Source organism: Molossus molossus, unplaced genomic scaffold (genome assembly GCF_014108415.1).
Source record: "Molossus molossus isolate mMolMol1 unplaced genomic scaffold, mMolMol1.p scaffold_m16_p_14, whole genome shotgun sequence".
Classification (NCBI taxonomy): domain Eukaryota; kingdom Metazoa; phylum Chordata; class Mammalia; order Chiroptera; family Molossidae; genus Molossus; species Molossus molossus.
Window position 1 is genome coordinate 4483237 of NW_023425349.1, and position 282520 is coordinate 4765756.

At 54.6% G+C, this 282520-nt stretch overlaps 5 protein-coding genes and 1 pseudogene across 9 annotated transcripts; 2 read left to right on the plus strand and 4 right to left on the minus strand.

Moving 5' to 3' along the window:
* Positions 1 to 16636: 16636 nt before the first annotated feature.
* PLPP7 (phospholipid phosphatase 7 (inactive)) lies at positions 16637 to 27516 on the minus strand. The gene is made up of 2 exons (XM_036261208.1): positions 26770 to 27516; positions 16637 to 17735 (listed from the first exon to the last, which is right to left on the minus strand). The coding sequence occupies exons 1-2, from the start codon at positions 27218 to 27220 to the stop codon at positions 17371 to 17373; spliced, it is 816 nt and encodes a 271-aa protein (XP_036117101.1). The 5' UTR covers positions 27221 to 27516; the 3' UTR covers positions 16637 to 17370.
* Positions 27517 to 38155: 10639 nt separating this feature from the next.
* FAM78A (family with sequence similarity 78 member A) lies at positions 38156 to 52664 on the plus strand. Its single transcript, XM_036261581.1, has 2 exons — positions 38156 to 38995; positions 50278 to 52664. The coding sequence occupies exons 1-2, from the start codon at positions 38673 to 38675 to the stop codon at positions 50804 to 50806; spliced, it is 852 nt and encodes a 283-aa protein (XP_036117474.1). The 5' UTR covers positions 38156 to 38672; the 3' UTR covers positions 50807 to 52664.
* Positions 52665 to 67429: 14765 nt separating this feature from the next.
* On the minus strand, positions 67430 to 156741 carry NUP214 (nucleoporin 214). 3 transcript variants are annotated; one of them, XM_036260780.1, is made up of 36 exons: positions 156587 to 156741; positions 153649 to 153844; positions 152050 to 152201; positions 151039 to 151237; positions 149767 to 149837; positions 148519 to 148582; positions 147983 to 148086; positions 144578 to 144684; positions 143884 to 143950; positions 140580 to 140706; positions 139459 to 139620; positions 134952 to 135417; positions 133178 to 133344; positions 130592 to 130686; positions 127852 to 127938; positions 127533 to 127682; positions 126382 to 126540; positions 123343 to 123446; positions 120657 to 120839; positions 119621 to 119706; positions 119449 to 119532; positions 115146 to 115409; positions 113969 to 114130; positions 109987 to 110086; positions 101363 to 101441; positions 100023 to 100101; positions 96296 to 96386; positions 94236 to 94297; positions 91930 to 93735; positions 90266 to 90336; positions 82487 to 82640; positions 75978 to 76130; positions 71374 to 71545; positions 69054 to 69193; positions 67986 to 68010; positions 67430 to 67568 (listed from the first exon to the last, which is right to left on the minus strand). In XM_036260780.1, exons 1-36 carry the CDS (start codon positions 156629 to 156631, stop codon positions 67535 to 67537), a joined length of 6267 nt encoding a protein of 2088 aa, XP_036116673.1. In that variant the 5' UTR covers positions 156632 to 156741; the 3' UTR covers positions 67430 to 67534. The 3 variants fall into 3 exon arrangements, with proteins under 3 accessions (XP_036116673.1, XP_036116672.1, XP_036116674.1); XM_036260779.1 differs by having other exon boundaries at positions 82487 to 82643; XM_036260781.1 differs by lacking the exons at positions 147983 to 148086; positions 152050 to 152201; positions 153649 to 153844; positions 156587 to 156741 and having other exon boundaries at positions 82487 to 82643; positions 151039 to 151152.
* Positions 156742 to 159010: 2269 nt separating this feature from the next.
* On the minus strand, positions 159011 to 180413 carry AIF1L (allograft inflammatory factor 1 like). Of its 3 annotated transcripts, none has more exons than XM_036261296.1 (6): positions 180292 to 180413; positions 180017 to 180078; positions 168529 to 168595; positions 166363 to 166404; positions 164083 to 164245; positions 159011 to 160807 (listed from the first exon to the last, which is right to left on the minus strand). In XM_036261296.1, the coding sequence occupies exons 1-6, from the start codon at positions 180320 to 180322 to the stop codon at positions 160720 to 160722; spliced, it is 453 nt and encodes a 150-aa protein (XP_036117189.1). In that variant the 5' UTR covers positions 180323 to 180413; the 3' UTR covers positions 159011 to 160719. The 3 variants fall into 3 exon arrangements, with proteins under 3 accessions (XP_036117189.1, XP_036117186.1, XP_036117188.1); XM_036261293.1 differs by having other exon boundaries at positions 164083 to 164266; XM_036261295.1 differs by lacking the exons at positions 180017 to 180078; positions 180292 to 180413 and adding an exon at positions 175424 to 175602.
* Positions 180414 to 183278: 2865 nt separating this feature from the next.
* LAMC3 (laminin subunit gamma 3) lies at positions 183279 to 242287 on the minus strand. The gene is made up of 28 exons (XM_036261699.1): positions 241864 to 242287; positions 228138 to 228442; positions 225940 to 226070; positions 222584 to 222750; positions 220313 to 220501; positions 220120 to 220237; positions 219598 to 219696; positions 215216 to 215352; positions 212294 to 212404; positions 210458 to 210650; positions 210234 to 210343; positions 207585 to 207803; positions 205881 to 206069; positions 202302 to 202547; positions 201376 to 201529; positions 200577 to 200719; positions 199991 to 200169; positions 198171 to 198312; positions 196813 to 197018; positions 196371 to 196447; positions 195045 to 195179; positions 193590 to 193737; positions 192395 to 192538; positions 190196 to 190298; positions 186675 to 186874; positions 186115 to 186261; positions 185925 to 186024; positions 183279 to 184702 (listed from the first exon to the last, which is right to left on the minus strand). The coding sequence occupies exons 1-28, from the start codon at positions 242285 to 242287 to the stop codon at positions 184452 to 184454; spliced, it is 4767 nt and encodes a 1588-aa protein (XP_036117592.1). The 3' UTR covers positions 183279 to 184451.
* On the plus strand, positions 229650 to 230167 carry LOC118629924 (annotated as a pseudogene).
* Positions 242288 to 282520: the final 40233 nt, after the last annotated feature.

Here is a 282520-nt window from a genome sequence, read left to right on the forward strand (position 1 = left end):
GGAAGCCTTCTTTGACAACCACTGCTTCATACACTCACCGCACCATGGACTTCTTCGTAGCAGTGACTGCCCTGGCTGTCAATTAGTGGTGTGTCCAATTATGTGCTTTAATCTGCTTCTCCCCCACTAGCTGTGGGCTCCTCAAGGTCAGGGATGAGGTCTGTTTGTTCACAGCTGGCCCCCAGCACAGAGCTCAGCTGTTTGCTGAGTGGAGGAGGGGCTCTCAGCCACTCCCCCTCCCTGCCTCCAGAGGCCTGTTTTCTGTCCATATTCGCCTTCTCTCTTCCCTTCCATGCCCTCCCTCCTAAGGAGGGAGCTGCGTGCCCCAGCCATGGGGACTTGCAGAGAAGACGGTGCCATCTCCAGCACCCTGGCGCCTCCTGGCTCCCTGCAGAGGGGGCCGAGCAGGAAGGCTCAGGCTCCAGGAGGTCTGGAATCAAGGTGTCAGCAGGGCCGCGCTCCCTCTGAAGATGCTGGGAAGGGCCTCTTCTAGGCCTCTCTCCGGCCTCCAGTAGCTCAGGAGGCCTTTGGCCTGTAGATACCGCACTTGGATCCTCCAGTCCTTGGTCTTCACGTGGCGTTCACCCTGTCCTTCCCACCATGTCTTTTGTGGGTGTATCTAGTGCGATGTCCCACTTTCTCCTTTGCATAAGGACACCAGTCATGCCCTGGCCAGTTTGGCTCAGCGGTTAGAATGTCCGCCTGCGGTCCGGAGAGACCCGGGTTCGGTTCCCGCTAAGGGCATGTACCTCGGTTGCAGTATGTCCCTGGCCCTGGTTTGTCGTGCAGTTGGCAGCCACTCGATGTGTCCCTTTCACATAGATGTTTCCCTCTCTCTCTCTTCCTCTCTCTCCCTCCCACTCTGTCTGTACAAAGGATGGAAAAATGTCCTCGGGTGAGGATAAAAAAAAAAAAAAAAAAAAAAAGGACACCAGTCATGTTGGATTAGGGCCTTACCTAATGACCTCATCTTAACTTGGTTACCTATGTAAGACCCTGTTTCCAAATAAGGTCATACTCTCAGGCACTGGGGGCTGGGACTTCAACATATCCTGTCGTAACAGCCATAAGCAAAGACCACCCAGGAGTAATGGGCACACCAAGCACCCGGGCCCTGGGCCTTGCCTTTGCCACGTGCCCTCCTCGGGCAAAATGCCAGACGCCACACTCACCACTCAAAGGCCTGGCTGGGGTGGGGGGAAGAGGTTAGGCTGCAGGGGGTGAGAGCCTTTCCCGAGTCCCCTACCTGGGCTGGCTGGGTCCCTGCATCACTGTCAGGCCAGGGCAGAGCAAGGCCTAGGCTGCAGCTAGCCCAGCTGCCTCGCCTTTCAGACGGGGAAACTGAGGCCCAGAGCCCTGGCCAGTTTCTCAGTGGTTAGAGCACTGGCCCGTAGACCAGAGATACCCAGGTTTGGTTCCTGCTAAGGGCATGTACCTTGATTGCAGTTTGTCCCCGGCCCCGGTTGGGGTGGCAACTAGTCGTGTCTCTCTTACCTTGGTGTTTTTCTCTCTCTCTCTTCCCTCTCTTCTTCCCACTCTATCTGAAGATAAATGCAAAAACTTCCTTGGGTAAGGATTTAAATAAAAAAAGAAAGAAACTGAGGCCCAGGGCCCGCAGACCACAGAGAGTGCGAGGAAGAAGCCCTTGAGTTCAGCTCGTTCTGCTCTCCATTCAGTGGGCTCACCACTCCAACTCACTAAGGCTTCATTTTTGTTTTCGAGGATGCCAGAGGTTGTGGCTTGCCGGGGCTGGAGGGGGCAGGACCGGGGAGAGGACTTGATATGGGTCATTGATGCCAAACCTGGCTGTCCTGTCCTATGAGTTTCAACTGAGGCTCGTGCCCTTGATTGGGAATTGAACCCACGACTCTTTGGTCTGCAGGCCGATGTTCAAACTGCTGAACCAAATCGGCCAGGGCCACATTTTACACTTCGGGGACTCAGAGGCAGTGAAGTCCAAACAACCTGGGTAGGAAGCCCCTGCAATAACCACCTTTGACCACGAGAGAGCGCTGTGGGACAGAAGCCCAGACCAGAATGGCCCAACTAGCCAGTCAGCGGAGACCAGCCCAGGATGTGGGATGACAGGTGAGAAGGAAGCGTCATTCCCAAGACTTACCCTTTGTGACAACTGCGTCATTGGATCCTCACAGCAAACCCAGGACTGGGTCCTGTTAGGACCCCACTTCACAGACTGAGACATCAAGGCTCACCGTTGTAAACGATCTGTCCCAAGTCACCAGGGCAGAGCAGGGAGAGCTAGAGCTTCCTCCAGACTCTGACCCCAGAGCCCAAACTGTTGGTCCCATGACCCCCCTCCTCTCACCTATGCTGTCTGTCTGTCTCTCCTCCTGGGTCCCTTCCAGATGGTTCCCTGAAGCTCAGTGAGATCTGCCCAGGTCTGCCCAGCAGTGGGTACATGAATTACTGCGGAAGAGGCTGGGCTGTGGGGGTGCGGGGGCCTGGGGACGGAGCTGTGGAGTGTGGAAGAAGATCCCAGGCCACAGGGCTGGGAGTTCTGCTCTGGCCCCTGGCAGAGCCGGCCCCCGGGAGCCCGCCAGGTTTATTAATATCCTGCTGAGTCAGGGGCTCTTGAGTGTCGGTGGCATCACAAGACCCAGGGGCTGAGCACAGCAGGAATATTCCTGACTCCCTGGCCCTCCCACCTGCGCTGCCCCTCCCCCCCCCCAAGTGGCCCGGGGGCAAGTCACTTCACCTGACTGTACTCCCCAGTGGCCTAGGGAGGGGCTAGGGAGCAAGAGCTGGTCTTCCAGAAAATGCTGTTCGGAGGGCCTGCTATGCGCCCAGCCCTGTCCTGGTCGCTGGGGCTCATTCCTTGTCAGGTTGCTACCCAGTCTGGTGCTCACCGTCTGACCACACGGGGGCCCTAGCCAGCAGCCACAGCGACCATCTTTCGGATGGCCAACAAGCTTTCCTGGGCATTTGAACTGGGGACTCTGGTCCCAGGGGTGAGCACTGGCCAGGGGGAGAAGCACCTGGACTTGGGGAGGGGGGAGGGGATCCACAGGGGGGTGGTCATGACAGTAGGGGGGCCAGCCTTCAGAGGCTGAAGGGACGCAGATGTACCCAAAGACAGGAGCCCCAGGAGAGAGGCCTCCCTTCCTACCCCAGGCTCCAGGAGGCTGCCCTGCGTACCCCATGCAGCACCCTCATTGTGACCAGGCCTCCACTGGGCCGCACAGCAGGTGGTGATAGAGTCATTTGTGACCAACCCAGCCCTTGGAAGTACCCCAGTCATGGTTTAAAAATGATTTACCAGGGACTTCCCAGACACCAGGGCCCGGTCTGAGTGAGATACTAATGCTTGTCATCTCCTGAAGAGTTGATTGACTTTAGAGAGAGAGGGAGGGAGAGGGAGAGAGAGAGAAACATCCATGTGAGTTCACAACATCCACCAGCTGCCTCCTGCACGCCCCCTACCTGGGGTCCAGCCCAGAATCCCCGCATGTGCCCTGACCAGGAATCAAACTGGCCCCCCACTGGGCCACACGGGCCAGGGCTCCACCTCGCTTCTAAACTCATTCATTCAGCCCAGCACCTATGGTATTTGTTGGATGAAGAGTTGGGTGAACAGAAGAATTTTATCCCTAGAGAATTTCTTTCCACAGCTTCCTGCTCAGGCCCTCTGCACTGGCCCCTCCCCTCTCCCACCCCCATGTTGTGACCCCTGCATATATATTTTTTTAAGTGAAAAGATTATGTATTTATTTATTTATTTATTTTATCCTCACCCGAGGACATTTTTCTATTTTTTGTTCAGGTAGAGTGGGAGGGGGAGAGAGAGGAAGAGAGAGAGAAACATCGACGTGAAAGGGACACATCGGGTGGTTGCCACCTGCATGACCAACCAGGGCCGGGGACAAACTGCAACTGAGGTACGCGCCTCGGGAACCGAACCCGGTCTCTCGGGACCGCAGGTCGACGACGCTCTAACTGCTGAGCAAAACAGCCAGGGTGTGATCCCTGCATATTTGATGGATGGCGGGGAATTCCAGGAACACAGGCTCCTCCTCAGCTCGTCTGAGGGGGGCTTTGGCCCCAGTGGTCCTCTAGAGCCCTTTCAGCCACCCCACACATCTCCAAGAGCCCACGACAGGCAGCCTGCCCCCCCAGCCCCTCACAACCCTGTTATCAGGGGACACATTCCAGCCGGGCTCTCCTCATGAGGACCAGAAGATAAACCTGCCACTTTCCAGGCCCTCTTCCGAGTTCTGCCCAGTGGGGAGGGGGCTCTCTGGGGGCCGGAAGGAAGTCATTGCAACAGGAAGACCCGGCACGGGGCTGCTTTCTTCAGCCAGCCTGAGAAAACACTGGAGCTGGTCCAGCTGCCCTCCTCGGGCCCAGAACGTGACCCTCTCCGGATGTGATGCCCTGCTGGGGTGGGACAGCAGCCCACAGGCCTAGGGCCTCCTCCCGGGGGCAGGATGTGGCTGGGGAAGAGGGCCAGAGGCCGGGGTCCTGCTGGGCCAGGGCCTCAAAGCACTCACCCTCCTTGCGTGGACGGCCAGGCCCCACAGCCCCTGCCTGCCCACCCTGGGAAGCCTCGATGTCCTCACCCTTAAGTTACAGATAACGGCAGTTCCTACCTCCTATGGCTGTGAGGTGAAACATGGCGATGTGTGTGGGGCTTCTGTGGGCCTGGCCCCGGTGGCTGCTGGCATCTCTCGTGGGCCTCACTCGGGCACGCCGCATTTATGCAGCAGCAGCAGCAGCAGGCATAGGCCAGCCTCCTGCCAGGTGGGCACCCTCCTTCGTCACCGGTGCGCTAGGAACAAGATACGACTGTTATTCCCACGGTGCGGACGAAGCAAGGAGGCTTGGATGGATGAACCCCTGGTCCGGGGTCACACAGTCTGTTGGACCTCTACACATTAGCTGTCAGCTGCCACAGCTGGTGCCTTCAAAGGAATGTCCTGATCACCTTGTCAACATAGCTGCTGTTCACTCCGGAGGTCTCACCTACCCCCACCACGGCTAGAAAAATGCAAAAGCAGGTCTGCACTGGGCAATGTCAAAGCCAGAGGCAGAGCTCAGTTGAGCCTGCCAGACGGGCCCGGGCTCCACAGACCTCTGCACCCCGCACCCCCATCCCCTCACCACGAGCCCAGGCCCTGTCTCCAGGCGGTGGGAAGCTCAGCAGACCCGAAGGCGAGGCCGGCTCAGTGACAACCAACCGGCCTCAAGGGTGCGGCAGCGAGGCAGGTGCGGGAAGGCTCTAGAAGGGAGGCATGCGGATTTTTATTTTATTTATTCATTTATTTATTTTCCTTTATTGATTTGAGAGAGAGAGGGAGAGAGAGAGAGAAACATCGATGAGAGAGAACATCGACTGGCCGCCTCCTGCATGCCCCCACTGGGGATCTGGCCCACAACCTGGGCATGTGCCGTGACCGAGGATCAAACCGGCGACCTCTTGGAGTGTGGGTCGACGCTCAGCCACTGAGCCACACGGGCCGGACGGCATGAGGATCTTTAGAGCAGAGCAGGCTGCCATTCAGTGTGGGGGTAAATAGCTCAGACACGTGGCCAGCCCAGGAGGGTATCATGGCCGAGTCACCAACATGAGAAGCGGGGAGCGCAGTAGAAGGTGTGGGCTCCCAGCCACACATCGTGGGTTTCAACCTCAGTGCTGGAGGGGCCTCTGGTGTTTTTCAAAACTGATTTTTCGAATCCCCCCTTGACTCCCAGACAGAAGACAAACACACAAACGTGAGCCGGGGCCTCAGCGGCTAAAGAATGAGGCCTGGGTCAGGGGCTGGAGCCTCCGTGGAGGGAGCTGGGTAGGGCAGTGGGCAGCTTGAGCCAGTCCGGCCAGCAGGCACCCAGGGGGCAGGGGTGCCCGAGGCCAGGTTCCTATGGCAACAGGGCTGTGGGAATACCTTGCAGGACCAGTTTAGAAGGATGCCCGGGGCTCCAGCTCTGCGTCCGCAGTGGACACCCCGTTCAGAAGCAGAAATGGAGCCAGCTCTCGCTGAAGGGAGCGCCGTGGCCCAACTAGACCCCAGGAGCTGCAGAGGATACGGTCAAGCCAGGAACTCCCAAACAAAGATGAAGGACCCTGGAAGCTACGTCAGTGCCAACAAGAACACCTGAGGACCGTGGGTATGGCCATGTCAAGTTCAGGATGCAGAGCTGCTAGGGGGCCCGCGGGGACCCAGATTCAGGGAGCAGCTCAATGAGGCAGACAAGGGAGCTGTCTGGAAGGGACAGGCATGTGGAACACAGACATGAATGGTGCTTCTAGGAGTGAAAAACAGATAGAAAATAAAATCGCTGGAAATTGACTAAAGAGAAGGACGCACCCTGGCCGGTTTGGCTCAGTGGTTAGAGCGTCGGCCTGCAGACCAAAGAGTCGTGGTTTGATTCCGGTCAAGGGCACGTACCTCAGTTGCAGTTCATCCCTGGCCCTGGTCAGGATTAAAAAAAAGAGAGATGGCGCTGGTCGGTTTGCTCAGTGGTTAGAGCGTCGGCCTGCAGTCCAGAGAGACCCGGATTCGGTTCCCGCTGAGGGCATGTGCCTCGGTTGCAGTTTGTCCCTTACCCTGGTTGGGTCATGCGGGTGGCAGCCACTTGATGTGTCCCTTTCACATCCATGTTTCTCTCTCTCTCTCTCTTCCTCTCTCTCCCTCCCCACTCTATCTGAACAAAAACCGGAAAAAATGTCCTCGAGTGAGGATAAAAAAAAAAGGAGAGAGAGATGGACACCACTGAAACAAAAGTAAAGCAGATGTATCTGGATTTTATTCTCAGAATGCAACAACAAATCAAGAAGGACGAGGAAAATATGGAAGAGAGGTTGCGGCATGAAGGCCAGAAGGGGAAACAGGACACTTACATTTATAGGTGAGCACAACCCCACCACCCCACGCCCCTGCCCCCTCCTCGCAGGAACCAGGGTGGGGAGGGGTGCACTTGGGAAGGAGGAGATGGCTGGGATGACTGAGGACAGAGTGAGAGCTAACCTGCTGTAAGGCAAAGCACCGCTGCAGTAAACAAGGGTTTCCGCTGGGGCTCGAACAAAAGAATGATTTGACCGCTTATCTGCATCAGGAGGTGGGGGAGGGGAGGTGTGAAGCCAGAGACCTGTGCTGTTCCGGAGGCTTCCCGAGTCCCCGGGACGTGCTAACATTCCGATAGTGACAAAGCCCGAGAAATGGCACGGATTCCAAGTCAGTAGAGAGAGAAAAGTAAAAAGAAACAACAAACTTAAAAACTCAGCTCAAGCCTCAAGCCCGGCTGGGGTGGCTCAGTGGTTGAGCGTCAACCCACACACCAAGAGGTCGCTGGTTCGATTCCTGGTTGGGCACATGCTTGGATTGCAGGTTTGATCCCAGCCATGGCTGGGGCACATGCGGGAGGTAACACATCAATGTGTCTCTCTCCACACATGTTTCTCTCTCTCAGCCCCTCCCTTCAACTCTCTCTAAAAAAATTAATGGAAAAAAGATATATCCTGGGGTGAGGATTAACAAAAACAACCAACCAACAAACAAAAAAAACTTTTAAGAAACAAATTCCCCCTGGCCAGTTTGACTCAGCATCAGCCCGCGGACCAGAGAGTCCCAGGTTCGGTTCCCGCTAAGGGCACGTACCTCCGTTGCAGTTCATCCCCGGCCCTGGTTGGGGTCCTGTGGGTGGCAACCAGTCGATGTGTCTCTCTCACATCGATGTTTTTCTCTCTCTCTCTTCCTCCTGCTCTATCTTAACATAAATGCAAAAATGTCCTTGGGTGAGGATTAAAAAAAAAAAAAAAGAAACAAATTTTTCTATTATTACCCAAGTATTCCAGAGAACAGGTAAAAAGCAAGTCACTCTCTGAGGCCAGTATAGCCTGGATTACTAAACAGGACAAGAACAGTACAAGAAAGAAAAATTACAGACACATTTCACTCATAAATATGCAGGTAAAAAACAAACTAAAACATCAGCAAGCTGGGTACAATCGTGTCTTAAAAGGTATAGTATGCATGATGGAATTAGCTCTATCCCTAGACTGCAAGGGATGATTTCACATTGGAGAAACCAATGTCATTTTACACATTAACTGATTAGAGGAAAAACTGCAGTGTCATTTTAACAGATAGATACCGAAGAAATAGTTTTCAAAGTTCAACACAAGTTCATGCTGAAAACTTCTCAACAGCTTCAAGGTGGACAAGGAGTTTCTTGGCCCCCCTGCGGTGGGGCACACAAGAGCTGTGTGTCCCGGGGCCACTTCTGCCCAACAGTGAGTCCTGAGCAGTCTGGTCAGGAAAAAATTAATCAAAAACCTAAGGTAGGAGGAGAGAAAACAAAACAGGTTATTTCCAGATATGACCAACTATATAGAAAACCAAAAAGGAGAGTTTGGCAAGATACCTACATATAAAAATAACATATGAAAGTCAATTGCAGCCCTGGCCGGTTTGGCTGAGCGATTGGAACATTGGCCTGCGGACCAGAGAGTCCCGGGTTCGGTTCCCGCTAGGGGCATGTACCAAAAAAAAAAAAAAAAAAAAGTCAATTGCATTTTTATATACCAGGAACAAACAATTTGAAAACATACTTTATTCCAGCCGGTGTGGCTCAGTGGTTGAGCGTCGACCCACGCACCAAGAGGTCGCTGGTTCGGTGCCCGGTCAGGGCACATGCCCAGGTTTTGGGCCTGATCCCCGGTGGGGGGCCTGCAGGAGGCGGCCAGTGGATGTTCTCTCTCATCGATGTTTTTATGTCTCTCTCCCTCTCCCTTTCTCTCTCTCTAAAATCAATGAAGAAAAAAAAATTTTTTTAAAGTACTTTAAAAAATTGTGTGTGTGGGGGCACACACAAGAGCATGAAACTTTTTTTTAAATTATGGCTTTAATCTGATGAATTTTTTAAACAATAATTTAGGAATATAACTGGATATGTAGGATATTGTTAGAACATTACAAGAGCATGAAACTTTTAAGTATCTAAGAATAAGTCTGACATAGGGAAGAATTAGGTGAAAATCAGACTGTTGCATTGGAAGCAGTTAAAGAAACAAGTAAGGGAGGGAGAAGGCATGTTTCCGGACGGCACAGAGACGTCTGTTCTCCACAAACCGACCTATAGGCTCAGCAGTTCCAATCCGAGTGCCAACGGGATTTGTACAATTTGACCAGTGATTCTAAAATGTATACAAAAGAGCTCTGGCCAGTTTTGCTCAGTGGTTAGAGCATTGGCCCTTGGACCAAAGAGTAATGGGTTTGATTCTGGTCAAGGGCATGTACCTCAGTTGCAGTTCAGTCCCCGACCTTGGCTGGGGTCACGTGGGAGGTGACCAGTCGATGTGTCATTCTCACGTCAATGTTTCTCTCTCTCTCCTTCCTATTCTATCTGAAGACAAATGGAACAATATCCTCAGGTGAGGATTTAAAAAAATAAAATTTATACAAAAGAGTAAAGGACAGTGATACCCCAAGAGAAAAACACAAACGGGATATTTTTTTTTTTTATATCAGGCCTTAGAAACCTTGTGAATGTACTAAATACCACAAAATTGTACTTAATTTTATGTTATGTGAATTTCACCACAATTAAAAACAAACTGGTAATATTTGACAAAGGTGGCAAGAGCATACAGTGGAGTAAAGACAGCTTCTTTAATAAATGGTGTTGGGCCCTGGCCGGTTTGGCTCAGCGGTTGGAGCGTCCGCCTGCGGTCTGGAGAGACCCGGGTTCGGTTCCCGCTAAGGGCATGTACCTCGGTTGCAGTTTGTCCCCGGCCCTGGTCGGTTGTGCCGGTGGCAGCCACTCGATGTGTCCCTTTCACATCGATGTTTCCCTCTCTCTCTCCCTCCCACTCTATCTGTACAAAAAATGGAAAAATGTCCTCAGGTGAGGATAAAAAATAAATAAAAAATAAATGGTGTTGGGAAAATTGGACAGCTACATGTAAAAAAATGAAACTAGACCATCAACTTACACTATACACAAGAATAAATTCAAAATGGATAAAAGACTTAAATGTGACTCATGAATCCATAAAAATCCTAGAAGAAACTGTAGGCAACAAAATTTCAGACATCATACGCAGCAGAATTTTCACTGATACATCACCTAAGGCAACAGAAACAAAGGAGAAGTGAACACATGGGACTACTTCAAACTAAAAAGCTTCTGCACAGCAAAAGATACAATCATCAAAATGGAAAGGCAACCCACTGTATGGGAGAGCATAATTGCCAATGATATATTAGATAAGGGGTTACTTTCCAATATATATAGAGTGCTCATACAATTCAACAAAAGGAAGACAAAGAACCCAATTAAAAAATGGGCAGAGGAACTAAAAAGAGACCTTTCCAAACAGGATATACAAATGGCTAAGAGACATATGAAGAAATGCTCAACATCACTAATCATCAGAGAGAAACAAATTAGAACAACAATGAGGTATCACCTCACACCTGTCAGAATGGCCGCCATCAACAAATCATCAAACAAGAAGTGTTGGCGAGGGTGTGGAGAATAGGGGACTGTAGTACACTGTTGGTGGGAATGCAGACTGGTGCAGCCACTATGGAAAACAATATGGTGTTGCCTCAAAAAATTAAAAATTGAACTGCCATTTGACCCAGTGATCCCACTTCTAGGAATATACCCTAAGAAGCCTGAAACACCCATCAGAAAGAATATATGTACCCCTATGTTCATAGCAGCACTATTTACAATCACTAAGATCTGGAAACAGCCCAAATGTCCATCAGTAGACGAATGAATAAAAAAGCTGTGGTACAGCCCTGGCCAGTTTGGCTCAGTGGTAGAGCGTTGGCCTGAGGTCCAGAGAGACTAGGGTTCAGTTCCCGCTAAGGGCATGTACCTCGGTTGCGGTTTGTCCCCAGCCCTGGTTGGGTTGTGTGGGTGGCAACCACTCGATGTGTCCCTTTCACGCCGATGTTTCTCTCTCTCTCTCTCCCTCCCCATTTTTCCTCGGGTGAGGATAAAAAAAAAAAAAAAAAAAAAAAAGCTGTGGTACATACACACAATGGAGTACTATGCAGCTGTAAGAAAGAAAGATCTCTTATCCTTTGAGACGACATGGAGGGACCTGGAAAGTATCATCCTAAGTGAAACAAGCCAAACAGAGAAAGACAAGTATCATACGATCTCACTTATTTGTGGAATATAATGAACATAACAGTCTGAGGAATGGGGTAGTCCCAGAGACGTGGAAGTGGGGTACAGACAATCCCCAGAAGAGGGGGTGGTGGGGGAGAGATAAACCACAGAACTTATATGCATGTGTGCATGAACAATGGACATGGACAACAAAGCTGGGGACAGGGCAGGGGAGGGGGAATCAGTGGGGGGAAAAGGAGAAACATCTGTAACAAAAATAAATTAATTAAATAAAAATAAAAATAAAATGTTTTTGAAAAAATAAATAAGTAAAGAAAAATAAAAACAAACTGGCAGCGAACTAAATAGGAAAAAAAAAAAGGAAAGATGGCCCTTCCTCGCAGACACCACCGCGAGGCCACATCAGCCCAGATGTGGGGTTAGACCAGACACCGAGAAGGCCACAGTGGTAAATGGGAAAAGCAGATCACAGAAGTACAGCGCAGAACAGCTCTCCTTGTCAGAATACGTCTACATTTTTTTTTTTTTTTTGCACAGATAGAGTGGGAGGGAGAGAAATGAAGAGAGAGAGAGAGAGAAACATCGACGTGAAAGGGACACATCGAGTGGCTGCCACCCGCATGACCAACCAGGGCCGGGGACAAACTGCAACCGAAGTACGTGCCCTTAGCGGGAACCGAACCCGGGTCTCTCCGGACCGCAGGCCAACGCTCCAACCGCTGAGTCAAATCGGCCAGGGCACGTCTACATTTTTATGAATGCATAGAGAAACATCTGAAAGGAATAACCAAAATATTTTTGCTTTTCCTGTATGTACTAATTTTTTATTAAAGAAAATGAGTGTTGTGTAACCCAAAAACATAGTCATCAGGGAAATAAATAATTTCTTAAAAAAAAAAAATTCACCCTGTTCTTAGGGAGGCTCTCAGGAGACTCGGCACACATGTGCTGGCCCAGGGCTCAGGAGGAGAATTCCTCTCTTCTAAGGGGGAGGGGAGGTGGCCCAGGCCACGGGGGGCGGGCAAGTCTGTGTCTCTCCCACACCACCCCTGAGCTAGAACCCTGCTGGCCACTGTTCCTCTGTCTGCAGACCCACCAGCTGAGGAGGTAAGCCGAGCAATCAGGACTTGGGGACACCCTCGTCCCGACTGGTCCCCACCAGCAGAGCAGCTCTGGATGGAGAAGAGGCCAAGCTGGACCTTGGGGCCTCAGATCGCATCTCTGACCCCAGCTGGACATCCCTCCTGGAAGCGGGGCCCAGGCTTCGGCTCGTAGGTGGGGTTCCCAAGGCTCACGCGGCGGCCAGACCTCACAGCTGGGCTTCTGGAGCGGAGCTTTCCCAGGGTCCCCGCGGGAAGCCCGTTCCCTCCCACCAGCCAGGCTGTGAACTGGGGCCGGGGTTCAAGCTGTGGCCTAATAACAGATGGAGGGGGTCTTGGGAATTCTCCCAGGGAGACAGCATGTCCGGGGCTGCGCAGGGACAGCGCTGGCTTCACGAGTGTGCGTGTGTGAACACACGTACATGCACGTATTAGGGTTGTCAGATAAAATCCAGGACACACATACTTTTGAATTTCAGATAAGTGAATAGTTTTTAGTGTAAGTATGTTCCAAATATTGAGTCCTGCACATTTATTTGCCGAGTCTGACAAGCCTGATATGTGGAAACGTGCATGTAAGCATATGAGTGTGCATGCTTGTATAAGAGCACACACATGTATGTGTGTGTACACGTGTGTACACATACACCTGTGTGTGTGCATCGGATGCAGGTGGAGTGGCTTTACTGTGGGTGTGAGCATCGTTTTTGGTACCATTTTATCTAGGTGTGTATACAGGTACCTGTGTGTGAACGTGAACATATGTGCATCTACGGGTATTTGTACCGGAGCACATGGTGTACATGCACGAGTGTCTGTGTTTGCACATAAAACAGAATCTTAAAGCTGGGAGGAAGCTGAGCTCTCCTGTGGGTGAATTTACCCGTGGAGGACAGGCCGGCCAAACAGTGAGGCTGAGTGAGCGCGCACCAACTCTCACCTCGAGCCGGGCATCCCCACGACAGCCCTCTCATCGGGCGGCCAGGAGGAGGTGGCCAGGGCACCAGCCTCGCCGCCTGCCGGAGCTGTGCCGCGTGTGTTCCCACGTGGGTTACGTAAACACTCGGGCCAAAGCGAAGGCCAGATGTTCAGTCTCGTCCTGCAGCCAGATGGGCTGATCCGGGAGTTCGTGCATTTTTAAGCTCCTGGTGGCCCCCTCTCCTGCCCCTTCCGGAGTTCTCCCCAGGCAGGGAAGGGGCTGGGGGCTCCAGGACTTTGTCCAAGACCAGTTGCCTAAGCTGGGAAGTGGCTTCCCCTGGGCAGGTGGTGGTGTCTGCAGAGAGCCAGCGCCTTTGAGGGTCAGGGGCTCATGGCACAGGCTCTCCATACGCTGCCCAGAAGCAGCTTGGCCAGGGCAGCAGCACGGTGCCCCCAGATGTGCCCCCGAACTCACCTGGCGTGTGTCTCAATCTCCTCTGAGCCTTGCTCTGCCTGTGGTGACAGGTGACAGCCGGCCGACCTGATGGACCCATGTATCCCTGGGGTTGCCAGAACGGAACACCAGGCTGGTGGCTTAAACTGCAGAATCGGACTTTCTCACAGTCCTGGAGGCTGGAAGTCCTTGGTTTGTAAAAGGCCGTTGTCTCCCTGCGTGTTCCCTGGCCCTCCCGTGTGTGTCTGTGTCGCTTTCCCTTCCTGTAAGGACACCTGTCCTGTTGCACTAGGCCCACCCTAACGACCTCAACGTAGTCACCTCTTGAAAGGCCCTCGTTGCAAAGACATCACCCTCCGAGGGGTGGGGTGAGGGCTTCAGTATATGAACTTGCGCAGAGACACTTTACCTGTAACATGCAAGGGCTTCTCCCCCTGCAGCCCACCGCCACCAGGACCCCGCCTCCCTGCTGTTTATTTTGACAGATGAGAACTTTACTGGAGGCCAAATGGAGACACTGAGAAGGCCCAGGTGGGGGGACCTCGCCAGTCCCCTCCCCTCACTTGGAGAACCACTTTGGGCAGCAGGGAGGAGCAAGAGGACATGCAGGACTGGAGGGGTCCATGCCCCCTGCTGCCCGGCCCCTTGACCACCCAGGGTCTGGAGCCAGGGAGCCCAGGGGCAGTTCAGGGCAGGCTCCGCAGTGCCTGGGGCACTTGGTGTGGCCCTGACACCCTCTCTGGGCCTGTGTCCCCATTTGTGCAAAGAGGCTGCTGGGCAGGATGATTCTAGAGCCCTCAGGTGGGATGCTTGGCATTTTTCTGGACAAGAGGCGGCGGGGTTCGTGGCCACAGCAGTGGGTGGGGCAGACTGTCCAGATACCGGAGCTAGTGTCTGATCATTTCTGTTACAAATTCCACAAGTCTAGTGGCTTAAAACGACACCCATGTATGATCTTACCTGCCGCCGGGGTTGGAAGTCCACACCAGTCTCACAGGGCAAGTTCAGGTTCGGCAGCTCGGGGTCCTCCCGGAGGCTGGGGAGAATCGGGCTCCCAGCTTTTCCCAGCGCCTGCATGTTTTGGTTTGGGGCCTCCTCCCCCACCTTCAAAGCCAGCAGCACAGACCAGGTCCTCCTTCGCACTGCTCTGACCTCTCCCACTGTTAAGCACCCCCGAGATCACATTGGGCCCACCTGGACCTCCAGGCTCGGCTCCTGTTTGGAGGTCAGCGGGTTAGCACCCTGAACGCCACCTGCTGCCTTTATCCCCCAGGGCACCAATGTAACGCAGTCACAGGTTCAGGGGATCAGGATGTGAGCGTCTCTGTGGGGCCATTGTCCTGTCTGCCACAGTACCCCAAAGAATCATCAGTTCCTCTCCATCCGTGGGTCGTGGGGACTGTCATGGTCCCCCGTGACTTACCTGCAGCTGGCAAGGTGTATAACCCCCGCTCCCACAGGGTTTTAAGGCCACAGCTGCCTAACTAGGGGGTGGGGCTCACAGCCCCACGGACACCACCTGGGCATCGCTCCTGCCCTCCCTCCCGGTCTCAAACTTCGGGCCTCGGCAGGGTTTGGCGCTTGGCTCTGGGCGGTGCTGCAGACACACCTGACCTGAGACAGGCAGGCTGAGACCATGAGTGAAACCCAAGGTTTTGGGGGATTCAGCTTCAGTCCTTCTACCTCCTCCCTCCTCCCTCCTTGGGGGTGGGACAGAGCAAGGAGGAGGTGGGGCTCAAGGGGCCCAGGTAACAGCAGCAGCTGGACAAAGCCCCCCCTTAATCCCCATGGTTGGGAGGGGAGATTGGAAGCCAGCACGAGGCCCACCATGACACGGGCAGGTGCCCCCCTCCAGGCTCCACTCCCCACTAACACCCGACCATCCAAGCCCAAAGCACCCTGCCTTATCCAGCAGTGCCCAGGGGAGCCGAGGGGTCTTTTCTGGGGTGGGGAGGCGAGTGGCCCCAACAGCTAATTCTTTCTTTCCGAGTCCTGGGTGCTGGGTCCCCTGCTGGGGATGGGGCCTCACAGGGCAGCCGCCTGTCTCCAGCCCAAGGCCGGAGCTGGATCCTCGGTGAGTGACTTTCCCAGGGAAGGGGTGAGGGGAGAAGGTGGACACCCTCACCCCTTCCGCTCAGCATCTCGTAACCCAGATGCCAGGGGCATCGGTGGGGACGTGCAGAACGTATTTTAAAGACTCTGGAACCAGGCAATGCCCACGGTGGGGAGTTGGGGCTTTCGATCGTATCTGTCTGAGCTCCTTCAGGGCAAAGACAAGGTGCCGCCCCCAGCCTTGGCCCTGGGGCACCGTGACCAGGGGGGATGTGGGGTCTCTGCAGCAGGCGGGGAGGGTAGTCAGGCCTGAGGGCTGGGCCTCGGGGGGGCTCCATGCTCGGGAGACCCAATTGTAGCTGGGCCCCAGGGACAAGAGTGTACTGTCCGATCCCCAAGGGGAAGCTGTTTCCTTCCCCCAAAGTATCCTGCGTGTTACAGGTGGAAATACGTCCCCAACAAGATAAGTTGAAGTCTGAGCTCCCAGGACCTACGAATGCGACCTTATTTGGAAATCGGGTCTTGGCAGATGTGATTAAGATGTAAGTTAAGAAGAGGTCAGACTTAAGGAGGGTGGCCCTAATCCAAGACGCCTGCTGTCCTGTGAAGGGGAGCCGGATGCAGGCCAGGGAGAACACCCGAGACGGCGGAGGCGGGGAAGAGAGTGATGCGGCTGCAGCCTGAATCGCCAGGGGCGCGGCACCACCAGGACTGGAAGTCACGGAAGGACCCCACGGAGGCTCGGGCAGCGCGGCCCTGCCCACGCCTCGGTTCTGGGCTGCAAACCTCCAGAACTGTCAGGGAAACGTTTCTGCTGTTTTAAGCTCCTGGCTCAGGGTTCTGCATGATAGCAGCCTGGGAAACTAACCCACTGAGACTCCACCCCTCCCACTGCCCCACCCACATTGACAGAGACCCCGCCCCTTCCCCACCCCCATCCATGTTGACAGAGGCTCTCCTGCCTGAAAACCCGCATCACGCAAAGAAAACCACACGGGGCGGGTGCCCTCGCACATCATCTGTATTGTCACATGAAATGCACATAACATAACAGTTGACTTGGAAAAGACCTATTAGGTCACACAGAGTCCGGCCCCTGGGGGCCAAAGTGGCACCGATGCCCACAGGCCGTGGGCTTTCCACGGCCTTGGCACTGGTCGGCACTGGGAGAGGCCAGCTTACACCTCAGACCCTTCCCAAAGTGAACTTGAGGAAGCGGCGGTGTCTCAGGGGTTCATAGCTACTCCACGAGAAAAGGGTTCTGTGGTCAAATAAGCTCAGGAAACATGGTACACGAGGTTCGACAGGAAGCTTCTTTGCGGGACTTGTCAGAGCCTTTATGACAATAACACCCCTTGTGAAGGTCTGACAGGGGGCAGAGTATGCAGCATTTCCCAAATTTGTTTGACCACAAAACCCTTTTTCTTCCCAGGCTGGTGGCCAGTGGGGCACCCTAAGCTATTGATGACCGTTAATGGCACCTGTGTTGCATGGGAGGTTGGGGGTATTTGGCCAGGCATTGTACTGTGGCATGGTGGGCACAGCCAAGAACTCAACAGTCACGATGATGAAAGGACAAGGCTCAGTCCCTCTCCTGCCATCTTGGTTCTCACCTGTTACCTGCCAGAGCAGACGCTCAGCAGGGCTGTCCCCACGCTGGGCCCTGGCCAAGGAGCAGGGCAGCCGCACTACCAGACATGCCAGTCACTGGTGGGCCCGCCTGCTGTCGCCAGGGCAGGTTCACCAGACAGAGATGATCATCTGACAGGTGTTGGAGGACATCCAGACCAGCTCCACCAGGCGGAACTGGAGGTAGCCGATGATGAAGCCCGAGACGACGTCCGTGATGTGGTGACGTCCGATCATCACTCGTGACAGCCCCACGCAGAAGGCCCAGAGCACCAGCAGGACACGCAGGGGCACTGCCAGCACCAGGTGGCTCAGGAAGAACTTGGACACCATGGCCGCACGGCTGGCATGCCCGGCGGGGAAGGCGTAGACGTCCATGGTGAGGTAGTCCAGGAGGCTGGGGCTCGTCTCGAACGGGCCACGCCGCTTGATGAGCTTCTGCATGCCGGCCACCGTCATGATGTCCAGGAGCAGGGCTGTGGGCAGCAGACAGGGGCCAGAGGGCTGTCAGTGCCTCCGCGTCTCCCCTCCCTCCCTCGCCTTCTTCACTCCCGCGTGGGGAGTCAGCACATTCCCACCGCAGGGCCTTCGCCTGTGCTGTTCCCCCACCTGGGAGCCCTTCCCTGGGATAGTCACGCAGCTCGCGCCCTCATGTCTTCCCGCAGAGATGCCTTCCCTGACCACCTGTTTACAGACGTCCTCCCCAGTCCCCCCCAACAGCATTTCTCAAGGCCCAACAAGTCACCCATTTTCTCACGAACTTCCCATCTCTCCTTCCCTCCAGTGCGCGCTCCAGAGGACGAGGCCCAGACGTGCTCCCCACGGGACGTGTTCAATGAGCTGCTGGACGAGAGTTGGGCATTGGGTATCCTGGGTCCGAGGGCCCCTCGGAGGATCTGTGTTCTGACAAATGGGACCCTGGGCTGGTGGCTTTTCTCAAAGGACCTCTACGAAGCCCCTGTGAACCCTGAGACAGGCCGTTCGTGTCCCCATTTCTTTACAGTGGAGGTGAAATCCATGTGACGTGCGACGAGGCGTTTTGCGTGCAGAGCGCAGTGGCATCGAGTGCATTCCCGGGATGCAACCCCCACCTTATCCGTCACCCCAAAGTGAGAGCCCGTAGCCATTAGTCAGTCACTCCTCATTCCCCTCACCCAACCCCTGGCAACCCCCAGGCTGCTGTCGTCCCCGTGGGCTCGCCCGCTCTGGCCGGAGAGGGAAGAGCCCGGGACGGCCGCCGCAGCCTGGCCCTGGGCTGGCCCCGGACTCCGCAGTGGCCTGCTGCTCAGAAAACAAGAATGAAAACCGAACAGAAACTGTTGGAATGAATGACGTGGTACATGTCCACTGCAGAGCATGTACGAAAGATTTGAAATCGCCGGTCACCCTGCCACCCAGAGGTCACCACTGTTCCAGGCCCTCCTGGCCATCTACAGAGCGTAGGTCTCACAAACGCGGTGACACGCTCCCGCACGCGTGTGGAAGCCTGCATTTGGAAGTTGCCACGCCGAATGGCCCCGGACTCCCACGGCTGTGGCCTATGCGGACCGAGGCTTGTTCCTCCATCGGTGAGCGCGCCGGCCACTCGGAGTGCCCCGAATACGCGGCGTCCCGGCTGGCGTGGGGCTCGTCAGGGACTGGAACCCTGGTCTGCCCTGGGCCTTCCCCCTCATCAGCCACAGGGCTGGCCGCCGTCCCTGCACCCTGGGGCATGCCTGGCAAGGAACAGGACGTAGGGGAGGGAGAGGCTGCCTGGCCACGAATTTCCATGGCAGCTTGTTCCCAGGACCCTAGGCCTCCCAGGAGACGGAGGCCTCGGAGGTGTGTGGCCAGCCTGCCTGCGTGCCCCAGACCCAGGCGAGGCCAGGCCCGGGCGGGGAGCCATATGGAGCTCGTGGAAGGTCACAGTTCCAGCAGGAGAGAGGGACCCGCAGGGCTGGAGGGAGGCAGCTGCTCTTGACCCCTGGTTCTCTGGGCCTAGCAGGGCAGCCGAACCACGGCCAGGCCTGGAGGAGCCAGCGGCCCTCTTCAGCCCGGTGAGGCTCCTCCCTCACCTGAGTGACAGGCCTCTCTGTCCCTTTGCTATGTGCCCCTGGGGGACCACTGGGCCAGCCTGGCTGCGGCTGGCCCAGCCCATTCTACGCCTGGTTCATTCATTCACTTGACCTCCAGTTTGGGGCATCGCTGGATCTCGAGTGTGTGAGGCATGGGCCGGACTGGGGCTGGCGAATGCTGGCGGGGTGTCACGTGGCTGAGGAGATGGGCAGCGACAGTTCTGAGTCCCTCTACGGGAGGGCTGCACCCGCAGTGTCGCCCTCACCACGTGGCTGCCGTTGGCGTGGAGGGCTGGCAGGAGGGGCAGCGTGGCACACTCAGACTGCCGGCCGGCTCTCCAGCAAACAGTGGCCTCCCCAGCCTCCTCGCCACCCGACGGCCCTGCAGGGCCACTGCCCTCCTCCGGCACGCAGCCGGAGTCAGTGTGACTGGATTCTGACAGTCAGCGCATACTCTGGGCCCAGAAATAGAAGCAAATGGCGCCGTCACTCGAGGCTCCGTGAGTCCTGTTCACACGGCCCCGCCGAGTTCCCTGACCTACATTCCCTCCTGGCTTCGGAGGGAGGCCAGCAGGCCCCAGAGGACAGGGCTGCCCGGTGGGAAGCTCACGGGCCAAGGTCAGGAGAGGGGCTGCTACCCGCTGCCTCTGACATGCTGTGTGACCGGGGTAGGTCACGTACCCTCCCTGGGGGCCCTTGCTCACTGCAGTCAACTAGGGCGGAGCGTCCGCACCTGGGCTCCAGAATCAGCGCCTCCTCAAGGCCGGCTACTGGCAAATGGCACGACCTTGGCGCGCCCAGTCCTTTGGAGCCTCCCTCCTCTCATCGACAGAATGGGGATCAGCCCAGAGCAGAGGCCTCCACAAATGGGGCCTGGGAGGCAGGGCTAGGCTCCGCCACCTCTCATGTCCTCTGGCCTCCGTCCCCACCGTCAGCTCCCCTCACTGAGCTGGGGTCTGAGATGCCGGGGCCCACGCCCCTCCCATGCAGGAAGCACAGCTGTTCCCCAGGCGAAGTCCTGACCCGACACCTGTCCCTGCCCAGGGAGCAGAGATGAGGCTCCCTGCGGGCTGGGAGGAGACAGGTTTGTGGGCTGTGTCCCTTGCTGGCTGGGGCCTGACCTTGCCTCTAGCCCCCCACTGGCTTCTGGAGGAGGCGGGGACCAGCTGGCAGTGCTGCGGGGCAGGGTAAACCCGTCAACTGTCTGCAGGGCACTTGGCTGCAGACCCAGGGAGGTGTCTGTTCCATCTGCAGGTATGTCCTTGGGAAATAGCTAGGGACATGCACCTGACTCACGGTCAAGGCTGTGTGCTGTGACGTTCTCCACAACACGGAGGGACCGCCCCCAGCGCCCCTGAGCAGCGGGCGGAGGGGCGGCCGAGCGCGGACGACGCGCTCCGACCCCTGCGGAGGACCACGCGGGCATATACTCACAGCCAAGTGGGGAAAGCCGTTTACCCAGCAGGACTACACAGGGTGCCATTTTTGTAAAAATAAGATGCAACCCTGTTTGCCTGCAGAGAAAAATGCCCGGAGGGCACCGCACTAAAGGTCAAGATTGCTGCTCGCTTGGGGGGCAGACTGAGGATGGTTTTTATTGTCTGTCTGTCATTCTGCACTTCAAATATTTCCTTACCACAAATACACAGCACTTGTGCACAGTTTTTTAAAGTTAGTTTACAAAAGACAGATATTGCATGCCTCCGCTTCTGTGAGGCGCGGGAAGGAGGGAATTCAGACGGAAGGTAGGTTGGAGGGCACCAGGGGCGGGGGAGGGGCTGTGCAGCGAGCGCTTGATGGGGACAGAGCCTAAGCTGAGAAGATGAGAAGGTGTGGAGATGAAGGTGGGGAAGGTTACACAACAGTGTAACTGGACCTACTGCCACCGAGCTGTGGGCTGAGGAAAGGCTAAGAGCTCCCTTGACGCCCTGCGTATTGTGGCTCACGTACCAAAAGCTGCATTAAAAACCCGCGCACAGTTCCAGAAGGACAAGCTCCTGGGGGGGGTGCTAGGGGCGGGCGGGTGGCCGGGCAGCCCTGAGGGCCTGTCTTGGCATCCCCTAGCCGGAGGGAGTCTGCAGGTGTGGGCTTTCTCACCTGAACTGTCGGGTGTCCGGGCGTCAAACGCGTGGGCAGAGAAGGCCAGCAGCTGGTTTATTCCCTCAGCTGAGCGCCAGGCCGCTGGGACCGGAGCGAGACCGGGGCCTGCCCACCGCTCACCCCTCCCTTCGTTTCTGTCTGAGCCGAGCCCTGAGCTGGTGGCACCCAGGGCGCCCACGGGGACTCCGACTGCCGCGCTCACTGAGCCGCTCTGAGGTGCTGAGCTGCGGAGCCCCGAGAAAGTGCAGGGGAAGAGCCCACTCTGCAGAGCTGGCGCGTGTCACCTCAGCAGCGGTGTCCCTGACAGCGAAGGCTGGGAGCGTCCTAAATGTGGTCAGTCAGGGGCAGCCCAGACGAGCCCTGTGGAGGGGTTGTCCCCTGAGCTGTGCCCGGAGCCGGGGCTGGCGGGCGGGGGTGGCAAAGCCCACAGAACAGCCCCTGCGGGAGGGGCTGCCAGCAGGAAGCGGGGCTGAGGGGAGGGGACGCTGGGCGACACCTGGGGGTGCTGGAAGGCTGAGGAAGCCGGTCTGGGTTCTGAACCCCTCACGCATGAAGGGACGTGGGGGGCCGAGATCATGATTCCAATGGGAGCTGCAGGGCCCAGCAGGCCCATCACAGGCCCTGAAGACGAGGCCAAGCTGGGTGAAGCAGCGCAGGGGATCGTCTGAGACGTACGACGTGTGAGCAGGTGCCCAGAGGGAAACCCAGCGGCCTGAGACCCAAACTGCAGTGCAGGGTATTCCTGGGCAAGGGGGTGGAGAAACATCCACTTTTCTCATTATCTATCCGTGTAATTTTCCTGACCACAAAAATGTATCATGAGCCCGGCTGGTGTGGCTCAGTGGTTGAGCGTCGACCCAGGCACCAAGAGGGCACCCGTTCGATTCCCGGTCAGGGCACATGCCCAGGTTTCGGGCTCAATGCCCAGTAGCGGGCGTGCAGGAGGCGGCCATTCGATGCTTCTCTCTTACATAGCTGTTTCTCTCTCTCTCTTTCTCTGGATTCCTCGCTATCTAAAAAATTCAATAAAAATATATTTACAAAAAAGTTTCATGAAATGGTGCTCAACATCACTGTTCATTAAGGAGGTGCAAATCAAAGCCACGACACCACGTTCACACCCACCAGGGTGGCCGTTACCCGAACAGGTGGGAGACCGCAGGTGCTGGCGAGGCTGTGGAGCCACGGAACCCTTGTGCAGGGCGGGCGTGGGTGTGAAACGGTGCAGCCGTCGTGGAAAACAGTCTGGCGGCTTCTCTACAAGCTAGAGAGAATCACCATGTGATCCAGCAACTCCGCTTCTGGTTCTGCACCCAACAGGACGGGGAGCAGGCACCCAAAAGGATGTTTGCACCCCCCTGTTCACGGCAGCATCATTCACAGCAGCCGGGAGGCAGAGCGACCCAAGAGTCCGCTGCCAGTTGGTGGATGAAAATAAATGTGGTCCAGCCACACAATGAACATTATTCAGCCTTCAAGGGAAGGAAATACTGTCACACGAGAACCTTGAGGACATGGTGCTGAGTGACAGAAGCCAGTCACAAAGGGACAAATACCGTGTGTTCCATGTATAGGAGGTCCCTGGAGCGGGCAAAGTCCTAGAGTCAGGAAGTGGATGGTGGGTGCCAGAGGCTGGGGGAGGGGAGGGGATGAGTGTTTCCTGGGGACAGAGCTTCAGTTGAGAAGATGAGAAAATTCTGGAGGTGATGGAGGTGATGGTTACACAACCATGTGAATGTGCGCGATGCTACAGAACTGTACACTTAAAAATGGTTAAATGGAGCCCTGGCCGGTTTGGCTCAGCGGTTAAAGCATTGGCCTGCGGACCAAAGAGTCACTGGTTCAATTCCGGTCAAGGACATGTACTTCGGTTGCAGTTTGGTCCCCGGTCCTGGTGGAGGTCGTGCGAGAGGCAACCAATCAATGTGTCTCTCTCACATCAATGTTTCTCTCTCTCTCCCCCTCCCTCCCACTCTGTCTGAAGATAAATGGAAAAATATCCTCGGGTAAGGATTTAAAAAAAAAAAGGTTAAAATGGCAAATTTATGTAATATATATTCCACCACAATAAAGAAATGACAGCCCTGGCTGGTTTGGCTCAGCAGTTAGAGCATCGGCCTGCGGACCAATGAGTCTCGGGTTCGATTCTGGTCAAGGGCATGTACCTCGGTTGCAGTTCGTCCCCGGCCCTGGTCAGTAATGCGGGAGGCAACCAGTCAATGTGGCTCTATCACATCGATGTTTCCCTCTGTCTGTCTGTCTCTCTCCCTCCCTTCCTCCCACTCTATCTGATAATAAGTAGAAAAATATCCTCGGGTGAGGAATAAAAAACAAACAAAAAAAAATGCCACAGGAGAAGAACGTATGGTTTTTACAACCAGGAAGATCAGAAGGGTGTTTCCATAGGTCATGGCAACAAGACACGGAGGCCACTTTCCGCCACGGACAGGCCCACGAGGAACCCAGGATGGGCTTGGTGAGCTGGGATGGGCCTGGGTCACCTGTCACCTGGCTCCCTCTGGGATCATCAAGCCAGGTGCTGCAGGGGACGGACAAGGGAGCTGCCGGTCATCTCGCAAGTGCAGAGCTTAAAGGGGACCTGGAGGGAGTCTGGACCAGGGTTCTTTGGACAGTGGTGACAGAGATGGTGATGGTGACAGTCATTGCTACACAAGCGTCAGCTGGCACGGCATGTGCCAAGCACCTTGTGTGCCATTCTTCAGTGATGGGTCCCAGCAACCCATTTAACAGATGAGGAAAACGAGGCTCAGAGAGGCAAAGTCACTTTGCCTGAGTTCCCACAGCAGGGCTGGGATTGGTACCCAGGTCCAGCTGACTCCGGACGGCAAGCTTCTGCCAGCCGCTAAGCCCCCTTCTGGCTTTGAGGTCTCGAGTCAGGGCAGCACACCCGGGGGGGAGAACGCAGCGGGCAGCACGGAGAACCTCCTCTTGGCCAGCTGGGACTCTTTCCAGGCCCCTTGGCTGGAGCCCTCATTTCCCAAGACTCCCGACTTTCCCCCAGGCCAAGGGGAGCCCATGTCCCAACAGCACAGGTACAGACCTCCGCTCCCGGCCCAGAGACTGCCCTCATTAACCTTCTGGGTGCCCTGGCGTTGGAGTGGGTGAGCAGGGCTGGGCGGGGCTCTCTCACGCCTCTGGGCCTCACAGTTCGCATAGCAGTGGCCTTGGCCATCCACTGGGCACATCCGTGGGCAACCCACTGCGCCAAGTGCTTTACCCCTAAATCCCCACCACAGCCCTGAAGCCCCATGGACAGATCAGGAAGCGGAGGCTCCGAATGGGAACTAATTTGACCAAGTTCACAGAGCAAGTCCGGTTCAGGCAACGACCCAGCTAAAGCCCAGCCTAACCTCAGAGCCTGTGCTCTAGAGCTGAAAGACCCCGAGGCACCCCCCTAAATGGGACGACAACAGAACCCTGCAGACCGACTCCAAAAGGGGTTTGCCATTTGGAGGACTTGGATTTGAGTCCCCAACCTACCACATTACAGCTGTGTGGAGTGGGCAAGTCCCTTAACCGCTCCGAGCCTCAGTTAACGCATCTGTAAAGTGGGTGTATTCATATTTACCTTATAAGGTCATTAAGAATATTTTTAAATCATGAAATATGGGACATTCATGGCATAGTACTTGGTACATAATGAAAATCAATAAACAAAGTTTTAAAAAACTTAAAAACGACTGTCATTCTCATCCAAGAAGAGAGGAATCTCCAGTCTGGTTCTTCAAACAAACACCTTTGTGCCCCCAGCAGCTGGTTGCTGGGATGAGCCGGGAACCTCCTAGCGAGCCGGAGCTGCCCCCAGTTCTCACCCATCGCCGACCAGCTGCATCGCCCTGTGCCTGCGTCCCCTCCTCCAAATGGGAAAGAACACTGTCCTTCCCCTCGTGGGGCTGAAGGAGGCTAAGGAGGGATGGTGTGATTTGTGGAGAACTGAACACACTGCGGATCTTACCCCCATCATCCGGAGAGGGGCCGTGCTGACGGTTCAGGGAGCGGGTTCTAGCACGCTCTCTCCTCCTGTTCTCTGACCCGGGCCACCTAACCCCCAAGGCTCAGTGTGAGGCTGCAGTGGGCCCTGGGGAGGCCACGGATAATGAGAGCAGGGTTTTGCCCCCAGAAACGCCCAGTGTGGTGCCTCCACCACCTTGCTCTCTACCTTCCCTCCCAAGTCTGGAAAGAGCACAGGCCTGGATGGCAGGTGGACCTGGTGCCAATCTCCAGCTCCTTTATTTATAGGGGCCTCAGTCTCCCAACCTGTAAAGTGGGAATGATGACAGCGCCAGTCACGTGGGACTGTTTATTCAGGATACACAACGAGCAACGTAGATAACTCGGTAACAACAGTGAGAAAACGTGGATGGTGCCACACCCAGCTGCCTCCTGCACGAAGCACCTGCCGGCTTCCTCCTCCCCGCGCCCCACCCACAGAGCAGCCATCCTAGACCCTCTGAGGCCTGAGTGGGGACATAAACGTTTCTATCGTAACTCCCTGGGGGACCACAGTTCTCAGTGGTCCAGCCCAAACCCTTTTGGAACTGGGACACCTCTCCAGTGTTTGCTTTGTCTGGGACCCCAGCCCACCTGTACCCCAAAGGGTGGCCATGCTGGGAAGGGTGAGGGATGGATATGGGTCCAGCACGGAAGGTGGGAGCAGAGATTCCCTAGACGCGCTGGGGACCTGGAGGTGCCTGCAGGGTGGCTGGCTGGAGGGGAGGGCCTGCCTCCCACGTGGGTCCCATGTGGCACCTGGCACAGAGCAGGGCTGAACGGAAGGACGTGGTGGCAAAGACTTGGTTAAAACAAACCAAAGACCAGCTTACCAGGCCTTCTCCTCCAGCGACTCACCCAGGGAAGTAGCAGGCATGGATTTCAGGAGGCCACAGTGTGTGGGTGCCCACACTGAGCCCCTGCACTCCTAGCCCTTATGGGAGCATCCTAGGCAGCTGCAGGGCCCTGGAGCCAGGCCGGGGCGGGGCAGCTCGCACGGCCCCTGTAAGCAGCCCAGAAACTCAAGGAGCCCAACCTGTGGATGGGAGTTACATGATGAGACACTCCACTCCGGGACCCCTGCCAGGACCCCAGCAGCCCCCCAGCTGCCTCGAGGCCACAGCCTCCGGTGCCCACCCGCAAGCTGGCTCTGGGGCCGTAGTTCCCACCGGGCCTCCACTGTGCAGCCCTCACCTGCGCATCCCCGGCTCTCTCTGTCCCGGCCTGTTTCTGGGGCACCCTTCCTGCCTAACCTCATTAGAATGTTCCAGTCTGTTTCCGAGGGCCCGGCTGGTCCTGGCGGGGCGGGCGGGGCGGGCGGGCGGCAGGTGGCAGGCACACTCACCCAGAAGCAGGTTCATGAGCACCTCCTGGCCGGCCAGCGTGCTGCTCTTCACCAGGCAGAGGATAGTGCCCCCGATCCAGGGGATGCCGTGGCCCGTGATGCCGATGAGCTTGACCATGGAGCGGGCGCTGGCCCAGGACGCGGCCCGGCCAGCACACACCCCCAGCCGCTTGGACATGCAGATGTCAATGGCCAGCAGGGAGTTGAAGGCGATGCCCTTGAAGGAGGGGTTCAGCTGCATGCAGTCCTCCTCGGGCAGCTGCTGGGACTGGCGCCGCTCCCGGGCCCCGTCGCCAGGGGGCGGGGGCTGCGCCGAGGGGCCCGAGGCCTTCCTACCTGAGCTGCGGGGCTCTGGGACCCCCTTGGGGGGCTGGTTCAGGGACAGGAACTCGGCCCGGTTGAGGACGTTGTTGCGGTCCCGGGCACGGGCCCGGCTCTGGGAGCCTGGCATGGTGACGCGGAGACTGCGAGGGCCGGTGCCAGCCCGGCTGCCAGGGCCTTCTCCCCGGGGCAGGAGCTGCCCCCAGAGCCCACAGCACCCGCCGCTCGCTGCCTTGTCCACGGCAGCTGTTAAATATAGAGTGGGGGACAGCACATGGCTGTTTACCTCTGTTTGCCACCAGGCTCCCGGGACGTCAGTGCCAGCTGGGCAGCCAATCGAGCCCCCCAACGCCGGCAGGCGCCAATGGAGCCACCGGGAGGCGGAGGAGTCCTGGCTGCGGCCACCGCCTCAGGCCTGGGCTATTTAAATCTTCCAATGGCTCGCTCTCCAGGCCTTGGGGGACTCTGGGAAATGTAGTCCTGCTGCTCCGGCCTCCGCTGTGCTCCAAGCCAGGGGCCCAAATGTGGGCTCCGGACTAAGCCCTGCCTTTTCCAGCTTCCCCCTGAGCGGCCCAGGCCCCTGCGAGCCAGGCTTGCCTGTCCCACTGGCCCGGGCAGCGTGGACTTGGTCCCACGGACTGGTCAGTGGGGCCCAGGCTGAAGGCCTCTCTGGGCTCCAGATGGAGTAAATGACGTCACTAGAAGCATCATCTTGGGTCTGCTGGGACCGGGCCCAGCCCCTCCCCTCTGTGACAGCATTTCATTAAGCTGCCAGGCTGGCCTTTTTTTTTTTTTTTTAATCAGTCTTGAATTTGGCTTCAGTGTAGCTATCAGTTCGATGAGAGGGCCATCTGTGAGATTTTATCTCCACTAGCGGGAGGGGTAATTCACTGGTCGGCAACGGATCTGCCCCTTGGAGGTGGCCTCCCTGGCCCTGAGCTTTGTGAAGGGCAGGAGCCCTCGAGCTGCTTCAGGAAGCCCATCTACAGTTACCGGGCACCTGGCACGGTGCTGGGTGCCTGGCGCAGGGCAGCAAGGGAGACTCCGTCCCTGCCCCCAGGAAGCTCACAGTTCAGTAGGGATTAAGCGAGTGACAAGGGAGAAACTGCGAGTGTGCAGATGTGTTGCAGGAATAGAACCAGGGCTCCCCCTGGAAGGAAGGGCTGGTGAAGGCCCCGGCAAGAAGAGCCTGTCCCATGTGGGGCCTCGGAGGCCCAGGGGCTGCTGCATGGCCCGGAGTAGGCAAGAGAGGCTGCGAACCCAGAGAGGGCAGAGCACAAGGCCCGTCGAGGAGGAGTCAGGCCTCCCCGCACCCACCCGGGGACTGCAGGAACCCAAAGTTTCCACAGCCCTTTTGGGGCTCACTGGGTCTGGGCTCAAGAGGAAGCCACTGTTTTAGGGTGACCAGAAGAGTCAGGAGTGAATATCCTGGTCTCGCTATTCTTGGCAACCACGGCCTGTCCGCTCTGCTGGGATGGAGGCGGGAGTCTGTGACTTCCCTTCCAATCATGCGGCCTGGCTGTGATGCCCAGGCTGGCCCCACAGCCTCCCAGGGACCAGGTGCAGAGCACCCCCAGGACAGGATGCTGCCTGGGGCGGCGGTGAGTGCTGTTTGGCCCGTGGGCTCCAGAGTCAGGCAGAGGAGGGATGAATGGCCTGGGGGTCCAGCCACCAGGTAGGTGAGACCTGAGCAAGTCACTGGGCCTCTCTGGGCCTTGGTTTTTCTACTTGTAACATGGGAATGACAGTGTGCACCTTCCAAGGCCTGTTGTGAGGTCAATGAGATGATTTTGCAAACTGCTGAGCAGGGTCCCCGCCCCACAGTGAGCCTTCAACACTGTGGGTTAGGAACGGACCCTGTTTAACAAACGAGGCAGAGCTTCTCGCCCTTCTGAATGCCCCTTCGGAAGGACCCAGCCCCAAGGTCCAGCCCCCACCCCAGGCCTGGCCAGACTCCAGGAGCCCTCAGTCTGGGGTTCCTTGCAGACTGCTTGGAATTCCTTTTCCTGAGTGTTCCATTTAGATGCAGCCACAGAGGTGGCTGGCCCAGACTGTCACAGCCCACCCTCTTGGGTGTAGCACGGTGACGTGTGCTGCCTTGTCCTGGACCAGTGTCCATGAACGTGTGCACAGGGTACATGGAGAAGGAGCTGTGTACTGAGCCCTCTGGGTGTTTTAGCTTATAAGCCACATAGCCAACCTTCCTGTGAAGTTGTGATATCATCCCCATTTTACAGATGAGGAAGCTGAGGCTCAAAGGCTGAGGACCTCCAGCTAGGAAGCCCAAAAGAGGGGAGGTCTGACTCCCAAGAAGTCCCTGGGGTGGGACACCAGGGCCTCTGAACTCAGACCCCTCAGACCATAGGGACCTGGACATGCTCGCTCAGTTCTCCACCAGGGCACTCACCCCATGGGGTGGGGTCCATGACCTGGGCTGCCCCAGGAGGGGCAGAGGAGCCCAGCCCTGACAGGGGCTATGAATACCCAGAGGCCTGTGTCAGCACCTTGGTCTAGCCAGAGCTGCCAGCAGGTTCTGAGGGTCACAGTGGGCTCCAGGCTGGGGAGGGCCATGGAGTCCAATTGGGCTCTGGCCCCAGAGTGGTCTGGGTCAGCCCACAGACCAGAGAGTCCCGGGTTCGGTTCCTGCTAAGGGCACGTACCTTGGTTGCAGTTTGTCCCCGGCCCTGGTTGGGGTCGTGTGGGTGGCAGCCAGTCGATGTGTCCCTCTCACATTGATGTTTCTTTCTCTCTCTTCCTCCCTCTCTCTCTCCCGCTCTATCTGAAGATAAATGCAAAAATGTCCTTAGGTGAGGGTAAAAAAAAAAAAATGGGCTCTGGCCCTGGCTGGTTTGGCTCAGTGGTTAGAGCATCGGCCCGAGGTCTGAAGGGTAATGGGTTTGATTCCCAAATCTAGGGCACATACCTGGGTTGCAGGTTTGATCCCTGGCCCCAGTTGGGGTCGTGTGGGAAGCAACCAATGTGTCTCTCTCACATCGATACTTCTCTCTCTCTCTCCTTCCCTTCCGCGCTCCCTAAAAATCAATGGAAAAATATCCTCAGATGAGGATTAACAACAAAGAATGGGCTCAGGAGTCAGACAGCTCGGGTTCAAACCCTGGCTCAGCACCTGCTAGCTCAGTGGTGTAGGTAAGTCTTCCTAGCCTCTGGCCTCTGTTCCTCCCTCTGGGAGCTGCTGGGAGGATGGTGAGGGGCTCACTTAGGAGACCTGCTCCTCGCTCTGTAAGGTGAGAGGACGCTCCACGTTCTCAGGCCGCTGAGAAGCAGGGGCCGTCTCTTTTTTTCTTTAAAAAACTTTTTTTTCCTTTATTGATTTTTAGAGAGAGAGGAAGGGAGAGAGAAAAAGAGATTGAAAGAAACATGGATGAGAGAGAACATCGATTGGCCACCTCCTGCATGCCCCCCACTGGGGAACGGGCCCACAACCTGGGCATGTGCCCCGACCGGGAATTGAACCGGTGACCTCTTGGTGCGTGGGTTGATGCTCAACCACTGAGGCACACCGGCTGCGCCAGGTGCCATCTCTTTATGAACACCCACCACAGGGCACACAGTCCCACTTCTCAGGAATCATAGAATTCATTCATTCATTGAATCAATACTTTCATTGACCTCTTCCTGCAATCTAGTTGGGGAGATAAGAATACACACCCATGAAATAAGTAGCCAGTTTATAAAACAGTATAATTTTACCAACAGCCTTATTTTTTCTTATTATCAAAATGTTACATGTTTGCTGCAATAAATTCAGCACATACAGGTAGTATAAATGTAATCCTACTGTCCAGAGACTACCTGTGCTAGCACAAGGTGGTCAGGTTATAAAGGGATTCTCACTTGTCTCATTTCCAATTTTACTACCACCAAGTATTGCTTTAATAACCAGAAATAATATATTAAACAAACCGTATCTAGGAATATATACATATTTATAAATATGCATTTAAAATATGATTGTATTGTATACCCTAAAAAAATAACCTTAACAAATACAAACCTGGCCATGTTTCCATGACAATCCATCATTTTTCAGAGGCTGTTTGTCATTTTGTCATGTGGACGGGCCACAGTTTCTGTAAGCAATCCTGTTACTGGCGATGTAGGTTGTTTCCATTGTGTGACTGTTCAGAACCATTCCGCATGGCCACCCTCAGGCAGACACCTCTGGGTACTAGAGTAGACTGTAAATAACTAGTTCAAGTGGCAAGTGCGAAGTAAAACATCGTGCTCACAGGCACCCTGTGAGACCTGAGGGCCAGCCCGAGCCACCCGCTGCAGTGCCCAGACCTGGGAGAACACTGCAGGGCAAGGCCAACCACACCTTCCTCCTGTTAGCGATGATGCAAAGCAGGCTAGGGTTGGTGACATCACCTGTGAGGCCACACTGCTGGCAAAGGCCAGAGCTGGGACCTGGCTGGCTGGTCCCTGTAACTCTGAGACTGCAGGCTGTCTTCCTGGCCACGTGTCCCCCGGCTCCTCCATTCCCTGCCTGCTTGTCACTCATCTGTCACGCACTCATGGAATACTTTTAAAGCTTGCTGTGTGCCAAGCCCCATGCAAGGATCAGTGGGCAGTGTAGAAATGGCTGTGGTGGCATTACACCTACAGACCCCCTGGCCCCCCGCCCTGGACCACTGCCCCACCTGGCCCCTGGCCCACACCGCCTCCCTGTTCTTGCACAGTCCATCGCGAGAGGGGTGCGGTGGGGAGTGAAGGGACTTGCCAGGTAAGAGGCAGACCAGGAGTCAGGCTCCGGTCTGTCTGAGGTCCTTGTCCCTAACCAGCCACTTGGATACACTGTCTCTTACTTGAGAGCAGGAGAGGTTTCCCGACAGCTCCGTGGGACCTAGCAGTTTGCACACTGCAGACACTTGTTACTTGTCTCTCACTGTGTAAGACAGATTTACCGCCACTAAGCATATCGATCACGCACTTGTGTGTAACACTTGCTCTGTGCCAGATTCGGAGCTCAGTGTGTGTCCCTAAGTATCACAGCGACTTTGCAGATAGGCTGTGAGTCCCCACTGCACACACTCGACCACCGAGCTTGGAGGCAAAGGGACTCCACGCGGGCGATTGAGTCAGCCAGTGGGGTGCCCTGGGACACAGACATATCCCTTACCTTCTGCTCTTTTCCTCGGCCTGTGTCCTTTCTAATACGCTCCACACTCATTTACTCTGTGTGTTCATGGCCCGTGTCTTCCCAGCAGACTGTCAACCAATAGGCAGGGACAGCTGTCTGTCTGTTCACTCATGGGCCTCGGGGCCCAGGCAGTGCCTGGCACACAGCAGGTGCTCAATAAACATTTACTGAGTGAACGGCTGTCTGATTCTGGAGTCTGGGCGCTAATGTACTACAGACCTTGCCATCAAAGACCCATGGCCAAGAGGAGGCCAGTTATTTGGGGCGATGGCCTCAGAAGGGCAGGGGAGGGGAGTGGGTGAGGCAGTCACTCTGGGCAGGCGGCCTGGGGAGACACAGCTGGAGGGGACAGGTGGGAGGGACAGTGCAGGGTCCCCTGCCAGGACAGGGAGGGAGATCTGTGAAAAGCATTTTTCATCACCGCCTCCCCGCCCCAGGCGCTCTCGCCCGATTGCTTTCTCAGTTCGCATTTCTAAGGCTGCTCTTGGGTTATTTTGGTCGGGAAACCTGATCCTTCGCTGGGTTTATTTTAGCACCTTGGAGAACTCCCAGTGCCGCACCCGATCCGAGCCGCACCCAGCCTGCCCACAGGCCTCCGTCCTTCCCGGCGGGGCCGTGCGGGGGCCGCGGAGCGCGCGGGGTGTGGGGGGCACAGCGACCGACCGCGTCCTCCGCGCCGCCTGCGCGAGGGTCCCGCCCCCAAGATGCTGGGCTGGGGGCGGCCAGGAGACGGCCTCTGCCCGGTGCACATTCCAGCTAGGGCTGCCCGACCTTGGGGCGCAGCTGGGCCTCTCAGCTCCTCCTTTGGCCTGTCGTCTGGAGGCTCTGATGGGGGGGGGGAGGGGGAGGGGAGGAAGGGGGGGGTTCCCGGTAGGGATGCCCTGTGAACCGGGCTGGGACAAGCAACCCCTCACCGGCTCTTACTGACCTGATTTGGCCACGGGAATCCCATCCAGCCCCAAACACTCACACACGTCTACATGCACAGATGCAGACATGCACACTCTCACATACACACACCTACACACCATACACACACCTACAAACGTGCTCACCTACACGCACCATCACACACAGATCCACACACCCGCACGGACACAAACTCATCCTTACAGACACACACATGGATACACACCCTCATGCACACTCATACCCACACCCACATGATCAAAACACACTCAAACACATCCTGTGCACACACAGACACTTATACAGACCCTCACACAATGCAAACACTGTCACACATAACGCACTCACACACTCATCTGCACCCACACCACTGCACACCTCATCCACGCTCCCACATGGACACACAGACATATGTCCTCACAGACACATACTCATGGGCACATACACTTATTTGGACACGCCCCACACAGAGTTACAAACAACTGTCAACAGTCACACACACCCTCACACACAGAGACACACAAACTCTTTCATTTACACACACACATTCACTCTAACCTCTAATCTGCTCACTCACACTGTCACACCCTTGAAACCGGCATCCGTCACCCGTCTCTCCCTGAGCCCAACACTGGACACATACATGGGAAAGCTGACTCTCATACATCCTGACTCGTAGCGATCGATATTACTCATAACTGTTCGAGCACAAATGTGTACCTATTCATTATGTTAATACCTCTCGTCGTCATGCCCAGTTACCCCTTGCTGTCTGGTCCACGGGGATGCAAGTGCCGTGGGGACCATGCCGGTGGTCTCTCCCGGCCCTGGCTGTGTTCCCCAGTGTCTTCTGAGCACCTCGCACAGAACAAGCATCCAGTCAACACGGGGAAATGCCGGGAGCTGAGCAACCTGGCCTCCCACTGACAACTCTCTGAGCTCCCAAGCTGTCACACTGAGGAGTTCAACATCTCTGGGCAGGGGCTGGGCTGTGCATCCTGACCCCTCCTCTCCCCCATTCGCCGGTGATAGCACGGCAGAGGAGTCTGGGAGGACTGTGGTCTGGGGGAGGGGAGGGGATCCAGAGGACATCGTGAGTGTCCCTGTGGTGCTGGGCACGCCTCAAACAGAGGTCCCTTTCCTCTGTTCTGCGGACGCCAGCACTTTGCGCTCGCGTGGACGAATCCCGGGCCTTCCACATATGCTGAGACAGCCTCAGGTCTGTGCCCAACACCCACAGAGCTCCAGGAAATGCTGAGCAGGAAGAAGGGCGCACGGGGAGGCCAGAGGCTGGGGGCGGGGGGCGAGGAGAGCTGGGGAAGTAGCCAGAACCTCGGATGACCCTCAGGAGCTGGGCCAGGGGGCGCACGTGTGAGCTGAGCCCTTTCAGCCCGTCTGTCAGAGCTGGCTCTGGGGAAGCTGGTGCTCAGCTCAGAGCCAGGCTGCCAGGCCCACAGACACGGCCTGGACCAGCTCCCAGCATAGCTCGCCTCAGACAGGCCCAAGACCAAGTATCACACAATGGGTGATGAGAAACGGGTGGCGCCTCTGAGGCTGAGGTTAAGAGACAGGGGGCTTCAATTTTGTAAGAGCCCTCACCCTCTTCCAGTGCAACTTTCCAGAGACAGGGCTTTTGTGTTTTTTTTTTAATCCTCACCCGAGGGCACTTTTTTGTTTTCGTTCAGATAGAATGGGAGGGAGAGGGAGGAAGAGAGAGAGAGAGAAACATCGACATGAAAGGGACACATCGAGTGGCTGCCACCTGCACGACCCAACCAGGGCCAGGGACAAACTGCAACCGAGGTATGTGCCCTTAGCGGGAACTGAACCCGGGTCTCTCTGGACCGAAGGCCGTCGCTCTAACTGCTGAGCCAAACCGGCCAGGGCGACAGAGCTTTTTAGTATCATTCTTTCCTGGCTCCGAGGGGCTGGGTGGCACCTGCAGAAGAGTGGGCTTCAGGTTTGCCAGACCTGGGTGGAGATTCCGACTTGCAAAAGCCACTATGCCCCGACCCCTGGGTCCCTCTGTACCAGCCCACCTCCTGGGGTCAAGGTGAAGGGGACAGGGACAATGTTTGCTCAGGCAGCACCTAACACACAGTGGAGACGTGATCATCACAAACCCCGGCGAAGCCCAGAGCCGTGGGGCATCCCTAGGAAATCATCTTCAGGGCCTTGGCCACTCAGTGAGCAAGTTAGGGCCCTGACCTCCGTCCTTTTCATGTCAAATCAGAAAGACGGCACATGTTCACGGAGCGCTCATGTCCTTGTTACCAGGACAGTGTCCCTGCCATCAGGGAGCTTCCTGGACAATGAGGTCTGCTCCAGGCACTGATGGTGTTGGGAGATGGACACCCCGAAAGTTAATACTTCCGCTCTATGTAAACCGAACAGCCTAATAACCACCTGATGACAAAGGAGGTGTGATGGCCGCAGTGTGTCTCAGGGTCAGACTGCTCTGTGGAGGCCACGCGTGCCGCAGGGAGAGCCTGCTGTGGGCTAGGGGGCCAGGAAAAGCTTTTTCCTGGAAACTGAAATTTACACGGTCCTTCAGACCTCTGCCGTCTGGGGGGCTACCATCTGGCCGTGAGCAGGTCATGAGAGACACCCTGCGTGGTGACAGACCCGCTGAACTGGAAAGGGACAATCCCTCACTAGGCTAGGTGAGGGCCCACGGCAGTGAGCGGGGTGAGAGCAGGGGTGTGGCTGAGTATAACCAGACACTTCTTGTGGCCTGAGCCGGTCCTTCATCAAAGAAGAGACTTCAATGTGGCCAGAACCCCACTCCTCTGGTCCCCACCCTCACTGGCACTCACTGGGATTGGCCAGAACCACCTGCCCTGTGCCCAGCTTTGGGCACTTTGTAAGTCAGAGTCGTGGGGAAGGGGGCAGAGGACATGGCTCTAGTGTGGCTGCAAGGTTTTCTGATGTCACAAACCCCCTGGCTTCTCCTTAGGGTGCTTGCCAGGTGAGGGTGAGGCTAATGGCTTGAGGGTGCGTAGCCGTCACAGCTATCCCCTCCTGCCACCACATCCAGGTTCAAGCTCCCTTGGAAACTCTGTACGCAGACCGCCAGGTCCCAGTCTCTGCTGGGACACACGCCAGGAGGGGCCTAGGACTCCTGCCCTGTCAAATGCACCAAATAAGTGTCCTAGCAGACATGGCTGATGGTGGCAGAAGTGAAGCTGTACAGCACAGCTGGGGCCCCACAGGCCTGACCGCTTGTCAGGGTGCCCGGAGGCCCAGGACAGGGAGCAACACAGGGACCCTTCCCCCAAACTTACCCACTCCGACCTTCCAGCCCTGGAGCCTCCCAGAGCCCGGCATGTCTCCAACCAGTCGCGGCCCTACCGTCAGGGAAGCACGACTCTGCTCCCTGTGCCTTGAGACCCGGAAAGCCTACGAGTTCAAAGGGCATAGGGAGCAGCCCACCTGGCCCCGAGACACAGGCCGAACTACACTACCCACAATTCCCCGGGCTCGCCAAAAAGGAAATGTCGTTTATGCAAGGATAAGCTCAGCTCTCCCAGCAGCTGCAGGGAGAGGGAGAGAGAGGGGTAGAGGATTACCAGGGAGGGCGGGCGGCGTGCAGGGAGCGAGGGTGGAGAGCAGGGCGGGCGGCGAGGAGGAGGCGGCGCTCGCCGCCGCCGCTGCCGCCTGCGGACCGTGCAACCCCGCGGGGCCGGGCAGCGGGCAGCGGTGCCTGCGTGCGCTGCACTCCGGCCGGCGGCTGCGGGCGGACGCGGGGCCAGGCCGGCGCAGGGGCTGAGTTTCTGCAAAGTTTGACCTGGTTGCCTTTCCGATGCCGCAGCAGAGCGAGGCAGCGCGCGGCGCGCCCGGCGGCTGCGGCGTGGCGGCGTGGCTGAGCGGCGGCTGCACGCTCACAATGATCATAAAATAAAGGAGGCGCACGGGGTGGGGGCGAGAGAGCCCCGAGCCTCAGCCCTCCGCCCCCGGCCACCCCCGAGCATCCCTGAGCTAGGGAGACGTGGGGGCCGGGGGCGCCCAAGCCGGCCCCAGACCCCAGTAGAGCCAAAGGACACTGCCTGGGGAAGAGGGTAGGGGCGCCCCGTGGACGTGCCCGCAGCGGGGTCAGGGGCGGCCGGAGGGCGGCGACCGGGGCTCGCGGATTGGCCCGAGGGGCAGGTGAGTCGCCGGCGCCGCCCGGGTGGGGGCGTGCGCGCCAAAGTTACCCCGCGGCGGCTAGTGCGCCCAGCGTGCGGGGATTCGGGGCCACTCGCGGCTGACCAGGGGCCATAGAGGCGCCCTATGCGGCTGGGCGAGGGCACTGCGCTCTCCGAGGGTCGGGGGATCCCGGTCCGGGAAGGGGCGCGCACCCGGCCAGACCGGCTTGCGAGGGTGGCACTGCGCCCCTAGGGGGCCGGAGGGACCCGGCCAGGGAAGGGGAGCCGGCGGAGAGGCGGTGGGCGCAGGGCCAGGGCCAGCAAGTCCACGCGGCCCACTGCGGTGCTAGCCTGTGGCCCTCCACCCCCACCCCGCACCCTGGCCGGGAAGGTGTCAGCGGAGATGTCACGGGCGGCGATTATTCGCTGGTGCGCGCGGTCGTGCGGCTGCCACTGACGGGGCGGGCGTGGGGGGGGCGCCTCCTCCGGGGAGACCGCCCAGAGCCGCGCTGTCAGCTCCGCAGCCCGCGCCCCTTGCACACGCGTCCCCGTCCCCCGCGCCCCCCGCGGCAAAGTTAGGCTCAACTTTGAGGCGGGCCTTGACGCCCTGTCCCTTCCACCTCCCCCAGGTCCTCGGCGGCCGCGGCGACCTAGGCGGCGACTCAGCGCAGCCCCGGAGCCCCGTACGGCGGGAGGCGACAGCGGCGAGGGGACGCGGCACGCCCGCGCGGGGGCGTCGGCCCGCGCCCGCCAGTGGGCGCCGATCGGGACCCGCGCTGCGCTGCGCTCCTCGGGGACCTCGGGCGGCCGGCATCCGGCGCTCGCCTCCAGGAAGCCGCGGGTCGGCGCTCGCCCTCGAGGGAGCCGGGACCTCCGCCGACTGGACAGAAACGGCCCTTCCATTGATTCGACCCCGTAGGGCCAGAGCCGGTGCGTGCGCCCCGAGCGCGTGCGGAAGGCAGGAGGGCAGGAAGTCGGTGTTCTGCAGCGAGGGTGGCGGCGCCGCGCCGGGGACCGAGCCTTCCTTATTTATGTGTCTGCCGGTTTTCGCCTTCGTCCCCGAGACTTCAGGGAGCGTCTGCGAGCTGCGTTCCCCGCCTGTGAGGCACAGAAGGGCTGGATGTCTGAACAACATGATTATCCATTAACATCCAAACTTCTCTTTTTTTAACCCAAAGAATATCGGTGATTTTTGTCCACTGCTAGCAGAGGAAGAGAGAACCCAGGGCCCTTGAAATGCAGCAAATTCCTTATTTATAAACAGGCCCGAGGTAGTGCTAGGTAAACGCCCCCTGCTCAGTGAATTTTCTATCCTATGGATACTGATCTTGAGATTTGAAGCCGGAGAGCAGTTGTCTGCACTGGGTTCCGCAGCCTCCATCCTTTCAATGCCCAGCTTTCTCTGGGACTGCTGGCCCTCCCTGGAGATCAGAGCGGTGCTGTGTGCCATGGGCTGCATCCAGAGCATCGGCGGCAAAGCCAGGGTCTTCCGGGAAGGTATCACGGTGATTGATGTGAAAGCCTCCATCGACCCTGTCCCCACCAGCATCGACGAGTCCTCCAGCGTGGTGCTCCGCTACCGGACACCCCATTTTCGTGCCTCGGCCCAGGTGGTCATGCCGCCCATCCCCAGGAGGGAGACCTGGATAGTTGGCTGGATCCAGGCGTGCAGCCACATGGAGTTCTACAACCAGTATGGGGAGCAGGGCATGTGAGTACTGCTCGTGAGCAAGCTCTGGGGGGCTGTTTGGGGCGGGGAGCTTGGAGCCTGGGGTGGGGGGTCAGGGCCGCGCCTGGGGCAGAGGGAAGCTTTAGGCATGTGCAAAGAGGTCCCTGAGTCCTCCTTGGCATGTGACCTCCTAAAGGGTTTGCTTGTTGATTCAGGTTGGGGTCATGGCTCTAGGACCTTCCTTCCCACTGTCCCTGAGGTCCCTATGACCTTCCGTGCAAGATGCCAAGAAAGCAGAGGCACCCTGGCTGGGTAGCTCAGTTGGTTAGAGCGTCATCCTGGTACACCAAGGTTGTGGGTTCGATCCCCGGTCAGGGCACATACAAGAAGCAACCAATGAATGCATAAAATAAGTGGGACGACACATTGATGTGTTTCTCTCTCTCTCGTCCTTCCTCTTTCTCTCTAAAATAAATAAATAACTAAAAGTTTAAAAAAGAAAGCAGAGGAATATTCCATCAGGTGCCTCTTTGGCAAAACAAGCTTGCTATGTGGACCAGAGAGCCGAGGCTTGGCGCCCCAGGCTCAGGCCCCGGCGAGCCCACGTGGAGGGCGCCGGGGAGTGACTGGGTGCTCCGAAGCCTCCTGAGTTGTTTGCATAGTGCTGCATGGCTGGGTGTGAACCTGTCGCGGGGTTTCAGATGCACCTCCGGTCTGGGGGAATTCTTGTTACCGGTGGTATTTTGTTTGAGAGGACAGCTAATTTTAGAAACCCGGTTTGCTTCGTGCTGTGGTGTTTTTCTCCCCAAGGCAGGAGGCTACTTAAGTAGACACCATCCGTGTTAGTGTCCAGGAGTGTCCGGGGGGAGCCCAGAGCTGAGAGGAGCCCACCGGCCTCTTCTCTCCAGCCTGGCCTCCAGAATGTTCCCAGGATGTCAGTCTCAGTGCAGGACCGTGGGACCCTGGGACCCTGGGACCCTGGGCCTTCCTTTCTGGCATGTTCCCTGATCCCAGGCTGGTCATCCTGAGTGTGGAGAGAACAGAGCTAGACGTCACTTGAAGGGCCACCCTTAGACGGGGCGGTTTAAATAGCTGTTTCCAGGGCACTGGGACCTTTCTGGCCGCGGACACTGTCCCATAGCCTCTCTCAGTGTCCACTGTACAACTTCCCGGGTCTGCGAATAAGGAACAGAGACTTCCCCCAGGAGTCAGTTTTTCAGTGGTTTAGGAGCATCCTGGGCCACCTGAAATTTGAGGGGGGTCAGGAGGGGATGGAGGTGGGGGGGTACCACCGGAGACTCTGAAGTTCTCAGGGAAACAGTAGGATCAAAGTAACACTTAAAACGAGGTGTAACCATGATCGCCCCAGAGGTGCGCGTGTCCGTCAACCTGATTTCCACACCCAAGCCCTTCAGTTCCCGAAAGGGCCCTTAGGCCAGGACGGGGGCTGACTTCCCATTCCGAAGGGGAAGCATGTTCTTTGATGTGAGTCCTCAGGCTTTGCAGGGCATCCGGACCACAGGCAAGGCACAAAGGTTTTGCTAGGGGCCCTAGGCTCAGTTCTGGGGTAGGGGAGGCAGGGGCCCTCCAGAACTTGGGGGGAGATGAGCACCAGGAGCAAGAAAGCCTCGGAGGATGGAAGGGACTGCGTTCTGCTGAGATGGGTGTGCGGTGGGAAGGGGACAGGCCTGGAGCCTCCCCCTCCCCCGAGCCTCCCCTTCCCGGAGCCTCCCCGTGCACAGCCTCCCCAGTCTTTCAGGGCCCTGCGCTCCATTCGGTGGCTACGTCCAGGCATCTTGCTGGAGGCAGGCCTGAGTTGGGAGACCCGAGATGACCTTTCTGTTTGGGTGCCAGTCCTTGGTTCCTGGTTGGGGAACCTACGGCACACCTCGACTGCAGTCAGGCAGGCCTGGGCGGGAGTCCAGGCTCTGCCACTATCCAGGGTGTGACCCGAGCCACTCTGACCCGTGGTTTCCTCCTCTGCAAAGTGGGGCATCCTCGTCCTGGCGCCACGGCTTAGGGAGAACGGCGGGAGATTTGTGCAGTCAGCTCTGCGCCAAGCCCGCGGCAAACACTCAGCGGCTTTCGCCGTTAATGTCATTACTGCGATGCTGTTCTCCGAGGGGCAGCGAGCGACCATATCTGCAACGAGGCGAGAATCCTGGCCGAAACTCTAGAAATCTGACTGACGTGGATGACTCTTGAATTGAATTTTCTGCCTGGCCCAGGCCTTCCTCTTTCTACCCAGGGCAAGTCCCTGACTTTATAAAAGGTTGAGATCGTGTAAGTCATGAACGATTGGATGGTTCAAGGGGCTGAAGGCCGGTTTCCTGGCTGTCTACTTGCTTCCCTTGGTCCCCTCCCCTTCCTGGGACACCCCTGTTGGCACAGGACCCTCTGTCCATGTCCCCTTCTCCTGGGTTCATAACCCCAGTTAGGAGGGGACCGGCCCCAGAGAAAGGGCAGAGCTTGCTGCTCCCTGGGAGTCACTGTCCTTCATGGGCTTGGGCCCTGGGGTCAGAGTGACCGAACAGGGCTGGCTCTGGGGCCTTGGACAGTCGCCCCTTGGAGCTTTGGCTTTGTCATCTGTCAGAAGTCCCCACAGGGAGGACTCAGTGGAGGAGCATGTGTGTAGGCGACGGCCCTGTGGCTGAAATGCCGAGTTGGAAGCTGCTCAGCATATTTTTATTTTTTGGTTAATCCTCACCTGAGGATCTTTTTCCATTGATTTTCTTTTTCTTCTTTTTTTTGAGAGAGAGTGGGAGGGCAGGAGGGAGAGAGAGAAACATCGATGTGCGGGAGGCACATGGATCGGCTGCCTCCTGCACAATCCGCCCAGGGCTGGGGATGAAACCTGCAACCCAGGTACGTGCCCTTGACCAGGAATCGAACCCGAGACCCTGCGGTCCGCGGGCCGATGCGCCAACCACTGAGCCAAACCGGCCAGGGCTCGACTTATTATTAGCCAACAGAATTGCATTAAGAATTACCGGACAGCATGGTTCCTCCGTCCGTGGGCCGAGCGGTCTCAGCTGGTGCCCCCTGCAAACAGATGGGCTGGGTTAGAAAAAGCCTGAATGTGAGGGAGTGTGATGTAGGAGACCCCTCCCACCCATCGTCCTTGCCCCAAACTACTCTCACATGTTTACTCCCCGTGACCTGAAAGTGGGGTGCGATGAGCTGGTGGGACTGACCCCTAGCTGCTTGGACCACTGGCGTTGTAGGATGAGGGGCAGCGTCCCTGGTCTCTACCCACTCGATGCCAGAAGTCCCCCTACCCCCTGTTGTGACCACCAAAAATGTCTCCAAACATTGCCGGCCTGGGAGGGGTGTGAAGCCCCCCCGGCTGCAAATTGCTTGACCAGACGCAGGTACTTTGAATCATCAAAACGAAACCCACGTGCTGGGCTCTAGTGGTCTGGGGCGGGTGCAGCCAGGTGGCAAAGGTTAGGGCTTCTGTTCTTCACAAATGGGCTTGTATTCAAAATATTAATTCCAAATACGGGACCGAAACCCGTAACACCCCCAGACGCTGCCCCTGCTGGAGGTGAATCTCTAAGCCGGGAGAACTTTTCTGGGTGACACTCTGGGTTGGAGGTATTTGAAGTGGGACAGTAATGCAACTCTCACAGACAGCTGTGCAATGGTGAGCTTCTCCACGCCAGCTCCAGAGGATCCTGTATGGTTTCGGGTCCAACCCACGTTGCTTTAAAAGCGCCCCCCAAAACTGTTGGAGACACCTGCCTCCACACCCCATCCTCCGCAGCTCCTCAGCCGCCACCTGTCAGCGGCACAGGCTTCTCAGTGACAAGACAGTTTCCTGCCTGTGTGGGAGGTGCTTCACCTTGTCCTTAGTTTGTCCTTCTGTGGAGCCCCGAAGGGAATCTGGCCCGTGGCCAAGGCTCAGGCTCGTTTCTGGCTCAGGGTTCTGCCAAAGGGCAGACATGGGGACGCGGGGAGGAGGGCAGCGGGGTGTGGATCCAGCTCCACCGTGCACGGTGCTGCAACCTTGGGCGTCTCTTAACCTCCCTGAGCCTCACTGTTCCCATCTATGAAGTGGGGAGAACAGTCCTTCCCTCATGCCCGTGATGGGGATTCAGTGCGGGGAGGCCTCTCGAGAGCCTCGCCCAGGGCCCAGGCCTCTGAAGGCTCGGTGGGTGGTAGCTGTCCATGTCGTAACTACTGCTATTGGCTATTAATTAGGCAACGCCTGGCAGTTAGCACAAACACTGCCGTGTTGTAGTGGTCACTGCTGCTGTCTCTTCCCCCGGGTGGGGTTCACGTACCCGTCCACAGTGTGAGTGCCTTGGGCGATGAGACTTCTGAGGGTCTTTCCAGCCAGAAGATGGAGGGACACTGGCCGCCTCAGGGTCACGCGGCTGGTGGGAGAGGGCTGGGCAGGGTTGCAGGGGCCTGGGCCTTGGGTGGGGGATGCCGGAGCTGGGCGGAGGGCACGGATGCCCAGCTCCCTCTCTGCTCTGTTGTTTCCCAAGGACCTCATCTGATGAGGAGGAAACAGCCCTGAGGCCTGAAGCCACCTGCCCAAGGAAGCTTGTCCGGCTCCAGCAGTTCTGGGGACAGGCCGGGAGGAAAGGCCCCAGTGACCACAGGGCCTCTTCCTGCGGCCCAGGCCTGGGCCACGCGCCCTGCGCAGAACAATTGAGGATGCTGCTTCCTCTCTTCAACCGGAAGGTGGCCTCCCCCATCTGCGGGGCCCTGGCAGAGGCGTGGGTGGGAGAGGGAAGTCCTGCTTCCAGGCTTTGGGGTGGGAGGAAGTGGCAGGGGACGGCCTGGCCCAAAGAAACTCCCCCTGGACCGGCTTGGCCAAGTGACCGCCCCGACCCTCGCCTTCCGCGGGCCCCAAACAAAAGCCGCCGTTCCTGGCGACGGCGAGAAGGCGCCGACAGCCGTCCTATCCAGGACGGACATGGAACGTGGAGATCCATTTTTTTGCCGATGGGATCTGGGCGAACTGAAAAGGATGGGGAGGAGGCTCTGTGGTGGCTCCCGCGAGGAGGAGGATCAGAGTGTGCATGCGTTAAAAACAGTACCCTGTGAGATATGGGGGTAGGAGCCCAGTTTTCATGACAAAGACATCACCGAAAACGGGAATGCAGACTGCGTGTCTGTGAGGGAAAGGTCTAGAAGGATGTTTACCAGCGTGTGGTCGGTGGGTAACCTCAGGAAAGGAGGGTGCGCGGAAGAGGTAGCTTTTGTTTGTCTCACTTTGTACCCGTCTCCACGCGGGCATACAAAAACGAAAGCACAACTTTTATAAGTAAAAACTGAACTTACACAGGTACCGTCGGTCTTCCGCTCCTGTGAGGCCCAGGCCCAGGCCCGGGGGTGGGGTGGGGGTGGAGCTTGTTGTTTGGGGGCACCCAGGGGTGGGTTTGGGAGGGGCCACCGCAGCCCCTCCCTGAGAGAGAGGCACCTGGTGTCCCGTTTGGCGGGAGGGGGCCAGCTTGATGGTGCCACATGGGGCAGAAGTCAGGAAACCTGCCCCAGTCTGGTTTGGGAGGGGGCTTTTGGGCCTCAGTTTCTGAAAAATGACAAAACTTTTCAGAATTTGAGCAGTTTGCAAATTGTACAAAACTGTTTTCTTGAGGACGAGGTGGGGTACCCCGGAGGGCCCGGGGTGGGGTACCTGTGAGCCTCAAGTCCCTGCGTGACTGTTTCTTAGGGTGCCCAGCGGGTGCTGTGGGACTCATTTACGCGTGTGTTGTTTTAATTTAAAGCAACACATTTATTTTAATATATCTTAGAAAAAAGTCCATCTGTATGTATTTAGCATATTGAACCTGTTATTTCAAAGGCATTTCTTCGGAAAAGCTAGATTTAGTTGATGTTTTTAAAAAAGTGATTGATTTTAAGGAGAACGGCACAGAGATGGGGAGACAGGACCCCGGTGAAGAAAGACATGGAGTTTGCTCTCTGCTCTGAGACCTGATAGGACGAGTACAGAGCCCCCGGCTGGGCGGGAGCCCCGGGGTGTGACGGGTCGCCCAGGCCCAGGCTCACCACCCCTGCCAGGCTCTGTCTGAAGTAGCCAGGGAAGGTGGGCTCCCGTCGGCCCAGGGTCATTGAAGGGCCCCCACGCACACCTCTGGGCCTCCCTGGTCTCTTGGCCCCCCACTGAGAGGCCTGACCCGGGGCCAGCTCGGACTGGCGGCTGGGCCTGGAGCCACGGGGCGACCATCCCTAGCCCTTGTGGCCCTCGGCGCAGCCCCAACCCCTCTCCAGCCTCAGGGAAGGCCCTTCTGTAACCCTGCAGACTCACATTCTCAGCCAGGCGTGCTACTCAGAGCCTGTGTGTGTGTACATGTGAGTGTGCGTGAATGTGTGCGTGTGTGCATGTGCGCGTGCGCGCGTTGGGTGAGGGTCCGATGGAGATCATGGGCACAAGCTCGCTCAGGCTGTGGGCCTGGCCCAGGCTTCCTGGTTGCTGACCTTGGGCCAGGCCTCCTGCCGTGTCTGGGTTTCCTCTGGAAAAGGCGCCCTCAGCCCGGCCCAGGGTGGCTGGGAAGCCCGGGCGGACGTGCGTATGTAGGGTGCCCGGCATGGCCGACGTGCTCGGGGACCATTCCTGCTGCTGCTGCGGGGACGGCCCGGGTGAGTGGCACCGCCAGCCGTGGCCGCTCCAGCTAGGAGGATGCACCAGCAGATGCCACGTTGGGGGAGGGTCCCTGTGGGGCTCTGGCCCTGCCCACAGGCACCGATCCAGGCCACCAACAGCTCTCGTGCCTGATTCCAGGCCAGGCACCGTGTAGTCCTGAGCTCTGGCCCTGCCCTCTCGGGATCGTCCACAATGATCGTACGACTAATCACCCCATGAATGTGCCGGGAGGCAGCGGGTGAGGACCAAGTGGCATCTCATCCGGCGGGCCCCCAGCCCTGTGGGAAGGGTCAGGGTGGGCTTCCTGGGGACTCCAGGCTGAGCCACGAGCACTACTGCGGGCACGGGAGGCCCCGAGATGGGGTGGGGTCGGGGTCATGGCCCGTTAGAGGGACTGAGAGGGGCCGCTGGGTCTGCAGCCCGGGAGGGCGTGTGCGGACGCGTGCTTGGGCCCGGGCTTCGACTGTGGGCTTCGAGGGCCATGGGGAGTCATGGCAGGTGTAACGGGGTTGGAGGGAGGAACAGTACGATCAGCTGTGTTTTTAAAAGACCACCGAGGCCCGGCCGGGGTGGCTCAGTGGTTGAGCATCGACCCTGCATCAAGAGGTCGCCGGTTCGATTCCCGGTCAGGGCACATGCCCAGGTTGTGGGCCCGATCCCCAGTGGGGGGCGTGCAGGAGGCAGCCAGTCCATGTTCCCTCTCATCAATGTTTCTATCTCTCTCCCTCTCCCGTCCTCTCTCTAAAATCAATAAAGAAAAAAAATTAAATAAATAAAAGATCACTCAGGCTTCTGGGAGGAGAGCAATGCAGGGTCAGGACGGGAGGCTCGGAGGCCTGGAAGGGGTGAGGGGCCCAGGCCGGGGTGAGGTCAGGGGGAAGGGGGCACAGTCCCGAGGTGGGAGGGAGTCGGGTGGTGGTGGTGGTGCCTGGAGGGCCCCCCCCCCCCCCCGTAGACCAGGGCAGCGCCTCCGTCCCTTTCTCATAGCCGAGCCTGTGGCCAGCACCCGTGACAGGTGCTCTGCAAACTCCTGAGTGGGTGACGGATGGCGCCTGCAGAGGGAGCTGGGGTGTGAGGGCAGCGGAGGGGTCTGTTTCAGAGGGCCCAGGAGGCATCTGGGGTCCAGCGTCAAGCTTGGACTTGCTTTGGGGTCCCACACCTACAAGGACCCAGACAACCTGGGGTCTGCAGAGAAGGTGGCTGGGGCAGGTGGGACCAAAGCCTGGGGACCCGGGGCAGGAACAGGCCTGTTTGCACTTATTTATTTTAAATACTTTTTTTTCCTTTATTGATTTTTGGAGAGAGAGAAAGGGAGAGGGACAGAGAAGCATCAATGAGAGAGAACATCGACTGGCCGCCTCCTGCATGCCCCCCACCGGGGATCGGGCCCACGACCTCGGCATACGCCCTGACTGGGAATCGAACTGACAGCCTCCTGGTAGATGGGTCAACGGTGCTCAACCACTGAGCCACACCGGCCGGGCGTTTGCACTTATTCAAAGTCCCCATCGCCAAACGGACCCGTGGGCTGAGCCCTTGCCCGCAGGCAGGGTGCTGGGATCCTTGTTTACTTACCCGGTCGGTGGCATCTTCGAGTCAGACCTGTATTGTCCCCGCTGTGCAAACACGGAGAAGACTCCGTGTGCAGGGCCGGGGTCCACGCTCACCCCCACCCCAGGGAGCACAGACCCGAGGGCCTGCCTTGAAGTCCCAGGTCATTCCAGAACAAACAGGAATCCTAGAGGCGGCGAAACCGCCCGGACCCACACCTTTCGGAGCACGTGGTGCCCGAAACCACAAGTGAGGTCCAAGGCTTCAGGTCCGATCAGAGCGGGCAAATCCTAACTGCTGAGTGGTCCCAGCGGTTTCCACGTATTGCTCTTCCCTGGGTACCAGGCAGTAAACAGCAGTGCGTTTCCTCACCCCCGAACCTCGCGAGGCGGGGCGGGTGATCCGTAGCTAACCAACGAGAGCCGTTAACTCAGACATGGGGGACTTGATCAGAGCCAGTAGCCAGACTCAGGCTGGATCCAGGGCTGCTGTGTCCCCCAGAAGCTGTGCCCTCAGCCAGGCTCCCTCCCACCTCCTCGATGGGAACACGGGGCCGGGGTGGCTGGTGATGCCGGGGAAACAGACGCTCTTGGCCCCGGTTCTGAGCAGTGCCCCACGAGACACTGCTGTCTGCCAGCTCATGAGGGTCCTCGCCTGGCTGTGACTGAGCGGGGGCTTGGGCCTTTGGGGCTGGGGGAGGAGAGGCATCCAGGAGCTTGGGGTCAGAGGCTGAGAGGAGGGGGAGGGAGGGAGGCTGTTCTGGTACGGAGCCCCACGCCCCAAATAAGCCAGCTTCGGATGTGAAAGGGGGCCGAGGAAGAGCCAACGTGCTTTTGCAAGTTTGCTTTCTGCCTTTTAAAATGTTTTTGCAAGTAAGGGTGACCACGGGGGGAGGACGGCGTGGGTTCCTTCTGAAACGGGGGCGGCTGCTGCGGGCGGTGGGTCTGGAAGAGCCTCGGGGTCTTGGGGACCAGCAGGCACTTTCCAAACGTGAGGTCATTTGAGCTGCTGCCCAGGTTCTGTCTGAGTTTGATGAACTCAAGGCCCTGGGCAGGGATGGCCTGCTAGGCAGGTGTTATCCTAATTAGTGGTTTTCTAGAAAATAAACAGAAAAACGGATGAAAGAAACAAAAATGAGCACTATCGCGTGGATGATCACGCCTTGCGTAGTGGCCCTGGTGTTGCTAACCGCTAACATGAAATGGTGCATTTCGATAGAAGCATTTTTAAAACTGTGATAAGACGTACTTTACCATTTGGGCCATTTTTAAGCTCCGTGGCATCAGGCACATCCACTTGGCTCTGCCTCTTTCACCCCGAACGGAAACTGTCCCCGTTAACCCCAACCCCAGCCCCTGGTGCGCACGTTCCTCTCCGTCTGATTCGACCGCGGCAGGAAGCTCGCACACATGGAGTCTCACCGTGGCTGACTCGGTCACTGGCTCTGTCTCAGCATCGTGTCCTCAGGTGCACCTGTGTTGTAGCAGGTGTGGGACCTCCTTCCTTTTGAGGCTGAATAATGTTCCGTCGCATAGATGGACTACGTGTTTGCCCATCACCCGTCAAGGACACGGGGTGGCTCCCCCGTGGGCTGTTGTGATGAACGGGGGCACATGTGTGAGGCGGCGGACCCCACGAGCACCCGGCTGTGCAGGTGCTCAGCACTCTGAGGGCCAGGTGCCCTGGGTGCTGGCATCATGGGCCCGGGTGGAGGCAGCCCTGGACCAAGCCAGGCTGCCCGGGTCCCAGGCCCTGCGGCTCAGCTGAATCACCCTGGGAAAAGCCCCAGACCCCTGGCTTCGTTCTACTTATCCGCCCAGTGGGGTGCTCATCAGTGCCGAGGTGTCTAAGGGGTGGGCGCCCCAGACACAGCTGTGTCCCCGAGCAGCTGGGGACAGGCCGGCATCCTCTTCTGAGTTAATATCACGGCAGCAATGGTGACGCCGCGGGTGGTAGCAGCCACCAGCGACAGGCATCCACTTTGTGCCCTGCCCTGGGCTGGCACTTCCTGTCTTCGTCCTCCAGGGGCCCAGCAGGGACGTGTGTCCTTGCACGGGGTCTCATGCCAGGTGGGGCAGGCGGGACTTGAAGCCAGGCCAGTGGGGTTCCCAAGTCCGAGCTCTGGACAGCCCGGCTGCCGGCTCCCGTCCCGGATGGCCAGGCCCCTGGGCCTGTGGCTGTGGAAAGCCAGCACCGCTGCTGAGCACCCCGAAAGGGCACTGCAGGGCCGGCCAGCGGCGGGCCGAGCTCGGTGCTTGCAGACGGGGCTGGTGAGGTTTTCTTCGTTCTACTCCAGGGACGGGCCCGCCAGGCAGGGCAGTTCCCCCGCATGTGCTTCCTCTTCTAGGCAGGCGTGAGCAGAGAGAAGGGGAGAGGGGGAGAGTGGGAGAGGGGGGAGGGGCATTGCAGCCCCCGGAAGCCTCACGTGCTGGCTGTGGCCCCGGGGAGGGCCTGGGAGCCCGGACTTCCACGTGGTGGAGGAGACATGGAGGTGAGGGACAGACCCTAAGCAGAGGGCTCTGGGGGTGCCGGTTCCTATGCCCAGGCCCATGCTGGGCGGGAGCCCCGGAAGCACCCCCTTCACCAGGGAGGGCGATGAAGCTGGGGGGGAGGTGGGGGCAGGGCAGGTGTTTGCCCCACGCACTGGTCAGTGGAGGGGCCGGGAATCACTCCCAGATGTGCTGACCCATGGCCACTGGGCTCTGAAGGCACCTGTTGGCCTTTAAAGCAAGAGAAAGACACTCATTGCCACCTGGGGCTGGGGCAGGCCAGCGGGCCGTGCCCACCTGCATTCCCATCCAGCCCAGCCCATGTGCCACGTGGCCTCTGCCTTAACCAGTGCCACCTGTGGCCGTCTACCAGCAGCTGGGCGCAGCACCACCGGCCCGCCCCGTGATGCATCCGCAGGGGCAGAGGCAGCTGGGGTGCCCACAGCCCGGCCGGGGGCCAGCCCGTCTGCAACGATTTCAGTGGGGAGACTGATTTGAGATGATGCAAGAGAACAGGATGGCTTGGGTGGGGGGGGGGGGCCCAGTTCACCCACCATGACGTTGACGTGTTTCCTGTCCGGCCCCCTGGGAGATAAGCCCCGTGGACAGAGGGGACACCGAAAAGCCCTGTGGGTGGCTGGCTGAGTAACAGGCCTTCCTGTCCCCAGGTCCAGCTGGGAGCTCCCGGACCTCCAGGACGGCAAGATTGAGGCCATCAGCGACTCGGACGGCGTGAACTACCCCTGGTACGGCAACACCACGGAGACGTGCACCATCGTGGGCCCCACCAGGAGGGACTCCAAGTTCATCATCAGCATGAACGACAACTTCTACCCCAGCGTCACGTGGGCCGTGCCTGTCAGCGAGAGCAACGTGGCCAGACTGACCAACATCTACCGGGACCAGAGCTTCACCACGTGGCTGGTGGCCACCAACACCTCGACCAACGACATGATCATCCTGCAGACGCTGCGCTGGCGCGTGCAGCTCAGCATCGAGGTGGACCCCAGCCGGCCCCGGGGCCAGCGCGCCCGGCTGCGCGAGCCCATCGCCCAGGACCAGCCCCAGATCCTGAGCAAGAACGAGCCCATCCCACCCAGCGCCCTGGTCAAGCCCAACGCCAACGACGCTCAGGTCCTCATGTGGCGGCCCAAGTACGGGCAGCCGCTGGTCGTCATCCCGCCGAAGCACCGGTGACAGCCAGGGTGCCGCTCGCTGAGACCCCAGGGACGAGACCGCTCCGACAGCCCCAGGTGGACGCCCATCCTCCAGCAAAATACAACCATTCTACCTTGTCCAGCGGGGTGTCACTGTGCACACGCCGGGTGCCTCCGCCCCTGGATGGAACCCGTTTCCTCACGGGGAGGGGGAGACCGGCCAGGACAGCCCAGCCCCGCGTGCACCCTGGGTGCCCTGGGGTCTCCCTCCTGGCCTTTCTCACCATTTCAGTCATTCACCTGCAACAGATTCCCCGACACAACTGCTTTTCAGTCCTTTGATTTTTTTTAAAACACCTCTTTCTGAGGTTCAGGGCGGGAGGAGGAGGAGTTGACGGGGGACAGCCCCGCTCTTGCTGACCCTTGCTGACCCGCGAGTGCGGGGCCCTCCCACGCCGCTCCCCGTCCTCCCTCACGCGGCCTTACGTAGACTTGCTTTGCCAAACTTTTGCCTTAAGCTGAATTGAAAGGAAAAAAGCCGAGACAGACAGAAAGCAGGGTCTCTTTTCTGCGGAACTTCTCACCTTCTGCCGAGGGGAGGGAGGGTTGGGTCAGGGAGGAGGGAGACTACCCGGGCCCCTCCTCCCGGCTGTCTCGGGACTCGGCAGGGGCACCGATTTAGACCTAAAACCAGCTGCTCCTCCTTGCGTTTGGGCAGAAACGACCACAGATGGGCGCTGCCCGGACAGGCGCAGGTAGAGGAGCCCCTCCCCCCACCGGGCCCCAGGTCCACCGGGCGGCTCCTCTCCTCTCTCCTGGCAGCCTTACCTTGCCCTGGGCGGGTCTCGGAGACAGGGAGGGTCTGGGTCGCAGGTGGAGCCCCGGAATGTTCATCTGTCCTCACACCCGTCCACAGAGGCTCTGCCCTCACGTCTCATTGTGTCGCTTTCTGTTTCCCTCCACTGTGGTCCCAGATGCCTGGGGGGTGGCCACGTTGACCCAGTCCTAGTTCTAGTTCCCAGGGGACAGTGAGGACACGCCTTTCCCTGCAGGCGCCTTCTCAGGGGGCAGCCCTCCCAGGCTCTGGGGAGGGCTGCGGACAGCCGGAGCATCACAGAGCTGGAGGTGGTGGGGCGGGAGGAGGCCCCAGGACTTCCCTGGGTCTGGTCCGCCTGTCCTCCAGGAAGGAAAGAGGGCCCGGCTCTGGGGCTGAGTGGGCCCAGGGTTGTGAGCCTTCAGGCCACTGTGGGGGCTGGTGTGGGACAGTGGTCAGTCTTCGAGGGCCCCCCTCCCCGGAGCCCTGGGCCCCTGGAGCCCTAGGACTTGGTCCTGAGCGACGCCGAGCTTCCTTAACGAAATCTGCCCTGAAGGCTGCGCTCAGGGGCTGTGGGGGCGCCCCCGAAACCCCCTTCCTCCCAGCCTGCCAAACCCATAGCTCTATCACCCAGGCCCCGCATTCACACGAGTAATAACCAAGCACAGAAAACCGTCACGTAGGAAAATAATCCATTTCTGCTGCACATGAGCCACTTGTAGGGGCCCCAGGGAAACACGAGAGGGCGTGGGCACCGGTCCCTGCTCCGCGCCGTCACCCACGTGACCTTGTACTGAACCCAGGGGTGCTTACCGTCCCTCCCTCTCCCAAGCCCCACTCCACAGGCGCACAGCTCTCCTGGGACAACTGGACGCCGAACAGCCCTGGCTGCCGCCTGGTGCCTGGGGACCCAGGCCCGGGACCTTCCCCCTGGAAGCTGCCGGTTCCCTTGGTGTGTGGGAGCCCAGCCTCCAAAGAGGCCGCAGCCTCCAGGTGGAGCACTGGGTCCCACCCCACTGGGTGGGCCGGGAGGGGAGGGTGACGTGGTGGCCCTTCTCTGCACTCAGGTCTTTCTTGCACTACAACGGGGAATGGGCCCTGGCGAGGGGTCAGGAAGCTGGGGCACAGCGAAGGGGTTCTCGTGGGGTGGAGGCGGGGGATGGCAGGTGGTCCCGAGCTGTCTGGGGCAGTCCCCAGCTCGGACTCTGTGAATGTGAGCGAGCCTCTCGGCAGGGGTGTGCGGTGCCCACTCGGAGGGGATGGACACGGTCAGGCCCGAAGCTCACCCACCCCCCGGCCCTCTCTCTGCCCATTTGGCCTTGAAGACCCCAAAAGGCCGCAAGGTGGGCCAAGGACGCTGGACTTAGCCTGGGTCTGGTCCCTTGGCCTCCCCGTCATGCCAGGAGCACAGCCCAGGCTCTGGCCGGGGCTGACCCCTCCGGCCCCCCGCGGACACACTCATCCAGCAATAAGGACCATCTGTGGTCGTGGAGGGTACTGTGAAAACAAGCCAGTGCGCTTACCAGGAGGCACAAGACTCTTGAAGAAAATGTCAAATGATCCTTTAAAACAAACAAAATTATTCACAAAGAGAAATAAAAGTAATTTTAAAGTAGGCCTGGCCAGGGTCTGGATGTTTCTGAAGTGGCGGTTCATTGTGGGGCTGACGGCTCCCTGGTTCTGGCTGAGGGCCGTGAAGGGCTTTGGGAGCCTGTGGTCCCGGGATGCAGGGCCCAGGGGCACCCTGGGAGGGGCAGGGCACTGCGGATGCCGCCGCCTCCGGCCTCCGGCCCCACCCAGAGCGCCCTGCCGGGCTCGCGGGCGGAGCCAGCACTGGGCAGACGGAACCGCACGTGGAGAGTGGTCAGCACTGATGGGCCCCGCAGACCTGTCTCCCCAGCCGTGGCTCTGCTGCCCTTGGCCAGCAGCTGCTGATGGGGCTGTGTGGGCTCAGGGCCCCGCCAGTTCATCGTCTTCTACTCAGACTCTCCTGAAAGGGGAGGGGGTGGGAGCCTGGGGTCCTGGAGGGGGCGTGGGCTCAGGGCGGGCCGTGGACTCCAGGCCATTTGCGGGAGTTTGGGCGAGACACTGAGCCCGTCACCTTGTATGGGAAATGGGGTTCTCCGAATGGCCGCCTCGTGGCTGACGCAGTGAGAACACGCCAGTCTGAGTTCCCAGGTGTAACTCGGTGCGTTATCAAGAACCCCATTTCACAGATGAGGAAACCGAGGGAGACAGAAGGGGAGAAGCCGTCCAAGGCTATGCATCTGGGAAGAGGCAGGTCCAAACACGGGAGCACACATCTGTGCTCGGCGCCAGTGCCTGTGACTGAGCAGCCCTAGCCTTCGACTCACTCCATCCAGGGCTCCCGGGCAGGAAATGCTCTCCCCTCACCCCACTTCCGGAAGTGTGCAGTGTGTGTGTGTGCTCACTGCCCACAGTGACTTGGGCTCACTCCCTTCGAGGCGGGGCCAGTCACCTGCCGACCACAGGCTCATGGGCCGGGGTGGGCGGTGGCCTCTCGGCATTACCCCGGTCACTGTGGGCCTCGGACTGGGCTTCCCACATTGCGGGAAACCAACGGCAGTCTGCGTCCTGCCTCCTGGGTCTGAGACAGCGCAGCAGGAAATTGCATAACCGCCCAGATGGCCCATGGGTGGTGCAGTTCACTGTCGTGGTTTGGCTTTTGGTTGTGGAGTTGGTTCCTGGGCTCTGCCCGCAGGAGACTGTGGGATGTGTGCACACACACGCGTGTGCGCGAGTGTGAGCACGGAGCCAACGGCAGGGAGAGCTGAGCCGGGTCACAGCAGGATAGGGCCAGCGGGGCTCGGTATCCACCCTCCCGCAGCCCTGCAGCTGAGCGGGGCGGGAGGGCGGCAGCTGCATGTGGGGTGACATTTGGGAGGGAGGGGCGTGCGCAGGGCGGGTGTTACAAGGAGAGTGGATTCCGGGTGGCATTTGGTCACAGTGAAGCTCTCCAGCCTCCCAAGCTGATAGAGAGCAGGTTAAATTTAGAAGTCCCAGGCTGGGACGGAACAGACACCGGACTCGAGCCAGCTGTCACAGGAGCCCGGACCTGGGCGGGCCGCTGTGTGGGCAGGGCCGGCCCACCTGCCCCCGGACGTCCGGGAGAAGCAGGTGCACCATGGCCCCAGCCTGCCTCCTGCCCCTGGGGTCACTCTGGGTGGAGCCCAGCCGCCACTCTGGCCAGACTCACTGCCCGTTAGCATTAGAGGCCATAGGAAACCGCTCTTGATCCCAGAGGGAGAGCCCTTACTGGGGAGAAGCGGGTGGCACTCAGTTCCTGGTGCTCTTCCTGTCGCCTCTGCTGGATTTGGCTCTTGGTCATCATCTCTCCTGCCTAGTAGCTCCACAGGAACTGCCCTCTGCCTGGCGGGGGTCTGAGCCTCGAGCAAGGCAAACATTGCAGGTAGCAACGGGCCACTGTGCACGACTCTTCCGAGACGACCTGCCCGCATCGCCGGAACGCGATGAAGCCGGCACAGCGGGCGGCCGGCGCTGCCACGGCCCTTTCCTGCGACCATCGGTCATGTCGCGCGTGTGCTCCCCTGTCACAGACGAGCAAACAGACCCTCAGAAAGGGTCAAAGGACTTGCTAAAGGTCACTCAGCTGGGAAGCTGCAGAGCTGGGCTGGCTTCAAACAGACATCTAGTGACCCCACTCTGTCACTGCCTTTTCGGCGACACCACCCAGCCCTCGCACACCCCGATTCTCCCAGCGAACCGCGGGGCCAGCGATGCTGAACGGAGTCGTCAGCGGCCCTGTTGGCACCAGCCGATGGAAACTATTAAATGCATGAAAACACGTCTGAGCAAATGAGCCCCATCCCTGTGCCTGTGTCCAGAGAGGCACACCCACACAAGGGACACGGGTCCCGGCAGCTGCCAGCCGGCTCCCGACCGGGCAGGGCCCGCCCCCTTGTCCCTGCACTGGCCCGAGCCTTGTGAGTGGGACAGGCGAGGGGCGGCGCGGCCGGGTGTTTACAGCAATCCGGCGCAGTGAGGAGCCTGTGCTATTCTTGGCTGCCTCTTGACTGCGGAGTGAGGCCGGGCTGGCCGCCTGACCCCTGCTGCCGCTTCCTCTCTGCGAGCCAGGACTCGCACAGCTGCCCGTCGGCCGGTCAGACCCACTGAAGCGCGGGGTCCGGCTGGCGTTCGGCGTGGGCCGCCTGAGAGGGAGGGCATTGCGTGGGCGTCAGAGACCAGAGACGTCTGCCTCGTGAGGCTCAATGTCACCGCGATGTCCCGGCGACGGGACTTGGTGATCCAGGGTCCTCAGCATCAGCAGACACACGCGTGTGTCAGCCGGCCGGTCAGACTAGTGTATTTACTTTTCACAGCTTTATTGAGATACGGTTCACACGCCGTACAATTCACCCACTTCGAGAGGACAAGTCTATGGTTTTTAGTCAATTCACAGAGCTGTGCAGCCATCGTCACAGTTTGGGAATCTTTTCATCATCTCAAAAAAACCTCCCAAACGAAAACCCCCGTACCCGTTAGCTATCACCACCCCTACCACACCCCAGCCCTGAGCAACCACTCATCTGCTGTCTGGAGGAGGCTCCTGTTCCGGAGCCACTGTGGGTGGGATCACAGACTGGTGCTTCCAGCTTCTTCCACTTGGTGCACTGTGTCAGGGTTCACCCACGCGGCAGCAGGCCCCAGCACGCCCTTTCTGACGAAGGCCCTGTATTTATTTTTATCCTCGCCCGAGGGCATTCCTAGCATTTATCTTCAGATAGAACGGGAGGGAGAGAGGGAGGAAGAGAGGGAGAGAACCATCGACGTGAGAGAGGCACATCAACTGGTCGCCATCCACACAACCCCAATCGGGGCCGGGGACAAACTGCAAATGAGGTGTGTGCCCTTAGCGGGGATCGAACCCGGGACTGTCTGGCCCACAGGCCGATGCTCTAACTGCTGAGCCAAATTGGCCAGGGCTGACGAATGCACTTTAAACAAAAAATAATCCTCAGCCCTGGCCAGTTTGGCTCAGCAGTTAGAGTGTCAGCTCACGAACCCACGGAAAGTCCTGGGTTCGGTTCCCGCTAGGGGCACGTACCTCAGTTGCAGTTTGTCCCCGGCCCCGGTTGGGGTCATATGGGTGGCAACCACTCAATGTGTCTCTCTCACATCGATGTCCTCCCCCCGCCCCCCATTTGAAGATAGAAGCAAACATGTCCTTGGGTGAGGATTGAAAAAAAAAAATCCTCACATGAGGATATTTTTCCATTGATTTTAGACAGAGTGGAAGGGAAGGAGAGAGAAAATTCGATGTGAGAGAGACACATCCAGTGGTCGCCTCCTGCATGACCTTTCAATCCATGGGACAATGCTAAATCCACTGAGCCACACCAGCCTGACACAGCAAATTTTTTTTTTTTTAATCCTCACCCAAGGACATTTTTTGTTCAGGTAGAGTGGGAGGGAGAGAGAGGAACAGAGAGAGAGAGAGAAACATCGATGTGAAAGGAACACATCGAGTGGCTGCCACCCGCACGACTGACCAGAGCCGGGGACAAACTGCAACCGAAGTATGCGCCCTTAGTGGGAACTGAACCCGGGTCTCTCAGGACCGCAGGCCGACGCTTTAACCACTGAGCCAAACCAGCCAGGGCCAGATTTTTTTTTCTTTGTATATTAAGCGTATATTCCACAACCTTGCTAAAGTTTCTAATTTTAGTTTTATTTTTAAAATTTCATAGGATTTTCTATATAGATGATCATGTTATCTGTGAACAAAGCTTAACTTCTTCCTTTCTAATCTTGATGCCTTTATTTCTTTTTCTTAGTGCATTGGCTAGATCTTCCTGTACAAAGTTCGACAGAAGCGGTGAGAATGGACATTCTCGCCTCGTCTCGATCTGGGGTGAAAACATTCTTTCAATGTGCTGGAAGAGTCTCTATATAATTGGTATTACTTATTCCTTAAATATTGGGTGGAACTTGCCAGGGAAGACATTTGGAGCTGGAATTCTCTTTATGCGAAATTTTTGGATGATTAATTTCTTTAATAGCTATAGGACTATTCAGGTTATCTATTTTTCATGAGTTAAAATTTTTTTTTTCTTCTTTATTGAATTTAGAGAGGAAGGGAAAGGGAAAGATAGAAACATTGAGAGAGAGCATCAATTGGCCGCTTCCTGCATGCCCCTGACTGGGGCTGGAGCCCACAACCTGGGCATGTGCCCTGACCAGGAACCAAACCGGTGACCTCTTGGTGCAGGGGTTGATGCTCAACCACTGAGTCCCAGCGACCATTTTTTTAGTGAGTTCTGATAGTTTGTGTTTTTCAAGGAATTTGTCTATTTAAGTTGCTAAATTCATTGACATAAAGATATTCATAATATTCCAATTGTCCTTTTCACTTCCGAAGTATCTGTAGTGATGTCCTTTCTTATTCCTAACATTGGTTGTCTTTTTATTTTTACTGATCAGTCTGTCTAGAGATTTAGCAATTTAATTGATTTTCTCAAAAAACCAGTTTTTGGTTTCATTGATTTTTCTCCTTTTTATCTTGTTTTCTATTTCACTCATTTCTGCTCTGATTTTTCTATTTCCTTTATTGTGCCTTAGGTTTTATTACTTTTCTTTTTCTGGCTTCTTAGATAGCTTTCTTTTTTCCTTTTCTTTATTGATTTTAGAGAGGATAGAAACATCGATGAGAGGACATTGATTGGCTGCCTCCTGCATGCCCCCCACTGGAGATTTGGCCCACAACTGGGGCATGTGCCCTGACTGGGAATTGAACTGGTGACCTCTTGCTGCATGGCCTGATGCTCAACCACTGAGCCACACTGGCTGTGAGTTAGCTTTCTTTTTTTAAACATAGGCATTTTAGTGCTATAAATTTTCCTCTAAGTACTGTTTTGGCACCACAAGTTGATTGGTTGTCTTCATTTTTCATTCAGTTAAAAATATTTTCCAATTTCTTTTAAAATCTTCTTTGAATCATGAGTTATATAGGAATGTGTTAGCTTCCAAATACTTGGAGATTTTCCAGATATTTTTCTGTTATCGATTTCTAATTTAATTCCACTGTGGTTAGAGAGCATATGTGTGTATGTATGTGTGTGTGTATGTATGTATTTGTTAATCCTCACCCAAGGATATTTTTCCATTGATATATATATTTTTAGGTACAGTGGAAGGGAGTGAGAGAAACATCGATGTGAGAGAGACATATCGATTAATTGCCTCCCACATAATCCTGACCAAGGCCATGGATCAAACCTGCAACCCAGGTACGTGCCCTTGAGTGGGAATTCAACCCACAATCCCTTGGTCCACATATGGGCCAATGCTCTAACTGCTGAGCCAACTGGCCAGGGCAAGACAGCATCTTGCCCTGACTTGATTTTTTTTTTTCAAATTGAGACTTGTTTTATGACTCAGAATATGGTCTCTTTTGCTATCTGTGTATACTTGAAAAAAACATATATCTACTTTGTAGGGTGGAGTGTTATTTATTTTTACTTTTTTTTGCTCAGATGGAGTAGGAGGAAGAGAGAGAGGAAGAAAGAAACATCGATGTGAAAGGGACACATGGAGTGGCTGCCACCCACACAACCCAACCAGGGCCAGGGACAAACTGCAACCGTGGTACATGCCCTTAGCGGGAACCAAACCCCGGTCTCTCTGGACTGCAGGCCGACGCTCTAACCGCTGAGCCAAACCGGCCAGGGCTAGGGTGGAGTGTTACATAAATGTCAATGAGGTCCAAGTTGGCTAAGTGTTCTTCAAGTCTTCTATAGCCTTCATGATTTTGTTTATCACTTCTAGCAATTATTAATTATTTTGGCCTGGCTGAATACGTAAAGATAAAATATTTGCCACAAGTTGCCTGTGGGTATTCTTCTTGGCCAGGGAACATGACTGCGCAAGCTGACCGGCCCACCGCGCACATCTTTCCGTTGTAATGCTCTGTGAAAGACGCTACCTCTCGGCCACGGCCCTTGCTTTGGACATGGGTGGAGTATAAACAGCTAACACAGCAAGCAACTCCGGTCTTGCAACACACTCATGTCAGCTGCTCGGTCACAGTCATGTACTAATGAGTGCAAGGGTCATTAAGTGCAGGAAAAGAGAAACGGGTCAGGAACGGGAAGCTTAGCGTTTTGCCTTCATTCTAATAAACGAGGGTGATAATACCAGCTTTATATACAGTATCTTAGATGAGTGTAGTAGCATTCCTCCTACATATGGATATGGAAGTGGGGCTCAGAGAGGTTAAGTGACTGGCCTGAACTCACACAGCTAGGATGGGACGCGAGCTCAGGCATATCCATGGTCTTAACCAACAAACGATTTGCTGGATTGAGTTCCTTTCTTCCCCTCGTTGGGTTTCAGTTCCCTTCTATAGTCAAGGAAGGAATCAGATAAGATCATCTTCACCCCTAAGATGCATGGGCCAGCTTCGCTGTGTGCCAGGGCCCAGAAGGGCCTGCTTCTCCCCTGAACACACAGCTTGGAGCCAGCCAACACCATGGGAGCAGCCGCGTGCTGAGGCGGACTGCCAGGGAGCCTCACGCAGGAAATGCGATGCATCGAGAAGGGCTTTCGGACAGGGAACCTGGTCCCGCCATCTGCGGTGCTGGAGACCCCACGGCAGAGCCTCAGCACCGCGCGGCTGCAGGTCTCAGAGACGACGTTTATCCGTTTCCAGAAAGGCTCAGAAGGAAGCAAGACCCTCCGGACGAGTCGGCCGCCAGGCCAGCTGCCTGAAGCCTGAGAGGGGAAGAGAGTCCAGGCCGGGATTCCGCTCAGGGCAGGCTCCCTCGGGCCCCGGGCAGGAGGGTCTGTGGGAGGAGTTCAGGCCGCACTGTCCAAGCGCCGTACGTAACGTAATCGTGAGTTTCACTTCCCTACACGGGGCATATCCTGTTCCCTAGGACAGAGTGAAACTGACTGAACAGCGAACACCCCAGGACTTGAGAATTCTGAATGCTCTGACAATACTGGCTGGTGACAATGAAGCTGTCCCCTCAGCTCACACAGCCCTGTCGGCTGCAGCCAGTGACTCAAGATTCGGGCTCCCTCCAGTACCCCTCTGCCAGCTGGAGGCCGGGGGAAGGCAGGAGTAGCGAGGGGTGAGCCATGCATATGGAGGTTCTTGCCTGCAGGGAACCTGTAGGCAGGACAGGGGTGCGGGCAGGAGAGGCGAAGGGGGAGCCGGGGGGACCCGGCGAGGGTTAAGCCTGAGGCCCTGCCCCTCTGGGGGTCGGCCCCAAGCCTGCGGCTGATCCGCTCTGGGACTGGATGGGGACTGCGGCGTGCACTCGGGGCGGCGGGCACTGGAGCCCGTCTGCTCGGCCTGGCGGCTGCAGCTCCGCTTCTGTGAAGCCGGGAAGCCACCTGCGAGATGGCCATGCTGGGGCTCCATCCTGTGCCTGCGCCCACCTGCCCTGGGAGCTGGGGCTCGGGCCAGAGCACAGCCTCGCCCGAGGCCTGCGCCCAGTTTGTGCGTCACCACCCACTGCGCGCCCCGTCAGCTGCCGGCTGCAGGCTAGCACCTCCCAGGCGGGTGAGAACCACGGCCGGAGGTCCTCAAGCCAGCCCTGCGCCTGGCTGGCGCTGGCCTTGCTGTGGCAGGCTGGCTCCATGCCCTGGAACCTTCTAGAATAGCCCCGCCTCACCCCCTCACCACCTCCTGCTGGGGGCTGGCTTTTGAGGGAGTCCTGGCTTCTCTGGGAAGTCATTCTAGGGTGGCATTCACCCCACAGCTCCTGCCTCTTGCTGTCCTGGCCCCAGAGGCATGAGTGTGTGGGGGAGGGGCAGGCACGAGCCGTTGTGATGGGGCTTGGGCCTCAGCAGTGCAGGACAGGACAGGACAGGACAGGTGGCAGGAGCTGTGCGGGCCAGAGGGCGGTGGGCACGCGAGGGAGCACGGGGCGGAGGCTGAGGGTGGACGGGCCACGGAGGGCACAGCAGTGCAGAGGGCCTGCAGAGTAGGCAGGAGACCGTGACCCACAGGCCACGGTAAGGTCCCGGTGGGCTCAGGAGTGTGGGGAAGCACCTCCTCTGCATCCTGGGTCCCTGAGGAGAGGGGACTGACGGCACTGGAGACGCTGGAGGGGAGAGGGGAGCTCCCCCCACTGCAACACGCCCGGGGCTCCTGCCTGCTGCCCCCTGCACAAAGGCTCTTTCTTTGCAGCTGGTGGTCGAGGGCTGAAAACAATGTGGAGCATCTCTGGCCAGGGCTGTGGAATGGACGGCGTTCTATTTATAAGCAGAGAGGGGCCGAACAATGGAGCAGTGGGTCTGTGGCCGGACCTCCTGTGAGACTGGAAACTCTCAAAGCCAGACCCCGGAAGAGACAGCCGAGGAAGGAGGGGATGAGACAGCCAAAGGGTGGGAGCCGGCTGCTTCCCCCAAGATCTGATCACCGGCACCAGAAGCTGGCAGGGCCCGTGCACGGCGCTCGCCCACGCTGGCGGGCAGGCTGGGCCTCGGCCCCTCCCTCCTGAGGCTGCGGTTCAGACAGACAGCCGGGTACTAGGCTGCAGCCAGCAGAGTGGGGCACACAGCTACCCGATGGGCGGGAGGGACGCCTGCTGTGGTCCCTGTCCAAGGTCTGCTCATTTTTTTCTTTTTTTCAATCCTTACCCGAGGATATTTTTTTCCATTTATGTTCACATAGAGTTGGAGGGAGAGGGAGAGAGAGAGAGAGAGAAACATTAATGAGAGAGACATCAACTCCCTCATGACCGCAACCAAACCCGTGACTCATTGGTCCCCGGGCAAATGCTCTAACCGCTGAGCCAAACTGGGTCGGGCCAAGGTCAAGGTCAGCTCGCTTCCACAGGGCAGCCGTGTGGTGAGGGGCTCGGCAGTGTCCCCGGCACAGCGGCCGGGTATTTCTTTACAACGAATGCCCATCTCGAGGCTTGGGGGATGGCCCAGCCTAACAGAGGGCAGGGGTGTGGCCAACCCGGGTTCCTTCTGGCTCTGCCACTCCCGCAGCCTCAGGTGCCCTCAGAAGACGTGGGTTATGGTCTCTAGCTCGTAGGTTGAACACAAAAATGTCCACAAAGCACTGAGAACAGACAGCATCTGGCACACAGCATCACCCAATGAATTATCACTACTACTGTAGCCGAAGAGTTGCCCCTTGAGCAACGCAGGGGGCAGGGGCGCTGAGCACCTGCCGTGGCTGAAGTCAGCCCTCCAGATAAGTGGATTCCCAGCTGAGGATCAAAAACAGCTGAGCCCTGGCCCACGTGGCTCAGTTGGCTGGGCACCATCCCACGCACCGGAAGGTTGCCGGTTCGATTCCGGGTCAGGACACACACCCAGGGTGCAGGCTTGACCTCTGGTGGGGGACATGCAAGAGGCAGCCGAGCCATGCTGTGCTCTCACATCAACATTTCTCTCTTCTCCCTTCCTCTTTCTCTAAAAAAAAAATCAACAAACTGCCCTGGCCGGTTTGGCTCAGCGGTTGGATCTTCAGCCTGTGGACCAAAGAGTCGTGGGTTCGAATCTGACCAAGGGCATGTACCTTGGTTGTGGTTTGTCCCCGGCTCTGGTCAGGTCGTGTGGGAGGCAGCCAGTCGATGTGTCTCTCTCCCCTTCCCTCCCTCCCACTCTGTCTGATGATAAATGTAAAAATATCTTTGGGTGAGGATTAAAAAATAAAAATAAAATAAAACGTCATAAAATAAATAAATAAAAATAAAAAATCAACACACTATTAAAAATAACACGGCTTAAATCGGCGCGTGGACACGCACAGCGCCGCCCGCAGGAGGGAAAGGGCGCTTCACTCCAACAACACGGACAGAGGCCGTCCGCCAGCGACTTCCCCGGACTCCGGAGCCAGCAGACGGGCTCCGAGACCAGACAGCTTTGGAAACGGCAGACTATTTCACTTTATTGACTTACAAAGCACATATGATATTAAAGACTCAAAGAGTCTTCAATAAAGAGCCACTGAGTTCTGTTCTGTCTGTTCTCGCCCCCACTTGTATGACCGGGGAGCGGGTTAGTTTGGGCTCAGAAAACTTCACACAGGAAACCCTGTGAAGACAGCGGAGTCTAGGGCTAGAACCATCTCAGCACCTGCTCCTGTCCACACGAGTGACGAAGGACAGACAAACGGGGGACGCGAGCAGGAGGGAGAGGCGCCCACCCGGCAGGGCCGGGGAGCGGAAGGACCGGCAAGCGCGGAGAAGCACTGGTCAGGTTTCCGGGGGACCGTGCACGGGATCCACGAGCGGATGAAACCAGAGGAAAGGGAAAGGCCGGAGCCTGCTGGGCAGGACTCGGGGACGTCCCTCCCCCCAGTGCTTCGTCAGGGGGGCACAGCTGGCCGGAAGGGCGGGACGTCCCTCCCCCCAGTGCTTCCTCGGGAGGGCACAGCTGGCCGGAAGGGCGGGACGTCCCTCCCCCCAGTGCTTCGTCGGGAGGGCACAGCTGGCCGGAGGGACGGGGACGTCCTCTCCCCAGTGCTCCATCAGGGGGGCACAGCTGGCCGGAGGGGCGGGACGTCCTCTCCCCAGTGCTCCGTCGGGAGGGCACAGCTGGCCGGAGGGGCGGTTGAAACGTCCTCTCCCCAGTGCTCGTCAGGCAGGGAAAGCTGGCCGGGGGGCGGGACTTCCTCTCCCCAGGCTTCGTCAGGAGGGCACAGCTGGCCCCTGCAGGGGAGGACGTCCTCTCCCAGTTGCTCGTCAGGAGGGCACAGCTGGCCGGCCGGGGCCGGGACGTCCTCTCCCCAGTGTCCGGTCAGGTGGGGCACCGCTGGCGGAGGGGCGGGGGACGTCCTCTCCCACAGTGCTTACTCAGGATAGGGCACAGCTGGCCGGAGGGACGGGGACGTCCTCTCCCCAGTGCTTCGTCAGGAGGGCACAGCTGGCCGGAGGGGCGGGACGTCCTCTCCCCAGTGCTTCGTCAGGAGGGCACAGCTGGCCGGAGGGACGGGGACGTCCTCTCCCCAGTGCTCCGTCGGGAGGGCACAGCTGGCCGGAGGGGCGGGACGTCCTCTCCCCAGTGCTTCGTCAGGAGGGCACAGCTGGCCGGAGGGGCGGGACGTCCTCTCCCCAGTGCTCCGTCGGGAGGGCACAGTTGGCCGGAGGGACGGGGACGTCCCGGGAGGCCTGGGAGGCTGAGTGGGAAGGAGGTGGCAGCCCTTGGGGCTTTCAGCTGTTTCTGAGCAGGTCCCCAGAGCAGCTGAAATGAAACTCGGTGTCTGTTGTTAACAATTTCAGGAAGGTCCCTTGCCCTGGATTAGTGGCAAAATAAATACGTCCATGGCAGTTAGACGGTCCGAAGCTGGGGGATAAGTTATGCGGCGAAGGCTTTCTCAAGATGTGGTCCAGGGACCTGCACTGGAATCCCCTGCAAAGCCTGTCAAAACCACGGACTCAAGAGCCCGACCGGCTCTGCTGAATCAGAATCTCAACATCGAGCCCTCCTGCATGAGTTTCAGGAGGGCTGGCCTGTCACCCACCTGGTTCTGTGTTGGACAGGGGCCCCACAATCAGGTGAAACATGCTCCCCATGGACCGGTCACCTGGGATGCAGGGCAAGGCCTGGGGGGCAGGAGCCCGCGCGGAGCCGGCGCTCTGCAGGTCCTTCCTCGTGCACCCCGTGACTGCCGCAGGACGGGCGTCCCAGCCTCCAAACGCCAGGGAAAAGCCCCCGACAGGAGACAGGAGGCCCGGGGCCTGCTTTTGGTCTCAGTACTCCTGGGGGGGTTAGTGGCAGCCCACATGGACCACACCCCTTCCGGAGTGCCTGACCTAGAAACTTCTCTGGAGGCTGCCAGAGACAGAAAGCAAAACTGAAGGCCCGCAGCAGGCCCACCCTGGGGCGGGCGGGATGGTGCCAGGGGCCACCGCCCAGGTGCACTGGCATGAAGGGCACACGCACATGCCCACTGTCATGTGGGCTCTTCCTGTCCCCGAGAGCCAGATTCATGGCCTGGTCACTGTGCTGCCGTCGGAAGCACCACTTATGAGCACACGACACTCAGTCTGGAAAAGCTGGGCAAAGCACAGCCAGCCTTCAGCTGCCGCCCCTTCCTCCCTGCCTCTCCTGAGCTGCGTGAGACAAGCGGCCAGCCTCGCGGGCCAGCTGCGCAGCCCTGGGCCCTGCTCGCCGGGTCTCCATCCCCTCGGCCCAGCTGTGCTCTGCCGCCCCCACGGGAAAGGCCCGGCCGGCCCCACCGGCTTCTCGGCTTCTCCGGGGCGGGCTGGAGCCACTGCATTCCCGCCCCACAGCCCAGGAGCTTGGGGTCGGGGGCTGCGTGCTGGCTGTGTTCTGAGATGACCCCTGCCACCTACCAGTGAACCGACCCCAAAAAAGGAGCTCAGCGCAGCACGGCCGCCGACAGTGAGCGGCCTTATCTGGCGGGCACAGCTGACGCGCCTCCTGGGCCCACGTCACCTGCCACCTCCATGGAGGATTAAGACAGAGAATTTGAGGTCAAGGGTTTAGGCCGAACCAGCTTCTATTTATAAAAAAGAGCCTCCGGGGGGGAGCAGACGGGCAGGAGACAGGATGACATGCCAGGCAGGGGTCACTAGCCGCACTGCTGCCTCTCAAGCGAGGCCCTCGTCACGAGCTCCCCATCAGGATCCGAGTTCCTCTGTCTCGAGACGGCAGCTGTGCACGCCGGCGCCCTGGGATGGGAGCGCCCCGGCCTGGCTGTGTGCACGTCTGGGGGACAGTCCTCTGCTCCACGGCTGTGGGCCTCCTGTGAGAACAGGTGGAGGCAGGCTCTTCAGTTCCACAAGGACCAAAACAGGTCCCCATTAAACCCCTGGCGCCCCAGCTCTCTGAGGCGGACGCCCTCACTAGTGCAAATGGAAGAGCCCTCGTCTCTCGTGAACCCGAGCAGGGACGGTCCTCTGGGTGCCCGTGGATCTCATCCCGGCTCAGGATGGGGCGCAGCACTGAACTCAACACCCCGTCCAGGCCCAGGGATCGGAACCACAGGTCTGGTGCTGCGACCGAAACCCAGCAGAGCAGGACCCAGGCCAGGCTGCAGCACAGGGATCCGGTGAGACCTCCCCTCCCCAACAATCCCAACACACAACTTCCCAAAGCGTGAAGCTCTCAACAACCACGGCCAGTGCGGGGCTGGACAGACGCGAGCGCCTACCCCCCTGGGTGAGGCGACCCTTGTCAGCGACGGCCGCGCTGCCGCCTCAGAGCTGACCTGCGCTGAGTGAACCGGCACGCCAGGCCCACGGCAGGACAGGCGTCGGACCCCAGGCCCGCCCGGCAGACACACTGCTGTGGACTGGGAAGCAGCAGTGTCTTCTCGACTCCTCGGTCCACCTGAGGACTATCTGCACAGTGGGTGACAGACAGTGGCCCAGCGTGGTGACCAATGTCACTGTCCCCGAGCAGAAGGAATGAGCTGTGGGGCACAGCGTCCGAGGGCCGGTTCCGAGGACAGCGCTGTCGCAGCACCCACGGGCTGCTCTCCAGGTCTGCCTCGGCCCCTCAGCCCTGAGGCTGCACATCTGAGACCCCGCAGACGCCCGCCAAGCGAGCTTCCTCCACCCAGCAGCAAAGAGGACACAAAAAGGGGTACAAGGTACTGCCTCAGAAAGGGGACAAGCAGCACCCAACCTCTTCCCCGCGGGGAAGCCGACGTCCGAGGGGATGGGACTGCGCCCACCACCGGTGCTCGTCCGCGGAGATGCCCGCCGCTGGCCAGAGGCCGCCCCAGACACCAGGAAATTGTCCTTGGCTGTGACCTGAAAAAACCCACTTACAACCTGTGTGTAAACAACCAAACAGTTTAATAGCAGGGGCGGAGGGGAACAACCAATATGAAATGAAAACCAAAAGGCACCCGCCGGGTGCTGGTCTCGGTCTGCGTGCCAGGGGGGACAGCGCCCCCAGAGGACTGTCCCCGTGCTCCTCAGGGACGAGGACCTGAGAACGCCGCTGTCACAGGAACTGGAAGGACACCGACACCACTCAGCTTCTCCAGCCGCCAAAGCCCTGGACCGACCTGCAAGGAAGCGGGGGCGGATCGGCTTCCGGGCTCACGCAGGCCTGCACTCAGGTCAGGCTGCGCCTTCACGCTCACGCGACTCTACACAGAAGCACAGTGATGATCAAAAACACGACTGGCCAGTGGGCCCGAACCCAGCGGAAAGGCACCTCTCAAGGCCTGCCTGCGGGTCTCGATCGGAAGGCCCGCCCTCCGCTGCACGGCCCTGGGACGGCCTGGCCTGGCACCCCTGCCACATCCCAAGACAGCAAATCCACAGAACCCCAAACCTGCTGCAGAGCCCCCACGCTTCCAGGACACGCCTTTAAAGCAGGAAGAAAGTATACATCGAGCAAAAAGCAGCAGTCCAATATTCTCACAAACCACACTCTTCCCTTCCAGCCCCTTCCATGCGGCAAAGCCGGAGATACTTACGAGTTAGATGAGCCAAAGCTGAACCCTGGAAAAGACGGGAAGGGTGAAGTGAAGACACTCGGATACTTGAAAGACAAAGGTGGACCCTGGGCCAAATGCCCTCCCCTTCCTCCCCACGGAAAGCCCTCCTGCAGGTCGGGCAGAAAGGGGGTTGTCTTTGGGCTCCTCCTCCTCCTCCCTCGCTGGGGTGGGAAGGGGGTCTCTGGTCCGGCCCCTCTCACTCAGCTCCCCGGGGCCATACAGATCCATCTCGCTGGGAAAATGTTTTCCTACTGTCCCGTCACTTGCTTTCTCCTCTCTCTGAGGCCAGAGAAGCAGGACCCTGGCTTCCAGGCCTGGCTCTGCTGCTCACTGGCTGGACCTTGGGGCAAACTGGTCCCTTAGAGTGTTTATGTCTCCATTTGTAAGACAGTAACAATGCCTGACTTCTGAGACTCCCAAGTGCGTTGCAAAGATGAAAACAGAACACAGACACTCTGCTACCTGAAGAAGCAGAGTGTTACAGAAATGAGAGACATTTGGTGAAGTCTCTTCAAATTTTTTTTTATCCTCACCCAAGGACATTTTTCCATTTTTTGTTCAGATAGAGTGGGAGGGAGAGAGAGAGAGAGAAACATCGATGTGAAGGGGACACATCGAGTGGTTGCCACCCGCACGACCCAACCAGGGCCGGTGACAAACTGCAACAGAGGTACACGCCCTTAGCGGGAACCGAACCCGGTCTCTCTGGTCCCAGGCCGACGCTCTAACCGCTGAGCCAAACCAGCCAGGGCTGGTGAAGTCTCTACATCTTACTTTTTGTTTGCTGGCTTGGATTTTTAAACTAGGATCTAGGAAGACAAATATTACTTTGTGTTCTAAAATCTTGAGAAAAATTTGGTAAAAAAAATGGCACAATGTTACAAGTCCAATTAAAACCTAAAAAGAACATTTTGCCCTCAAGTGCTTTCAGCTTTTAAAACACTACACTGACTAGCCAGGTGCACACCACGCATTTCCCAGGTGAGGGAGGGGCATGTGCCCAGGAGCAGGTGGGAGGGGCCCTGGGAAGGAGGGCTGGCTGCCTACCTCCGGTGCCTGATCCAAAGCCAGAGAACCCTCCGCTCTGGGTCCCAAAGCCCGCAGTCTGCTGGGGCAGCGACCCAAACGCCGGTGCGTTCTGGCTGGCGAGGGAGCCGAAGGACGTGGTGGTGCTGCTGCTCCCGAACCTGGACCAGCGAGAAACAGACGTCAGCGCAGGCGAGGGCCCCTGGAAGCCTCGGATGGCGGGGCTCGGCGCGCACGCATCCGGGCACCTGCTCGGCGTGAACCAGCAGCCAGAGCCGGGGGCAAACCACCTCTGCTTTGGGAAGAATGAAAAATACGAAATCCAGGAGCTTGTCCAGTCAGTTGTGTCCACTGTCTGGACACTCCAGGCCGCTTAGCAATTAAGCAGCACTGCGTTTTTTTGCTCTTTCTCCAATAGCTCTGAGTTTCATCCCCCCACTGCAGCATCTCTCGCTGATCGACACCCGGCGCCTGCCTCCTGTGGACCTTGATCCTGTCCACTTTCACACTGGGGCTGGGGCCGTCCACACGCAGACAGCCTGGCCCTGTCCGCACTGCCGTTTCCCCAGGGGCCCTGCTGGGCATGCTCAGCCCCACTCCCACCTCAGGCTCTCACAGACACAGCGGGAGCTCTCAGAGGTCTGCAGGGGCAGAGGCCGGGGACCTGCACAGAGGGGATGACAATGGCCCCTTGGAGATGTCACACTGGGAATCTTCAACCAGTCCTCGTCAGCCCTGCTTCACAAAGTGGCCCTCACCAGCCAGTCGGACTGCTACGGGAGCTCCCCTCCCAGGCAGAGCACGGCACCTCACTAGTAGTGAGACAGCTGGTTTCAAATAAGTCAGCAAAAGCCCTCAAGATCCCCAGTCAGCAGAGGCCTCCAGCGATGGCCGTGGGCTGGGCCAGTGGGCCGGGGAGAGCTCGGGACGGCTGTGGGCTGGGCCGGTGGGCCGGGGAGAGCTCGGGACGGCCGTGGGCTAGGCCGGTGGGCCGGGGAGAGCTCGGGACGGCTGTGGGCTGGGCCGGGGAGAGCTCGGGACGGCCGTGGGCTAGGCCGGTGGGCCGGGGAGAGCTCGGGACGGCTGTGGGCTGGGCCGGGGAGAGCTCGGGACGGCTGTGGGCTGGGCCGGTGGGCCGGGGAGAGCTCGGGACGGCCGTGGGCTAGGCCGGTGGGCCGGGGAGAGCTCGGGACGGCTGTGGGCTGGGCCGGGGAGAGCTCGGGACGGCCGTGGGCTGGGCCAGTGGACCAGGGAGAGCCTAGGTCCTCCAGGACCTGCGCAGAACACTGGTGAAAGTCAGTCCCAACGCTCCTTTAAAAGTTCCCTTCACGTAAATCCTGGGGATTTCCTGGGGGAAACGTAACAGACCCCTTCATCTCTACATGAAACCCAAGAAGCAACACATAGACTTGCGCACGTTCCTGACACTTCCCAACACTTTGCACCAGGTTTTCGTGGAGGAGAAAGGGTATGAGTAAGAACATAAGCTTGTTTTCATGACAAAGATGGTGTCACCTCACCAAGACCTTAACAATTCCCCAACATGAAGCCAATCTTCACCTCCCCCAATCTTCACCTTCCCACGTCCTGAGCCAGTGCCGAGGGCAAGAGGTCTATCAGACAGGTATTTCGGCCACCAATACCTCCTTGAACGAGGCACTTTGATGTCGTGACCACATATATTTCACTGGGACTTTGTGGTGCGGTGAGAGATGTTTCCCTTGGGGTTTTGGCAATCGGACAGAGTTTTTGGGGCCCATGAAAGTCAATGCCCACATGACATTCTGAAGGGAGGGCGTGTGCACGGCGTGGGAGCAGCTTTGGAAGCTGAGTGGTCACCGAGACTCAGACGTGCGGGGCCCAGGCAGTGCCTGGCATGGAAGCCAGCCGAGCACTGCGGACTGAGCACCCTCCAGGGCTCTGGCGTAGAGGAGGGGGCACGGGAGTGGCCTGCTCGAGCATGACGGTCTAATGCATAACCACCCAAGAGGAAAGAGTCTGTGAGAACCTTCCCTTGGAATATCCTAGCAGGAGTGACCACAAAGGGCCATGGCAGGACTTCTTCTTCCTCTAGCCCATTGTTCACGTCCAGCAGGAGGACAGGGCTCTGCCAACCACAACCTTACGCACCAGGGGCAGCAGCATGGCCGCTGCCCCCGCGCACTCGGCGGAGTCTGGCCGGAGAAGAGGGATCTGGGAGCGACCTGTCTGCTGATCTCGACGTAGGGGCGCTCGGCTCGCAGCCAAGGGCCGCGAGATGCACGGACTCCCTTTCGGACAGGAGGGGCAGTGCTGCTGGCTGGCCCGAGCCTGCGGGCCCTCCGTCCCCCCGGGGGCTTACCCGAATCCTCCTGCGCTGGCAGCCGCAGTACCCTCTCCGAACACTTTGCCTCCCGTCGAGCCCAGAGGGCTTGTAAAGGCTGGGGCTGAACCGAATGCTGGCACCCCTCCAAACCCAGGGGATCCCCCAAAAGTAGGAGGGCTGCCAAACACTGGAGCAGCACCGAAGCCACCTGAGCAAAACAGAGGCAAACAGACAGAAACGGGGAAGGAAGGAGGAGACAGGGAGAGAAGACAGTGAGCAGTGAGAAACCAAATCAAAGGAGGGAGAAAAAAGGGAAAACATGTTAGAAATCCAAACACAAAAAACTGAAACAAAGGGCAACATCCCTTCTATCAGCAAAATCCAAATTAAACCCAAAGCAAACCAGTCACCGAACCACCTCCCTCCAGTTCGAGCGGAGGTCTGGGGTCCACTCAGGAGAGCTCCTGGAATTCCAAGGACCCAGCAGACCTCAGGTTTGCCTGTGAGGTCCCAGGTCCCTCCCAGAGGTACACTGGGCCTGCCAGCTCCAAGTCTTGTCCAATCAGATTGCTACCAACAACCGACTTGGTGCATTTCCGGCCCCTTCCTGGCCCGGCTGCACTGTTTTGAGACCCCTCACTGTACAATCACACTCAAAAGCCCCCGTTGCTATGCAGCTGTCAAAGATGACAGTGTCATGGCTTATTGCCTTCAGGCAAGGCGCCAGGCTTCAGGGAGACCCGCAGCACGACACCGGAAGCGCCGGGTCCCCTCTGCGGGAGATCTGTGACCTGGGCTACAGCAGGCGGAGTGCTGCTCGGCGCTGGTGCTGGGCCAGGAGCCTTGTATTTATTTAGAGCGAATGGCTCTTCCCTCTCTCACCACCGCCTTTCTCTCTGCAGTCAGAAAATACCCCACACAAAAGCACACCGAATTTCTTCTCGGGAGGAAGGCTGCTGTACAAAGTGGTCAGACAACGTCCAGGTGTGGACAGTCACTGGGCTGTGAGGACAGCCATCTGAGCCCAGGCTCCCTCCGCAGCTCCCAGCCCTGCTGCTCACGTGGACACAGGCTGGCAGGGTGGCCACCGCCCAGAAAGGTCACGGGTGCCGAGGCAGCCGGCTCCGACTGGCCAAGATGCTCAGCAGGCGGGAGGACCAACCGTCCGTCCCTTCTGCTCCTGAGGAGGGTCCCCAAACCCCGAGATACTGTTTAAATCACCCTAGGCTATCAGCAGAAACCCTTGGTGAGTGCAGGACAAAATGAACACAGCAGCACGAGAAATGTGCTCTGAAGGGGCGTATTTCTCAGAACGAGCCCTGGCTGGGGAGCTCCGCGTCACAGGGGTGACGGTGGCTGCGGCCAAGCCAGGCACAGCAGCCTGCGGGGTCGGGGACACTCTCCTCGCCTCTCAGAAGGCGCACCCCTTGCAGGGGCAGCCAGGCCTCTCGTGGGAAGCGTGCCCAGCGAGCCTCTGCCACCTGAGCCAGGGAAGGCGCCCGCTGCGTCTGCAGCCAGCGGCCACGTCACGGCCCGACGCTGGGAGCGCCCGCGCAACTGAGAAGACACGCTTGCTCGGCTTGTGTTGGGGGTGACATCCTGCATTTTAAAACCTTGAGTGAAATTCCAAGCCGTGCTAATGGGGACTGTTGGGTTACAAATACAACGAACTGGAAAAGAAAAAGTGCTCGAAACCCTGGCAGCTGAATAATTTAAGACTGATCACAGATCTAGTTACTTTCTTCCTAGACACCCAGGCCTGTATCTAGTGCCTCGTGCTCCGCAGCGCTCAGACTTCTCGGTGGAAGGGGGTGAAAGGCGAGAAGTCACAGTGACACAGAGAGCAGAGTGGGCAGGGGAGAGGAGGGTCAACACACACACCAGCCCAGGTCGCGGGGAAAGGTCACTTTGGTCTTATTTCTGGAGACAGGCAGCTTGTGGGTGCGTTTTTACTAGATGCCATATTTTCATGATTATTTTCCCCCGAAGAGACAGGAACGCACTAAAATCAATACTATTAAAATACCTGATCGTAAGGGCCCTTCACGTACCAGCGCCGTGTAACAGCCTGCTGTCATCTCCCCAGTGAACCGGGGGTCCCTCCTTCACAGCGAGCAAACGGAGGCTCGAACACATGGCGCCTGAGCTGAGCTACGGGAAGTGGTGGCACCGGGACGGGAAGCAGGGCCGAGGGACTCAAGACCACCTGCCGTCTCACCCTTCTGTGCCCCCCTTCCTGCCCCACTGCCACTAACCCAGTGACCTGAGCACCAGAGTAGCAGGTGAACCCCCAGACCAGGGCGGCAGCAAGGTCATTTACAGTCTGTCCCTCTGTCCCTCCTCCATCATCTCAGCAGCATCACTTCCTGGCGCAACTGCGCTGAGGGCAGGCAGGCGGCCCTGGAACCTCACAGCCCTGCCAAGCAGCAGTCTGAGCCCCTCGCAAAGCACAGCGACAAGGGCGACACGCGGGCTGTGCGCCTGGGCAGGGGCTCTTGGCTGAGAGCAGGCTTTCTGAGGCCGGGCGCCCCGAGAACCGCCGCACAGGACAGCAGGCTGCCCGCACCGCTCTCCTCTCTGGCCCTAGTTCACTCGGCTCTCGTACGTGCCGGCAGCCTTCTCTGTTCCAGCCCGCAAACTAGGCGGTTTCACGGCAAAAAAACAAATAGAAAAATATTCTGAAAGGGAGGTACACTCCCTTCAAGGGAGAAAAATGAAAAGCACCGGACTCTCCTATCAAGTGTGACCTGATCCCAGGCTAAGGAACACATATAAGAAAAACATGAGTCAAAGAAATTATCAGGTCCCTTAAAAATATAGTCTTGATGACTAATGAACTAAATTCTCTTTCAAATAACATTTCCTTGTTAATGAGGAACAAGGGCCTGGAGCCCTTTCATTTTGAACTCTTCGCTGCAGAGCCCTGGCCGGTTTGGCTCGGCGGTAGAGTGTCGGCCCGCAGATCAATCAGTCGCGAGTTCGATTCCAGTCAAGGGCATGGACCTCAGTTGCGGCTTGTCCCTGGCCCTGGTCGTGTGAGGGAGGCGACCAGTCGATGTGGCTCTGTCATGTCGCTGTTTCTCTCTGTCTCTCTCTCCCTCCCTCCCATTCTATCTGATAATAAGTAGGAAAATATCCTCAGGTGAGGAATAAAAACAACAATAAAATAAACCCTTCACTGCAGGGAAGGTTGGGGCAAAATAAGGGTGCGATGCCCATTTCTCATCCATCTTAAATTCTAGAAAAAAGGACCAGAACCTGGCAGCTGAGTCTACCGCCCTGGCCACAGGCCTGAAGACCGGTGCCTCTGGAAGCCACACCAACGTGGACTCTGAGAGGCGGTCCCAGAGCTAAGGCGGGACGGTCGGAGCCAGGGTCACCATGCATCTGGTCCACAGGTCGGGTCCTTCCTCTGACGTTCAGTCTCTCCCACACTCAAACGAGCGAGTGTCCTGCTGCTCACCCAGGGAGCCAGCCTGAAAGAGCCCTTCTCAGCAAACAGCCCTCCTCTGCCCCATGCCTCAAAAATGTCCTCCACACCACTGTCCATGCAACAGGGGCAGAAAGGCAGAGCCCTGTGGAGCTCAGAGACAGAAATGGGACAGAGAGACAGGTGATGACAATGAAGTGTGCTTCTGTGTCTAAATATACTATGTTCTTTAAAAACTTTAATTCTAAGTGTAATGCATGGCTATAAAATGCCACAGTTCATAAATGTACTTTCAAAGTAATGCTGGGATGACGAGGATGCTGGCGACGGTCTTTATCCTTGATTAGATGGACACAGTCCACTGGAGCAGTAACTGAGCTGCACGCTTATGCTGTGGATATCTGGATACAGTACACACACATGCCTATCTGATATGTTTATGTTTATTTTACTCAATTAAAAGCAAAAACAAGTGATTTGGGAAAGAAGGCAAAATGACACAGACATAAGAAATTAAACAGTCTGTCTACCTGTGACAGTCAATGGGCACCTAAGCAAATGTGTGGCTCAAGATGCTTTCTTGTTTACATTTCAGTTCTTTCTTTCTTTTTTTTTTAATCCTCACCCAAGGACCTTTTTTTTTTTTTTTTTTTTTGCATTTATCTTCAGACAGAGTGGGAGGGAGAGAGAAAGGAAGAGAGAGACAGAAACATTAATGTGAGAGAGACACATCAAGTGGTTGCTACCCACACAACCCCAACCAGGGCCGGGGACAAACTGCAACCGAGGTACGTGCCCTTAGCGGGAACCAAACCTGGGTCTCTCCGGTCCGCAGGCCGACGCTCTAACTGCTGAGCCCAACAGGCCAGGGCTAGTTATCATTTTCTTATATGTTCCCTTACCTTGGTTGTTTTGCAATTGCTAAATATTTACAATGTTTTCTTCCCTAAGAAGATTCTAAGTTCTCTTAAGGGTTCTATAACGTGCATTCCGTGCTGTTTAATGTGTCTCAGGAGACCTGGAACGGTGTGAGGAACACAGCAGATGCTCATTAAACATAGAAACAAAGTGTGCGTGTGGGGGAGTCACTCCATCGTGCCCTGATCGTACTTCCTGGAGAGCCCCGCTGGAGAGTCTCCCTCCTTCCGGATACCTGCGCACCTGTGAACACACATGTGCAAATACCCACAGCCGACGAAGACACCAGTACCTGTTTTATTTGCATTGGAAAACCCGAAGCCTTGCGATGCCACACTTCCTCCTCCAGAGCTGAAGGTGCCAGAAGGTTTGTGCTCTCCAAACGACGAGCTGGCAAAGCTACCAAATGCCTTGGCCCCACTGTTTCCAAAGAGGTTAGAGGTACCTACAGAGATGAAAGACACGAGTGAGGGAAATCCGAGGGAGAAAAATGTCCTTATTTACTTCTCAGAACAGAGAAGGAAGAAGCCTCAGCTGGGTGTTTTGGGAGAAGGGAGTCTAAGATTCCAGGGAGCTGAGCTGCAGAGCAATGGACACCTTCTCTGACCTGCGGCGTCTGGAAGACGGGACGTGATCACTTCGGTGTCCAGGCTCAGGGCTTCCCGACGCAGTTCTACAGACACAGAAACCCGCCCGCACCCCCCCCCCCCCAGGTCTCAGCCTGTCCACCACGGCTGCCGTCTTCTGAAGAAAGGGGCTTATTTTCACCCATCTCCTCATAAGGCCAACTTCAGATTTCGTCGAACTAGAGAAAATAAAGTCAGAGCAAATCCCAAGCGAGCACAGCGGCTGCCAGCCTCCGCTTCTGTAGTCAAGTGTGGCGTGCGGGCTGCTGGGGCTGCTCAGAGAACAGCAGACACACCACCACCACGAGCTCCTACCTCTGATCTGATGGGAGCCAGGGGTGTTCTGAGAATGGAAAAGAGGCTAGCGAGACTTCCAGTCTGATTTCCTCTTTCTAAGAGGTTCAGTTAAGCTCTTGACCTTTCAGATGCGTATCTAGTGGGTCACTCCCTCAAATATACACTGAATCCGCTCCAACAACGAAAGGAAACTAACTACCAAAACCGAGGTGGGTGAGAAGTATTTGTTCCCCCACCACGTATGGACGGGTCTTTCACTGAAGGAGGAGCTATCCTGAAATGAGGTCGGCGTGCAGAGAGGCCTCACAGGAGGCTGACATGAGCTCTGGGTGGGAAAGGACAGCTGACTGTGCCACTGAGTGAGACGTGCAAACACAGCGGGAGGCCAGGCTTCCCGTCACGTGCTCAGTGGGGAGATGGAAGGAGACGTGGGGAGGAGTCACTCCCACTCAAAGTTGTCTGAAGAGGTGGTCCGCCACTAACCTGTCCGTCCCAAGGCCCCGCGTCCGCTCTGTCACCAATCCCACATGTGTGAGATGGGACTGTCCCTCAGGGACACGACCACCTCAGATTTCCAGGCACCAACAACAGAGAGCCTCAGACCGCCACCTGGCCACCTGCTCTCCAGAACGACCGCTGACAGTTTAGAGCGTGGCCATGCGTGTGCCGGGCCCCGGCAGCGAGGGTGGTCAACCCTCATGAAGGGCACACGGGTCATTTATCCCCCGGGGGAGTCCTCTCGGACGCTCCGAGCCTCCCCTGACGAGCCAGCTGGAGGTCCCTTTCGATTCCTTCAGTGGCATCCATCTGACCCTGGAGACGAAAACAGGCCTCTCGGTCACTCCAACTTGGAGTTTCAGGAACAGAGACTGCAATGTTCTGACTTAGTGCTAACGATGCAAACTTTCAAACAGCAAACAAATTCACATGCAAGATTAGGGGCTAGACTGCCTCCTGGAGAAGCCAAAACACAGAGGTGAAGTGATTTTCCTGGGACAATGTCGGGAACCTTAAATCCCAGAGGCCAGAGAACATTTAGAAGTCTTTGGGCTTCTTTATCCCTTTCTCTCTTAAAGTTTTGCATTCAGACCTGGCTTGGAGTACCTGATGACTACGACGCTGGGCAAGGACTGAGCCTTCCCGAGCCTGTCCCACACAGAACAGGGGACAGCGGCTGTGAGCACGCAAAGTGGCTGCAGGGAGTGAATCGGGTAGTGGGCCAGGGCACCTCGTCAGGCACACGATGGACCCCCAGGAAACACAACTTCCCCGTCTCTTTAACTCGTCCCCCTGCCATATGCAATCACGTTCAAGATGATAAACCAGAGTCGGCCAGCTGCAGAACACGGAGTCCTGCCGCTCCGGGAAGGTCCCGGGAACGCCCCCATTCCCGCTGCAATGGCCGACTCAGCAGCCGGGGGGCCGAGCACGCCCGTTTCAGGAGCTACTTAAGCTGCTCGAAAACGAGGTGGCAGAAAACAATGTCTGCTTCTCTGCTCTGTGGTCAACAACGTGTGTCTCGGCTGTCTCCTAATGGCTCCCAAATAAGTCTCTAGTTCTCAAAAATGTGGCAAAGAAGAGGCTCTCCTGTTGCTGGGACAGTGAGCAAGCCAGCCAGCAAGACTGGTCTCGGCGAAGCCACCTGACCTCCCCCCTGGGGCAGGCAGGCGCCTGCTGTGGGCTCCCACCTGCTGGCACACTGACCCTCTTGGTCTTTTCTGTCCAAGTACATGAGCACAACCTAACATCGCCATGCGAATATCACCGCAGAGACCTGCTCCCTGCCGTCCTGCAGGTCTCAAGTCACTAAATGAGGACTCAACACAGACTGAGAACAGGATTCTCAAGAAGTACCTGCCCAGGACACTTTTCTTTCTTTCTTTTTTTTTTATCCTCACCCTAGGACATTTTTCCATTTTTTGTACAGATAGAGTGGGAGGGAGAGAGAGGAAGAGACAGAGAGAAACATTGATGTGAAAGGGACACATCGAGTGGCTGCCACTGCACGACCAACCAGGGCCGGGGACAAACTGCAACCGAAGTATGTGCCCTTAGCGGGAACTGAACCCGGGTCTCTCCGGACCGCAGGCCGATGCTCTAACCGCTGAGCCAAACCGGCCAGGGCCAGGATATTTTCTTAAAAAACAGTGTAGAGGGAGCCTTGTGAGCCCAATACATTCTCATCAACGGGCTTCTTCATCCCCACACAAATATGTCTTTCAGGCCCCTGGACAGAAAGAAATGTACTGAGGACGGTCCCAGCCAATGTCCTCACACGACTCGAGCAGGTGGTAGGACCTTACAGGTAACAAGTCACCGTGGTGGTGGGTTTTAAGTGGCTCCAGGGTTGCAGTGAGTCTTGGCACTGTCTCTGGGGAAGACAGGAAAAGGGCCTTTAGGGTGAGCCTCCGTGCGGTACCCAGCCTGTCTTCTCGGGCACTGTGCGGTTCTGACCACTCCTCGGGGCAGAAGCTAAGTGGCAGAGGGCACTGGTTGCTCGATCTGGGCTCAGACACGTGTGCGAGGGGGAGCATGCGGCGCCATGAGGACCAGCGCAGGGCTGTCACAGCCTGGGAGGCCTGCCAGGGCACAGCAGGCCGGGAGGGCCCAGGAGGAGCGAGGTGCAGCAGGGATCTGGGAACACACCAGAGGACTCTCTGATGGCTGTCACCTCTGGAAGTCCATATCCCGTCGCTGTCCTGATTGGTGAAATGGGGACAGCCACACCTAAAAGCACGGTTGTAAGAAGTGATCAACCCTGGCTGGCTTGGCTCAGCGGTTAGAGCGTCAGCCTGCGGTCCAGAGAGACCCGGGTTCGGTTCCCGCTAAGGGCACGTACCTCGGTTGTAGTTTGTCCCCGGCCCGAGTTGTGTGGGTGGCAACCATTCGATGTGTCCCTTTCACATTGATGTTTTTCTCTCTCTCTCCCTCCCGTTCTATCTGAAGATAAATGCAAAAATGTCCTCGGGTGAGGATAAAAAAAGGAAGTGATCAGCCCACATACACTGAACACCCAGCACACAGTAGGTAATCAATCAAGGTTATTTCGCTTCTGCTCGATGTCTTGTCAAGGAACAAAATTCAGAAACTGCAGGGCTCCGTGCAGAGAGAACAACGGTGGGCCCGCGGGACCCCAGCCGTGCTGCACGGAGGAAGAAACTTCATTCACCTAAAGGAAGGGCAGGTTCAGGTGGGTGGGCTGGGGGCAGAAGTGTGAACAGCAGCACTGAGGCAGGGAGAACATGCTGGGGGAACTGAGTCAAAGTCAGAAAAGTATGTTGGGGCCCTGACCAGACAGCTCCGTTGGTTGGAGCATTGTCCTGATACACCAAAGGCACAGGTTTGATCCCCAGTCAGGGCACATACAAAGAAGCAACCAATGAGAAAAAAATTTTAAGACAGACAAAAAGAAAAGTATGTTAGGGCCAGCTCACGGAGGGCCCTGAATTTCAGGCCAAGGAGTTGGGTTTTTTGCCCTAGTCAGTGGGGAGCTGCAAAGAGTTTTGAGTAGGGATAGTGGCGAAATTAAAGTAGCCTTCAGCCACTTAACTTGGTGTGGATTTTCAGACCACAGTGGAGGAGACGGAGGCAGGGAAGGGAGTCTGAGTACCCAGATGATGCTGGAACACGCCCCACCCTGACAGAGACAGAGCAGACAGGGGGGGACGACCGAGAGGCAGGAAGAGAACTGGGACGCTGATCCACGTGTCCAGGAAGAAGTGCTCAAAGCACCACACGTTGCCCAGCTGGTGTGGCTCCGTGGCTGAGCATCGATCCTGCACCAAGAGGTCCCCAGTTCGATTCCCGGTCGGGGCACATGCCCAGGTTGTGGACTCAATCCCCAGTAGGAGGCGTGCAGGAGGCGGCCAGTCGATGTTCTCTCTCATCCATGTTTCTATCTCTCGCCCCCTCTCCCTCTCAAAAAATCAATCAAGAAAAAAAGAAAGCACCACATGTCGCAGTCACCCAGGGAGAAAGGGGCTGTCCCTGGTGGCCTGCGGAGAGCACTCTCAGTTCTCTGGCCGGATAACTTCTGGCTCCTCCTCCACTGTCCCTTCCTCTTTCCCTGCACTTGGTCCTCGGGCTACAGAGGCTCCCGTCCCTGTCACCATCAAGTCATACATTGGGTTTTAAAAACAATGTTAAGTCTTTCCTGTATCCTTTCAAATGCACTCAAACTTGCCCAAGGCATAAAAGTCAGCTGCAGGGTAACAACCGCCCACCTGTAGGAGATGCAGCCCAGCAGGTGTCTGGTATCAGGAGTAGAGGTGCTTACTTGACACCAGAACTAAAGAATTAGAGACAATGGCTGCAGTGAACAGAGTGGAGCACACTGCCCCATCTGCATGGTGTAAATAACAGCCCTGCAGTCCCTGAAGGTGGGGCCAGCTCCCGCCCACCCAGGAGAGAGGGCGAGTCTCTGACAGGTGAGAGCCAGGGCACTAGAGATGAATCAGCCAGAAGAAAAGGAATTTTTACAAGGATATGATGCACCTAAGTTTTAACAAAAATAGGCTACAAACACAGCCTCGCAGGTGATAAGGCACCCAGGGTAAACCTACATCCTAACCAGCATGTTACCAAGTGCCTGTTCTGTGCAAGACGCTGTTTGGCACGTTATGTAAGATGCAGATGAATTCCAGATCTGCCACTGTCTGGCTCCGTGCCTTAAAAAACCCCAAGAAATCACCAAACCGCTTGGAGCTTGTCCCTTACTGGGAAATGGAGCGTGCTAGGCAAGGACGTTTTCAGTGTGCGCGGAGCCCGAGTTCTGTGACAATAGCTGGGGAGGGGGAACCACGCAGATGTGTCTCTGGTTCTGGCCCCTGTTCTGAGTAACCTCTTTTTATGTTTTGCAAATCAGAATTCTGCTTAAGAGTTCGTCTGCAGAAACAGTTTTTGAAAACGACTAGACTCTATTTCTAAGGTCCCTTCATTCTAGGGTTCCGAACTCCTCCCGGCAGACCGAAGGCCGGAGAAAAGAATTTCCCATCACATCATGTTACCAATGAAGAGGCATGTGTCACTTGACCGCGAGCTCTCTTTTCATATTACCAGGTGGACAGTGACATCAGAATAACAGATCTGAGAATTGGGAGACTCGGGAGAAAGCTCTGCTTTTAGCTACAGGAGCCTTCGCACTCAGGAAACATCCGCCCCGTCCGTGGGACACGAGCTCTTGGCTCACTAAGACCTTCCTGTGCAGCACAGTGCACGAGAGGGGCTAAGACAAAGATGACAAGTCCCCAACTTTCCATTTTTTTTTAAAGATTTAAAGAAATAAATTTCTCTCACTTCCAATCATGAAGAGACAGCAACGAGGAACTTTAGAAATCAGCTGGAGAAGGGTACCACAGAAGGGTACAGCTTCATTTGAGATGAGACAGAAAAGTAAGACAGGAGAAATAATGAAGGCTTCAACTTCTGGGTGGCGGTTCTCCCGGCAGCCGGTTTGCAAGCCAGCGCCGAGTGGGCACCAGTGAAAACCCACGTGCTTCCCGAGCACGTCGCCAGCACACCCAGTGTGCTCAGCGGCTCTCGCGGAGGCCTGTCTGCTCGCATTCATTTCAAGTCACTTCCATCTAGTTCATTTCAGCCCTCTCCCTGCAGCTCTGATGTCTTTTCACGATTATATAAGACATTTCATTAAAAAACTGAAAGTAAAAAACAGAATCAAAACAGATCACACCACGTTGGGATAGATATTTTACACTTGATTGTAGGCAAAAGGCTGAGAAGCTAAGGTAGGGTGGGGGTAGATATTTTCAATGGCTCTTGCACACCTCTCCTTTCTATACTTGTCACTGAAGAGTTGATAACACCACAAAGATGACAGTGGCATCCGGGGCGCAGGGTTGTGCAAACTTTCTCCACTTACTTGGGGTGGCTGCAGATCCAAAGCCCGTGCTGGCCGAGCTGAATGGGTTTTTGTTGGCTGCATCCTGGCTGGGTTTCCCTCCAAGGCCACTGAAGAAACCTCCCCCTCTTCCGGTGTTTCCTGACCCAAACACGCTCCCACTGGACGACGAGGACTGCTGGAAAATGAAAGGCAGGAAGTGAGATGGGCAGAGGGTGCTGAAAGCGGCAGGCACGTCCTCAGACAGGAGGCGCTCACAGCTGGTACAACAGAAAAGCAGGCGAGGTCTGACTGGTTCTGGTGCGGATGCTCTCACGACCACAGCGGAGCTGGCTCTGCACAGGGCCTCCCTACACATCTGAGCACTCAGCTAGCCCATGCCCTCTGGAAACATGGCAGGGTGGGCGGGAACTTTAAATGTCTCTCTGCTCTGCGGCCTGCGGTCTCTGCTGACACGGTGCCAGGGCCAAGGAAACAAGCCCCCAAGAGTCCCCCAGATGAAAACGTGTAGACATGTCCAGGCTGTCACGGGTCCTCTTATTCTGATTCCTCTCGTGCGTGGCTGAACGCATCAGCAACAGCTGCTCAGTGACTCACATCGTCTTTCCTCCCAATACGCGCACTTTGTTTCATAATGACACTCCCAGGGCTGCAGAAACAAGCTTACTTTAGCTCCACTGTTGAAACGATGACCACAGCTTAATTCTGTCCAAGTCTGCGGATCTTGGGTTCGGAGGACGCTGCTAACTCAGGGTGCAGGCTGACTCTAACTGTACCGGGACCACACTTATTTCTGTCTGAAAACTGCTTCTAGAAGGAAGACCAGTGCTAGATCTGAGGGACCGTCAGCATCAGAGTTCAGGGCGGGACGGCCTTGGCTGACGACACAGAAGAACCTGGGCTCTTAAAAATGGGTCGCTGGGTCTCAGAACCTTCCAGGGGCCCCTTCCGAGGGTGGCAGAGTGATGTGTAAGTCCCCCTTCTGTAGAATGGGGATAATAAACTGCCCACCTCGAATGAACGAAGTGAGCTAGAAGAGTAGTGTGCTTTAGGACAGTGCCTGGAACAGAATCACGTGCTCAAGAAACAGCCGTTCAATACGTTCACAGCGACGACAATGGACCAACGATGGAGCACTTTCTATGTGGCAGGCACTTTTCTATCATTTAATCCCGAAGAAAGTCAATCCGCCAGGGGCCACCCCGGCAGCATCGTCCGGTGTGTTCCCTCCTCTGTAGGTGCACAGCCTGCCCCTGGTCTAAGCCCCCAACCCACTTCCCACCTGGACTCCACTATGTAACTGACGCTCTGCTCCATGACAGCCTCTGTCCAACAGCGGCTACAATGATACTTTAACATGGCAGTCAGATCACTTCACTCCTGTTAAAAACTCTTTGAAGTCCCTATTGGATCTGGCCGTCTACCTCTGGATATCACCTATCAGCCCCACTCGGTCCAGCCACACTGCTCTTTTGTACCTGGGACATAATAAGCTGATTTCTGCCTGAGGGCAATGTACTGAACGTACTTGCTTGTCTCTCTTACTGTTTTTCTTAAACTTAAAAAGAAAACAACAGTAACAGTTTACTACAACCATTTAATAATGAGTAACAGCTTTTTAAAACTTGGACTCCAATCCAATCCTAACAGCACAGGCTTTGGTAACGAGCAAACTGATCTCAAAAGAAGCCATGACAGCTAGTCCACGCATGCAGAAAATGCCAGGTTTTTTTTTTTTTTAGCTAACTTCCATGCATCATGTTGAAATACTGGAAACTGTCGTTATATGGACATTTTTGTCCTTCAATAAAAAATAGCTTTTTTGGATGGTTCAACTTATTTTTTAAAAATCCTCACCCGAGGATATGTTTTAGAGAAGAAAGGGGAAAAGGAGAGAAAGGAAGAGATAGAAGGAAGAGGGAGAGAGGGGGGAGAGAGGTGAAGGAGAAACAGTGATTGGTTGCCATCTGTACGCTCCCTGACGGGGATTGAACCTGCAACCTTTTGGTGAACAGGATGATGCTCCAACCAACAGAGCTGCCCGGCCAGGGCAGTTCAACCTATTTTAAAAATATAACTTGGAAAGTAATGGATACATCTAGAAGTGACAAGAATGGTGTGTCACTGAAGTGAACGTGAATGGACAGTTATTGCATCCTTCTCATAAATGGGTTAAAGAATCCCATTTATTTTAATTGCTAGAAAGGACGATTGCTTTGGAAAACTTTAAATTACGAGAAGCACGGAAAATCTCAAACATGTACAATACGTAGACAGGAGCCCTTTGGTTTGGTACACGTGCTATAAAGATGTTCTCCCAGTCTGTGCTCTGCCTTTTCATTTCTATAACTAGTCTTTTGATGAGCATCAGTTTGTCATTTTAATGAAGTCCAGTTTCTCAACGTTCTTCTCCTGCAGCTGGTGCTTCTGGGACCCAGGAAACCCGTCTACCTGACGGTCCCTAACAGCGGCTCGGCTGACACCGGGCTGGCTGGCTTTGTGCTGGAGAGTGGAAGGGGCCGAGCAGCACCCTTGGCCTCTACCACTAGATGCCAGTAGAACACGTCCCCAGACATCGTGCTTGTGAAATTCCCCTGGGGGCAAACCCATGCTGCTGTAGAGCCCCTGGTCTACCCCATGGCAGCAAAGATAATTTTGCTATGGTTGTCACATATTTAGTATCTTGTTACAGCCACACGACCCATTGTTTCCATCTGTGTCCTAAGTCTTTTTTCTTTAGCTGCTTTAAAATTCCTTTAAAAATTTTTTTTTAATAATTACAAAAAAATTTTTTTCTGTATTGATTTAAGAGAGAGAGGAAGGGAGAGGGAGATAGAAACAACGATGAGAAAGAACATCGATTGGCTGCCTCCTGCATGCCCCACACTGGGGATTGGGCCTACAACCTGGGCATGTGCCCTGACCGGTAATCGAACTGGCGACCTCTTGACACATGAGTCGGCACTTTTAACCAGAGCCACACCGGCCGGGCTAAAATTTCTTTTAACATTTGGTTTTCAGACACTTAACTATGATGTGCCCAAGTGTGGTTTTCTAGTATTTACTCTGTTTGGGATTCACAGTGTTTCTTAGATTTGTGGATTCTAATTTTTCAACAAATTTGAAAAAGACTGGCCAATTTCTTCAAATATTTTTTTTCTATCCTCTTGTGTCATCTCCTTCTGAGACTGATTACAAATACCTTGGCCAGCCCGGTATTGTTGCACAGATCACTGATGTTCTGCCTTTTTTTCAGTCTCTCCAAGCTTCATTCTAGATCATTTCTTTCTTTCTTTTTTTTTTTTTTCCTCACCTGAGGATATTTTTCCATTTTTTGTACAGATAGAGTGTGAGGGAGAGAGAGGAAGGGAGAGAGAGAGAAACATCGACGTGAAGGGACACATCGAGTGGTTGCCACCCGCACGACCAACCAGGGCCGGGGACAAACTGCAACCGAGATACGTGCCCTTAGCGGGAACCGAACCCGGGTCTCTCCGGACCGCAGGCCGACGCTCTAACCGCTGAGCCAAACTGGCCAGGGCTCTTTCTTTTTTTTTTAATCCTCACCCGAGGACATTTTTTCCATTTTTTGTACAGACAGAGTGGGAGGGAGAGAGAGGGAGAGAGAGAGAGGGAAACATCGATGTGAAGGGACACATCGAGTGGCTGCCACCTGCACGACCAACCAGGGCCGGGGACAAACTGCAACCGAGGTACGTGCCCTTAGCGGGAACCGAACCCGGGTCTCTCCGGATCACAGGTGGACGCTCTAACCGATGAGCCAAACTGGCCAGGGCTCTAGATCATTTCTGTTGACGTGTCTTCAAGTCCCATGTTCTTCTGTTGTATTCACTCTGCTGTTGACCTGTCTAATCATTTTTTGTTTCAGATACTAAACTTCAGATATAGACCACGACTTTCTATTTGGTTTTGTAATTCCCATTTGTTTGCTGAGAGTCTTAATCAATCGTCTCTTTATTTTCTTGTGAATCCTTGAGTACAAGTTATTTTAAAGTCTTTGCTGGTAGTTCCAATGATCTGGATCATCTATAGGTTGTTTTTCTTTTATATTTGCTTCTTCACATGTTACAAAATTACTTGAGGGGGGCGGTATACTGGTCTTTGTATATAGCAGACCAGCTGGGTGGTGACTGAGGCCTCTTTCACCCGTACCCTTCCGTGGGGAGGTGACCATTCAGATTCCACTACGTGCTGAGCTGATGGGAACTGTGCCCCGACCTTTGGGCAGCCTCCCACTGCCTCTGCTCAGCGTTCAGGTTATTTGTTTTACTATGTGTCGAGCCCGGGACCAGGAGCCAGCTGGGCTGCAGCCTTCGGATGCCACCGTCCAGGCAGCAGGAGACGGCAAGGCTGCAGGTTCTTCAGTTTCTCAGTGCAGCCCTCACTTCCTCCTCTCAGCGACACGGGGGGACGGGACAGGGAGGTTTGTATATTGTTGTCCCTGCAAGGCTTTCAGGCCCCATTTTTTTTTTATAGAGCTTTATTGGGATATAGTTCATATACCACATAACTTAATGATCTAAAGTACAAAAAAAGTCAATGGTTTGGGTATATTATATTAATTTTAAAAGTTGTGATAAAAATATATATATAACATAAAACTTGCCATTTTAGCCATTTTATTTTTTTTATCCTCATTCGAGGACATCTTTCCATTTTTTGTTCAGATAGAGCGGGAGGGAGAGAGAGAAAGAGAGAGAGAGACAGAAACACTGACATGAAAGGGACACATCGAGTGGCTGCCTCCTGCACGGCCCTGACCCAACCAGGGCCGGGGACAAACTGCAACCGAGGTACATGCCCTTAGCGGGAACCGAACCCGGGTCTCTCTGGACCACAGGCCGACGCTCTAACCACTGAGACAAACCGGCCAGGGCCATTTTAGCCATTTTAAAGTATACAACTCAGCGGCATTAATTGTAGTCACAAGGCTGTGCGACCATCGGCACTACCTAGTTCCAAAATGTTCTCATCACCAAAGCCCAAATTCTGTAACTACTAAGCAATAACTGCCCCATTCCCTCCTTCCTTGGCCACGGGAAATCTCTAATCTCATTTTTGGCTCTATGAATTCACCTATTCTTTTTCTGTTTTGAAAATAACTTTTTATCTCCTTTATCTTTATTTCTGTATTGTGGTAAATATTCATAATATAAAATTTACCACTTTAGGAGTACAATTCACTGGCATTAACTACATTCAATGTTGTGTAACCATCACCACTATTCATTTCTAGAACCTTTTAAAAAATATATGTTTTTATTGATTTTTTAGAGACAGAGGAAAGGAGAGATAGAAACATGAATGTGAGAGAAACATCCATCGGCTGCTTCCTACTGGGGATCGAGCCCACAACCCAAGCATGTGCCCTGACCAGGAATCGAACCGGGACCTCTCAGTCCATGGGAAGATGCTCAAACCACTGAGCCACATCGGCCAGACATGTAGTCATTTTTAAATAATTGTTTTTTAATTAACTTACTCTAAACATGACATATAAGTGGAATCCTTCAATATTTGTTCTTTTATGTGGGGCTTATTGTAATTAGCATCATGTTCAGGTCTATCCACATGCAGTATGAACCAGAACTTCATTCCTCTCGAAGGCTGAGCAATGCTCCACGGCACCTGCATGCATCATGTTCTGTTTACCCAGGTACCTGTGGAACACGGCTGTTGCTGCCTTCGGGGCACTGCGAACACGGCTGCAGTGCACGCGGGCGAGCATGTGCCTGAGCCCCTGCTGTCCAGGCCTCTGGGTCAGATCCGCAGTGTGTGCTCGCGCCTGCGCCTTCCAGGGTGCGCGGGGCCCATGGACCCACCCATCTGCCCCGTACAGGAGCGCGCTGCTGATTTCTCGTCTCTGGTCCTCCTCAGCAAGGACCTCGGTGGCAGCCCGTCTGCAGCCAAGCGGCATGTGGGCCGCTGCTTCTGTCTGGCTGTCACGGACATGCTGCGTGGACGCTCTGCTCCACGCCCGCCGAGCAGGCTCTGGCTCCCACTGGCTCCAGGTCGAGGAGTGGGTTTGCTGATCAAGAGGGATTTTGTGCATCTGCTCCTGATGCTGCCAGATGCAGTCAAGTGCACCTTGCACGTTTTCTTCCTTCTCCAGGAGGAAGTCCAGACAACTTCATCTGACCTACCTTCTAGTTCAAGGTCAGCCAACTACAGTCCATGGGCCAAATCCAGCCTGCTGTCCGTTCTTGTAAATAAAGCTTTATGGAAGCATAATGATGCCCTCAAGTCTAAAACGTTTACTATCTGGCTCTTTATGGACGTTTGCTGATCCCTGGTCTAGTATATTACTGTTCTCTTCACCTGGTCTAATCTGCTGATATAAAATTTTACTTATCATATTTTCCTACAAGTTCTATTTGGTTCTTTTTCAAAAGCTGTTATGACACTTAATGTTGTTTCCCATTTTTGACTGGTATTTTCAAGTTTGTCTTTTATCTCTTCTAAACATGTAAAACACAGCCATGTTCCAGTCCAGGGAGTCTTTGTGAATGTATGTCTGACGTCTATTCTGGCTCTTGATCATAATTCTTGTTTCCTTTGTGACTAATTTAGGTGTGGAAATCAACGTCCTTAAAAATTATTTGAGCCCTGGCTGGTTTTTCTCAGTGGTTAGAGCATCGGCCCAGGGACAAAGGGTCTCAGGTTTGATTCCCAGTCAAAGGCATGTACCTGGGTTGCAGGTTCCATCCCTGGCTTCAGCCAGGGTCGTGGGGGAGGCAACCAATTGATGCGTCTCTCTCACATGGCTATCTCTCTCCTTCCCTCCCTTGCACTCTCTCTAAAAATCAATAGGTTAACAACAACAAAAAATTATTTGAGGTCAATAACAGTGTGATAAGTTTCCACGGTAAACGATGGTGCAGCAGACAAATGTCGAATCACAATGCTGTACACCTGAAAATAATAAATACTGTATGCCAACTGTGTTTCAGTGAAATGAACTATCTGAGGCCGAGAGTGAGTTACTTTTCTTCTGAGGGCCTGCTGCTGTGCCAGCCACCTGCAGGCCCACCTGCCCAGGCCCTCGTGAGGCCACACCTCCAGGCTGAGCTCACTGTGGGGAGGGACACACTCTGTGTGGACTTTGGTTAGTGACTTCTGCTCCTTTGCCCTCTGGGTTATTAAAATAGGAAATTCCAACTTTCTCAGATTAGTAAACGCTCTCAAAGCAAAACTGGGTTCTGTGCTCCACTCACTTCCAGAGGTTCCCTTTTTCCTTTTAATTTGGCGAAATACCCTGTCAGCTTAGCAGTGCTCTGAGAACCTGCCCAGGCTGTGGGACAAATCCCCAGTGGGGGCATGCAGGAGGCGGCCAATCGATGTTCTCTCTCATCGGTGTTTCTCTCTCTCTCCCTCTCCCTTCCTCTCTCTCTTAAATCAATAAAGAAAAAAACAAACAAACACTTAAAAAGATAACAACCATTCTTAGCTCAATGACCCTCAATAACAAACAAAGAGAAACAAGGCCAAGGATCAAATTTAACCCTGGGGCCATAGTTTACCACCCCTGGCCTAACAGAACAGGTGGAGCATGATAGAAATCAGGCAATGTGCTTTTAAAGAAGGATCAAAATTGTAGCGATTTTCTCAAATCAGAGGCTGAGCCTGCTACGTCCCCAAGGGGCTAGAGAGGGCAGAGCTTGAGAAGCACACCGGCTGGTTGCTGGGTTAGGTGTGCGACCCTCTGGTTACAGTACGTGCAGGGAGGACGGGGATGGTCTGATGTGTGTCGACATGAAAGAGGACAACTTGCACACTTACCTGGCCAAAAACGGTCCCACCAGTACTGGCTGCTTGACCAAACAAAGACCCAGCATTACTGGACCCAAAGCCTATAGAACAAAAAGAAAACAAAAGTTTAAATTGGAAGAGTCTGTTACATCATAGGGGTTTCTATTCTTTCTTAAAATTGGCTTTCAGATATGCTATGATACCCACCAATAAATCAACCCGTGAATAAAACCTGTCTTCCTACCTAGGAAATGAAGAAAATGAGCCAAGATCTTTCTGCATTGCCAACACTTTATAATAGTATAGATGCCAAAGTCCCAAGGACTGAATCCTGCCTCCTACCAAACCCCAGGGGTGAGGACCAAGATGTATGCTCTCAGAGTGGCCGTGTCCTGGACTCGTAGCTGCCAAGAAGTCCTTCCTATGACTGAACAGCATGAACACCTCCACTCCTCAGCTTCCTCTAAGCTCAAAGACTACATTCCTTCAGGGTAGTTCCTCTTTCTTCGACGTGGCGTAACGTGGCTGAGGCTGGCTGAGCAGTCTGGGGAGACCAGGCAGGGCTGTAGGTGGTAACGACACCCCTACAGGGAAGGAGTCAGAGGCAGTAGTTCTACCCTCATTTCTGCCCTTCTCTAGGTAGGGAAGCTCAGGCGAGTCTCAAGTCCTCTCCGGGGAGGACCCGCCTGCGCAGGCACCTTCCCACAGCTCCTGTACGAAAGGTCGCCTCGAAGGTCTGTGATGCCGAGGCAGCAGTTCGAGTGAACTTCGAGCCCTGAGTGCTTCGAGTTCGAGTGCGCACGCGCGCGCCGGAGACGCTGCGAAACACGCTCCTCCCTTGGAGACGCCAGGCCCTTCCCTGCCCTCTAGGCCGTCACCACACTCCCCCTCACTCACACTGGCCACCCGGCCTCTCCTCAGGCCACAGGCGGACCTCAAAGCCGTCTTTCAGCACCGTGTCCTTGTAGCCAGACTCAGTCGGACATTTGTTGAAGGAAGGAAAGAAAAAATTTCCTTTCCAATATATTATGAACCCTTTTCAAACAAACTGTTCTGAAAGTAATGAAGTAGCAGTTATGTGGAATCCTGCCCACCAAGAAATCAATAACCCTTGTCTTCCCCCAGAGCCTACTGCTGCAGAAACGCCTTCATAAGGTAACTGCCAGGAAGTGAGACTTCGAAAAAGATTTGCAGATTGCTCTACTACTAACTTTTAGAAGTAGAAGGAGCTACTAAAATTGGACATGCAGTAGGGAGGATTACATTTTACTTTTAAAAGCAGTAACATTTAAAGATTTGGGTTTAAAAAAAAAAAAAGACAACACTGAAAAGAGCAAAGACCAAACTTTTCAAATGTTGGTACCTGCCCTCCGGCAGGCAAGGTGGTGTGGAGGGAATGGAATCGCTGGTGGCCGCGGACGGCACGAGGAGCTTGGGTGCTGGTTCCACTCACACTCGGTGCCAACAGGTCAGTCATCTTACGGCCTGACAGTTTTGGACACAGTGACCTCTAAAGTGCCTTTTGACTTAAAAATTTCCTTTTTGAGTCACTACTTGCCATGACCTTAAATTTGCTGTACCCCGGAAATTGACACCCTGGTGCTAGGAGAGCAGAGAACCTAGACCTACAGTGCTTCGGCCGAAGAAATTGCCGAGACCACCAGTACCCCCAGTTCCCTCCCATCGACTCTCACCTGAAGCTTGACAGAAGCTGAACCCAGAGGACGCTGCTGTGGTGGTGGTGGCCGAGGTGCCACCAAACACAGAGCTGCCCTGCCCGAAGCCAGGGCTCTGGCCAAACGCGGGAGGGCTGCTCTGGCCGAACACCCCCGCTCCCGCGTTGGCGGGAGACTGGCCCAGCGAGAAGGAGCTGGAGCTGCCGGCACTTGCAGAGACACCGAAGACGTTCCCGCTGGTGGACGGGGCCGCGGAGGGCGCAGACTGCCCGAAGGCGGAGCCGGAGCTGAAGCCAGGCTGACTGAAAGAAAAGCCGCTGGCGGGGGTGCTTGTGGCTTGCCCGAAGGCGGGGGCCTGCCCGAAGACCCCGGCGGCCGCGGTGCCAAAGGCTGGACTGCCGAACCCCGAGCTGCTGGCCTGCGGCGTGGCGGCGGCCGTGCTGGCTGTGCTGCCCGCCTGCTGCCCAAACAGGCTGGGGGCGGTGCTGGCCGCCGCCTGCCCGAACACGGGGGTGGCTGGGGGGGCAGTGGCCGTGCTGCTGGTGAGCTGGCTGAGAGCTGGGCTAGAACTGGCAGCAGGTGGCTGAGTGAAGACCGAGGAGCCAGAAGTGACCGTCCCAAACCCCACCGTGTCTGCAGCAGGGCTTGGGGGCACACTGGAAACAGCGCTGGCAGTAGTGGGGGGACTGGATGCCTCTGTGGTCACAGGGCCCGCACTTGGGGTCGGAGCTGCCGTGACAGCAGTCTGCCCAGGCACTGGGAGGGAGGGAGCAGGAGATGCTGGTTCTGTCTTGACATCAGGGACCCCAGTGGCGGCTGGCGTGGCCTCTGCAGACGGTGCCAGGAGACTGGAACCAGGTGCTGCGGCGCCGGGGCCGCTGCCTACGGGCTGGGCGGGGGCAGGCTCCTTCTTCACGGGGTCGGAACTTTGCAGAGACGCCTGGGGAAGCGGGGCTGACTGCTGTGGCCCTAGAGGCGAGGCTGTTGATGCTGAGACCTCACTGGTGCCTGGCTTCTCGGGCAAAGATGACGACGTCGCCTCCTCTGTGCTTTTAGCAGCGGAACCAGGCAGGGTGGGAGCAGACGCTGAACTCAGGAGACCCCCAAAGGACAGCGTGGGGAAGGATGTGGGAAAGGGAGCAGCAGAGGTGGCCGATGGTGGAGCAGACGGGGGCACCGTACTGCTCGTCTGCTGACTTCCAAATGAAAAAGTAGTCTTGCCACCACCCAGAGAGATCCCACCGAAACCGATGACCCCCGAGGACCCTGCGCTGCTGAGGGGCAGACTGCCAAGGACACCAGTGGAGGCACAGCTGGTGCTCGTGCTGGCTGCTGGGGCCACAGGGGTGGCGGCCACCGAGGAGGTCGCCGCAGGCTCCGCAGGCTTCGCCAGCGCTGGCGGGCCAGCAAAGTTAAAGCCCGAGGGCACAGGGGGAGTCTTGGCTGGCTGTGCACCGGGCAGGCTGGTGGACGGAGCTTTACTGGCGGGCTTTGTGGACTCCTCTGCTTGGCCGACCCGCAGTCCTGAGAAGCTCCCTAGAGTCTCGCCGGCCAAAGAACTTGGAAACAGAAACTCTCCCGACTTAGCGGGCGGCGTTTCCAGCTTGCTGGAAGGGGTGGAGAGCGCGATTCCAGGTGCCACAGGCCTGCTGCCCGACGGAGCCGACTCTCCCGGAGGAGCGCGGGCAGCGCCGGTGGCGGCGGACGCTGCTGTCGCCGCTGAGGGCGGGGAGCTTTCAGGAATGGTCTCGGATAAAGGTCTGCCTCCCCCGCCAAACGAGAACGTGTCTGGCTGGCTTGACTCTTTAGCAGGGAGTGTGGCCCCTGGTAAGAGAAAGAAATGAGGAGATGGCTGGAGTTAGCAGGTGACCTGTCACGTCTCCTCTGACTGTTTCTAAGCCCACGTCTCCGCCCCCGATGCAGTCAGCGTGGCTGGTCCCAGTGGCCGTCTGCTTGGGGAGGACGGAACACGTGTTTCTGCAGAGGAGCACTAGCTGTCCGAGCATCTCAGGAGGTGAAAAGCACAGCTGACAATTTGTGACCATGAACCACAATAAACACACCACATCTAGGATGCATGATTAACACATCCTCCCACAGGGGAAATAGAAGCACCTTCCCTTCCTGTGTGTGCTTTCCTCAGTCCGTTCTTGGCACAGAGCTGGCCTATGGACCAGCCGTTCTAATGATAACATCAACACTACATTTACTGCAAATACTTCAGGCAAGACTCAGCAGCAAGTAAAACATAAGCGCATCTGTACAAAAACCCCGCACGTGCTCAGGGGAGACACGACGGCAACGCTGTGCAGCAGAGACGGTACCTTGTGTGGCAGCGAAAGTAGAAGATGGTGTTGGTGTGATTATCCCAAAATTGAAGACAGTCCTAGGGAGTGGACAAAGAGGAGTTAAACAGACAGACCACAGGCACAGAACTTCCCTTAATGTCACACGCTGTAATGCGGTCGCACCGCGGCTCTCCAGGAGCCTACCACCTAGCAGGTACCCAGCAGAGTGAACGCATGCGTCTGCAGAGCAGTACCGCTGCTCCCAGGTCGCTAAGCCGGGAGAGGCGGCCTGTGGGGAGGGAAGGGGGGGCAGCCGCTGCGAGGCCCTGGAGGGGCGGCTGGCTTTTCTGGGCAGAGGTGTGGGTGGGGACTTATTCCAAGGAAGACACAGGAGCAGTGGAAGCGCAAAGGAACGTGCACATGGGAGAGCTGGCCAGAGCAGGTGGCCCGCCTGGGGAAGGGGACAAACAAGCTGGATCAGGGAGAACCCGCCGTAACCCACCCCAACATAAAGGAGCACGTCAGGAGCGCGCCACGCTTCCAGGGGAGAGGACAGGAGCCTGAAACAGAAGACACTGTCTCTGCCGTTTTCACACAACTCTTGGATCTGGGCTGGGAAAATCTGGTTCAAAAGTTCTCTGACTCCTTTCATCTCCTCTCTCGTTCTGTTCTTCTTTACACTGAGTCAAGATGCCAGAGCCAAAGAAGAAAATTCAGCTCAAGAGTGATCCAGAATGGACTATTCATTGTGATAAAAGCTCAAATAGCAAATTAAATCAGTCTAGTTTTATTTTATTTTATTTTTTTATCCTCACCCGAGGATATTTTTCCATTTTTTGTACAGATAGAGTGGGAGGGAGAGAGAGGAAGAGAGAGAGAGGGAAACATCGATGTGAAGGGACACATCGAGTGGCTGCCACCCGCACGACCAACCAGGGCCGGGGACAAACTGCAACCGAAGTACGTGCCCTTAGCGGGAACCGAACCCGGGTCTCTCCGGACCGCAGGCCGACGCTCTAACCGCTGAGCCAAACTGGCCAGGGCAATCAGTCTAGTTTTAAAATATAAGGGACCAAGCATATCAAATGTAATTAGTAATGTAAGAATTTAATTTTTAAACCCATCACGGCCTTCATTGAATGGACAGAGACTATCTATAATGATGTGTTAAACATTTTACCATATTTAAGAAAAACCCTTTTTCTCTGTCTCAATCTTGGTGAAGAAATTTTATATAATAGATGTGAGCCATTGCCCCAAACCTTCTTACCTTATTTTACAAATGGGAAGAACGTATCAGTTCACAGAAGAAAAGATTAATTATTAGCATTTAAAAGACACACTAGCTCCTGGCACTGACCTCCTCTTTAAAATTTGCTCCAAACTTCCTTTGGGAAGTATAAGACCTAACAATTCACCATAGAGAGAAATTAACACAATACACAAGTCCCCCCTCAAATTCTGTTCTAAGACCCTCTCAACTTGTTAGGCCTGGAAAGTGCTCGAGGAGCCCAGTGACATGAGGGAAGAGAGTGTGCTACGATCCCAGTCACAGGAGGGGACTGAAGCGCCTCGCAGGCCCGTCTGTGGAACTGAACGCCCCACCCTCAACGGCCCCCGTGGAACTCCACCTCTGCGGGAGAGCACACGTGGGCCCCTCCAGAGGTCTCACCGCGAGCGTGCTCCCCGGACGTTCAGTCACTGCCTTCTCCCCGGTCAGCTTGTTGCTCTAGCTCTCAGTGCAGTCAAGCCCACCCCAGGTGACCTCCAGCACCCGCAGGACGCCCGAGTGCAAACAGCTCAGTGTGACAGACTACAGCAACCACCGAGTTTGACACAGACCCACTACCCGGAGGAAATGAGGCGTGTCCTGAAAAACCAAACAAGTAAGTACGCAATAACACGTGGAAACTTGAATTAAAAAGGGGAATTAGATTTGCATCAGGACATCCAGCTGCTGCCACTGTCATCAGATGTATCACTGCACTGATAGGAAGTCTGGGCGCTTGTACATTTTATAAGCCTCTTCCTGATGGTAAGATTCGGGGAAATTATCTATTAAGTGATTTGCCACGAAATTTAAGTTCATTACTGACCCCGATGGAGAAAACGCAAAAGGCTTGCTGAACTGCCCGACAGCAGATGGGGCGGAAGTCACAGCGGTTTCTATCTTGGTTGCCCCTGGTCCTGAAATTAGGGAAAAAATAAGAATATTACAGATCCAGTTAGAAAGACGGTTCCAGTCTGTAGATCTTGCAGCACCGGCTGTGTGGGGTGCAGAGGGGGCCCCAGGCCTGCAGGCTACCTGAGCAGCCTACAGAACCAGGGGAAACAGGCACCATGTCCCACTGTCTCTGAACTCGCCCTTTGGCTTTGTCAACGTTAACTCCAAACCGAGTCTGCTATAATCTCCTTTCCAGAAAGACATCAAAATAATTCTAGTGCAGTTAAAGCTTTAAAAGGAGCTTGATAAGGATTAAAAAGTAATATAGACTGAAGGGAAAAAATCCAAAGGAAATGGGTTACAGTAACTAAATATCTCTGAGTAATGACTTCATGGCTATTTGTTTTCTCCCTCCATTTCTGTATTTTCCACAGTAGTATTTTGTATTTAATAAATCATAGCTTCCTATTTTGTAAACTACAGAGGTAAACATGACTGCTGTGATACAGGGAAGCGTAGAAAGTTAAAAGCACACTCCATCTTCCTCTCCACATTCGATTTCATTGTGACTGTCTATTAACAGTTTGGGGTATTATCTTTGATCTCTCCCCAATTATTCTGCCTTTATTTTTTAAAATAGGTTTTATTGATTTTTTTTAGAGAGAGGAAAGGATAGAAACATTGATGTGAGAGAGAAACATCAATCGGCTGCCTCCTGCACACTCCCACTGGGGATCGAGCCCACAACCTGGGCATGTGCCCTGACTGGGAATTGAATCGGGACCTCTCAGTCCATGGGGAGCTGCTCAAGCCACTCAGCCACACCAGCTGGGCCCAATTACTCTACTTTTAAAGGGGGAGGGGAATAAGAAAACTACATTAAAAAAACCCAAACTTAACAATAAAAAGGCAATACCTTCTTTTTTCTTTAAGTGACTATGGGGCAAATATTAGTGAAATTATTTTGAAAACTATTAAAAAAATTTTTTTTTCTTATTGATTTTAGAGAGGGAGGAAGGGAGAGGGAGAGATAAAAATAATGATGAGAGAGAACATTGACTGGCTGCCTCCTGCATGCCCCACACTGGGGACCAGGCCCACATCCTGGGCATGTGCCCTGACCGGGAATCGAACCGGCAACCTCTTGGTGCATGGGTCAACACTCAACCCCTGAGCCACACCAGCCGGGCTATTTTCAAAACTATTATTCGACAACGTGGTGTGGACAGGACACTCAATGCAGCGTGGCTCACAATCGTGGACCACCAGCAACAACCTGACCACCAGCAGCATGGGCGAGCCAGAGGGAGGGGATCGCAGCAGCACCGCGAAGACCGACAGGACAGGCCCAGCTTTGTGGAGTAAGCCAACGATGAAGGAATGTCGAGAGACTCACATCAAGTTGCTGAGGGCTCTCACCTCTGGAAGGAGGGGCTCATCGGGCACTTTCCCTTGCTACACTGTCTAGCTCTACACTACACTCTTCTGTAGACCTGTAGGGGTTTTATAACCAGAAAAACAAGGTATTTCCATTATTAATTAATAAGAGAACTATTCCATAGAGGTTTCAGATTTTTTAAAAATATATTTTTGTTGATTTCTTTGAGAGAGGAGAAAGAAAGGAGAGAGATAGAAACGTCAACGTGAGAGAAAAACATCAATCAGCTGCCACCTGCACGCCCCCTACTGGGGATCAAGCCTGCAACCCAGGCATGTGCCCTGACCAGGAATAGAACCAGGGACCTCTCAGTCCATGGAGAGACACTCAATCCACTGAGCCACACTGGCCAGGCTGCTTTATGTTTTCAAAAGAAACCTTTGGCAAATTATTATTTTTTTTTTATCCTCACCCGAGGACATTTTTCCATTTTTTGTACAGATAGAGTGGGAGGGAGAGAGAGGAAGAGATACAGAGAGAGAAACATCGATGTGAAAGGGACACATCAAGTGGCTGCCACTGCACGACCAACCAGGGTCGGGGACAAACTGCAACCGAAGTACGTGCCCTTAGCGGGAACCGAACCCGGGTCTCTCCGGACCGCAGGTTGACGCTCTAACCGCTGAGCCAAACCGGCCAGGGCGGCAAATTCTTAAATAGTATTTCTCAGGAAAACTTTCCTACCCCCTCAAAAGCTCTTTTCCTTTGATCATCCAGCAAGGGAAGATAGAAGTAAACACCTAGCAACGAAAGAGACTATTTTATAATCATCACCAAATGATGGATCACAAAAACTTCTTTGCAAGTCATGCTAACTGAGTAAGACAGCATGAAGCAAGGCCCCTGAGATTTCCTTTCACTTGAGGAGTAAGAGAACCCTCAAACAAAGTTCTCAGAAGTTAGGACACAGGATCTTTCACATTTTTTCTTCTAAAATATTAGCCAGAAAGGGAAACACACTTCTTAATTTGAACCCTACGTGATTCAAAAGTCTTTGGTAATCCCAAACACGTTCCTCTAACATGAGGCCTTCGACCTCGTCAACAAGTGCCCCCACCCTCCTCTCGTGCGGGGCACATGTGTGACAGCTGCGGTTCTCCATCATCCATGCTCTAGAATACAGCTTTGGCTCACAGAGCAATGGTTTCTTCTCTTGAGTGCAAAGAATTTTTAGTGACGATAAACCCCGTATCTAACAGGGGGTGACTGAGGAGACCACGGAAGGCAGGTGGCTAACGTGGAAGCTCAGCATCTCTAACAGGGTTAGCTTGAAGACCCACTTGAAAACATGAATCAAGAGAAAAGCCAGAGTCTAGAATGCGGTGAAAATGCGAGACTGCAGATGGCACATCCTGGAGCAGAAAGTAACGCAAGCAACAGAAAGTGACAGGAAAGAAGCCAACAAAAGGGGGTGCTGAGGGCCCTGGCCAGTGTAGGTGAGTGGTCAGAGTGTCAGTCCGAGCTCGGATCTCGGGTCTGATTCCCAGCCGAGGGCATGTACCCGGGCTGTAGGTTCCATCGCCGGGCCCAGCTGGGGCGTGTGCGGGTAACTATCGATATGTCTCTCTCACCGATGTTTCTCTCTCTCCCTGCACCTCCACTCTCTCTAAAAATCAATAAAAAATATCCTCCGGTGAGGGCAAAAAAAAAAGACCCCATATTAAAATTGGGTTATACATAAAAGCATACTCCTGCTTCAGGTGCCTTGGGACACGTGGCCGCCTGGTCAAAGACCTTGCAAACTAATGTCAGTCACCAGCTATTTGGAGTGAGTGCTGGAGGCACATGACGTGGAAGAAACTGTAATGCTGACATTGCATCTTCTCTGAATCGCCCACTATAAGAGATCATTTTACTTCCTGTATGTAACTGGCTTTTCAACTGTCACTGTGAACCGAGAGTTGTTTACTCCCTTCGGTAGAAGAAACAGAGCCCAGGCTCCACCCACCGCCCTCCGAACCGGTCCCCCGGGCGCAGGCGACGCTGGGGCCCTTGCCAGGAACAGCACTGAAAGGACGGCTCGCCCACTGCGCTCAGGTTTCAGAAGCCAGCAGAGCTGCTGCAGGCTCCCTGGTTTCCTGAGATTCTTCACCAACCAAGGCCTTAGGATATCCCTTTACTTGGTTTCCTGTGTCCACCGTCTTTGTGATCTAGAACAATAACTCCACGGTGGAGCATTTCTTTCCCCTTTATAGTCACTAAAACAAAAATGCAAACTGACCAGAAGCTTTGTCACCGGATGACAATTGACTGGAGGCTGACGTGGGTCCAGACAGCTTTAGGGAATTTATCAGCGATCCCTGCAAGAGAACGCAAGCAGATGTGTACGTGAAATCACTAACCATGCTTTGAAATAAAGGAACATGTAAAATGATAAGATAGTTTATAATAAATAAGCATAAACACATTCATTTAATGTTTTTGAAAAAGTTTCAAGCTAAGTCATCATTTTTAAATGCTTGCCACGTGTAAGATCATATCTTAGAAGGGAAAATTTATTCTGCAAATGCCAAGCAAGCAGGGCCGTGCCCGTCTGGCTTGGGCTATTTTCACAGTGCCTAGCACAGTGTCTGGCACATGAAAGACACTGGAATATTTGGTAGATGATTGAATGAAGCAGTAAATGAATTCTGGGTCTCAAAACATTTACAATAAAATAAAAAAGCGAAATGGCTCAACTTGTACCCACCTCTAGCGAAAGTTCCTTTACTCTTGCTTTTTACAACCGCTGCCTTAACCTGTGTCCAAGGTGCACATGGAAGCTTCCAGAGGAAGGACCAAATGCTAAATGCTTAAATGTCATTTTCAGTCACAGCAAAGAAGAAACAGACAGCCATGCCTGAGCCCTCACAACAGGCAAGTTCTGGTGCTCAATGTCAAACCCAACTGAACAGCCCTTTGCTGAGAGAGGCCTGAGTGGCAGATAAGTCAGGTTTTCTCAGGGAACGTTTCAGGGACAGCTTGACCTACCTTTCGGCCATCCTCTGTTATTTAACTGCTGACAACATAACCTATTTTTTGTAAGAGACCATGTTTACCAGGCAGAAGCCTGGAAGAGACATCACGAACATCACTAAGCAGGCCAGCTCTGAGACTGCAGGAACGCGAGCCACTCTGCGGACGCGGATCCCCAGTCGGGTGGGAAGCAGCGGACGGAAGAGCCAGAGGGTCGGGCCCCAGCTGCGCTCACACTCCTAGCCGTGCACTCCTGCGCAGGCACCTGCGCTCTGGCTCCTCGGCCAGCGAAGCACCTGTCCTGGCTGTTCACACGGCTGTCGCTGGGCCAACGGCGACAATGTTAAATGAAAGGAAGTGCAAATCCGAGCACCCCATGTACATGTGAAGTGTTAGAGATGCGCCAAGATTCCCAGATGCAGAACGTCAGGCCCGTGAAGCGAAGAGCAGCCCTGACCAGCCTGCTATGTCAAGACTGGCCTAGCTGTGGGACAGGGGTCACAGGTCTCTGTGAGACTTACAGTTCATTTAAAACAAAGCGAGGACTCGAACAGGACTGCCTCAGCTACACGCATGGCTGGTAACAAAGGAAAAGCAGTGACTCACCTGCTTAGCCTGGCTATCGGCAGCCGCTGGGGTCGGCACTGAGTGAGGTGCTCTGGGGGCGGGGTGTGGCCCCGGGGACCTGACAATATAAAGCACACACTCAGGAGAAAGGCACACTGGGGAAAATCACAGTCGTCCGTGAGCCAACCTTTGGCCCAATAAATAACCTCAATTTGGGGCAGAATACAGATGTCTGGACCCTAACAGATGATTTTTAGACATTTTTCAGACTGAAGAATAAATTCTTTAAATGAAATCTGGGTCTCTAACACAAAAGTCAAAGCAGTGACCTTAACAGTTACTTTCTTGCTGCAATCCTAAAAAAAGTTTTACCTAGTCAGAAGCGGCTCTTTTTCTTACTGGGTAGTCAGTCCCCTCCACCCCTGCCCCATCCCCAGTTCCAGACCACGTGGGGAACCCTGATTCTGTTTCCAAGCCTGGGAATAAGTTCCCGGGACCTACAGACGCACAGGGTCTGCCGCCAACAGTGCAGCTTCTCACAGAACCACCCAAGAGCCCCGTGCCCACCAGGGTGGCACACACGAGATCGGATGCCCCGCTGCTCCATGTCGAACCCTACCCTTGCTCTGGAATGAAAAGTGCACCCTCTATTTGTAGAAAGAGTGCTCACGCTCTTTTGCTCGCCCGGAACATTAACGCAGAGCACCGTCGCTTCAATAATCACTAAGCGCTAAGTGTGAGCAAGATCCCCAGCTGACGCAGTCTCAGGCGAGAGCTCCAGGGGCGGTTCTCGGAGCAGCATGTCAATCAACTCGTCTGCTCTCAGTCCCGAGCTGATCCGACAGGCAGGTGCAGCAGTAGTTACAGGACCTGGTTTTATTTTCCAGTAACCATCCTCAACTTAGGAGGATTACTATCTTTCCATTAAAAAATTAACTTGGAGGCCCTGGCCGAGTAGCACAGTTGGTTAAGCTCCGTCCCTACGTGCCAGGTTGCCGGTTCCCTCTTGGTCAGGGCCCATACAAGAGTCAACCAATGAATGCATAAATTAGTGGAATGACAAAGCGATGTTTCTCTCTCACTCTCTAAAATCAATTAAAACAAGTTTTTAAAAGTCTAACTTGGAAGAGGAAAGACAAAAATAAGCCCAAGCCTCATAGAAAAGAATGGACAGCAATCTTACAAGCACCTCCAGATTCTGTTGGAATAACACAGGAGCCTCCCCAAACACACTTCATTAGATGGACAGAGAAGAAAGAATGGAGTTATTTTCAATGAAACAAACCCCGTTTATTTTCCACTGAAGACGAAAGCTGTGAACAGTGTCTCTGTGAAGCAGCACAGCCCGGCCCCCCGAGATGTCCCACCAAGCGGGCGCACAGGTACGGCTCCCCCGCACCTCTGCCGAGGCTCCACCAGAGAAAAGGAATGTGTGATGAGATTGCTGGGACTGCGAAATCCCTGAGCAGACACAGCCGACTTGGGCAGAGAAATGGTTTGAGCTCATGAGAATCACAAGGGAAATGAAAATCTTCCAAGCTAACTCAGAGGGGAAAAAAAACACACCAAAAACTAGAAATCAAAAAACAAAAGCAGCAAGTTAATCCAATTACGGGTGTCTTTTCCCTGCCCAAGATTTAGTTATGGCACGATGGTATATTAAATCATGCACGAAACAGACAGAGTATAATTATGGTCCTATTTACCTGTGATGATGCTATAAATCTCTTGGGTATCCTAAGTCCCCAAACACAAAATTAGGACTCACAGTGCCTACCCTGGGCCATGTGACAGCCCTGCAGAGAAATGCTGCTCAGTGCAATCAGCTAACAAACCAACTAAGTCGGATCCACCACGATCCCAGAGCAAATAGAAAAGAACAACACACTACTTACAAAAATTAACTCAAAATGGATCAAAGACCTAAATGTAAGAGCTAAAACGACAAAACTTTTAGAAGAAAACATAAGTGCAAATCTTTATAACCTTGGTTTAGGCAACAGTCTCTTAAATGTGATACCTGAACCATAAGCAAAAACCCAAAAAACAAAAACAAAAACCCTAAATTTCATCAAAATTAAAAACTTGTGTTTCCCCTGGCTGTGTGGCTCAGTGGATTGAGCGTTGTCCCATGGACTGAGAGGTCCTGGTTCGATTCCCGTCAGGGCACGTGCCTGGGTTGTGGGCTCCATCCCCAGAAGGGGTATGTAGGAGGCAGCCGATCAATGTTTCTCTCTCACATCAATATTTCTCTCTCTGAAAAATCAATATGAACATATTTAAAAAACAAAAAGAACAACAAAAAAACTGTGTTTCAAAAGATACCACCAAGAAAGAACCCACCCGAAGAAAGAGAGAACATATGTGTAAACCATGTATCAGGTAAGGGACTTGGATCTAGACTACCTAGGGACACCTGAGAAAAATAACCCAATCAGAAAATGGGCAATGGCCCTGCCAGGCTGGCTCATTTGGCTGGAGCATGTCCCCATATACCAAAAGGTTGGGGTTTCGATTCCTGGTCAGGGCACATACCTAGGTTGCGGGTTCAATCCCCAGTTGGGACGCGTGTGGGCCAGAGGCAACTGATAGATGTTTTTCTCTCTACAATCAATAAAGATATATCTTTGAGTGAGGGTTAATTAAAACACAGACAAACAAACAAAAAATGGGCGAAGGCTCTAAACAGACATTTCTCCAAAGAAGATACAAATGACCAATAAGCACATACATAGACACCCAACATCATTAGCCATTGGGGAAATGCATGTCAAAACCACAATGAGCCCTGGCTGAGTGGCTCAGTTGGTTGAAGTGTCATCCCGTGCACCAAAAGGTTGCGGGTTTGATTACCATACGGGAGGCAACCAACCAATCAATGTTTCTCTCTCTCTCAAATCAATAAAAACATACCCTCAAGTGAGGATTAAACAAATAATAATAAAAGAAATACAGTGATACCACTTAACATCCACTAGGATGGCCATCATCAAAAAGATGGACAGTAACAAATGCTGGTGAGGATGTGGAGAAACTGGAATCCTCATCCATTGTTTTTGGAAATATAAGAAGGTGCAGCCACTTTATGAAACAGTTTGAACTATGTTTTAGCTCAAAAAGCTAAACAGAGGTACCAAAAATCTAGCAAGTCCACTCAAAACACATTAGCTAAAATAATTAAAAGCATGGACTCAAATGGATACTTGTGCACCAATGTTCACTGTAGCACTATTCACAACAGCCAAGGGGGGAAACACGCAAGCGCCCCTCCACAGCTGAATGGGGACACACATGCGATGGAATACTACTCAGTCATAAAAGGAACAAGATTCTGACATATGCTACGACATGAATAAATCTGGAAAATTCAAGGGAAATGAGCCAGACAAATAATTGTGTGACTCCACTTATATGAGGTACCTACAATAAGCAAATTATTAGAGACAGAAAGTACAACAGGTTACCAGGGGTGGAGGGAAGGGGGAGTGAACAGCTATCGTTTAATGGGTACTCAGTTTTTGGCTGGGATAATGACAAAGTTCTGGAAATAAGCAGTGGTGAGGGTTACATAACACTACATGTACTTTATGTTCCTAAATTGTACACTTAAAAATGGTTACAATGGCCCTGGCCGGTTCGGCTCGGCGGTTAGAGTGTCAGCTTGCAGCCAGCCCAGTGAGTCGCAGGTTTGATTCTGGTCAAGGGCACAAGTTGCAGTTCATCCCCGGCCCTGGTCTGATCATGCAGGAGGCAACCAGTCAATGTGTCTTTCTCACATTGAGGTTTCTTTCTCTCTCTCTCCCTCCTTCCCTCCCTCCCTCCTTCCCCACTCCATCTGATGATAAACAGAAAAATATCCTTGGGTGAGGATTAAAAAAAAAAAAGAAGCCCTGGCCGGTTTGGCTCAGCAGTTAGAGTGTTGGCCTGCAGACCAGAGAGTCCAGGGTTTGGTTCCCACTTAAAGGCATGTTCCGGCCCCTATTGGGGTTGTGTGGGTGGCAACCACTCGATGTGTCTCTCTCACATTGATATTTCTCTCCCCCCCCCCCCTTCCTGCTCTATCTGAAGATAAATGCAAAAATGTCCTTGGGTGAGGATAAAAATAAATAAATAAACAAACAAATAAATAAGAAATCAATACCAATCCTTCACAAATGCTTCCAAAAATAGAAGCCAAAGGAACATTTTCAACCTATACTATGAGACCAGTATTACCCTATTACAAATCCATACAAAGACATCACAAGAGCCTTGGCTGGTTTGGCTCAGAGATTTGAGCAAAGGCCTGCGGACCAGAGTCTTGGTTTCGATTCTGGTCAAGGGCACGTACCTCGGTTGTGGTTCGTCCCCAGCCCTTGTCAGGGTTCGTGCGGGAGGCAGCCAGTCGATGTGTTGCTCTCACATCAATGGTTCTCTCTCTCCCCCTTCCACTCTGTCTGAAGATAAACAGAAAAATATCCTCAGGTGAGGATTAAAAAAAAAAAAAAAGACATCACAAGAAAAGAAAACAAAATCAATATTCCTTATTAATATATATACAGAAAGCCTCAACAAAATAATCTGGCACTATATAAAAATTATAGACCATGACCAGGTGATTTATACCAAGAATGAAAGTTTGATTCAACATACAATAAAAAATAAAAAAAAGCCACAATGGCAAATTTTGTTATATGTACATTTTACCACAATAAAAAAATGAAATGCTTCCTAATTGTTCTCCCTCTTTCTACCATTCCCTACTCCATCCCCTTTGATCTGTTCTCAATATAAGAACCAGAGCTTCCTGCTGAAACCACAGGCTGTATACAACTATTTGCATTTATCAAAACTCTTAGGAATTTTAGACAAAGATGAATTTTACTGTTTGTAAATTATGCCTCAATATTAAAACAATGGTAAAGTTAAACAAACAAACAAAAAAACCCCAAATCAGATCACTCAACTGCTCAAAAATCACCCAGTGGTCAGGGCCTGACCCAGGCTTGCTGGCTGAACCAGGACGGGAGCTCACCGGCCCACCCTAACCCCTGACCTGTCTCCAGGGTTTTTCGCCCTCCAGCTGCAGTGGCCACCGGGCTCTTTCTGGAACCTGCCGGACACACACCCCCACACACGCCCTGCGCTTGGAGCTTGTTTCCTTAGGATATTCATGAGACCTGCTCTCTGGCATTTTGGTCTTTATCCAGTGTCAAAAGCCACCGAAAGGCAGAATGTTAATTACATAAGAAAGAAAAATCCAGCCAAATGGTGAAGGAAGCACGGTCTGGTATTTCTGAGACACTGCAGCCCTTAACCATGCATGAGAAACATCTGCCCTGTAACCCACACCTAGACAACAGTCCCTAAACGATGTGTCCGTGTGTTTTAGTAGAAAGGAACAAACAAAGCTCAAACCCCACCTCCTCCGGCCCCTTTCTTCCCACCCCACTTCCTGCCAGGCCTCTAGCCACACTGGCCTTCTGTCAACTCCGCCTCCAACGTGCTCTGGCCTTGCCAGGCCTGGGCTGGTCCACATTCTGTACAGGACGCTCTTCTCTGCACTCTGCCCGGGAACTTCCGGCCACTGTTTACCTTTCAGCTCAAACATCGTTTCCCCACCAACCTCGCCAGCCCGGCTCCGCCAGCCCGCGTGCGGCGCTTCTCAGCAGCTGGCTCCTGCACCGACCCTACGGCGCCGCACAGAGTAACCGTACTGGTCGTTCAGAGGCCGTCTTCCTGCTGAAATGCAAGTGCACGAAAGCAGGGACAGTGTGGTTCCCTCGCCAGGGCAGCACCGTGCTCCTGGCAGCTGCCCAGAAGGCTCTGCTGCACCCGGTGACTGAGCTCCCCACAAGAGTCCGACAGCCACCCTCTCCCTTCGAGCAGGACGGCCAGTCAGTGAATAGTGTGTGAAGCCATGAACATGACACACGCCAATGGCAGAAACAGGGAGGCTCATCTTAGAGTAAATCTGTAAGATACTACTCAGAGAAGATTAAATGAAAAATTAAATACTTAGAATACACTTGAGAAACTACTGCTTCACAGAATCTGATACTGAATGTACTTCCCTCCGAAGCTTTCTTGTTGGGAGAGGCAGTAAATACCAATTTCCATTTATTGATTATGCATAGAGTTTACCTATTATTTGATAGATGGTTATGAAAAAGGAACTATGGCCCTGGCTGGTCTGGCTCAGCAGGTACAGCACTGGCCTGCAGACGGCAGGGTTGCGGGTTTGATTCCCGATCAAGGGCACATACCTGGGTTGCAGGTTTGATCCCTGGCCCCGGGTGGAGTCGTGGGGGAAGGCAGCCAATCGCTGTATCCCTCTCTCTCCCTCCCACCCTTCCACTCTATCTAAAAAAATATATATATATCAATGGAAAAATATCTTCAGGTGAGGATTAACACATCAAAAAAAGGAACTACACTCTAGCCCGACTGGTGTGGCTCAGTGGTTGAGTGTCAATCCACGCACCAAGAGGTCACTGGTTCGATTCCCAGTCAGGGCACATGCCCAGGTTGTGGGCCAAATCCCCAGTGGGGGGCGTGCAGGAGGCGGCCAATCGACATTCTCTCTCATCAATGTTTCTAACTCTCTCTCCTCCCTTCCTCTCTCTCTAAATTTCAATAAAGAAAAAAAATTTTTTAAAAAGGGAGCTACACTCTAGTCACCATGCTGGGCATACAAGTGAAATAACTACCACAGTCCAATTCTGTGGGGAAAGTTTCTTCAAGATTCCTTTTTTACTTTTGTGTTTATTTTCCTTAAGTCAGAAAAAAGGGCGAACTCAGAAGTGCTCCTCTAGCACAGCCCTTATCAAAGCTCAGCGCAGATGGACCACTCGAGGGAAACCAAGCCTGAGAAGAGGTGAAGTGAAATCACAGGAGAATTTCTCAGCCACGGCTAGTGGCTGAGGGTCTCGGCAATGCCGGACTATGTTCCTTCCACCATTAAGCTGGACTTCCCTCCGATGGAGCACGCTGCCTTTTGGTGGCTTTCCTTTGCCTTCCCCACCCGAGGACTCTGGCCACAACGCCCAAACTCAGGGCAGTCTTCCCTTGAGCAGTCCGCACCAACCACAGACGCCATCGTGGGCGCAGCAGCACACCAAAGCTGCAGGAAACCAACTGCAGGATGCCAACGTGGGCAGGCTTGTTTGGGGCTGTCCGTATGGACCCGAGATAACCAAGAAATTCCTGGGACAGGCAGTGCCGATAAATGGACCGATGTGGATGAAAGAGAAGGCCAGTGGACTAGGGGGGCAGGGCCACTCGGTAAAGCCAAAACAGACCAGGGAGCAGAGCCGGGTGGGGGAGAGCAGGCATGATGCGGAAGAAACACAGGGTCTGTGGCTGCTCTCGCCGCTGGACTAACCATGGGCACCAGACACCAATCCCTGAATGACACTGGTCATCACGATGCCTACGTTCACACTGAGGAAACGTCCCTCGATCCTTGCCTAGGCCACAGGGAAGGCCAGGCTGGACTGCAGCAATCACAGCTGCAAAATGCAAAGAGCAACCGGGCAGGCGAGCTCCACGGACTGTGCTGCCCAGACTGCGGGAGGGAGCCAGGCCGACCCAGACGGAGGTGCAGACTAAGGACAAGTTGGCTCTGGCGCGGCGGCGGCCTCCAGCACAGCAGAGAGGAGCCGCATGTCTCCAGACAGCGCTGCTGCCTTGTAAAGACAGCTTGTTTTGTTTTCCATACAAAAGGCAAAAGAAACGTGAAGCAACAGCAATGCCTGATGCCTGGAGAGAGGAAACGAGGGAGGATGCTGTCAATCTCAAGATCACCACTGCGTTTTCTGAATCAAGTCTGAATTAGAACTGAGGCATCAACCCTGGGACCCCAAGAGTATTAAAAAAATCTGCCCGGCCGGTGTGCCTCAGTGGTTGAGTGTTGACCCACGCACCAAGAGGTCGCTGGTTCGATTCCCGGTCAGGGCACACGCCCAGGTTGTGGGCCCGATCCCCAGTGGGGGCGTGCAGGAGGCGGACAATCGATGTTCTCTCTCCGCTGAGCCAATTTTTTTTTTTTTTTAATCCTCACCCGAGGACATTTTTCCATTTTTTGTTCAGGTAGAGTGGGAGGGAGAGAGAGGAACAGAGAGAGAGAGAGAAACATCGACGTGAAGGGACACATTGAGTGGCTGCCACCCGCACGACCAACCAGGGCCGGGGACAAACTGCAACCGAAGTACGTGCCCTTAGCGGGAACCGAACCCGGGTCTCTCCAGACCGCAGGCCGACGCTCTAACCGCTGAGCCAAACCGGCCAGGGCTCGATGTTCTCTCTCATTGATGTTTCTATCTCTCTCTCCCTCTCTTAATCAATAAAGAAAAAGTATTAAAAAAAAAAAAATCAAGCCGTACCCCACTTATTAGCCCTACTGTGTACCACACACACTTACACATAGCAAACAGCACACTGGGCATGTCATCAACGCAGACTTTAAAGGCTTATGAGGCAACTGTCACTAGCAAGTTGAAGAGGACAACCCGAAAACCCAATTGTGTACCCAAGATGAGCTGTCCTCCCTCCTTGTAGCCTGAGGCTCGGCAGGAAACAGCCACTGTGCCAGCAGCAACGCTGCTCCCTGCAGGCAGTCCCTTGATATTTCAGAACAGTTCACTTGGCTGACACACACACACACACACAAAGGTGCAACCTACCCCATCGCTGCAGAGGCAGGTGAAGGGTTATTCTTCAATTCCTGCACATTGACCACTTGAGGGACAGTCTTCAAAGTTGATTCAGTCAAAGTACTTACAGCTATTCAAACAGAGAGCAGAGAGGCACGTGAATTACGCGAGGGATCAGAAAGTCTAGCACATGCAGGTACCAGGACAGACACTCAGGCAGAATGCAGCCCCGAGAGGACAGTCTGCTCCAGGCAGCCTGCAGCGCTGCGCTCAGTGGGACATCTGGCCTCCTCCATTCACAAGGACTAGGAGACGAAGATCGTGCAATTTAATCAAATGTCCTATTTTAGGGAAAAAAGCATTTCCTGGCCAGATTTTAAAGGACAGAGCTGAGGTTACCTGCCACATTGTTGGCTCACCTTGGAAAAGGGTAGAAAGAGGGTTAGAATATTCAGACTAAGGATTTCCCCACCCACCCACTCCTTCATTCAACCATTCTCTCACATGGGCTTTTTATAGCCGGACGCTTAGGTGCTGGGAATACAAAAAAAAGTCTTATATAGTTTCTTCTCTAAAAGACCTCACAGCTTAGTGAGGCACACAATGAATAAAATGTGGGCAATGGAGCCTGGGCAAAAATGGGAAAAGGCCCGGCCGGTGTGCTCAGTAGTTGAGCATTGTCCCATGCACCGAGAGGTCACTGGTTCGATTCCTGGTCAGGGCACATGCCCAGGTAATGGGCTCCATCCCCAGTCGGGGGTGTGCAGAAGGCAGCCGATCAATGTTTCTCTCTCATCGAGGTTTCTATCTATCTCTCCTCCTCCTTTTCTCTCTAAAAATCAATAAAAACATTTAAAAAAAAAAGAATGGGGGAAAGCCAAGAGGCCTGAAATAAGGAATGGCAACCGATTAACCCAACACCGACCTGCCCATCTCAGGCTTGTCAGCTTTCACATCTCTGTGTGTCTTATCATCTGTAACTGTGTACCAGGACTTAACGATATTTTTTTTTATCCTCACTTGGAAACATTTTTTCCATTTTTTGTTCAGATAGAGTGGGAGGGAGAGAGAGGAAGAGAGAGAAACATCGACATGAAAGGGATACATCGAGTGGCTGCCACCTGCATGACCCAACCAGGGCCGGGGACAAACTGCAACCGAGGTACGTGTCTTTAGCGGACACCGAACCCGGGTCGCTCCAGACCATAGGCCAACGCTCTAACAGCTGAGCCAAACCGGCCAGGGCAAAGCTAGTATTTCTTTCTTTATTTCTTTCTTTGGTACGCACCCCTAGCGGGAACCGAACCCGGGACTTTCTGGTCCACAGGCCAATGCTCCAACCGCTGAGCCAAACCGGCCAGGGCTGATATTTTATAATTAACTATTAAGAAAGTCCAAGCAAAGTTATTGGATCTCTTCTAACTATATGTTTAGCGAGACTGAAAGATGCAGCCCGTGCGGGACGTGGCTCTGCAGCAGCCGGCTCCCGCCCTCCCTCAGAGCTGCAGCCAGCACTTCCTGCCGACGACTGCACGGACTTCATCTTTCACATTCAAAGGTGCCTACACCTTAGAAATTTTTGCTTCCAGAATGATAATAGAGATCACACCACCTTCTGCTGACAGTGGAATAATCCCAAGTCCTGGCAGATTTTCAGTTTATAAATAATCAACTCTATCAGCGTGATTTGGGCCTGTTCAGCACAACGCCAAGATTCTGCTTGATCCAAGTAATATTTAAAGGAAACATCAAAGAGTTCTATTCTTTCAGAAGGCTCAAAGGTACCTTGAGAGTATCTTGTTTATGTGCTTTCACATCTATTTTAAATGCCTTGATAGAGGTTTTAATATTTGAACTTTTCTTAGAAATCTTTTATCACTGTATAGCTATATCAAACCACCATGCCTTTTTAGTCTTTAAAGAAAAGCTGTCTAAATTGACATGTGTTCTAAGTAGTGGTAAAACTAAAAAATAATTTTATTCAGCTAAAACAAAAAAAATTTGATTATAGCAGATTCTCAACGTTGGCACTGTTGACATTTTGGGGCTAGATACTCCTTTGTTGTAGGGGTGTCCTGTGCATTTTAAGATTTTTTTTTTTGTAGCAAAAAAGAAGTCCAAGTTATGTTATACAGGTGTGTCAGAGGAGTCTTGGTCATTAAGTATTGGGCAGTACATTATCCCTAGGAGAGATGAAATTTGCGAGGTGACCTTGTCTTTTTAAGGAAACTTCCATAATGCTGTTTTGATTTTTCTTTTTCTCCTGGTAGCACTGGTATTATAATAAAGAACAATCTGTAAATGGGTGGCTCTGATGGAGGAGCGTGGTGCTCAGACGAAGTGTGACGTTACACATTTAATGTCTTTGCTGTGAAGGTCAAGATGACATTTACCACACACATCATAGTTGCTCGTTTGTTTCCCTTCCTGTCTGCATGGGGTTCCCACACTGCACACACACCCTCACACTCGGACAATCTCCACGTTAGTGTGGCCGGCTCTGTCCCGAGGCGCAGCAATAACAACGTGGCTGTTGAACGCGAAGGGCCCCTTTGGAAATGAACCCACTGGCAGGGTTCTTGCCAGACAGATCCACAGTCCACTGTCTCGTGGTCTCGTAATGCACAGGTATAAACAAAATAAAGAGCTGAACTAATTCAGGGTGACAAAACAGGGAAGCGGGCACTATCTTAGGTGAAAGAACTCTGTCACTTGGAGCCACAAAGCTGAAACAGACTCCTTGACCTGAAACTGCTCTGAGGTCGGCATGGCTGTGCATGTGCTGTTTTCTTCACTGTGATGTCCTTTTACTCTGAAAACTGCCACCATGTAAGACAAAGGTAAGTTGCTGCCAAATGCACTAATGATGCTTTTTTTCTTTTCAATCCTCACCTGAGGATATTTTTTCTTTTGCATTTATCTTCAGATAGAGCAGGAGGGAGAAAGGGAGAAAGAGAGAAACATCAATGTGAGAGAGACACATCGAATGGTTGCCACTCATATGACCCCTACCGGGTCCAGGGACAAATTGCAACTGAGGTCTGTGCCCTTAGCGGGAACCGAACCCAGGACTCTCTGGTCCGCGGGTCAACACTCTAACTGTTGAGTCAAACCAGCCAGGGCGTAATGATGCTTTTTAAAATAGCGCTTTAAATAAAAATGACCTATGATATAAAAAAATAAATAGCCCTGGCTGGTTTGGCTCAGCGGTTAGAGCGTCGGCCTGCGGGCCAGAGAGAGCCGGGTTCGGTTCCCACTGAGGGCATGCACCTCGGTTGCGGCTTGTCCCCGGTCCTGGTTAGGTTGTGAGGGTGGCGGCCACTCGATGTGTCCCTTTCACGTCGATGTTTCTCTCTCTCTCCCCCACTCTATCTGAACAAAATATCAAAAAAAAAAAAAAAAAAGAAATAAACATTTTTTAAAAGATTTTCCCCCCAGCATTCCTGGCCTTTACCACCAACAATGCCAACAGGTGGGGTGGGGTGGGCAAAACCACTGGCTTGTACAAATGAACAACTGGTGATCACTGGAGTCCTTAAGGCCAGCTACCCAGACGTCCTCACGCAGAAAATGTGGACAGCCACAAACCACTGGCAAGACGCAAGCGCTCATCAGAGCCCACCTGTGAGGCCACGCGTGCCATCCTGAGAAGTGTACTGCGATGGAAAGACCTAGGGTTGGAGTCTGGGTTCTACTTCTTATCGGTAGGGTCACCTTCACCTCTCTGAAGCTCACTTCACTCCGAAGCAAAACGGGCACAGATGCCCACCTCACAGGGTAGCTGAGACCCTGAGAACAGTTTGAGATCATCTGATGAGGTGATCTAAATGCAGAGGTCTTAAGAAGCAGACCTAGTCTCTGCTTTCTCGGAACTCTCTCCCCAGAAAGGAGAGGCTGTCACGTCAGTCTTCTCTGAACGGAGCAGAGCCGGGTGTTAGTTGGCACCTGCCGTCCCCGCCTGAGACACACACAGCCACACCCGCCTCGGCACAGGTGTGGGGCCAGCTCTCACCTGGCGCCTGACTGGCCATCTGCCGTCTCAGCGCTGCCGCCGCGGCCGCCTGGGGCGCCGGGATGGTGTGGGAAGGGCCCGGGGCGCCGTGCTTCACGGTTTTGGTTGCGAGCATCGTGCTATCGGCCCCCTGAGGAATGATTTTGCCAGCAGACGTGGACACTGAGGGAAACAGAAAAACGAAATGAAAGTTGGTCGAAGAAGAAAACACAAAAGTTAAAACGGTACATTCTCACGTTACGTTGCAGAGAAACTGCTGAGATTAAAAATCCTTAAACATGAACGTAGATGAGACCCAGTAAACAGACAGGCGGGCAAAGATGTCACATGCAATTTGCCTGCCCACCTCCAGTAACTAAAATACTTTACTCCAGCGATTTTCAACCTTTTCCAGCTCATGGCACACGTAAGCTAATAACTAAAATTCTGCAGCACACCAAAAAAACCTGTTCTTTGCCACTCTGAGAAAAAAAAAGGCATAATTTTGATTCATTCACACCAGATGGCTATTGTGTTGGCTGTTGTCATTTTTTAATTTGACGATCTGAGGGAAAAGAGGTCAGTGCCCCCGATTAAATAGTCAGATATTGCATGTTTTACAAATTCCTGCAGCACACTGGTTGAAAATAGCTACTTTATGTGGCATTTCCCGATATTGATGAAGATATAACCTTTATGCCAACACAGATCAATTGGATCGATTTCCCGCTCTCCTCTCATGAGCCTCCATCCCGGTGCCGCGCTGCCAGAGGCCACGTCACTGCACAGCCAGACACTCGGCCAGCGCAGGTCGCCAGTGTGAGACACTGAGGCGCTCACGAGCTGGCGAGATCTGAGGCAGAGCAGGGTGCAACGGTCTGGACGTGCAAGGCATTGGGGGGGGGGGGCTCTCCCAGAGGCAAGCAGCTCCTCCCAGCCGAGACCTGTCTAAGTAAGCACAGCCAGACGCCACAGCAAAGTGGTGGCCATGGAATCCTGTGTCTCCCCCCATGGTGTCCTACCAACTGCTTCCAAGGGGAACACACTCTTTGGGATTGGTCTCCAACTTTCTGGAATATTAGCAGGAATGGGCCGGAACCAGCAACTTAGTGGTGTGACAGTATAAAACCCAGTTACAGTCCCTTTCTGAGTCTGGAGCCTAGTGGGGAAATATTTTCCTATCTCATGGGTTCCTTACCTGAGGGTCCCATCACACCAGGTGGACCATGACTCAGGTGAGACTTGGCAAAAGGAGCTGCTGCCTGGGGCAAGAGGCCGGGCTGGATGGATGGAGTGCGAACCACCGGGGCATGCCGAGGGACCTGGACCCCGGCATCATCATCTTTACAGGGTGCCCGCGTGTCCTCACTCTCCAAAGACTGGGAGATGGATGATGTTGAGCTGGCTTCATCCAAGTCTTCATAGTATCTCTGAGACAGGAAAGCTGACCGGGACAGGCTGGCTACAGAGCCCCAGACAAAACCCAAGTTAGTACCGAAGCAGTCCCAAAGCTGTGTGATTTTCACTGTCAACAGAATAATAGCCAATTTGGAAAACAATTTAATTATTACTTATTTTGAGTGGAAGCAGCTGTTGTGGAATGTGAACAAAGATGGTCTGGGGTCTCTGCTCAAAGGGGGCTTTGAAGTACTGGGCTGTGCAGGCCAAGAGCACTTTGACCATGAAACGGAGAAATGTGAAGCGAGAGACAAATGAATGCTGGTGCGGAGGGGGAGACCCTGTGCCCTGGCAGCGTCCTCGGAGGCAGAGTCACGGTACCAGAAAAGTAACAGACGAGCCTCCACAGCACAGGGCCCAGCCCCACCTCCACAGCACAGGGCCCAGCCCCACCACTGCCGCCACCTTCCAGGAGTGATTTCTAAGAGCGTGTCTAATGCAAACTGGAAAAACACAAGGTCCTCAGTCCTGACTGTCTTAGACATTTCCAGCTAAATCTAATAATATTTTGAATCAATCAGGTTTAGAAGACATACAGACAGTAATCCTGATCTCCCCTGCTTTTTCCCTCTATGAACTATCAAGTAAGGCTTTACGACATTTTATTTTCTACCATGAAGTTTGGAATGCCTGTAACTGCCTATGTATTGGAAAAAAAACAAAAACCAACAAAAAAACCTTTCTCTTCCGCAAGTAATTTAAAACAACACTGCTAATACTGACTGACTTACCTGTCCTTCTAGACACATTCTACAAGGTTTTATTTGTCACAATTACGTGTGTCAAGCAAATGCCACTGAAAACCAATGCTACCTGGTAGGCTGCACTCCTCAATTTGGTAGCCATTAGCCATCTGTGGCTATTTAAGTGAAAGATAATGAAAAGTAAGTTCAACTTCAAATCCTCAGTTGTTCCAGACACATCTGGAGGACTCCAGAGCCCCAGTGGCCACTACACTGACTGCACAGCACAGATACACATACTTCTATCGTCGCAGTCCTACTGCGTAGTACTGGGCCAGAGCACTTAAAATAACTAATTCTAGCTCTGGCCAGTTTGGCTCAGCGGTTAGAGCGTTGGCCCGTGGACCACAGAGTCTCGGGTTCAGTTCCCGCTAAGGGCACGTAACCTCGGTTGCAGTTTGTCCCTGGCCCTGGTTGGGGTCGTGTGGGTGGCAGCCAGTCGATGTGTCTCTCTCATATCAATGTTTCTCTCTCTTCCTTCCTCTCTCCCTCCCACTCTATCTGAAGATAAATGCAAAGATGTCCTCGGGTGAGAATAAAAAATTAAAAAAAAATTAATTTTAGAGAAAGAATAAGGAAGGGAGAGAGAAAGGAACATTGATTTGTTGCTTACTTTATACATTCACTGGTTGACCAGGGATCGAACCCGAAACCTTGGTGTATCAGGATGATGCTCAAACCAACTGAGCTCCTCGGCCAGGGCCAGGACCACAGTTCTTGGATGCAATAAACACGAGGCCAGCTCACTTGGAGTCTGCTCCTCACCACCAGCACCAGCAGCAAACTGCAATTGATGCCTACGGGAACTTACTGCGTGCCCCATGCTGCACAAATCATCTACATACAGTATCCTACTGGCCCTCACAATCATCCTATGAATCAGAAATTGCTATTATCTGATTTAATGCTCAATGCTTAGAAAGGTTAAGTAATTTGCTCAAGGTCACAAAGTTGGTAAATGATAGAGCCAGAACTCCAACTTGGGGGAATGTGACTTGAAAGACCACATTCTTCCAAGACCAGACAAGAACAGCCGTTCAGGGTGCTATGGCTGTGGACAAGACCACATTCTTTTTCTTCTTCTTTACTGATTTTAGAGAGAGGGAAGGGAGAGGGAGAGAGAGCTAGAAACATCGATGAGAAAGAACATCAAATCGACTGCCTCCTGCATGCCCCCCACTGGGGATTTGGCCCACAACCTGGGCGTGTACCTTGACTGGGAATCGAACCGATGATCTCCTGTTGCATGGGTCTACACTCAACCACTGAGCCATACTAGCTGGGCTCCCCCCAATTTTTTTATTGTGATAACATACACATAACATACAGTCGACCGTGCTGACCATTTTGCAGTGTGCACTCACTGGAATCAAGTACAGTCACAGTGTGGTACAGCCATCACCACTGTCCACCTCCAGAATAACAGCTTTTTTTTCCCCCTTAAAGTAGGTAAAACACCACTGATTAGGGAGAAAGATAGCTGGAGACACTTGCTGAAAGGAATCTGTATAACTGGTGGAAAAAACTTGATTTTGCCATTAAATGACCTAGATGACCACCTCAATTTTCTGTTTTAAACTGTGTGTGATACACTACCTCAGGCATAGCTGTACTTTGCTTTTGTGTCCATGCCTCCTTTTTTTCTTTGAAATTTTGTTTTGAGTTGAAATTGGTGATTTATACCAACTACAAATTCTTTTTGGTAATTAAAACAACAGAGGGAAATTTCACTTAATCATACTGTACCACAATTTGTTAATTTTTCCGTAATCATATAACGCTAAATTAGGCAGGGTAATAGTCACAGTCAAGTGAAATTTTTTTTTTATCCTCAGGACATTTTTGCATTTTATCCTCAGATACAGCGGGAGGGAGAGAAGAGGGAAGAGAGAGAGAAACATCGATGCGAGAGAGACACATCAACTGGTTGCCACCCACGATCCCAATCGTGGCCAGGGACAAACTGCAACCGTGGTACGTGCCCTTAGCGGGAACTGGACCCGGAACTCTCTGGTCTGCAGGCCGATGCTTTAACCACTGAGAAAACTGGCCAGGGCGACAAGTAAAATTTTTAAATAACCTTTTCCATTATTTAAAGAATGTCTTCTGAAGCCTGAAACACCAATCAGGAAGAATATATGTACCCCCATGTTCATAGCAGCACTATTTACAATAGCTAAGATCTGGAAACAGCCCAAGTGTCCATCAGTAGACGAATGGATAAAAAAGCAGTGGTACATATACACAATGGAGTACTATGCAGCGGTAAGAAAGAAAGATCTCTTATCCTTTGAGACGACATGGAGGGACCTGGAAAGTATTATCCTAAGTGAAATAAGCCAAGCAGAAAAAGACAAATACCACAGGATCTCACTTATATACGGAATATAATGAACATAACAGTCTGAGGAATACGGTAGACCCAGAGACATGGAAGTAGGGCACAGACTGACATCCCTCGGAAGAGGGGGTGGGTGGTGGGTGGGAAGAGATAAACCACAGAACTTATATGCATGTATGCATGACCAATGGACATGGACAACTAAGCCGGGGACGGGGTGGGGCGGGGGTGGGGAGGGGGGTGCCAATGGGGTAAAAAAGGTAAAATATCTGTAACAAAAAAATAAATAAAAAATTTAAAAAAAGAAAAAAGAAAAAAAGAATGTCTTCTGTTGGTAGATCATTGGGAGACTTTACAAACACATAAAAAAGTTACTCTAACCCTCAGAATCCCACACAAACCGGAAGAGTCGAGCCTCTCAGCAGAGCTGCGGCCGTGGAGCCAGCTCAGCACGCCGCCCGGAGCCGGGAACCACGGCCACACAACCCGAGGCCCGCGGGAAACAGGTGGAAAGGCCAGAACCGCCACTTGAACTGCCTGGCCGAGCAGGTACCCGCAGCTGCCTACTGCCACGTTCAGATGCACAACCGATTCTGGGACATTTTCTTTAGCTCTTATTAAGAACCCTGGCTGGTTTGGCTCAGAGGTTAGAGAGCTCGCCTGTGGACTGAAGGGTCGAGGGTTCAATTCCCAATCAATAGCCTGTACATGGGTTGCAGGTTTGATCCCTAGCCCCAGTTGGGGTCGTGAGGGAGGCAACCAATCAATGTGTTTCTCTCACATGGATGTTTGTTTCTCGCTCCCTTCCTCCCTATCTAAAAATCAATGGAAAAATATCCTTGGGTGAGGATTAACAACAAAATAAATTAAAGAAAGACACAGACAGACAGACACACACACACACCCACTCCCTCACAATGAACTACATGGTTTGTGCTAAAAAGTTCAGTTTCCTTCACCTGGAGCAGTGGATCTCACTGGTGGGGTCTTTCTCTTGGCCAAGAAGTTTCTCAGCTGTGCTTGTTTCACAGGGGACAGTTTAGCTGCAAGAAATTCACGAACCCATAAATGCTTAACACTTGGTCAGTAGATGAAACAAAACAAAGAGAGGCCTGGGAAGAGTGCATTTACCTGGTACTTTCGGCAAGGGTTTGGCTTGAGACTCTATGGTGGTCTTCAACAAAGCATTGCGCAGGCTTTCCAGGTCACTGTCAAAGCTGGAATCAGACAGTGTTATATATAAACCAACTATGACCAGAGAAATCGGAGGGGCTGCGGGGTACACTATCCCAAATATAAATGCATGAGAGCATGCCCCATACAGAAACAGGCGACCTGAGCAATCGATGTCCTCAGTGCAAGACAGTGACAGCAACCGCGGTGTCATACACCACGCCATGGCAAACACAGACAGTGCCCCGCAGAGGGCAGCGAACATCTGCACGTTCAAAAGGTGGACACACAGCCCTGGCCGGTTCGGCTCAGCAGTTAGAGCGTCAGTCCGCGGACCAATGAGTTGCGGGCTCGATTCCGGTCAAGGGCACGTACCTCGGCTGCGTTCATCTCCAGCCCTGGTCAGGTCACGTGGGAGGCAACCAACTGATGTGGCTCTGTCATGTCGCTGTTTCTCTCTGTCTCTCTCCCTCCCACTCTATCTGATAATAAGTAGAAAAATATTCTCGGGTGAGAAAAAAAAAAAAAAAAAAAAAGCAGACACACAAAACCCCCAGGGAACTTCTTCAAGGGTAAACTGTCTAACTGAAAGGGTTGAGAGTTTCCACACTCAAGCAAAATGACAAATCTAAGCTTGGAAACAAGGTAGCCACCTAACCCTACCAGCTCCTTTTCAATAAGACAAGGTATTACTACAGTGTCTGCTCTCATCCCTGCAGCACCTGTTTCATCACACACACTACCGGGTGCTTGCTAGACTTAATTTAACTCTCCAACTATCCCCTGAGGCAGGTATTATTATCCCCATTTTTTAAGCAAAGGATCAAAGAGGGCGAGGAACGTAACCGGGGTCACACAGGTGACCGCAGAGTCACTTTCAAACCCACATCTGAACCACTTGCAGATAATTCCACATCACTCCCAAATACAGCTGCATTCACGCAGCCAGACCTGCTGAGTGCCAGATACTCTCGGCGCCCAGCTGCCGGCGCACCTGTGAATACTGCTCTGGGAGGGGACCTCCAAGGGGAGGCTCCACTGGGAAGTGTGGTTGTAGAGTCGCAGCTGCTGGAGACTGTCCACCAGGCAGTTCAGCCTCTTCCTCTGCTGGTTGATGATCTCCCGGTTGTTGGCCAGGGTGTTAAACAGCGTCTCTCGTTCTGGCACAAGCAGGCGCCTGTCGACAGCAGTGAGAAAAGAACTCACACGAGCAGCTCGGGGAGAGAAAGCTCCCACAGAAGAAAAAGACTACAACTATGACAGTAAAAAGAATGAAACAGAGAACCACCAGTAGACAGAAAGCCAGAACATAATAGAGAAATTGCTAGAAAATAAAAAGGGGAAGCCTAATGAGGATAAAACGTAGTGAGGGAGGCCAGGCCTGCACACACAACCAGACAAAATCTCAGAGACTCTGGGACAGAAAAGGGCAGGAGACGAGTCAACAATAGGGGTCAAATTCATTCAGCAATATATTTAGGGTACGTGTCAGTTTCTGTGAGTAAACTACATTCAGTAAAAGAAAAGCCAGGGCTCCCAGAGTCCCTGGATCAGCCCCTCTTCCCAGGGCTCCCAGAGTCCCCGGGAGTCGCCACCTCTTCCCAGTGCTGCCAAGACACAGCGGAGCGCACACCACCGAGCAGGAGGGCCCACCCACCCCAGAGAGCTGAAACGAGAAAGGGACCATTTCCTTTCTTTTTTGGGTGACAGGTAGTTCAAGATCAATTTTTAAATGCATTTCAATAGGGTACAAGATAATACTTAGAGAAGGACCTAAAACAGAAATGCTGGAAAACTGTATAGATTTAATACTCTGAACTCCACAGAGAGGTAACTATAAAAAAAAGCATATTAAGTAGTGAATCCATGGAACTGTCACGAAGGAGAAGAAAGCCTGGCTTCTCTGTTATCATTATGCATTTTTAAAAAACCCAATTAGTTAGCAAACAGAAATCTAACTGCCAAGCAGAGCAGAACATACATGCTGCCAGGTCAAGCCATCCTCTCAACATGGTTGAACATGAACTCAGAACTAGGGGAGGGTGCCCGGAAATCTCTGATGGGGCCCCGCCCAGGGGGACAGGTGCTCCAGGCCACAGGCTGAGGAATCCTCCCCAACCAGTGTCTGAGGGATCAGTGCTCACTCTACCTTCCGCTACCTACACTCCCAGCTGAGAGCCCTCAGGTTGGGCACAAGGCCTTTCTCCACGTGAACAACAGAATGTGCTGAATTCTGCTCGCCGAACTTCAAGCACATTCTGGCCCTGCCCCTGACAGCACACCCAGGTGGCCCCACTTACAAGTTCTGTGATCCCACAGCTTTATAAACAAGTAAACAGATCATTTCTTAGTTGGTTTCCTCACAGAGCCAACCGCATTAATCGAGTGCAGGTGTTTCAATATGGGGCGCTTCGAGGGCTGGTCTGGTTTCCACATTTCTTGTGGCCACTCGACTGCTCTCACCATGCACTGCGTTCTAGTCCCTCTGTTTTACCTCTGCCATCATTTCTCTCGCTTTCTAATTAGCCACACTAATGAGGAATGCCTTCTTAAAAAGAAAACTTGGAATATACAAAAGAGCATATAGAAAAAATTCCTCTTAGTCCCATCTCTGCGAGTATTTTCCAAGATTAACTTCCAGCCTCTTGTCTATGTTTGGGACTCCACAATGAGCTCACCCAGCATGTCCTTTCCATATTTTATATATTGTACCTGATAACATGATTATATGCATGTCACACACCCCACATAGCATACAAATATATGTAACAGGATGTTTTGAGAAAATACTAGTCCATGGTTATGTCTGTATTTTTTAAAAAGTGATCAGGCCCTGGCCGGTTTGGCTCAGCGGTTAGAGAGTCAGCCTGTGGTCCAGAGAGACCCGGGTTCAGTTCCCGCTAAGGACATGTACCTCAGTTGCAGTTTGTCCCCGGCCCTGGTTGGTCGTGTGGGTGGCAGCCACTTGATGTGTCCCTTTCACATCGATGTTTCTCTCTTTCTCTCCCTCTTCCTCTCTCTCCCTCCCACTCTATCTGAACAAAAAAATGGAAAACATCTTTGGGTGAGGATAAAAATAAATAAATAAATAAATAAAAAGTGATCAGAATTATTGAGCCACTCGAACGTGTAGATTACTAGGTTTAATCCACTTTGTGCCATCAAAGCCAGCTGTGCTGCAATATAAATTCTCTTAAGTAAACTGCTGTGAGTACTGCTGTTATTTCTGTAGAACAAATAGCTAGAAGCAGGATGATGGGCCAGCGTCAGCAAGAAGCAACATTTTAGGGTTTTCTTTTGTTTTATTTTTTGTCCTCACCTGAGGACATTTTTCCATTTTCTGTTTAGATAGAGTGGGAGGGAGAGAGAGAGAGAGAGAGAGGGAGAGGGGGAGGGAAAGAGAGAGAAAGAGAGAGAGAGAGAGAAACATCGACGTGAAAGGGACACATCGAGTGGTTGCCACCCACACAACCCAACCAGGGCCGGGGACAAACTGCAACCGAGGTACGTGCCCTTGGTGGGAACTAAACCCGGGTCTCTCTGGACTGCAGGCCGACGCTCTAACCGCTGAGCCAAACCGGCCAGGGCCATTTTAGAATTTTTTATCAAATCTCCTAAACCATCTTTTAAACAGGCTGCAGTGTACCTCCCACCACCTGCGGGGGTGGCACCTCGCTCACTTTTGCTTTCTCTTTTGTTCCAGATGTTGATCCCACTCCAAGTCTAGAACATCATTCACATCTTGGACAGCAAACTTCACATATTGATGAAGGCGCCGAATTTCCTACAAGACAAAAATAAAAATGACTCAGTTTTCCAGTAGCTTGGAGGAAGATGTACTGAAACATCAAAATAATTTTGAATTGTTTTTATATCGAGAACCATAACGAACAAAGAAAACAAACTAGGCTTTAATATAATCATCAGAACGTTATAATCCAAATGAAATCCAGAAACTCAGCCTTTCTGAGGGTGTGACAGAGAGGTGGTGAAAAGAATTAGAAACAGAACAGGCGTATTGGTGCAGGGCCTCCAGGGAACAAATGTTCTTGCTTAGTTCTCATTTTTCAGCTCCTCTAAAGTGTCTCAACATGGTCTAGGAATTTTCCGCTGCACTCTGGTACTCCAACAGGGCATCCATTTACTCTTTGTTCTCCCACCCATGAAATTAACTGTATTAGAGACAAAATTATCCTACAAAACAGTGCTGAAAATAATTCTGAACCTATCTATTCATAACACAGAACACAGAAGTCATCTCACCAAATGAGAATTCATTTCTTCTCCAAAACAAAGAACAGCATCAGCATTAGAAACTGAATTTTTCATTATTAACATTCTTATCTATTAACTTATTTTAGGCCTGCAATAATTTTCTTTAAATTTTGGTCCAGTATTAACCTTCAGGCTATACAAACAGACTGAAAAAATAACAATAAAGGTAAAGCAGTCTTGCCCTGGCCGGTTTTGCTCAGTGTAGAGCACTGGCCCGCAGACCAAGGAGTCGCAGGTTCGCAAGAGCCCATATCCCGGCTGAGATTTGTCCCTGGCCCTAGTCAGGGTCGTGTGGGAGGCAGCCAGTCAGTGTGTCTCTCTCACACAGATGTTTCTCTCTCTCTCTCTCCCTCCCTTCCACTCTATCTAAAGATGAATGGAAAAAGTATCCTCAGGTGAGGATTAAAAAAAATGAAGCAGTCTGTTAGATATGTATGCAAATGAAGACACTGTGCATACACAGGAAAAAAAGCTTTCTGCATCTGTACCAAGATCTTACTGTGTTTAAATGTACTTTCAAAATTATTCTTGGATAAGGGTATATGTCTCAACTGAAAAAGAGAAAATGTCATTTAAAGAGAGCCGGGCTGCTTCCAGGAAGTAGCAGTAACCTCAACACCAAAAACAAACTTCAACTAACTAACACAAGTGCAGGGAGGCCCTCTCTGACACTCAAACGCGATCAGGCCTGTGAGTTAGCTGCTGCCGCTGCTTCTGAGTGTGCTCCTGACTTCACCTCCGACAGAGCCACTCTTCTTCCAAGGCCCATGACAAATACTTCTTTATCCTCACCCGAGGACATTTTTCCATCTTTTATTCAGATAGAGCGGGAGGGAAAGAGAGGAAGAGAGAGAGAGAGAAACATCGACGTGAAAGGGACACATCGAGTGGCTGCCACCCACATGACACAACCAGGGCCGGGGACAGACTGCAACCGAGGTACATGCCCTTAGCGGGAACCGAACCCGGGTCTCTCTGGACTGCAGGCCGACGCTCCAACTGCTGAGCCAAACCGGCCAGAGCACAAACACTTCTTTTCAGTGACTTAGCTGCTCACTCATCTGTAATCCCATAGCAACACACTCCACACTGCATTTGTGTGTTCCCCTTTCCCCCTGCCACTCAGCCAGCCACAGGGACTGCACGCTGTGGTGTCGAGGTCAAGAGCACAGCTCTGAGTCACTGTCCAGGCTCAAGGGTGTAGCATCTGTTAGCGGTGAGACTTGGGTACTTCCAGTATTTTTCTTTTGTACATGACATGCACTCAATATAAGCTAGTTATTATGGTCTGTTTAGCACTGTGTAAAAAGAAAACAATTTCCTTTTCAATGGGGAGAGTGTCGTCCAATGGCTGTATGCTTTCCTTTTAGTTTGGACACAGAGCAAGTGGCGTAAAGGCAGCAGGAAGGAAGTTTAACTAGATGCCACACAGGCTGTCATCTGAAGAGCAGAGGCCAATGGCCAGCACTCCCTTGCTAAGAGTCAACATCCACAGCAGAGGAACTCTGGGAAGACCACAGGGCTGCGGGACCCAGCAGGGGTTCCTCAACCTTTCTGGGAGGAGCAACTGTTTCATTCATTTTCTTATTGTCAGTAAGTTTATCAGGTGTGGGACGTGAATGGTGGACTTTCTGGGCAGGAGGAGACTCCTCACACTCATAGACCCTCACATCCTGGGTGAGGGTGACTAGTGCTGCTCCCTGTGCCTCATTACTACTGGGATTCTAGGCAAATGCAAGGAAGTGGGAGCTGACTCCCCCCATGCCCACCAAAGCTTATGATGTAACAGTGGAATACACTGAAAGATGAAAACAAAAACCAGATTTTGCAAAGGCCGAGAATAAGAATAATGAACAATCAATAAGAAAAGTAGTGTTGCGGAATCGATTCCCAATCAGGGTACATGCCTAGGTTGGGGGCCAAATCCCCAGTGGGGGGCACGTGGTAGGCAGCCAATCGATGTTCTCTCTCATCAATGTTTCTATCTCTCTCTCCCTCTCCCTTCCCCTCTCTCTAAAATCAATAAAGAAAAAAGAACTCTGTTTTTGCCCTGGCAGGTATAGCTCCACGGTTAGAGTGGCAGCCCTTGGGTTCAATCCCCAGTTGTGGTCGTGCAGGAGGCAACCAATCAATGTGTCCCTCTCACATCAATGTTTCTCTCTCTCTCCTCTATCTAAAAATCAATGGAAAAATATCCTCAGGTGAGGATTAACAAAAAATAAAAAAACTCTAATTTTGTTCATCTAAAAGCACTCAGTGGAGGAGTGGCGCTGCCTGCGGCACGGTCAAGGAAGCCCATGGGGAGCAGGTGAATTATTCAGGCAGTGAGCGGCCGCACAGGGCGGCACCGGAGCCCGCGGCCGCACAGGGCGGCACCGGAGCCCGCGGCTGCACAGGAGTGGGCCCAGGAGCCCGCGGCTGCGCGCTCCGGCCGGACGCCCTACCTGGAGCTGTGCTTCACTCCTGGGATCCAGTGGTCTCTTGTAGAGCAGATGCAGGTACCCAGAGTCGTGGTTTCTCTCACTTTGTTCTCTGGCTTCTTCAACACCAGCAAAGCCCTCGAGTAGAGTTGTTTTCAGCGTACTTATATCTCCATGAAGAGACTGGGAAAGGCATAAGGATGTATTGATTTTAAAAAGTGGTATTTCTAAGAAATTAACCCTTCTGCTCTGGATCAAGGAAGGTGGTGCTTCTCAAACAGGTAACATTGTGAACATCTGAATACACTTAAGTGATCGTACAAGAAAGAATTTCACTGCTCAGATAGAAGCATACTAATGCTCTTTTTTTTTAAGTGTACCAACATTCATTTTTCTTCCTCATTAAAAAACCATTTCCAATGATCGGAAATTCAGAGACTAAGAGAAGTATTAACAGTAGCTATAATCCTACTAACTAAAGGCAGTCACTGCTAATACCCTAGAGAACTTTCCTCTTTCAAACATGACATTTAACACCAGGGCTCTGGAGTCAGACAGTCTGAGCTGGGACCCTGGCACTAGCGCTCAGCACTGGGTGGCCCTGGGCAGTCTTCACCCCTCTAAGCCCCACTTCCTGACCTGGACAACAAGAAGAATAGCACCTGCGCATAGCTCAGCTGTAGGATTCAACGAGACAACACAGGTCAAGTGTGTAGCACAGTGCCTGGCACACAGCTAAGCAGTAATAACAGTCACACAATAGATAATACTATTAACAACAATTTGGTATTTTTATTCTGTATCATGATCTTAAGTGTTCTGCTTTTTTAAAAAACTGAATGCTTTACTACAACCTAACAATTTACTTATGAAAGTAAAATGTCAAATATACCTAAACGAACAGCATGCATCTCTTACAGAGTGCCTTGTCTGGGTCATTTCTCATTCCACCTTCCATGGGAAAACCCAAACAGAGCAGCTAGAGTAACTTGACCAACGTCACCTAATTCATTAGGTGCTGAAGGCAGGACCTGCACTTAGGCATCGCTCCGCGAATGGCTCACACCCAGGAGAAACGACACCGGTGGGCTCTGAAGAGGAGCACACACCCATGGACATGAGGAGCACAACGGTGAAAGCCAGGGCGCCCTCGGAGACCGTCACCGAGCACAAACCTCCGTGGTCTCTTTAATCTCCAGGAGAAAGGTGTGCAAGTCATCCGACTCCGTCCGCAGCATCTTCATCTCCTCCGAAGTGCCCAGCTGGAAACAGGCTTTCGAGGTGCGCGCCTTCAGCTCTTCCAGCTCCTTCTGAAAGTGCGTGATCTGCAGAGGCCGCACACAAGGGGACTGCTCAGTCCGGATGGCACAGCAGTACTGTCACTGCTCCTGGGCTCACAGACAGGACAGACTCTTGGGACATGCCAGGTTCAATGCAGCACAGCACAGTCACGTAGGAGTCTGCACTACTGGAAAACACGCAGGGGCAAATTACCTCCTCTCCAATTCCAATGATCACAGGATCTGACTCTTTCCACTGATGTCCCTGCTTTTCTGTCACAGGAGGCGGAAGTGACTTTGCCTAAGTGGAAGGCAAAAGGTTTAAAAATGCATCCAATCCCCCAAGCTACGTCTTCCTGAAGCACGGGTTCACTGCCTGTTCCAGGGAATGTCGCTCTCATAACAGTCAATGTCCCATCATTCATTCTTTTCAGCCTGAACTGACTGGGTATCTGCTTGGTATAAGATACGTTTAAACAGTGGAGAGAGGCGAACAAGACAAACGAGGCCCTAAGCTCGTGGAATCTACCTTCTACGGGACGAGACGAACAATATAAAGTAAACAAACGGGATAAATGTCAGCTGGTGACAAGTGATATGGGAACAGGAAATACAAAGAGTCGAAGAGGGACTGCTGTAGACGAGACGCCCAGAGCCCTCGCTGCGCTGCCTCTGAGGCCGGGAGCCAGAGAGCTGGGGGACCCGGGAACCACCTTCCGGGCCCGACACGAGCGGCTGCAGAGGAGCTGAGGCAGGCAGAGCCTCGGCATGTCCTCGGCACAGAGATACGTGAACGCGGGCACCGTGGGGTCAGAGAGGAAGCTGGAAGGGGCAGGGGCGGACCATGTAAGGCTACACCAAGGAGTCTGAATCTTACTCTAAGTGTGTGGGAAAGCTACCAATGAAGTTTTAGGAGAGTTTAAGCTACTTTGTGATGTATGATTTTAAAGAAGAGCCCAGACAACAATGAAAGAAGGTAGGAGCAGAAGTAGGGAGACCAGTCAGGAGGCTGACTAGGGAAGAGACGACAAGAGCCTGCCGCATGGCACTGACAGGGAGTGTGAGAGGTGGATCTGTGGCATCCGCCTCATCAGCTCAGAGCGGAGAAGACCAGCAAGTCCAGACTGGGGGAGGGCGCTGGGGGAGGGGCGCAAGCAAACACCTGCTTGCACCATTTGCTGTGGGAACACTAGGAAAGGAACAGTTCCTGGGAGACTGAATCAAGAATTCCGCTTCAGAGATGTTACCATTTGAGATAACTTTTCAATTATTCAATACCTATAATAATTAATACACAGAGTTTTTAGAATGTATACGCATTCATTTAAGCAGCAAACAATTATTTAACAAACACCATGTGTCATGCACGCATTATGCCAAAAGCCAGACTGCAGACGGTTTACCGTGTGCCCCACACTGTGCTGCGGGGATGGCTGGAGGAGACAGGAAAGACATGACTCCTGCTCCGAGGACACTGAGATAATCAAGTGGGAAACCGACACAAAATTACCTTTCAGTTAAACCACAGAAAGTTTAAACTGAGATGGCAGACTGCAGACCTAAATATGAAAATTAAAATAAAGCTTTTTGAAAAACATAGGAGAGAGAACACTCTATAAAGTATATATATGACTGTCTAACCACTATGCTGCACACCCAGAACTATACAAATGTTAAAGTACACTGCAATTGAAAAATAAAATTTTACTGAAACATAGAAAAATATACTTCTAACCTTAGAATAGCAAGTGATTTCTAAAACAGAACACAAAAAGCACTAGTCATAAAATAAAAGTCGATATATCAGACTATATTAAAATTAAGAACTTGTAGTCATCAAAAGAAGCACGAAGATGAAAGGCAATCCAGAGGCTGAGAAAGTGTTCACACTGTACGTGTACGTTGTGTATGTATCCAATGAGGAACTAACTTTCACAAATCTGTAAGAAAATGACAGAAGACCCAAGAGAAAAATGGATAAACAACTTGAAGTCACCCCATAAAAGATATTCCACAAAATACACCAACAACAAAAGATGAAAAATACCAAGATCGGTGAGGATGTGGAACAGCTGAATTCTCATATACTCCTGGTGGGAATTTACCAGAGAGGATTACACTCCTGGTCTAATACCCAGCAATTCCACACTTAGGTATCTGCCCAACAGAAATGCATACATTTGTTCACCCCAAAACATCAACTAGTACGGTCATTGCAACACTATTCACAGTTAAGTTCAACCTGGAAGCTACTGGAATGCCCATCAAAGGTGGAACAAACACATGTAATAGTCACCCAATATGACATGGGTAAACCTCCGCAACACAATGTTGAACAAAACAGCCAGATACAAGCATACGTACTGTGTGATTCCATTTATAGAAGGTACAAACAAGCTAGAGTAAGCTGTGCTGTTAGAAATCATGCTGGCTGAGTCCCCTTTGGCAAGGGTAGCTACTAGAAGGGCGCAAAGGAGGGGAATTCTGGGGTCCTGGTCAGGTTCCATTTCTTAATCTGAGTGTTGGTTACCAAGGTGTGTTCAGCTGGTGACAATTCACAGAGATGTGTGTACTTCTCCCCTCTGTGTGCCACATGTCAATAAAAGTTAAGTAAGTAATAATCAACTGAAATGGCAATGGAAAGATTTGATTACTTTGAGAATAAGGAAAAAAATGTCAGATGCTGCAGTATTCTCAGACAGCAAGAGAATCAGCACTAACAGTATCGCATGTGTAAGCTCAGGACTGGCAGAGGACGTGATGCAGACTCGCGCTGAGATGAACGGCTTCTATGAGCACACTACAAATGTCTAAAGCTCATCTGGTCCCTACCACACAGTCCCAAGTACTAGTGTAAAAGAGTCAGTTCTAAAACACAACATCCCTTTTATGAACATGTGTGTTGGGGGCAATAAATAAATAAGCCCAGGACTGTGAGTTGAGGTCAAACATACCTGGGGAGAACCTGACTTGGCCACTGGAGGGGTTATCCTGGGTGACTTCTGCCCCACTGAGGACACTGGACCTGGACTGCTGTGAGCGGACCGCCCTGCCAGAATAAGAAGGCAGTTAAAACAGACAGTGTTTGCTCCCATCCTTACTCCCCACAGAGGCTCCTGATGCACCTAGGAAGCAGGGGACAGCTGAAAAACCATCATATGAAAACACGAATCCCCAGCACCTTGGAAGAACTCATAGGGTCTTCAGACCCTCCTGGAAACCTCTAACACAAGGTTCACCCTGCTGTACATTAGAATCACTGGGGGAACTGTTTCAAAAAAAAACGAACACACCTCCTAGCCAGTGAGGCTCAATTGGCTGAGCATTATCCCGTGCGCCAAAGGGTTGCCAGTTTGAGTCCCGATCAGGGCACATGGCTGGTTTGTGGGTTTGATGCCCAGTAGGGAAAGCATGTAGAGGCAACTGATCGATGTTTCTTCCCACCTCCCTCCCCCAAAAGCATGTCCTAGGGCAAGGATAAAAATAAATAAATAAAAATAAAAAAGCATGCCCTGGCCAGTATGTTAAGTGGTTAGAGCGTCGGTCTGCGGACCAAAGAGTCAAGGGTTAGATTCCAGTAAAGGGCACATACTTCAGTTGTGGTTCAGTCCCCAGCCCTTTTTGGGGTCATGCAGGAGGCAACCAATCAATGTCTCTCTCTCTCTCTCTCCCCCTCCCTCCCACTCTATCTGAAAATAAATAGAAAAATATCGAGTGAGGATTAAAACAAAAAAAGCAAACACACCAAAACCCACACCCAAGTGTTACCCCCAGAGTCTGATTAAACTACTAGGGGATGGATCCTCCATGAGGCTAGTGTGCAACTGGGACTCAGACCAATGAACTCGGACCCTCCAAACTATAAGAATTAATGGCACGAAGTGGGCGTGGGGGTTGGTGGTGAGCAGCAGAAAGGGAGGAAAGTAAATGTGCACTGAGATTCTAGTTTTCTCTCCCGAGCCACACACAGACTGCAAGCACTGAGGCAGGGCCTCATAACTTGTTGGGTCTCATACAGACGCCTTTCAACACCGAATGAGAAGTCCTAGGATAAGGTGACTGGCAAACTCCACAAAGCAGCCCTTCCTCCTGGGCAGCAGGAAAGGAAAGACAATGTTGGGAATTTCACAGCTCAATGCCCGCTTGATATTTACCAAAATAAAATTATTCCCATCAAACACCAAATGGCTACCTAACTATGCCTGGCTAGGTAGTAGCACTGGCATTCATGACAATAACCAACTTAAAAATTGCGACAGAGCTGGCAAACACCACTTTAACCAAGGGACCGAATAACATCATTGATGTCGGGACTGAACAGATCATAAAACGTAATGCACGCATCGCCCATGTGGTGTTGCTGCTCAAAACGCTCAGCCTGAACCTCATCGTGCGGAACAACAGATCCACACTGAGGGACAGCCCACAAACCTGGCCTGATCCCCTTCCCAAATGTCAGTGCTGTGAAGACAAAGGTGAAGAATGTGTAAGACAGACTGATGAGACACGATCGGAATATACTGTGATCCCTGACTGGTTCTTGGCTTGGAAGGGGGGAAACTCCCCATAAAAAACATTGGGATAGCCCTGGCCGGTTTGGCTCAGTGGTTAGTGTCGGCCTGCAGTCCAGAGAGACCCGGGTTCAGTTCCCACTAAGGGCGCGAACCTCGGTTGCAGTTTGTCCCCGGCCCTGGTTGGTCGTGCGGGTGGCAGCCACTCGATGTGTCCCTTTCACATCGATGTTTCTCTCTCTCTCTCTCCCTCCCACTCTATCTGAACAAAAAAAAATGGAATAATGTCCTCATGCAAGGATAAAAACAAAACAAAACATTGGGATAACTGTGGAAATGTGAATGTGGTCGCTAGATTGTTACATTTTGGGCATGTGACAATGTATCGTAAGCCCTTGTTTTCAGGAGATACACACAAGGACTTAGACTAAAGTGTTTCACATTTCATTTGTTGCAATTAAGTATCAAATGTTTTAGAAAAAAACATATTAAAACAAGAAGAAATAAAGCAAATAGTGCACAATGTTTGCAAGTGTTGAATTGTGGTGAAGGGTATAGTATTCTTTATACAATTTTTGCAACCTTTCTACAAGTTTGATAGACAAAAAAAGATAATTTGCTCATAGAGTTTCATAAATCAATTCAACCCAACTATAAGTATTATTTCCACTTATGATCGTTATTTAACAAATCTTTTTACAGTAGGGCTGAGTGTAAGAATTCAAGACAGCCACCAGAGGCAACAGCGTGACAGCCACGGCAGGCTGTCTCTTCTGGCCGGCCCTTCCCACGGCAGGCTCCCCGGAGATAAATGCTGAACGACAGCTCGAATCAAGTACGCTGAGCTCCACAGGAAACGTCGAGACAGGTGTGGCAGCCCCGAGACCATAGTGGGAGCCCCGCATGTGAGTGGGAGGTGCAGGAAGCATGAGGAAAGAACAGCCCAGCTATGTTAGCTGGCTGCATAACTGGAAAACGTCATCTGAGCACGCAGGACTGCGCTCGAAGGCAGTCTGCTTAAAGCCATACCTGACGCCGAGGGAGAGACTGAGGCCTTGGATGACAGGGAGCCGGACGATGCTGACAGGGGCGTGGGGTGGCTGAGCGGGCCAGAGGAAGCTGGCTTGGAGGCAGAGAACGGCAGCAGCGGGGGCGTGCTCTGGGAGCTGTTGGCAGCAGAGGTCGCCACAGTGAACCTGAGAAGGGCAGTGCGCATGTGTCAGAATGCTTGCTGGCATCTTTCCCGCTGCTCGTGAGCAAAGTCATCAAAGGATAACTTACTATCCGTTCTTTCCAGCCTTCCAGAAATGCAAATACTTAGCTATTTCTTATAAAAGCTGAAAGCTGCAAGAAAACATTGATCTGATCTTCCGCTTATTTAGGAATGAATTAGTCAATGAAAATATCAAATAAATATTTAACGTGGAAATGAAATGGAGGAGGGCATAGAGAGGATAAATGATGATGGAAAAAATTAAAGTATATTTAAACAAAAGTGAAACTAGGTTTATCATGCTATGAAATACTTATTTTCGCCTGGCCGGTGTAGCTCAGTGGTTGAGCATCGACCCAAGCAACAAAAGGTCGCCAGTTTGATTCCCAGTCGGGGTACATGCCCAGATTGTGGGCCAAAACCCCAGTGCGGGGCATGCAGGAGGCAGCCAACTGATGTTCTCTCATTGATGTTTGTATCTCTCTCTCCCTCTCCCTTCCTCTCTCTTCAAAAGCAATCAAGAGGTACTTATTTTCTATTCTACCAAGCTGAGTAAAAGAAAAGACGGTGGGACTCAATTATATTAAGGAGAGTTTAGAACCCTGTTTTTGCCAACAAAATCACTGAGCTGGTTTTGGGGTGATCACTCCCTCTGAGGAGTGAAAGAGGAACAGGAAAGCAGGTCACCCTCTTTGGAAAGTTTATCGTCTACACTACAGGACATGTCAGGCAAGTTTCACCTGAAGAGCCAACGTGTGTAAACAATCCAACATCAGATGACTGGGAAAACAAGTCATAATGTAGCACAAGATGGGACACCAGGCAACTATTAGAACAAAATGGCTGTGTGACAATTCAACATAAACGCTGACAACGGCGGCAACAGGGACAACAGCTAGCACCACCTGGACGAAACAAGAGACAGTCCAGATGAGCGGGGAGAAGCTGGTAGTGTTTATCTTGGAAAGGGCTACAGGGCTAAGGAATCTCTTCCTTCAAGAAGCTTCCATCTGGGGGGAGAACAACCACAGACCCAGAAGCAGAAAGTAAGATGTGAGGGGCTGGGCGGGCCGGCCTGGAGGCCTGGAGCAGCACTGCGGAGTCTGGGCTGTATTCCGAGAGCAGCAGAAAGCCACTGGGGCCGCCAAGCAGGAGAGTCATCCATGTAGTTACAATTTCCCAAGATCACTGATGGCCGTTCAGAAAGGAGCTCAGAGGGACTCAAGGAATGACAGAAGGAGAAAAGGACGACAAGAGATTCATTTCCCTCACAGGATGTAAACATTGTATGGCTACATTTTTAAAGATAAGGAGTATCTCCTACATTTGAAATCTGAAAAAGCAAAACAATATTTAAATATAAACCTCTAATAATTAAAAAAATTTTCTAAAAGACCCTTCTGGACACTGTCCATTAACAGAATGCAAACCTTTTATGTTGTTTGGATTTTTAGCATTTGCTAGTATTATTTGGAAAAAATGCAAACACGGAAAATCTACTCAGTACCTCCACTCAGTGGCTGTTTTCGGCGAATAACACGCGACATTTTTACCCACCCTACGGGAGAATCAAACTTGCAGGTCACTCACTTTTCGCTAAGGTTGACCTTGACTGCAGAGGCTGAGGGTGGGAAGGACTTCATTCCAGTGCTGGGTGTAGACGCACTTGGCATTGGTGTGCTTTCCAGGGTGGGCTTAAAACCCAGTGAGCCAAAGGAGAACGAAGTAGCTGCGGGCGCCATGGGGGAGGCTGCAGGGGTGGGCACTAGGGGGGTCTGAGGAGGAGCGAAGGAGAAAGTGGCTGCCCCGGAGCCCACAGTGGCTTTGGAAGCATCAGAAGCATTGGGGTACGGAGGGGGCTCCCCAGTGACAGAACCAGATAACTTCAAGGACGAATAACCGAAGGAGAACACGGCAGGGGCTCCCCCAGCAGAGGGCAAGGACAAGGCGGGGGAGGGAGCAGTGGACAGTGAGGGCTGGACAGAGGCGGGAGCTGCAGCGGCTGAAGCCTCGGGTTTCTGTGGGGCCTGCAAGGTTGGGGTTGTGGGAGTACTTCCTGCAATGAAAAAATGGGGGAAACGGAAGGGGTCAGTTAACACTGGAACAGCAGAGGGCCACTTAACAGAAAGCCCTCGGAACAGGGCTTGTGGGAGGAACCAGCAAACATTCCATGAGACTACAAAACTCTAGGAAAAGGGAAATGGGACAGACATTAGACTGACTAACAGCACTTCATACACACTGAATTCAGTAATGTAGAAAAGACGCACTTCTCAACGCTACAGCGAGCAGTCATGCATTCTGCAACATTCACTCAGAACCAGGAAGCTGTCATTCAGATCTCCACTTCGTAAGTACTACAAGCAAGCTGAAGAGAAGGAAAGAGTTACGTAAGAGCACATACCCACTGTTTCTCAACCAAGGGAAGCAAAAGGTGAGAAGCTCTGAGAGTGTAACTTAATACACTTAGACGCGACAAAAACACAGGAAGGATTGAGATTTGACTATACAGCCCTGGCCGGTTTGGCTCACCGGTTAGAGCGTCGGCCTGCGAACCAGAGAGACCCGGGTTCGGTTCCTGCTAAGGGCATATACCTAGGTTGCAGTTTGTCCCCAGCCCCGATTAGGGTCGTGTGGGTGGCAACCAGTCGATGTGTCTCTCACATCAACATTTCTCTCTCTCTCTCTTCCTCCCTTTCTCCCTCCCGCTCTATCTGAAGATAAATGCAAAATGTCCTTGGGTGAGGATTAAAAAAAAAAAGATCTGACTATATAAAAAATAGTTACATAACTAAAAGGTAAATGAAAAATATCTGTAGCAAAAACCTCATATCAACTGAGATTTAAAATTTTCAAGCCTCTAATAGCTATAAGCTGGGAGACTAATTCACCAAAAGTAAATAAATTTAATCTCTCTAATAAAAAAATGTAAATTTAAATGAGGCACATCACTGTCCTCTAAATTATCAAAATTTAAATACCTATAATCCCCTACATTTGGAAGGGTAAAATGAACCTAAAACCTTTTATTACTAATAGGTACCTAATTTAGCACAGTCTTTTAGAAAACATTTTTGCATTATGTCTCAAAAAATCATAAGCCCTGGCCAGTTTGGCTCAGCGGTTAGAGCGTCGGCCTGCGGTCCGGAGAGACCCGGGTTCGGTTCCCGCTAAGGGCACGTACTTCGGTTGCAGTTTGTCCCCGGCCCTGGTTGGTCGTGCGGGTGGCAGCCACTCGATGTGTCCCTTCACGTCGATGTTTCTCTCTCTCTCTCTCTCTCTCCCTTCCTCTCTCTCCCTCCCGCTCTATCTGTACAAAAAAAAATAAAAAATAAAAAAATAAAAAAATCATAAAAAAGGGACACAATAAACTCATTTCTAAGAATAAAGCCTATGAAAATAATTTTTAAAAATGAAAGACATTTAATGCAATCCAAATGGTAAAAAATATTCAATAGAATATTAAGCAGTCACTCTTTTCAATGCATCACACAGATTATGTAAGAAACTGAAAAATGCTTCAATTTAAATTATTAACCCGCATATCAATGATATATGCAACATAACTATGAAGAAAGATGCTTATAAAAAAACAATGAGAGAATATCCTAAAAGGCAGATTTAAAACTGTCTACTTTCAGCCCTGGCCGGTTTGGCTCAGCGGTTAGAGCGTCGGCCTGCGGCCCAGAGAGACTTGGGTTTGGTTCCCGCTAGGGGCACATACCTTGGTTGTAGTTTGTCCCCAGCCCTGGTTGGGTTGAGTGGGTGGCAGCCACTTGATGTGATCCTTCCATGTTGATGTTTCTCTCTCTCTCTCTCCCCCCCCCCCCACTCTATCTGAACAAAAAATAGAAAAATGTCCTCGGGAGAGGATAAAAAAACAACAACTTTGCTTTCAGAACATTCTATAAAGTAAACATGTTAATTCTCTAAATTAACTAACTAAATAAGAAAGCAACATTTTTGTCGACACATTTATATTAATGGGTCTTGGTCCTTCTAAATCCTTAAGATGACAGTTCACCTCACTATGCCTACAGCAAAGAAATATGTAGGATGCCAGAAAACACTGCTGGCTCTCTGAACTGTCACTTTTATGAAAATATAGTAACGCAAGCAAATCTATTCTGTTAATACTTCTTTTACACAATCAATATGGAACCAACAACAGCTAACTTCTTCAAAGGCACACACATATAAATGTCAATCATTTCCACTAGATTATTCTTCACTAGAATAACATGAAAAGTATATTCCAGTGCAAATAAAACTGAACCTTTGCGACCATCACACTGCTACCTCTGACCATTCAACCCAGCATCCCTGGAAACAGATGGAAACATTAATGTCTCCTGAACCCATGACTAGGCTGTCGCTAGAACTGCTGGGACCCTTTCTCCTCTGTCATGGCTCTCCTCCACTCACCCGAACACCAATGCTACCTCTGGACCAACAGCAAGGGAAGAGGGCGTTCCTGGCATCTGCTTGTGCTCGGGGTTTAATGTGCTAGTAGCAAAGTCCTTCCCACTGAACTGTGTTCAGAAACAATCATCCCGCAGGCTCGCTCTCCAGGGTGCGCTGCTTGTTACGGGCAGACCCGAGGAGCGGTGCAGGCAGTTCACGGTGCTCGTGACCCCTTAAGGGGTAAAACAACTCAAGAGTACATACACTTAGACAATGAGGAACCCACCACAACAACACTGGTAGAGCCTATGCAAGCCACCTGGGTTATTCCTTGGAGTGGCACTGCCAGCTGGTAGGAGCCCCAGTATCTGGCTTCACTGACAATGTACAACTCGCCCTGCATTAGGAAGCCACCGGAAAATACACCCTAGTATTGTCAGCCTTACCCAACCCACCTGCTCAACATACTTTTTCTTAGATACGAAACTAACCAGTTTCGTACACTATAAGCATTTTTAGCCATACTCAAAGAGAGATTGATAGTTATACACTCACAGAATTAAAAAAGAGAAATATTAGTGAAATTCCAAAATATAAAACAATCCTTTTTAAAAAAGTTTTCTATTTTGTTCTCAGAAGTGATACAACCACACTGTGAAAAATTTGAAAATACAAATTAGAATTTATATGTGTGTACTGACGTTCATGAAGAATATGTACCAAAATGCTGACTGTGGCTATTGCTCGATGATGGGCCCTTAAGTGATCCTGCTTTTGTATTTTCTGCAATAAAAATATATTATGGCCCTGACCGGTTTGGCTCAGCGGTTAGAGCGTTGGCCCATGGACCAGAGAGTTCCGGGTTCGGTTCCCACTAAGGGCACCTACCTCGGTTACAGTTTGTCCCTGGCCCCGGTTGGGATTGTGTAGGTGACAGCCAGTCGGTGTGTCTCTCTCACATCGATGTTTCTCTCTCTCTCTTCCTCCCTTTCTCTCTCTTGCTCTATCTGAAGAAAAATGCAAATATGTCTTCCAGTGAGGATAAAAAAAATATATATATATATATATGTATGTATAACTTAATATTTTTAAAGAGGAAGAAAAAAATATCTGAAGAAAATTAAATATAAACAAAAGGAAATAAAATGCCCATGTTCCCACCACCAGAAATAGCTACTATTTCGATTTTAAAATCCATCTTTCAAAGATTTTTTTCTATGTATGTATTTTTCTCATAAAAAAGGAATCATACAGTACACACTGCTTTTCAAGCTATGTCCCACTAACCCTTTCCGTGTCCACACATACCATTTGTCACAGTTACGTGGCACTCACTGTATGAGTGTATGGTGTTTATGTAACCAACCCCACGTGATTAAACATGTCTTTAGGATTCAGACCATACGCTAGACAGTGAATGTAGTTTGATGGGACCGGATACTGTTGGTCAATTACCTGATGGGATCCACCTGGCTGAGCTTCCTTTTCCGCTAAAGTAATGTACAGGCTGGAGAATAAAGCTCGTGAGTGAGGGAAGGCGAGTAGGTGCCTGTTTGTTCTAGGAAAGAACTAGTCCCTGACACACTAAGAAGAACTGTCCAGACAAAGATAACTACATTCTCACCCATTTTCCTCCCTGGGAAGAGTCCTGCACCGCCCTTGGTGGTCCCTTTCCCCACAGGGGGAGACATACCTGATGACTTGGGTTGTCGCTCTCCTTCTAACGGGAGCCGCTCCGGTGTCTTGATGAGGGACCTAACCCCAGGATTTTGATTGATCATGTAAAATGGACAAAGCACACCATCTGTCGAAAGTAACATAAGAACTGGAGCAGGAGGAAGAGTCTTCTCATCATCTGTTAAAAAAGAAGACGGAAGTGAGGAGAGGAAAGACTGCCCTAAGTGAGGGCTTACTGGACGCAGCCAACGGCAGCTCGGGCCGGGCAGGACCCTCAGAGCTGAACAGGCTCGAGAGCCCCAGCCTCGGCCGGACAGCCGCCGTCCTGCAGGCCCGCGGGGCTCCCGCAGCCCAGGAGCACTCGAGCTCTCCCAAAGCCCCCGAGTTTTCCGAGCGTCTCGGGGCTCGGGAGGTAGGTTGCGCACGCCCCTAACAAAGACAGGAGTCTTAGGAAGTGGCTGGTTTGGTAGAAAAATGACAGACTAGACTCTTTAGAAAACACACAGTAGGACGTCGAAGGTGAGTCACACTACACTGACTCACTTGAATCGCAAGCATGGATTTTGACAAGACTTCAAGAGCTGATCAGACCAAATAACCTGACCAGGGAAAGGACGAGGAGCCAATGGGGCCTGACGGGACACCCCTCAAACTGAAGGAGCAAGAACTTGGCTTCCACTGCACTTGCGCAGTTCAGGGACTGAGCTCCCGCCTGGCCCAGCAGGGAGCGGCCACACGCGGGGCACACACAGGCCCATCGCCCGAGCTCCCTTTTCTAACCTGTGCCTTCAAACCAAGTGTCGCTCCGCAGGACCAGCCTAGGGCACTATTTCTCCTCCCTTGGAAAGTCCCTGGAGAATGAAACTGAAATCCCCGAAGTTCTAGACTTCCACCATACCCCGAAGTGCAAAGATACAGAAAGTCACCGAGTACATCTGGCCTCGTCTCATCTGTAAACGTCCATGCAAATTAGTTCAGTGTTGTCGCACATAGTCTACGTCACTCTTCAAGGAGCAACGTGCTACCAGAAGTTCAGAGTACCCAGCAGAGTGGATTCCGTCATGAACACATAGAATGGGATTTAAATATTAACAAGCATTAGAAATCACGCACTGGGCTACACCAAGCTACACTTACTGATGGCAATTTCCACTTGGTTAGTATAATCTACAGCCACTCCCATGGGCAAGGAGTCATCGTTCTTGTCTGTCACAGGCAGTTCAGCTCGACTAGAATCCTCCAGTAGCCAGGACTCCCAATTAATCTGAAAAAAAAAAAAGTAGAAGAAAATGCCCGGCATTGTTTGGACACACTAGAAGAAAAGACAACTCACGTGGGTAAGATTTCTTGTGGACCAAGACTCTGAAATCTGGGGAGCTGGTCTAAAAGCCATGGCTACCCCATGAAGCAAGGGGTAATTTTCCAAAGCAACTTCTCACTCTGCTTCTGGTACATCAAGTCCCTGCCTGGTGCACAAATACTGCCTACCACCCAGCGCAACCAGGTAGAACGCTGAACTTGCTCGGTAAGCCCACCTGCTCCTCAAAGTCTGGGGTTGTGACCAGGACCCGCGAGTGATCCCTACTGCGGCCTTGAGCAGAGAAGCCTGCAAAGCTGGGCAGGTGCCTGTGCTCACTGGTCCCCGGACAAGGGAACCTTAGCGCTCATCTTCCCAGTTCCTGGTGTGAGTTACCCCCATGGGACATCTTTCTGCCTCTGAGAAACCACTAAGTCTTTCCATAAACTCCCCTTTGTTCAGGTTTGCTTGAGTGGGCTCTGTTCCGTCCAACAAATGATTTCTGATTTTTAAAAATCACTAACATCCAACATTCAGCATTGACCAAAACTGGACAACATGAATCAAAGGGGAACAGCCTTCAATGAGTAACAAAGAAAAGCAAGAAGTCGTTCAGGAGAGGGAACATAATCATGCCCTACAACCTATCTATGGAGTGAATAATAGTCACATTCATAACACTGCAAACAAAACTGATTTCAACTCTCAACAATCCATAGACAAAACAAAGACTTAATCACTACAGGCAACGAACACAATACGCTTTGATACCATGAAAGACAACACATGGTAGCAGCTGGAAGGTGGGGGTGGTGAGCTACAGGCAAGGGTGGGGGTGCTGAGATACTCCTCCCACAAGGTGGAAGATCAAGTGGTATAGAATGTGGCGAGAGCATTGGAAATGAAGGTAAAAATATAAAAGTTACAAAGGTAACCAACAGGAGAAACTAAAATAGTGCTAACACCACCGAGAGGAAGAAGGGGGGATTGAAGGCTGTATGTGAGCTAAATCCTCGTCGGCCGTAACAGCCAGTATGGTCTGAGACTAACAATGAGTAACTCGTGAGAAAGCAGGTTAGTCTTAGGGATAAGGAGGTAACCGGTAGAAGAAAAAAATGTACAGGTTAAACAGTCCCCTCTAGCCCTGGCCGGTTTTTTCAGTGGTTAGAGCCTCAGCCTGAGGACCAAAGGATCTCAGGATCTATTCGCTATCAAGGGCATGGACCTCGGTTGCAAGTTTGATCCTTGGCCCTGGTCAGGGTCATGCAGGAGGTAGCCAATTGATGTGTCTCTCACGTCAATGTTTTTCTCTCCCTCCTTCCCTCCCTCCCACTCTATCTAAAAATCAATGAAAAAATATCCTCAGGTGAGGATTAAAAAAAATGGTCCCCTCCAGAGAACAAAACAGAATCAGGACAGGGTGGAGCAGGGGTGATTTTTTTCATTTATAAACCCTGCTGCACGTACACAAATTATCTTTCTTTTCTTTCACCCGAGGTTACTTTTCATTGATTTTTTGGATAGATTTGAAGAGAGGAGAAAAACAGAGAAACATCGATGTGAGAGAGACACATCCACTGGCTGCCTTCCATACAACCCTGACCAGGGCCGGGGATTGACCCTGCAACCAGATACATGCCCCAGACCGGGAATCGAACCCAAGACCCTTTAGTCTGTGGGCTGACGCTCCACCCACTGAGCAAACCGGCCAGGGCACATATATTATTTTGATAAAAAGCAAAGATAAAAGTATATTTTTAATGTGTAAATACGTAAAATATTTGCCTATTAGGAAATCGTTACTGAAGTCAATCCAAGAGCAAACTGGACTGCTGAACTCTGACCTATGACCCCTAGGTGGCCCACACTGACACGATGACAGCCATGCACTTAGTGAGAGCCCTGCCATCCAATGACGGACAAATGCTGGTGGGCGACGAGCCACAAGCATGAGTACAGGGCGCACAGGACGCGAAGCTCAAGGCAGAGTCTGAGAGGGTTCCTTTGGTCACGTCCCCTCTGCGGGTCTCTTCACACTCTGCGGCGGGTCAGGGTGCTTCCAGGCCGGCCTCGCCCGGCTCCTGCCGACCAGGGGAGCGAGAGGAGGAAGGTGGGGTCTTGTACACAGGCACTCCCAGCTTTCTGGCATTTTGTGTATTTTTTTTTTTAATAAATCCTCACCTGAGAATATTTTTCTATTTATCTTCAGATAGAGTGGGAGAGAGAGAGAGAAACATCATGTGAGAAGAACACATTGACCCGACCAGGGCCTCCCACATGACCCGACCAGGGCCGGGGACCAATTGCAACCCAGGTACGTGCCCTTAGTGGGAACCGAACCCATGACTCATTGGTCCACGGGCTGACACTCTAACTGCCGAGCCAAACCGGCCAGGGCTCTGTCATTTTTTTCGAAGAGAAACAGAAAGTATTTCTCATGAGTGACAGTTTGGTGTGACCTGCATGTTTCTCTTCCATTTTCAAGGATAGGTTACAGCTACCTGAGTAGGAGGGGCAGGTTCAAGTAATAGGAATAAAATAAAGATGGTAAAACAGAACAAGCAGGAAAACCCTCCTGCACACCCAGGCCCACTCCTGTTGAAGGCTGATTACACAGTATATTTAACCCACACCATGGATGTGTCCTCCGAGAACAGAAGTGCTTTTCATGACACTGAGGAACTGCTAATTGTGACACCTGTTTGTGCAACATCCAAGCCATCTGGTCCAGGACACGTTGTCAATTAAGCTCTGCTATCATCCAGGAATTCATCAAAAGGGACATGACCTCACTATTTATTTAATTTTGAAGGTTAATCCTCACGTAAGGATATTTCTCCACTGATTTTGAGAGAGTGGAAGGGGCGTGGAGGGAGAGAGAGAGAGATAAACATCAATGTGAGAGAGAGAGGGACATCAACTGGTTGCCTCCCATACAACGCCGACCAGGACCAGGATCAAACCCGCAGGTACGTGCCCTTGACCGGGAATTAAACCTAAGATCCTCTGGGTCCTTGGGCCGACGCTCTAAACGCTGAGCCAAACCAGCCAGGGCCTCATCTAATCCTTAACCGCAAAGTTAATCCCCTCCAAAATCTTTCTCAGAAAACTTCCCCATGAAAGCGACAGAAGAGAAGCAGTTACCTGGTCACTTTGTCGAGCAAGGATGCTGACTTCTGTAGACGCCGCGGAGGCAGCCAGCACTAAGTCCCTTCAAGGAATAAAACAAGAAGACTGTTAAATTCAAATGCAGCAACAGTTCTCTCCCGACTCGAGTCTGTGGAAACTTCTACAAGGATTGCCTTGAGATGTCAAGGAGGAAGGTAAGTTTTCTATGGTTGAAGAAAGGTGAGATTTTTAGATGTAAAACAACTTTTTTAGTCCACAGGACAAAGCCCTGGAGACTTGGTCCACTGCCCACCGACTTCAGACAAAGTAAAGACGCACAGAATGCAGCCGGAATCCCCGGTGAGCACACCAGCTCCGGACAGAGCAATCTGGTGGAGGAACAGGAGCCCTGACTCCACTCGTCTATCAGGAGCATCTGCTCTCGCCGGGCAACTTTTAACACACCCCTTGAATATCAGTGTTTGCATAAATCGTCACTGCGTTACTGAAAAGGGGATATTTAAGATGACACATGTCCGAGCTAAGTAATTCAAGGCTGGGGAACTAGAGGAGCCCGAGCGGCATCACCCAGCATCAGCTGAAAACGTGTCCGTGGCACCTGAAGGCCGTGCTGCGCTCTCACAGACACAATGACACAATTTCAAGGCGGCAGCAGTGCCTCAGGTGTGACTGGCAGGGCGCGGAAAGCCCGCCCTGGGTCCCGGCTCACCATTCTTCAATGTAACTGAGATAGTAGTGGTGCTGTCTCTCTGTGCAGCAGCCGTAACAGGGCTCCATAAAGTTCACGAATACCTCTGGGTGCTTTTCTTCTTTTTTCTACAACGAACAGAATGAGAAAAAAACCTCAGGTGTGACTTTTCTTGAATCCCACGCAGTTAATGATCTCAAATGAGAAAATCATTTAAGTTTTATGAGAAAATTTGCTCAATAACCTATGTCCAGCCTGGCTGGTGTGGCTCAGTGGATTGAGCGTCATCCGGTGGACTGAGAGGTCCCGGTTCGATTCCCAGCCAGGGCACATACCCGGGTTGTGGGCTCAATCCCCAGTAGGGGTCATTCAGGAGGCAGCCAATTGATGTTTCTCTCTCATATCAATGTTTCTAGCTTTCTCTCCCTTCCTCTCTATCTAAGAAAAAATCAATAAAAACACATTTAAAAAAAAATAATAATAACCTATGTCCAAATATAGTGACACGCTATAAAGGCAGCACTGAGTAGTATAAGGAACAGGAATGATGGCCGTCAACCAAACTGAACTCACACTGTCCCTTTCTGGCTGTTGGACAAGCACCGACAGATTCCTCAACCTCTCTGATACCCAGTTTTCTCATACGTATCATCCATCTACTACGACGACATCAAAAGCTGTTTAAGTATGAAACGAAATGATACACACAAAGCTTCTAGCCCAGCACAAGGAACGTTAGTATTCAATAAATACATGTCAGTGTTAACATTATCCCTGGGACTGGAAATCGTAAAGATATCCTGAAATGAGGAATCTGTTCAACACACTCATGAGTTGCATAATGACATTTCAGTCAACAGCAGACCACACACATGACTGTGGTCCCGTATGACTACAACAGACCTGAAGACTTCCTATCAACTCCTGACGCTGCAGCCAGACCGCTCAGCCATCACCAAGCTGTAGTGCAACACACCACACAAGTTCTCACCACTGTTACAACTGCCTACCAGTACTCAGTACAGGGACATGCTACACAGCTTGTAACCTAGGAGCTGTAGGGGGACAGAATTTTACACCCAAAACGACTATGTGGCTTAAGGATTATTTTTAGCTAATTAATTTAAGAAACAGCAGACACGGAAGAAGCTCTGGAAACCAACTAAAGTCAGCCTTTGTAAAACATTTACAAGGAAGATTTCCACTGTAAGGGTGTTTCCCTTGCAGGAAGAGGGGGATGACCTCATCTCAAGAACCTCTTATCAATGCAGAAGAGAACCACATAAAGCAGCACAATAACCTTCCCTTGTTTACTGAGATTTTCCTGGTTGCCTTCATTACTGACTCCCCTCACCCAACATCTTCCTTTGTCTTCAGCTGAAGATGGCAATTGAAGGTGGTGGTTTCAGCCACTTTAGCTAATTTAGTTTTCCTGAGTCTCTCCCATGTACACAGGAGGTGAACATGTTATTAAATTTTTGTTTTTCTCCTGTGAATCTTTTATTACGGGGATGTCTTAGCCAAAAACACAGAAGAGTAGAGGGAAAACTACCCCTCCCCCCCCCCACACACACACAGAGCAACAGGCTATACCACGCAGGCTAGGCGGGAGCAGGCTAGGCCACTGGGTCTGTGTCAGGCACTCTGTGACGATGTCGCACGACGTCTTTCTCAGAACACAGCCCGCAGTTAGGCAGGGCGTGAACCATAAACACATTTTCAAAATTCACCTGTTATCAGGAACCCAGAAGAGTTCAAAACAGCTTGAAAATCTGTTCAAAGCCAAATCAGATTTGACACAGAAAGATGCTTGTAATTTACTACTAAGTAAAACAAGGCTGCAAAACAGAATGACTAGTGTAACTCCCACTTTCACTGTATTTAGACATTTATTTATGTATTTCCAGATGTTTCTCTAGATTGTTAACGCTAATGATTTGGAAATACAAGTCCTGCCTCGTTTGTATTTTTTAAATGCCAACGCAATTTAGTAAGACCTTGCAGATACTAACATTCTCCTCCATCTTCACAATGCTCCCTCCTCCTCACTTCACCTGGTTCTCTCCTCCAATGGCCCCTCCTCAGGGGCCTTTTCCTGCCACCCAGTCTCCACTGCACCCGGCCATCATTTACCTCTTCACGTACCCTGCTTTATTTCCTCCATCACCCTTATTATCCCTTGATCCTACGCTTATCCTTGCACTGGCGCATTCGGTAGAATGTTAAGGTCCACAAAAGCACAGATGCTGTATTCTGCTTTGAAGCAGCACCTAACACACTGCAGACGTTTGATACTCAGCTGATGAATAAATAAGTGAAAGCATCTCTCTCTCTCTCTTTTTTTTATCCTCACCCGAGGACACTTTCCCATTTTTTGTTCAGGTAGAGTGGGAGGGAGAGAGAGGAACAGACAGAGAGAGAGAAACATTGACGTGAAAGGAACACATCGAGTGGCTGCCACCCACACGACCGACCAGGGCCGGGAACAAACTGCAACCAAGGTACGCGCCCTTAGTGGGAACCGAACCCGGGTCTCTCAGAACCACAGGTCAACGCTCTAACCGCTGAGCCAAACCGGCCAGGGCTCTTTTTTTTTTTAATCCTCACCCGAGGACACTTTTCCATTGATTTTCAGATAGAGTGAGGAGGGAGGGAGAGAGAAAGGAAGAGAGAGAAACATAGATGTGAGACAGACCGACTGGTTGCCTCCCACACAACCCCAACCAGGGCTGAGGATCGAACCGCAACCAAGGCATGTGCTCCTGACCCGAATGGAACCCACGACCCTTTGATCCACAGGCCGATGCTCTAACCACAGAGCCAAATCGGCCAGGGTAAGTGAAAGCATTTTTAAAAAGCAAGATATTCTTGCTTTTTGAAAATATCTTATAAATACCAGATGGTGTGTCTCAGTGGATTGAGTATCGCCCCATGGACTGAGAGGTCCTGGTTACATTCCTGGTCAGGACACATGCCCAGGTTGTGAGCTCGATCCTCAGTAGGGGGCGTGCAGGAGGCGGCCAATAGATGTTTCTCTGTCACGTGGATGTTTCTAGCTCTCTCCCTTTCTCTCTCTAAAATATCAATAAAAACATATTTAAAAAAATAAATAAAAAATAAAAACCCTTGATTAAAAGCCATCAGGGAGTTTGGGTTTTAAGTGACAGTTTCCCATTCTCCTTGCCAGCACCCTCTAAATAAAACGGCATTAATTTCTCCACATCCAGTGTTTGGCTTTGCTGGCACGGGTGAGCGGACCCTCGTTCGGTCAGTAACACAGCTTTCGCCCCAGGCTCGTGGTGAGCGCTGAAATCATACACCTCAGGTTGCACCATCAGCACAGGAAGAGGAAGCTCAGCCTGAGCCTCAGGCTTTACCAGAGGCTCCGGTCCTTCTCCAAGAACAGACACCCTTTCACATACGCACCGGCAGCAGAGCCATCACCACATCCGGAGATGTTTCCAAGGTCCCGTCTGCAGCGGCGTACACTATCGTGAAGACGTACGTGCCGATCCACAGCACATCTAGGACTGAGAGACACACCCGCATAAAACACAGTGTTTGGAATGGCCCCCGTATGTCACAAAGCTAACATCTTATGGATAAAAAACCCAACTACTCTAGATTTAACCAAGGTCCCGATTTCAGATTTCATTGACTGGAAGCCCAAATTTATCCCAAAGTGGTCTTTTTTCTTCTTCTTCTGGTGGATTATAATCAGAGAAAATTATGAAGAATTCTCATTTTAAAAGTCAGCATCATTTAATGCCATCTACTACAAGACACAGGTGTCTACCAGATGACTGTTACACCGACTTAATTCCCTAACTGACGTGCTGAGAGTATTCAGAGGAGGCACCAATATTCTCCTGAGGAGGGATGTAGGTAAAGCACATGATTTGGAATTTTTGTTAATATTGACACCTTATTGAAGGTCAGCCCATAAAAAAAACAGACATTACCTCTGACAGGATGATCTGACTCATAAAATGGAGGACAAGGAATGACTTTCTTTTCCTGCAAAGTCTGAAGGAGATTTGAAAAGGTAAGTGTCAAGTAAAACAATCCACAAACCAATAAAACTGTCAAATCCAATATGATCCTCTAGAAGCCATCAGTTTTCCCTCCCCAGCTAGGAGAGAAGAGTGGATGCCTACTTCTAGAACTCTATCCTAGCAATACTGAAACAATTTCACTTGAAGGTAATGGGGATGCTCAATGCAACCCTATTTATAGTAGCAAAGCACTCATATGGACAACCAGCAATAATGGAATAGATGGACAGATCATGGCATGCCTATACAGTGGACTACTATGCAGCCACTAAAAAGAATTAAGCGGCTTTATATGCAATGAATTGGAAAAAGGACTCCAATATCTTACTAAGTTTTTTTTTCCTTATTAAGGTTTTTTTAAGGCAAATAGAAAATCAGTAAAATTAAACCTACTGTATTATCTTTTTATAGGCTAATGCCTTAAAATATGGACTAAGTCTCACATAAATTTTTGTGATAACAAACAACAAAACCTTAACCTCAAACCTACACCACCCCATTCACTGCTTTGCACCTCTGCAGAGAACAGTATCTCAAGGAGCTACAAACAACAGCATAGGTCCTGACACCACCTGTGGACCCTCCTTCATCCAGGTCAATTAATACTGATGAATATCTGTGAGTGTTATCTCAGGAAAGCCACAGGGACAGGATGAGACAGTACACACGCAACAACACCATCCACTGTCTTGGTCGCCTATAGTTGGAGAAACTGAGCCTGTAAAATGGACTCAGCTAGAGGACAAACACTGTGCTCCAACCCAAAGTGATTGTGTTACAGTAACAGCCTTTTTGCCAATTCCTTTTCCCCTTAAGTTCTGTTTTTATGGAATGGACTGGGAATATCAAGTTGGGAAACCTTGTGCAGAATATGATCACATTTTATTTAAAAGCAAAACAATAGTAATGCACGACACAGACTATCTGTATGAGCATCCAGAAAAGTCTAGAGGGCTACCACTAGGTAGAACAGAGGGTGCCCCAGAAGATGGACCACAGGATGAAAGGGACGAGGAGATCCAGTCTTTCATGTGTTCACTTGTGTACTGAGAAATCTGTTGCAATGAGCATAAACATCATCTGAATAGGAAAAACCACCCTCAAACCAGGGGTAACTTCCATAAGAACAGTTCTGAAATCCAAGGCAAGACTTACAGGGAGATACTGGACCACAGTTCCATTCTGCTTCCCCACCGCCAGCTGCTTTCCCTTGGGGCTCCAGCACACTGCGCAGAGAAGAGAATGGCACCATTACAAAGGGAAGAGAATGCAGCAAACCCGTGAGAGCTGCGCCAAGACAGCGACATAACCGCTAGCTCTTGTTCTCGCAGTCCAGGGGTGAGGACCATCCAGCCCACGGGCCTTAGCATGCCAGCTAACGTCACGTGCCCCCACAGAGGAGCAGTTCTAGTCATCACATTAGGGGTGAGTTAATTAAATGTTTGACCAAATATAGCAGGATAAGTTTTTAAGCTGATAATTTTGTATGGCCTGCACATGATATTATAAATATCCAAATGGCCCTTGGCAGAAAGAAGGTTCCCCACCCGTCTTAGTCCATGACGACAGTAGATCATCTTTACTCAGCAAAGTAAAAAATAAGAATAATAGTAACTTTGACGATACAAGTCAATCATGATTAATCACTGAGCCAATGATTAAAAGCTTTCTCGGGACCGCAGGCTGATGCTCTAACCGCTGAGCCAAACCGGCCAGGGCTAAAAGCTTTCTCAATGGAGTATTGCCCAGAAAACTGAAAAGTACACAGAACTCTAAAGACCAAAAACTAGAGAAAGTTTTCAAATATCAAAACATTGTCTTGCTCCTATGTGATATTTCTGATGCTTTTCTTCCGAAAGGTACAAATGACTTTCCGGGTTACAACTATCTTAGATCCAGAAACAATTATTCTCAAAACACAGCTCTGACTAGTGTTGCTTAGTGGTTAGAGCATCAGCCAGCGCACCAAAGGGTCTCAGGTTTGATTCCCATTCAAAGGCACGTGCCTGGGTTGCAGGCGCCTGGGTCAGGGTCATGCACCTCGATGTGTCTCTCTTGCATCGATGGTTCTGTCTCTTTCTCTCTCTCCCTGCCCCTCTCCTTTCCTCCCATTCTCTCTAAAAATCAATGAAAAAATTTCCTTGGGTGGGGATTTAAAAAACAAACCAACAACAACAAAAGAACAACCGGTGCTAAACCAGCTGTACCAAAATATTTCTATCTCCAGAAACCCAAGAGCATTCAAGTTGAATCACATATGCTGTCTGGCTTCAAGGACATTAACTAAGGAAATAAAGAATACTCTCTCCACTTCTACCAAATAGTAACAGACACAACAAAAAACCCATCCGCTTTTACTTCCAGGAATTAATTTTTAAGTATATTAGCATTACTGTATGTTACAGAGTGAATGCCTTCATCACCTACCAGATGTTACTGCTACTGTGGAAGGAAGCGTCGCGCACACTTTCACTGTTTCTGTGACTTGCAGGACAGCGATGCTGCCATCGGCCAGACACACTGCCACCATGGAGGGGACAGTGGGGTTCCACTTCATGTCGATCACCATGCCTCCTGCATCTTTCAAAAGCTTATGATAGGCAAATGGGCGTTTCTGCTGTTTGGCCTTTTAAAACAAATACCCAGAAGCAAAAATAAATCAATAAATGCACAGACATTTAATAGTTGAAGAAAATTTTTGAATATATAAGTTTTCTCAAATTACAGTTCACTTTTCTCCACGGACATGAAAGAAAATTTTAGCTCTACACAACAACCACTTGGTTATCATTTCAACACAACTTTGAAAATGGCAATCGATTATTCTAGCACACCGAGGGACTCCCAGCAGAGGACATACAAATGTAACATAATCGATAAAGAGCAGACACCAGCTTAAAACCTGGGCTCTGCTTAACAGCGCTGGGCTCTTGGACAGTTAAACTCTCTGGGCGTGTTTCTTCATCTAGGAAATGAAGACAACAGCAGCGCGCGTGTGCGGCCCTGGCAGGCGTGAACAAGGTAAGGCGTGTGAAGCGCTAGCACGGGCCGGGCACAGTCGGCATACACACTCAGTATCACTGACTGTCATCACTAAGCTGCTGGGAATGGAAGAGCATCACCAGGAGGCCGGAGACCCAGGAGGTGATACTTCCGACACGATCCATTACCCCGTGGTCTTGGGCAAGTCCCCTAGAGCTCCCTAGGCTTCCGCTGCCTCGTACATAAATGAGAAATAACAATACCTCGGGGCAGGTGCTATCAGGAAATAATTTCTTGAAGTCCCTTCTACCTCAAAAGATTTATGATTGTATAATTAAGGACTTTTTTTAAACCCATATTTTAATCTAGAAAAAAACTTCAAGGGTCAACCGAGAACTTCGAGGTTATGATTCAATACCAGGAAATCTGAGGTCCCAGAGTTTGCTAGTAGCTTACCTCATTTGAGAATGTGCGGACATCAAAAAAAGCAATAATGGAACCATATTCACTTGACATCATGCACACGGAGAGTGTGAGGTTATCACAGCTCAGGGCCAGGTGATGTATGGGGAATTTCATAGGAACTAGCAAGCCTTGAACTTTATCAACTATAAAAACATAAAAAAGACAAAGCAGACAATGGAATGCTCTAAGCACATGTCACAACCTCTTTATCCAGGTCTATGTGAAGCAATTTTTGCATCTACATAAACACACGAGCATGCCCTGAGATGCAGTCACAGAGCTAAATCTTCGCTTTCATACGGATGTAAATGATACAGTAAGTATCTCAGGAGTTCTTCTTCAAACAACCTGGGGAAACTAATGTGGCTATCACTCTCATTAAAAACACTGGGTTCCCGGACCCAATTTCACCATGCCAGTGGGGGGCCCCCCCACACCAACAAACAATTCTCAGGTGTCTGAGAATTCAACTCAATTCTGACACCATCTACCCAGAGATGGTATCAGATTCCACAGGTTAAGAGTTCAATCCTATAAGGCTGCCCCCTCATCCACACTTCAAGTCTAGATGCAAGCCCAGTGTCTCTGTGCTTCTGACCAACTGGCTAGAGAGTGGAGGCTTCAACAACCCCCTCCAACTCAGAACACCAACTGCAAGTCCAGAATGTCACCTGTACGCCTGACCGACTGGCTATAAATCAGAGGTTCCCATGACTGCTTCCTTGGGTTCAATTAATTTGCTAAAACCGTTCCAAGAACTCAGAGAAATACTGTATGCTATTGACTAGATCAGTGGTTTACTGTAAAAGGATACATCTCAGGAACAGCCCGAGGCAAGAGCTGCAGAAAGCAAGGGCTGGGAAGGGCGAGGAGCTTCCATGCCCTCCCAGGCTGGCAACTTGCCCTGCGTCTCCACCTGTTGACCAAGTCAGAAACTCCAAACCATCCTCCTGGGTTTTATGAAGGGTTCATTATACAGTCACGATTGAGCAAATCATTGGCCACTGGTGATTGATTTAACAGGGAAGTGGGGGTTACTGAAAGTTCTAACCCTCTATTCACAAGGCTGCTTCCATCCTTAGGTGCTTTCCAAAATTGTATCATTAACATAACAACACCCCTCCACACACACAACACTCAAGAAACTCAAAGAGTTGTGGGACCCGTGAGCCAGAAATTGTGAAGGAAGACCAAATATGTATTTCTTATAAATCACAATATTGCCAACCTGTCCCATTTTTTGTAACAACACTCCCAACAGTACGGGAATCGTGCCAACTAGAAAGCCATGCAGCCAAACCCTTCTCTAGGAGCCAGAACGCAGGCTCAACTGAGCAAAAACAAATGCATGCAGAATGGTAACTTCCTGACTCTGAGCTCGGAGGAACAACTCATCAAGAGAGAAATACAAAGAACCAAAGAGAACCAGAAAGACCTCCAACATCTGACCTAGAACTTATTCTTGGGGGTCAACCTGAGGCCTAACAGCAGTTTTCATTTTTATATTAGAATGACTTCCTGGGAAAGAAACTACATTAGCACTTCACTACACTCCTCTCTCTACTATGCAACATAGAGCAAGTAACTTACCTATCTTATTGGGATCGTCTCCAGGCTTAATCTGAATAAGAAGATTTTTAGTAGGAAATACTTGCAACCCACTGGCTCCACCAGCAAAGACCAGGCCATACTTGTTGGACACGGCGAGCAGATTTGAGCGTTCCTTGGGCAATTCCTCAGGGGAGTCAAAGATTCTCACCTTCTTCAGGGCTCTGAACTGAAAATCCTGTTTTGAGAGACCAAAACGAGATCAATTCAGGGAAAGGGGGAAATTAAATAATGCCTGGCATAATCCAGTAGACTCAATTCCAGTATAACAAAAATACATATTATCCTAAGGCCAAGGACTGTGTGGCTTAGTCATTTTTAAGCTTCCTGTACGTATTGTGGTATTTGGCATAGTGTTTATTAATATGTATTGAATGAAATAAAACTTATTTATTTAAATATCTGAGGATATGTTTGTTTTTAAATTGATTTTAGAGAGAGAAAAACATCAATGTGAGAGAGAAACATCGATCATTTGCCTCCTGTACATGCCCCAAATGGCGATCGAACCCAAAACCTAAGTATTTGCCCTGACCAGGAATCGAACCTACAACCTTTTGGTGTATAGTACAATGCTTCAACCAACTGAGCCACCCTGCCAGTGCCAATGAAATAAAAATTTTAAAAATTTTTCATGAAACCTTTCTTGACTAATTAAGCTCACACTGAACTTTTTCTTTTCCGAATCCCTAGTTTATTTTTCCTCTTAACCACGACACAGGCCAGTGTTATTCTTTATTATTATTTTTTGGGTACGTGCCTCTAGCGGGAACCGAACTTGGGACTTTCTGGTCCGTAGGCCAATGCTCCAACGGTTGAGCCAAACCGGCCAGATTATTTATAATCTTGTCCTATTTTGCAGTATGCATTGTCTCTTGACCCAGAGTAGTGCTTAATAAACTGTTAAATACTGAAAGCATCACTCAGCTACACTGTAACTTGAATATCCGTGCAGTACTGAACAAGTGTATATGGAGATAATGACCACAGAAAGAGAACCAAATCCCAAGAACTGACTTACCTGTATCAAATGCTACACAAAATTCTACCACAAAAAAAGAACACATATGGTCAGTCTCTTGGTGTTCAAGACCCTTAGCCCAGGCTAGAAGGCTAGGCATGGGTTGACCCATCCACCTCTGGAGCCTCACCTCACAACACAGTTTTCCTGCCACAGTGCACCCTCACCTCTGCCACCTCCAGCTCCCACTGATGTCCAGTTTTCATTTCCTTCCACTTTCGTGCTCCTTAGTACCTCAGGGCCTGGGAGCCTTCCCCAAACTCCTGTCAAAGCCCAACTCACCTGGTCTATGAATTTACCTATATGCTCTCAAAGACAATTTTCAGTATGCACCACTTCTTGGTAAGAAGAGTTCCATAAGTTTACCAATCACTACGCTGAGTTGTAGTATAAAAGGGTTTTTTCCCCCTTCCATTCTGGCTTACCTCTAAGTTGAGGTTTTGGTTAAAAGAATGGGAATCCCCTTTTGCTTACACTCCCAAAGTGTAAGAGCCAAAGACAGCCTTTCTCGGCCTTCACTTTTGTACACTTAGTATTTCATAAAGGATCCCAACGTACCCCACGTACTGATTTCCTTGGATTTGATGCTTAACAATCTTAATTTCCAACAGAGTATGGTGATCAGAAATCTACACAGCTTTCCAGGTGAGACCACAGTATAGTATCATACAGGAGTAGAATAAAATTTTCAGTCCTTTTGGTAATTCTTATCCTGATAATCCAAAATATCTTATTTGGGTCTTGGTCACAAAGATGCGGAGAGCCAGTGGGATGAAGAGGCAAAGGGCACTCTCCTTCTGTTGGAATCAGTAACATCTTCTAAGTCGGTGGTCCTAAAACCCCTTTTCTCTCTGGCCAGCGTATCTGAGGAACATGGCATACTCTCATTGGGTGGCTCACCCAGGCAATGATGCTGAGGAAGAGAGAATCACTAGTCTCTGAGGTGTGGGTTACTACTCCTTAGATGCACTTCAGTGATTTGTTGTTCAAACGCCTAAAATCTTCCTGCAACTTACTCCCTTTAGGTGTTTATAGCCATCACTGGGATCATCTGCCTCTCTCTGCAGTTTTCTGACTTGGGCAGATTTCCAGTACCAAAACATTCTTCCTATTCCAAGTAACTAAAGTTTCCTGTAGGACAGTTGATGAACCCTGGTTCTGCATTAGGCAAGCCTGGACCACCTTGCAGAGGTAGTCCAGTGACAGCGAAAAGGACAGGGTATTCAAAACAAAACACAACAAAACACAACAAAGCACCACCTGGATTTCAGCCTCCCTTGTCAAGTGTGACTTTGGGCAAGTTACTTTCCCAGCCACTATTTCACAGGGTTGCTGTATGAGTAACAGTGCCTACCACACAGTAAACGCTCAATAAACAGCGTATTAGCCCTGGCCAGTTTGGCTCAGCGGTTAGAGCGTCGGCCTGCGGTCCGGAGAGACCCGGGTTCGGTTCCAGCTAAGGGCACGTACTTCGGTTGCAGTTTGTCCCCGGCCCTGGTTGGTCGTGCGGGTGGCAGCCACTCGATGTGTCCCTTCACGTCGATGTTTCTCTCTCCTTCCTCTCTCTCCCTCCCACTCTATCTGTACAAAAAATGGAAAAATATCCTCGGGTGAGGATAAAAAAATAAAAATAAAAAAATAAATAAAAATAAATCAACAGCGTATTAGCACGACTCCGACCTCCACACGATAGGATGGCTCGCAGGACGCCAACAAGGGCAAGGGGGCTATCACGCGGGCGACACTGCGCAGTGTCCCAGGACGTGCAGGTGAAAACTCTAACGAGGCAAAAGTTCAATCAGGGGGCGGGGCAGCCGGCACCAGCGCTGCGCCGTTCAGCCGGGCTCCAAGGCGACGCCGGGACTAAGGAAGAGAGGGAAGCCCTGGCCAGTCTCTGACCTTCATCTCCCGCTCAGGGATCATAGCATCCATCTCGTCTCCCATCGCGCCACCCTCAGTGGGTCGAAGCAGCCGCCGCTGCCGCCGCGGCCTTGCCCGCACAGCCCAGACCGCTCCGAGGCCAACTTCTTCCGCTCAATGCTAACGACGCGCAGCACACTCCGCATTTCCGGCGCGCTTTGGTGGCGTCACACGCTTTCGCCCACGGTGTGGTCCAGGGAGGCCGAGGACCGTCTGAAGTCGCGCGCTCTCTTAGCCGCCGCCTCCCATTGGCCAGCTCCAGCCGAGTAGGGGGGCGGGGCCCCGGGACCCGCGCGCCTGCGCCCTGGAGCAGGCTTCGTGTTGGTTTCTTTCATAAGACTGCGCATGTCCCAGCGCTCCAGGCTCAGTGTTGATTTGAGACTTCACAGTAACACTTGGATGTAGGTGGTGGTTATTATTATTTTAATCCTTACTCGAGGATTTTTTTTTTTTTTTTTTTTGCATTTATCTTCAGATAGAGTGGGAGGGAGGGGGGGAAGAGGGAGAGAGAAACATCGAAGTGAGTTTGGTCGCCACCCACAAGACCCTAGTCGGGGCTGGGGAAAAATACAACTGAGGTACGCGCTCTTAGTGGGAACTGAACGCAGGACTCGTGTGCAGGCCGAGGCTCAGACTGCTGAGCCAAACCGGCCTGGGCTGTAGGTGGTTATTAATACCTAGTTCCCGATTCAGAGAAGTTAGGAACTTGACCACTATTTACAGGGGCAGCTTTTGAGAAGGGCTTTGGAGGGGGGTGTGGAGGAAAAGAGGTTCAGGAAGTGGATGTGGTAGGGTCTCACCAACGGAGACCTAAGGGGAGGTTAAAGACCACCAAACATCGGCTTTGTTTACTCTTTTCAAGGTAATCGTTTCCGAAGCAAAAACCTGGAAACCGCAAAACACTTGTGTGTTATTTATCTTCTAGACTAGATCCTAGTCACCTACGAGTCATTGCCATATAATCGATGAGGTAACTGGAAGCACAGAGAAGTTAAAATTACCCAGTGCCCCTAGTGTAGGAGGGATCAGAATTCAGCTTGTCTGGATATGCTCAATGATGACTATTATGTAGACGTTTCTATCTAAGAAATGCCCTAGGACAGAGGTGAACTTGGAGCTGGGGGTGCGAGGGACATATTCTGCCACTTACTTTTTGGTTTTCAGCAAATTGTGGATCTGCTCCAAGCCTGCTTCTCATTTATAAAACAAGGATGACACATAGAACCTGTCTCTTTGGGTTGTTGTGAGGAGTAAATGAAGTTCCGTGTTTAGCAGAGCCTGGTACACAAGACACGTTCATTCAGTTACTATCTTAGCTAGCTCTTCAGAATTTGTTGAGCCCCGGAACCCATCCCCAAAATATACCAATCAAGACATTGATAAGTTTGTCTGTTTTATTTCCAGTATGTAGAGATAATATCCAGCACCACACACATTCACATGCACGCACACACACATACTGCATCCACCTGAACTTGCCCGACACACTCCTTCCTTTTGAGTTGCAGGGACAAAGCCACACTTGGCAATCCCCAAGTTTCTGGTTACATTAGTTAGATTTGGTCTTTCAGGAAGAACACAGATGAAGATCTAAGCTGAGCCCTTACCCAGAGAAGTAGAGTGCTAGAGTCAAGAGCCACAACCTGAAATACATGCAGAACCCCTTTTCCAGGGGCCATCCTTGAGCCCCTGTCCCTCTAGAAGAGAGCTCTTTCCTGCCCTTTCCAGAGCTGAGGACACACCCACTTGCTCTCCTCCCTTAAGTAGTCTTTCCTGTGGTCTTGTAAACTGTGGGTCCTATTGAAATAAGCCTGGTTGGCTCTGCCCTCCTTTCTGAGTGAGGATCAGGTACACTATGATGGGTAGGCAAGGAAAGCTTGACCTTGCTCAAAGGTCTCATCCTGTCCCAGAGAGGAGAGGTAGGGGGAAGGGGTAGGAGCAGGCAGTTGCTTATCTAATGATCGCAGGAGGAAAAAGCCAAGGCAGGGAAGGGGGCGGGGTGAGATTTTACATTTACAGGGTGAACTGTTTTGCTGGGTTTAAACTTCAACTAAGCCTGCGCATTTGAGCAGCTCCTTAGCCTGAAGATCAGCCAGTCATGGCCAAATAATCTTGCTCCTGAACTGGTTGAGACTGATTAACCCGAACTGGCCATTTTCCCATCCCCTACCTGCACCACTCCCTCAGGCTGCTGTAAGGACAGCTCCTTGGACCCTTGATTATGGGCCACTGAGGAGCCACAAGGAACCCACACTGGCTCCAGCCACCAACAGCCCCGAGACCTCGCCACTTCAGGTTTGGCAAAGGCTTCTCTAAGATCTTTGCCTAGTCCTGGGCCCATCTTGCCCCCACCCCCAGGATTGCAGTGCAGTCACTCCATAGCCCCCCCCCCCCTTCCTAACATTCATCTCACTTGTCCTTGTCCTGGTCTGACTTCCTCACTAGACTCTAAATATGAGTCTGTCTATTTTACTACTGGGTTCTTCGCTCTTGGCCCATAACAGGTGCTTAATAAGTATGTTAAACGGATGAATGCATCTAAGTCATGAGCAGGCAGGGTCAGGGACTCCAGAACACAGGTAGGGTCAAGGCTAAGGTTCCTGCTCAGCCAACATGGGGCCGAGTGTGACACTTGTGTGAGTTCTGAGAAGTAGCTTAGCTGAGAACGCAGGGTTGCAGAGGTGGGCCTCGCCCTCACCCAAACCCTGATGCTGACTCGGAGGCACTGGGAAGGTGAGTCCTGGCCCGGAGTCTTTTCCCGGGGCTGTCCCTCCCTGCCCCTTCCCTTGTTTTCATCCGAGGCAGCGCAGAGCAGACACGAAGCATGGAGAGGGCATCTGAACACCTGGGCTCCAGTTCAGACTCTTGCATCTCCAGACTAACCCCTGGCCTTGGGCAAGGCACTTCATCCCTGTGGGCCACCAGTTTTCTCCCCTGTGACATGAGGGGACTGGCTCAGCTGACCTACAGGGTGAATCAGGGCTTTAAACCCTGTGCGTCCATAATAAAGGACACAGGAGGCCCCAATCCAATGCCCAAGCTCAAGGTCTGGGGCGATTTGGAAAGGGCGAGATGAGTTAGACAGTGGACACAGCACACGTCAGGACACAGTGCGGGGTCTTAAAGCTTATAAGAGGGGGTCAATAAATATCTGTTGTATGACTGAGTGAATGAATGAATGAATGAGTGAATGAATGAATGGTGTAAGGTGGGAAGGCGAATGGGGGAAGCACAGTCCGCTTTCAAGCAGACGGATCAGAAAGGCAAAGTCCTATTCCCAGGTCTTGGCTTAACGTTGTGCTCTTTGCCACGAGCGTTCTGTTCTCCGTTCTCCTAACCTGTTGTCCTCAGCATCCTCCCTGAAAGGTGGGACTACAGTGAGATGACCCTCCTCCCCAAAACTGCTGGCCTCGCCTCTACCTCCAAAGCCCTTTGCTGCCCAGCAACAGACAGGGCTCCCTCTGAGCTTGCCGGGAAAGGTGTGGCCAGGGGAGCAAGGCCAGAGGATTTCTTCCAGAAACTTCTTGAAGGGCTCAAATGGCCTCCTTCCCGCCTTCTGTCACCTCACTGAGGATGAGAAGCTGGTCGAGAGGGGCATCACCTGGGGAGGTGGGGCAGTGCGTGGCCACATCCTGGACTACCCAAGAGCACTAGAACCTGTGTCCCTAGCGAGGCTCTGCAGCCTTGTCCCTACTCCAAGGTCTCCTGGAAGTGGCCAGGCCCGTGAGCCCGGACTAAGCTCGGAGACCCCCAGGAAGAATGGACAATACCAGCTCCAAGCGTGGGGACCCCAGGCTTCTAGCCTCCCTGCCCTAGCTTTGCCCTTTCCGGTTTTTGGTTTGATATCAGCCCTTCTGCACGGGTGGGGGTGGGGTGGAGGGAAGGATGGAAGAAGAGAGGGAGGGGCTCCAGAGCCCTTTTAAGGCAGATAATTTGTGCTTTACAAAGAGATCACTGATCCTGCAGGTGAAAAAAAAACAAAAACAAAAGACAAATAAAACATGCCCAATGACCAAGAAACCCAAATAAGACAAAATACAAGGAGTCCAGAGGGCAGCAAGATCAGGAGGGAGGAACAGGGCAGGGGGGGAGGGGCAGGTCCAGGCAGGTCCTCAGGGCAGGCTGGCAATGTCTCTCTCTGGAGGGGGGCCAGCCGGCTTGGGGCTGCTCTCGTTGGCTTTTCCTTCAAACATCATGACTCTGGTTTGGAGATGGAGGAAAAACAAAAACAAAACACAGCATTAGGACCCCTGCCTTCTCCAGCCTTCCACCTGCAGGGTCCTCAGCAGAGCGCCCTCCATCCATTTTCCATTGGGATTTTCTCAGAAGCCCAGGATGGCAGCTATGGGAGCCCTTCTGCACGGGTGGGGGTTGGGTAGGAGCCCATGGAAGGGGCTCCTAGACCCATTTTACTGAGGAGAAAACTGAGGCGCAAAGTGGCACGCAGACAGTCCAGGCAGGAAAGACTCGGATCTCTGACTTCTAGGCCATGCACTTTCTCCTAACCACAGTGCCCAGAGGAGGGGGAGCTAGGCTGGGCCATGGCTCTGCTCAGAACCCCTTCAGAACTTCAACAACTTCCCACTGCTCTGAGAGCCAAGTCTGGGGAGTAGAGGATAAGGGTTCACAGTGTAGCCTTGGAGGGAAACAGCTGGATTTGAGTCCCAGCCCTACTATTTCCCAGCTGGTATCTCCAGAAAGACACTCAACCCCTCTGATGCTTAGTTTCCATCTGGAGGTGAGGGTGCCAAGGCGCTTATGACCTGGAGCCGGTCCAGGCATCAGTGCCCTACTCCGTCTGCAGTCATCCCTTGGCTGGGCTCTTCCAGTCCCCTGGCTCTAAATCCCATCCAAGGGGCGGCAGTCCACGAACAGCTTATCTCGGAGCTCGGGATCTCCTGCCAGCTCCCTCCTCGACCCCTCCCCTGGGCTGTCTGAAGGGCACTTCCCTCGAACATACTGAAACCTGAACTCCTGATTCCCGCCTCCCCCACCTGCTCTTCCCTCTAAGCAAACAGCACAGCCACTCACTCAGTTACTCAGACCCCAGACTTTAGAATCAGCAGACTCCTCGTTTTCCTTTACACCCCGCATCTGGACATGGAGCAAAGCTTCCAGCCCTACCTCCCAAATCACTCCGATGCCAACAGCTCCTGCCCACCTCGACTGCAGCCTCCCTGTGGCCACTCGCACCCCTGCCAAACCAGAGGGGGCCTGTGAAAAGTCAGTCTCCGGCTTAGAGCACTCTAGTGACATCCCTCCCCTGAGTACAAAATGCTAAGCCTAAAACGAACCACTAGCAAGGTCTTAAGTGTCTCCTAAGGAAAATGAAATGTGTATAGTTATGGGTAAAAGACAAGTCACTAGTCTGAAATGAAAATGAATTCTCATGGTAAAATACTAGCCTGGCCAGGCTGGTGTGGCTCAGTGGCTGAGCGTCGACCCCTGCACCAAGAGGTCGTCAGTTCGATTCCTGGTCACGGCACATGCCCAGGTGGGGGGCATGCAGGAGGTGGCCAATCGGTTTCTCTCTCATCGATGTTTCTGTCTCCCTCTCTCCCTCTCCCTTCCTCTCTCTCTCAAATCAATAAAGAAAAAAACCCTTTAAAAATATACTAGCATGTCTGTGCTTGTACAGAGTGTGCTGCTGAACAGAGAGGGCTTAGAAAAGTACATGCAGTAAACAGAGGTTTGATAGTTCGTTCTAAACCTAAGGGGGAAAATTCATACCTTGTATTTCCGATATTTTGTACATGACTATATTACTATACACATGAAGATTTGTGAAATTTGAGTTAGTCATTTCTTTTATGAAGTCAAATCATTGTATTTATTTATTTATTTTTACAGCTGCGTCAGTTCTGATTGGTCTGGACTCCTTCAGCCTATCAGTTTTTTGGTTTGTCTTTTAAAATAGTAAAATGAGTGTTTTGTTTGAAAGAAATAAACAACCCAAAATGCTAAGCCTGACTGGGGCCTAGCAGGCGCCCTATCCCTTAGCCCCTGCCCACCTTTGCAGACTCATCTGTACGTACCAGGGGTCCAGACACACTAGCCTCTGTGCTGTTCCTTAAAATCATGAGCACAATTCTGCCTCAGGGCCTTTGTATGTGCGGTGTCCTCTGCCTGGAATGCTATTCCTCACTCAGGACTCTGGTCAGATGTCACCTTCTCAGTGAGACCCTTCCTGCCCACCAGTGCATCATCTCTGTTCTTCCTCCCACTTTATTTATTTATTTATTTTTTATTTTTGTGGTACGCGCCCCTAGCGGAAACTGAACCCAGGACTCTCTGGTCCGCAGGCCAACGCTAAACCACTGAGCCCAACTGGCCAGGGCCCTCCTCCCACTTTATATTTCTTTGTACACCACTGCAATCTGTTTTTGTTTGTTTTCATTTGTCTCTGGCCATTAGGATGTAAACTCCACAAGGAAATCATCAACTTATGTGTCCCCAGCACCTAGAATAATTCCTGGCATATAGCTGGTGCTCAATACATATTTGCTGAATTAACAAATGATAAATCTAAAGAGTTAACAAGCAGACGAGTGGCTGACACATGATAAATGTCTGCTAGATCTTTGATGTCATTTTAATAGCGGCATCGCTCTGCTTGCTATTACCTGCCCTCTGCTTGCGTTCTGACCTTGGCGGTTTTCCCCCACCTCCTGCCCCGCCCCACCTCCTGCCCCGCCCCACCTCCTGCCCAGCCCCACCTCCTGCCCCGCCGCACCCACACTAAAAGCTCTGACCTGCCCACCCTGCGGCTCACTAGCAGGTTTCTGGAGCCTCAACGTCCCCTTTTGTAGAATGAGACAGGTATATTTGACATTTGGAAAAAAAGTTAATCTTATTTCGTGAAAACCAAGTGAGGTCCTTTTCAGCTCAAACACCATGAGAATGTACAAGGACTGTCTCTGCAGCTCCCCAGTGGGGTAGCTCCTGTGTCCGGCCTGTGAGATTTGCCGTCAGCCAGGCACTGGGCTAGACTCTTCATGTGTGTCATCTCATGAATCCTCAGGACAACGCTTCAGGAAAGACATTTATTACATCTCTATCTTACAGAGGAATAGCATGGAACTCTACCTCCCTTTGGAGCCGGTTTTAAAGTGCTATAGTCTGCTCACGACAGCCCCCTGGGGTAGTAGGGCCACTTTACAAATGAGAAAACTGAGGTTCAGAAAGTTCTGCCCCGAGTTTTGTCACCCTCACCGCCACCATCATCACAGTCGCCACTTAACTGAGCGCTGATGCTACCAGACCCGCTACAGGCTACTTTCACCTGCAAGGTACATGCTAGCGTGACATTCGACAGATAAAGAAGTCAAGTTCAGAGAAATGAAAAGCCTTGCCCAGCGGGTCACACAATGCGTCACCTCCTGGCTGGGGGATGGCTGACGCGCCCGAGCCCGGGGCCTCTCCACACACAATGACTTGGCCTTCAGAGACCCCAGGAGAGGCAGGGAGGTACTCACAGCTTGAGGACAGCCGACCGTTTCCCCAGCATCATGTTCACAAAGTCTCGGTAGGAGATGGTGTCGCTGACCCCACCTGTCACCTCCGAGATCATCTTCTTCATCTCCAGGTGGGTCTTGGGGACCCCAAGCTTCTCCATCATCCTCTTTAGAGACATCAGGTCTACCAGAAGAAAAGCAGACCCTTTAAAGTGGAGGCAGGCAGCAGGGGTCAGTGAGGAAGCTGGCAAAGCTCCCTCTGAACCCCACACCCAGAGGAAGCCCAGCCGGACAGCCTCTCCCTGGAGACTGCAGTCACTGGCCTTGCTCCTCTAGGGAGAACGAGCCTATCACGCCCTCCCTGCTCTCTTCGGAGGCAATATAGACGAGTGGTTAGGGAACATAGGCTTCTCGTGTCGCACAGACATGGGTTGGAATCCAGCTCTGTTTTTTCTGGCTGTGGGACCTGGGGCAAACTACTTAACCTCTCTGAACCCCTGCTCCCATCGGTGGTCAAATAGACTGATGGGATCATCAGGAGGAACGATGCCCGAGAGGCACCTGGCACTAAGCAGGTGCACAGGGATAGAGCAGCTATTCTTTACTATTATCTCTGCTCCTCCCTGTGGCCGGGGGAGCCACGGGCTGGCTGCCCAGCGAGCCGGAGGTCACTGCCCAGCGAGGGGGGGTCAGGGAGTTGGCCTGAGCCCTGGCATCACAGTCATCTCCAGGGGCCAGGTGGCAGCTTCTCCCGTCTGCTACTGCCACCCTGCTGTCCAGAAGGCAGAGGGGGCCAACAATGCCCCGCAGAGCAGGAGAACCAACAAAGGAACAAAATTCCAGACAAACAAGGGAGGCACCAGAAAGTCACTACACCCTGAGGAGTTGCTGCCTCTGATCCCCCGGCTCCCAAGATCTGAGGCAATTTCCTTCAGATTGTTCCATTAACAATGGGTCAGCAAAGGACGGCGGGCCAGGCGGCCTGGCAGGGGCTGATGTCGGGCCAGGCAGGACTGCGGCCAGACCCTCGGTGCCAGGGCGGCCAGGGCATTTCAAAGAAAGCTGGGCAGCCTTCTACAGGAGAAAGCGAGGTCTCCCACCGCTGCTGCCGGACTCTAAACCGGCGAGACCTTTCTGGAAAGCCGCTTGGCGGGATGCTTCAAAAACCCCTGACCCAGATTGTCCAATTCCTGAGATCTACTCCTAAGAAATAATCAGGGATGTGGACAAAGATTCATGTGCAAAGATGTTCTTCACAGGATTATCAATGGCACTCAGGCGTTGGCCGAATAAATGACAGTCCCTCCCCGCAACGGGATATTCTGCAGCCACTAAATTATATTTCAAAAGAAAAGTTAATCATATGCCAGAATACTCACAATATGTTATTATTTTTTAAACAAAGGAGGTTCTAAAAGTGGTGGAAAACAGCGTTTGTGGTCAGAACAAAGCGTGGAAGAAATACACCAAGCTGTTTACAGCAGGTATTTCTGGGAGCTGGGATGTGGGGGACGCGTTTTTGTCTGGCTTTCCAAAAAGTGTTATGCTGGAAATGTATTCCCTCAATAAGTGTTCTTCTAGAGAAGACAATGTTTGAAGGGGGGACAAATGAGAGAAGACAGGAGAGGAGAAGCCTGGCAACACGAGCTCAGGGTGAACCGGGCAGGGATGGGCCGGGCCTGCCACTTAACTACCCCCTGCCCCGAGCATGCCGTTTCCTCTTTCTGAGCCTCTGTTTCCTCATCTGTAAAATGGGGATAATTAAACCAGCCTTCACCGTGTCATTCTGTTACAGGTGAAGGTCAAGACATGTGGATATAAGTGCCATGGGACAGGTGTTTGTCGCTCCCAGTATCTGGGCGGCAGGACAGGAAAAGGGTCTGTTGGAGGAGGGAACCGATGTACCTGAAGGCACCTTGTCAACTGCAGGACAGTGTACAGATGGGAGGAGAGGCTTGGGGACAAAGGAAATGCCAGCCCCCTGGGCCAGGGCACCAAAAGCCTGAGCATGTCCAGCCCGGCAGGGGCGGCCCTCTCTACGCTGGGCCCTGGGGTGGGAGGCGGAGGTGTGGGCAGTGCGGGGGTCGGAGAGGGAAACGGTCAGAAGGGAGGGGTGGGGCGACGGATCCAGGACACCGTGAAGGCAGCTGCTCCGCCGGCCCAGCCTTTCGAGAAGGCTTCAGTGTGTGCGCATCAGGCTCACGACCCCTCCCCCGAGCTGGTGAGTCTGTGGGCTCTCTGGACCTTCACACCGTCCACCCACCGAGCATCCTCGTCCCCGCACTCTCGGGCCTCACTCACCAATCTCGCCTTCGTTGTTCAGGTCAAACTCCATGTACTTCTCTGGAAACCACAGAGCAAAAAGGGCATTAGCTTGGAGGGCAGGGTGGCCCCTGCAGGGTCCCAGTGCCTCCCCAGGGGCAACTGGCCAGGTCCTTGGAGAGCCCACACCTAACTCCTCACCCCAGGTGAGGGTCCCGACACGAGTCTTATCATCTTAGTGTCCTTGAGGAAAGAGCTTGTCCTGTCTGCACCCCCCTCCCATGGGCACCATGGAGAAAGGTGCCCGGGAGGCCACTGGTCCTCTGCTGAGGAGGACAGCTCCTTCCTCCCAGCCCCCACCACTGACGGCTGCCTGCGTTCGAATCGGCTCCAGTGGCCACAGTAGATTCTGGCCCAGGAGACAGACTGGGTGGGGCTAGGAGGGCAGGGGGAGCAAGCACCGCCTGTCAGTCTCAGGTGTTCTCATGGGCCGCCAGGTGTGGGGACCACTGACAGGGCGGCCCTGTGCTTTGGAACCTTTGGGTGCTCTTCCAGAAGAAATGCCCTTGGGCCTGCCCTCGACCACAAAGTGGGACACACAATGTCCGAGGACACACAGGCCCTCCCCACAAACCTCACCTGCAGACTGAATTAAACGTCCCTGATCAAGGGGCCCAGGGGACCGCTAACAGCAAGGGACAATGACTGGGGCACCTTGGTACCTTCTGTCGTGGGCAGTGTGTGCAAACAAGGCCTGTGACCCTGGCAGGTCAGCCCTGCCACAGAAGAGCAGGGCCCCCCGGGTCTACTCTGCACGGAGCAGCCAGTGCGAGGAAGCCAAGGTCTCCCAGTCTCCTTCGAGGCCCCATGACCTTCAGGAGCATCTGCCCTCCACCCCTCTGCTCCATCCACTGACCCTGGTGTACCTGGCCCAGTCCCCACCTGCTCCTGCTCGGGGCTGGCCACCCCGTGTCTGGAATGTCCCTCCCAGGTAATCCCAGGGCTCCTCATGCCATCAGGGCCTCACAGCACCCCCCCCCACACACACACAAACACCTACTATCCCAGAGACCTCTGTCCCTTCTCCCAGAGCCACCTCTGGAGAGTGAGCCCACTGATAACCAGAGAGAAGGGAAGGGCTGTTCCTCCAGGGTGAGGCTCCTATGGCTGGCTGGCTGCCCGGGTGACAGGGCAGGGAGGGGAGTATCTTTGTTCTAGTTCTTTCTTTAATGTAAAATGCATATCTTACAGAGGTTAAGAGCAGGCATTCTGGAGTGAGACCAATATGGGTTCAATCCCCAACTCTGCCCTAGGTGAGCTGTGTGACCTCAGGCAAATGACCCCTCCTCTCTGAGCCTGAATTTCTTCTCTACATTAAAGATGTCATCATCTCCTTCCTGGCTGGATTGGGATGATTCAGGGAGCTCACAGCACGGCATTCAAAGTGCTTCCCACAGGTCAATGTCCAACAAATGCTTAGCCGTGGATGTTCGGCCAGGACAACCAATGGTACCCAGCCTGAGGAGCGCTTGGCAGGGTCCTGCGTTGGAGCAGGACGGTGGCCCACACTGCCAAGGCTTTCGAAGATATTTGCATGGTCCTCCCATGTGCCCTGAGGGCATCTCCCTGGCAGGAAAGGTGGGTCTGTCTGCTCCTTATGTGCCGGGCTCCTCTCCTTTCTTGGGCCGCTGGCTGGGAACCAAGCGCCAGGGCCCGGAACAGAGGGACCTTTATGCGGCCCCCTCCCCGCGCTCGGGCTCCCAGGGCCCTGTTTTCTTTTCATCCCGTGCTGCCGGGATTCAATGGGCAGAAACTCTGCCCCCTGCTCCAGCGCGGAGACACAGGCGTCCATTCTCCACAGGGGCTCCCGAGGCGCTCCATGGTGGAGGGGGAGAGGCCAGGGCTGCTACAAAGAGCTGATTGTGTGCTGGGGCCGGGAGCGAGCAGGGCCTGGGCAGCGCGACAGGAGCCAACCTGAGCCCTGCGGGGCAGCTGTGGGGAGAGGCAGGGGCAGGCTGAGGTCTGTAGGCGAGGGGCGAGGGGCAGGGGCCAGGGGCGGCTGGAGGCAGCCTCTAGCCGGACACCCTGTCTTGCAGCCCACCGGGGACAGGGGCGTCCTGGAGGAAACAGGAGTGCAGCCTGGTCCTATGGGGTAAGGAATTCCATGCCGGAGGGCCTGGGAGGGGGGCAGTCAGCCCAGCTCACCTTTGAAGGCTGTGAGCTTTTGTGGCAGGTCCTCCTCATCGCTGTACTTCTGGTCACAGAGAAACTCCTGGAGAGGTAAGAAGGCAGAGCTGAGCAAGGTGTCAGCGGGCGGAACTCACCAGCACAGGCCCATTGCCCCGGGCCTCCTCGCCCCAGGGCAGGAGATTCCAGTGTCTGTCCTGGCCTCCTGGCAACCCTCAGGGCACACGAGCAAAGGAGTCCAGCCTGTGGGTAGAAAGTGTGCTGAGCAGCTGGAGTGGGGCCTGGGGGTCTGCTCTAGAAGACACACGTTCAGTCAAACTAAATTATGGTGCAGGGACCTGGGGCGAATCCGGGAAGCACTGAGCCCCAAAGACAAGCGCCCCGGTTTCAACATTAATTCTTAGTAGGTGATCCTAGCACAGTCATTTCTCTGATTGTCCACGCTTGTCTCCAAATGAGTGTGATTGTCACAGCCACTTCTGGAGTTTGTATGAGAATCCGAGGAGAGTGCGTGTATGACTCTTGGCACATAGCAAGTGCTCAATAAACAGTAGCTGTTGTGTTATTAGTTTCCGTTCTAGCCAGAAAACGACTGTACATTGTTTGGGAGGTCACCTACCCCCCCACACCACCTGCAAAACACACACACCTGCCCCTCAGATGCTGGGAGAGTTTCAAATGTGTCCTTTCAGGACCAGATGGGGAGGGTCGGGGGACACTAACAAGAGCCCCCAGAATGAAGCACTTATCCACAAGATCTGTTTGGACCCCCCAGGAGGCCCAACAGTTTCCCATTTTACAGATGAGAAAATTGAGGCTCACACAGCTAGAGCTTCAATTCAGCTCCGTCTCATTCCAAGTCTGCATTCTTGACCTCAACCCTAAAAGACAGGCAGACAGCCCCAGCCGGTTTGGCTCAGCGGTTAGAGCATCGGCCCATGGACCAGAGAGACCTGGGTTCGGTTCCTGCTAAGGGCACGTATCTCGGTGGCAGTTTGTCCCCGGCCCCAGCTAGGGTCGTGTGGGTGGCAACCAGTGGATGTGTCTCTCACATTGATGTTTCTCTCTCTCTCCCTCCTGCTCTATTTGAAGATAAATGCAAAAATGCCCTCGGGTGAGGATAAAAAAATAAAATAAAAAGATGGGCAGACAGCAGGCATTCATCTGGCTGTAAAAACTAAAAGCTACCATCTGTGAGCACCTGCTGCGCCAGCACAGGGCCAGGGATCTGACTTGACTCGGTGCTAATCTCCGGCTGCCCCGGAACCTGAGCCTGTGTGCAACCTGGGAGGCAGGGGTGCACGCCCACCCTTGCACTGGACTCCAGAGATGCCCTCTCTTCCCTGGACTGCACTTTCCTCATTACTGAGCCGACGGGACTCGGGCACCGCTCCTCATTCGCTCACCCATTCAACAGTTTTTGAGGGATCACAGTGTACACCTGCTGTTCTAGGCAGCAAGGGAGCAGGTGAGACCAAGACCGAGGAGATAAGGTCCTTATCCTAAAATTACAGGGCGTGTTTAAAGAGATAGAAAATGGTATCTAGGTCAATCCCTCCATCTGTTCCTAAATTCCTGCTTCTGCTTCCCACTAACTGATGACTGGCTCTGTACTTACACATCTCCTAGGACAGGGAACTCACTACCTTTCCAGCCTGCTGTGTAGACCCCCAAGAAGCTTAAAGTAGCACAAGAGAGTGTCAAAAACCTAAACGATGATCAAACACTCTGGGTTTGGATCTCAGTCCCCTCTTACTAACTGTGAAATGGGCACAAATATACCCACCTCCTTGGGCACCTGTCCCTCAACAGGGATAACCAAGCTCGTGTGTCAGTGCTCAGTAAGCAACAGGTATGATTTGATGTGAAGCAGAATAGGACCCCCTCCAGGGTTCAAGTGTCTCCATGTTAACTCAGCACCCTTCGACAGAGAAGGAGCAACCCACCTGCCAATGTGACCCGCCTCGCTGGGTACTGTGCTATCCCGTTAGTTCCTCACTCTTATGCTGATTTTACAGAAAAGAACAGGAGGACCAGAGAGGTGAAATAATACTCCAAAGTCCCAGGCAGCTGAGGAAGCACAGGCTTGGTTTGGAATCTGGGCCTATCAGACTCCGGGCCCTGTGCCTCCAGCAGCCTAGTGGAGGTGGCCCCAGCCCATGGCTCGGCCAAACCTCACTGCCATGCACGGCCCTACCTCCACTCAGCTGGAGCTCCGTCCAGGACTTCCCTTGCCCTTGGCTCCCTCTTACAGCTCTTTTCCACTGCTGACCCGAAGTGGGACAATTCACTCTTGTCTGTGACCCTGAGCAAACCAGGACCTCCCGGGGTCACAGATCCCAAACCTGCCCAGCAGAGGGACAAACAGGACAGTGGGTCCCAGACTTCAGGGCAATGCACAAAGAAACATTTCCAAACAGTTAAAAATAGGGGGAGGTGCTACCTAAGACGGCCACATCTGTGTTGCCAAGGAAAGGCTAAACAATGACCGCAGACTGCTGCTGTACGTTCAGCAAGGGACAGTTCACACAAGTAGGAAGTTAATAATCTCAGAAGTTTTAAATGGAATCCACCTAGCCTATATTCAGCTCACTACAGTGGCCGTGTTCCCCCCACTTCATCACGCAAGGAACTGGGAAACCTTCGTGGGGAGCCACAGGCAAGGGCTGACATCTGGGACTCTTTCGGGGGAGAGCTGAGGGCCCTCCCAGCACCTATATTCGGGTCGACCAGAAACCCTGCACCAGCCCAGAGCCCATCGGTGCTGTGTACTGACCACTTCTAGGGATCCGGGCAGACTGGGTTCCAGGGGTAGGACATGGGCCTTGGTGCTGGAGACAAATCGCAGACATGAACAAGAAAGAACCAGGCCGAGATTGACAGCAAGGACAAGAATGCGGAGGGACCTGTGGACGCCCCTTTGCTGGATCAACCCCGGCCAGGCTCGCTCCCACCGCGCTCCGCTGCCTGGCCTGTCAGCCCCACAGGTCCACGTGCTCTCTGCTCGCCTCCTTCAAGCCCACTCAGCTGCCACCGTCTCAGAGGCCACCCCACCGCGGCCCCCGCCTCCACTTCCGGACACCCCCTTACCTTCCTGTGTTTCTCTTTCTTTTCTTCTAATTATGTTTTTTTATTTTATTTATTTTTTTTTAGAGAGAGAGAGAAAGGGAAAGATAGAAACATCGATCAGCTGCCTCCTGCACGCCCCCTACTGGGGATCGAGCCCCCAACCCGGGCATGTGCCCTGCCCAGGAATAGAACCAGGACCTCTTTTTTTTTAATCCTCACCCGAGGACATTTTTCCATTTTTTTTGTTCAGATAGAGTGGGAGGGAGAGAGAGGAAGAGAGAGAAACATCGACGTGAAAGGGACACATCGAGTGGCTGCCACCTGCACGACCAACCAGGGCCGGGGACAAACTGCAACAGAGGTACATGCCCTTAGCGGGAACCGAACCCGGGTCTCTCTGGACCGCAGGCCGACACTGGAACTGCTGAGCCAGACCGGCCAGGGCGAACCAGGGCCTCTTAGTCCATGGCATGATACTCAATCCACTGAGCCACACCGGTTGGGCCTGTGCGTCTCCTTTTATTCCATGAGACAAACCACCTCCTGCTACAATTTAATGGCTTATTAAATTGTAGGTTCCACATAGTAGGTGCTCATTAAATATTGGGAGGATGAGTGAACAGATCGAGACAGAGAGGGTAAGTAATATGTTCAAAGCAGCACAGCTAGTGAGTGGTCAAGCTGGGATTAAACTCCACACAGGAGGCCACTTGGTCCCCTCCCTGCACAGGGCTGGAAAGAAAAAGTGACCTGAGGAAGTGGGTGTTGGAAGGATGATGGGAGGAGGCAGGCCCGTGACCACAAGTTCTCGAAGCACATGTTTACTGTCTCCTGCCTCAGGGCTGCCAAGCACCCAGCAGTGCCCAGCACACAGTAGGTGCTTAACCGACATCTGTTGAATGAATGGAGAAGCCTGCCCTCCGGCCAGTGACCTCCTGCACTCTCCCCCTGAAATGGGAGGGCAGTGTGTGCACTTGTGTGACACAGACTTGGGGGTGGAGGGGACATGCAGAGATTGGAATCATATTTTTTCTTAGAGCCAAAAATGACAAATGCTTGAGCCAGAGTGACCAGGGGTGGGAAAAGCAGCTGACCCATTCGGGCGTGGGTAGGCAGCCCTTGCTGACCCTGGGCCGTGGGCAGCTGTGTGGACTGTGACTTTGGCGGAGGCCAGGGCAGCAGGCGGTGGGCAGCAGCGCCGTTGGCTGGGCTGCCAGCTCCCACTCCACCTCCAAACTTTGGATCCTAAATTCCTACCATGCAAAGCCCACAGCTCCCTCCCCTTCGGGTGTCCGTCCCATATCTCTGCCCATCCTCGGGGCCCAGCCATGCCCAGTGGGCAGGTACCCTATCTGTCCAGACTCCAGGACCCCTGGCTGCCCTGACTCTGGGTCCCCAGGCAGAGGAGAAAGAGAGAGGTCAGCCCCTTTGGGAAGAAAAGCAAAAGCAGAAAGCAAAAGAGGGCAAGCTGCAGCCGGAATGCCTGGGTTCGAACCACTCAGAAGCTGAATGAAAAGTACTTCATTGGTCTGGGCCTCAGCCTCTTCATCTGCAGAAAGGATACAGTGTCTCATGGGCTGGCTCTGAGAATTACAGTATGTAAGTAAATTCATGTAAAGTGCTTACACGGTGCCTGGCACCTGGTAGGTGCTAGATAGATGTTGTTCATTGTTATCTTCTAACATTTGTATCTGTGTGATCCACTGATGGCCCCCCGCAGCTCACCACGCAGACCACCACGGACTGGTAAACAGGTCAGGAGCAAACCTCCTTCCCGGCTCAGGCCGGTTATAATTTCTCTTTCCCCTCTCTGATCCCCACTTGACAGATGGGACAACTGAGACCCAGAGAGCTTGCTCGACTTGCCCCCGATCGCAGTTTGAACAGTTCAAGGGCTGTCTCCCTGCGCCGTCCCAGCCCCCTCCCTGCGCTGAACGAGAAGGTGGCCTGACTACAGGTTTCTGAGCAAAGAAAGTCAATACTGGGAGTTACTTTCCCTCTTGGGCAGCTGCAGAAAAAGGCTATCCCGGAGCCAGGGACCCACTCTGTAGCCCTCCAGGGGACTGGGTGTGGGGGTGGTTTACTCCAGCCCACTGTCCCAAATGACCAGTTTTTTTTTTTATCCTCACCCGAAGACATTTTTTCCATTTTTTGTTTCAGATAGAGTGGGAAGAAAAGAGAGAGAGAGAGACATCGACGTGAAAGAGACACATCGAGTGGTTGCCACCCACACGACCCAACCAGGGCCGGGGACAAACTGCAACCGAGGTACGTGCCCTTAGCGGGAACCGAACCCGGGTCTCTCTGGACCGCAGGCCGACGCTCTAACCGCTGAGCCCAACCGGCCAGGGCCCAAATGACGAGTTTTTACAGCTGTACAAACTGCCTGCCTGGCTGGTGTGACTCCATGGTTGAGTGTCGATCCATGCACCAGTTCGATTCCCGGTCAGGGCACATGCCCAGGTTGTGGGCCGGATCCCTGGTGAGGGGTGTGCAGGAGGCAGCCAATCCATGTTCTCTCTCATCAATGTTTCTATCTCTCTCTCCCTCTCCCTTCCTCTCTCTCTAAAATCATAAAGAAAAAAAATTTTTTAAAAAAGAGAAAGAAACTGCTGTCCGGGCCTCCAGGTATGAGGGGCAAGGTCAGAAGCTGTGGTGGCCTGGTCAGTCCCTGGCAAAGAGCCAGGAAATGCAAGCAGGCAGGAGCCTGGGGGCGGAAACAGGAAGCTGTGAGCTGAGCAGTCACTCCCCGAGCCAGAGTGCCCACAGGCGAGGCCCAGGATGACGGAGCTGTGAAAACATCCACCCAGCCCTGGCCGGTGTGGCTCAGCGCTGGCCCACAGACCAGGGAGTCGCATTTTTGATTCCGGTCAAGGGCACACATCTCGGTTGTAGTTTGGTCCCCGGACCTGGTTGGGGTTGTGCGGGAGGCAGCCAATTGATCTCTCTCTCACATCGATGTTTCTCCCTCTCTCTCTCTCCCTCCCACTCCATCTGAAGATAAATGGAAAAAATAAAAATAAAAACATCCACCCAGTTACAGCATGTGGAAGGGACTCCTCAGAGCATCCAGCTTGTCCTCTTTGTTCAATGGCTGGGGAAACTGAGGCCTCAGAAGGGAAAGGTCTTGCGCAAAGCCACAGTGGTCAGAGCCTCACACATGCTCCCTGAGTGTAGAGTCTGGGCTATAGAGGGGCAGGGGAAGGATGTTAAATCAGGTTGCCTGGGTTTAAATCCCAGATCTAGCACTTACTAGCTCTGTGGCCCTGGGCAACTTCCTTTACTGCTCTGGGCCTCAGTTTCCTCATCTGTGAAATGGGACCATATAATAGCATCTCCTCACTGGGTTGGATTAAATGAGCTAACTGCAGAGATCTTTACTAAGTGTTAGCAATTATCTTTATGCATTTGGATCACCCACAGAGACCACTGTGAGCAGGAGAAGAGCAGAGAAGTGACCCAGCCACACTTCCTGTCCCACATTATGCCACGAAGTCCCTCTGGTAAGCCTTGACCCTCTGGCCTTCCGTCCTCAAGGGCAAGCTCTGCTTTGTCCTTGGACACCTGGCTGACCTAGCCGTGACAGGCCATCCGCAGCAGGGGGAGGGGCAGAGCGCTCCGTCTCAGCCCTGGGGGACAGCGCACACCTCAAGCCTGCTCAGTGCTGCTCCTTCCCACCCCCAGGAGCCCCATCCAAGTGCTCATGCCCAGGAGGGGCTACTTCCCAAACCAGCCGAGATGGGCAGCCCCTGCTGTGTCTGGCCTTTGGATCCTTGCCACCTACCTGGTTCTCCCCACCCCCACCACCTCCACCCCAAACTTAACTCTCTTTCTGGGCCGGTACCTCTAGCACCTGCTCCCGGCTGCTTGCTCCTGGCCCTCCGGGCTTGTCTTTATGTATTAGCTGGAGCAGAATTTTGGGGCGGGCAGATATCACCATCTTGGAGGCCATCTAAGGGGCTGGTGGCTGAAACCCTGGGCGAAAACCCCAAGGCCAGGCGTCACGATACCAGGCTGTGGGGCCTGTAAGTCAGCCCACAGGTTTCTTAAAGGGCCAGGACCAGGGCACAAGTGCCCAGCCTGGTGCCTGGCGAGCAGAGGAGTCTGTAACATGCACCTGAAAGAACAGCTCACATTCCCCGCAGCAGCTCCGGGCCTCATCCGGACGCTGTGTCCTCGCCAACAGATGGGGCAACTGGAGAAAAACACCCATCAACCACAAAATAAAGCAGACCCTGCAGAAATTCCATCTCTAGCTTCCTGTGACATGGCCACACTGAGGTCGTGACTGGCCGGACCTGTGAGGACACTGAATCCTCGGAGGCTCACGTGGCCGCTTATCACCATCTCCCTTATAATATATTAAGGAAGAGCAAGAGAGACGGGTGCCCAGTGATGCCAGCTGGGCACATTCACCTGGGCAGGGATACAGTGGCACTGCCAGTACACAGGAAAAGACACACCTGCGTAGTACCTGGGTCAGGTCTCAGAGGTCCCCCATTGCTCAGGGAGGGGCCGGGACATATACCCTTCTGGGCAGAGACACATGGCCCGCTGTGCCCAGCTCTTCCCAGTACAGATGGCACGTGGGTCCTGAGATAACTACGAGGCACCAAAGTGCTACAGGGAACGCTGAGTGCCCTTCACTCGACCCAGGAGGGCTGGGAGGGCGGGAGAGTAGCCAAAGATCTTTATCCACCGAAGCAAGAAGCCTGTGTCACAGCTAGGCCATGCCCACCTGGCAGACAGGGGCCAGGGCAGGCTATGGGCGGCGTCTGAAGTTAGACTCCTGGCTCTGCCACTTCCTGGCTGGATGACCTTGGCTGAGCCTCTGCTTCCTCATCTCTAAAATGGGAGCCCTTGCGATCCGTGCCCCATGCGATGTTGACACATTCTTGTTGCACGTCTTTCTAATCAGACGTTCCTTTGACAGGAGTCAGTGACACGGTGCCAGTCAAGCCCCAGGCACGCCTCCTGTTATTTTGTTAAAGATCCTGGCCTCTGGCCAGCTGAAGCTGCAGCCCTCGATGGCCTCTAGGGTAAGAGCACCCTGAGGGGCACCCATCCAGCCCCGACGCTTCTCTCTGCCTCCTGTGGGAAGCTGGAGAGAATGTGTCCTGTAGCCATATAAGGCTGGGCCTGCTGGCCTGGGGTCACCTGCCAGGCCATCAGGGCTCAGAGAATGTCAGCTATGTGGGGGGAGTAGGAGGTGTACGCCTGTCCTGCCTGCTCCAGTAGTGCAGAGAATGTGCGCGCGCACACACGCGCACACACACACACACACACACACACACACACACACACAGCACAGAGGTGGGGGTGGGCATCCACAGAGGAAACCCAGTCAAGTTCAGAAGTTGACAGAATAGGCTGGGTTCAAGTGTGGCTGTTTAAACCCAGGCAACTGACTCGACCTCTCTGAGTCTTGTTTCTATAACATGGGAATACACACTCAGGGTTAAAGTAAGCGTTCAACAAGATAATACCCAAAGCACGCCTGCCACACTGCCTGCCACACTGCCTGGCACATGCCCCGTGTGCAGAAAATGATAGCAAAAGCTACAGTGAAACCAAAAAAGTGCATTTCCATTCAGCTCCGCCAGGACCTCTAGGTCCACCCAAGTCTCTATTTTCACTCCTGAATCCTTATAACAGCTAAGAGTGAGCTGCCCTGCTGGCCCACCCTGGAGAGTGGGGGAGAAAAGCCTCAAAAGGATGTCGATCCTAGAAGCCCCCAGAGCTGCCAGCCAGGCCGGGCTCTGCCCTGGGCAGCAGCCGCAGAGGTACCCAAGCACGTGAACTGAGCATGCAGTCCCGTCCTTCCCGGCTTCCAGCTTCCACGGGGCCACAGGGCAGCTGCTCAGTTCAGCCCACCAGTGAAGCTGAACCCCAAAGGAAGGCCGGTCTGGCTGTCAACATGGCTCTCTCTAGAACCTCCACTATGGCCATGGTCATGAGAGAAATGGACTCAGACCCTCCAACAGAGAGACTCCCTCAGAATCTGCCAAGAGCTTCACCTGCTCATCTCCACTGATTGTTGGAGGGGCTCGGAGCAGAACAGGGGTCATGGTTTCCATTTCAGGCAGGGGAAGACTATTCTTCCAAGTGAAGTGGTTGCCCAGACTGAGTGGCCAGCAGGGGCCACGGGCAGCCTTGGTTTCCGCTCCCTGCACCTTTAAGCCCTAAACAAACTAATGATAACAATCATGACAGCAGCCAGCTCTCCTTATGTGCTTTACATAGATTATATCGCTGAAAAATCACAACAGCCTGACTACCATGATCTCAAGTGCCTTGCCCAAGGTCATAGAGCCAACAATACTCTGCCCCACCCCTTCCTCCCCTTTCTGACTCTAAACCTTGGTGGGGCTACCTTGACCTACTTCGGTAGGAAGCAGCTCAAGTTTCCGGTTTGATCCTGGAGCCTCCTTCCTCCAGGGGTTGAGAGCCGGAATCCCAGCAGCACAGCTCGCGTGGTGGTCTCAGAATAGCGTCTGGGCAGGGAAGGGACACTAGACTGCAAGTTCTGCCACTGGATCCTGTGTGGCTTTGGCCAAATGCTTGCCCTCTCTGGGCACTGGGGTCCCAAGGTGGTTAGACACAGACCCTTCTTGCTCTCCCTCTCCAGCCCCATGGCTGTCCAGCCCAGCTCCCGAGAGGCACGAGCCTTCCCCTTTCAGAGCCAAGCAAGTCGCCCTCCCAAAACAACCCTGTAGCCTCCCCAGCAGGGTTGGCATGGAAAGTCCCACACACTCAGCAACTCTGGTTTGTCCAGCTACAGTCACCTCTCCCCCATCCCAGCTGTCTCTGGCTCAGGGTCCTGCTGGCTGTGGGTGGATTCAGCCAGCTTGGAACCCGCCCAGCCCAGTGGCCCAGGGGGCTGTATGAGGTCAGGGTTCCAGGCTCCTGTCCAGAGGGCAGGAGCAGCCAAGACCTGCAGGCTGCAGAGTGAACTGGGAGGGGGCCCAGCAGCCTGGACCCCTGAGATCTCAGCCAGACATCCAGGCTCCTTTTCGGCTGTGCTCAAGAGGACACCAACAGGCAGGCTAAGGATGGCAGTGAGGGATCCTGAGGTTCCCAGCGCCCTCCACGAGATTCCTATAGCTAGTGGGATGAAATCAGACACGCTACCTAGTGCTAGATAATCCAAGAAAACCAAAGAGGAAATCCAGACTGCAAGCCCCCCAACGAAATACTGCAAGCATGCCACAGTGCCTGGCCCCACCCCACAGCCTCCCCCAGGACCCTGCTGACCCCATCAACTTTCCACTTTGGGACTCAGAGCTGGGCTTGAACCCTGGGCGCGCCATGGCCCAAGGGAGCCAGCAGAGGGAATGCCAGCCCCGCTTCAGGAGGCATGCCTCCACAACCAGTTAGGAAGGAACTTGGGAGATGTCCTTCTCAGGAAATAATTCTAGCACCATCCACAGAGGTCTTCCTTTGTTCTGATGCAGGGCGACCCTGGCTCTGAGAACAGAAGTCCTTGGTGAAGACCACAGAGCTGGTAAGTGACGGAGACCAGGTCACGCAGAACCACTCCGAAGGCCTTGGCTGTGCTACGTCCGAGCTCTGATGCTCTTCCGTATCTTCTACAATCTACATGGTCATTACACAAACGATTACGGGGCTCCCACTGTGTGCCAGGCAGCAGTCAGATGGCTTTCTGTATAGAAACCCACCAGGACCAGCAAGAAAAGCATCAAGGCGCTAAGGAAGCCTCTCCTAAAAGTTAGAGTGGAAAAGAGTTGTGAGGGTGGGTGTGGGGCAGACAGGAGGCCAGCATTTTCTTTTCTTTTTTTTTTTTGGTACATGCCCCTAGCCGCTAGGGCCTAGCAGGAACTGAACCTGGGACTCTCTGGTCCGCAGGCCGAGGCTCCAACCCCTGAGCCAAGCCGGCCAGGGGAGGCCAGCATTTTCTATGCTGTAGAGAGCACTGGCCGGTGAGTCTGGAGCCCAGGACGCTAACAGCCTCCTGACCCACACTTGCTGGGTAGCTGCTCAGCCTCTCTGGGCCTCCCTTCCGACTCTCAGCTGTAAAACCCGGACTGCTCGGGGGTGCCTTCCGGCGCCAAATCCCTGTGGCTGGTCCCAGGCGGCTTCCGGGGAGCCCCGGGCCCCGCTGCTATCGGAGCTCCTGGCGGGGCCCTACCTCCCCAGTCTAAGAGTAACAACTTGCAACCCGAGACGCCGGGCCCAGAACGTAGTGGAGGGGGTGGAGGAGGACCTACCTGGAGTCGGAGGCACAGGGACAGTGGCGGAGGGAGGAAATTGGGGGGAGTCCGGGGCGGGGAAGAGGAAAGGGGAGCATAGCCTCGCAGATGGCGGTGGGACCCGCGGGGCGTTGAGAGCTCTGGGGACGGGTGGCGCTCCGCTCCGGCGACTCGCAAGCTGCCCTCGCGGCGGGTTCAGAGAAGCGAAGGTGGCGGCTCGCACTTACCCGGTTGATCTCCGCAAGCCTCCTCTCCTGCCGGGCTTTGAGCAAGCCGAACGCCTTCCCTCCTGGAGGAGACAAAGAGACGGCGGGGGAAGAGGGGGTCTCCCCGGCCGCGCGCCCCAGGGGCCTGCGCCCGCTATAACGCGCTGCAGACCCCGCCGTCCGCCGGTGCGCACAGGTGGCGGCGGGGGCACGACGCGCGCGGGCCGGGGACGCGGGACAGCGTGCCGGCAGTGGGGCGGGGCAGGCTGCGGGACAGCGGGGGGCGCGGCGCCTACCTTGAAACCTGTTGCTGAGCGCGACCGACATGGTGAGCACGGGCCTCCCGCCTGCTCTGGGCTTCGCGGCCGGGCGAGGAACGAGGAGGGCCCGGCGCCTGGTCTGAGCTCCCGCGGCGTGTGGCGGCTGGACCGAGGGGCGGAGGGAAGGCGCGGGCGGCCGGACACACCCCTCCCTCCCTCCCTCCCCTCCGGCCCGCCTCCCTTCCCTCCCGCCGCCCGGCCGCCGGCATCAAAGCCGCTATTATGCGGGACGCGGAGCCCGCCGCCCGCCCCTCTGCTGGAGGACGCGGAAAATGCACGGCGCGGTGACCGCCCGTGGGCGCCTCCCTCTCGGCTCTTCCCGGGACCTTCACAAGTCCCTTTCTCGCTCCGGGCCGTGGTTCCCCGTACATTAAACCGGGACGATCTTAGTTCGCACCCTTGGGGTGAGTGCAAGAAGCACATCTGGGGGCAGCGGCAGCGAGCGAAGGCGCCGCCCGCCGAGCCCGTCGCTGTCGTCAGAGGCGCAGTGCGCACTCTTGGAAGGGAGGCGTGCGTTCCCAGCTCCCGTTTTCAACTCTTGAAGGAAAAATATAAAACCGGGTGGGGGGAGATGCATAATGACAAAGTGCCGCTGGGACATCGGCAACACTAAATCAATGAGAACGAGTTCGTGTTCTTGCGAATGAAACCTGTTTGGCTAGCACTCACTGGGCACCAGGCACTTCGCCGGATCCATACCCGACCCATGTGTTACTCCGGTTATGCTCAAAACTCCGAAACAGGGCTGGGCACTCCCACTGTACGGAAGAGCAAAGTCAGGGAGTGGACGTCCGGCGTGCAAGCCCCCTGGGTGACACACGGAGCCTCTGATTCCAGGAGGAGTGGCACTGAGGGTGCAAGAACGCGGGACTTGCTGCAGGGTAACCGTGCCGTGTCCTGTCCCAATCAGGTCACTTCTGAGAATGAGAAGTGGCCTCCTAACAATTATGCTGGGGTCACAGGCACAGACAGGGACTGTCCTGGGCAAGCAGCACACCTGGTCACCAACAAAGCACCCCCCCCCCACACACACACACACAGAGCATGTCCCTGGGGCTTGGATTCAGGAATCCTCCTTCCCCGTTTACCCCTAGGGTTTGGATCTGACCAAGCTACGTGACCTTGGACCAGGCACTTGACACGTCTGAGCCTCAGTTTCCTGATCTGTAGAATGGAGGAAACAAGCACCTCTGACCAAGCAGGGGTTGTTCGAACTCATTACTTTCAGGGTTTTAAGCAGGAAGTAAAAGCTTGGCGGGAAGAAGGGCTCAGTATTTACAACCCTTGGTTGATGGGAGATGTTCCCCCTGCAGGACAGAGACGAGAACTCACTTAGAGGTAAGTCACTCCCTGGGCCAGTGGGCTGGTTGGCTCCCGTCAACCATTCTGCAGGGCAGGGGCCACCCCACCTCCCACGGCTCAGCAGTTGGACTGCATTGCTAGCCAGATGTTCAGCAGCTGCCACATTCCACCAAGGGCAGCCCCACCTCTGGGGCTAGAGTGTGTCTCTCTAATAGCAGGCACGACCGGACTGCATGAGTCACGAGATATCAGGCCTGAGGCACGTCACTGGAATGGAGAAGGGGCCTGTTCTCCACCCGTCTGGGGTGCTGGGACTGGGCTTGGCAGATAATGGTTTAATGCCACGAGCAGGCACCCGAAGGCTACGTACCTTGGCAGAGAAGCCAGTGGGGGTAGGGAGAGGGGCCTGGGGGCATGAGACCCCATCCCAGAGGTCTTCAAAGAACCCCCATCTCCTTGGCACCACCTAACACCAGACACCAATAATCCTGTTTTGACCTTCCTGACCCCTGTCCTCCCTCCCAAATCTACCAAGTTATCCCAGGTCATTGGTGTCTACCACACCCCGCACCCCTGCCTTGGTTGATTTTCAGGTTCTCCGTGGAGAAGCACACCTTCTCTGAGTGCCCTCCTCCCGAAGGCTTGGAGCGGGCACAGCCCAGCTCTCTATATGGCCTTGGGCAGAGACCCTTGTTCTCAACAGGAGGCGGGAGAGGGGACCTGGGTGGGCCCTTCCTAGGAAGGTGGACGGTTTCCAGCTTATTTCTGCCAAGGATTTGACCTGATGACGTGTAAACTCGGATGCTGTGATGGTGGGAGCAGCGGGAGCATCTTCTTTCACCGCGTGCAGGGAAAGCAAAGACAGCTGCTCTGTGGACAGCCAGGACCACGGGAGCACACGCGGGTGGGCCAGGGCAGAGGCAGCGGCAGGGGGAGGACAAAGCCGCCTCACTGAGCAGCCCGGGAGCCAACTCGGGCCCCAGGCTGTCTCGGCCTTGGCAGCTCTTCCCACCAGGGGTTCCAGGAGACCCTCCCATGTCCTCTGAATGTGAACTCCTCTTTTCTGCTTAAACCAACTCCGTCCAAGCCAAACCGGCCAAGAGCCCTGGATGCTTCACAGTCCTGCCCATGCGACCTGTGTTTCTGGACTGACCTGTGCTGGCCAAGCCCCCACCTTGCAAACCCTGGGCTATTGCCCACTCTCCTGCCTGGAATGTTCCCCTCTGCCATCCCACCCTTTGGGACCTGACCCAAATCCCTCCTCCTCCTCACTAGCCTGTCTGTGCTACTGGACTCTCGGTTTTGAGTTTATTTCTTGACTCAGTGTCTTCAGACTGAACCAGCGGTCAGCTGAGGTCCTCTGCACCACACCCTTCAAATTCCCCAGACCTCTGACTTTGCTTGATAAGCCCCCTGGAGCAGAGGGGAGTTGCAGGGCCCCAGCACCCCCCTCCCCAGTGGGAAGACCCTGGCCAAGCCAGTGGCCTTCCTGCTACAGTGTGTCGGCTGAGATGGATTAACCCGTGTACTTCCTCCCACTCCCTGGTCACTGGGTGTGTCCCACTCTCGGGGTGTGCCGTGTGTGAGTGTGTGTGCGCGCGCACACAGCCAGAGCCCCTGCTGCCAACCAGCATGGGGGGACCAAAGACATACCACCCAGCTAGTAAAGAGGTCCTTTATTTCCACATCAGACAGAATTGGACTGTGGCTGCCCCCCCTCCCCCGCTGAGGACAGGAAGAGCTGTGGGAGGGTCCTGGGCGCCCTGTGGCACCCATCTTCCCGGTGCCAAGGCCCTGCCATCTGTTGGAAGAGGCCCGGGAAAGCGGAGGCGTGCCAGGAGGAAATGCCAGGGAATCCTGGACAGAGGCCGGCAGGGAGGCCTGGCCACAGGGGGATTCTCCAGCAGCACAGGCCGCAAAGGCAGCCAGGCCTCCACGCCCAGCAGCGGCCTCCCTTGGAACAGGTGAGGGCTGCTTTGGGAGTGTCAATCAGTCAAAGGCCCTCTGGGGTCAATGGGGTCACAAAGGGGAGCCCCCTGCTACCTGCGCCCCCTGACCCAGGCCTCCTCAGGCCCTTGAGCCCAGCTCTTTGGACAGGCCACAGAGTGAAAGGGGCCCCAGGATCCTGAGAACGAAGCATTCCATGAAGCCAATGACCTCCCTGCAGGGGTGGGCCACCCTGGCTGGCCCAGCAGGCTGCACCATGGCCCAGGAGTCCCGGGCCTCGGGTTCCACTGCTGAGAACCCTCTAGGACCTTGAGTTTCTGGCCTGCCCGTCCCTTGACTGTACAGAGCTGCTGGGTGTGTGTGTGGAGGGTGACGGAGAGGACTGCAGTGGGACAGAAGGCTGCCCTAGGACTGGGGCTCTGGCCCTTGCTGATCCCACCCTGGATCTCTGCAGATACCCCCCCAGCCTCCCAGGTACCAACCTGCCTGGGCCCAGGCTTTCAAGAGTGAGTAGCATGTGAGCGCCACAGCGTGCTTAACGTGACTCCCCAGCATCCAGAGGGTGTGCAGCACACAGTGGCCCCCAATAAGCAGCTGTGGGTTGATTGTAACAGGTGTATGTGCACAGATGGACTCGTGCACATGTGTGTACCACACACACAGGCACGTGTCCACACGTATACATGTGCAAGCACGCATGCGTTATTGACACCGTGGTGTGCGTGTTTGGGTGTGCACGGCAGGGAGTGTATGCAGCGGTGATCCCTGAGTGTGCACGCTGACTCCTGCAGATGGAGGAGGCATGGGCACGAACTCGGAAGGGTGTGTGCTCACTCGGGAGGGTTCGCAGCAGCGGGCTCTGGGCGCTCCTGCCAGGCGGAGCGCGCTCACTGCCAGCTGGCACAGCTCGGGGGCAGACTCTTTAGAATGGCCTCCAAGTTCTGCTTGTCAGCACGGATCTCGGCGAGGTCACTCTCGAAGCTCTGGATCTGCAGTTCCTGCTGTTCAGACTCCTGCTCCAACAGCCTCAGTTGCTCCTGCAGGGGCCCGGGCGGGCCTAACCGCAGCCTCAGGCGCTCCAGGGCCTGTTGGGTCTTGGTCAGGGCCCGGCCTGGGGCTCGATGGGTGTCCAGTGATTCTGCAGAGGGGCAGAGAGCCTCAGCGTGGGCCAGCTCCCTGCGGGCCCCAGAAGCTGTTCAGCCCCCACCCCAGAGACCCTTCCCAGTCCAAACCTTCCAGGACTTGGACTGCCCACAATCCACCAGGAAATCGAGGGACCGAGAGGGCAGTGTGATAAAGGCCTAGTCTGGGTACCCAACAAGCTCATGTGCAGACTCTGGAACATTCCCCCTGACAGGTGGCACTGGGCAACTGTTAATGCTTGTTGTTGGTGTTACTACTGCTGTTTTAAAAAGGCCTCGGATGAGTCCTGAGCCCAGTGTCCTCATCTGTAAAGCAGTGGTGTGTACATGGTCCCCTTGGTGCCTATGGGTTCCAACACGCACGTCCATTCACCAAGAGCGCACCCTCCCGGAGACCACCTATGCCGGGTGTGGGGGGATGGGTGGTGGAAACAGGGTCTCTGGCTGCAGAATGGGAACGAGGAGGCAGATGGACAGGAGGGGCTCAGACCTGGGGAGCAGGCAGCAGAGGTCTGGGACTTCCTGGAGTCTCCCCAAGAATAAAGCAAGGGGGTGGGGCCTGGTGCTCTCATTTGAACTTGGTGGTGATGATGGCATCAAACCCACAGGCTACCTGCCCCGCCTGGCCCTTGTCATGAAGGGTGACATTCAACAGGAAGACAGGGCTCAGCCAGGTGACGAGGAAGTAAGTTCCAAATGGCTTCGACTCCCACAGGGCCCGGCTGGGCCCCGGGCTCCCTACGGCCTCGAATTTCCTGGGCAATGAAGGCTTCGAGGAAGGGCAGGCAGCAGCAGGGGCGGAGCCGGGGCAGAGCGGGGCTGAGCTCCGATGCCTGGGCAGGTTCTGCTCCCCGCAGACCTGGAGAGGCCCCGCTGTCCTCAGGAAAGTCCAAACAGCCTGGCCTCTGAGGAGCTTCAGAACTGGGTGATGGCCTCCCTTCCACCTGCTTATCTGGGGCTCCCAGGAGCAGGGTCCAGTGCTGTTCACTCCTGCGTCCCCAGGCCAAGCACGGTGCTGGCATGAATGAATGAGTGAGTGAATGAATGAAGGAGTGAATGAATGAATGAGTGAATGAATGAATGAATGACAAGGACAACGGCCAGTGCGGTGTATCCTCATAGAGTTCACAGGGCGATCCCAGAGGGGCCCCCCGGGGCGCAGAGGGGAGGGGCCCCCGGGACGCAGAGGGGCAGGGCCCAGCCTCGGGTCCTCCTTACCCAGCCTGGCGAGCAGCTCTGACAAGGCCTTGACGTCCTCCTCCAGGGTGGAGCGAGATTCCTGGATCCGCTGCTCCATCTCACTCAGCCCAGCACCCACCTTCAGGAGGGAGGAGGGAGGCAGAGCTGGAGCGGCCCCTGCTGGCTCAGGGGCCGGGAGGAAGTGGGGTGGAGGCCTTGGCACACGTACCTGCTCAGCGTCCTCCAGCTCCCGTCTCAGTGCTCCTGAGACCAGCACCTGCCGCGAGGCCTGGCGGAGCGCAGCCCGCGTCTGGCCGGAGAGCCGGCTGGCCCGGCGGCGATCCTGCTCCCCCTCCCTCCGCGAGGCCTTGGCGAGCTACAGTGGGTGACAGTGCCGCAAGAAGAGGGCGACAAAGTATGTCCTCTGAAGGCAGAGACCACTGTGGCGGTAATGCCAGCAGGTGCAACAGTCAGCGAGAGCCGGGGAGACACGCACCCATTAGAACTGGGCCCCAGTTAAAAAAGAACCACCTGAGGTTTAGGGAATAAGGCCAAACAGACTACGTGTGAGTTCTGGTGATGTGATTTAAGTTACTGAACCAGCGGGGCCTCAGGTTCCTCACCTGTCCCATGGGGACAGCAATGACAGCCTGAGACCCACGGAGCCCTCAGTGAGTGTGGAATATTCAGCACCGCATCTGGGGAAGGGGCGGATCTGCAGGGGCAACTCTTATATGACAGCCCTCCCACAGGGAAGGACGCCATTGTCATCCCATCTGTGTCCCTGACCTTGGCATTGTCCTTGGCCAACAGCTCGGCTTCCTTGGCCTTCTTCTTAGCACTGGAGGACACAGATGCCGCGTTTCCCAGCGTCCTCTCCACCTGCTTGGTCTTCTTTTTCGCCTCCGCAAGGAGCCTGCCCCGGACGATGCTCGCCTTCCTCCTCAGCGCGGCCTGGTCCTTGGGCCCGGGAAACTGCAGCTTCATTCCTGCAAACCCGGCTGAGGCTGTCAGGAGGGCCTGGCTCGTGGCCCGAGAGCCTGCGAGACGCCTGACCAGCTCCAGACCCTCAGACCCGAGTGGAGGTCGAAATGCAGAAGGCCTGTGTGTAACCTACTCAGGGTTATGGAGAGGATGGCAAGTAAGTGAGACATACTGCCCAGGGAATTCAAGATTCCTATTATACTATGATACGTATTAAAGGTACAGATGACATGCTGGTCAATGCCTGGGCCACTGCTGGGGTGGGAACCACAGGAGACTACACAGCAAAATCCATGGAGCTCTCTGCTGTTGTTTATTTTTAATTTACTTTTTTTTTTTAATCTTCACCTGAGGATATTTTCCCATTGATTTTCTAGATAGAGTGGAAGAGAGGGAGGGAGAGAGGAGAAACATCAACGTGAGAGAGACACATCAATTGGTTGTCTCCTGCACGACCTGGACCGGGGCTGGGGATTGAACCTGCAAGCTATGTACATGCCCTCGACTAGGAATCAAACCTGTGACCCTTTGGTCCACAGACTGAGGCTCTAACCACTGAGCAAACCAGCCAGGGCGAACTCTCTGTTTTTATGTACTACCTATTCCTAAAAAGGCATCTCATAGTGACAGATAAATCAAGAGTCGGACCACTGCCCTGGCCAGTGTGGCTCTGTTGGTTGAGCATCGTCCGGTGCACGGGTTTGAGTCCCAGGCGGGGCACATACTCAGGTTGCAGGTTCCACCCCCAGCCAGGGCACAAGTGGGAGGCAACCAATCGATGTGTCTCTCTCACATCGATGTTTCTCTCTCTGCCTCCCTCTCCCTTCCTCTCTAAAAAAACCCCAAAGAGTTGGACCATTAAAATGAAAAACCGGGGACCACCTATAACTGAGGCGGGGGGGGGGGTGAGGAAGGGAAGAGGGGGAGTGAGAAGTGTCAGAAAATTAAGATAATGACTTTGCAGGTACTAAATGCCCTCTTTACCGATGAGCTTCCTAGCAACCAAGACCGAAAGGGAAGTACAATCCACATAGGTTTTATTATCTAACAAGAAGTAGTTTCCTTCTGTAAAGAGAGACTTTTTCCTTTCCTTTCAGATGAATTTGTTAGGGAAATTTACCTTAAGGTGTACTGAATCCAGTAGACAAAGTCACATTTTAAAAAGAATCAAGCCTTGCCCTGGCCGGTTTGGCTCAGCGGTTGGAGCATTGGCCTGCGGTCTGGAGAGACCCGGGTTCGGTTCCCGCTAAGGGCATGTACCTCGGTTGCAGTTTGTCCCGGCCCTGGTTGGGTAGTGCGGGTGGCGACCACTCGATGTGTCCCTTTCACATCGATGTTTCTCTCTCTCTCTCTCTCTCCCTCCCTCCCACTCTATCTGAACAAAAATATTGAAAAATGTCCTCGGGTGAGGATAAAAAAAAATTAAATTAAAAACATATAAATAAAAAGAATCAAGCCTTCTAATCTTTATGGGCATAACATGACCTAATTGCTCTATGAAGGCAATCCAGAAATTACATCTGCTTTGCTTCTTCTACACAAAATGTGTATTCTGTGGAGTCCTAATTATACAGGGTGTTAATAAATGTCAGGGGGGGATGTCAATTAAGGTAAAATAAAGTTAACTAGGTGTCTTGCTTGCAGGACTTCTCAGGGCCTTTCATGTTCCAAGGTGTGCCTGTGAGGCCTCAGAGGGAGCTGCAGGACAAGGCGTTTCCTACCCGCATTTGAACACAAACCCTCCCCCGGAAGAGCGTATTGCGGGAGGGGCCCTGGAGCACACCCTGGGGGAGGCTGCTCCACATTCATTCGGGAAGTTTCCTTCCATCCTGAACACCAACTGAGCACAGGGGTGGGAGTGGGGAGAAGAACCCAGGGTAGAGGTTTGAGCATGTCCTCGCGTGGATTACCAAGCAGCGCCGGGAGGCAGATTTCCACGTAGTGCTCCCAAGACCTTCCTTATTCTCAGAACCATCCAGCGATGAGAAGGTGATGCCTTGTGAGGTGGTGAGCACACCATCACCAGAGGCAAGCTAGCTAAGAGTAGATGAATCCCCTGTCTGGTGTGAGGGTGGCGGCACATGACTTTAAGGCCCTTTATAATTCTACTGTTCTAAAGTCCTAATATTCCATGATTGTCTATCACCGCATCTACATCCTCCTAAACGTGAAGCAGAGACAAGCACGTATAACCACGCCTTTCCCACTTGAAGGCCCCTAACCAGGGGGTCCCCAGGACTTGAGTGCAGGGGAACCTAGAGGATCGGAGCTACTGCCCAGTCCCCTCTGCCTACGTCTTACGGGCAGTGGGTGGGGCTGGGGAGCGAGGTTGGGGACCAAGATGACAGTGGAGGCCTGACTTTGGTCTCGGACCCTGAGAGGCACTGAGGGCTCAATGTGTTCCTGTCCTGATCCAGCTCACGGCGACAGAGCCACACGTGCAGGGTGAGGGGCTTCTCTGGGGAGCACAGAGGACATTCAGGAGCCATGTGGGGACACCGAGGTGTACAACTGCAACACTGCTGGTTTCTGCTCAGCTCAGCTCTGACCCCGGCACAGATATCACTCCCGCTCCTCGGTCTATCCATCTGTGAAATGGGAGCACTTAGCCTCACTTTCTTAAAGCTCAAAAAGAGACCTGGCTGGCACCAGTCCATACCCCCTACTTTTTTTTTTTTAATCCTCACCCGAGGATATTTTTCCATTTATTTTCAGACAGAATGGGAGGGAGGGAGGGAGAGAGAGAGAGAGAGAGAGAGAGAAACACATCTTATGTGAGAGAGCCTATCTCACATCAATTGGGTGCCTCCTGCATGACCCTGACCAGGGCCAGGGACTGAACTGCAACCTAAGTACATACCCTTGACCAGAATCGAACCCATGACTCTTTGGTCCGTGAGCCAACGCTCCAACCACTGAGCCAAACCGGCCAGAGCCCCATACCTCCTTCTAAGGAATTCTGTGTCCCTTCCCATGGCCCCCACTCCACACTGGACCACGGCAGTCATATTTGTACCAGGTGACGGGAGCCTGGCAGAGTGGACCAGCCCGGGACTGGACAGCCCATGGCATCGGATTCTCTTCCCATAAGGTTCTCAGGGCTCTGCGTGTGGTCTGATGATGGAGGACCAGGTGGGCAAGTACCTGGTGAGCAGTCTGAGATGGGGAGAGACAAGCAGCTACGGGACAGGTCCTGGCAAAGGCCATTGTCCCCCTGGCTTATGCCCACGAGACTGGGCCCCTGTGCCCTGCCACCAAGTCTGTTCAGGTGCTTGTCACGGGCATTTGCGTATCAATGAGATTAGGGCTCCGCAAGGCACGCCTACCTTCCAGGTCAGCCAGCAGGGTCCTAGCTCCCATGACGGTCACTGTGGCAGCCTGGACAGATGAGGAAGCCTGGGTCAGGGCAGCTCTGGCCTCCTGTTGCAGCTGGAGAGAGAAGAGAGAGGCTGGGTGGGTGGCATGCAGGTCCGCCGCCTAGAGTCAGGGCGGGTGGGCACCAAACCCACATATACCGAGTCCCAAAACATCACCCAAACTCTGACACTTAATTATGTTGTTTACCAGGAACACCTGCTTTGTTTTATTTTACAAATGTTAGTCCCCGAATCTCTCTCCCGAGAAGTTACGTGCCCTGGGAAAGCCTGAAGGAAAACCAACATGGCAACTTAAGGCAGAAAGGAGGACCGGAAATTTCTTTTCGGAACACCGCTGGATCTCAACCAGCACATCTGTTTGCTCTACAACTTTTCCCCCAGAAAATCAGTTTCTTCCCTCCCCCCACCACTAAACCAGACCAGGCAAAGCAAATGGGTCTGATGGGTGAACAGATACACAGAATGTGGTTCATCTACGCAATGAATAGTATTCAGTCACGAAAAAGAAGGAAGTACTGATAGACGCTACAAAGTGGGTGGACCTCAAAATCACGGTACGTGAAAGGAGCCAGACACAAAGCTACGTATTATATGATTCCACGTATGAGGAATAGCTAGGATGGGGAAGTCCAGACAGATGGGTGGCCGCCAGGGGCTTTCTGTTCAGGTGCTTTCTGTTCAGATGTGGGGGTGACTGTTGAACAGGCATGGGTTTCTGTTTGGGGTGATGAGGGTTTTGGAAGTAGACAGAGGTGGTGGCTGTGCAACACTGTGAAGGTGCTAAATGCCACCGCATTGTACCCTTAAAAATGGTTTGTTTTGCCTTGGCTGGTTTGGCTTGGCGGTTTGAGTGTTGGCCCACACACCAGAGAGTTCAAACGGTTGCAGGTTCGATTCCGGTCAAGGGCATGTACCTCGGTTGCAGTTCATCCCTGGCCCTGGTCGGGCTTGTGTGGGAGGCAACCAATCGATGCGTCCCTCTCACTTCGATGTTTCTCTCTCCCTCTTCCCTTCCCACTCTATCTGAAGATAAATGAAAACATGTCCTTGGGTGAGGATGAAAAAAAAAGTGGTTTGTTTCGTGTTATGTGAATTTTAGCTCAGTAAAAAATAGTAAATAGATAATATGGGTTTGAAGGGCCACGAAATGCTGCCCTGGGCCCTCGTGTCCCAGTCTGCCTCTGAACCCTTAGCAGGAAGGAGGGGTGTGTGTGTAGGGGGGCGCTCTGGGGGGTAGGCACCGCCCGCTGGGCTCTGGCCCTGACTCTGCCATGGCGCTCAGAGTACCCGGGACCCGCTCTCTCCTTGGCACCCCTACTCCAGACAAGGGTACCACCGGGGGCCCTGGCACAGCACAGCTCCCCCAGCGTGTGCCAAGCGCGGGGCCAGCTCTTCAGATGCAGGCTCGCTTCTCACAGGCAGCCTTACCCCGTCCCGTTTTTAAAGGGAAGAGAGGGGAGGCTACAGATAAGCCGTTTCTGTGATAAGTCAGGATCTGAATAAGGTCAGTAGGTAAGTTCATTGTATCCTGTCTTGCTGACTTCCTTATTTTGACACGTGTACTGTGCTTAGTTAAACCGTGGACATAAGGGGGATCTGTATGAAGGGTACAGGGGAATTCTTTGTACTCTGTTTGCAACCTTTCTGTAGGTCTAAAATTATTTCCAGATGAAAAGTTAAAAAAAAAAATTTAAGAGGTCTTTATACTTTAATAGGTTGGACACCACCAGACTAGGCTAAAGTCACCCCCTACTTCTCCCCGAATTCCCCAATCATTTAGCACCGTCTCCACTCCTGGGAGCCGTGCCAAACCGCAGGGGTGCGCACTATGCGTAGAGGAGGTGCTCTGTGCACACTGGGCGGGTGAACTGTGGGAGGAAAGAATGAATGAAGACCCATCCCAGTTGAAACCGATGCTGACTAAGGGCGGTGGGCATGGCCCTGGGTGCTGCTGGTGCTGCTGGTCTGTCCTTCCTGTCCCCTGCCCTGGCTGACTGTGAGGTTCTCTGGAGTTCTGGGGAGACCCTGGAGGCAGGAAAAGAACTACCCTGGCCTTGGCCCCTCCCTCCCCTGCAACTCAGCCCCCAGATCTCCTCTGGGGCAGCCCTGACCCCCTCCAGGTGCCTGCCTCAAAGGACAAAAGCCTACCTGCATGAGGGGCTCTGTCTTGTGCAGCATGGAGTGGGCCGTCGCCTGCAGGGCCCGGGCAGCCTCAGTGATCCCCTGCTCCCTGGACATGACCGTCTTCTCCAGGTCCTGCACCCTCAGGCTCAGGTCCCTGGTCCCGGAATTCTGCAGGGAGACGGAGGGCTCAGGCAGGACCTGGCAGGAAGGTCCACGGGGCAGATTCTCTCTGGGGTGCCAGGCACCAGGGGCAGGGATGGCAGGAGTAGGGGCAAGTGGACACAGGGAAGCAGAGGGGTGAGGGTGGGATCTGTCTCTTAAGGTTCAAATTCCAGCCCCTCCAATCTCTAGGAAGTGCAGCATCAGGCAAGTCAGCTAACCTCCCTGGCCTGCATTCCCTTCCCCAGGTCCAGCCACTTAGCAGAAACCTTGGGGCTGGTGTATCCCCAACTCAGACTTCCCGGGCTCGAGGGGGGCGCCGCTGCACCCGCACCCCACGTCGTCTAACCGCCCCAGCAGCATCTGGGAAACCAGGACTCAGCCAAACGCATTACTACCTGCTTATCACTTCACTGGCGGGGCGGAAGCAGAGACCCGCACAAGCAGCCTGGGGCTGGTCAGTCTTGCTCACAGTTTGCCCCAAGTGCATTCGTATAAGCTTAGCCTTTTTTCAAAGCTCAGTTCCTGAGTTCTGGGATTGCAGGATTACCGAGAAGACACACGGAACAGATTCGCCCAGACGTGATGAGTGTAGGGTGGCAGGCACAGAGAGGCCGACACCCATGGAGGGTCACCTGTGCATTACTGACCACTCCCCGCGGACACACAGCCCTTCAGTGACCCAATGGGCGCGCTCCCCCTGACAGACAAGTAACCAAGGCACAGGGAGGAACAGTCCTTGACCAAGGTCATGGCTGGAGCAGCGGCGCTGGGATGGGTCCCAAGTCCACCTGGTGCCGTTGCCAATGCCACCGTGATGGGGAAGAGGCTCCACCTTGATATTATTATTGTAATCAACAACCCAGATCAGTCAAGTGCTAACTTTGTGCCAGGCAGGCGCTCTGCCAAGCCCTGGAGGCGGATTATCTCATTTTGATCGACGGCTACAGAGTTAGAAGTAAACCACGGCATCTGCTTCTGCCTGGGCCACACTGGTTTCCCAGCTGCCACGTTCCCCCGTCCCCACCCCATGCAGGACACCAAGAGCGGCCGAGCTGACCAGTGCTGCAGGGGCAGCCAGCGAGGTCAGGGGCAGGGCTGTGTCTGTGCCAGCTTGCTGCATGGCGGCCAGCACCCTCTCAGCTTCAGGCAGCACCTCGGCCACAGCTCTGCCCAGTGTCTTCTGGGCCACCTGGACCTCCTGGTACCTGAGAGGAGACAGAGTCAGGATGGCCCAAGGAACAGGGCGCAGGGCTTTCCTTCCCGTCGCTGTCCTGTGCCCCCTTCCCCAGCCCTCGATTTTAAAAAATCCTCACCTGAGGATTTTTTTCCATTGATTTTCAGACAGAGTTGGAGGGAGGGAGGGAGGGCGGGAGAGAGAGAGAGAGAAAGAGAGGGAAACATCGATGTGAGAGAGGCACATTGATAGGTAGCCTCCCGCAGGACCCCAACCAGGACCGGGGATGGAATCGCAACCGAGGTCTGCGGGCTGACACTCTAACCGCTGAGCCAAACTGGCCAGGGCCCAGCCCTCGAGTTCTGAAGGCCTCTCCCAGCTGCCCGGACAGAGCCTCCCTCTGCGGATCGGACCCAGCAGCTGGCCTCAGAAACTGGCTGCCGCGCTGCGGATTTCAAATGCATGGAAAAGGCCGCAGAGGGATCTATTCAGGTTTCTTCACCCACTCAACTGAGCCGCGCTTTTCTGGAGGGCTCACACTTGGTTTCTCTTTAAGAAGCACATGTTTTGCACATGTCTGGCTCCTCAGGATGAATCGCGAAGTGGAACATGCCTGGCGGGGAGGGCAGCGGCCCAGAAGCAGTATTGGCTCAGCTGTGCCCTGGGTGCCCGGGGACGTGGAGACCCCTGGGCGGCAGGACTGCTCTGTGCCCGTTAGCCCTGAGGTGCTGTAATCAACAAACTCCAACAGCTTTCCTGCTTGTCCAGCCGCCCACTTCCATCCACCTGGCCCGCTCCCATCCCTCACCCCTTCTCAGAGAGCCAGAGCCCCTGCCCCAGGAGTGGATCATGTGACCTCACACCAGCCATGCTGATTGGCTCAGGGCTGGCCACCTGATCTGAGCTGGGCCAATCAGATTCTCCCCCCTAGAAGCCCACGTGGGGCTTGGGCAGACTTGGTGGGTCTCCATTGACCCTCTGAGCAAGAGAGATATAAAGGGGCACCCACAGCAGAGAGTAGAGGCCAGGAAGCTGGTGCCAGAGAGGAGCCTCCTCAGGGACATGGGGTGGGGCTGGGTGTTGTTGCAGGGAAGAGAGGGCCCTCCGTTCAGGCTGTTGTTCCTTCTCTCAAGAGGCTGAGCTGCACCCCCATGCGTGAGGGGGTTCTTGTAACACCACCAGATGGGCCCAAGACCCAGACATCCTGACCCGACACAGAATGTCAGGGAAAGGAAGCCAGTTCCAGAACCAGCAGCCTCTGGCCAGACCCTGTCGACTCCGGGAGGCCAAACCAAGCTCCTACCCGTACCTGGTAGGGCTCCGCTTCCTCCAGCTCACCTGTCCTCCAGCTCCCGCTGAGCATCCAGGGCCAGGCTGCCCTCCACCAGGCTCCGGAGAAGCGTGTAGCTGGTGTTGGAGGCGAGCAGAGCCCTCTGAGCTGTGGCCTTGATCTCGGTGGCAGTGTCCTTGTGGCTGCATGAAAATATCCCCCACCCATGGCCAAGAGCTCGCAAGGAAGGGGGCCTTGGCCCCAACCCACAGCCCCCGCGCCCTGGGCCTCTTGCCATCCTGGAGTACAGCCAGGCCCTCTGCTTGACGCACAACAGACAGACAGGAAGGGGACCCGTCCCGTTCCTGTTACAGAGAGTTCACGCCTGCTGTCCTGGCAGGGAGGAATAGGGATGGCCCTTTATCACACACGCAGTCTCGCTTCGGACAGTAAATTACATGGTCACTCTAATCAAGACGGCACAGAAGAGGGTGGTCAAGACCCGGATTCGAATCCCGACTCTCTCACTTGCAGGCTGTGTGTCCTCAAGCAAGTCACTTAACGTCTCTGAATCTGTTTCCTCATCTGTCAAATGGGCCTGAGGTCCCCAGGGCACAGCGGAAGGGGAAAACTGCTGCAGATTCGGTGTCTGGCTGCTTCTCACAGGCAGCGGGGGACATCACCCAAGCGTCCATGGATGGAGGACAGGGAAAACAGATGTGTCTTGCCCACACAACGAGCGGTATTGGTTGTGAGAAGGGAGGAAATGCTGGTATATGCTACGCATGGGTGGTCCCTGAACCCATTCTGCTACGTGGAGGAAGCCAGACGCAAAAGCCCACACCCCGAGTGACTCTACACGCAATGTCCAGAATGCGGAGATCCAGACAGACAAAGTAGGCTGGTGGTTGCCAGGGCCTGGGAGGTTGAAGGGCAAGGGAGAGTAATCCCAATGGGTACAAGGCTTGTTTGGGGGTGATGAGAATGTTTTAAAATGGATTGTGGGGATGGCTGCACCACTCTGAATACACTGCAAACCACTGACTTATACACTTCAAACAGGTGAATTTTAGGATATGCAGATTTTATCTTAATAAAGCTGTTATTTTAAAAAAGACAGTAGATGCTCTCAATGCCTTCCGTCGACCAAGGTACCTTTGAGCCCCACTCCCGGCACCTCTGAGGTGTCCATGGTGTCCTCACACACCTATCCTTCCCACGGCGGTGACACTGCCCCCCAACCAGGGAGCACTTGTCCTCCGCTGATTCCAGCTCCTAAGGTGGGGAGATCTGTGGGCTGATCCTGGCCCTGGAAACCCCTACAAGAAGGGCTGGGCTCCATGCATAAGGGCGTGGGCAGGACCTCACTATGCTCCCAGGGCCTGGGGGCTCACCTCCTGGCGAGGACACGGGCCTCTGTGGCCAGGTGGCTCCAGTTGGTGGGCTGACCGGAAACTTCCTGAGGAATCACCTTTAGAGAAAAGACGAAAAGAGGACGGAACTGATGGCCCATCCCTGAAGGGCAGGGGTCCCACCTACTAAGTTGTCGGGCAGAACCGAACGGTGCCAGTTCCTTCAGAAATGCTCTAGGTCAGCATCCGGGGCGCGGCACCCTGGAACGTGGAAATGACAGGGAGGACACCCTCCACTTCCTGGGACCAAGCCTTGTCCTCTGCACATGTTATCTAACCGAACCAGCGGAGGACGCTCTATGGGTCTCCCATGCTGGCAGATGAGGAAACCGAGCCTCCCAAAGGGGAAGGAGCTATGCCCAAGGTCGGCAGGTCAGTGGCACTGAGCCCAGGCTCCGTGTGGGCAGGGGACTCCCGGAGGTACCAGAGATGCCAGGACAGTGGCCGCATGCAGGATCTCCTCTTCCGAGGACCCCAAGGCTGCTTCCAGGTCTGCCAGCTGGACACAGGTCTTCTCGGCTCTGGCCTGGGCACAGCGGGCCCTCCTGCTCAGCCTCTGCAGCTGCTCCTGCGCAGCCTTCACAGCACCCTTGAGGCCTGTCACCTGCACCAGGAAGGCTTCCCGGAACCCTGCAGAAAGCCCAAAGTCCAGGGGGTCACAGAGCAAGTGAGATTTCACATGAAAGCCCCTGTCCTGGGGGGACCCCATCTGTGCCCTCCACTCTCCCTGGGCACAGCTTAACTCTAGCACCAGGCCTGGGCACCTACAGTCAGTTCCCAGGGAAGAGTCTCCCCATTTTGCAGACGCAAAGGCTGAGGCCCAGAGATGCAGGTCTCCCACACGGGAAGTCTGCTGTGGATGGGGGACTGGCAGGAACCCAGGTCTTCTAAAGCCACATGAGCAAGTCCCACATCTGGGCCGCCGAAAAACTGCCTTGAGTCAGCAATGTAATTTGCAGCATGGCTCAGCGTGGGCGTCGTAACACGCAGCTCCCTGTTTCAATAATTAGTCTTGCTGACAGGGGCTCAGCTCACCTCTATGGCTGTTAAAGGAGTATAGGTACTTACGAACATGGCGTTTCACAGAATAATTCATTTGCTTTCAATGCTCTCTAAATTTCAGTGTCTAGGGCCAAATTCCACCTGGCTTTAGAAATAATCTTTTCTAATTTTATTTTTTGTTGTTGTTGATCCTCACCTGAGGATATTTTTCCATTAATTTTTAGACAGAGTGGAAGGGAGGGAGGGAGGGAGGGAGAAAAACATTAACCCCAACCAGGGGTCGGACCTGCAACCCGGGTACATGCTCTCGACAGGGAATCAAACCCATGACCCTTTGGTTTGCAGGCTGATGCTCTAACTGCGGAACCAAACAAGACAGGGTTGTTTTAATCGACTCATTTATTTTCTATGCTGGGGCCATACCTGTTCAGCACCTGGGACAGCGCCTCAGTAATTACTCGCTGCACAAGTGCGTCAATGAATGAACCCAGCTTTACAGTCTCGCTGAGTTTACAGTCTGGGTGGGGTAGGAGTGGGGGACCAATGCTATAGTAAGAGACTGATGGTAATAAAGTTACAAAACTGGACAAGGGGCCTTGGAGGAGAGGTCCATGGGGAGGAGCCTACCCAGGCAGGGAGGTCAGGCAAGCTCTCCCAGTAAGTGGGTTCTCCTGTGGCTGAGCTGGGGGCCCTCAAAGCCTCTTGAGACCAGACGAAAGGGCTCCAGAGGGGGCATCTGACCAGCCAGCCCTCCCTTTGCCTCCTGGTCTCCCGCTGTACCTTGAAGCAGGTGGTGGCCCTGGTAGATGTCACCCCGAGGGGCCTCTCCTTGCAGAATGTCCATTGGTCCCCAGGGCCTTCCACAGTCGGACCCCTGCAGCCACCCCTCCATCAGGGTCAGCCTGGCCTTCAGCTTGGCAGCCTGGAGAGGACAGGGAGGGAGATACGGCCTGGATACCTCTCCCTGGCTCCTGCCCAGCCTGTCCTTCCCGGGGGTCTCTGGGCCTCACAGCTGAGGACACACGAGACCTCTGAGCAGCAGCCCTGCCCACCCCATGCTCAGCGCGGTCCCCACCTGCAGGCGTTCAGCCCACCACACCTGTCCTGCTGAAGGGGGGGATGGGAAGGGAAGGCCAGGAGATTTCCTGTCTGCCCTGTTGTTCTGCCCGGAACTGGGCACGCAGCAGGGGTGCCAGGGACCGGCTGGCTGAGTATGCTAAGCTGCATCTCCCAGCACCGTTTGTTTTTTTTTTTTTGTCCTCACCTGAGGACATTTTTCCATTTTTTGTTCAGACAGAGTAGGAAAGAGAGAGAGGTAGAGAGAGAAACATCGATGTGAAAGGGACACATCGAGTGGCTGCCTCCCCCAGGACCCAACTGGGCCGGGGACAAACAGCAACTGAGGCACGTGCCCTTAGTGGGAACTGAACCTGGGTCTCCCTGGACCACAGGCCGATGCTCTAACTGCTAAGCCAAACTGACCAGGGCCCAGCACCGTTCTCTTAATCATACAGACAGAGCTGTACTCAGAGCATGGGAGCCAGCCGGGAGCGACCACTGGCCACACACCAGCTCCCGTTCACCTGGTAACCACCCTAACCGGCCGGGGTGACAGGTCCCCAGCCCTCTCCTCAGTTCCAAAGTCCAAAAGGCTCTGACAACCACAAAGCCTTCCGGTCCTTCTTTGATGGCAAGGTGGGGTTTATTTATTTATTTTTAATTTTTTTATCCTCACCTGAGGACATTTTTCCATGTTTTGTTCAGATAGAGTGGGGAGGGAGGGAGAGAGAGAGAAACATCGACGTAAAAGGGACACATCGAGTGGCTGCCACCTGCACGACCCAACCAGGGCCGGGGACAAACTGCAACCGAGGTACGTGCCCTTAGCGGGAACCAAACCCGGGTCTCTCTGGACCGCAGGCCGATGCTCTACCGCTGAGCCAAACCAGCCAGGGTGCAGGGTGGGGTTTTATAACTGTGAAACTGATCTGCACAAGGCTTCTTGTGGTCTTACTGACCCCCTGGTGTGGACCTTCATGTTTTCCTGCTGCTATGTCACTATGGGGCTGGCCCGGGTGCCGCTGGGGTAGACCCAATATACGGCACGTGTCATCTTGTCTCTCTACTGTGCTGTCATCCCAACGTGGGCTCACTGGTCTCAGGTGAGGGTCTGCAAGCCTGAATTAACTCCATTTGGAGTAGGAGACACTGAAGCAAGACTGTCACCTGCTGGGGTGCATGACAACTAGAGGGCTGGGGGAGGGGGACCCCAGCTCATGTTCTGACCCCTGCACCACAGCACCTCCCGAAATCCTGCTTGTGCCCCGGAATGGGCATTGCCCTCCTGACATTCCCCACAAAGGGCTGTCTGGGGTCTATCCCCATGGAACTTGAGAAGGTGGGAGCCTGGGTGGTCGGTGAGGGATGGATCAAGAGCTCCTGTCCACTGGAGAGTGGGGAAGGAGAGGCGAGGGCTGACCCAGGTTGGCACGGGCTAGGAGGCTGGGTGGGCACAGGGAGAAGGCAGCTGGCGCTCCGGGTGGCGGGCAGTTCCTAGTGCCCAGCTTGGAGCTGGTGCTCGCCTGGGCGGGTGGGCTCACCTCCTCCTTCACCAGGGTGTAGCAGGACGGGCACTCCTGGCATTGTGCACGGTCGGCCGTGAGGAAGAAGTTGACCTGGCAGCGGTCACACTTGTAACCCACGAAGCCAGGCTTGCACACACACGTGCTGTTCTCGTGGCACTGGGGTGAGGCGGAGCCCAGTGGGGAGCACCTGCAGGCTGGGGGGACCGGGCAGACAGCACTGAGTACCCTGATAGCCACCGCACAGAAATCCCGGTCCCCTGCAGCCTCACACCTGGCTGCTCCAGGCCCCCTGGAGACGGATTCAGAGGTCAGAGGTGATGGTTGAGACGCTGACTTGTCTCAGAGTCCTGGAATCTGAGCAGCTACCATGCAATCGAACTGCACGCACGAGGAAGCAGGCCCAGAGAGGTGATGCACGGGCTGCCACACAGGCATTGAGCACGGTGTCTGGGGCTGGATTCCTGCCCCGCAGCCCCTCTGCTCACTCGCTCCAGTCTGACCTCTCTCCCCTGCTGCACGGCCATCCTCCCCATTGGTCCCCTTTGCCCAGAAACCTCAGGCCACGCCCTCCCGATAGGCCAGGAAGGACCTGGTTCCTTACCCCGGCAGCCTTTGATGGAGAAGCCGAAGAAACCCAGCTGGCATCTGTCGCAGGCCTGGCCCTCGATGCCCGGGCGGCAGGAGCACTGCCCAGTCTTGGGGTGGCACTGGTTCTCCTGGGAGCCCAGTGGGTGGCACTTACAGCTGTGGCGGGGGGGACCTGGGGTAAGCCCTGGCCACTCCCAGCCCAGCCGCCGCTGCCCGCTACAGCTGGTGAGGGGCCTTTAGATCATGTCCTCCGCTGACCAGGCCCCGTTTCCATGTTGGCCCATGTCAAACAGCTTCCCCCCAAGCTGTGCCCTGGGTAGCAGTCTCACAAAATGCTCTCCCCTGCCCCCCCCAATGGCCTTGGGCACATATACATCTTGGAGACTATACCCTGCTATGGGAAAGTCACAATGCAATCAGCACACTAAGCCACGCAAACGAGAAATCTGTTTGCTTCACTGGGCATCTCCCTGGAGTCCACTGGTCCCCAAAGGTGCTGTCTAAGGTGTTGCTGAGGCCAAAAAGGTCACTGAGTGACAGCGTCACTGAGAAGGGAATCAGACACCAAACCGGCCCCCTGCCCACCTGGACATCCCTCAGGGCTGCTCTTGGCCTGCATCCTGGGCTGGCAGGGCCGTGAGCCTGACCCCCAAGGGACTGTCCCTTTGTCCCCCTCCAGGGTAGGACACTGTGTTCCTGGCAATGGGCCTGGGATGCACATTCCAAGCCAGCCCCTCTCCGGAGGCTCCCTGGTGCCCTTCCATGGAGGTGAGACCCTAGGGGAAGGGCACCCGCAGCCTCGCCCCACCCACCTCCGGCAGCCCCTCCCGGGCTGGAGGTCGTAGAAGCCTGGGCTGCAGCGGCCACAGTCCCGTCCGGTTACATGAGGCAGGCAGGGGCACTGGCCGCTCACGGGGTCGCAGGGCCTCTGCTCACTGACCGAGCCCCCTGGGTTGCAGCTGCAGGCTGGGGTGGGAGCGGGAAAGGGAGGTGGGCAACCGTGCAGACCATCTGTCCCAGCTCTGGGGTGGGAGAGGCGGAGAAGGTGGGCAGCCCACAGACAGCGCGGTCGGCCCAGGGCCCAGACTCCCGCTGTTCCTGGTGAAAGGCTCCAGGGCCAGGCTCAGATCTCAGCCTGTGTGCTACAGCCTTGGGGAGAGCCCGCGGGCCCGCCCGGCCCCCCCGAGCCCCGTGGGCTGGACACGAGGCCAGAGGCTCCATCCCAGCACCCGCTGCTTGGGAACTCTCCAGCCTCTCTCCTGGGGCCCACAGAGTAAGGGGCCAGCTGAGCACTGACAGGTGCCGCGTGGACAAAGGGCTCAGGAGCAAGCTTGGGGCAAATGCTGAGCTCCCCTTGCAGCACTTCTGGAACCTTCCGGAGGCTGGTGCCCACCGCGGCCCTCCGAGAGGGGACACCGGGCTGTGCATGAACCCAGGCGGCAGGGAGGGGTGGAAGAGGAGGCTCTCAGCCAGAAGGCACAGCCCGGCTGGAAGAAATGGGACAAGTGCCGCAGGCCATTGGGACAAGTCTCACGGACTGCAGAGCCTGAGAGGAGCGCTGAATTATCAAGGCAGGAGAAAAACCACAGGATCAGGGCTGAGCAGGTCCCGAGGTGGAGGGAGACCGTGGAGAAGAGCAAACCCTTACACTTTCTGAACAAGAAACAGAGAAGGCGAGGAACCTGCCCACGCTGCACAGCCTCGCAGCGGGGCCGGCTGGGTCAGGGGTGGTACTCACGCATGCACTTGTCCGCGGGCCGAGGGGCCAGGGCGCACCCGTAGAAGCCTTCTTGGCACCACTCACAGTGAGGCCCTGTCGTGTTGTACAAGCAACGCAGGCAGTGGCCAGACAGGGGGTCACAGTTGCCCACAGCGTTGGGGTCCACGTTCCCATTGCACTGGCACCGCCGACAGGGCTGAGGGTCCCCAGAGAGCCCCAGCGGGTCCCCAAAGAAGCCATCATCACAGATCTCACAGCGCCGCCCTAGAAAAAGGCGAGGACTGTGTGTGGAGGAGCAAGCATGGGGAATGCCAGCCTGCCCGGTCCTCCGGGGGTGAGGGTGTGTGAACCGAAGCAAGCGCCCCTCGTCTCCCCTTGGGGCAGAGCATGGGCTCTGGGGTCAGGCCGACCTGAGGCGGCGCCCAGCTCGGCCATCAGCTGGCTGCACGGCCGTGGGCAAGTCCCTGTGCCTCTCTGAACTCAGGTTCCTCATTTGCAAAGTGGGCAGGACTACCGAGAGGGTTTGGGGGGGTAACCTGTGCAAAGCACAGTGCCTGGCATGTGGGAAACGCTCACTAGTAGTGGCTGTCATCACCCTTCATCATCACCATGTCACCATCTCCAATCATCAGCACCCTGGTCATCTTGACCACCATCATCATCCATCATCTTGATCACTATCTTCTCATCATCCGTGGACTTCACCATGATTGTGACCTTCCTCAGCGTCATCACCATCTGTCACCTTCATCATCATCATCTTCACGATCATCTTGACCATCACTTCACTGTCATCATTTTCACCTGGCTCATGACCTTTGTCATTATCATCCGTCGCCTTCACCATTGTCATCACCTGGATCATTATCTTCATCAGCAGCTTCTTCATCTTCATCGTCATCACCCCCACCTCTGCATCATCTTCCTCTCTCCTCCTCCTCCTCCTCCTCTCCCTCTTCCCCACCCCAGCTGTGGCTGCTTTTTCATCTGCGGGTCCTGCTCCCTTGACCTTGTCTGCCTCTCAGCTCCCTGAACCCCCTCTGGACTGTTTATTGCAGACGCCTGCCCTGCTCCCTTGGTTTGAATCGCCTCATCTCCCAGCCCTCGGGGTCACTGGGAGTCTCAGAAAAGGTGGTGCGTCAGGAGGCCTTTGGCGGGTCGTGACGTGGGAGGTCCACTCTGGACACAGACGGGACATAAAAGAACACACATGTACCATGTGCTTCATGCAGTGTTAGCCTGTTTCTTGGGAAACACACCCATCTTGTGTATGTCGTCATGAAACAGACGACTGGGGGGACCCACAGACCTCCACAGTCACCACGTCCCCTGGGGGTGGCCGGATGCCCGGCAGGTCATCTCCTTGCTCGCAGGCATGTTATGGTCCTCCTGACACTTTTACGGGTGGTTCCAGGCGTTACAATGAGTATCGCTCACTTTATAACTTAATGAACAGTAGCTACTGTCACTGTGAAAGAAGGTTGAGGGCGCCCTGTGTCCTCAAGGCTCATGGCTCAGCTGCAATCAAACTGACATTACTCATGGCGGGCAGCCTTGGACACGGAAACGGGGAACACGAAGAAAGAAAAGCAAAGTGGGGAGAGAGGAGCGTGCCCGGAGCTCAGCACGGACGCCAGTGCCCGGCTCTGGGGCTCTGAACCAGAAACGAAATGAGACGGGCAAGAGGGAGGCGGAAGCTGGTGGTGCGGACTGAGGCCGCTCGCTTGGAACTGGCTGGGGACCGCTCCCCGGGCCGGGGGCAGCGGCGACTTCCCGGGAAGGGCTGCGGAGGGGTCAGGATGGCGGGCAGACGTGTAGGTCAGAACTTGACCCGGACAGTCCCAACTCGAGTTGTCCAGGTGCGCTCTTTGCGTGCTGGGCTCTCACCAGGACCAAAGGCCGCTGGTGAGATGGAGACAGGCTGGCACAAGGCCCCAGACCAAATGTCCACCCAGGGCGGTCCCCTCTGCACCCAGCAGTGCCCTGCTCCCCGAAACCCTCCCTCAAGTACATCTCGGCCTGGGCCAGCTGAACCTCTCTAACTGTCCACACTCGCACTGAGTGGGCTGGGCTCCCGCGTGTCTGCAGAAAAGGTGGCCGTGGTTACGGAAAGGGCGGGTGTGGGGTCCTGAGGTGGGGCCTCGCTCCCCCAGTTCTGGGATCCCTGCTCTGGGGCTCCCCCAGTCCTGCTGTTGGCTGTCAGAGCGGTCCCCAGCGAAGCTGACGTTTGACAGGATCCACAGAGTGGGCTGCCCTGATGCGGCCACAGGTATCAAACCTGGACGCAGACGGCTGGGAGCTTGGAAACGCGATTCCAAGTGCAACAAGCCGGCCACAAAGGACAAATACTGTCTGGTTCCACTTACATCAGTGCCTGGAGTAGTCAAATTCCTGGAGACAGAAAGAGCGCAAGTGCCGAGGCTGGGGGAGGGAGTGTTTTGGGGGCAGAGTTCGGTGGGGAAGATGTTTGGAGATGGAGGTGGTGACACAATGTGAGAGTAGTTAACGCCACTGAACTGTCCCCTTGAAAAGGGTTAAAATGGCAAATTTTATGTTACACTTTTGCCACAATTTAAAAAATTAATAACAGAATATACCAAAAAACTACTGAATTGCACCCTTTAAATAGATGAATGGTAGAGAATGTGACTAGTGTTTCAATAAAGCTGTTTTAAAAAATCAGATGTCCGCCCTGGCCGGTTTGGCTCAGCGGTTAGAGCGTCGCCTGCGGTCCAGAGAGACCTGGGTTCGGTTCCCACTAAGGGCATGTACCTCGGTTGCAGTTTGTCCCTGGCCCTGGTTGGTCATGCGGGTGGCAGCCACTCGATGTGTCCCTTTCACGTCGATGTTTCTCTCTCTCTCTCTCTCCCTCCCACTCTATCTGAACAAAAAATTAAAAAATGTCCTTGGGTGAGGATTAAAAAAAAAAAAAAATCAGATGTCCCCTGGCCGGTCTGGCTCAGTGGTTAGAGCGTCGGCCTGCAGACCAATGAGACCCGGGTGCGATTCTGGCCAAGGGCACGTACCTCAGTTGTGGTTTGTCCCCGGCCCTGGTCGGGCTCGTGAGGGAGGCAGTCAGTGTGTCTCTCTCACATCGATGTTTCTCTCTCTCTCTCTGTCTCTCTCCCTCCCTCCTACTTTATTTAAAGATAAATGAAAAATACCCCCGGGTGAGGATTAAAAAGAAAACCAGACATCTAGGGTGGCCTGCGTCCTGGGGGGAATGAGGGACCGGAGAGGGCTGGGGACGGGAATGTCTGCTTCACGTTATCTGCGGACATGTTTAAAAAGCTGCGCGTTTAACCGGAGGTTGGACGCATCAGCCAGGGAACTTAGGAACAGGGTCCTGAGCTCCACCCCAGGCGCAGCCGGGCTCTGTGGGGCCAGGGCCCAGACATGGGATTTTCAAAATCTCACCTGGATATGCTCAATGGACCAGGTTATGCCAAGAACCCACAGCAGCCGGGGCCCTGGCTATGGGGCTATGGGACTCAGTGTCCGCAGAGGCCACCCCTAAGCTGGCCCTCTACCACTCCAAACCCCGGACCCCCTCCTGGAGCCCAGGCAGAGGCAGGACCCCGGGCACCAGCCACTCACCTCTCTGGCCCAGAGGGCAGTGGGTACACACCACTTCCCTGCTCTCGGGGACGGTGGCGCAGGACGACTGTCCCGGGCACGGACAAGGCTGGCAGTCGTCAGCGTGGCCTGCGAAGGGGTTGCCGTAGAAACCTGGCAAGCAGCGCTCGCAGGACGGGCCCTCCGTGTGGTGGCCGCACAGACAGATCCCTGAGGGACAGGAGAAACACCTGTTCACCACTGCCTGAGCCCAGGACCCTCGGAGACAGCGCGGGCTCCAAGTGGCAGGGGTCACACGTGTCCTGGCAGCACGGAAGGGAGCCCTTCCAGGGTGGAGGCAGCATGGTCCGGGGATGAAGAGTCCACCCTGGGTTCGTGTCCACTGTGTGAGCCTGGGCAGACCATCTATCACCCACACCTCAGTGTCCTCACCTGCAAAATGGGTACGACAGCCTCCACTGGGCTGTGACCTCAAAGGTTTCCAATGCGGCCACAGTGCCCCGCACAGTCCCTGGCACACGGGACCACCATCGCTGCCATCGTCCTCATTTCTGTCCCAAACCTCTGACCAAACCAACCAACGGCCCAGCTAATGGTTCCGCTCAGCCTCCCTTTCCCTTCCTCCATGGGCTCCTCACGGCAGGGCCAGCGGGACAGCGACACGGGCCCAGGACAGTGGTCACGACACGAGGCTCCAATTACAGGGCCTGTGGGTTCTCAGAGGCTCCCTGCCCTCGGGTTTCTAGTGATGGGGGCTCTGCAAACCGCTTCTCCAGCCCCCCAGCACCTAGTCCGCTCTCGGGGGGGCCCCGAGGGTGGAGGCCCCTGCCAGGGACTGGGTGAGGAGCTGGTTGCCAAGGCTGCCACTGCAGAGCCGGGCTGAGGTGACCAGGGCAAAGCGAGGGGACCGGATGGGGTGGGAGGGGCAACAACAGAGCAAGGGTGGCATCCAAGGAGAACCAGCCCCTGTCTTGGCCCAGCACCCACACGCTCGTTACTCCTCCTTCTGTGCAGGGTGCGTAGCAGTGGCCGCCCTGGCACTGGACAGATGAGGACTTGCTGGGCAGGAAGTTGTGGCAGGGCCAGGGCCCTGAGGGATGGCAGGTTGGTCCCATCTCATGAGCCGACTCTGCTTCCTCAGTAGGGGCTGCCTGGGGCATTGCACGGAAGGGTCATGAGCCCGATCTGGGCTCGACTAGTGATGCCTGCTACGGGCACACGAAGGGCAAGTTGTCCTCCCCGGCCGGTCTGCTGATTCTTGGCGACTGTCCTCTGTCAGCTCCAGCTGGAGCCTGAGGTCAAGCGCTTCCCTTCTCAGACACCCCACCTGCTCCCCCAGGAGAGCACTGAGCCTCCGGTGACCTGTGGCCAGCCCCGCCCAGTACCTCCTGCCCAGGGACCTCGGGGAGGTCCTCCTAGGTTTCCTCCAGGCAGTGGGGATGAGCAGCAGGCGCCGAGCTGTGGGAGGAGCAGCTCTGCCATCTACTGGCCGTGTGGCCTCCCTGCGCGTCAGGCCCCTCTCCGGGAAGAAGGCCGGCAACGGTCCTGGCACCGGGATTTTTACAGGACTCAGTGACGTAGGGGATAACCAGGTGCCTGGCACGTGGAGGAACACGTGACTCCACTCCCCTGGCATTGTTTTCAGTGATCGCTCAGACATGCACACGGCTGACCCTGTTCTGGGTGTAGCCAGGTAGCCTGACAATGGGGTGCTGGGAGACTCACCTGTGTCAGGGTCACAGGTGCCATGCTGATTACAGGTGCAGGGGACGCAGCTGGTGTAGGGCCCCCCCAGGGGCGTCTCCCTCTTGTATCCCGGAGCACAGGACTCACAGAACTGGCCCGCATATCCCTTGGGACATGAGCAAGTCTCCACCCAGGAGGCTGTGGGGGAAAGTCCCCGCCTGGCCGACGTGAGCCGGACCTCAGTCAGGAACACTTGGCCTGGGGGCGAGGAGAGAGACAGACAGACAGACAGATCCACACGTTTCTGCCCCAACCCTTTCTGTTCACATATGTGACAGGCTGAGGATTACTGGCTCATGTCTATAGAGACAGACCATGGGTCAATGATCAGTTTTTAAAAATTGTCAAATAAAGAGCAAAGGAAAATTAGGCAATTTTCAGGACAAGAAATAGACACAACTGGAAATGTTCTGGGGAGACGCTCTCTCTCGGGGGCTATGGAAGATGTGTGCAGATTAAACAGCGATGATGCACTCACGACCCTCGATCGGTAAACATTTAAAAAATCACGGTAGTGAAGAACGGGCCATGGGGGCACACGCACATACGCATATGAACATAAATCAGGAGGTTCTGCTTCTAGCACCAGAGGAGCTCCTATCAGACCAGCCTTCCTGCAGAAAACAACTCAGAACTCCAGACAGCTCTCAGCGACAGGTGTGTGGCTGGTGAAACAGCCCAGACCCACAGGGTGAGCACTGGGGGAACCCATGGCGGGCAGAGCACAGGACGCTGTCATCGGAACGTGAATGGGCACAGCCCTGTGGACAGACAACGTGGCAGCACGTACCCACATGTAATATGCGTCCTCCTTCACCTGATGTTTGCGCTTCAAGGAACCTGTCCTGGTGACACGCTTGTGCCAGGACATAAAGCCTTTTATTTTTTCTAATTCCTCACCTGAGGATATTTTTCCATTTGTCATCAGATAGAGTGGGAGGGAAGGAGAGAGAGAGAAACACAGAGAAGCATCGATGTGATAGAGCCACATCGACTGGGTGCCTCCATGTCACATGACCTGACCAGGGCCGAGGACGAACTGTAACTGAGGTACGCGCCCTGACCGGAATCGAACCCACAACTCATTGGTCCGCGGGCCGACGCTCTAACACGGAGCCAAACCAGCCAGGGCGGGGCACAAAGAGCCTTGATGGGAAGCTCTTCCCTAGCCCTGCACCCCTGTCTGACATGGTGGAGAACCACCCCTCGTCCACAAACAGCGCTGCTTAAAACTCCATGGAGCCCGGCCGCTGTGGCTCAGTGGTTGAGCATCAACCCATGTACCAAGAGGTCGCTGGTTCGATTCCTGGGCAGGGCACATGCCCAGGTTGTGGGCCCGATCCCCAGTGGGGGGCGTGCAGGAGGCAGCCAGTCGATGTTCTCTCTCATCGATGTTTCTCTCTCTCTCTCCCGCTCCCTTCCTCTCTCTCTAAAATCAATTAAAAAAAAAAAAAACATTTAAAAAAAAAAAACTTCCATGGAGTGTCTAGACCCCAGACTGGACCACGGTGGGTACAGAGAGGCAGGCGTTCCCACGTGTAACGACAAGTATCAACCTCCAAGACGCAGCGTGAGTGAAACACAGCCAGGTGCAGAATGCTGTCCTGTGTGATGGCCTTTCTGTATTTAAAAACCCAGTCATGTACACAGAAAGCCTGGAGAGAGGTGCCCCAGAATGTGATCGGTGGGAAGAGAAAGCTCAGGACAGGCGAGATGGAGGGTCAGCATGTCCACCAGCCTCTCCAGCTCACCCCAGCACCCAGCACAGGCTGGCAAGGGTGGGCGCCCTGTAAACATCTGGTCACTGAAGGTTGAGTGGATGACAGGGAGGTGCTGGAAGCTGCCGGAAAAGGTGAAAATGAAATTCCTTCCAGGAGCCTCAGCTAGGGGGCCTCGTGGTGACCTGGGGGACGTGGGGTGAAGGCAATTCAACCACAGCTGCAGAGAGAAGGAACTGGAACAGGCTGGGTTATACCCAAGCCTCGGGCTGAAAGAGGCCGCAGGGAAGGCTGGCCATCTAAGCCAGAGGTTCTTAAAAGGAGCGAATCAGGCCCTGGCCGGTTTGGCTCAGCGGTTAGAGCGTCGGCCCACGGACCGGAGAGACCCGGGTTCGGTTCCCGCTAAGGGCACGCACCTCGGTTGCAGTTTGTCCCCGGCCCTGGTTGGGGTCGTGTGGGTGGCAACAACTCCACTCGAAGTGTCTCTCTCACATCGATGTTTCTCTCTCTCTTCCTCCCTCTCTCCCTGCTGCTCTATCTGAAGATACATGGAAGAATGTCCTCCGGTGAGGATTAAAAAAAAAAGGAGCCAATCAGCCCTAGAGGCAAATCTGGGGATTTTGTCACAAGGGGCTCCTCGCAGTGGTGACGCTGCCGCATGACGGCAGCAGTGGTTCCCGGCCGTTTCACTGGCCACACCCCTGTGGCTGAGAGCTGCCCATCGTCACTCGTCACTCGTCACTCCTCCAGGCCCTGCCTGTCCCCAGCATCCACCCCTGCCCTACTGGTTATACAGCTTTGGGCGAGCGCCCATAACCTCTCTGGGCCTCAGGTTCCTTCGCAGTAAAATGGGGACTCAAGGAGCACGGCTGGGCCCAGCTGCTCCTGGGGCACCCGCATCGCCACTGACCAGGAGGGCTCGGGCCGGTCCGGATGCGCAGAGCGGCCACGTTGGCGAGCAGCCGCTGGAAGTGGAAGGCGGGCAGCGGGGCGTCCACGTCCTCCGAGGTCTCCTGCAGCCTGGGGGGGGAGGGCGGAGCCTGAGGGGGGCCACCGGGGCATCCCAGTGTGCCTGGACCCCAGGGGCCACCTGAGGGCCCAACCCCAGCTCTCGGGACAGAGCAGGACACTTACTGGAACTCGAGCTGTACTGCTCCTGGCTGCCCGGTGTCCCGGGGCCCCGACAGGCGGGAGTACGGCAGAGTCAGGGCCAGGCCGGCCCCTTCCAGCCTCAGCTGCACGGGACCGGGGGAGCCCCCGGGGGGGACCTGGAAGGTCAGTGTGAGGGGCTGCCCGTAGCTGAACCGCTGGTCACCCAGGAACTTCTCTGAAGACGAGAGAAGAAGGCTTGGACAGGCTTCTCTCCATGAGCCTGACTTAAAATGTGTCAGTGAAACATCCAAATGACATAAAACGACAGCAGGTAGGGAACCCCAGGCCTGTGCACAGAAGGCGCCCGGGGGGCTCACCCACACCCCTGCGGCCGCCCTGGACATTCTTAATGCTTTTATGTCTGAACTGGGGTCCTGCAGATGAGGCCGACGGCACAGTGTCGGGGCAGAGATACACGGCAGAGGCGGCCACCCGCCAGGGCGGAGCCCGCCTGGACCCACGTGCGTGTGGCAGAGTGAGGCTCCGCGAGGACTGGGGGCGTGCCCCATGGGGCTGAGCAGAGGGCCATGCTCCCCATGGGGGTCAGGCCTGGCTTCCAGCGGGAAGGAGGCAGTGGTGTCCCAGGACACAAGGCCGGAGCCCCGCATCGCCTCTGTTCCCTGGGCTAGTTCCCTGGCTGAGCCAACGCTGGGATCATGGAGGGAGAGGGAACAAGGTTCCTCCTCCTCTCGTCCTTCTGGACTCGTGAGAACCAGGTAGAGCAGTTGCTAGAGTGCGTGCCCAGAGGAAATAGACCAGGAGCTCGCCCCCCGGTGTGCCCAGCCCCCGGTAGAGCCAGCAAACACTTCTCAAGTGAGTAGCTCCTTTTTCTTAAGTGTGTGGACAAAGCAGCCTTGGAACAGAGCGTGGTTTCTGTTCGTGGGCTGCTGAGCTTGGAGCACCTGCCCCACGAGGGACCCAGGGACCCACGTCCTTGGCTTTCTGGCCGCAGGGCCCTTGGGTGCTGTGTCCACACAGCTCCTCAGATGTCTGTCCATCAGCCCTGGCTCCTCTTGGAGAGGGAGGGAAGGGCCAGGACTAGGTCAGGGAGCCAGTGGACCCCGAGTCGCCCCGAGGGGAGCTGAGAATGGACTCCAGACTCCGGGTTCGAGGGCTGGTGGTTTCCAGGAGACCAGAATGGCCCTAACTGATGGGGCTGTGGATCAGAATAACCTGGCATTTCTTGCTTCTGCAGGAATCCATGGCTCTGGGCATGGGGCGCAGTGCCCGGTGGGGCGAGGGGCTGATGGGAAGAGCACAGGACCGTCTGGGCTGCGACAGTGGCCTGAAGGAGCCTGGGGGCAGTGCCGTGGCCAGGAAGCAGGGCGTGGCCAGCAGAAACATGACCCCCAAGGGTGTCCGGGTTCTAACCCCTAGCCCCCGTGAATGTGATGGAGCATGACGGGGCTGATTAAGGTTGAAGGGGAAATCAGGTTGTTTATCAGCTGACCTTGGAGTAGAGAGATTAATACGGACTATCCTCTCTCTAGAGGTCAGAGGAAGGCAGACAGGTGGGGTCCGAGTGATGAGAAAGAGAAAGCCGGGACCAGCTCGAAGACGGAGGCAGGGCCACGAGCCAAGGAACGCAGGGGCTCCGGAAGCCGGAAAGGCAAGGGCAGGGGTCTCCCCAGGAGCCTCTGGGGAACGCCCCTCTGCCCACGCCTTGCTTTCAGCCCAGCGAGACCCGCCCCAGACTCGACCTCCAGAACACCAAGAAAACACATCTGTGTTGTTTTCAGCCCCTAAGTGGGTGACTTGTCGGAGCAGCGACAGGAGGCACACATGAAGCAGCCCTGCCCTGCGTGAGGCTGGAGGTACCTGGGGCTGTGAGCTCCTCCTCGTCTTCTGGGTTCAGGAGGAGCCCACGTGGGCTCCACCGTGCAGGCTGCTCCGGGTCCCCCACGCCACTGGCCTGCCAGCCGTCTGCCCCTGGACAGCACACACACACAGGCTCCTGTGAGACCCTGGAAGGTGGCCTCCACTCACCCCAACCTCACCTCTCTCCCGGGTCCAAAGGATGGTGCCCAGAGGCCCGAGCACAGCCTGAAGCAACGGGGCCCAGGGAGGGGACAGTTCTAGACACAGGCCATGTCGGGATGAGAGCTGGCTGAAGCCAGCAGCCGGCCAGCTCCGATCCCCATCCCAGAACCAGGGTGCAGTCTTAGGGTGGGGGTAGCCCCAGGAGAAGCTAGAAAGCTCGGGAACCTGGCTATGTTTGGGGTGTGGTCAGACCTCTGGGCCTGTGCTGCCCCTCAGGGGGCTTTGAGCACCATGAAAACGCAGCCCGGAGACCCCAACGTGGGGCCTTGGGACATCAGGGCCGTTTCTAACAACACCGGACTTCAGAGAATGCCCTCATACGTGCCCTCACCGCCCCTGCCCTTTGAAAGGCATGTGTCATTCATTAGCCCACTTCACCCAGGGAGGCTGCCTGGTTAGGAGGTGGTCAAGCCAGGAAGAAACCCGGGCCCTCTGGTCTCCAGTCCCAGTTCAGTCCACACTCACTCTGATGACGGCAGTGTAGCCATCACACTGAGCATAGTCTAGCCCAGAGCAAGTGACCCCAAGGGGTAGACGGGGGATGGCTGGAGGCCCAACACCTGGGCAGCTGAGAGGTGAAGAGGGGAGGATGAAGGAAGGGAAGGAAGCCCGGCCGGTGTGGCTCAGTGGTTGAGCGTCGACCCTGCACTAAAAGGTCGCTGGTTCGATTCCCAGTCAGGGCACGTGCCCAGGTTGTGGGCCCAATCCCCAGTGGGGGGGCTTGGGGGAGGCGGCCAATCGATGTTTCCATCTCTCTCTCCCTCTCACTTCTTCTCTCTCTAAAAATCAATAAAGGGAAAAATTTTTTTTTTTTTAAATGGAAGGGAAAGAAGTCAGGAAAGGGGGGCCCCAGGCACCTCCGTGCTAGACTCGGCTCTGCCCCTCCCTGGCTGTGTGTCCCTGGGCAAGTCACTTAACCTCTCTGAAGCTGATTCCTCCTCTGCAAACTGGGGACAATGAAGTGCTCATGGTCCCGCGGCAGTTCCGTTTGTCTGAACACCCTGGGAGAGCCCTGGGACTCGGAGCGGGGTCATGAGGTCACTGTCTTCTTCTAACACGAAGATGTCTCTTGTATTTTTCACCCCCCCTCTTGCACAAGTGGACCTTTCTAGAAGCTACAAGCAGTGTGAGGTCACCGCAGACGAAATGTGGCGAGAATCCGCCGGCGTCTATGCAGCCGGACTTCAGGGAGACGTGCAGACGTGCACACCTGTGGAACGGGCCGGCTGCACACCTCCCAAAATGCAAGTCTCTTAAAGAGTTACTTCTCACAGGTGGGGGTCACTTTTTATTGTAAGTTTACTATAGTTGTTTTAACAAAGATATTTCAAGTTACTGTTTTCACGTCTAATACAGAAAATATCCACATCAACAACCCACATAAATAAAAGCACTTGGAGCCTGGCTGGTGTGGCTCAGTGGTTGAGCGTCGACCCCTGCACTAAGAGGTCGCCGGTTCGATTCCCGGTCAGGGCACATGCCCCGGTTGTGGGCCTGATCCCCAGTGGGGGGCATGCAGGAGGCGGCCAATCAATGTTCTCTCTCATCGATGTGTCTCTCTCTCTCTCTCTCCTTCTCCCTTCCTCTCTCTCTAGAACTAATAAACATTTTTTAAAAACAAAAATAAAAGCACTTTGAGGGCCTCAATAATTTTCAAAGTCGTAAAGGAATTTGAAAATCAAAAAGCTTGAGAACTTCTGTTCAAGGGTGATTGTGAGACAGTATCAGATGAACCCAGGGCCTCGCTCAAAGTGAGAACAGATGATAATATTGTTCTCAGGATCTATAAACTGAGTCCTGACAGATGCCAACATCCTTGACTCCTGTGCCGGTGACCGCAACCCTCTCCATCCCAAGCCCCTCTCTGTCCTGCTTTCTGTGCGGCGTCCAGCAGGGGGCGCACTGCCCCCACGTCTGGGGCGCCCCAGAGCCAGTGTGGGAGTTTCTCTCCCAGGCTGACACTCCCCTCCTCCCTGGGGCAGATGTGGGGTGCGGGGACCCTGCGGGGCATGGCAGGGGTCCACGCAGGCTGAATTCAGGACTCTACCGCTTTCCTGTTCCAAAGATACACCTGTGCCACCTGGAGTTGGGGACCCAGGGCACCACAGCACCCCTGGACTCTGGACCCTGGACCCAGAGAAACAACCTGCAGAGCAGTTGAGAGAAAAGCTCAGATGCTGGCAAACCCTGGTGCCGACAACGAAGTTATGTGACCTGTCTTCCCGAGCTCTACAAAATGAGCGAGCACACACCTGCGGGGGAACCCGTGCGGCTCCCGCGTACAAGGAGCGCAGGGCCTGGCACACGGCAGGTGCCCAGTAACGGAGGCTAGGAGATTGAGCTTAAATCCCCAGCACTGGGATACCCCAAGGAAGGCCAATCTTGACCTTGAGTGATCAATTCCCCTGCAGAATCCAGACTATCTTATACCCTGCCCAGGAGTCTGACAGGAGGCTGAGGAAGGACGAGGCCGGAGGGAGCCGCGGGGTGCCGGGGGTACTGGCAGCTTTGGTGGGCACAGAGGGACCCATCTTGCATGGCTGGCCGTGGGTGCCTGTGGGAAGCGCCTGGGCTGGGGCCTGAGGCTGCCCTTCCTTCCCCCTTCTGCCCTCCCACCTCTGCAGGATTCCCCAGAGCAGATGGCTGCCCCCCCCGGGCTGGGAGAGACCCCTCAGAGGCGGCTGCCGGGGCTCCTCTTACCCCGGCGGAAGTCGGAGAGGATGTGGTGCACTCGGAACCGGGCAGCGGCTGCACACACCTTGGAGTGGCCGTAGCAGAAGCAGCTGCTGCAGCCGGCCGGGTTGTGGGGCTGCAGGTTAAAGGTCCCTGGGCGACATCTGAAATGGAAGCAGGGCATGCCCAAATTACTCGGCTGGGTTCAGGGGGTCCCAGCTGCACCAATGCAAGTCCAGATCACCGGGGATATGTAAAAAATGTTTTCCAGACTTACAGAAGAGTTGCAAAGCTAGTACAGAGTCTCACAGTCTCTCCACCCAGCGTCCCCTAATGTTAACACCTGCCCCTACCGTGGGGCATCGATCAGACTCAAGAAATTCACATTGCTGCACGTCACTTACTGACCCCCAGACTTTATTAGGACCCCCCCCCCTTTCCCGCTGATGTCCTTCTGCTCCAGCATTCCGTCCAGGACACAGCCTTGCCTTCAGTCCCATCCTTCACCCCCCTGCCCCCACCCCCGGCTGTAACAGCTTCTTGACTGGCCAGGTATAGTTTGTAGACTGTCCCTCGATTTGGACTTGTCTGATGTTTTTCCATGATCAGACTGGGGTGATGGGTTTGGAGAAGAAACAGAAATGAAATGACTTTCTCGTCCCAACACATCTGGATAAATGACGTCACTGGTCACGCTAGCACCTCGGTTCCGGTGCTGCCAGACAGGTTTCTCCACGGCAGGTGGTCCTCGTCCTTGGAAGCAAGTCACTAAATCTAGTCCGTGTCTGGTCAAGGGGAATTACGCTCCACCTCCTGGGGGACGGGGGCGAATCAAAACTGTGGACACTTCCAAAACCACCACGGTACTTAGTACATATTTTGAGGGAGATGTTGATGTTTTGGGACAACGCAAACGTCCTATCTCTCCTTACAGTTCCACCCACTAATTCAGCAGCAGCTCCTGCCCACGGCAAATTGACTGAAATTCTAACGACGATTCTGTATTTCCCTTACTCCTTCTCTGTTTAGCACTTGGAATTCTGCTGCAAGAATTTCCTGGGTTTTCCCTGCGTATCTATTTACTCACTCATCTCGTTACACCGCGTGGACTGTGGATATTTATTTATTCTTTGGGTTATAGTCCAGTGCTGTCGTTATTTATTTTGTTCAAGTTGCTCCAGCTTAGGGAGCACTTTCAAGGGGACTCCCGTGTCCCCTTGACACAGGCCCCCATCCTGGGTTTGGGGTTTGTTTTTGTTTTTAAGCACATCCTGGTTTTCTGGAGCCACAAGACACTCCAGGTCCATCCTGCACTTTCCACCCTGGCCCAGAACCAGCCATTGCTCCAGGGAGCCCTGGAGAGGGGTTCGCACACACAGGTTCTGGTCCGCAGCCGGGCTCCGTTCGAACCACCCAGGCAGCGGAATGGGAGTCCTAAGGAAGTGCTGACCCAGTGCCCCGCAGGCCCCGAGGCACACGTCCCCGTCAGGCCGTCAGGCCTGGTCTCACAGGTGGGAGCTGGGCGTGGAGGGAGGGGCTGCTCAAGGCGCGAGGTGGTGGGCAGAGCCGGGGAACCGGTGGGAGCTGGTCCCTGGCTCCACTCTGTCTCCTCACTTGCCGGGGTCTCAGGGGGAGGAAGACGAAGCAGGGGTCCAGTTCCCAGGTGTGGATAAGGTGTGGGGCGTCCTGAGGCTGGCCGTGGTGGGAGTCAAAGCCAGGGCCAGCCACAGGGCATTGGCTTCTTCTGGAGCCAGGGCAGGCCCCGCGTGGACCGACCGTCCACAGTGCAGGCTGTGTCAGGTACCTCCCACGCAGGGCTGGCCAGCCCCTCGCTGGCTGCACAGGGCATCAGAGGCCAGAGACAGAGCAGGAAGAGGACACAGTGTGAGCCCAGGGAGGAAAACCACATCTGCCGGCCAGCCCCCTGCTGGGGCTTGGAGGCCCCGGACAGGAAGGAGAAAACGTTGGAAAGTCCTTCTGCCTGGTTGAGCTTTAGACGCTCCATTCATACCAGGGATGACAGAGAGACTCAGCTTAGCAGGAGCTTCGGGCAGCAGGACACAGGGAAGCACTCTGAAGTCATGGCAGCGCCCATGAGAGGGACAACTGTGCCGGGATGTGTCCCCGGGTGTGAGATGGGGGCTGTGGGGCGCTCCACGGGTGAGGTCTGCCCCGGGTGTGAGATGGGGGGGCTGTGGGGCGCTCCACGGGTGAGGTCTGCCCCGGGTGTGAGATGGGGGGCTGTGGGGTGCTCCACGGGTGAGGTCTGCCCCGGGTGTGAGATGGGGGGCTGTGGGGTGCTCCACGGGTGACGTCTGCCCGGGTGTGAGATGGGGGCTGTGGGGCGCTCCACGGGTGACGTCTGCCCGGGTGTGAGATGGGGGCTGTGGGGTGCTCCACGGGTGAGGTCTGCCCCGGGTGTGAGATGGGGGCTGTGGGGCGCTCCACGGGTGAGGTCTGCCCCGGGTGTGAGATGGGGGCTGTGGGGTGCTCCACGGGTGACGTCTGCCCCGGGTGTGAGATGGGGGCTGTGGGGTGCTCCACGGGTGACGTCTGCCCGGGTGTGAGATGGGGGCTGTGGGGCGCTCCACGGGTGATGTCTGCCCCGGGTGTGAGATGGGGGCTGTGGGGCGCTCCACGGGTGATCTCTGCCCCGGGTGTGAGATGGGGGGCTGTGGGGTGCTCCACGGGTGAGGTCTGCCCCGGGTGTGAGATGGGGGCTGTGGGGTGCTCCACGGGTGAGGTCTGCCCCGGGTGTGAGATGGGGGCTGTGGGGTGCTCCACGGGTGAGGTCTGCCCCGGGTGTGAGATGGGGGCTGTGGGGTGCTCCACGGGTGAGGTCTGCCCCGGGTGTGAGATGGGGGCTGTGGGGTGCTCCACGGGTGAGGTCTGCCCCGGGTGTGAGATGGGGGGCTGTGGGGTGCTCCACGGGTGACGTCTGCCCGGGTGTGAGATGGGGGCTGTGGGGCGCTCCACGGGTGAGGTCTGCCCCGGGTGTGAGATAGGGGCTGTGGGGCGCTCCACGGGTGATCTCTGCCCCGGGTGTGAGATGGGGGGCTGTGGGGTGCTCCACGGGTGATCTCTGCCCCGGGTGTGAGATGGGAGACTGTGGGGTGCTCCACGGGTGACGTCTGCCCGGGTGTGAGATGGGGGCTGTGGGGTGCTCCACGGGTGATCTCTGCCCCGGGTGTGAGATGGGGGGCTGTGGGGTGCTCCACGGCTGACGTCTGCCCGGGTGTGAGATGGGGGCTGTGGGGTGCTCCACGGGTGATGTCTGCCCCGGGTGTGAGATGGGGGGCTGTGGGGTGCTCCACGGCTGACGTCTGCCCGGGTGTGAGATGGGGGGCTGTGGGGTGCTCCACGGGTGATGTCTGCCCCGGGTGTGAGATGGGGGCTGTGGGGTGCTCCACGGGTGATCTCTGCCCCGGGTGTGAGATGGGGGGCTGTGGGGTACTCCACGGGTGACGTCTGCCCCGGTGTGAGATGGGGGGGCTGTGGGGTGCTCCACGGGTGACGTCTGCCCCGGGTGTGAGATGGGGGCTGTGGGGTGCTCCACGGGTGACGTCTGCCCCGGGTGTGAGATGGCGGCTGTGGGGTGCTCCACGGGTGACGTCTGCCCCGGGTGTGAGATGGGGGGGCTGTGGGGTGCTCCACGGGTGACGTCTGCCCCGGGTGTGAGTGGGGGCTGTGATATGAGCATCACGTGTTCGCTGTGGGGTGCTCCACGGGTGACGTCTGCCCTGGGTGTGAGATGGGGGCTGTGGGGCGCTCCACGGGTGACGTCTGCCCCAGGTGTGAGATGGGGGCTGTGGGGTGCTCCACGGGTGAGGTCTGCCCCGGGTGTGAGTGGGGGGGCTGTAGGGAGCTCCACGGGTGAGGTCTGCCCCGGGTGTGAGATGGGGGGCTGTGGGGTGCTCCACGGCTGACGTCTGCCCCGGGTGTGAGTGGGGGGGCTGTAGGGAGCTCCACGGGTGAGGTCTGCCCCGGGTGTGAGATGGGGGGGCTGTGGGGCGCTCCACGGGTGACGTCTATCCCGGGTGTGAGATGGGGGGCTGTGGGGTGCTCCACGGTCACGTCTGCCCGGGTGTGAGATGAGGGCTGTGATATGAGCATCACTTGTTCGCTGTCCCTGGATTAGATGATCTCTCCTCCCCTTGCCAGCTCTCTCTTTTGAGGATTATGGGCTGGGAAAAGCAGATGTACTTTCAAGGTTTCTGAGCCACCCATGGAGATGGGTCACGGCATAAACAGGGTAATAAAACCTTCAGATAACTTCCTAGTCGGCAGATCCTGGTGCTCCAGGAGGGGTTCCAGGTGGCGGGTTGCGTAAGTCTGTGAGGACCGCGCCCCCGCGCCCCCCACGCCCCAGGTCACTTCTAACGGGCCTGTTATCCCATCGGCCCCCCTACCTGTCACACCAGCTGCCTTCCACATTCTCTTTGCAGGGGCAGCGCCCACTGTGGGGGTCACAGGTGCCCAGGCTGCCAGCGGGGTTGCAGGAGCAGGGTCTGCCAGAGAGACAGGACCAGGGGAAAGGTGTCCAACGGGCAACTCCCGAACACGACTAGCCCATCTTCCTTGGGAGGAATCTCTCCATCCTTCCCCATTCCTGAGAGGACCGGGAGGCAGACCGACCCAAGAGCCTGCACCCCCGGGCTTTATTGTTCCCACCTTGCCAAAGAAATGACCCACTCACTCACCCAAATAGCCGTCCATCTGCCTACCCACCCACCCACCCATCCACCCATCCACTCACTCGTCCATCTGTGCATCCCTCCCTCCATCTGTCTGCTTTCTCATCCATCCACCCGCCCACCCACCCCCATCCATTCACTCGCGCATCCGTGCATCTGTCCATCCAAGCCTCCATTCAGTCCACAGCTCCCTCACGGCCCCTGCTGGGCCGTCCACCCACCGGCTGCCTCCCTCACCTGCAGCCTCCCTCGCTGAGCGAGTGGAAGCCGGGCAGGCAGCGGTCACACTTCCAGCCCGTCACAGTGTCCCTGCAGGTGCAGGTGCCCGAGCCGTCACACTGGAGGCGCAGCGAGCCTGGGGGAGGAAGGGCACAGGGCAGCAGAGGCCAGCGCGGGGCAGGCCGGGGGCGGGGCAGCAGGGCCCACTCACCTGCCCGGTGGCAGTCGCAGGGCTGGCAGGGCGCCCGCGGGTCCCAGCGGAAGAAGTTCTCCCGGCAGTGCTGGCAGTGCGGCCCCGCCGTGTGGTCACGGCAGTGGAGGCAGCGCCCGCCGTGGCCGGTGCCGCGGAAGAGCTCCCGATCGAACACGCACTGCTCGGAGCGGCCGCTGCAGTTGCAAGCTGTGGGCAGGGGGCGGGGGGGTCAGGGCCGGGGCGCGCGGTAGGAGGCGAGTCCGTGCCAATCAGTCTCCTCGTGCTGAATGAGCAGGCAGCTCGAGGAGGGTCCGAGATGGAGTTCAGGCCTAGCTTGATCAAGGATATGGAGACCAACGGATTTGACCTTCCAAACTAGGACACTCTTATGAACAGAGAGGGCGCCGTTAATAAATATACCAAAACACAGGACCCTGTGAGGCAATCCAGGATGTAGTCACCTGGTCATGAATCACAGACAGGCCAGGCCACCTCTGGAGTGGCAGTTCACTCCAGGGTCTCTGGTGGCTCTGTGTGAATCTGGTCCCCACTGATCATGGGGTAACTCAGAAGCATGGAAAATACAAGTCACCCTTCATTCACTCAGTAGTTCACTTATAAAAACCTGTGTACTAAGGCTGGGCTCTGTCTTTCCTCCTGTGGTGAGTCGGGGTAGGGGGGGGACACCAGTGCACAGCACAGTCCCAGCTCCGCACGCGTGTTGCCCACCGTCTGACAGGGGCCAGGCACAGCAGGCCTGCAGAAATTCCGCAGGTGGGGGGCTCTGGGAGCTGAAAGGAGGACCCTACAGCTGTCCTGGGGGGATGGGGCAAGCCTTCTGGGAGGGAATCACAGCTACAGGGACATCGGAGGGGGAGCAGGAAGGAGCTGGCAGCAAAGGGGGTGGGGGGAGTCCCAAGCAGCAGGTGAGAGCAGAGGACAAACTGTGGGCAGCAGAGAAGCAAGACTGGCCCCGTGTGCAGGGGGCGGGCATGGGGCAGGGAAGAGGGCGGGGACACTGGGCAGGACATGGAGGGGTGCAGGGGCAGCTATGAGGCTGAGTCGGCAGAGCTTGGTCAGGGATGCGGGCCGAGGACTTGGCCTCAGAGCGAGGGGCTGTGGGGGCGGACGGGGTGAAAGCCAGCTGCACTGTGGAAAGCACCAGGGCTGCAGGCAGAGGGGGGCAGTGCCCAGGGAGGGGGAGGGGCACTGCTTGCGGAGAAGGGCACAGATGACTTGAGGGACGAAGACAAGGCTTGGGGTCTCTGGGGCTGGGGGTGGTGAGGAGTCGGGCATGAAGCCCCCGCTATCAGGCTGGTGACTGAGAGGACAAAGATGTGACCACAGGGCTGAGGACGTGGCAAGAGAAGCAGTCTGGCCTTTCGCGTGCGCCCGAGGAGGTGGCTCCAGGCCCGGAACGGGTGAGCCAGCCCGCACAGCCTCCTTGCCCTGAGAGACTCGGGTGGAGGCAGGCCAGCGAGGGCAGCAGGAACCCATTAGGGTCACAGCAGCCCCGGGCAGCGCCCGCAGACAGCACCCGTCCCACGGAACAGGCTGTCCCCTCCCTGCCCCAGCCCAAGAGGACCGAGGGCCCAGAGGCCGAGCCTGCATGAAGATGCTCTGGCCAGCGATGGCGCTACCAGCTGGGATCTGGTGCTGGTGACGCCGGCTACGCACGGGGTGCCTGAAACACACCAGACGACCATCTGGGGAGACAGGGCTTGGGGGGGCAGGCGGAACACCAGGCTGCTCGCCCCGTGTGCAGTCCCACGTCCCTGGGGAAGGTATGACAGCGCCATCCTCTCCAGAGTGTGGTCACAGCCACATCACAGGGTCTGGGACATGAAAGTGCTGCCTGGGCCTGTGGGACAGTCTGGGTGGGCAGGCCAGCACCCCCTAGGACCTGGGGTGGCCTGGCTTTCATTAACAGCTGTGGTTGGAGCAGCTGAAACAAAGGAACAAGTTGGGGGACCTTCCCAGCCCTCCCACAACAAACACCTCCATGGTGGGGGACTTGTTCTGGGGGAGCTGCCTGTGGGGGAAGGACCGAGGACTCAGTGCCACCTCCTGCCTCCCCTCGACGCCTCCTCACCCCTGCAGCGGCATGGGCTCAGATCCCAGCTGCCCCAGGCCCACCTCCTGCCTCCCCTCGGCGCCTCCTCACCCCTGCAGCGGCATGGCATGGCTCAGATCCCAGCTGCCCCCAGGCCCACCCAGGAGCAGCCCCACTGCAGGGTCTTGGGGGTTTGTTCCCCGCCCACAGCCTGGCCCCAGAGCCCCGGTACTCACACACACACTCGTTGGCCGCCTCGGCTGTGCCCCGCGCCCACGGGCGGTCCTGGAAGAAGGGCAGGCAGCGCTCGCAGTCCGTGCCCGTGGTGTTGTGCTGGCATCGGCAGACCAGCTGGCCCGCCGCGTCGGGACCACACTCGCTGGCGTGCCCATGACACTTGCACCTGGGAGAGAGCCAGGAGGGGTCCGGAGCAGAGAGGGCGCCGGCAGAAAAGGGTTAATCACTGGGCAGCCCCGCATCCCAGTGAGTCCGAGGCTACGGCTCAATTTTGGAGCTTTATTGAGCACTTACTATGTGCCCGGGACAACTGTAACAGAACCCGTTCTGAGCTGTTGACCTATAACCCACTGCACTCTGCAGTCTAGCCCATTTCACAGAGGGAGGAACTGAGGCACAGAGAGGTTGCCAAGGCCGCCAGTGAGTCACGGTGAGTCGGCGAGGCTGCCTCTGCAGGCTTCTGCCCATGAGGTGCCCCGCGGGGGCCGAGAGGGACCAGAGAGAAGTTCCCGTCCCACGCTGAGGGGGGCCAGCTCACAGGGCCGCGGGCGAGAGGCGCCTCATGCCCTTCTCTTGACTATGTCTCCTCACAGCCCCCAACGCATCTCAAGTCCCCTGAGAGCCGATGCCCTGGAGGGCAGCCCTGCCTCGTGTCCCACCTCACCCACCCTCCCGCAGGTCAGGGCCCAGCTGGGATGGGGCAGGAACAAGGGGTGCTCTAGGGGCCATGCTGCACTGAGCCCGGCCCCGTGGGCCGTCAGCCCCGTCCCGAGCGGCAGACCGAGCTCCCTAGAGGACGGCCATGGCCTCCAGCCCCAGCTTCCTCTGTCGCCTCCGACCAAGCAATGAGCTCACATCTCACCGGAACCCACTGCTGGGGCAGGAGGGACGGTAATTCTCCCCATTTCACAGATGGGCAAACGGAGGCTCAGGCCGTGACGTGCCAGATGCTAAGAGGCAGAGCGAGAACCTGAACGCTGCTCTCCCCTGCTCTGCGCAGACCCCGAGTCTCTAGGGCCACTCTGCGGCTCCCCGTAAGCTGTGTCCCACGCTCTGTCCCACGTGGACGTTGAAGAGCCCTGACCACCGCCGGCACCCATGGCACAGTCTCACCAGGGAGGCTTCCCCGCCAGCCACCCTGGGCGCCCGGGCAGGCAGGTAACACTCCAGCATCCCGGCAGGGTACGGCGGGCACCAGGCAGTCTTGAGACCAGAGACCACCCATGTCCCAGAGGCTGCCGCAAACGCCTTCCTTCCCTGTGACGCCCTGTGACCCCAAGGGAAGGAGTGACATTCCTGTAGGCCACTGTGGGTGGGACACAGGCTGCGGGGCCACCGGCCCCCAGCCAGCTGCCGGCCCGAGGATGGTCCGGCTCTGGCAGCTGGGGCCCAGATGTTCGCTGGGCTGAAGCCCCCCACCAGCAGGCGCTGGAGCCCACTGCCATCCGCCACCCTTGGAGAACACGTCCCCCCAGTGGTTCGACCTGAATCGACTGTGGGGGAGGCAAGGGAGGGGGAGCAGAGGGGCCCTCACAAACACCCCTCATTGCTCCCCTTTTTTTGTTGTTAATCCTCACCTGAGGATATTTTTTCCATTGATTTTCAGAGAGAGCGAGAGGGAGGGAGGGAGGAGGAGAGAGAGAGAGAGATTGATGTGAGGGACACATCAGTTGGCTGCCTCCTGCACATGCCCCAACCAGGGCTGGGGATCGAACCAACCCAGGTATGTGCCCTTGCCTTGAAATTGAACCTGAGACCCTTCAATGTGAGGCCCGATGCTCTAACCAGTGGACACACCAGCCAGGGCCCATCTCCCCTTTATCCCCAAGCCTCAGCCCCTCCTGAGAGGTGCAGACATGCTGAGTGTGGGCAGGAGCCCATGTCCCCTCCAGACTTCTCCACCTTTCCAACGCCACCCGAGTGCCCCTGAATCATGGAAGCGCCTGGCCTCCTACCCCACAGGCCATCACTCCCACGAACTGACTTCCGGTCCTAAATAGCTTTCGGACCCACACACTCTCCCCGCCTACCGCCACCACCCACGGCCGCCACCTCATATCCGGCCGCTTCTCTCGCCTCTCCTTCCCCACGTGGCTGTCAGGGGTTGGTCGTTGTAAAAATCCAACCCTTTTACTACCCTGGCCAACCCTTAACGGCTCCCCGCAGATTGTGGGCTACAAATAAACTCCGTCCATGACCCTGACTACCTTCCAGCTGCCTCCAGCCTTCCATTCCTGCCCCAGGGCCTTCTCCTAGGGCCTCAAGTCCCGGGCCCACACGCTGGCCTCGGGCTGGAATGCACACCTCCTCCAGCCTTGGCAGGTCCCCACCTGGGCCAGCTCCTGACCTGGGCACACCCTGCCCGTCTGGGGCACGCTGCCGTATTTACTGGAGATGCCCCACCTCCCCCACCCCAACACTGGGGCAGGAACACGTCTGTCTTCCTCTCTGCTCTCCCAGGAGGACCCGATGTGTTTACCTTGCAGACATTATTAGTGCCTTCCCTGGCTCCACCACCCGCCTTGCACACCCAGTCCCGGCGGCCACGTGAGACCAGCCTGGGATATCAGCGGGAGATGCTTAGACAGACCAGCAACAAAGTGCACTGACGGATGCTGGAGAAAGAAGACTGTGGACCAGGATGAGGGCCCCGCCCGCACAGCCTAATGCCCCACATGAGAAAGGGAGCCGGAGCGTGGCGACCCTCCCAAGTCGTTGGCTGTGGGGCTTTGCGGGGACCTGAGCTGACCGTCCTGCACTGAGATGCTTCAGAGCCTCATCAGAAAATGTTTGGGTCCCCATTTATGCCCCAGTTCGCCCGGAGATCTGGAGGGAGTAGGGGTGGTGGGCTTCACTGCTTATAAAATCAGGAGTCGGATAAACAAGGAAGCTCTGGAAGCTTCGAGCCTGTGCCTGCTCTTGGCCACCAGCAGCCAGCTTTCTGTGCAGCCGTGAGCTGAGCACGTGCGTCAGGGGCACGGCGGAGCGTCGCTGTCCGCTGCCTACTGCCACTTCATGGCATGAATAAAAGTATCCGTGAGAGGAAAAGAAGGGAGGGCAGGAGGGAGGGACAGGGAAGGGTCTTCAAGGCAGGGGGAACAGCAGGTGCAAAGGTCGAGTGCGTCCAGAGAATGGGAACAGCTGGTGGGGAGAAGCAGCAGGGGCTGGGCTGGGGGGCTGGAAGCAGCCAGGAGCTTCGAATGCCAGGCCCGGGGGCCAGGATTCTGCTCCCCCTCTCCCCTGGGGCACCCTCCTTCACCCTCCACCCATGTGGGTGACACCCACATGGCGGCCACCTTCGGCCCCAGGGCCAGGGTCCTGGCGGCCGGGTCCCTGCGCCCTGCCTTCCACCTACCTGCCGCCCACAGAGAAGTCAGACACAGCGTAGTAATAGGACTGCAGCACCTTGGGGTCCTTGAAGATGTCGTCCCCAAACGTGTTGAGCCGGTCTAGGGAGATGAGGAGCTCGGTGCTGGTGACCCACTCCTGGGGGGCACAGGGAAGGGCGGCCATCAGCAGGTTCCTGGCATCTGCTCCCACCCCTCTCTTCTGGGAGGCCCAGCTGGCCGTCCGGGTCAAGCTCAGACAAAGTCTAAGGACACTGCAGGAATCAGGAGCCTGCGTGCTGGTGTCACGCCAACCTGGGTGCCAGGCCACTTCCTGGCTGTGCCACTTTGGGGAAGTTGCTCAGTGTCCTGGAGCATCCATGTCCCCACCTGCAAAATGGGACAAAGGACGTGCCGAGCCCGCGAGGGTGCCTGGAGAAGGCCGATGCAGCAGTGAGGTGGGGGTCTGGCACGTGCTAGGTAAGTGGTGACCCCGTTGTGCAGGTCACCTGACTTCTCCCGGTGGCTCCTGCACCCCCGTTCTAGAGGTCAGCCGGGGGAGGACATGTCCCAGTGCCCTTCTCCCCTGCTCAGCTAGGCCTGGTGTAGGGCGGGCCCTGGGCTTACAGGCGTCTCACGTGCTAAAGACCAGGCTCCCACAGACAGGTCACCTGTCTCGGGTGATGTCTGTCCCACCAGAATATACACCCCACGAGAGCACAGCCGTGGGGCCCCTTTCCTTGCTGCATCCCCAACCCCCCGGCTCTGCCCACACGCAGCAAGCACTCAATAAATAACTTGCCCATCGCTGAATGAGCGGCTTCCCCCCAAGAGCTGGTGGGAGAGAGCCCACGTGAAGGCTGACATTTTCATCTGCCTGCTGTTTGCTACAATTAGGTGGCTCCGGCTGAATTTTAATTAGCATGTGAATTCAGCCCAGGAGTTCCCGGTGTAGCAATCTGGCCCATCCAGACAGAAAATGAACTCCTGGAGAAGGCTGTCTTGCCCCAGCGGGCCTCTGCCCCTCCCTGAGCTCTGGGGCTCCGCGGGCACTGCCTGGGACCCAGCACCAGAAAACCCGAGTGGGGACCTCAGCTGAGTCTGATGTCCCTGGCACTCCAGAATCGCTTCTCAAACGTCAGTGAGCATCCAGGGATCTGGTTAAAACGTGCCTTCTGATTCAAGGGTCTGGGGCGGGGCCCGAGACTCTGCATTTCTAACAAGGGCCCAGGGTGTGCCGAGGCAGCTGGTGCCCGGAGCAGCTGAGGAGCGGAGGCCGGGGTCGGAGATGCAGCAGCTCACAGCCAAAGGGGCCAACGTTCTTTTCCTTCTCAAACCAGCCTAGGGAAGGCACGGCGGCTGCGCCTGGGGCTGGGGCTTGGGCCTCACAGAACCTGCCGAGTGGGTACTGTTATTGAGGCAGGAGAGTAAGGAGCTGGGAAAATTCCTGGGCCAGTGGAATGGGGAAACTGAGACAAGATAATTAAACAAGGCCAGACCCTTTGAACAACGTACAGCCAGCCAGTGACTCACAAGACCTTATCTCCCCAACCAAGGACACTCAAGAGCAAATGGTTTCGGCCTCCCCTCCCTAACCGGAGAACATGTAGCTTAAATCACCCTGAGCAAGGAGATAGAGAACAGAGACCCAATTAACGCCGGTGGTGCCAGCCAAACCCAAGGTCAGTGAAGTCAGGGGAACCAATAACAAAACCCCGATTAGGGCCAGACAGACCCACGACACAGTGAAGCCGTAAAGCCGACCGCAGAATGATCCCAGACTCCCCTGTATGCTCATTTTGATGCATCAACATACTAAAAACGCACCTGGAAGCTGAGGACCAGGCTGCTGAAACCTTCCCCTAAGATTCTCACCCAAAGAAAAGAGATGAAACCCTCAAGACCAACGATACCAGACCATTTCTCAGGCATGAGCTTGTTACGTCACTTCTCCTAAATGCTAAGGGTCCCCACGAGACCTGCAACCAGGGGAGCAGCGGGTAGTGGCGGCTCGTCCTGGGCCCACCCCCTGACCTGTCTCCAAGGCCCCCCTTTCTCTGACTTTCCAGTGAGCTAAAAGGTTCAGACACAACAAAGGTTTCTGCTGTTTAAAATCTGAAATCTCGTAGGTCCCCTGTGTCCTGCCGCTTTAGACTGCCCTGTGGCCCCTGTCCCCGGGGTCCCACTCACAGCCCAGTCCCAAGGCCGCACCCCGCTCCTCTCTAACCTGCAGAACGGGGCTCTCTTCAAAGTGGTAGGCGCTGGGCCGGCCCTCCAGGGTGGAGAAGGCCACGTTGCCCCCGCTCAGCGGGGAGATGTCACTGAACTCGGAGGTGCAGAAGGCCACACGCTCGTCCTGGCCGGGGCGCAGGTAATGGCCGTCGGGCCTGCCGTAGGTCTTCTGGCAGGAGGCGCTGTAGTACTGGTAGGGTTCCCACGGGCCGCCCGCCCGGCTGCGCTTGTAGATGGCGAAGCTCTCGGGGCGGCTGGTGTGGAACTTCAGCCGCACGTAGGTGATCTCGTAAGCTTTCCCTGCAGCGGACGACACGGACCCATTTTACAGAAGGGAAGGGAGAGTCAGAATCCTGGCCCAGGGAGAGCAGACCGGCTGCGCTGCATAAACCATCCTGGATCGTTAGAGGCCGTCTGGAGCACTGTGCTGGGAGTGCCCCATCAATCAGTGATGCCTGGCAGGGGCACTGCAGGGGGGCGCCGCAGGGCACAACGCTGACAGCTTCCCGGGTGTTTGCCACCCCTGACCTAGGCCAACGTGCCTCCCTGCACAGGAATCTGCACAGTAGCACCCCTGACGGGCAGCCATCTCTCTTTGCTCAAGTGTCTCCAGCAATGAGATGTTGCCACACCCTGAAGCCTGCTCCACTGTTAGAAAGTTATTTCTTTTACTACACCCAACAGAGCAGTCCCTTCCACCTGTGACTCTGGCCTCATTCCCTCCCAGTGACTTCAGACTCCTGGTGTCTGGAGACAGCCCTGTTCCAAGCCCCTGGACCACTCTGTTCCTCCCACATCCATCTAACTTGTTATTTACTTATTTATTTTTAAATCCTCGCCTGAGGATATTTTTTCATTTATCTTCAGATAGAGTGGGAGGGAGAGAGAGAGAGAAACATCTATGGGAGAGGGACCCATCAGCTGGTTGCCTTCCGCACGACCCCAACCAGGGCCGGGGACGAACCACAACCGAGGTACGTGCCATTGACGGGAATCGAACCCGCGACTCACTGGTCTGCGGGCCAATGCTCTAAGCACTGAGCCAAACCAGCCAGGGCCCATCCAACTTCTTTTGTGCTCCAAACTTCTCAAGAGAAGTCTTTGTCTACTGACTCCATAGCCTCATCTCCAAACTTAACCCTCTGTCCTTTATCACTCAGCTTAGCTGGGCCACGTGACCGAAGCCACTGCCACGAACCATCGCTTGTGGCCACAGCCAGGGGCCGCCGCCTGCCTTACTTCCTGGGTCACTGATGATGATGCTGTGACCTTGAAATCCCCCCTCCCCCAGGAGTATCGTACAATGGGATAATATTTGGCAATAAAAAGGAATGAAGAACAGGTGTTCCTCGATTTACGATGAAGCTACATCCAGATGAACTACTGTACGTTGAAAACATTGTGAGTCAAAAGTGCATTACGGCAAGTGGCCTTGTTCTCCTTGAATCCGCTGGTATTACCAGGTCTCGTCAGTCTCTGGCCCGCTCCCTCCTGGAGACTGAGCACCATGCCTTCAATTAAGGGGCAGAGTTCTGATGGAGAGATATCTGAAGTCGATGTTGAAATTGCCAATCTGTGACTACCAAGACCATGTTAGAAGATTTGGGAATGGACGATGAAGGCGATGAGGACCCAGTTCCTCAACCAAATGTTAATGCAGCGATATTAAGAAGGGTCCTTCAGTGGTGCACCCACCACAAGGATGACCCTCCTCCTCCTGAGGATGATGAGAACAAAGAAAAGCGAACAGATGAAATCCCTTGGTCAGGGACCAAGAATTCCTCAAAGTTGACCAAGGAACACTTTTTGAACTTATTCTGGCTGCAAACTATTTAGACATCAAAGGGTTGCTTGATGTTATATGCAAGACTGTTGCCTATATGATCAAGGGGAAAACTCCTGAAGAGATTCGCATGACCTTCAATTTCAAAAACGACTTTACTGAAGAAGAGGAAGCCCAGGTTCACAGAGAACCAGTGGTGTGAAGAGAAGCGAAAAGTTGTGCCTGACCCTGTAACACTGTAAGGATTGCTCCAAATCCTAGTTGCACTGCTCTGTTTATAACTGTTAATATTAGCCCAACAGTAGACAAATGCAGTAGCAAATCAACTGTATTAGCAGAATATTGTCCTCATTGCATGTGGCGTTTGGGTACAGGTTCCACACCTATGGCTGAGTTTCTTCCAATATGATCAAAAGTTTCTTTTTTCTTTGCTCTGAATAAAACGGAATTGTGGGTTCTCCATAGAAAGGGGCATTTTGGGCTTTTCCCTCTTTTTGTAAAGCGATTTCTTCCTAGTTTATTGTTCAGTGAACTTTAGTGACCTTTTAAAAGTTGGCATTGTAAATTAAACAACCTGAAAAAGTTTTCTGAAATAGAAAAAAAGAAAAAAAAGTGCATTTACTACACCTCACCTACCTAACGTCATAGCTTAGCCGAACCCCCCGAACAGGCTCAGAGCACTGACATCAGCCTACAGCTGGGCAATTATCTTGAGTGTCATCTCAAGAGTCATTGTCTTCCTCCTCTTCTCACCAGAGGCAGGAGACATAGCTGGGCATCTGGTAGACGTGATGGGTGTAAATCCACAACACGGTAACCTAACACCCTGCAACACTGCGGAGAGTCGGCTGTTCGCCCGCTAACCTGCCCAGCACGAGTCCTACCGCATAGCGCTAGCCCGGAGCGAGAGCAACATCCAAAACTCAAAGTGGGGGTTCTACTAAACGCGTATCCCTGTCGCACCACCGTGAAGCTGACGACTTGTACGTCAAACCATCCAAAGTCGGGACAGTCTGTACTGATACATGCTACCATGTGGATGGACCTTGGGAATATGATAAATGAAAGACGCTAAGCACAAAAGACTACATGTTACATATAAACCCACTTATAGTAAAGGTCCCCAGTAGGCAAATCCATAAAGACAAAGTAGATTAGTGGGTGTCAAGTGCTGGGGGAGTGGGGTACCAGAGTAGGGGGACTGCTAATGGGTAAGAAATTTCTTTTGGAGGTAATGACAATGTTCAAAAATTGACTGTGGTGATGGGTATACAACTCTACAAATATACTATGAACCACTGAATTGAGCACTTTAAATGGATGAATTATATGGTGAATTAATTGCATCTCCATAAAGCTGTTATATATGTTTATGAATTGGACCTCACATCCATTAGGATGGTTATACTTCAAAAAAAAAAAAATAACAGCAAGTGTTGGTGAGGATGTGGACAAACCGGAACCCTGTGCAGTGTTGGTGGGGATGTCAATTTGCAAAGAAAAAGTTTGGTAGTTTCTCAAAAGTTTTAAAGTGAAGTTACCCTACAGTGCAGCAATTCCACTTCTGGGTGTACATCCGAAAGAACTGAAGGTGGGGTCTTGAGCGTCGTGCACGCCCAACGCACGGCGGCACTGCTCACACTGACCGAAAGGTGGAAACAGCCAGTGTCCATCGACAGGGGATGGACAAACGAATAGTGGTCTATCTAGCCCTGGCCAGACTGGCTCAGTGGTTACACCGTCGGCCGGAGGACCAGAGGGTCTCGGGTTCAAGTCCCGGTCAAGGGCACATACTTGGGTTGCAGGTTTGATCCCCAGCCCTGGGTCCACGGTCGTGTGGGAGGCAACCAATCAATGTGTCTCTCTCACATCGATGTTTCTCTCTCTCCCTCCCTCCCTTCCACTCTCTCTAAAAATCAATGGAAAAATATCCTCAGGTGAGGATGAACAACAACAGCAGCAAAATGTGGTCTACCCATACCACAGACTATTTATTTTTCAGCCTTAAAGAGCAAGGAAATTCTGACACCTGCTATAATATGAATGAACCCTGAGGACGTGAAGTGAAATAAAGCAGTCACCAAGAGTCAAATACTGCATGATCCCATTTACATGAGGTCCCCAGAGGAGTCACATGCACAGGGACAGAAAGGAGAGTGGTGGGTGCCGGGCTGGGCGAGAGGATGGCAGTGAGTGTTTCCGTTTGGGAAGATGAGGAAGCTCTGTGGATGGGCGGCGGCCACGGTCGCACATCAATGTGAATGCTCTTCCCTTAACGGCACTGAACTGAGCGCCTAAAAACAGCTAAGATGGCACATCTCATGCTATACGTGTTTGACCTCCATAAGAGAAAACTTTGAATATATATATATATTGAATATATATATCACCTTTTTGGGGACTGCAGTTTGGTGACATGGATGAAGAGCCGTAAAAATATTCCTGGTCTGCCCACCCAGTGTGGCTCAGGGGCTGAGAGTCGGCCCATGCACCAGGAGGTCAGGGCACATGCCTGGGTTGTGGGCTTGGTCCCCAGTGGGGGGCATGCAGGAAGCAGCCAATCGATGTCTTCCCCTCATCATCGATGTTTCCATCTTTCTCCCTCTCCCTTTCTCTCTCTGAAATCAATAGAAATATATTAAGAAAATATTCCTGGTCTTTGGCACAAGAATCCCACTTCTGGGAATTCCAACATGGAAAGGAACCTAAATGCGGGAAATGTCATCAGGGGGTTTTCTACAGTGGGGCACATCGGAATCATAAGGTTCAATAACCTGTAGGCCATCAATTTGGGGACAACTGAGGCTACTGAAACAGCGGATAACTGGTCTCGAACACGGGGGGCAGCTTGAGTCAAAATATTGAAGGAAAGAAAAGACACGAGAGTCACCATCCAGAATCGAACTATATTTAAAAATGCCCAAAGAATGGGCAAAAAGAAAGCCATCCCACAACAAAGTGTGATTATCCTCAGGGCAGAGTGACTTCTTCCCTTTTTAATTGTTCTGCATTTTCCCAATTTTCTCTCATGAAGCTTGTTTGAATTTAAAAACTTGTTTTTAAAACCCTGGCCCGTTTGGCTCAGCGGTTAGAGCGTCAGCCCGCAGACCAGAGAGTCCCGGGTTTGGCTCCCACTAAGCGCAGGTAGTTTGGCTGCGGTTTGTCCGCAGCCCTGGTTGGGGTTGTGTGAGTGGCAACCGGCCGATGTGTCGCTCTCACATCAATGTTTCTCTCTCTCTTTTCCTCACTCTCTCCCTCCTGCTCTATCTGAAAATAAATGCAAAAATGTTCTCGGGTGAGGATAAAAATATATATTTATATATATTTTAAAGCAACCGGCTTGCCACGTCCTAAGACGTTTTACAAAGTTCCACCGCAGCCCAGCTTGGCACTATAACCCCAAGAAAAGTGTAAGCTCAAGAGAAAGCACGTGTGGCTAACCAAGCCATTGTCGGGGCAGCCTGGTGGCGGCTTCTGTGCTGAGCAGAACCAGGCAGGGACTCACCCCAGATGTGCTCCGCTCCCGCTCACGGAAGGATGCTGCGGAGGCGGGTCCGCCAGACTCCTCGGTAAACATCTAACAGCCAGACACCTCACACATGGGAGGGGAGCTTGGAGCCACTTAAAAGATAGCTGGCAGCTAGAAGTGTGATCGGAAAAACACAGTCACCGGGACTTCGTGCAAACCAGCAACATCAGGTGCTGCTTTCTGCCTCCTTGCTGAGCCAGGAACATCACAGACACTCAGCAGGAACTTTTCGTTACAAGAGTTAATTAGAGGAGCCAAGAAAGCAACGTAATCCTCACTTTGTTATGAAAAGGTTTCTGCCCAGGCAACCTGAAGGCTGGGGAAGGACCCCACCACCACCACCACCACCAAGATCTTTTAAACAGTAACAAGAATTAAAGTCGCAGTTTCAACCCAGACCCTTGCAAGCCCCAGGGGCCCACGAGGTTTCAGGGTGATGTTGAGACAGGTTTGTTCCCAGCAGGAAAGCTGGACCAAAACATCATCCCCAACTGACACTGGGGCTACACAGCTTGGGGGTACACGGGTCTGGCATGCCTCCCAGCTGCCCAACATGCTTTTCCCTCTGGCCGGAATGCTGTTCCCTCCACTGCTCACCTGGCTGGCTCCCATACATCCCTGCTCATCACACTGGTGTAGCAGACTGACCCTGGCCTCAGCCCGGTGTGGAACATCCTTCTCCCACTTTCCCCGGCTGATGGCTCCTCATCCTTGAAGCCATGGGTTTGCGTGCCTCACGGGGCTCCCCCAGTCACTCTGGGCTTCCTCACACTGTTATGGAAACACTTGCCCAGTTCTCCCACTAGTCTGTGACCCCCTTGGGACAAGGTCTGTGACTCCTTCGCACTGGGCACAACACCGGGTGCGTAGTAGGTGCTCACTAAACGCTTGCCGAATGCGTGAGGAAAGATGAAAGCATGATCTATACTTTCAAGGAATTTACAATCCAGTGAGCAAGTTGAGACAGGCCCAACAACCGGCTGACACTGTCACAAGTGTGTCTGCAAGTCCTGATGCCCAACAGCCAGCATTTAGTGAGCACCTACTATGTGCCAGGCCCCTGCTGAGCGCTTTATACACACTGTATCTCAAGACACCTCCAAACAGCCCCATCACTGTGCACTAACAAGGGACCTGCCCAGTGTCACAAAGAAAAGAGCCAAGGCCTGGCTGGTGTAGCTCAGTGGATTGAGCATTGTCCCCCTGTACCACGGGGTCACTGGTTCGATTCCCAGTCAGGGCACATGCCTGGGTTTCAGGCTCAACCTCCAGGAGGGGGCATGCAGGAGGCGGTCAATGGATGTACATCGATGTTTCTGTCTCTCTCTCCCTCTCCCTTCCTCTCTCTCTAAAAAATCAATAAAACACATTAAACGAAAAAGAAAACAGCTGAATCTACTCAACTGCAGGCCTGTCTGGCCCCAAAGTCGCTGCTCTGAACCAGGCTCCCCTCTGTTCAAGGCTCTGTGGGTGCTCAGAGATAAGGACTGTCCAGGAAGGGGGTGCTGGTGCCCACGCACACTGCCACCACCCTCTGCACCAAGCCACGTCCCGTCCAAGCAGCTGGGACATAGAGCCCGTCAGCAGTGATACCGAGACAGTCATAAAACCAGGCCGGCCCACATCCGGCACTGGCCAGGCAGAAAGAGCTAGAACAGAGAGGCTTATTTTGGGAAAATGGAAACAAAACAAAGCCATTTAATTGGAGCCATCTGGGGAGCAGCAGACTGGGCGTGGGGCTGGAGGGGGCAGGGTGGGAAGCTGAGCTGGGAGTGCGTGGGTGAGGCTGCCCGCCCTCTGCGGGCATTCGAACTGGGTGGAGAGAGCGGCCCCTGCCGATGGGGGACCCCGGCGGAGCCTCCGCTCTGTCACCGGCCGTCCACGGTTCCTGTCCTCCTCTCCTACCCCAGCTCCTGGCAGTGCAGGTGCTGGGGAATCCCCGTGACGGTGCCAGGCCCCACGAGAGCTTGGCTAAGGCAGGGCTGGGCCCATCACAGTACTCTCATCTTTGGGCCAGGAGTCTAAACCCCAAATTTGGATCAAGACTGTCAAGCCTTGCCTGGCTGGTGTGGCTCAGTGGACTGAGCGTCGTCCCATGGACTGAGAGGTTCTGGTTCGATTCCCGGTCAGGGCACGTGCCTGGGTTGCAGGCTTGATCCCAGTAGGGGGCGTGCAGGAGGCAGCCGATAGATGTTTCTCTCTCACATCGATGTTTCTATCTCTCTCCCCTTTCCTTTCTCTCTAAAAAAGTCAATAAAAACATATTAATAAAAAAAAGAAAAGACTGTCAAAACTATTGTCTAACCTGGAGAGAGTGAACAGGTTTCATCTGATTATCGTCTAGGGCTTTGTGTTAAGAAGGATCCTGAGGTCCAGTCTGATCTGAGACAGGACTGAAATGTACAAGGTACAAGTCTGCAGAGAGAGGTGGCAGGACATTCCAGACCATTCCAATAAGCGAGGGACCGAGGAGGGGCTGAGTGGGAACGGACAGGAAGGCAAACACAAAGGACGTTCCCGAGAACGGGCCAGTGATCCTGACAAGGAAGAAGTCAAAGGGCAGAGAAAGACTCACAGCTGACTCCTGAGTTCTTACCTCCACACCTGCAGAGACGCGGGGAGGGGAGACGCCTGCGATTTTCATTCTAAAAGCACAACATACAATTTACCGTTCTAACCATGTGAGGTGCACGGCCCCGATATTAAGCACATCCACTGTTGCGCAGCCATTTCCAGAACTCTTCATCTTCCCAAATTTAACTACCAATTCAACAATGCCCCCTGCCCCGCCCCGCCCCAACCACTCTACTTCCTACGTCTATGGCTTAGTCTTCCGGGGACGCCATGTAGGTGGATCGTACAGTACCTGTCCTCGGTCTGGCTTACTTCACTCAGCATAATGTCCTCAAGGTTCACCTGCGTTGTAGCAGGTCAGAATTTCCTTTCTTTTTTATAAATTTTTTTCCCTTTATTGATTTTAGAGAGAGAGAAAGGGAGAGGGAGAGAGAGAGAGAAACATCGATGAGCGAGAACATCGACTGGCCGCCTCCCACATGCCCCCCACTGGGGATCGGGCCCACAACCTGGGCATGTGCCCTGACCGGGAATCAAACTGGCAACCTCTTGGTGCAGGGTTGATGCTCAACCACTGAGCCACACCAGCCGGGCAGAATCTCCTTTCTTTTAAGGCTGAATGCTATTTCAATGCATATACCACATTTTGCTCATTCATTCCCCAGTGGACACTCTTTCGCTATTGTGAACAACACTGCTATGAACAGGGGTGCCTTTACTTTTGGACCCTAAGTTTGAAGTCCTGAGTGACATCTGAGGGCTGACAAGAGGATGCTGCAGTTACCTGGTCAAGGGCCTGGCGCATAGTAGGTGCTCACTAAATGCTGGCCGAATGCATGAGGACAGACAAGGCGTGATTTGTACTTGCAAGTTCATAATCCAGTGAGCTGGTTCAGACAGGCTCAGGTGGAGTCCAACCACTGACCACAGTCCCAACAGGCAAAGTCAGGGAGGGGGCAGCTGGTGGCAGGCTGGCATGGAGATGGGGGCGCGGGGATTGGGAGGTGGTGAGGTGGCTGGAGCCTGGGTGAGCAGGAGCCAGGCAGGGCCAGGAGGAAGGCTGGGGCCCTGGTGAATGCCACAGCTCAGGAGTTTGGATGTATCTGGAGGGCCGAGGGGTCATTTGTTCCCAGGGAAATAGGGTGCCATGGCGATGTGCTGGGGTTCACATCCCAGCTCCACCACGGACCCGCTCTGGGGCCGTAGCCAAACTACCTAACCTCCCCCCAATTAACTGGGTAAGTGACTCGAATGTAGTGACTCCGTTTCCTCATTTGCAACAAGTGCACAACAATAATAGGGTTTGCTAAGTAAACGCCTGCAAAGCCCTCGGAACGGCCCCAGGCACGCAGCGTGCGCACCACTGAACGGCAGCGCTGTCCGTTCACTGGCCAGACCTACGTTTACGGGACAGACTGCGCAGGGGCCTGTGCGGGGCGCTGGGGTCCCTCTGCAGCTCGGAGCACAGGCAGGCCCTCTCCCCAATCCTGGGGTCACCTCTAAGCGGAGGGGCAGTCAGCGCAGTCAACAGCTGCGGCACGGGCTTGGTGCAGGGACAGGCACACAGTAGGCACTCAACGGTTCTGTTTGCGAATGAGAGAGTGTCGCCTGAGGAAGGCAGGAGAGAAACTCTAAGGACAAGCGCAAGCACTAAGCAAAGACCAGGAGGACAGCGACCTTCGCGGCTGCTGAAGGGCAGCTGGCTGCGGGAGGAGTGGGAGGTGGGCAGGGTGGTGGGAGGTGAGGAGGGGCGATGAGAGTCCATCTGCCTCCTTCCTGGGCTTTTTGACTTCCCCCTCCTGCAGCTCCTGGGTCAGTCCTGGGAAGCCCAGGAGAGGTGAGGTGGCCAGGCCGGCTGGCCCGGGGGTCATGCGGGGGCTGCTTCTGTGGGTGAGGCTAACCAGGACCACTGCCTTGACGCCTGGACCTGCCTGGGGCCCAGCATTCCAGACAGAACCCCCAGGGGCAGGAAGAAGGTCTTGCCCCCCCCCCCCCCCCCCGCGCTGGTCCCAGCCAATGCAAACAGGGCCACCCACTCGACAGGAAGACGCAGGAGGCAAAGCTCAGGAGACCCAGCTGTCCTTGGGCTCCTCGGGCCGGCAGGGTCCTCCTGCTGTCCAACCCCCCCCACCCCCAGCAGCCATGTCCCAGCGTCTCTGTTCCGTCCTCTCCGCCCATCTGGGCTGTGCGGGTCTGAGGATACAGCAAGCGGTCTCCTGGCTTCCCTGTGCTGTCCCCCTGACTTGAAATGTCCTTCATTCTTTTTTTTTTTTTATCCTCACCTGAGGACATTTTTCCATTTTTTTGTTCAGATAGAGCGGGAGGGAGAGAGAGGAAGAGAGAGAGAGAGAAACATCGATGTGAAGGGACACAACGAGTGGCTGCCACCCACATGACCAACCAGGGCCGGGGACAAACTGCAACCGAGGTACATGCCCTTAGCAGGAACCGAACCCGGGTCTCTCTGGACCACAGGCCGACGCTCCAACCGCTGAGCCAAACCAGCCAGGGCTGTCCTTCATTCTTATGTCACCTCCTGCCATCCTGCAGATCCCAGCAAGGCCCCTTCCCTGTGTGTGTTCCCAGAGCACCAAGCCCGTCCTCCGGAGGGCGGGGCCCAAAGCCTCAGGAGGTGCCTGAATGAATGCACGAAACCAGCTGGGCACAGGCATGGCACTGGGCTGGAGGGTGGGCAGGCAGGCACCCACCCACCGTCCTCCTGCAACTCCCCTTCTCTCAGGGGCTCAGAACGCACCTGCTCCGAGAACAGAGACGCGAAGGTCTTCCCGTCACGCCAGGGGGTTCTCGGAATCCAACAAAGTGGACAAAGAGATCTCCCCTCCCCCAGCCAGACGCAAAGCTCAGACCCACCTCACCTGCATCTGCCCAGGACGTGTGCATTCCAGGTGCAGTGCCACTGAGGGAGGGTCCTGGGGTCCACCATGTATGGCTGTGTGGCCCCGGGAAACTGACTGCATCCTCAGAGACCCAGTTTCCCTGTCTATAAAAGAACAGTTGTGCTGGGGTGGGGGTGCTGACTCAGTGGGGATCTTAACACATGGCCAGAGCCCCCTGATCCATGTCTGTTACCCGTGATGACCACCCACCTCCTCCCCACACACCCTTACCCCCACCAGGTCCCAGCCCACCGCTTCCCTGGCCTTCAGGGAGGACTAGGAGCCGCCAGACCCTGCTGCCGCCTGTTATCAGGCAGGAAGGCTCAGCTTAGGGATCTGGAACAGATGTCTGAGCTCACGGGGGGCTGGGAAAGCAGCGACCTCCACCAGGGAGCTGACCAACAGCCTCTTCCTCCCCTGCCCCTCACCCCACTCCCCAAGGAGGCCGGGGCCAGCGGCCACCCACTCTCCCTCCCAGGAGCAGAGCGTCCAGGAGAGGGGGGTGGAACTGCAGAGGTGGCCTGAGGACCAGGAGGAGGGGCTCCCTGGCCCACCTCGCCTGACGATGAGCCTCCACTGAGAACAGTGATAACGCCAGGCCTCTTCCCCCGGTATTGTGCAATCCGTGGCTTAGCGTGGAGACAACCGAAGCCCAGCGGAACCAGAAATGGGCCAACTCGGCAAGTATTTCTCAATCCCTTTGGAGAGGCCACCCCCCAGGGGAACCTCAGCCCAAGGGGCTCTCAGCAGAGTGACGCTGGTCACACACAAGGACTGTCACAGCCCTGGTGAGCACTTGGCCGACCTGAGCTCATGGAACCTGTATGACCGTCCAGGAGGTGGCAACTCACCCCCATTTTACAGAGAGGAAACCGAGGCATGAGGGGATGGCGTCAGCCCACAGCGAGGGTCCAAAGCCTCGTTTTGAGGTTTGTACCCTATTCTGTCTCCCAGAGCCCAGAAGCACAGATGGAGGAGGGGCATTGACACTCATTCATTCATTTCTTCCTTCCCTGTACAAACACCGCGAAGCTTCTCCTACATGCCTGTCGCCATACACATAGTGGAAGAACACCTGTGCAGTGATACACGTGTATGTGTGTGTGCACGTGCACACGCATGTGAGTGAGCACAAGGTCTTGGCTCAGTGTGGGGTCTGGGCCTCCAGTTCCCTGGTTGCGAAGGGATAGAACCCACCCTGCTGCTTAGGGTTCTGGGCAGAGGTCAAGGAGGCCACCCAGTGAAGCACGGGGCCCGGCACATAACCACACTGGGGAAATGGCACCTGCCCCCAAATCCAGACCCTTCCCCGCCTCTCCCACCTTGCCGGTGCCTGGGCTGAGCCTGCTGCCCACCCCTGGATTCCACCGACACGTGTAGCATGTCAGCCAAACCCGCATCCTCTGTCATGGAACAGCATGTCTCCTCCACAACCCCCACCCCGGATTCCTTCCTCTGTGGCCTTGGGGTCCTGCCAGCCCTGTCCAGCCAGCTCCCCCAGCCTTCCTCCCCCATTGGTTTCCTGTCGCCCCTGTGTGGGTAGAGACCACGCCCATCTAGAAGTCCCACCTCGAGGTCCTGACAGGCCAAGGGAAGGTGACAAGGTCCAGGGAAATGAGCTTCTTGAGTCAGCAGCCAGCACCGCATGCTCTGCTGAGGGGGCCCAGTGTCCCCCACCTCACTGGAAAGTCATTCCCCAAGGCGCTGTCCCCCAGGGCCAAGAAGAGCTGCTCCATTGACAGAGCTCATGTCAAGGACCTTTGGCTCTGATCTTGGGTTCATTGCACACAGATGTTCATATCCAGACTGCCACTTAGCAGCTGTGTGCCACTGGGCAAAGCACCTGATCTCTCTGGGCCTCAAAGTTCTCATCTGAAAAATGGGGTGCAGTCCCATAATCCCTTCTCTAAACTGCTTGGTTCCAGATGTGTTTTGCAATTCCCAACTTTTCAGAGGTTAGACAGACGACCCAGTGCTCACAGCACGGACTACGTTCACATTCCAGCTGGGTCTGGGGCCGCAGGCTGTACTCCAAGGAGATTTCAGAAGCAAAATACATGAAAGTTCACTCTGGGTAGAATACACAAGGTCTACAAGCAGCCTGCGGTCACACTTAGCAGCCAAAGTAAGTTATAAAATACTTCGAATTTTCAAAGGTTAGGGGGATTTTGGACCCACAGGTAAGGAAAGGTGGACCGGTGGGAACCCCCGCTCTCCGAAAAGGCTGTGGAGGGCTGCAACAGGTCAGATGCTCAGTGCAGTGCCGGGCACATCGACAGGGTCCAGGAGGACCTGATGGGGCTGGACTTGGAGGGGGAAGGAGCACTCCCAGCCCCACAATGGGGGAGGGTCTGGGAGCGAAGTGTTGGGTCCAGACTCCATTCTGATTCCCAGGGATCTGGGGCTCCTGCATCTTGGCACGGGGTTGGGTGGAGGGGGGCATGGGCAGAGCAGAGAAGCCATGTCATCTGGTCCAGCTACCCAACAGCATGAAGCATGGCTTCTGCCCAGGGGACTAAGTCTTCCCCGTGATGAATGCCTTGGCTCCTACTCCGGAACACACCCAAGGACTGCACACAGCCTCGGGGAGTCCAGAGGCCCCGAGGTGGACCAGATGACCCGAGATTAGGCTCCTGCCTGAGAGGGTCGTTCACCCCCTAGGAGATCACCCCCCCTTCCTCCCCACAACCACCCTTACTGGGCATGGTCTTTGCACCCAGATCCACTGCTCTGTAACGGGCTCCATGGAGACGTCCCCCCTCCAGCCCAAAGGACCACCTGTCAGTCAATCCTCAGCTCCCGGAGGCACAGGTCCCACTCCTGAGCCCCCATTTCTGGGTTTTACAGCCACCCCGGGGTACGCAGCAGCCTCCTGCCTCTGACCTGCCACGGGGTGGGGACAGAGGATGAGCTGGCGGTGCCCTCGAACCCCGCTTACCCAGGCGGAGGGTGATGTTGACAGAGGTGGGGTGCTGCACGCCGAAGGCCATGGACGGGCTCTGCCACCAGGTGCTGTCGTCCTGGCTGTGGAAGTCGGTGAGGTAGGAGGCGTTGTGGTGGCGCCGGGGGTCCGCGGCGTCGCAGCGCTGGCACTGCGCCCCGCCGCCCCCGCGCGCGCCCACGTGCGGGCAGAAGTCCTCGGGCGGGCGGCCGCACGTGTGCGAGGCCTGGGCGAGCCGGCCGAACGCCGCGTTCTCGAACTCGGGCAGGCAGCGCTGCGCGCGCCCCGCGCCGTCGTAACACGCAGCCAGCCCCGCGCCCGCCCGCGGCGCCAGCAGCGCCAGCAGCGCCGGGAGCACCGGGAGCACCGGGAGCATCGGGAGCACCGGGAGCGCCCGGCCCAGCAGGAGCGCCGCCGCCATGGCCCGCAGCACCGCGCCTCCCGGCCTGCGCCCGGCTCTCCGGCTCGGCTCGGGGCGCGCACCGGGGCCCAGGGCCCGCCTCCCCCGGCGGGCGGGCCGCTCCGTCCCTGGGCGCTGACCCCACCTGGCGGACGCGCCCGGGAGTGCCCGCTCTGCCGCGGCCGGGGAAGCCGCGCCCTGGCTGCTGGGGGTCCCTGGCTGCTGGGGGTCCCTGGCTGCCGGGGGTCCCTGGCTCTGCGCCTCCCAGTTCTGTCCGTAAACCGGGGTTGATCGTGATACGGCTGCATCAGCGCTGTTGTGAGGTTTCAGGGGCTGCTCCCTAGAGGGAAACTGCTCCCCTGTCCCCTTGGGTCCTGAGCCAAAAGGGGACCTCAGGGTCTTCCCCTGGGCTTCGCACGCCTCTTTCTAGCAGTAACGTGGGTGGCTCCTCACGTGTCCTCGGCTCCGTTGACTCTGAGAAGTGCTTCTGCTGCTGGCCTCCCTGTTCTCACGGGGAGATGTTCTCACCCGGTATTCGTGACCGAAGAAGGTACCTCGTCCCCCACAAACATCACGGAGAGGCCTCCCCTGCCTCCCCAGCAGATGCCTCTTTTCACTCTCCATTTATGAAAGTTAGTAAATCCAAGGAGGGAAGCCATATGTTCTTATCAAGAGATGCTAGAGAAAACACGATACAATTCAGCACGGGTTTTAATGAGCAGGCTGATAGGATGGAACAGAGAGTGGCACATGGTTGCACTGTGGGGGCAGGGAGGGGGACGTGGCTAGTTCTGCCTAGAGTTGGAAGGTGCTTCCCAGAAGAGATGACATGGAAACAGTAACAAAGGATGAGAGGCGGAAAGGGAGGCTCTGGCGGGAGGCGTAGAGTGTGCAAAGCCAGGTGGGAATGGGTAGGTAAGTCTGTTGCATGTTTGCAGCTGTGGGTGGAAGGTGGTCCTGGAGGGTGAGGCTGGGGGTGGTGGTGAGGCTGGAGCAGGGTGCAGAGGCCAGGTGATGTGGGGTTCTGGGCGCCATGGTGATGAGCTGAGGCTTCGTCCTATAGAGGGTGTGCAGGAGGTGAGGGTTGTGAGTTCATGGTGGCAGGGACCTCATGTGCCTCACCCCGGCGTCCCCACAGCCTGCACTGAGAGTAGTTCAGGGGAGGTCTGGGAAATAGGCTGGCAAAGGCGGATCCGATAGGGGCTGGGCTGGAGATCGTGGCTCCTTCAAGAGGTGTGAGCTAGGTGCCCGCCGACCTTGCCCAGCCCCTGGCAGCAGCCCTCCAGGGGGACCATCCGACCTCTGCTGGCGCCTTGGTTAGGATCTGCGGGAGGTCCCCTTGTGGGTTCCCCTGAGCCTGCTGCATTCCCAGTCTCTGCCCAGGGCTCCACGTGCAGCGGTGATGTTCACACAGGATCTAACAGCAGGTGGCGACATTGGCCACATTACAGGACTGGCCCTTCTGCCCCCTGGCGACCAAGGACACCTTGGCCATCCGTGCACAGCCAATGCACAAGAGACCAGAAGCATCATCGTCCAGGGCACTGGCTATACAAATGGGGAAACTGAGGCCCAGAGAGGGGAAGTGGTTTACTGAGGACACATCCACAGCAGGATGCGACCAGGCCTCTCTTACCCCTGCGGTCAGCTCCTCCCAGGAAGGGAGTCAGGGAGGGCATGGGACCCATAAATGCCAGGAAGGCACCGGAGTGTCTGTGCACCCACAAAGTCTCAGGATAACTCCCAGACCTGCGGGACAACGGACAACAAGCACTTCTGTAACTGCAGGAAAGGGGCCTGGAATGAGCCAGGAGAACTGGAAGTCACCATTTGGGACTCTGGGCAATAAGGTGCATGATGCCCGGTCTCCATCAAGAGAAGGCTCTGAGTCACTTTCCAGCTGGACCCACCCGACCCCAGGCGTGTATGCCTCGCAGCCAGAGGCCCGCTCTGCACACATAGAACCTGAAACCCATGTCTTTGCAGGGCCGAGGAAGCTATGGGCCGGCCCGCTGGCCTCGGTTTCTCTGTAGTTTTAAAGCCCGACCCCACAGCCTGCCCATTGTCCAAACCCATTGTCCTTGTGGTGGCAGGGAGCCCAGGAAGGCTGGGGCAGCAGAACCCGTGTTGGTTTGCTCCCGGAAGATGGGTCGGGGTGGAACCCTGGGGACCAGCATGGAGGCAGTGCAGGAGGAGGGAGCCGGTGTCTGTGCGTGGCCGATGAGGGATGTGCCTACACTGGGGACGGGGGGTTCCTTGCAGAGGCTCGGCCTCTGGTGTGGAGCTGTAGCAAAGTTGGCATAAACCCCTCCCTACAGTCCACCTACCAAGAGTTAAAACCTAGGAAAGAAAGCAGGAGAAAAACCCTGCTCTGATTTGCTTAGTGAACATTAATTAAGAAGACAGAAGATAGTGGGTTTTTTTCAAGACAGAGATGAAAGGCCTGTTAATTAAATCTGGGGAGATCGGGCCAGGACCCTGCTGATCCTGCCTGACAGCTCCACGGCCTCCTTGGGCCCCGGGTTGGGGCACCAGCACTTGGGGCCCTGCCCCGGAGGCCTGGGAAGGAGCCTCGGCCAGCCTGGACTCACAGTGGCACCCGTGGGCCCCGCCCCTCTGGGATGCCTCATTTTCCCCATCTGGTCAGCAAGAGCATTGGTCTAGGTGCTTGCTCACGATGCCCTGTCTGGCTCCAAGGCTCTAAGTTTGCATGCCTGGGCCTCAGTTTTCCCTTCTATCAAGTGGGGAGACTCCACCTGCTCAGAAGACAGGCAGGCAGAGCAGGGGGTCTTCCAAGGCTGTGGGGAACCGTGGAAGGGGGAATTCAGTGACTGGCTACCCATGGCCCCCGGGACCCTGCTGCTCGGCCCCAGCCCAGCTGTCTGCATTGCGATGGCCCTGCAGGGCGCCATCCTAAGCAAGGACAGTGGGAGCCAGGACTGAACTCACGGCACCACCCACACAGGTAAGTGCAGACAGGGACGCTGAGGTCCAGCCGGAGGCAGGCTCTGGCCCGAGACACAGCAGCAGAGCCTGGGTTCAAACCCCAGTGTGCCTGGCCCAGAGCCTGTGCTCTTCTCCGTTCCCCTGGCGTCTCCTTCCTGCCCTCCTCTGGGCTCCGGGCCCGCCCTGTTCTGGGCACTGGGGTGGGCACGGCACAGGGTATTCCACAACCTCGTGGGGCTTCCCGGAGAATCAGAGACAGACAGTGCCCCAGGGATCAAACTGATGAGCTAGGCAGTGACGGATCATCGTGGGAGCCACAAAGGAATAGATGGGTTTGGGTGGTCAGGGGAGGCTTCTCAGAGGAGACAGCCCAGGGAGACCTGTAAGATGGGCTGGGAGGCAGGGCAGAGAGGGAGGGCTCGTGCTGCCCAGCAGGGGCTGACAGGCTCCTCAGCTGTGTCCCCAGAGCGTCTTCTCCCCGAGGTAACAAGTTCAGACCAGGCTGGCCCCTGGGCATGCCACCACTGTCCAGCAGCTGTCTCAACCCTGCTGTGCTGGGCCCAGGATGAGGCAGCCCGGTAGCTTTCAAATCGAGGGGGCAGATAGATAAGGAATGCCCCATTTGGGGTGGTGCAGGGGCCCTCTGGCCCGCGAGGGAGGGAACTGTGCTGTCCATCATTCATTCCTTCACGGATATTGACTGAGTCCATGTGACAGGCCTCGGGCTGGGCACAGGGGAGAGAATGATGACCGATGGTGAAACTGGCCCTGCACTGGGGGCCAGGTGATACGCTGGCAATTGTCACACAGGGTGATCAGAGTACGCACGAGGGCTAAGAAGTGTCCAGCCCTAGACCCAGCCTCCAGCCCCTGCTCCCACTTCCTCTGGACTCCCAGGTCCAGGGCAGCCACCCTCAGGCCTGGCACTCCCCAAGGAAATGCCCGTGGCCAGGTCCGCACAGACGTGGTCTTGCCGTGCCCAGACGCTGTCCACACTTAGCCAAAGTGCCCCCACATGCTGCCCACAGACGGGCCCAGCCAGGGATACCAGGGCTGGGGAGCTTCCCTGGAGGCAGAATAACACCCCAGCTGCCCCCCACCCCAGACTAGGGACCCCTGGAAGGTAGGCAAGCAGGGGTCTGACTCATCCCCTGGGGGGCGGTAGAGTGGGGGTTCACAAAACACCTAGTGAATGAATACAGGATGCTGAATGCGTGAGAAATGGGTGGTAAAGGAACGAATGATAAATTTTAAAGTGAGAGAATCTGAACGAATGCGAATGAATGATGAGGGGGAATGAAAGACTGAAGAAATGAACGTGTGAATGAATGTGGTGAATGGATGCATAGATGCTTCGGGTGAGGGGCCCTCCTTCCCGGGCTCCCCTCGATAGCCTCAGCCCCCAGTTCTGGGCCCTCACTCTCCAGGGGGAGGTACTGCCTAACCCCCCCCCCCATTTCTCTGATCACACCTGCCACCCTCTCCCCTCGGCCACTTAGATGCAGCCACACCGACCTCCTTCTCACACAGCCAGTGTGTTCTCGCCTCAGGGCTCTTGCACGTGCTGTTCCTTATGCCTGTTCCCACAGAGTTGGGCATCCCTCCCTGCCCCAGCTTCCCGAGTGGAGAGGCTGTCCCGGACCCTCCTCCTGACCTTCCCCTGTGCTTCCTACCCCTGCACCCAGCGTCATTTCCCCACTACCCTTCGCTGCACCTGACCACTCCTGTTTGTGCGCGTTTGTCTGTGGTCGTCTCCCCCAACAGACTGCGAGCTCCCCGAGGGTGGGGGCTGGGTTGGCTTCGTTTACGGCTGTGCTGCCTGCCTGCCTCAGTACCCAGGGGGGACACTTGTGGGGTGAATAAATGGAGCCGCAGTACCCCTGGGGCGCAAAGCAGCGGAGCAGGGCACAGAGTCCCCGGGCAGGGTGACCGGCTCCACACAGACACTGGGCCTCCCCAGTGGATCGCTGCAGGGAAGCTGTACTTAAACAGTAATTTTGTTTCTGAGCTCTTTCCGCTGAGGACAGGGAACGGCGACTGTAAATCAGCAGCAGAGCCCAGCAGTGGAGGGAGGCTTGGGAAGGTGGCGGTCGCACTCCATCTGCCCTGGGGATTCTTCATCTGAGTGTCCAGAGCCCTTCTGGGATCAGGTGGCGACCCCCAAACCTGAGTGAGAGACCCGTCTGTCCCTGGGGTCTAGCATGACCCTGCAGGGGGTCCTTGGGTAATGGTGCTTCTGGGGCCTTAATTCCAAGGCCCCAGAACTCCTGTCTCACCCGCCAGCCTCCTCCAGACCCTCAGACATGCCAGGCTTCCTCCTGCCCCAGGACCTTTGCTCCTGCCAGTCCCTCTGCCTGAAATGTTCTTCTCACCAGGCTGACTCCTGCTCCTCCTCTGGGCCTCAGGATAACATCACTTCCCCAGGAAGGCCTTCCTCTGTGCTGCCCCTGACTTCCGGGACTTCTAATGTTTGTCGTTAGTTCCATGCCGTTTTATCCCACTAGACTGGTGGTCCAGAGGACAAGAGTCCTGGCTCCTGCTCCGTCCCTGACATCCACCCAGGCAGGGTGAGCACGGGGTGGTCCATAAAGAGAGAAGGCACACGTGAGGGACTGGCTGTGTGAAAGCAGGTGGACGGAGGCGTGGACGGAGGCGTGCAGGAGGGCGTGCAGGCCAAGGGTAGGAAGGAGCTAGCCAGCCCCTGACCGGGATGACTGACAGGTGGGAGTGCTCCTCCCCTGTCACGTGGCTCCAGTTGGAAACTGTGAACTTTACAAATGTCAGGGAAAGGCAGAGTCTCAGCTTGGGACCCATGGAGCCGATTAGCATTCCGGTGCCCGCGCTAATGCCACTCTGCCTAGGCGGCGGGAAATTTATGCCGCCTGCTGGGGCCCATGCAAGGCCAAGGCAGGAGCGCCTAGAAAATAAAACAGTAAGGCTGCCAAATCTATGCCTCCCCCAGGAGGGCACAGGGGTGCCGTGGGGCACCTGGAGGACAGGGAGGTGGATACAGAAACCCCCGGGGGGGCGGCCGGGAGCATGGGGGGGCAGGAGGATCCCTCTTTGCTGCTCCCCTGGAGGGGTGACCCCTCATCCTCCCCCACATTGGGACAGGCCCTATTCCTACCATCTGACTACAAGATCACCCAGATTTCTCCTCAAAGCAATCCTATCCCTAGGCGGGGAAACAGGTTCAGGGAAGCAAAGTAATTGCCCAAAGTGACATGGCTGGGAGGGGCCGGGCAGGATTTGAACTCAGTTCTCTCCGATTTTCTTAGCAACCTCCTTGCCCTGCCCTCTCCACCCTCCCCAATTTCCTGGATAAACCACATTTAGGATGGTCCACTGCACAGTCTGATTAGAATTCCCTCTGCAGGCATTTGGGAGCTCTGTGTGGGCTGTGGTCACACTTCCACACACACCGGGCGCCCTTCCCCACGGCCACACACACTGGACACCCTCCCGGCACACCTGGGGCCCCGCCTGCTCCAGGCCTTACAGTCATTTGTCTCTACAAGGGAGATTGTCTCCCAAATCACCTTTGACAGGATCCTGTGTCATAAGTGTGTTGGGAGCTGTCAGGCTTCCATTTGGATCTGTGTGTGCATGTGTGTGTGAGGTATGTGCATGTTGTGTGCCTGTGTGTGCATACATGTGGTGTGTGATGTGCGTGCATGTGCATGCAGTGTGCATGTGTGTGCATGGTGTTTACATGTACGTGCCTGTGGGGGGGGGTGCATGTGTGGCAGAACCGGGCTGGGCATGGTGCAGCACTCTCCTGAGACGGGAGACCTGAGAGATGCGGGTGTAGGGGCCGGGCCGGAAGCAGGCAGCCTTGGGTGAGCTGGGGGAGGAACACACAGGATCTGATGGGGAGGGAGGCCCGTGCAGGCCCTGGAGCCTTGAGCAGCTGCGGGCCAGCATCAGCCCCACGGCCGGGCCTAGCTGCAGGCCTGCAGGGCTCAGAGCCCACTCTGGGATGGGGAGACAGAATCTGGGGGGCACTGGGGCTGGGAAGCTCGAGGCCAGAGTCTAGCTTCTCAGGTACATTCCCTACCGGGCACAGGAAAGGGTGCTGTGTGTCCCTAAAGTTGTGGGGTATAGGAGTATGCATAAAATGGGGGCCACAGAGTGACTCTGGAGGGCAGCCTAGAAGCTGGCCCCCAGGGCACTCCAGCATTGTCCTCCCACAGGTAAGGGCAGCGTTTTCAACCTTCTTCATCTCGTGGCCCATGAACTAGTTTCTAAAATACTGTGGCACACCAAAACATATTCTGTCCTTCCTGGTGTGGCTCCGTGGTTACAGCGTTGGCCCGTGCACTGAAGGGTCTTGGGTTTGATTCCCAGTCAAGGACACATACCTGGGTTGCAGGTTCAGTCCCTGGCCCCGGCTGGGGCATTGGCAGGAGGCAAGCCATTGACGTGTCGCTCTCACATCAATGTTTCTATCTGTCTCTCGCCCACCTCCCCTCCCTCTCTTCCACTGTCTCTAAAAATCAATGGAAAAAAATATCTTTGGGTGAGGATTAACACACACACACACACAAATATCTATATCTATATATCCTAGTTTGGGCCAATCTGTCAAAAAATAGTATAATTTTGATTGATTTACAAAATAATAATAATAGTAATAGTAATAACCTACTCTTTTTGCTCCAAAGTGACTTTTTGAAAAACCAGGTGCCTCTCCTTGCATATAAGGATTTCTGGTACTAACCAATCAGATGCAACCTTATTAGGCGACATGACCAATAAGATGCAACTCTATTTTATGAGCTGTATATTTATGGCTCAAGACAGGGCGTTCACACCAGATGGCTACTGTTGTGTTGGCTGTTGTCATTATTTTATTTGTCAGGCTAAGGGAAAAGAGGTCAGTGCCCGTGACTAAATAGTCAGGTGTTGCACGCTTTAAAAATTATTGCAGCACACTGGTTGAAAATCGCTGGGCTAGCATCCTGTCCCTCAGCAGGGAGCCTGGGAAAGTTCTGGGGACCAGTGATGATCCTGGGCCCAGCCCGAGCCCTTCTGTCCTCCCAGAACGGGGCCTGGCTGAGGACTCAGATGCTGTCTGTCACTTCCCTTGGCCCCCACCCCGGAGTAAGAGCCCGGTCATGGCTTGTGTGTGTGGCATGGAGGCCCAGCCCCGAGAGCTGAGCACAGAACTTCCCCCACATTCAAAGCCGCCACATGTTAAAAGCGGCTTCCCCCACGCAGATGAGGATGCCAGGCTGGGGCTGGCCGACTTACCCAGGCTCCCAGAGCTCAGAGGTCCCAGCGCCTGGCCTTGAAGACACGGTGTGACTCCAAAGCAGAAGCCACTTGGCATGGGATTCCCACAGGAGAGCCAGGCAGGGGCACATGTCACAAGTCTATGGTGTTCTCCACCTGCAGGAGAGTGGGGACACCTGGGCCTCCGGGGTTCCTGCAAGTGAGTGACAGAGACATGCAGGCTTGGGTCCCAAGTTGGGACACCATGACCTGGTGGCAGGCAGAAGACAGGCAGGGCAGCCTGCCAGTCGCGGCCCCTAAATAATGGAGAGTGACCAGCTCATCTGCTCCCTGTCCCAGCCGGGGGACAGGCTCCGGCTTCATCATATGTGATCGATGGGCCTAATATGGGACTAGAGACTGCAGGCTGGCAGCCCCAGCCTGGCCTGCCGGCTGCCATTTGCCCACATATTTATTTATTTATGCATTCTCCTCCATGGCAAAAGCCCAAAGACAATAAAAGAAATTGAATTGCATATCAGATGAGACATCAGAGGGAGATATGGCCATAAATCCCATTGTATTTATTCCATAAATATCAGTACGTCCTGAATAGCCAGTCCTGTTATGAAGTGATAATCAGGAATCTGGTCCCACGGTGCCTGCTGCCGACCCCTCCCCCATCAGACACACAGGCTGGGTCCCCAAAAGAAATAACCACTTCCTCAGGCCACCTGCCCCCACGGAGGCAGGCATCTGCTCACCCGGGCTGTCTCCAGCCGAAGTAAGGGGCAGGGTCCTCGAGAAAGGGCAGGAGGTGGTGGCACTGCAGGGTGCCAGGCCACACACAAGCCCAGAGAGGAGAAGCAGTATCTCCAGCCTTCTGTGCTCCCTGCCCAGGTGGCACACTAGCTCCTGCTTGGGACCACCTCCCTCTCTGCCAGTTTTCTTCCGAGGTATAATTTACACTCAGTGAAATGCACAAACAAGTATATATAGCTTGATGCCTTTTTACATGTATATGCACATGTGAAAACACCACTGGGAACAAGGCAAAATGTTGTCACCCCAGAAAGTTCCGTTACGTTCCCTCCCTTGTCATAACCACCTTTGCAAAGGAAGCTGCCTTCCTGTCACCACAGATCTCTCTGCAGGTCCTAGAACTTCAGAAAAATGCCACCGTAGGGCGTGTGACTTGTGTGTCTGTGTTTATCTTTGTTTGACATCAGTGTAGTTGAGACCCATCCCTGCAGTTGTGTGTACCAGGGATTCCTTCTTGTTGCTGTGTTGCTGTGTTGCTGTGTGAATACACCACAGTTTCTTCATCCAGCCTCCTGTGCTTGGTCGGCTGGGCTGTTTCCAGTTGGGGGCTATCATGATTAAAGTTGCCGTGATGGTCCTTGTGTGTCTTTCTGTGAATATAAGCACTCATTTTCCCCAGGTGTATGGCTGGGGTGGAATTGTTGCGTCAGAGGGTAGATGTGTGTTTAACTTTCCCAGAAATGTCGAAGCATGTCTACAAGGTGGCCATGCCATTTTATACACCCACAGCCTGTGTGAGTTCCAGTTGTTCCCGGTGCATACCAACACTTGGCTTTGTCTATGCTTAATTTTAGCCATTCTGGTGACTGTGTACTGAGTCTCTCTGTGGTTTCAATTTGCATTTCTACCACTAACTCTTACCTAAAGGACTGCATTGGCCGCCCACTCGGGGTCCCTGGGCTGGCCCCTGCTCTTGCACCCCAGTCAGAGGGACTCTGTTTTTGGGTCAAGATCCTCTGCTTGGAACCGTCCAATAGCACCTGGCTCGCTAAGGGTGCAAGCTGAGAGCCCGCTGGGCCCTGCTGCCCTCGGGCCTCACCTCACTGCTCTCCCCGCTCCTTGCCCCCCTAGGTGCTCTTCCCTGCCCCGACCCCACGCCCACCTCCTTCCCTGCCCCGACCCCACACCCACCTCCTTCCCTGCCCCGACCCCACACCCACCTCCTTCCCTGCCCCGACCCCACGCCCACCTCCTTCCCTGCTTCATCCTTCTCCCCAGCCCTTCACCACGTGGTCGCCTTCCCCGCACCCCGCCGTCAGCTCTCCAAGAGCGAGACCCGTGTTTTGCTCGCGGTTGCACCCTGGGGCCTAGATCAGTGCCTGCCACAGACCGGAGGCTCAGTCAGTACTGGCTGGACTTCCCAACGAGCCAGTGGCGGCGAACACAGCCTTCTGACCGGCCGCCTTTTCACACGGGGTGAAATTCACTTGGAAGTTCGCATCTCTGAACGTGCGCCTCTGTCTCCGGGGGTCAGCGCTCTCGCGTGCGGCCCCGCCCCGTCTCGGTCCAGGGGCAGCGGGGCTGACACGGCCTCATCAACGCTGATGACCTTAATACTGCCCCTCCTGTTTTTAAACAACGCAGTGACCCTGCGCTTCCTTCCCACCCAGCCGTGAGTCTGGCAGGTCCTTGAGCTCCGGTCAGTGTTTCACAGACGGTCAAAACGTCCCACCTTGAAGCTTGGCTGCTGGCGGCTCCATCCAGGCTGAGTGCCCAGCACCCAGGTGGCCCTCCCAGGGGCCTGCTGGAGACTGGGGGGAAGGGAACGGAAGTGGCTGGTGGGGCTGCCCCCACCCCACATTGTTGACCACCCTGCCTCAGCCCACAGGTCCCTAGAGGGGGGACAGGCCGGGGCAAACCTGGGCTCTGCTGCCCACAGCCCTGCCCGACTCCCTCGTGGCCCCTGCTCTGCCTCTCCAACCACCAGACTCTCTTGGCTAATAACGGGGAGAGGGGAGGACGACCCAATTTATTTGGCAACAAATAAAGAGCTGCCATGATTAAGAGGGGGGAGAACGGTAACAGGAGGAAAAATACCCTGGGTAATGCCATCTCCCGCGTCTTTATATTCTGAAACGGATCGCTCTGGACGCGGGCAGAAGGCCTGATTTAATATCCTCATGGAAATACTGCACCTGATCCAATTACCACGGGGATTTTGATACAGTCAGCAGCCAGGATGAAAGATTCGGAGGCGCTCACCGTGGGAGTAAACACCGAGACCGAATTACCCTGACTCCTCTGTGGGCCGTTAAGCAGTTCAGGGCCCTTGGAGGGCACCTCGGGCCAGGCTGGGGGGCCCGATGAGCGGGTGTGCCGCAGTCGGTCCGTGAGGCCATGCTTCTCTATCCCTCAGGCTGCGCTGGCCAGGCCAGCAGAGGGCCCTGGGGTCGGACCCCCGGTGTGGCCGGCCAGGGGCTCCCCTCGGAGAGGCGTCACACGTGCCCTGTCCTCCCCCAGCTCACTCTTGCCAAACCCTGTCCAGGCTGCCTCAACAGCTGTCCACATGCCCACCTGGCTCAGCCTGCGGGCCACGGGCTGGCCCAGGGTCTAGCCCCTGCCTGGACACCGGGGCAGCCATCTCGTCCCCCTGTCTCTTCCTGCCGCCCTTGTGACAGATGGCAACAGACGATTCTGACCACGTGTCTCCTCTGTGCTCAGCCACCTCCAGTTGTTCTCCAGAGAAAGTTCAAAGTCAGGATGCACCTCCCTGTGCTGCCCACCGTGGTCCCTGCGCCCACAGCCTCCTCTGCCTCTGTCTCCAGAGAGCCCAGGTCTCCTGCCATGTGCACTCTGAGCCCTGCCCTTTGCCTGCAAAACATCGTCTTGACTGTAAGTGTGAAGCCACCCAGTACAGTCTGTTCAAGTCCACCTTCCCGACTGGATTTGGGCTGCACAGATGTCAGAAGGGCCGGAAGCTGCCGAGACTGTCCTGTGCTGGCCATGCGGCCTTGGGCAAGGTTTCAAAGCCTGAGCCTCAGTTGACTGATCTGCACAATGGGACAATAATGTCTACTTCTGAGAGGTGGTGGGAGGATCCAGTAAGATGCTGAAGGAGAGCGTAGGTTCCACAGCCAGACTGTTCTAGGCCAAGTCCCAGCTCTGCCAGTCCCCAGCTTCTGAGTCTCAGTTTTCTCATCTGTGAAATGGGTCCTTGTGGCAATTACATGAGCTAATATCTACACCCCTGTTGTGTAACCAGCACCAGAGCAGTGTGAGCTTGTTCGGTACCTTGGACGCTTCCTGGATATCGCTGGACAAACTCTCCCCCACTGAGTGGGAAAGGCCTCGGGCAGCCCCCACCTTCAGAGACCTTGATCAAAAGTCAAGGCCAGGGTCACAGGCCCAAGTGTTTCCCACTGAAGCCAGACCCTGGCCTGATAACCACAAACCGCGACTGTAGCAAGTCCGCCACCTCCAGGGCCACCTGCTGGGAAGGCACAAGGCACGTGGGGCGGGTAGAATGAGTCCCTTTCTTTCTTTCTCTCTTTCTCTCTCTGCCTCTGTCTCTCTCTTCCTCCTATCCTTCCATCCCTCCTCACTGGAGGATACTTCTTGCACTGACTTTTAGAGAGTGGCGGGGAGGGGAGACAGAAACATCGATCGGCTGCCTCCTGCATGCACCCCGACCAGGGCCAGGGATCGAACCTACAACTCAGGTACATGCCCTTGATGGGGAATCAAACCCACAACCCTTTGGTCTGCCGGTTGATGCTCTAACCACTGAACCACACCAGCCAGGGCTGGAACGAACAGTCAGTTTTGAATGGAGACGGGAAGGTACCCTTGTGAGTGGATAAACTTCCCCGGGGTGGCGTTTGTGCACAGAAAATATTGCTCAGACAGTACCTTTGATTTTAAACAATAACGCTTCATCTGCGCATGTTTCATATTAAAAAATGCTGTTTTTTCTTAAGTCTTTGCGCTCCCTTTCCATTGCTTACTGTTCTGTTTCTCCTTATGGCTATAAATTTAGCACAGCTGAATCCCTTTAAGGCCATTTCATTGGTCCCATTTCCAAAACGAGTTCATCAAGCCCCTTGAAACGTTTTAAACTGCATAAGCAAATGGAATTGGTTCCGTTTTCGTTTGAAGGACTTCAGGGGCCTGACGGGGAAGCTGGCCTCTCAGATTTAAGCCCATGATCCATCCATTGAACACTGAATTTAGGAATGAGCTGAATCCGAGCACTGTTTACAAACTTCCTAAGAGTGCACCTGACAATCCCAGCCCCTAATCAAGGCCTCAACTTCACAGCTGAAATGCGAGTCACAGGCTGGACTACTCCTTTAATCAGCAAAATTCTCTGAACTTGACAAATACACGAACCACCCAACCGGCACCCACTCAAGACAGGTATTAATATTACTGGGCTGATTCTCTGGAATGTGTCTGTTCTCAACTCTAACCCTTCGTGGGGCTGAAAGATGCTAACCTGGCACAGAAACGATGCTGCCATGCCCAGAGATTTGGGGGTTACTTCGCAGCTGACTGAGTGTCCTAAGGACCAGCATGGCTGGGCGCCCACATTCCTGCCCACCACGTCCTGGGGCATGCGGCCCTGCAGCACTGGGCTCCCGGGGGGCTCCTGGCTGGCCGGGCTGTGTCCCCAGCCCCCCATTCTCCTCACCAGCCTGACACCCCCATATGGCTCCTCAGTTGATTGGACTCATCTAACCTGCTTACTGAGTCATTCTGTCCTACCCTCTTCATTCCCCTGCTCCACGTAGGGCTGCCGCTGTGGGGGACCCTAATGACAGGTGATTGGATGCCGCATGCCTCCCGGGGCTTTGTCACAACTCTGAGGTCGCCACAAGGACCAGAAGCGGGGTAGGAAGCACGACCACCGCCGGAGAGTCCTGGAGGAAGGATGGGCGGGAGGGTCATGGCCTCTCCGAGGGCCACAGGGCGACAGGCACGCTCCAGTCTCCCCACATTTGCCCGTCGCAGGCCCTGCACCCGCTGCCCGGAGCCACGAGGAGCCACGCAGAGTCGGGCCGGTCCACGGCCGGAGGGAGACCTCGGGCTTCCAGTCCACCGGCCAGGAAGGGAGCCCCACTGCCCGGCCCCCTGCTGAGCGCTCTGCACAGTCTCAACCTCATGCGTTAACCAAACGGGGTCCCAGTCTCCCCCTGGGCAGCGTGGCTGCGAGCACTGAGCGGGTCTGTGCCTGGCGGGCTCTGCCCACATATCAGTCCCCTCCCCGTGCCAGCTCCCTCCCGAGCTCCGCCCCCAGGGGGCTGAGGCTAGGCCAGAAAGTACGCCTGGCACTCACGCCAGCGCCTTTCATTACTGGGCGCTCCCTAGATGCCAGGCCCATGGGTTGTCTGCACTCTCTTGTTTGATGTCTCAACGACCCCATGAAGGCGGTAACCAGTATCTGGTCCACACTGGGGCTCAGAGAGGTTAAGTAATTTGCCTCAAGTCACACAGCTTAGAAAAGGCAGAGCCATGCTGGTCTGATTCCTCAGCCCCCTCGTCTTGGTCCCAGTGTTGTCCATCCCTGGGGCCAGGGCTGACCAGGCGGCAGCAGCAGGGGGCAGCCGCGAGCCCTTCCGCAGTGGAGGGGGTTCCGGTCCATTCCCCTCAAGGATCTCAGCCCTGGGAACAGAGAACCGAACCACTGTGAAGCGGCACCCCTTAGAGGCACGGGCAGCCCCACAGTCCCCTGGCCGCAGCCGGGGCCTGTCCCGGAGGGCCCCAGGGGAGGTGGCAGTGGGTAGGGGACCCCTCCAGCCTCTCCATTCTTTCCGCCAGTAGGGAAGGTTGTCTTGGTAACTGGGGCTGAGTTGATGTTAGTCATCTTACTGGGATTTTCCCTGGGATGAAGGGACAGGGAGGAGGTTGGGGGTGAGGAGAGGCAGATAGCCCCCCTTCCGTGGGCTGCTGACTTAATAAGAACCAAAGACAGCTCCAGGGATGTTTTTCTGCAGGAAACCTCAGGGCAGGTTTGAGAAGGGGCCGGTGGGTAGGGAGGCCAGACCCAGGAGGGGACGGGGGCCCCCTGAAGCCTGGACACCCTGAGGAAGTCCCATGCACCCTCCCAGGCGGGGGCAGAGGGGAAGGACCCAGCGTGGGTCTGAGGCTCTGAGAGGGAGTCATTCCCGCCTGGGTCTACTCTTCATTCAGGGCGTCCCTCCTTCACCGACGTGGCCACACAGCCCAGGGAGGCGACATGACTTCCCCCGGCCGCTCAGCCTGGGGGGTCTTCTCTCGTGGCCCAGGGTGGGGACCAAGTGGCCCTGCCCATGGCTCTGCTCTCTGTGCAGAAGGCCCTCGAGTGTCCCCGTGACAGGACGGCTTCACAGTAAAACACCCGCACTCTCTAACCAGGGCACCCCAAGGCCTAGGCCACATGTCCAGGAAGTGACCAGGCTAACCAGGCTCATCACTGACCACCGCCAAGGCACCGACCTGTGACCTAAGAGTCAAGGGGTTTGTGTCACAAGCACAGAGCCGAGGACAGAGCTTCTCTGATGGGAAGGGAGGTGGGATGGGGCCAGAGGGGCTGCAGCACCGACCCAGGACACCCCCACTATCCGAGGGGCAACGCATCCTTCACGGTCATCATGGACAAGACCCCTATGCATCCCATGTCAATCAGTAGAGTGCGTTCCGTGAGCTCTCAGTGTGTGCCAGCCCCGTGCCCACGCCCTTCATGCTAACCGTGCGCTGCAGGCGTGTCCGTCCATTTATAGACAAGGTGGGGGTGGGGAGTAGTCACTGGCCATCACGGGGGCCCCTCCAGGGCAGACCCCAGGCCAGGATTTCAGGGTCTGGTGAGGGGCTTTCCCTGGGGAGCCTGAAGGAACGGGGACGCAGGACAGACACGGGGTAGGGACACCAGGGCATGGCGGCAGGTGGCGCAGCTCAGCCTGACCCGGGGCGCCCATCCCAAGACCCAGCTGCGCTTTCATACTCGCCCACCTGCCATCGGCCGCCAACTTGTTAGCAGCAAAGTCTGAGAAGTTGGCACACGGGCAATAGCAGCGGGAAGGGGACTCAAGGGGACCTGGCCCGGACCCCAGAGTCTCTGCCACACTTGCTCTAAGTCACATGCCTGGCAAGTGGCTGAGCCAGGACTCAAGCCCCAGCCGGCCACCAGGCCCCAGGCACCTACAGAGTCCCCCCCTCAGCTCCCTGCTCTCCACTGGGGAGCCGGAGGCCTCTTCTAGGCGCCAAGTGACCCCAACACATATCACATGCTTTAGTCATGACATGCACGCTCATGCTCTAACACACGGACTCTCCAGAGAAAATACAGCACAGTGTCTCGTGTATTATGTATGCAATGGGTCTCTCGGGGCGTGGGGGGAGTGGGGTTGGCGTAGAGACAGAGCCCCGTGCACAGAGGCGCGACGACACCCCTGAGTTAGGGCCGCTCTGCTTGCGAGGCAAACAAACACGCGGGTTGGTTTAAAGAGAACGGTTCTGCCAACGATGTTATAGTGGCGCGGACCTGCGGGGAGCCGGGGGTTTGGAAGGGGGGCCCAGCTCGAGTTCCCATGCGAGGGGTGAGGACACAGTGGAGCGGGGAGGGGAGGGGTGGCGGATCCGCACCTGGGAGTCACTCCTGCCCTGTAGGGGGCATCCCTGCCCTGTAGGGGGCATCGGCGCACCCGTCCAGGGCACCCAGCGCACCGTCCGCCCTGTCCGCCCCGTCCGCCCTGTCCGCCCCGTCCGCGTGCTCCAGGTGAGATTCCTGGCACCGCCTCCAGCCTCCAGCCTCCAGCATCTCACTTCCAGCCCCTCGCAGTTAGATTCCAACGTGTGACTTGCTCTGACCAATGGGACCTGCCGGCGAGGGGTGTGGCCGCTTCTGGGCCAGAGCGGGAATGGGGTGTGGGACCCCGCATGTGGCAGAGCTGCCGGTAGTGGCTCCTGGGCCCACCTGGGGTGGATGCGTGGTGTGATCGAGGAGCAAGCACTGTGCCTCCAAGCCCTGGGATTCTGGGCCCCAGGGCCACCCTGGCAGGGCGTCGCACAGACAAGCAAGCAGGCTCCGGGCTCCAGCTGCTGCCTAAGGTCGTGCCACCTGGAAGAGGGGCAGCTGGGACCAGAACCCAGTCCCCTTACCACCTGCCACACACACCAGCTTCCTTCTCCCCCTGGCATGACTGGTTGTGTTCCAAAGACCCAGCTGTCACCAGGTGGAGCCTAGCTGCAGCCCAGCTGTCTCCCAAACCTCCCCTCCCACCTTCAGCTCAGCCTAGACCTCTGGGCCTGGGTGGCCGCCTGGTCTCACCCAGGGCGCTCCTCCCCCCTTCCTGCCCCTTGCAGGTCCATTCTCCACGCGGGAAGCAGGCTGTCTGTCTGTCCACGAGGCTTCCCAGCGCCCTGAGGACAGAGCCTCGCGTGCACCGGCCCCTGGCCTCCCACCTCACCATGCTTCTCCCCACCTGGGGCCAGATGCTCCAGCCACCGGCTTCTCTCAGTCCCTCCACACACCACCCCCACCGCCAGCCCTCGCACCGGCTGTTCCCAAAGCCTGGAACACCTGTCCCTGTGATTTTAGCCCAGCTCACTCCCATGCCTCCTTCAGGCCTCATCTCGATGTCTGAGAGGCCTCTGCAGTGCTGCGCGGTGAGGGTGAGGGTGCCCAGGAGCCGGTGCACACGTGTGTGTCTGCAAGTGTGCGTGTGCGTGTGTGCAAGCTCCGCCCTCCCGCATCCCCTGCCCCAGACGCTCTGGTCTCTGCCGGGCCCCGTCTTCCTGCCTGTACTTGCTCATTCACTGTCCACCTGCCCACAGGACCACAGCTCCGTGCCGGCGGGACTCCTCCTCGCACCTGCGCGTTCTTACAGTCCTGCCCGGGAGGGGTGCTTTGCGCTGGTCCACGTCACGCGTGGCCAGGAGTCAATAGAGATATATTTGAGTTTCTCTGCCCGCCCCAGCTGGGACACAGACCAAGCGGCCCCACTCCTGGGGTCCACACCCAGGTCAAGACCCCTCGCAGAGCAGGGCCACTGGGAACCCGCGGCCCTTCCCTCAGAGGCCTGGGTGCACCTGACGCCCTGTGCTCAGGTGCAGGTGCCAACCCCCGGCCCCTTCGGGAGTCAGGCCCGGAGTCCTTGAGCATGTCTGTGCAGTGGGTGGCAGGTGGTAGAGACCTTGGGCTTGGGAGCCAGAGAGACCTTCCTTGCAGTCCCTCTCTCTAGCTGTGTGACTCGGACCCGTCACTGGACAGCTTGGTGGGAGCCTCACTTTCCCTCTGTAAAATGGGTATAAAATAGCACCCACCTCCGAGGGCTGTCAGGAGGCCTTGGGAGGCACTGAAGGCCCCAGGCCAGTGCCCGAAGTCACTCCCCAGCCTCCAGGCCTGATGGAGGGACGGTCATTTAAACAGGGGACACTCAGGAGATGGGGGCCGGGGCGGGGTTCTAGATGGCTGCTAGAGGTGAGCACACCTCACACAGGGGTGAGCAGCCGTGCTTTCAAAGAAAGAACTCCCCCCCCACTTCCCACCCGGCTGCTGTGGCTCAGTGGCTGAGCATCGAGCCATGCACCAGAGGTCGCCGGTTCGATTCGCGGTCAGGGCACATGCCCAGGTTGTGGGCCTGATCCCCAGTGAGGGGCGTGCCAATCAATGTTCTCTTACATTGATGTTTTGTCTCTCTCACTCTCTTCCTCTCTCTCTAAAATCAATAAAGAAAAGAAAAGAAAAAGGAAGAAGAAAGAATGGCTCTATGCTGCGGTGCCAGCTTAGCTGACACGGACCTGGCGCTCTGATGCCTCAGTTTCCCCTTTGGATGCCCACCGAACGAGGTCGATCCCCTTTCCATGGCCCAGCCTTGAGGAGGCCCAGACGCAGGCACACAGGCTGCCATGGGGGAACGGCGACTGTCCGCACACGGCTCCCTTACAGGGACAGGGCAGAGCGCCGTGCCCTCACCCGCGGCTGCAGGCCGGGCGGCTCCCTTACAGGGACAGGGCAGAGCGCCGTGCCCTCACCCGCGGCGGCAGGCCGGAGCGGCTCCCTTACAGGGACAGGGCAGGGCGCCGTGCCCTCACCCGCGGCGGCAGGCCGGGCAGCTCCCTTACAGGGACAGGGCAGAGCGCCGTGCCCTCACCCGTGGCTGCAGGCCTGAGCGGCTCCCTTACAGGGACAGGGCAGGGCGCCGTGCCCTCACCCGCGGCGGCAGGCCGGGCGGCTCCCTTACAGGGACAGGGCAGGGCGCCGTGCCCTCACCCGCGGCGGCAGGCCGGGCGGCTCCCTTACAGGGACAGGGCAGAGCGCCGTGCCCTCACCCGTGGCTGCAGGCCGGGCGGCTCCCTTACAGGGACAGGGCAGAGCGCCGTGCCCTCACCCGCGGCTGCAGGCCGGGCGGCTCCCTTACAGGGACAGGGCAGGGCGCCGTGCCCTCACCCGCGGCGGCAGGCCGGAGCGGCAGGGCTGGCAGGCTGGCTGGAGTCCGTCCGCACAAATGGGGGGTGGGCGGTGGACTGGCAGCCCCTCTGGTTGAGCCCCCGGCGAACTGTGTGGTCTGGGCAGCCCGAGGCGCTGGCTGAGGCCGCGGCCCATCTGCTGGAATTTCAAAGGCAAATGTTCTGAGAAATAATCGGGCTTAATAAGCCAGGCTGATCGATACTGCACTGAAGGGGAGCGGGAGGGAGGGAGGGCGAGAGGGAGACACTCACACAGAGAGATACAGGCAGACACACAGAGAAAGAGGGAGACAGACAGACAGACAGATAAACACATAACAACACAGACACACTGTCAAGACCAGGAGGCATCCCCGCACACACCAAAACAGAGACACAGACAGACAGAGAGACAGGACAGAGGGGACGCCCAGGGGACGCCCAGAGGACGGAGTGATGGAGGGGCCACGGGGAGAGAATCAGCTGTGGGGTCCGAGCCTCTTCGGGAAGCTTGGCTCAAGCTGCTGACTGCCGGCCTCTCTCCCGGAGCCGCGGCTGGTCCTGGGTCCTTGAGCCCCCGGCCAGGGCAGTGCATGGTCACCGCCCCCTTCTCCATCCCCGTGCACAGCACATGGGACTTTGATGCACAATTTTTAAACATATTCCTGAAGTCCGATTTGTCTATTTTTCCTTTTGTTGCCTGTGCCTCTGGTGTTATATCCAGGAAGTGACCGCTAAGCCCAGTGTCCTGAAAGCTTCACCCTAGGTTCTTTGTTGTTGTTAATCCTCACCCCGGGGTATATTTTCCACTGCTTTTAGAAGAGAGTGGAAGGGAGGAAGCGAGGGGCGAAGACAGAGAGAGAGAGAGAGAGAGAGAGAGAGAGAGAGAGAGAGAGAGGCATCAATGTGAGAGACAGACACACTGATTGGTTGCCTCCCACACACGCCCCGACCCGACCAGGGCCAGGGATTGAACCTGCAACCCAGGTATGTGCCCTTGACCCTCCAGTGTGTGGGCCAACATGCTAACCACTGAATCATGCCAGCGAGGGCTGCCCTAGGTTTGTTGCTAAGTTTTCTAGTTTTTGGTCTTTGATACTTCTTGAGTTAATATTTGTGTATGGTGTTAAGTAAGAGTTCAACTGCATTTTTTTTTTGCATGTGGATAGCCAGTTTTCTCAGCTCCATTTGTTGAAAAGACTGTCCTTTCCTCGTTTAATGGTCTTGACACCTTTGTCGAAATTATTTTATCATTCATGTGAGGGCTTATTTCTGGGCTCTCTATTCCACTGGTCTGTCTTCATGCCAGGGCCACACTGTTTTGATTACTGTAACTTTGTCGTAGGTTCTGAAATAATGAACTGTGAGTCCTCCAATTCTGTGCTACTTTTTCAAGATTGTTTTGGCTGTTTGGGTTCTCTTGAGATTCCATATGAGTTATAGGATGGAGTTTTTTATTTCTGAAAAAATCATTGTTGAAACTATGATACGAATTGCATTGAGATCACTTCCAGTAGCATTAATCTTAGAATTAAGTCTTCCAATCCATAAACATCGGACGTTTTCCATTTATTTGTGCTTTCTTTCATTGCAACATTTTGTAGTCTTCAGTATACACGTCTATTTATTATCTCCTTGGCTGTCTACTGCAGCTCCCCACTGGGGATCAAGCCCAAACCCAGGCATGTGCCCTGACCAGGAATCGAACCGGTGACCTTTGGATGCACGGGCCGATGCTCATCCAACTGAGCCACACCAGCCAGTTGGTAGCTGACTATTTTATTATTATTTTTTTTTATCCTCATCCGAGGACATTTTTCCATTTTTTACTCAGATAGAGTGGGAAGGAGAGAGAGGAAGAGAGAGAAACATCGATGTGAAAGGGACACATCGAGTGGCTGCCACCCACACAACCCAACCAGGGCCGGGGACAAACTGCAGCCAAGGTACATGCCCTTAGCGGGAACCGAACCCGGGTCTCTGTGGACTGCAGGCTGACGCTCTAACCGCTGAGCCAAACCGGCCAGGGCGGTAGCTGACTATTTTAAAGGTCACCACACCTGGCCCAGGTCTGCCTGCTCCCAAAGTCCCTCCCACTCCGGCCAGGACTATAGCCCCAAATGGCCCGCAGGCCAAATCCAGCTCCAGCCGCCCCTGTTCAGCCTGTGAGCTAAGGACAGAGCTCGCATTGTTAAAGCTTCGGAAGAAGAAATCAAAGACAACCATGTAAAACCTCAAACACTCACTGTTGGGCCCTTTCCAGGAAAAGTCTAGCCCAGTGGTGGGACTCCAGTGGTGGCGCCCTGCAGCCTGGGGGCACAGAAGTGAGGACAGGGCACGATGTCCAGTGGTGCCTCATCAAGGCCCAGGCACCGGCCCAGGGATACACAGCCAGGCTCCCCCAGGCTCCGCCCGGGTCCCTAGTGCCAGACATCAGCTCCTGGCAGCTCAACCCTCCCCCATCCCAGGAGGTAAAGAATGTGACACCTCAAAGTGGAACATTAAAGTTTAACCGTGGCGATGCATATTTCATGAGACTTAACAAAGCATCTTTAAAGATGTCCCAGATAGCCCCCTGGGGTGGGGGCAGTCTGCCAGAAAACCACGCTGCCCGGCAGCCAGGGCTCCCTCATCTGTCTGCCTTGGCATCCCGGGGACCACTGGGCATTGCCAGCTCCTGCCAGAGCCAATGCGGGCCTGAGGTCTCCAAAGGGGCTGCGCTTTCATCATCAACATCGCGAGGCTGTCTGAGGAGCTCTTGAGCAAGACTCTCAACTCAGGCTGCCTGGCTCCATTTCCAGTCCCCTGCGCTGTGGGACAGACATGGGAGGTTTCAGACTCCCCCAATCTGAAGGGCCCCAGCCCACCACCAGGAGTTCTGACAGTGTCACAGGAGACACAGGACTCGCTTTGCTGCTGTCCTGCTAACCACACGACTTTGGGTTCACAGCCAACTCTCAGAGACACCTGGATATGTCGGGGGTGGGGGTCCTGGGGGCCTCTCACAAGGGGCCCGCCAGCCCTACTGATGTCCCACTTGGGCCACTGACAGGAAGAGCCTCTCATCCGTGCTGCAGGCTCCGTCCAGGACTGCGCCCTGGAATTCTCAGCCCCGAGCCCAGCCTTGGCATCACTGGGGTCTCTCACCTGAACCCTCGCACAGCGATGTCACGTGGCCTCCACCTGCCTCCTTGACTTCCCGAGACACGTCGCCAGGGCTCCCCCAGCCCAGTGCAAGGAGCTTCAGATCTGCCCCCAAGCCTGGTCCTTGCCCAGGATTCCCTGTTGGGGTGAAGAGCATCTCATTGTCAAAATGCCTGAACCAGACGGGGAGGGGGTCCCCTTGATGTCTGCCTCTCCTTTACCCCATTCCAGGCTGTTCTTCCAAGGCTGCGGCTCTGCCCCCCCTCCCCCACAGCTGCACTGCCCTCTGGTGCCCTGGTCTTCACCCGCCCTCCATCGCAGGGCCCCGCTCCCTCCCTCACCTGTGACACCTGCTAGCCTTCCTGGTCGTGCCCTCAGGGGACCCTTCCTGACCGTGCCAGACCCCTGAGGGAATTCCAGCCCAGCCTGGGGTCTCTCCCTTGGGACACACATCACAGAAACCACACGACGGCTCCTGGCAACCCTCCTCCCCTGCAGATACGAGCCTGGCCGACCCTCCTCGCTCCACCCAGCAACCTGGCTTCAGGTGAAGAGGAGCTGGGCACCCCCGCTCTGTGCCATTTGCTCAAACTCTACTTATTGAGCTTGGGGCCCAGCTCCGGTTCCCCGAGTCCCAAAGCATCACTGCGTAGCCCCAAGTGTCCCAAGGTCCCCCCGCAGAAGGTCCCCTTGCTGGGAGCAGACACGCCAACCCCGCCTCCTCTAGTCCTCGCCAGCTGACATCCGGAACCCTGCTCAGCTGTTCATGGACACGAGCAGAATCTCGGGCCAGGTTGGCGGGGAGCCCCCTTGGACTCCGAGGAGCTCGGCTCACCGTCTCAGAATTGAGGGTTTGCCCATGTGCGCGTTTGGGTGTCGCACCTGCAGAGCCTCCATCCCAGCCACAGGCTACAGATGTGCTCGCGATCTCAGGTTCTGTGCAGCGACTTGGGGGCTGAAGGCAGGAGGGGCGGGGGGCCACTGAGAGGCCAGCAGAGACCCCGGCCGCCCCCCCAGAACAGCTCCGATGTTAGACTGTGCATCCACATAAGATCGCATTTAGACAGAGTATTGCAGCTCAAGTTGAATCCAGAGACCTCATCTGACAGATGGGGACAGTGCAGCCGGGAGGGGTGCTCCTCCTGGTCACAGCCCAGTCCCAGGCTGGCGGGGACCCAGCAGCAGGGACAGGAGTCAGTAGGAGAAAAGGAGGGGAGCTTGGCGACATCTAGAGGGCGTGTCACATCTCTGGGTTCTTGCTCAGCGAGAAGCAGGCGTCCTGGCAGCCTCTCCAAGTCTCTCCAGCCCCCTCCGTGTTCCCACCCCTACCAGACACCCCACACCCACCCTCCAAGATGGCACCAAGGAACCAGCCATGCTTTCATTTGGCAAGCATTTCCAAATTCCTTTGCCATTTGTTATCTCTCTTTTTTGGAAAAAAAAAAAAAAGAAATTCTCCCAAACATCCTGGGTGGCCCGTGATTTCATGATTTTAAGATTCTCTGCTCTTGAGACTCAGTGGCCAGAAGGTTCTAGGAGTTGGAGATTCTTATTCCGCATGTGGGGGGACAGGCAGGTCCGTGGGCCCCACGTGGGCAGGAAAGCACATCCTGGCCCCGGGCCCCCCGCTTCCCGCTCGGCCCTTCCAGCCATTCGTGGGAGCGCAGACGGTCCCAGGGCAAGACCCCAGCTGCTGGCTTCCAGGGAGAGGACTTCAAGGACCCGACCTCCACTCTGCCACCGGGGTGCAGAGGAGTCTGCTGAGGCCGGTCACTGTGTGTCCCCTGTCAGAGCACGCGACCGCAGCTCCACCCTCTCTCTTCTCGGGGCTCGAGGGCCCCCCATCCCCACAGAGGGCGGGCAGCCTAGGCGGTGGGAACCACACTGGCCCTGGTTCTCAGACCCCTTCTCTTGGGGTCTGAGGGGACAACGGACTACTTTCCTGGCAGAGACTCGGGGTGGGCACCTGGGCATCAGACGAGCAGCCTCTCAGCCCCGCTTCTGTCTGGGCAGCTTAGACCTGAGCAGGAACCTTCTGGAACTGGATGAAGTCAAGTCTCACTTCACCTCCCACTCACCATCACCGTCCCTGGAACCAGTCCCCTCGGGGTCTGGGGCAGGACCCCCGGTTGCTGGCTAAAACCTACCCAGCAGAGCCCCACACTCACCCTGTCCATGTCTCCGGGGTCGCACCATGAGGACCTCCCGGCGCTCATGTTGGGGCTGGAGCCTTGCAGGGGGCAGTGTCTGTGGTTGATCCCACCCAGATGTTCTAAGCCCTCTCGGCTCTGATGCTGATGACTTACGACGTCAGGAGGAGCAGAGTGGCGGGGGGGGGGGGGGTGGGGGGGGGGCGGCAACAGCAAACCGGGCTGAAGACAGGCATGTGCTTCACAACCAGGCCCTTGGGGCAAGCATGGCCCAGCATGACCCAGCATGGCCCAGCATGGCCCAGCATGACCCAGCATGGCCCAGCATGGCCCAGCATGACCCAGCATGGCCCAGCATGGCCCAGCATGGCCCAGCATGGCCCAGCATGACCCAGCATGGCCCAGCATGACCCAGCATGGCCCAGCATGGCCCAGCATGACCCAGCATGGCCCAGCATGGCCCAGCATGACCCAGCATGGCCCAGCATGGCCCAGCATGACCCAGCATGGCCCAGCATGGCCCAGCATGACCCAGCATGACCCAGCATGGCCCAGCATGACCCAGCATGGCCCAGCATGACCCAGCATGGCCCAGCATGGCCCAGCATGGCCCAGCATGACCCAGCATGGCCCAGCATGGCCCAGCATGGCCCAGCATGGGTCCAAAGCCTCCAAATCGAGGAGCTTCCCTGGGCCCTGGGAGCCAGGGGGCAGTGCTAACACTCCAGGGCCACTCGGATCCAGCTCAGGCCCTGAGGGCGTATCTATGGTCTATGGGGACAGTGGGATCAGTGTCCAAGAGGAGAAATGAGGGCTTTTGTGCAAAACTAGCAGAGAGGTATGCGAGGGAAGGTGGTGCTGGTGGTGGTGGTGCTGGTGGTGGTGCTGGTGGTGGTGCTGGTGGTGATGATGGTGCTGGTGGTGGTGCTGGTGGTGGCGCTGGTGGTGGTGCTGGTGGTGATGATGGTGGTGGTGGTGGTGGTGGTGGTGCTGGTGGTGATGATGGTGCTGGTGGTGATGGTGGTGGTGCTGGTGGTGGTGCTGGTGGTGATGATGGTGGTGGTGGTGGTGCTGGTGCTGGTGGTGGTGCTGGTGCTGGTGCTGGTGGTGATGATGGTGATGGTGCTGGTGGTGATGCTGGTGGTGGTGCTGGTGGTGATGAATCTGGTGGTGGTGCTGGTGGTGCTGGTGGTGATGATGGTGCTGGTGGTGGTGTTGGTGGTGGTGGTGATGATGGTGGTGATGATGGTGCTGGTGGTGGTGTTGGTGTTGGTGGTGCTGGTGGTGATGATGGTGGTGGTGGTGCTGGTGGTGATGATGGTGCTGGTGGTGGTGGTGGTGCTGGTGGTGATGATGGTGGTGCTGGTGCTGGTGGTGGTGCTGGTGATGGTGTTGGTGTTGGTGCTGGTGGTGGTGCTGGTGGTGATGATGGTGCTGGTGGTGGTGTTGGTGCTGGTGGTGGTGGTGGTGTTGGTGTTGGTGGTGGTGGTGATGATGGTGGTGGTGGTGGTGGTGGTGGTGCTGGTGGTGATGATGGTGATGGTGGTGGTGTTGGTGCTGGTGGTGGTGCTGGTGGTGATGATGGTGGTGGTGGTGTTGGTGCTGGTGGTGGTGCTGGTGGTGATGATGGTGGTGGTGGTGGTGGTGCTGGTGGTGGTGCTGGTGGTGATGAATGTGGTGGTGGTGGTGGTGATGGTGGTGGTGGTGCTGGTGGTGATGATGGTGGTGGTGGTGGTGGTGGTGGTGCTGGTGGTGATGATGGTGATGGTGATGGTGGTGGTGTTGGTGCTGGTGGTGGTGCTGGTGGTGATGATGGTGCTGGTGGTGGTGTTGGTGCTGGTGCTGGTGCTGGTGGTGATGATGGTGATGGTGGTGTTGCCAGTGATGATAATAACAATAGCAGCCAACGTTTATTGAGTCCTTGCTATGTGTCAAGTCTTGTGCTAAAAGGCTGATATACCTTTGCATCTTCATGGCCACCAAGAAGGTTTGCCTTCTTGTGTTATTATTATCACCCATTTACAGATGAAGAAACTGAGGCTCAGAAAGGCAAAGTCACTTGCTCAAGGTCAGTTAATAAGTGGCCAGGCCAGGCCAGGCACCCAGGTCTGCCTGCCTGTGCTGCACTGTGTTAACCCTTCATATCTGGCCCCTATTGTAGGGACACAAAGTGGCTGTCCCATGGAGGAGCCTGGCATGCCCCATGTCCCCACCCCTCCCAACCCACCTTCTCTCGGACACCTCACACACCTGCCTGTCCATCAGCATCTGAGTTTGTGGAAGCCCTCTGCAAAGTGACTTTGTCGTCTGTGACTTCTGAAATTGTCCTGCGAGGCAGACCTGAGTTGCAGAGGGGAAACTGAGGCCAGAGAGGGGATATGACTTGCCAGAGGTCACAGAGCACAGTTGAGGAGGTGACTGACCAAGATTTCAGAATGCCTGACTCTCAGCCAGGTTCTACCCTCCACCCTCTCTGGGGCCATCAGACTGGTCATGGTGGGCACCCGAATGGGGGCATCACAAGGCAGATGAGAGCACCTGACTGTGCAAACCACAAGTAACCGTCTCAACCTCTCTGAGCCTCGGTCAGGACTCAGCACAGGCCCTGGCACATGAGAACATCGTGGCCCATGGGAGCAGAGGTGGACATGGTTGTGGCAGCCCAGAGCCGTAGGGTCCATGCGGCAGGTGACCCCTGCTCGTGAGGGACTGTTCCCTTCCCTGGAGGAGAACCCCACACACCCCATTGGGCTGGAGCCCATGTGAAGACAAACCAAAGCCCCCCCTACAGTCTCATACAAGGACCGTTCCTGAGCCTCACACGGCTGAGGCTGAGCCTTGGGGTCCCGCGGGGCCCTGGCATTACAGGCCTTGCCTGGCTGCTCGGAGGAGGAGGGGGTCGCGCATGCACGGGCGCGCACCCCCCCCCCCCACACACACCACTGTCACCATGGTGGCAAAGCCTCTTGGCAGAGGGGACATCCAGGCGGGCTGCAGCCCCCTCCACAGCACCCAAGCTGTTGATAATGGAGGAAGTTGAAAAAAACAAAACCAGATGCCTCTTTGAACATTCTGGCATTCACGAGGCTAGGAGTTTCATCCCAGCGCAGAGAACCCCCCCCACCTGCTGCCTCTTCGCCTGCCCTAAGCCTCCTGCCCTCCCCCTCCACGTCAAAATGACAGGAGCTGAGCCTCCCTGTGGGTCTCAACATGGCCTGAAGCCTCCCTCCCCGCCCCCCTCACCACACTGCATCTCCCAGGCCTCCGAACCCTCGATCTGGCTTTGGGCTCCCCTGAGAGCCCCACTCCTGGACCTGGCGCTGCACCTGCCCCCCACCCCCGCTCCTGAGAGGCCATGGCCTTGGCGGCCCCCCGAGGCCCCGCAGAGGAAATGAGGCCCCCCAGGCCGGAAAGGTGACCTGACCGGGCTGCAGCTCCTCTCTCCCTGAGCTCAGGAGCTGCAGGGGAGGGGCCGGGCCTCGGGGGGCCTTCGTGGCTGGCATGTTGGTCTGAAGGGAAGTCGTGGCACCTGCCTAGCAGAGGGACAAAGACTCGGGCACCAGGCCTTTCCCTGACACCTGCCCGGGGGCTAGTCGGCGAAGGAATAGGGTAGGGGCTCTGCAGCATGTGTTGAGGGCTCTATGGGCCTCAGTTTCCCATCTGGACAGGGAGGGGTTTAAGCTGGATGGCCTCCGATGGACCCTGATATTGCAGGATTCTAGAACAGCCCCCCCCCCCCAGCACTACCCCATCTCCATCACTGAGAGAAAGTAAAAAATAACACCCACCCCAGCTAATCCTTTCCCGGCTTATACCACGCAGCTCAGCTCTCTCGCCGGCTCCTCTGGGGGATGATGGAAATGTGAATTTAAATAGAGTTATGTCAAAAGAACATTACCCAGCACGGTCCCAGCAGGGAGAGGCCATGCAGGAGACGCAGAGGCAGGCCCACGGTCAGCGCGTCTACCGGGGAGGCCAGTACCTTCGGACAATTACAATCAGGCGGCTTGATTAGCCTTCCTGCCGCCTTGCCCCTACCCATGAATCTCCTTAATAGCTGGCTGCCTTCTTTCGGGGGGCTGGGGCTGGCTGCCGGGGACCAGCTGGGTGTGGATAATCTCCTGGTGGCACCATGATGCCAACCACAACTAATGGGGACTTCAAACCAGCTTTCCAGGTGGCTCCCTTCCCCCTGCTGGCCGGGGGCAGCCACCAGCCTGGGATCAAATTAGCGCGGCTGTCTGCTCTGAGCCAGGGGCTCAGCTACGGGGCTCTGGGCGGAACAAAGCTGGTGCCAGGAGCTGGGGGCCTCCAAGAGGCCCCTGCCTCCCCTGCACAGCCCTGAGTCGACCCCCATGGTCCTCACACTCTCGCTCTCTCCCATCGCCCAGGCGCCTGGAGAGAGGGACAGTCTGCCTCGTTCACTGCCAAGCACGGAGCAGGGACTCAGGGCAGGGCCGTCCTGCCCCTGCCCCGAGCCCAGGGGGACTTGTAACACATAACTCAGCAGGTCAGCTATGAGAGGTGGGTAAGGCAGGCAGCATGAGCTTCCATTCGAAGTACACTCCTTGGGGGGGCCCCCCAAAACCCAAACACAGGCTAATGAGACATGGCCAGCTCCCAAGGGGAGATCCAGGAGCTGGGGGCCCAGTGGTGGTATGTCTGGGGTTATGCCCACTACCCTCCCAGACACTGCAGGGGGCCTAATGTGCATAAACGAAGACTGCTTTGGGGTACAGTTGTAGGAGCGGCTTTTATCCCCAAAACATGATGGTGGTGATGATGGTGATGGTGACAGTGATGATGATGATATGATGGTGATGATAATGGTGATGATGATGGTGATGGTGATGGTGATGATGATGATGGTGATGATGATGGTGATGATGATGATATGATGGTGATGATGGTGATGATGATGGTGATGGTGATGGTGACAGTGATGATGATGACAGTGATGATGATGATATGATGGTGATGATGATGGTGATGGTGACGATGGTGATGGTGATGATGGTGATGATGATGATATGATGGTGATGATGGTGATAATGGTGACGGTGGTGATGGTGATGGTGATGATGGTGATAATGATGATATGATGATGATATGATGGTGATGATGGTGACGGTGGTGATGGTGATGACAATGGTGATGATGAGGATGAAGATGAGAATAGCAGCTATGTGAGGGTTCCCAGGATGAACCAGTTTCTTCCAGAGGTTGACCTGGTGCAAGACAGGCCCCCCCACTCAGAGTTCTCTGGTTACTGCTGGAGTCTTAAGCTCTCAAGACCCCGGGAGTAGATGGCTCAAGTTTTGCACCTGCAGGTCCTACCCACAAGCCCCCTGAGCAGGCACCTTGCCAATAGCCCTTCCCTCAGCCCTTAGGAGGCAGTGGCTGCTGAGGGGACCAGGCCCTGGTGGCCACATCCACATAGCTGCTGGATTTACCAGCACATCTCAGTCTGACACAAAGCGAATACCCTTCCCCTTGCTGAGCTGAACTCAACCACCCCTCACACACGCTCATGTCTGCAGCCTCAGTCTGTCCTGGGAATTGCTGCTGGCTTGGCTACTGTGGGTGAGCCCACACCTGCCCCCCAGTCCTAGTCTGCTAGCCATGTGGTTGCCTTTCTGCCCCCACCACCTTGCTTAGACAGGTGCCCTGTGCAGGGCACAACCTGGGCAACTGTTCCAGGAGACCGTGCCTCGTTCCTCCTCCTGAGCTCACAGCTGGGTACCCTTGGGGCACCAGTGCTGCCAGGCTGCAGACAACTCCACTCTGGAACCCAGTTTGGGCTCAGCTGGGACACCGTACGTGCTCATTATCTATAAAATCTGAGACATTCCTAGGAAACTGGCTCAATGTCCCGGAGCTCAGAGAGGTTGGGTGACTTCTCCAAGGCCACACAGTAAGTGAGGAGCCAAGACTCAGCCCAGGCTGGCCCCAAGGTGGTGGGGAAGTAGAAACCCTAACGAAGACTCCCCCTCCTCCGCCCTCTCAATGCTTGACTGTAAGTCCTTCCAGCGTCATCCCACACAACCCTGGTTTTCTCTCTTACGTCTGTCTTCCTCAGCATGAAAAAGGCAGCCTCCCAGGGGCCCGGGGCACCGTCCCCACTGTCGGTGTGGGACACAGCAGCCCTGTCCAGGGACAAGCGTTTCTATGACGGTTCCCTAAGCCACAGGTAAGGAACTGGGGCCTCCTGCCAAGCAACAGCATGAGCGAACCGTCGGGGGGGTGGACCCTCCAGCCCCAGCCAAGCCTTCGGATGATGCAGCCCTGGCCCACATCTCCGTGGCAACCTCCTGAGGACCCGGGCCAGAACCACGCAGCTGAGCTGCTCCCGAAGTCCTGACCCGCATACACGGTGTGAGATAACAAAGGTCTGCTGCTTCGAGCTGCTGAGCTTTGGGGTAATCTGCCATGCAGCAACCAATAACCAACACAGGAAGTATTCCGGTTCGAACTGGAAATCCGAGCTCTTGGCCCCCCAGTCAAGGGTCTGGCTTAAACACAGGAGCGCTGGCTGGAGCATCTGTCTCAGCAGGACAGCACTTGTGGCAGAGGGGCTGCGACCAGGGAGAACGACAGGTCAGGTCGGTGTGCCCCCTACCATCCCGCCTCCTGCACAAGGGAGCGGCATCTGGGGACTCCAGAGTGGGGAGGCTGCGTCACAAGGAGCTGCTCTGAAACTGGAAGTGGAACCATTCATTCATCCATTCATTCATTCATTCATTCATCCATTCATTCATCCATTCATTCATCCATTCATCCATTCATTCATCCATTCATCCATTCATCCCATTCATCCATTCATTCATTCATTCATTCATCCATTCATCCATTCATTCACAAATCATAACCCTGCCCCTACTGTGTGCCAGGAACAATCACAACCCCTCCGTGATCATTCTCTTCCCCATTGTTCTGGGAGAAAGCTGCCCCACGGAGAGCCTCAGACCTCCTCTGCGGGGACACAGGACAGGACCTGGGATGCAGGGCTGGAGGTCGGGCACAGACCCAGGCAGGCAGGGGCCGGGCACAAAGGGGCCAAGGCTGGGCTCTTCCCAATGACACTGGGCACAAGTCAGTGTGGGAAAGAAGGTGAGAGATTCCGAAAGGAAGGCCAGAGGCAGGGAAAGAGATGAAGAGTCTTAAAGATGGTCCTGCCCTAGGACCCGTCATTCTTGACCTGGGGATCCACCCTCAAGAAGTAATTAGCAAGGCAGGGGGAGACGGGAGGGCGGGCTGTTCACTGTGCATTGTTCACAACAACTGGGAAAAAAAAAAAGATGTCTGAAAGTAAGAGACTTACAAACACCGTGTCTCCTACCCAATGCTGACGACCTGGCTATAGATCTGTCTACAGCTGTACGACCTCTCTGTACCTGTTTCCTCTTCTCTACATGGGAGGTAACAGAACTTAGCTCTGCAAGCATCAGATGAGTGGGCATAGGCTGTGCGTAAGCTCAGGTCCCAGCACATGGATCACTGTACGTACATATCACCGTACGAACATAGCAGCTGACATCATCATTAAATAGGCCTAACCTTAAAAGTGGGCTTTTGGATTTTGAAGGACATGGGGAAAGTCTCACGATCGGGTTATGAGATGGTACATACCATACAACCTCAACCTGGTGAACCGTAATGTGTGCTGGAAACAGGCGGCCCCGTGTCAGCCTGCGGCCCTTCTCTGGATGGAGGACAAGATCCGGGGACGGGTGCAGGCCTGGTGTCACCGCCATCAGAGCACTTCTCAGGGTCAGGGTCTGGCGCAGAGTAGCAGCAGGTGCTACAAAACACAGCTACACTAGAATTTGCTGAACGGAGTTCAAGCCACGGGAGACACGTGGAAAGCCTGCATCTGCGCCTCCTGACGGACCCCTGCCCTCCCCCAGACCCTCTGGGAGCCCCCCCTCCATGTGGCAGGCAAAATGAAGCTGTACAGATGCTGATCGGCTCCCATCACGGCCCTGCCTCCAGGCCTCCAGGGGTCTCCCGCCGAAATGTGTAAAACCCGAATTCACTCCCTGTCCTTCATCATCCAGCCCTCCTGCGCTCGGCAACCTCACCTCTGCACTGTCTACTGTGCTCCAACCACAAGGCCTGTTTGCTGTCAGCTTGTCTCACTGCAGGGCACCTCTGGGCCTCTGCCTCCAGCCGAGAGCTCTCCCCCAGGGCTGCCCACGCAGGCTCCCTCTCCACCTTCGTGGCCACCTCTCCCCAGCCTCCCCACACTGTGTCCAACAGCACCCTGTTTTTTCTTAGAGCACATATCACCATTTGAAAGTATCTTATTTGTTCACTGCGATTAAGCTCCTTAATCACTGTTTGTTGAAAGAACTCTGCAGAAGGGACGGCTGGCGGCCCCCAATCTGAACCAGCAGCGAGCCCCTCCGGGGGAATTTGAGTTGGAGACTCTGGCAGAAACTGAGTGGTTTAGCTTTGAAGTAGGGGCCATTTCCCGTCATTCAGTGCCTGACTGCATGATCCCCAAGTAGGGGACTCACTAGCCCTGTTGCCTCTCCTCCCGACCCCGTTGCCCCGCCCTGCCAAGCTCATGACCCGTGGTAGGAGCTGTGGATCTCGGCCAGCCTGAGCTCATCCTATAGTCTTTCTTCAGAGTTCTCGGGAGGAAGACCAGGCAACTGCAGGGGGAGACAGAGGAGCTGACAGGTGGAGACAGACCTCAGGGAGCCTCAGTCCCTTTACAGATCTGCCCCCAGCTCAAAGCTGGAGAAAGCCCACCCTTTTACACAGACTGCCCCTCCCATGCACACCCAGGTCCAGTAGATGCAGACGCAAACAGTAACAGCTCAGTAGCTCCAGATAAGGCTGATTACACAAAACGTCCGACATCAACCTTTACCTGAACTCCACCCAAGTGGACCCAGAACCAACACAACCAGTGTGGACTTCAGACCACACCAGAGCTTGACCCAACTAGCCGCACAAACTGGACACCCAAAGGTGGATTCCTGCAGCTATCGGACCCTGCTGGGAACAAATCCAGCTTGGGGGGCAGCCTCTGTCAGTGTCTCATACACAGTGATCGAGGTTTACCCTTAGAGTCACCGAGCTTGAAGGGTTAATTCCAGCCATGAAAGAGCCAACAGCATTCAAGACTCAGTTACAACAGAGGGTGCGAGTAACCCACAAGAAACATCCCTGGAGCATGGAGCTCAGGCGATCTGGAAGATTGTGCCACTGAGCCCAACAAGACAGCTTAATCATAAAGCTATCATAACAAGTTTGGGGGTCACAGCAGATCTACCTAATACACAGAGACAAAATAGGGAGACAAAGAAAAAGGCCCCAAATGAAAGAACAAGAGAAATCCCCAGGAAAATAATGAAATGAAATGGAAGAAACTAAAATACCAGATGCAGAGTTTAAGACAATGGTTATAAGGATGCTCAAGGACCTTAAGGGAAAAATGAACAATCTCAGTGAAAATGTAAACATAGAGATAGTGAGCATTAAAAAGGACATAGAAACCAAAACACAAAAACAAAACACACACACACACACACACACACACACACAATCAGAAATGAAGAATACAAGATCTGAAGTCAAGAATACACTAGAAGGAATCAACAGCAGGTTAGATAAAGCAGACAATAAGCACCCAAGCAAAATATCAAAAAGAAAAGAGGACTGGCTGGTGTGGCTCAGTGGTTGAGCATCAACCCATGCACCAAGATGTTGCTGTTTTGATTCTTGGTCCATGCCCAGGTTGTGGGCCAAATCCCCAGTGGGGGGCATGCAGGAGGTGGCCAATCAATGTTCTCTCTCATTCATGTTTCTCTCTCTCCCTCTCCCTTCCTCTCTCTCTAAAATCAATAAAGAAAAAAAAGAAAAGAAAAGAGAATTAAAAGAAATAAGGAAAGTCTAAGAAACCTCTGGGACAACATCAAGCATAACAATACCTGCATTATAGGGGTACCAGAAGGAGAAGAGAGTGAGCAAGGGATAGAGAATCTGATTGAAGAAATAATGGCAGAAAACTTCCCTAACCTGGTGAAGGAAAAAGTCACACAAGTTCAGGAAGCACAGAGAGTCCCAATCAAGATGAACCCAAAGAGACCCACTCCTAAACATCATAATTAAAATGGTAGAGATATAGAGACAGAGATACAAGGGGGATTCCCATAAGGCTCTCAGCTGATTTCTTCACAGAAACACTTCAGGCAGAAGGCATGAAGTATTCAAAGTGATAAAAAGCAAGGGTCTGCAACCAAGACTACTCTACCTAGCAAGGCTATTATTTAAAATTGAAGGTGAAATAAAGAGCTTCCCAGACAAAAAAAAAAGGCTAAAGGAGTTCATTACCACCAAACCAGTTTAGCAAGAAATGATAAAGGGACTGCTTTAAGATGAAAAGAGAGAGAACGAGAGAGAGAAAATAGGTAAAAGAAAAAGTGGCAATAAATAAATACCTATCAATAATAACCTTAAATGTAAATGGATTGAATGCTCCAATCAAAAGGTACAGGGTAGCTGAATGGATAAGAGAATATGACCCATCTGTATGCTGTCTACAAGAGACCCACTTCGGATAAAAAACTACACAGGCTGAAAGTGAAAGGATGAACAATGTTTTCCATACAAATGGAAACAAACAAAAAGCTGGGATAGCAATACTTATATCTGACAAAACAGACTTTAAAACAAAGGTCATAACAAGACACAAAGGAGGTCACTACATAATACTAAAAGGATTGATCCAACAAGAGGATATAACACTTGTAAACATATATGTACCCAATATAGGAGCACCTAAATATATAAAGAAAATCTTGGTGGACGCTAAGGGAGAGATGGATAGCAATACAGTCATAGTAGGGGACTTTAACACCCCACTATGTCACTAGATAGATCTTTCAGACAAAAAATCAATAAGGCAACAGTGACCTTAAATGACACACTAGACCAAATGGATTTAATTGGTATTTACAGAATATTTCATCCTGAAGCATCAGAATATACACTCTTCTCAAGTGCACATGGAACATTCTCAAAGATAGACCACATATTAGGACACAAAATTAATCTTAACAAATTCAAGAAGATTGAAATAACATCAAGCATCTTCTCGGATCACAATGGCATGAAACTAGAAATCAACTACAATAGAAAAAACCTGAAAAACACTCAAACACCTGGAGACTAAATAGTATATTATTAAACAATGAATGGGTTAAAATGAGATCAAGGAAAAAATAAAAAATTACCTGGAAACAAATGAAAATGAACACACAATAACCCCAAATCTATGGAACACAGCAAAAGCATCCTGCAAATTTACTAAACATTCAAAGAAGAACTAATACCTATCCTTCTTGAACTATTCCAAAAAATTCAAGAGGAGGGAAGACTTCCAAGCTCTTTTTATGAGGCCAGTATTATTCTAATTCCAAAACCAGATAAAGACACTACAAAGAAAGAAAATTATAGGCCAATATTCTTGATGAACATAGATGCTAAAGTCTTCAACAAAATATTAGCAAACTGGATCCAGCAATACATTAAAAAGATAATACACCATGATCAAATGGGATTTATTCCAGGTATGCAAGCTTGGTACAATATTCACAAGTCAATAAATGTGATACATCACATAAATAAAATGAAAGATAAAAATCACTTGATCATATCAATAGATGCAGAAAAAGCATTTGCTAAAATCCAGAGCCCATTTATAATAAAACCTCTCATCAAAGTGGGAATAGAGGGATTGTACCTCAACATAACAAAGGCCATATATGACAAACCTACAGCCAACATCATACTCAATGGGCAAAAAATAAAAGCATTTTCCTTAAGATCAAGCACAAGACAGAGATGTCTACTTTCACCACTTTTATTCATAGTCACAGAAGTTCAACCAGACAGGAAGAAGAAATAAAAGGTATCCAAACTGGAACAGAGGAAGTAAAACTGTCATTATTTGCAGATGACATGATATTGCACATAGAAAACCCTCAAGACTCCACCCCAAAACTATGAGATGTAATAAATGAATTCTGCAAATTAGCAGGATACAAAATAATATTCAGAAATCGGCAGCATTTTTATACACCAATAATGAACTATTAGAAAAAGAAACTGAGGAAACAATCCCATTTACTATTGCCACAACAACATAAAAGATACTTAGGAATAAATTTAACCAAGGAGGTAAGAGAGCTGTCCTCAGAAAACTATAGAACACTAAAGAAAGAAATTGAGGAAGACACAAACAAGTGGAAGCATATACCATGTTCATGGATTGGAATAATTAACGTCATTAAAATACTCATACTATCCAAAGCAATCTATAGATTCAACACAATTTCTAGTAAAATACCAATGGAATATTTCACAGATCTAGAACAAATATTCCAAAAATGTATATGGAACCAAAAACGACCCCAAATAGCCTCAGCAATCTTGAGAAAAAAAGAACAGCCCCGGCTGGTTTGGTTCAGTGGTTAGAGCGTCAGCCAGAGGACCAATGAGTCTCGGGTTTGAGTCCGGTCAAGGGCACATACCTCAGTTGCATTTGGCCCTGGCCCTGGTCGGGGTGTTTAGGAGGCAACCAGTCGATGTGGCTCTATCATGTCAATGTTTCTCTCTGTCTCTCTCTCCCTCCCTCCCCACTCTGACTGAAGATAAATGGAAAAAGTATCCTTTGGTGAAGATTTAAAAAGTAATAATAATAAATGGTGTTGGGAAAATTGGAAAATTACATGCAAAAAATGAAACTAGACTATCTTCTTACAATATATACAATAAACTCAAAATAGATAAAAGACGTAAATGTAATGGGTGAAACTATAAAAATCCTAGAAGAAAACATAGGCAATAAAATCTCAGACACTTCTTGCAGCAATATTTTTGCCAATATATCTCCTAGAGCAAGGGAAACAAAGGAAAAAATAAACAAACGGGACTACATAAACTAAAAAGCTTCTGCACAGCAAAAGAAACCATCAACAAAATAAAAAGGAAACCCACTGTATGGGAGAATATATTTCCAAAATAGATAAAGAACTTCTACAACTCAACATCAGGAAGACAAACAATCCAATTAAGAAATGGGCAAAGGACCTGAACCACTCCTCCAAAGAGGACATCCAGATGGCCACTAGACATATGAAAAGATGCTCAATGTCACTAATTATCAGAAAGATGCAAATTAAAACCACAATGTGATGTCACCTCACAACTACCAGAATGGCTACCACCACTAACTCAACAGACCACTGCTGGCGAGGACGTGGAGAGAAGGGGGCCCTCGTGCACTGCTGGTGGGAATGCAGACTGGCGCAGCCACTGAGGGAAACAGTGTGGAGTTTCCCCAGAAAATGTAAAATGCACTCACTGCCTTTTGACCCAGTGATCTCACTACTGGGAATGTATCCTAAGAAACCCGAACACCGATTCAAAACAATATATGCACCCCCATATTCATGGCAGCATTATGTACAACAGCCAAGATCTGGAAACAGCCCAAGTGCCCATCCATAGATGAGCAGATGAAAAGCTGTGGTGCGGTTCACAATGGAGTACTATGCGGTCATGAAAGAGAAGGATCTCTTACCTTGGCAACAGCACGGGTGCACCTGGAGATTATTATGCTGGATGAAACAAGCCAGTCAGAGAAAGACAAATACTGTATGACCTCACTTACATGTGAAATCTAATGAACAAAATGGAAACGGAGGCATGGATACATGAAACGGACTGACGGCTGGGGGTGGGGGTGGGGTGAGAGGAAAGAAGGTGAAGGGATTAGCCGGAGAGCATATATTCATGACCCACAGACAGCAGTGTGGTGAGGGCCAGAGGGAATGGGAGGTGGGGGCTTGGGGGATGGGGTCATTTGTAATAGTGTCAACAATGAAAGTAAAGTTAAAGAAAGACAGGAAGAAGGAACTCACTGGTGTTGAGATGTGGGGGTGAGGGAAGGCTGGGAGAATGAGTGTCCTCCGTGGGAGCTCAGCTGGTTGGGGGAGCGGGCAGGTAGGTCCAGACGGGGCCTGGATTCTGAGAAAGCCACAGTTCTTGAGCGGGGTAGGGGGGCAGTCGAATCCCCACTGAGGCTGGGAAGTTGTCTTACCCCCGAGGAGCAGTCCAGGTGGGCGCCATCCATGGCCCTCTGCCCGCCGGCCCTCTGACCCCAGCCCCACCACTCCTGGTGGCCCTCTGTCCCCAGCCCCACCACTCCTGGTGGCCCTCTGACCCCAGCCCCACCACTCCTGGTGGCCCTCTGTCCCCAGCCCCACCACTCCTGGTGGCCCTCTGTCCCCAGCCCCACCACTCCTGGTGGCCCTCTGTCCCCAGCCCCACCACTCCTGGTGAGACTGCAGCATCAGATCGAAGGCACCTGGAGGCCCGCCCTCAAGGCTTCCGCCTCCGGGAAGTCAGGGACACAGACCCAGCAAAGGCAGGGCCAGGTGGACGGGCAGACGGGGAAATGCACCTGCAGGCGAAGGGAGATGATGAGGAAAAACCTTCCCTACAAACGCCCATGCTTGTTCTCACGAAGATTTGGGCTGTGAGTGTCTCCTGTCCCCCACACTGCCAGTGGGGGTATCAGATGACACAATGACATCAGGAAGCAACTGGGCTGTTTTGTTTTGTTTTTTTTATCCTCACCTGAAGACATTTTTCCATATTTTGTTCAGATAGAGTGGGAGGGAGAGAGAGAGAGAGAGAGAGAAACATCGACGTGAAAGGGACACATTGAGTGGCTGCCGCCCGCACAACCCAACCAGGGCCGGGGACAAACTGCAACTGAGGTATGTACCCTTAGCGGGAACCAAACCCAGGTCTCTCTGAACTGCAGGCCGATGCTCTAACTGCTGAGCCAAAGAGGCCAGGGCTGGGCTGTTTTTTATAAGGGCACCTGCCCTTCAGTCCTTGATGTTGGGTTCCAGGTGGTTTGAACTGGAAAAGTGGGGAGGGCGGGTGGGAAACAGATTGATGGTGATTGACACAGTGATTGACACGCCCTTCTGCACATGTCTGAGGTTTGACCAAGACACCAGCTTCCTCAGAGGCACAGGTGACAGCCGAGCTGCCCTCCCTGCCACAGTTTTGAGATGGGCCTCTGGCAGGTGTGACAGGAAGGGAGGACACAGCTGTGGGCAGAGCCGCACCTGGAGCAGGGCTGCCCCGCCCACCCGAGAGCCGGGATGTGTGCACCAGGCCGTGTGTACAAATGTTCACACCAGCACTGTTCTAACAGTGGAAACGGCCCAAATGTCCATCACAGGAAAACGGTTAAACAAATTGTGGCGCAGCCGGGAATGAAATACTATCGGCAAGAAGAAATCGACGACGGATACTCACCACAACGCAGATGGGTCTCACGGCCTGACGCTGAGTGAAAGAAGTCAGACCCAAAGGAGAACAGCCCACATCACTCCATTAGGTCAAGTTCAAGGAAAGGCAAAGGCAGCTGTGGTGCTAAGAATCAGAGGCGGGCACGGCGAGGGGCCGTGAATGGCTGGGCAGGGGCGCCGGGGAACTTCCAGGGGTGGTAGAAATGACCGGCATGGTGGTTGAAACCAAGTTCTACCTGAAGATCTGTGCATTTTATTATATGGAAGTT

What these genes read in the sequence shown, in the direction of transcription:
- PLPP7 (XM_036261208.1), bottom strand. Translation starts at nt 27,220, where the DNA reads ATGCCAGGCTCCCAGAGCCGGGCCCGTGCCCGGGACCGCAACAACGTC. An exon ending in GCTCATGAACCTGCTTCTGG is followed by an intron (nt 17,736 to 26,769) that starts GTGAGTGTGCCT and finishes TGCTGCCCACAG; the next exon opens with CCCTGCTCCTGGACATCATG.
- AIF1L (XM_036261293.1), bottom strand. Translation starts at nt 180,322, where the DNA reads ATGTCGGTCGCGCTCAGCAACAGGTTTCAAG. An exon ending in AAAGCTCACAGCCTTCAAAG is followed by an intron (nt 166,405 to 168,528) that starts GTGAGCTGGGCT and finishes TGTGGTTTCCAG; the next exon opens with AGAAGTACATGGAGTTTGAC. An exon ending in GAACAACGAAGGCGAGATTG is followed by an intron (nt 164,267 to 166,362) that starts GTGAGTGAGGCC and finishes TCCACTTTAAAG; the next exon opens with GGTCTGCTTTTCTTCTGGTA.
- LAMC3 (XM_036261699.1), bottom strand. Translation starts at nt 242,287, where the DNA reads ATGGCGGCGGCGCTCCTGCTGGGCCGGGCGCTCCCGGTGCTCCCGATG. An exon ending in CTCAGCGAGGGAGGCTGCAG is followed by an intron (nt 219,697 to 220,119) that starts GTGAGGGAGGCA and finishes TCTCTCTGGCAG; the next exon opens with ACCCTGCTCCTGCAACCCCG. An exon ending in TGGCTGCCCCTGCAGCACTG is followed by an intron (nt 192,539 to 193,589) that starts GTCAGCTCGGCC and finishes GTCTCCCTGCAG; the next exon opens with AATTCCGGGACCAGGGACCT.
- NUP214 (XM_036260779.1), bottom strand. Translation starts at nt 156,631, where the DNA reads ATGGGAGACGAGATGGATGCTATGATCCCTGAGCGGGAGATGAAG. An exon ending in CACAGTAGCAGTAACATCTG is followed by an intron (nt 149,838 to 151,038) that starts GTAGGTGATGAA and finishes TTCTCTGCGCAG; the next exon opens with TGTGCTGGAGCCCCAAGGGA. An exon ending in GGAGTGAAGCACAGCTCCAG is followed by an intron (nt 123,447 to 126,381) that starts GTAGGGCGTCCG and finishes TTTGTCTTGTAG; the next exon opens with GAAATTCGGCGCCTTCATCA.
- FAM78A (XM_036261581.1), top strand. Translation starts at nt 38,673, where the DNA reads ATGCCCAGCTTTCTCTGGGACTGCTGGCCCTCCCTGGAGATCAGAGCG. An exon ending in CAGTATGGGGAGCAGGGCAT is followed by an intron (nt 38,996 to 50,277) that starts GTGAGTACTGCT and finishes TCCTGTCCCCAG; the next exon opens with GTCCAGCTGGGAGCTCCCGG.